This window comes from Ammodytes marinus (genome assembly GCF_949987685.1).
Source record: "Ammodytes marinus genome assembly, chromosome: 3".
In the NCBI taxonomy this organism is placed as follows: domain Eukaryota; kingdom Metazoa; phylum Chordata; class Actinopteri; order Uranoscopiformes; family Ammodytidae; genus Ammodytes; species Ammodytes marinus.
The window spans coordinates 612083-885000 of NC_137232.1; the positions used below are offsets into that span (position 1 = coordinate 612083).

Here is a 272918-nt window from a genome sequence, read left to right on the forward strand (position 1 = left end):
AGTGTGTAGGACTTGGAGGTAATTAACCAACATGCAATATTTACTTTGCGCAGCAGGTGGCGCTCTCACTTTATATGAATATTAGTGTGTGGGCTTCCTCAGGCCTTGGGTCTCATTAACCATACAAAATTTGGAGAAGATGAGACAGAGTATGGTGGAGTTAGGCCAACTTCCTGTTTTTTTGGCGAATACTTCAAAATAAAACACTTCCTGTTGATTTTTGGGCGGGGCGTCAAGAGGCTTTTTTGTTTGTACTGGGATTGTACATTGCTGTATGAAATTGTGTGGTTCCAAGTATAACAGCCTGAGTTATGATCAATTAAAGGGTTCATGACGTCCGTTTTTTATGTTTTTTGGCAAATGACGGTAATTCCGGATAAAACGAGCTTTCGGGTATATCATCTTCCATGTTGGAGGACTTACCCTATCATGTCTTTTTTTGCACAAAAAGTTGTTATGAGTCCACTTTACTCTGCAATCCTGCAGAGTAATGTGGAGTTATGACATTTGAGTCAATTTTGGTGAATATTGGCCATTATTTCGTCATAGTTATTCGGAATCGAACAAAACTTTTTTTGGTATATTCCATGTCTTATGTGTGTCCCTATCATTTTCGTTTTGCAAAATATGTTCCTGCTAGGAGTTATGAATTTTTGAACATCATGATGATTTGAGTCAGAAATTCACATATTTCAAAATAAAATACTTCCTGTTTATTTTGGGGCAGGGCTTCAGAGGCTTTTTTGTGGGGCCTGCAAAGATACATTTGGGTTTTAAATTGTGTGCAGCTAGGTATAACAGCCTGAGTTATGATGAATTAAAGTTTCATGAGGTCCGTTTTGTGGTGATCACAGCTGGCTGCTGTGTGTTCCTCCTCCTCCTGCCACTCCCCCTGTCTGTCTCCGTTCCACACCTGGGGTGAATCTCAATACAGGGGTTGCGGTCTACGAAGGCTGCATTTGAAGACTGATTGCGTCATGACGTTTAAAAAAAATAAAAAATAATTCCCTCCCAATCTGACTTATGTTGACCAATTTCTAGCTTTAGTCCCAGGTATGGCTGGGAATGGTAACATTTTGGATTCATGAGCATTTACGTAATAGGTAGCTAATATGCAAATATTGAAAGCGCTACTGTTTCGTCATCAATGGTCGTAGAAACTTTGGGGTAAAGTTTGGTGTCGAGTGTGCAAAAAATGTGTGAGCTGAAATGGGGCCTATGGCAAAATATGCAGCTGACTTCAGTGAATCTGTGGATATAAAGTTTTTGAATGTGGGATGTTCAGTGTGGGAGTTATAGTCCCAAACAAGTTTTCTTTGCTGTATGGGCGTGCGTGTCAAGATTATGCTTTTTCAACTTTTATTACCCAATACACGTTATGATTTATAGTCATGTTTAACCATACTAAAGTGTCAAATAATGACTTACATGCATTTAGACGTATTCCCTGCTGACCGTCTGGGGTGGCTGTGCAGAGTGCTGCCACCACCATGTTTCAGGGTAGCGAATAGCGATGGTGTGTTCAGGGTGATGTGCTGTGTTAGTTTTCCGCCACACATTGCATTTTGGCCAAAAACTTCAAGTTTGGTCTCATCTGAATATGCTGTGTCCCCCTAATGGTTTGTGGCAAGGGTTGGAGGAAGGTGCTCTGGTCAGATGAGACCAAAATTGAAGTTTTTGGCCTTACTGCAAAATGCAATATGTGGTTGAAAACTCACACTGCACACCACCCTGAACACACCATCCCCACTGTGAAACAAGGTGGTGGCAGCATCATGCTTTGGGGGTCCTGTTCTTCAGCAGGGACGGGGATGCTGGTTAGAGTTGATATACAGGGCCTGTTAGAGTCTGCAGGACAATGACCCTAAACATACAGCCAGATCTACAATGCAATGGTTTAGATCAAAACATACAGTAGGCATGGTTTAGAATAGTCTAGTCAAAGTCCAGACCTAAATACAATTGAGAATATCTGGAAAGACTTGAAAATTGCTGTTCACAGACACTTTCCATCCAATCTGATGCTGAATCTGAAGCTCGAGCTATTTTGCAAAGAAGAATGGGCAAAAATGTCAGTCTGTAGATGTGCAAAGCTGGTAGAGACATACTATACCCCCATAGACTTGGAGCTGTAATTGCAGCAATAGGTGGTTCTACAAAGCATTGACTCAGGAGGGCTGAATACTTATGCACGCCACATTTTTCAGATTTTTATTCATAAAAAAAAATTGGAAAACATATTTCATTTTCATTCTACTTCACAATTATGCACCACTGTGTGTTGGTCCATCACATACAGTAAAATCCCATTAAAATAAATTCATGTGTGTGGTTGTATCGTGACAAAATGTGGAAAATCTCAAGGGGTATGAATACTTTCGCAAGCCACTGTATGTATAAATGGATGCCTTGATATTATATATTTAAATACATTATTGAGTTTGTGTATGACCAGACATTTTCAATATTGCTAGATTGCCAGATTACAGTTTTTGTATGTTGGTGTGTTGCCAAAAAGTGATCCTCCCAAAAAGGTCTTTCAGTCAAATAAAAAAAGGTATTTAAGCCAATATATGTCCATGATTTCAGAACCTAAATGGGACTAAGTGGGCTCTGGTCCAATAAAGCATCAGTACAAATATGGCGACATAGCGTTAACATGCTGGGACTGTGGACTGAAATTACTTTTTGGCAGCACACCGCAACGACTCTGACAGCAAAGACCGTTCTCGACTTCGACAACTTCACAAAATTAAAATGTTGGATCTTGGTTCTGTAACTAATCACTACAGTTTGACCAATGGATTAGGTTATACAACTTGTTATGGGAGCTGCATCGAGCTAACCCAGCTGAGTGTAACATAACGTTACAATGAAGTAACCCCCGAGCTTACGTTATCCAGCTGAAAACGTGAATTTGGAGCAATAAATTATTGAGAACTAGCAGGTCAGCTAATTACTAACGATGTTGAGCATCAATTTATGCTATTTATTTGTATCAACAAGTCAATAACACATACAAACTCGGGATTTGGTGTAACTTACAAAGAAGAACATGAATGAACAGTCATCCAGAGTGATATTGTCAGTGTTGAACTTTTCATTGCACATATCTTGGTCTTAGGTGAATGGGAAATGTATATTTCTTGTTTTCGTATAGAAAAGTATGATATTTTGAATAAGACAGGCAAGGTAACAAGTGACCTTTAATATTAAGGTAGAATCACTAAAAGTGTTGTATTCAAGTTTTTATCCTGAAATATATACATAATTGTGAATTCCTAAGGCCTCTCTGAAAAGGCATGCCTGGGCTTCTCCTGGGACAGGTCAGGGGTGAGGGAGACAAGGGGGGCAGTGGGTCCTTGAGCTGGACACACACACCCTCATCTTTCCTCCCTTCCTAATACACACACCCACTCTCTCTGTCTGCAGACTATTTAAAGCCATGGTTTTGAGCAAGAAGGTCTGCTGTTTTTTGGGGGAAGTTTTGACTGTTCCACTTTTTTGTTCTTTTAGCATGGACGAAAGACTTAGAAGAAAAACTCAAAAGAAACACTCTGAATCTTTTTGAGTGCAAAATACTTAGAAAAATTGAGGGCTGTTAATTTTTTGTTCGAGAGAAGAGGGTGAAGCTCTGAACCAATTCTTCTTTTTTCTGAGAAGATTGGTAAGGAAACATTTGGGTTACTAATAGGAATTAATTGAACCAGGTTGTGGAATGGCATCGAGTTGAAGTTTTGAGCTGTTATGACCAACTTTTCCTGACTCTTTGTGTCGCAAAATCACCATTGTTATAAGAGTTTGAAGAAATTCAAATTTATATGACTTTGGTGAAAGCTCGGCCATCAACTCAGAGAATATTTAAAGTTGTGTAAACAGTGGATAAGCTTTGAAAAACCTGAAGATGAGAAAACTCCTGATCTCTTGTGGATCGACAAAGTTTTAAACTGTTGAACCAACTTTTTCCTGACTCTGTGTCGCAAAATCACCATTGTTATAAGAGTTTGAAGAAATTCAAATTTATATGACTTTGGCGAAAGCTCGGCCATCAACTCAGAGAATATTTAAAGTTGTGTAAACAGTGGACACACTTTGAAATTTGAGAACGAGAAAACTCATGAACTAAATTCAATGTGAACAAATTACATAAAACAAATAAGCTAAGTCTTACGGCCTCTGCACACATCCTGCGTCTACCTCTGGAGCGCGTCGCCTTACCTTACTGCTGCGTCTACCTCTGGAGCGCGTCGCCTTACCTTACTGCTGCGTCTCTCGGACTTTTCTCGGACACACATGGAACTCTCAGCAGCTGCTGCTGCAGCGCTGCTTCTAAAAGCCCTATCTTTCTACATAGAGTTTTCATAAATAATTCCCATTAAAAATTAAGTTTTTTCATGTCCTTTATGATGCATATGATTTATATTGAGTCTAATATTGAGTCTGGACAGTAATCCGTGCGCCCCATTGCCTTTTTTTTTGCCACATTTTCGCTATAGTTGGAAGTTTTATTTTGAAAGGGACACACCAGGAAATGGTGAAACTACAGCGAAAGCTACCGGTATGAAGTCAATATGACTCTCAGCAGAGTATTTCTCTATCAGTTAAAGCAGAGAGACCCAAGGCTCTCAGAAAGAAATAGGCGAGCCTCCTGAGGTAAAGGGGAGCGTCGCTGCAGACGTGCCTCCGACGCGCATCAGCAGTGCGCAAAGTTGGTTGGATTATGTTGTTAAGCCTTGAACCTCATATAAATGTCTGTTTAATCATGGGAAAATGTATTTTAGGTGTCTAAATGCAAGTTGCACATCTCTTTGACTCTCTGCTGAAGTGAGACAGAATGGGATCATCAAAACAGCTCCCAAAAGATCTGAAAAACAAAGATCGTTCATTGTCATGGTTTAGGGGAAGGCTACAAGAAGCTTTCCCAAAGGTTTCAATTGTCAATTTCAACTGTAGGGAACGTTGTCAGGAAATGGAAGGACACAGGCATAGTGGCAGTTAAACCCAGGCATGGAAGACCAAGAAAAAAACAGGAGCGGCATAGGTGGAGGATTGTGAGAATGGTTGCACACAACCCACAACATCGTTCAACAATTCAGCGCAATTTGCACCAAAACATCTGCTTTTTATAAAGACCAAATAACTTAATTTTTGTCTCATCAGTCCAAAGCATTTTCTACCAATATGAAGCTGGCTTGTCTAAATGAGCTTTTGCATACTCCATGCAACTGTATCTGTGGCGTGGGCGCAGAAAGGGCTTCCTTCTCATCACCCGGCCATACAGATGTTTTGGTGCAAATTGCACTGAATTGTAGAACCATGTACAGATACACAATCTGCAGCCAGATGTTCTTGCAGGTCTTTGGAGGTGATCTTTGGGTTGTGTGCAACCATTCTCACAATCCGCCGCATATGCCGCTCTTGTACTTTTCTTGGTCTGCTAGACCTGGGTTTAACTGCAACTGTGCCTGTGTCCTTCCATTCCCTGACAACGTTCCTTACAGTAGAAATTGACAATTGAAACCTTTGGGAAAGCTTCTTGTAGCCTTCCCCTAAACCATGACAATGATAATCTTTGTTTTTAAGATCTTTTGGGAGCTGTTTTGATGATCGCATTCTGTCTCACTTCTGCAGAGTCAAAGAGAAGTGGAACATGCATTTAGGCACCTGAAATACCTTTTATCATGATTAAACAGACCTTTATACGAGGTTCAAGGCTTAACAACATAATCTAACCAATTTTGTGTTTACAGTCCTCAGTTTTACATGCTGTTACATGCATTAAAATCAGCAACACCACAAGGGTTCCCATATTTTTGCACAGCCAGTTTTTCACATTTTATTTAATTTCATAAAACTAAATACTGCTTTTCAAAAAACCTTTGTTTGGAAAACATCCCAGTACTTAGCTGTTCCTGGTAAATTAGAGACATACCACTTTTATCTTTTTTGTGTGAAAGCAGAGTCAATTATAATGCCGGCTGAGAGGGGTTCCCAAACTTTTTCATATGACTGTATATTAACCACATTAATGGGAGTGTAGGTACTTATTTTCCTTCCTTTCATTTTATTTTATCTTCTCTTTCTATATAGTGAACGTATAATCTTTTTATATTGATTGAATAAAATTTCTTGAAAACTTTATAAATCCTGTGCCTGATTTTTAGTTTAGAGTTGGGAACAAGGACCTAATTAGGGTTTTTCTTTAAAGAGATTGAGGCGCTCCTGAGGTAAGCAATTCAAACCTACACTACGGCAACACCACTGATAAGAGAATACACATCCCATAACACACTCCTTGAAATAGGAGGGAATTGCATTTATCTACTGGCCTAGTTCATCCAGGTGTATGAAGTTAGTGAGGACTAGCGGGTAGTCTTTTGAAGTCAGGGGTAATGTAAGGTATTCATCCACCAGAATAATTAAAACCTATTATCCAATCTCCTCCTTATTCTAAAAATTACCTTGGAAAAAGGTCTGAAATCTGGATTTAACCTAGGATAAATTAGAAGTGGAATTGTATGTGTCATTAGGGGATAAAACAGGGGGAGATCTGGAGATAGGCAGGAGTCAAAGGGTCACATGCTTTAAACCAGAGCCTTTAAGGTAATAAAAGGTGTGAAGGTTTTTGATGAAAAGTAAAACCTTTTGGGAACTGTGTGAATCGGCTTTGGTCCTTCTAGTCTTGTAGAGGGGCAGAGCCGGCCCAAGCCTTCAGGGGGCCCTAAGCGAAATATGATTAGGGGGCCCCTCTCCAATGTAAGCGCTGTTGAAATTATAGATATTTGTGAAATATTATTCACACACCCAGTGTTTTCCGCTAGTGCCTCCACTGTGCAGCTGTGCGAAAATATTAGACAGCCGAGATTCAGACCCTCCTAGGGGGGTCCGGGGGTCTGCACCCCCGGAGATTTTTTTAACCTTTTTAAAGTGAAATGCATGAATCTGGTGCACTTTGAGAGGAACATTAAGAGGCTAAATCTGAGAAATTTAGTGTGAACAAATAATTTGGAGACACTGGGTCAGATGAATTAGAAGCTATTGAAGAAGGACACATGGATTTTATAAAATATAAAATAAAATATTATGGAGGGTCCTCTGGGTTGGGCTTGGAGTTCTTTTTCTTTTACGGGACATATTTCTCTGTAATATAGTGAATGCATTTAAATGCAGTGAGAGGAACGAAGCAGAAAAATTCTTGTCCAGCTATCTTTTTTTCCACAGACGAGGCTGAAATAGGCTATAGACCATACACAGTGCATGGGAAACTGAGGGCAGCCCCATTTCCAATTGTTTTTAAATAAACTCAATACACACTGTGCATGAATGTGAATGTGACATGATCAGATAATTTCGGATTACCTCACAGATTTTTAGGCTATTAATTATCTAGACCAAAACATTTCATTCCTTTTTTTGTATGATAACTCACATTTGCATAATATGATGTTAATATCAAACACACAAACTTAAAAAAAAAAATAAAAATTTTTTTTGAGGGGGCCCCCCTGGCGGTCGGGGGCCCTAAGCGACCGCTTAGTTCGCTTATGCCTCGGGCCGGCTCTGTAGAGGGGTGAGTGTCAATGAACACAGTCTACTTTATAGTGGAACAGGTTTATTCAAGGAACAAATAGACTTGGCGGGCTATATATACACGAAAACGTCCTGATATTAATTCAAGGGGTGTTTAATCTGGTGAAGGGAATACCGGCATATTCAATACCGATACATTTTAACAAAATAAAAATCTCAACTTATTTACCTTTGGCATGACTTTTAAGTGCTGATTCCCCCATTGTGTACAGCTGGAGGTACTTGTAGCATCCCCGGCTGAATGATGATCTGCTCTTGAACTGATGTTTATTATTCCTTTATTTTTAGGTTGTGGTTTTACAAAATAATAAAGCACCGTAAAAGCTAGTGACCTACGGCCAGGTGCTAGACTGTTGTAAAGAAAAAAGACATCGCCTATTACAATTTTCCGTTTTTCAATGTCAAGTAAACAAAAAACACTCTCATAACCGTTCATTTCCGTTTCCTGTAAATAATCCTTCAAAATAAAAGCACTCGCGTATAATGTATACAAAAATAATACTAAAAAATAAAAGGCTGTAAATCTAAAGTAAATATGACCGTGGGGTCCGTTACACTCCCACCAAATCAGGAGTAGTTTCAACCATTATGGGATGTAAACACGAATGATTTTCTAAACTCAATTAAGACCTTAACATACTTTACAAGTCTATCCATAACAAAAACCTGATTAATGTTCACACATCATTCTCTTCTTCATAACATGAACGTTATGCCCTTTGAGAAACAAAATGGTTAATCAGTCTCTAGAAGCAGGATCAGCTTCTGAACTGGGCGTTCAACCACAGACGGCTTGCCAGATCGCTGTCCCTCTTTTCCAATCTTCTGGTCTCCGAGGCGAATCTTTACTCTTCTTACAAGTCCATCTTGGTCAGTCACTGTTTTTACAACCCTTGCCAACCTCCACTCGTTCCGTGGTAGATCGTCTGCCTTCTCGATGACGATGTCGCCAACCTTAATGTTCCTTCTTTGAGCATGCCATAGCTGTTCTTCTTCAAATGTTTTCAGTTTCCAACGTTTAACACACTGACGTGTGTATGCAGCAACAGTTCTCTTGATTCTTATGATCAGCTTGGTCATGTGATGATCCTTCGGAATGATCAGTGGATGTTTCTGTGAAGAAGGTAGAGATGCATTTTGTAGTCTTCCTCCCACCCTCATGAGTCCATCTTGATCAAGAAAGGCATCCAACTGATTTAGCCTGTTCTGTTGCGGAAGTTGCGAACCCTTTCTTAGCAACTTAATCTCTTCTATGTCTGGGGGTATCTCCTGGATTCCGCTCAGCACTCCGTGGTGGGGAATACATGATTTTTCTCCTTCCTTAACCTCCTCAGGAACTTCCTTAACAGCACCCTCTCTTTTTATCTCATTCATGCACTGCACGTAATGCTCCTTGTACCTTTCAACCTTCTGCAGCTTCCTCTCAAGATGACCGAGCTGAACCGTTGTCATGTGTTTGTTGTCAGGTAGGTAAGGCCTTTCCTTAAAAGGGAGCTGCATCTTGTAATGACCTTGAGCGTTCCTTCGAATACCTTCCTTTAACATGTTCGGAAAGAGAATGTCATCCTGAGACACAGTCTTCCTGTCCTTGCTGGAATCCTTTAAGTCAGACGCTAGAACCTTAATAGCATCTGCTGGTGTTGCTGGAGGGAGCTCTCTGACAGTCACTCTATGGCATATATTGGTGATGCTTGGTGAGTTGAAGTGGGGTGACGAACAGCCAATAATGCTCCACCCTAGATCCGTGCGAACTGCATAAGGTTCATTTTCTCCTCCCAGAATAACCTCTCTTGGTGCCAGTGCCCTTGAGCAGTTGTAGCCTATTAAAAGGCCAACTTCACATTCCAGCTGCGGTGGAATTTCATCTGCGATTCTGCTGAGATGATTCCAGTTCCTTGCCGTGTTGCAGGTAGGGATGTGTGTACGATTCACTGGTATACAATCCTGGGTGTAAGCAGGAGGGAGATCAATGACGATCTTTGAGGTGAAACCTCGCACTCTGAGACCTGAGACCCTTTCGCTGTGTATTAAAGCATCCTTTCCAATCATTGTTGTTAGCTTCAGTTTTACAGGGAGCGCTTCTGTTTTCAGGGATTGACTAACCTCTCTGTCAATGAAGACTGTATCACTTTGGGTGTCGAGCAGGGCGTAAACAAGCTTTTCCACGTCTGGACTGTTGTTTGACGCAACCCATACTGGCACAATCATAGCAGTATTGACATTTGACTCATCCGTATTCACACTGAGGGACAATGTAGTAGCTGCTTCCTCAGTGATGACTTGATTTGAGACCATGGCTGGTTTAGCGTTAGTGTAGCTGTCGTCATGGAGACAGGTTGGATGCTTCCCATTACAAGTGTCACATGAGTGTCTGTTACGGCAGTCTCTTGCACTATGGCCTGGCTTTAGGCAACCATAGCAGAGCTTCCTTTCTCTCACGTATTTTCGTCTTTCATCTAGAGATTTATTTTTGAACTCAGAACACTGGTGTAAGCGATGATTGCTGTCTTGACAAAGCATACATGGTGGCTTGACATATACCTTTGGCTGCACTTCACCGTCAGTCTCCGAAACCGTTTGTGTACTGAAAACACTGGATCTGGTCTTATTTTCTTGAAGAAGACGTTTTTCTGTGGGTAGCTCTGACGAGCGAAGAGCGTTAAAGGACGTGATGGGATTACAGATAACCTCTGCTTCCATTAGCATGAAGTCAACAAAAACCTTGAAGTTGGGAAATTCCTGCTTGGCTTTTATGCTTTGAGTGACTTGGCGGTTCCATCGCGTTGCTGCCCAGTCAGGTAACTTTTGAAGCATTTTCTGATTTTCTTCACAGTCATTTAAAATATCAAGACCTTTGACGTGAGGCATGGCTCCCATACATGCTTGCAGAAAATCAGCAAAGGACCTAAATCCCTCTGCATCCTTTGACTGGACCTTTGGCCAGTTAGCCAGTTTTTGCCTGAAGGCTCTCTGTATAATGAATGGCTGGCCATACCTGTCGTTGAGACGGTTCCATGCATCCTTATAGGCTTCATCGTCATTTCGATAAAATAAGCCCTCAAGTGTGTCTCGAGCTGGCCCTCCCACATACTTTCTCAGGTAATGCAATTTGTCTGCAGCACAGATGTTCTTTCTGTCGATGAGCGAAATAAATGTAGCCTTCCACTCAATAAACTGTATTGGGTCACCTGTGAATACAGTAGGTTCTGGCACCGGAAGCCTATTCAAGGCTATACTGTCTTGGACCGCTTGAGCAAGATAAGACACATCTGTATGTGGAGGTGGTGCTGCATGAAGAACGTTAGTGGTGGGCTGCTGCATAGGAGCTAAAGACACAAATCGCTGTGGAGGAACATGCTGCTGTCTCCCTGTGTTGTGATTCTCAGAGAAGACACTAGCCTCCTGCTCTGCTTCCTGGTTATAAACCACCAACCTGGCTCGAGCGGCTTTCAGGTCCTTCTCTGCCTTTAATCTTTCCAGCTCACGTTCCTGTGTTTCAAGATCTTTTCTCTGTTGTTGAATCTTTTCCTTTTGTTTTTCCTCCTCCATTAACACTTCATACTCTGCTTCCTTTGCCGCCAGATCTGCTGCAGCGTCTACTCTTTTGGCTGCTATGACGGAGTTCAAAGAGTGGTGGCTTGAACGCGATGCTGTGGATCCATAGATGGAGCGTGCATAATCCCTGTTAAGCAGCTGACGAAGACGTAGTTTTACTGCTTCACTGTCGAAATCTCCATCTATGCCTGTTATCCTTTCATAAGCTATTTTAATAATGTCCTTTGTCACTGCCTCACATGCATCGACACGGCGTCTTATCTCACTAGATGGAGTGACGTGATCTCTAATTTTCACATAAATGCCGGTAACGTCATCCTTTCCTTTCTCTAATGTGTCTATGAGATCTGCAATTTGACCCTCAGAAATGTCCAACTTTAGCTGCTCTCTTGCCTTACGTGCCTCAATCTTCCATTGTTCATATATATATATTAACCTTTTCTCTCCTTTTTGCGCCTCTTCCTCCTGAAATGCAAGTATTTTTTCCGTGGGGTTCCTTGCTCGACCAGAGCGGCGAAGTTCACTAGCCTGCGAGGCATCCGTTGCTTGGTCTGAGTCTCTACTGTCCAAAAGTAAGTTTTCAGATGCTTCCATTTTGTGAGGAGTTGTTATTTCCTTAGACCATCACATCGAGTCCTCCGCAGTCATCGTGGACATCAATGAGCAATGTGGTAGGACTGATGAGTGGCTAGCTTTTACTGTAGCATCCCCGGCTGAATGATGATCTGCTCTTGAACTGATGTTTATTATTCCTTTATTTTTAGGTTGTGGTTTTACAAAATAATAAAGCACCGTAAAAGCTAGTGACCTACGGCCAGGTGCTAGACTGTTGTAAAGAAAAAAGACATCGCCTATTACAATTTTCCGTTTTTCAATGTCAAGTAAACAAAAAACACTCTCATAACCGTTCATTTCCGTTTCCTGTAAATAATCCTTCAAAATAAAAGCACTCGCGTATAATGTATACAAAAATAATACTAAAAAATAAAAGGCTGTAAATCTAAAGTAAATATGACCGTGGGGTCCGTTACAGTACTTTTTGCAGACCGTACAGTAGCCTATGCCTGCCAGTTATTAGGGCCTCGTCGTAAACAAATGGAAACGGATATCTAGTATCGGGAGCAATAGGTCCATGAGCAGCGACTCGTGGTTCTGGATAATTCCTGGAGCGATCGCCAGGTGTGGCACGTGCGCCAGGAAAGAAAACACGGGGAGCAACTGCACTTGTGCATACAAGACGGCGACTAAGAAAACATTGCGACAGATTTTTTTTTTTATTTACAGAATTCAAAAATTAAAAAAATTAGTTGAATTACGACACTGGTCAATAACAAGAAAATCCAGCATTTTCCAGCACAGTGTTCAGATTTCAAGCACATTTCAAACCTTGAAAAAGCTCGATTGAAAATCAAGCATTTTTGGAAAAAACAGTGTGAAAAATTCATTTTCTATGGGTTATTGATCAAATTTGAACTGTGATTAGGAAAGGCTTCAGGCAGTTGGACACTTGTTTTGTTTTCAAAATTTAAAAATAAATTGACTTTTTTGGGGCTTTGCAGATATGCAAATTTACGCATCATTAGTAAGATATTGATGATTTTTCATATTTATTCAAACCTTTTGGAAAATACTGTAATACAAAAAGTTGTTGTTTTAATGTCAGTAATCAACTTGCAAAGTTTCATAATGATATATATAACTTAAAAAAATTCCCTATATTAGCCCACCCCCATTCGCTTAAACAGTGGTTCTGATTTGCTCTATGTCGGCCCGCTGTAGCTTTCCAGCAGCTTGTTGACAAGGTTGTCCACCCAGGTTGTGATCGTGGAAGGTCCTGGATATAATTTCTGGTGAACAACCTTTTACAACGCTCCATGTCGGTTTTAAAAAAAAAAGGGGTTTTGCCCCCTAGGTATGAGCCAACCCCTCAAGACTAACGATAATATCAAACCTGTTTGATAATGTCGGAACGTCAAGACGGGAGGAAGACTGACTGAAATCGGGTCAGATGACCACCTTAAACCAAACGACTGAGATTACGGGCGCGCGCAACAACTCCCAAGACTCCTGTGATTTCAGTCCGACATTGGAAATTCTCCTGCAACTGTCTAATCGCGTGAAAAGTCATGTAGTGTAAACCCAGCATAAGAGAACACAGAGTGTAGCATAACATTTAATGCAACAGGTTTATATTAGCAATAACATTTTGTTACTTCACCTATCAGGCAAACAAGTTGATCTTTTCTTGTTCAGCACAGAACATGCATCAAATCAATTTGTTTTGAGAACATTCTGATATGTCATATTATATATGATAATATATTTATTACATAACAGACACATTCTGATATGTAATAAAGGCCTAAATAGGCAGCAACACAAAAACACAACAATATATTAGCTATTGTCTGAAATTATTGCAAACAAATACTTATTTCACAACTCACTTTGAACATGTTTTTCGACAACGGCCTTTTGATCATTTAACAAAAAAAGCAAAAACTCTGAATTGTTGCCTAAACATAAGCAGTTGTGCAAGAACTTTGCCTCTTAACTATTAAAATGTTTTTTATCAGGAACTTGAATTAAGGAGAACGTTAACAAGCATCCAAACTTCCCAAACTATCTGGACGGTATTTGACACTTTAGTTGGTGCTGTGCACACACTTCAGTCAGTACCCAAAAATATATAGAGATTTAACACTTAACAAGTCAAAAAAATGACAGCACAATTGTCACTGGTAAAATAACAAAGCTGAAAAGGCTTGTGGTGTAGTAGGGGAGAGTGGGGTGAGTTGTGCCGGTGGGGAAGTTGTGCCACCCCTTGTTTCTAGAAAACCATAGAAGAAATTGGAAATGTGACCACATATTTAAGAAGAGCCATCCATTTGACTCATCCTGTAAAGAAGGGAGAAACATGGCATAAGATAAAAGCACATTTAAGCTCAAAAAACTGTTTTTTGCCTTTCAAAGTAAAATTTCCATGATCAAGGTTTTCTGATTATGGTGTCTGAACAATTATAGACCCGTTTGAAAACATTTGACACGTTTTAGTGCTTTAGTATGCTACACTTTGTGTCTATATAGTTAGCACGATGTCAGCCCTAACAACCTATCCAACATTCTGGGGTTGGGGTGATTTGTGCCTGAGGGCCTGGGGTGAGTTATAAGTAAGTAAGTAAGTAAAATGTATTTATAAAAGCACATTTTGCACTGTCCTAAGTGCTGAACGTGCATTCAGTAGGTAAAAATTAAGGTAAAATAACAATAACAAAAATAAAAGACATAAAGCCCAGACATCCACATATAAACAAATATAGTAGTGCAGAGGGTAAGATAGTTAATGGGGAGGAAAAACCAGGGTGTACAGATGGGATTTGAGCCTTGATTTAAAGGCAGAAATGGAGGGGGAATCGCATATGCCAGGTGGCAGTTGGTTCTACAAGGGCGGCGCAGCTAGTGCAAAGTTGTGCCATTGGCATGGCTGTATACGCTGGTCACCAACATAAAGTGATTGTCTACAGTAGCTCAGAAGAGACTGACATCTCCATTCCACTTAACGACACCACTGATGAGAGTTCAGATGGCCAGAAAGATGATGATGGTGACTTTGTCATTGTAAGCATTGCAGGTAAAACCATTAGATCTGCTAGGCCTTGTTTAAGAAAATTGTCCTTCAATCTTTGTAAAATATTTACTTTATTTACTTTAAATACACCTTAAATAAGTGATTGTCTAATGGATTTGTCTTGAATTACAGTTCTTGAGATGTATATCAATGGCACAATTTACCCCATGGTATTCTCTCTTGTGGCACAATTTACACCACTGGCAAGTTGTGCCAGACAACTTTTTTTCCGAAAGCTATATTACTTAAACAGTTTATTTCAGATCCAAAGTTATTGTTGCCGGGGATGCACAACACCCTGAATTATATGTACATATTTGAGTTGGAGACGTTACTGTCAAGGCCTCACTTTAAAGTCACTTTGAGTAAAAAGTGGCACATCTCACCCCACTCTCCCCTAGTTAGTGCGACCCAACCATAGAGGCTAAATCCTCTTCACAGCAGACCTGGGTTAGAATCTGGGCCGGGACGTTCTCAGCAAATCATTCCCCTCTCTACCCAATTTCATCTCTCTCTCTATACATCCGCTAATAAAGCAATAATGCCTAAAAAAAGAAAATGAAGTTTCATTATTTTCAGGGAGCTCCAGTTGAGATTAGCTGCAGATACAGTGTCGTACCAGTATTTTTTATATGAAATAACAGATGTTTGTTTATCAATTCAACATTTTTCTTTTCCAGAAATCAATTGTTAAAATAGATAAAACAAATGATTTGACAAATGTTGTATGTGCAAAAGTTTGTGAACCCTAAGCTGCATTGCTTAAATCGAGCAAGGTAAACACAATCAGGTGGGCCAAACTGATTGATGAAATAGACCAATGTAATGAGAGATCTTGAGGGAAGAAATTGGGCGCCACTAGATAAAACAAAGATAAAACCAGGTCAGTTTAGGCACACCAAACTGAACCCATACAGGTCAGACATGCTCAAAGGGGAAACAATCTCAGAGGATCGCAGGAATAGAGTTTTGATGTTGCACATTTGTCTGGGGACAGCTATACATTCGTATAAAAAAGTTTGAGCTCCATCGGCCCACCGTGAGGCAAATCATCTACAAATGGAGAGCTTTAAGAGTGACTTAACATCTGCCTAGAAGTGGACTTCCTTCAAAAATATCCTCAAGCGCCACAAGAAAAGGGATTTTTCAGGTAAAAGCCAACCCACACATTACATCTGGAGATTTGCAGACCATTTGCCACCACCAATCTTCACTTGGGAGAAGGTTCTCTTGGTGGTAGGCAGAGTTGCGTTTTTGCCCAAACATGGCGGTTTTGGTTATGACCAAACAGATCAATTTTGGACTTATCTGTCCACAGAATAAGACGTCAGGTATCTCCAGGTGCTCTCTGGCAAAGCTGTGAAAAGCAGTTTTGTTCTTTTTTGAGAGCAGAGGCTTCTTCAGCAACCCTCCCTTGAAAGCCATGTTGACTGAGTTTTCTTCTTATTGTGGAACCATGCACATCTGTCCCAGATGTTGCAAGAGAGGTCTGCAAATCACTAGATGTAATGTGTGGGTTGGCTTTTAACTAAAAAAATACTTTTCTTGTGGCGCTTGAATATATTTTTTAAGTAAGTCCACTTCTAGGCAGATGTTTAGTCACTCGTAAAGCTCTCCATTTGTAGATGATTTGCGTCACGGTGGACCGATGGAGCTGAAACTTTTTTTGAATTAATTTATAGCTGTCCCCAGACAAATGTGCAGGATCACAACTCTATTCCTGAGATCTTCTGAGATTTCTTTCCCTTTTAGCATGTCTGACCTGTATGGGTTCAGTTTGGTGGGCCTAAACTGACCTGGTTTTATCTTTGTTTTAGCTAGTGGCGCCCAATTTCTTCCCTAAAGATCTCTCATTACATTGGTCTATTTCATCAATCAATTTGGCCCACCTGATTGTGTTTACCTTGCTCGATTTAAGCAATGCAGCTTAGGGTTCACAAACTTTTGCACATACAACATTTGTCAAATAATTTGTTTGAACTGTTTTAACAATTGATTTCTGGAAAAGAAAAATGTTGAATTGATAAACAAACATCTGTTATTTCATATAAAAAATACTGGTATTGAAAAAAATGAATTAATAATGGTTAAAATAAATAAAATTCCAAAAGGCTCAAGGGGTTCACAAACTTTCGCACGACACTGTATGTCTCCTGTGTGGACACTTTCCCCTGGTTGCTACTTGCTGTTTCCTGTGCCTGGAGGCAGGCTGTGGGTCTCCAGCATCTGGAGCGTCTGCCTCACTCCCTTCTCCACCCGGCGGAAGTGCAGCCTCTTCCAGAGGCTCTGCTGCTGCTGCCGGCCCCACTCCAGATCCCTAAGGAACACCTGCAGAGAGACGCACACCCACACAATGAACCTCATGTAGGAAGAGCTTTGTCATCTCTTACTAGAGGGCTGGACCACGGCAAAGCAGGACTTATCCCTATAAAGGCACACATTTTTCTATGTTTCCATATAGATAAACCGCCGTGTGTAGGGTAAGGGTTAGTCCTCATCAAAGTGAAGATTCTTGTGTTTAGAAGAAAATGTTGGCATGCAGCACTTTGTAATATTATGATGATCTGGTGAACACAATATTAATTTTGCATTAAGTATATTTTTCAGTGCTGGGCGGTATGACACATTTTTTCCCCAAAATTATACCAGTTCCACGGTATATTACGGTATTCATACATATTTAGTTTTGATCTTTTTACATTTTTTCCAGATTTCGTGATGAATTCCTCATGGATATTGGTTTATCATTGGCTTGTTCTCCTGTCAGGAGGACTACAAAGTAGAGCCAACTGGAACCTTAGATGCCACTATAGCATTTTATGGAACTTCTCTATATATTTCTTTATAGTACCATGTGCATCCCTGCCTTTTTTCTCACTGTATTGAGATTTAGGCCATTTGGGGATTTAACTATCATATTTAACAACCTAGCCTAAATTAAAGTAGTTACCCAGGTTACCAAAGGTAATCTGTTCTCTGATTTTGCTTGTAAATGTGGAGGCTCAGTTACTCTTCAGTTACAGACACTGCACTTACATAAATTGAATGTCTCATGCAATGGGAATAAAGTAATCTTTAAAGATCTCAAATTATGCACATTTCTGTCAATTTTATATGGTTTTAGTAGTCCCTGATACAACTTTTTTTAGATGTTTGCTGAAAAACCCGTTCAGATCATCTATTGTAGCAAGCCTCTATACCCTGATTTTCATCTCATCTCAGGATGACCTATTTGGTGTCAGCAGCCTGCAATCTGGCTGGGCCCTCCCACGGTCTATGCCCTCCCACCGTCTCTGCCGTGATTGGTTACTAGAGAGACACTGTGGAGTGGAGAACACAGTGAAGTACCGAAATGGCTAACACAGGAGCTCAGCCATACTTTGAACAGTTCGACATGACCGATCCTTGTCTACATGAAAGACTATGTTCATACAGATGCACTGACAGCCACAATCTAGTGGAAAAGACATGTTCACAATCAAAATGCAGCAAAAAAGCTGCGAGGCTACTCGGGAGCAAACGGCTACAAATAACACTCAGACGATTTAAAACCAGTGAAAACATTAGCTTCAAAGTTTGATTTCTACACTTGTAGCTTTCTATCCTTTGTCTTGTTAAAAATGAGGCATTATGAGACTGCTGTGGGTACTACAAATAGATGATTATGAGCTAAAGCTGGATGCTAGTCCCGAAGCTAATAGCTGTACAACAGTCAGGCAAATTACCAATAAAAACATTTCCTTTAGTTTCACCATTTTAATAACTGCACAAGTAGCTTCCTACCCGTTGTCTTAATTAAAAACGAGGCATTATTAGACTGCTGTGGGTAATACAAATAGGTGATTATGAGCTAAAGCTGGATGCTAGTCCCGAAGCTAATAGCTATACAACAGTTGGGCAAATTACCAATAAGACATTTATTTTAGTTTCACCGTTTGAATAACTGCACAAGTAGCTTCCTATCCGTTGTCTTATTAAAATCGAGGCATTATTAGACTGCTCTGGGTAAGATAAATAAGAAGATTTTGAGCAAAAGCTGGATGCTGCTCTGGAAGCTACATGCTACACTAAGTAAATAACAGGCAAATAACCATTGAGGACATTCCTTTTTAGTTTCACCGATGGAATAACTACACAAGTAGCTTCCTATCCTTTGTCTTGTTATAAACGTGGCATTATTAGACTGCTGTGGGTAAGATACATTGGTGGATTACGAGCAAAAGGCTTCCGTGTTGGTTTACGCAACATTCAGCATGCCTTGCTGTACTATGGGCATCTTGTCGCTCAGAGGGAAAAACAATATGGCGGTGGAAAAATGTTTGGGCAGTCGACCAATTAGAAATAGGGGGTGGGGGGGGGGTTATCATCAGAGGTGTGGACTCGAGTCACATGACTTGGACTCAAGTCAGACTCGAGTCATGAATTTGATGACTTGAGACTTGACTTGACAAAATGTTAAGAGACTTGCAACTTGACTTGGACTTTAACATCAATGACTCGTGACTTGACTTGGACTTGACAAGACTTGCTACTTTCCCCAAAACCCAAAGATTAAAAAGTAGGCTATATTTTTAAGTACCGCTCTGTATCTTTGATCATGTAGCCTAGTGTTTTTATTGTTGCTATTTTTGGTGAATTGTGAGAGCCTGTGTATGTACTGTGTGTGTTTGTTTTGAATAGTTTGTTTTGTGTATTGTATTTGTATTGTATGTTTTTTTATTTTTTTTGAGGACCCCCTCGAAAACGAGATGATACACCTCAAGGGGCTTATCCTTAAATACATTTTTTTAAATCAAATGAAATGTTATCCAAAGGCTGCAGCCAGAAAAGGAACCCAATAACTAAAGAAATTGTCAGGCTGTACCCTCACTGACGCCCCAGAGAAGGAAAGAATAGAGCAGGAGAAGGCAGCTATAGTTCTCACTCATTTTTGGTAATGATGACTTTCACCCAGGTAGGTGATAGTCATCATTACCAAAAATGGGTGAGAATTGGGAAAGCCTCTCTGTCATACCCCAATAGGCAATGGCATTATGTCAAATCCTTATCGTACTTTTCAAAAAAGGATTTTTGGTATTTTTAAGAAGATTTTTTTTTTATCTGCCGAATACATGGTCATTTGATGGGTGCAATATTTATTGAATTAACTAAGGCTTTTGATTTGGTTAACCATTATTTTTTGCTTGATAAGCTGTATGGTATTGGTCTTAGCCAACAGGCATTATTCTGGTTCAACGCATATCTTCATAATCGTCGTCAAGTGTGTTTCTTTTCATAACAATGTATCAGATTATTTGGTTGTTGAAAAGGGTGTTCCACAAGGATCCATTTTAGGACCGTTGCTGTTTGCTATTTTTATTAATGATCTTTCAAAATTTTGCTCTTCTTGTTCTCTTCAGTTATATGCAGATGATACTGTGATTTAAACTTCGGACGCTGAGAGAACTAAAATACAAGAATGCTTGCAAATTGAATTGAATTTGGTTCAGAAATGGTTATCTAATAACAATCTGGTTTTAAACAAGCAGACCTCTTGTTGCATGTTGTTTTGCTCTAACTATAACCGCTCACCCAACGAGTTGGCCCTTACCTTTATTGATGGGTCTCCTATTGTAAAAGTTGACAAATTTAAATACTTGGGACTTTGGATAGATTCAGATTTTTCTTTTAGGCCTCATATTGATTTTTATTGGAAATCAAGTAAATTGTTTCACACTTAAAGTCAGAAAATATATTGTCAACAGCTATTATTTCCCATTATTGATTACGGTGATGTTATTTATCAGAATACCGCAGATACACATCTACAGCCTTTAAATGTAGCTTTTAATAATATTTGTAGATTTGTTCTGAGGTGTCCTTATCAAACACATCGTTGTTTTATGTATGATCAACTCAAGTGGCTTCCCCCTGACTTGAGGAGACATTTTCATTGGTTGCTTTTTGTTTTTAAATGCATTACTTTTGATTATCCCGTTTCTCAAGCAGCATCTAGTTCCATTTACTTCATCATATTCACTCAGACACATTCAACAACCCTTTTTTGTTGTCCCTAGAATTTTTTAAGAAGTTGGGAGATGAGCATTTAAGTTTAAAGCACCTTCGAACTGGAATAATTTGCCTTTTTCACTTAGAGTGTGTGAGTCAATCACTTCTTTACAGCGCTTCAAGATTTCTTTGCTTATTTATCTTAAATCACCTTACTCTTGTTTTTGAATGCACATTAAAAAAAAATTTCAATGTTGCTATTTTTGGAGAATTGTGAGAGCCTGTACTGTGTGTGTTTGTTTTGAATAGTTTGTTTTGTGTATTGTATTTGTATTGTATGTTTTGTGTTGAAAGGCTTCTTCGGCCAGGCAGGCTTGGTCTCGGCTGGGGCGACGTGCGCTGGGGCCGGTGCCGGAGCCTTGGGTCGTGGAAAGCGGGCGGGCCGCTTCTTGAGACTGCCTGGGCGAACGGTTGCCTAGTAGGTGGCAGTGCCGCTGGCTGTGCCCTCCGAGGTAGACAGAGCTGCAAAGCTTCGTCATCTTTCTTCTTGGCCTCGCACCTCTTTTGCATAGAGGTCAGAGCAGAGCCAAAAATACCTTCCGGGACGACGGTGATGTCCTCCTTTTCTTTATCTGACAAATTTGTCAGGTTAAGCCATCTTGCCCGTTCTTGTAGCACCAGCATCAACATTTCCCACAGATTGTACAGGGCAGCGCTGGATGCGCAGGCAGATATCCGTGATGGTGGTTATTTCGTCCCATACTGCGGTCTTTGGCACGTCAATAATTTCCTTGAAAAGCTCCGCTTGGTAGGCGGACAACATGGAGGAGACGTTGAGCGCTCTCACGGACAAGGCAGCTGCCTTGCAAGCGCTTTTGGTCATGGCTGACTGAAAACGGTCGCACTTATCGGGGAGAGTGGGTGGCCTAGATGAGGCAGCCGAGGGTGGAGGTGGGCAGCCACCAGCGGTTCCATGGGCGGAATCCGGGCCATGGCATGCTTATCCATCCCTTCAAAATCCAAGGAAGACGCACCTTGGATTGGGGTCTTGCTGGAATACGGTTTGTCCGTCCAGGAGACTGTTACTTCATCCAGGAGTTCCAGTAACACCGGGAGAAGTTCTCTAAAAATGTTTAGAGAAACCAGATCCTTAAGTTTTAGCGCATTTTGCAGCTGGTTCCACGAAAAAGGAGCAGCATAACTAAATGCCCTTTTCCCCAGTTCAGTACGGACTCTAGGCACAGTCAGTAAAGACAAGTCCTCAGAGCGGAGCTGATACTTTCCTGTGCTTTTCTGAATGACATACTTCTGCAGGTATGTAGGAAGAACACCGAGGATGGTTTTATAAATTAGGATATGCCAATGATGGAGTCTGCGGGTGGACAGGGCAAACCATCCAACTCGAGCATACAAAGAGCAGTAGTGCGTGAGGGTTTTAAAATGAGTAACAAATCTCTGTGCTCCATGGTAGACCGTGTCCAAAGACTGTAGGCATTTTGAAGATGCATTCATATATAAAACATCACCATAATCCAACACAGACAAAAAAGGTTGCAGCAACAAGTCTTTTTTTGGCTTCAAAAGAAAAACAAGATTTGTTTCTAAAGTAAAAACCTAATTGTATCAAAGTATTTTTCACTCAAAAAGTTTCAGTTTTTCTTTCAAGTTTTTCTTCAAAGTCTTTCGTCCATGGTGAAAGAACAAAAAAGTGAAACAGTCAAAACTTCCCCCAAACAGAGAGCAGACCCATCTTGCTCAAAACCCTGGCTTTAAATATTGTGTAGACAGAGAGAGCGTGTGGGTGTATCAGGAGGGGAGAGGGTGGGGGGAAAGAGGAGGATGGGTCTGCTCAGCTCAAAGACCCACAGCCCCTCTTGTCTCCCTCACCCCTGACCTGTCCCAGGACCAGCCCAGGCATGCCTTTTCAGAGAGGCCTTATGAATTCACAATTATGTATATATTTCAGGATAAAAACTTGAACACAACACTTTTAGTGATTCTACCTTAATATTAAAGGTCACTTGTTACATTGCCTGTCTTATTCAAAATCATCATACTTTTCCCTACAAAATCAAGACATATACATTTCCCATTCACCTAAGAACAAGATATGTACAATGAAATGTTGCAATATTCTTGCCTATCTCAACACCCTTGAATACCTTCGGGAATGCCCACCAGGCGCAGGTTGGACCGTCGACTGCGGTTTTCCAGGTCGTCAACCTTGAACGCTAGCTCCTTAATAGTAGCTTTCATGGCCGTGTTGTCCGCTAGCAGTGACGTGACGTCATCTTGGTTGGTGCTAATTCTGTCCTCAGCCCCCGTTACACGGACTGTAATCACTTTCCCGTCAGCCTTTAACATTTGCTTCGCGTTTAGGAGCCCATCAAATCTTGCCACAAAGTCATCCTTCAACGCCCGAATTGCAGTCAGAATCTCACTAGAATCAGTTGTGACGTTAGTCCACAAGGCTGCTTCGCTAGCACTGCTAGCTTCTTCGTTAGCTTGTTTCGAGGGGCTCAGCGTGGCGTCAAACTTCAAAAGTATTGCGTCTGCTTGGGTGTTTTTGGTGACATTGGAGCAGTCGTGTTGTTGAGATAGGCAAGAATATTGCAACTTTTCATTGTACATATCTTGTTCTTAGGAGAATGTGAAATGTATATTTCTTGTTTTCGTAGGGAAAAGTATGATATTTTGAATAAGACAGGCAAGGTAACAAGTGACCTTTAATATTAAGGTAGAATCACTAAAAGTGTTGTATTCAAGTTTTTATCCTGAAATATATACATAATTGTGAATTCATAAGGCCTCTCTGAAAAGGCATGTCTGGGCTTGTCCTGGGACAGGTCAGGGGTGAGAGAGACAAGGGGGGCAGTGGGTCCTTGAGCTGGACACACACACCCTCATCTTTACCCCCACCCTCTCTCCTCCTAATACACACACCCACTCTCTCTGTCTTTAGACTATTTAAGGCCAGGGTTTTGAGCAAGAGAGTAGGGTTTTTGGGGAAGTTGACTGTTCCACTTTTTTGTTCTTTTAGCATGGACGAAAAACTTAGAAGAAAAACTTGAAAGAAACACTCTGAATCTTTTTGAGTGCAAAATAGGGAAGAACGGGGTAATTTGTCACATGGGTTGGATGTCACATTCGTTATATCTCGCCACCAGAGCGCGCTAGCTCTGAAATGTTGATATAAAAAAGGTCCAGAATTGGGATCAAAGGTCACATACATAGACTTCCTTGGAGTTAGACTGCTGCATTTCAGGTGAGAGGATGTTTTGTGTTTTTCATGTCAAATTCAAAATATTTTGCTTCTCAGTATTTTTCTTCTAGGCTTTTACACAATGGGTTTATAACAAAACACTTGTTACCCTCAGAAAGTGTGAAGGGTAAACTATAGTTTAGATTGTGGTTAGCAAGCTAATTAGTTGTCAGATGGTTGTTGGCCTTGATGCTAGCAAGAAATTCAAGTTGGGGTTGGTCGTCAAATTTTTTGGGGGGTTGGTTGTCACATGTTATCTCAAGGCTGCAGCCAGAAAAGGAACCCAATAACGAAAGAAATTGTCAAGCTGTATCCTCACTGACACCCCAGAGAAGGAAAGAATAGAGCAGGAAAAGGCAGCTAGCAAGCAAAAGAAAAAAGGGCAACAAAATCAAAACAACCCAGTGCATCCCAAACTAGACCAGCTGCCAAGGCTACAGAACGTTATGTAGGCCTATTTGTCAACTTGACAATGCAATTAAACATTCAAATTTGGTTCTGCCTCCTTGCCTTCTTTTTAAGATTTTTCCCATTAAGATTACATTGTGACAAACAACCCCATGGTGTGTGACAACCGACCCCTTGATGGGGTTGGTTGTCACAATGTGTCAGAGTGTCTTTGATGGTAAATTACTTCTTCCTTACAATAAGTTGGAAAAAAAGAGAGACACACATTTCTAGCCAACACCTTAAGCTTCAATTTAATGTAGGAATGGCTATTGACAGATGTTTTGGTGATGAGCAATTCTCACTAGAGTAAAAAGTGTGCCTACTTACCCCGTTCTCCCCTACTTAGAAAAATTGAGGGGAGTTATTTTTTCTTTTCAAGAAGGGGAAGAGGCTCGGAACCAATTCTTCCTTGTCTATTCTGAGAAGTTTGGTAAGGGACCATTTGGGTTATTGATAGTAACTAATTGATGAACCAGGTTGGACAAAAAGCATCGAGTTGAGGTTTTGAACTGTTGGAACAACTTAACTTGACTATTTGTGTTGCAAAATCACCATTGTTATAAAAATTTGAAGGAATTCAAGTTTATATAACTTTGGTTGAAAGCTCGGCCATCAGTCAAGGATTTAAAAGTTGGCAGACAGTGAACAAACTTTTATACTTGATAGCACTCCAAATAGGATCTCTTGTGGATCAACCAAATATACTGTTGGAACAACTTAACTTGACTATTTGTGTTGCAAAATCACCATTGTTATAGAAATTTGAAGGAATTCAAGTTTATATAACTTTGGTTGAAGGCTCGGCCATCAGTCAAGGATTTAAAAGTTGGCAGACAGTGGAGCTTTGAAAAACCTGAAGATGAGAATACTCCTGATCTCTTGTGGAACAACAAAATAAACTGTTGGAACAACTTAACTTGACTATTTGTGTTGCAAAATCAGTCAAGGATTTAAAAGTTGGCAGACAGTGAACAAGCTTTGAAATAGGAGAACTCATGAACTAAATTCAATGTGAACAAAGGACATACAACACATAAGTTAAGTCTTATACTTCTCTACATATATTAACCACTTTAATGGGAGTGTAGGTACTTATTTTCCTTCCTTTCATTTTATTTTATCTTTTCTTTCTATATTGTGAACGTATAATCTTTTTATATTGATTGAATAAAATTTCTTGAAAACGCTATAAATCTTTGGCCTGAATTTTTCGTTCTGGGGTCCAGGTCAAGCAAAGATAAGCCGCAGCACGCCTGGGCTCTGCCGTCTCCTGTGTGACACCTCACCCACGCCGCCGTCTGCCTGGACCGCGGCGACGGTCCTGGAGTCTACACAGCGCTGGAGTAGTAGTGGTCGCCTCCCATCGCCTGCACGCTCTTCTGTGTTTACACCGGCCCTGACCGCACGTACCAGCTGGAGCCCACGTGACCGCTGGACGTGCCTTTGACCAATCCCGCTGCGCTCCACGGACACTCCCTTCGTGATGTCATCAACTTTGCATATCGGCCTGTTCAATGCACGGTCCATTTCAAATAAATGTTCCTCCTTAAACGATCTCTTCACAAGAGAAAAGCTGAATTTATTGTTTCTTTCGGAGACATGGCAGAGAGAGGAAGAGTTTAGTCTGTCCAGCTGTCTGCTCTGCCGTGGGGAAGCCCCGCCCTTGTCGTCGTGGAGGGGGTCTGGCTGTTGTCTATAGGGACAGTTGTACTTGCAAAGTGACACAGACCCAGGATTTTGCTTCATTTGAGTCCCAGATGATAATGGTGGGTTCTTCAAACCCTTTTTACTGTGTGTCCATCTACCGTCCTCCTGGTCCTGCTGCTGTGTTTTTGAAGGATTTTAGTGACTTTTTATCCTCCATAATAAAGTTGGAATCTGTTTTAATCCTTGGAGATTTTAACCTTCATATTGATGACAGCTCATCTTGCTCCGCAATGGAATTTTTAACATTGACTGAAGCTTTTAATTTTGAGCAACATGTTTCTGAGCCCACGCACCAGAAAGGCCACATTTTAGATTTGGTTTTTACACTTGGCCTAGACAATTTGAATGTGTCCACATGACGTTCATTTGAGCGATCATTGTCTTGTTTTGTTTGATCTGCACTTCAGCCCTGAATCTAAGCCCGCAGAAGTTAGGTCTCAGAGGCGTATTATCACTGCCAATACTGCAGATGACTTTTCTGCTAAGTTTGACCCTCTCTTGCTCATGGATTGCCTTGATGTGGACAATTTAATTCACTGTTTTACCAATCACTGTGTTAACATTCTGGATCAGGTGGCTCCTGTTAAATCAAACCTGTCTATGCAAAATAAAAAGTGCCCCTGGACAAATGAAGACACTTTGAGTCTGAAGAGACTATGTCGAAAGACTGAGCGATTGTGGAAATCCACTAACCTTGAGGTGCACAGACTTCATCTCAGGGATCTTGTGGCCTCGTACAATGACATGGTCAAAAAAGCCAGATCTGAGTATGTTCGCAAACTGGTAACAGTAAACAAAAATAACCCTAAAGTATTGTTTGACACGATTAATTCTCTTGTATGTCCTGCTGCCCCAATGACCCCTGTTTTTTCTGAAGCGGACAGCAATGCTTTGTTGAGATTTTTCACTGACAAAATTAAGTCGATCAAGGAGAAAATCCCGCCCCTTTTATGTGGAACCCCTGCTGTCATTGAGCCTGTCTCAAACTTGTGGTCCTCATTTAAGTCGGTATCTCTTAATGACATCTCAGCACTGGTGACCAAGATGAAACCCTCCTCTTGCTCATCCGATATCCTTCCCTGTAGGCTATTTGCCAAAGTGTTTGAGGTAATTGCTCCCTGGGTTACCAAAAGGTTACCAAAATGGTTAACCTCTCTCTCACTGCTGGTGTGTTTCCCGATACATTTAAGCATGCCATAGTGGAGCCTCTACTTAAAAAGACAGGTTTAGACCCAACAGTCCTCAGTAATTTCAGGCCTATTTCCAAGCTGCCATTCCTGTCCAAGATCTTAGAGAAGGTGGTCTCTGAACAGCTGTCATTTTTCCTAGATCAAAATAACATCAACGAGAAGTTTCAGTCTGGTTTCCGCAAACACCACTCTACAGAGACAGCCTTACTGAAAGTGTCCAGTGACATCATGATGTCCGCTGATTCTGGTAAATGCACTGTTCTAGTTCTCTTGGATCTATCCTCAGCATTTGACACCATCGACCACCAGATCCTGCTGAGAAGACTGAGGGATGAAGTAGGACTGTCAGGGTCAGTTCTACATTGGTTCTCCTCTTACCTATCTGGACATAGCTTCAGTGTCACAGCAAACTAGATAAGGTCTGAGTCAGATCTGTTGTGTGGAGTCCCTCAAGGTTCAGTTTTGGGTCCTGTATTATTAGGGGGCCAAGCCCGAGCAGGAGCTGGGACCGCGTTTTGCACAGCAACGCGGTTCCCAAGCCCTGCTGGGCAGGGAACCCTATTGTCTTTGTAAGGATTATTAGTATACTTACCCCCCCAAAAGTGTGTCCACAGCCCAAACCGTAAAGGGTGCAGACATGCCAATTGCATGACTAGATCCAGGTCCGTCCGGACTACGCAGACAAAAAAATTCAGACATGCCGGCCACTAGGTGGCGCTATATCAAGGAAAACGTCATAGCTCCCACACCGAACATCCCACAGTCAAAAACTTTATATCCACAGATTCACTGGAGTCAGCTGCATCTTTTGGCATAGGCCACGCCCATTTGCGTATGGAACAATTTTTCGCAAAATCGCGAAAACTGAAAAACTTATTTTTCGCTACTCCTCCCACAATTTTTGCACAATTGACACCAACCTTTGCACAAAACATCTACCGACCCACACGGAACAAACTTGTGCGAAAGAATTTTGATACGACCTTCGATGACGAAATGGTAGCGCTTTGAATATTTGAAAATTAGCTAACTTGTACTACCTTGTTCGTAAATATTCATAAATCCAAAACTGTACATCATATCGAGTCCAAATTTTAGACGTACGTTGGTGCTATCCTTATTAGCGTTCATAAAAAAAATTGGAAAATCTCGCCATAAGGAGGCGCCAAAAACACAAAAAGTTTATATCTCCTCATCCACTATAGCCTATTTCTATGCTAGTTCTTTGCTTTTTGGTCTGTAACTCCCAAACCGAACATCCCACATTCAAAAACTTTACATCCCCTGTTTCCGTGAAGAGAGGGGCCGGCGCCGCGGACGACGCCGCCGGATCCCGAGTCGCGTGGGACGCTTGGCCCCCGGTAAAAACTGCTTGCAGTTCTAGTTTTTGTTGTATTTGCTCCCCCTGGGAAGAGTCATTCAGAGATTTTCTGATGTTTCGTACCACATGTTCGCTGATGATATCCAGCTGTACTGCACGTTCAAACCAACTGAGTTCCAGAGGTTTGATTCCTTAGTTCTTTGCTTAGCAGAAATAAAGCAATGGCTAAGTGACAACTCTCTCCAGTTAAATTCAGATAAAACTGAAACACTAGTTATTGCCCCTGATAAATTAATTCCAGGGATTAACCAGTACTTGGGTGACCTAGGCCAGTCTGTTAAACCTAGCCTAAGAAACCTTGGTGTTATTTTTGACAAAGACATGTCATTAGTGCAGCACTGCAAACAGCTAACCAGGAACTGCTTTTTTCAGCTGAGGAACATCTCTAAACTCAGGCAAATGGTGTCACAAAATGATTTAGAGCTGATCATTCATGCTTTTGTGTCTTCGCGTTTGGACTATTGCAACAGTTTGTTTTCATGTTTAAACAAGAAGGAGCTGTCTCGCCTGCAGTTAGTGCAAAATTCTGCAGCGAGAATTCTGACCTGCTCTAATATGAGGACCCACATATCCCCTATTCTAAAAGCTCTGCATTGGCTGCCAGTGTCTTTTAGGACCAACTTCAAAATTCTGGTTCTAACTTTTAGAGCTTTGCATGATCAGGCTCCATCCTATCTCAGTGATCTGATTCAGCCTTACACCCCTGCTCGGGCTCTGAGGTCTGTGGAGCAGAAACTGCTAATGGTGCCACGTACTCGTTTGCGGACCAGAGGTGACCGATCCTTCCAGGCTGTTGCTCCCAAGCTCTGGAACGATCTTCCCATCTCTCTGCGTTCAATAGAGTCTGTTGACGCATTCAAACGTCAACTAAAAACCTATTTATTTGTGCAGGCTTTTGCCTAATTTGTTCTTGGGGCTGCTATGTTTTATCACTGTAATGTAATTGGCCTTTTAAATGTATGTATATTTTAATCTGTTGTTGCTTCCCATTGTGAAGCGCTTTGTGACCCTGGTCTGCGAGGGGCGCTATATAAATAAAGTTTACTTACTTACTTACTTACTTACTTACTTACTTACTGTTAGAGCCATATTTTATGTTAGTTTAAAATCTATTATTATATTAAATTAATTCCTGTTTGATTTAAGGGATGTTTATGTTTTATTCTTATTTACTTAAATATTAGATTTATGTTGGATTGACCGGAAGTATAGCCTAATTAGAGGCAGCCGGCATAGAGTGGGTGGGGCCACCAAGCAGCCAGGTTAAGAAGGAGGAAATGAGCCACTGACAGGGTGGAACAGGGGGAATCGAGACAGCTTAAACCTCACGCTCACACTCACTGAGGTCATGCTCAATAAGATGAATTAAATGTTCTGTGTTAAGGAAGAAAATAAATCATCTGAAAAGAAGCCACAAGACTCTTGAGTATAATTGAACAGAGTGTGCGAGTCCAGCGAGCGATCCCCTGTACCGTGAAAGGTTTAAGAACTAAGGTTAAAAACTGGCCACAACACTTACAAAGGGGATTAAAGACCCAATTATAGTTTGTCTTCTTGAGTTGGCATTGTAATGTATGTCTACCTTAGTCATTAACTTACACTAAGGAGTAGGGATGGGAATTGATAAGAATTTAGCGATTCCGATTCTGCTTATCGATATGATTCCTCATCAATTCTCTTATCGATTCTCATTGGGTGAGATAATAAGTACAAATTAGTTTGTTTGTATTATCTCTCTTTAATATTTGATCAGAGGTGTGTCTAGTGTGTGCCTTGAAAGATTATCAAGAGTAGGCCTACTTTAGGTTTAGGAAATTGTCAATGTTCACATTAATTGGTCCAGACAAAAAATAACGTTTGTCTTTTAAGCCCAAATGCCATTATGTGCCCTAAAAACTAAAAACACAGACTGAAAACAGTCGAGGAAGAGCTTGTGGCTTTTGGAAAATTAACAGTGCTCATTTGCACTTGAAACAAAATTCAATTGACATAATAAATACAAACAAGTCTTTTGAAAAGATAAGACCAACTATCAACTTTGTCAAATTAACCATTTTTATGCAGAAAAATCATCATGTTTGCCCTCTCAGGAAGGATTTGAGATATTTAATGTATGTTAAGTGTTATTATATGATGATTGCACGCTTACTCTGAAAGGGCAACGTGATGATGTCACTACGTTCAAGTGAAGGAACCCTTTCTTTATAGGTCCGTGGAAGGAACGCCTCAGGTCAAACAGTCCCGTTGTACGTTGTTGTTGAACTGACTGCACAGTAGTCAGTCATGTAGGCTAATCAAGAAGAGAATAAATACGCCATAAAGGCTAAAATAGAATGTATCGCTTTGCTTATTCTTCACCACGCCAGTGACGAGGAGTCACCCCTCCATCTCAGCTTTACAATGTACGCTGTTCTTATGTGCAGCGCGGTGTTTATTATATAATGGCCCGTCATCAGACACACGTAGCGAATGGTTTTATACACATCGATCGCTCCATCAAGTAATCCAAGGCAGAGCTTTTTGTATGGGCAGAGATCATTATTTTAAGTGTGTCTTACTGTCTTTATAAAGTGTCTTGTTAAACGTTTCCTTAACACCGGACCGACGAGTCCCGCTGTGCGTTGTTTTGGGTTCGTCCCCACCGCCGTGCGTAAAGGCAGCAATAACAGCTGATGAACGATAGTAAACAGCGCTAAATACATCCTTTTTGCTTTGCTTTATGCTGCTCTCGCCTTTTTATGTATCTCCCTCTTTTATCAGCCCACACCTAGGCCTACACACATGTTCATTCTCATACATTTTATGTTCAAATCCAAGTGATGGGCAATTCTGGTGCCGACTAGTAAGGCAGCGGAGCGGACGTTTAAATGTTTAACCATCAGGATCCCAGTCTGCGTGCTTGCTTGTGCGCCTGTCGTTTGACAAAATGGAAACTTTACAATTGTTGCAAGTGGCCATATTGTCACCTTTTTGCTTGAATTACAACCAAACATTAGAGCGCTTCTGCCTCGACGCCATGTTTGCTGCGTTCTGAACCAAAACAAAGCAGCGCAAGTGTGAAGTCATTTGCAACGAGCGGAACCGTTAAGCAGAACCGTTAAGCAGGCATGTTAACGATTCCAAGGAATTGGTTCACTAGGCACCGGTTCTGAACAAGAACCGGTTCTCGATTCCCATCCCTACTAAGGAGATTGATTAAAAGCTTGAGTTGATATTCTCATTTGCGACATTGTGCCATATGTCTTCTCGTAGTCACCCCAAATACTACATGAACTCTCAATTAAACAGACAACATGCACTATGCACATCTGTCTCCCTGCCACTACTATTGTATATTCCCTGCTGTTTCTTTTAGACATTCTTTAGTCATATTTTGACACTGTTAAAGAATAGATGGCAAACCCAGCTATCGAAAATGGTTAATATTTTTTTTACTTTGGATTGTTTTGCAAGTTAGGTATTCACAAATCTTTTCACATGATCAGGAGGAGTTCAATTTATACTTTTATATTTCCTTCTTAGCAGGTGAGGAACAGCAGAAACACTATGCTACACATTAGGGTTGACCTCGAATAGGCAACTTTTCACACTTTGTCTGATTTGGCTGACAATCTCACAGTCGAATAGTTGTCAAATGTGAAACAAATTATTATTTTATTATTATTATAATTTTTTTGTGGTTTTGGGTCCATAATGTTCACATATTATGTCGAAGTGAAATAAAAACTGGCACGTAATGTAGGTGACATTTTACTGAAACAAAAGATACCAAACACAGCAAGCTTAACATTTTTGTATGTGCCCTCTGTGTCATGGTTGACAGAACTTTGAGGAATTTGGGGAAAACGCCTACAGTACAGACCAAAAGTTTGGACACACCTTCTCATTCAAAGAGTTTTCTTTATTTTCATGACTATGAAAATTGTAGATTCACACTGAAGGCATCAAAACTATGAATTAACACATGTGGAATTATATACTTAACAAAAAAGTGTGAAACAACTGAAAATATGTCTTATATTCTAGGTTCTTCAAAGTAGCCACCTTTTGCTTTGATTACTGCTTTGCACACTCTTGGCATTCTCTTGATGAGCTTCAAGAGGTAGTCACCTGAAGTGTTCTTCCAACAGTCGTGAAGGAGTTCCCAGAGATGCTTAGCACTTGTTGGCCCTTTTGCCTTCACTCTGCGGGCCAGCTCACCCCAAACCATCTCGATTGGGTTCAGGTCCGGTGACTGTGGAGGCCAGGTCATCTGGCGCAGCACCCCATCACTCTCCTTCTTGGTCAAATAGCCCTTACACAACCTGGAGGTGTGTTTGGGGTCATTGTCCTGTTGAAAAATAAATGATGGTCCAACTAAACGCAAACCGGATGGAATAGCATGCCGCTGCAAGATGCTGTGGTAGCCATGCTGGTTCAGTATGCCTTCAATTTTGAATAAATCCCCAACAGTGTCACCAGCAAAGCACCCCCACACCATCACACCTCGTCCTCCATGCTTCACGGTGGGAACCAGGCATGTAGAGTCCATCCGTTCACCTTTTCTGCATCGCATAAAGACACGGTGGTTGGAACCAAAGATCTCAAATTTGGACTCATCAGACCAAAGCACAGATTTCCACTGGTCTAATGTCCATTCCTTGTGTTCTTTAGCCCAAACAAGTCTCTTCTGCTTGTTGCCTGTCCTTAGCAGTGGTTTCCTAGCAGCTATTCTACCATGAAGGCCTGATTCACACAGTCTCCTCTTAACAGTTGTTCTAGAGATGTGTCTGCTGCTAGAACTCTGTGTGGCATTGACCTGGTCTCTAACCTGGCAACAACCCAATGACTTTTTCTCCCTCAACCAAGCATCTCCCCCTGGTTTCAGCTACATCGCCAAACCCCGCCCTTGCCGCCGTGGCGGTGGCGGTGGCCTCGCCGTCATCCACAAACATAATTATTTGATCAGAGAACTCACCCTCCCCTCAGTATCATCATTTGAATTCATTGCTTTTAAAGCCCCCTCCTCCACGACAGTTATCCTCATCTACAGGCCACCCAAACCTAATCCCTCCTTCCTTTCTGACTTCACCGAACTCATCACATTAGCATTAACCCTCTCTCCACGCTTGCTGTTACTCGGTGACATTAATATCCACATGGACTCCCCCACCTCCAAGCTCTCTTCTGAACTCACCATTGTACTGGACAATTTCGATCTCACCCAACATGTCACCTTCCCAACCCATGACAAAGGACACATCCTCGACCTTGTCTGCTCCATCAATCTCCCTATACTCAGCCTTCACCCATGCCCCTTTCCCCTCTCTGATCACAAACTTATACTGTTCACCATCCTCTCCCCCACCCCCTGCCCCCGCCCCCTCAGAGAAATCACCTTCCGTAACCTCAAATCCATTGATCCCCACCATCTCTGTGACCTGCTCTCCTCCACCCTCCCCCTGGACTCAACCCTCAGCTCACCTGATGAGCTTACAAACCACCTTAATTATATCCTGTCTTCCTCCCTCAACACCCTGGCCCCCCTAAAAACCAAAACTGTCTCCTTTAATACTTCTTCCCCCTGGTTCACACCTGCACTCCGCAAATTGAAACAGACTGGCCGCCAACTGGAACGACTCTCCAAAAAAACTTCTCTCACAGTCCACCACCAAGCCTACAAACTCCACCTCACTGCCTACAAAGACGCCCTCACCGCTGCCAAGTCTGCCTACCTCTCTGCCATCTTCTCTGACCCCTGCCAAAACCCCAGAACCCTCTTCTCCACAGTGAGCAACCTCCTCAAACCCCGGACCAGCACCCTCTCCACCTCCTCCCCAGATCTCTGCAACTCATTCCTCCAGTTTTTCGCTGACAAAATCACCACCATCAACCATTCACTTTTCCCTGTACATGAACCCCCTGCACATTCAATGGCCCCTCCCCTACCCATTTCGCTGGACATCCCAACCCCTTCTCCCCATTGCCGTCTCTCCCACTTTGACTTGGTTACCCCTCTTGCACTCTCCAAGCTTATCAGCTCCTCCAAACCTACTACCTGCTCCCTTGACCCCCTCCCCACTCCCCTGCTCAAGTCCTGCCTCCCCGTTCTCTGCCCCTACCTCACTAACCTCTTTAACTCCTCACTGTCCCATGGAATTGTCCCCTCTGCTTTCAAATCTGCTGCTGTCACCCCCACCCTCAAGAAACCTGGTCTCGACCCCGCCTCCCTCTGTAACTACCGCCCAATCTCCAACCTCCCCTTCCTCTCCAAAACCCTTGAACGCATAGTCACCAAACAACTCCAATCCCATCTCCACGCCAATAACCTTTTTGAATCCCTCCAATCTGGCTTCCGCCCTCTCCACAGCACAGAAACCGCTCTCCTTAAAGTCTTCAATGACCTCCTCACCTCTGCCGATGCTGGTTCCCTCAACTTCCTCATCCTCCTTGACCTGAGTGCAGCCTTCGATACTGTTAACCACACCATCCTGCTCACCAGACTCAGCAACCTCGGTATCGAAGGTACTGCACTCAGCTGGCTTCATTCTTATCTTTCTGACAGATCTAACTTCATCTCCCTCCATAACCACACATCTGCCACAGTCACCGTCACACAAGGTGTTCCCCAAGGTTCTGTACTCGGCCCCCTCCTCTTCATCATTTACCTCCTCCCCCTTGGTCAGTTACTTCGCCATTTCTCAATGGACTTCCACTGCTATGCTGATGACACCCAAATTTACCTCAGTACCAAATCCCCCCACAACCCCCCCATCTCCCACATTGAATCCTGCCTGTCTTCCCTTACACTCTGGATGAAAAATAACTTCCTCAAACTCAACAGCAACAAAACTGAACTCCTCCTAATTGGCTCCAAATCCACCCTCAGCAAATTTACAACCCCCCCCACACTCACTATTGATGGCACCATGGTCTCCCCCTCCCCCCAGGCCCGCAATCTTGGCGTAATTTTTGATCCCACCCTCTCCCTTGAACCCCACATCCGTCACACTGTCAAAACCTCCTTCTATCACCTCCGTAATATTGCAAAGATTAGATCCTCCCTCACACCCCATGCTGCTGAAAGACTCATCCATGCCTTCATCTCCTCCCGCCTTGACTATTGTAATTCACTCCTCGCCGGCATCAGCACCACCTCCATCAACAGACTCCAACGTGTCCAGAATGCAGCTGCCCGTCTCCTCACTCACACCAACTCGTGGAACCACATCACCCCAGTCCTCAAAAAGCTCCACTGGCTCCCCATTTCTTTCCGGATCAATTACAAACTCCTGGTCCTCACCTACAAAGCCCTCAACCATCTGGCCCCCCCATATCTCACTGACCTTCTCTCCCCCTATCAACCCCCTCGGGCCCTCAGATCCTCCTCAGCCAGTCTCCTCTCCACCCACACATCTAAACTCTGCAGCTTTGGTGACAGAGCTTTCTCCAGGGCAGCTCCCAGGCTCTGGAACAGCCTCCCCCAACATATCCGTGACTCTGAGTCCCTCACCATCTTCCAGTCCAAACTCAAGACCCATCTCTTCTCCTCTGCCTACCCCTAGTTCACCCACCAACCCAACTTTACATGACATTTTTGTTTGTTTATTGTTTTGTTTTTGTAAAGCGCTCTGAGTGAGAGAAGAGCGCTATATAAATAAAATGTATTATTATTATTAATCTGAGCTGCTGTTAACCTGCGATTTCTGAGGCTGGTGACTCGGATGAACTTATCCTCCGCAGCAGAGGTGACTCTTGGTCTTCCTTTCCTGGGGCGGTCCTCATGTGAGCCAGTTTCTTTGTAGCGCTTGATGGTTTTTGCGACTGCACTTGGGGACACTTTCAAAGTTTTCCCAGTTTTTCGGACTGACTGACCTTAATTTCTTAAAGTAATGATGGCCACTTGTTTTTCTTTACTTAGCTGCTTTTTTCTTGCCATAATACAAATTCGAACAGTCTATTCAATAGGACTATCAGCTGTGTATCCACCTGACTTCTGCACAACACAACTGATGGTCCCAACCCCATTTATAAGGCAAGAAATCCCACTTATTAAACCTGACAGAGCACACCTGTGAAGTGAAAACCATTTCAGGAGACTACCTCTTGAAGCTCATCAAGAGAATGCAGAGTGTGTGCAAAGCAGTTATCAGAGCAAAAGGTGGCTACTTTGAAGAAACTAGAATATAAGGCGTATTTTCAGTTGTTTTACACTTTTTTGTTAAAGGTCCCATATTATGCTAAATGCACTTTTTAAATGTGTTCCAACATATCCATGCGTCCACGGTGTGCCTAGAGACTGCCAAAATATCAAAAAAAATAACAATCTCTCCTTTTCTCACTCTCCCCTTTTCTGAAACCCCCACCCCTCCCCCCAAAAACACTCCAGTCAGAATTATCCCCTTTTCTGACCTCACAAACCGTAAAGCCAGAAGCTTCCACTGTGCAGCCCACACCCCTATTTCTTATTGGTCCACGGCCCTGACAGACAGAGGGCGAGGCGTATCTGGCTTCGCTTCCGGACAGGGGGCGGGGGGAGCTCAAAGATTGTATATTTACGAGGGGACCTGCAACTCTTTTTTTAAAAATAGGCCATTGTGAGATTAGCTGAACATCAGCATAGTACAATAAATTATCTGAAAGTTTTTTTCAGCAAACAATTAAAGAAAAACGTATTAGGGACCACTAAGACCATATAATATGGTGTATAATAGAACCGAAAAGTGTATAATATGGGAGCTTTAAGTACATATTTCCACATGTGTTAATTCATAGTTTTGATGCCTTCAGTGTGAATCTACAATGTCAATAGTCATGAAAATAAAGGAAACTCATTGAATGAGAAGGTGTGTCCAAACTTTTGGTCTGTACTGTATGTATTCACTTGCTATTTGTTCATAAAATTTGTATTCAGGTTGATGCCACCTCAATCAAACTTTCAATTACCATAATGACACCCCATGTATTTATTTTCAGCTTTCAAAAAAAAAATTTATGAATGTATGAATTGAGTTACCCATAGTAGAAAAAAAATATTTTTTTCTACTATATAGTTTTTACGTTTATCATGTGGTTTTGGGTCCAATATGATAATTTATTATGTCAAAATGAAAAACTTTGGCATGATAAACATTTCTTACTGTAGTTTAGTAAGGATTAATCAAAAGTATGCAAAAACAGCCAAAATAGCCTGAGGGCTCATCTACCAGTATATATAACTGTTTTGTTAATCATTAGTTCATCATTATCCTCATATGCAGGGCCGCTGCTAAGCTTTTGGGTGCCCTAAGCTGAAATTGTCAGTGATCCCCCCCCCCCCCCCCCCACAAAAAAAAAAAAACACCAAGAAGCTCGCGTCCGTAGGGCGTGAGCAACATTTTTTTGCCCTTGCAAGATCTCTGCGACTGCTTTTTGGCACATTTGCTGTAGTGATGACTTTTTGCGAACAGCATTTACTAACAGAAAGAACAGCTTAACTTGTGAAAAAAGAAAAAAGTTGCCTAGTATCCTACTAACTGCCTTTGCAAAGGAATTGAGTGATAGGATCATAGACAGATTATGAGATAATGGGCCCCTGGGCACACACTCTTAAAGGGCCCCCCACTTGTCCCTATCCAGTCAGGTACACTGAATTTTCTACACGGATACATACAATTAATGGCAAAAACATATTAAGGAAGTCAGTCAGTGCGTTTACATGCAGACTCATAATCGGGTAACTAAACGAATAAGACCTCAACAGGACTTTTAAACTGCATGTAAACACCTTTATCCGATCTACTTCGGACACAAATCGGCACAATAACGGACAAGAGAAGTCGGATAAGAACACCTAGATAACTCGTTCATTGTCGGCTTTCTCTCTGCATGTATACAGGGATCGGACATCGCATATCGGACTTCTCGTTCTGTGCTTGTGTGCCTGCGCGTCATAGACATTATAATGTCTATGCTGCGCGTGATAGGGTTTGTCACTACACGATCTGAGGAGCCTGCACGATATGAGGACCGCATGCGCAGAACGGCCGCCATCTTGGAAAGGCCGCAGTCGCCTAGGCAACGCACGTCGGCGTCCTCACCCCCGCCCCTCCTAAAGTTCCCCGTGAGCACACACACAAAGTCCGTGGGTCAGCGGCCCCGTAACTGAATTTAATTCCAACACGTAATCAGTATCATGATTAATTGTTCTATCTTCATAACAAACTACATTTCATGAAAATCGGTTCAGAATTGAGCGAGTTACAGTCTGTTTTTAGTGCAGTCTGTGGCTCTCCAAAACACTTTGGGCTAAGCGGGCTGTCAAAGATGGCGGCCATTTTGCGCACGCGCACCTCATATCGTGCAGGCTCCTCACTTCGTGTAGCGACAGGGTTATTGACGGAAGGGAACCGGACGTGGCTCTAAAACCACTTGTTGAAAGCATGGTTGAAAGGGCTACAGCGCCACCTAGCATAGTGGAGACAGCCATGCATCGGACATTTATCCGATTTCTGAAAGGCCATGTATACTCAGACAAGTGACACGGTCCGTTCGAGTGTCTTGTTCGATATATGTGATAATCCAATCTAGTTGTGCCATGGAAACGCACTGAGTGTTTCCCACAGGATTTTGGGGTATTGTTGGAGGGACCCTGTACCTTGTTGGGTGGTCCGGGGGTATGCCCCCCCAGATTTTTTTTTACCTTTTTAAAGTAAAATGCATCAATCTGGTGCACTTTGAGAGGACATTTTAGAGGCTAGAGAGATATCAAATCCTGAGATGCAGAAGGAACATTATTTTTCAGATTTTTCTTAAACAGCACTCTTTACTCTGCAACTGTAAAAACAGTAGATTGGTCTGCAGACCCATGTTCTATGATGGAGGGGCCCATTTCAACAGATAAAGGGTGGATATGAACAATTTAGAATTCACACATATAAAGCTTATTTGTGTATGTGTGAGGGGGCCTTCAACCCCCTTAGACAGAGCTACTAATGCTGTTGTTTTTAACTTGCTTTTGTATTTCTCCCCTACTAGTTGAGGGGCCCATGATGATTTCTATCTTGTTACATTTTAATGAGTACTTATATTTAGGCTATTCCTTTTTGGACCCTGTTATTGACATCAGTGTCTGAGCTCTTTGACTATGGAACATGAAAAGTTACTATCAGTATCTCTGGCTGAGGGCCCCCCTGAGCCCTTGGGCCCCTGGGCCTGTGCCCGGTGTGCCTGTGCAGTAATCCACCCCTGGATAGGTTACACAATTAAGAAAAAACAACGATGGGCCTGTTCATAACTCATTTATATATTTTTTGTAATGTAATGATTATCATGAACTTTAAAAAAAAAACTATTTTGGGGGGCCCCCTGACCATCTCTTTTTCCTTTTTAATAAAAAAAAAAAAAAATAAATATATAAAAGATTTTTTTTGGGGTGCCCCCCCCAGGAACTTGGTGCCCTACGCAGTCTGCGTACTCTGCGTATAGGGAGCGGCGGCCCTGCTCATATGTTTGTGTGGACCCCAGGAGTAGCTGATGTTTCTGCATCAGCTAATGGGGGGATCCTAATAAAATCAAAATCAAATTATCTAATGACTTATATATTACTTCTAAATCACTTATGAATCACTTATAGATGAACATTATTATAAAGTGTTACCGCATATTTTTCTGTGGAGTCTTGATTACCCAAGCTGGCTGGGCATATTAATATGCTTGACATAAAAGTAACGTTTTATTATTTTCATCAATTTCACTGTGACCCTCTTCATAATACTTCACAATACAATACATTTGAATAAAATCTTCAGAAACAAAATAATCAGTTTTCTTTTAAACTAACACTGGACAGGTGGTTCTAGCATAAGGGGCTTGATCTATCTATAACGTTTAAACAATTTCTATCCCTTTGTAAGTGAGATGACATACCTTTAGCTGCTGCTGGATGCGCTGGCGGTCCCAGGAGGATGCATTCTTTCGTATCACACTGAGGATGGGGTGCCAGTCCTCTGAGATGTCTGAGCCTTCAGTCACTGAGACCAGGACCCGCACCCGCCGCCCACTGCTGCTCCTGGGAACACCTCGCACATACAGGGAGCGCTTCCCTTCATCACTGAGAGGGTTCAGATACAAGCTGCACAAAGACAAGACACGGTAAAAATGTAGAGTGAATGGATTACATGTGCAACAGATTTTTCATTTTCATTTAACCCATTGATGACGGCTGCTGCGCGATGCCACATTGGCTCTCCTGCCTGATGCTGCATCGCGCAGCATTATTACTTTATCTAATTTTCATGGCATTCCCAGCATAGAATGCACTGTCATTGGTTCAAATACACATGAGGTGGGTTTTATTGATTTTTTTAAGACCACGTGACCACCCAAAAGTTGTGTGGTTTGCCGAAAATCATGTCAATAAAAAAAATAAAAAAATAAAACAAAATAATAAAAAAAATACGCCAGCTATGTCGGCGACAGAACAGTTAGTGGCGTTTGGTGCGCAGAATCAAGGCCTACTATAGACTACTGACGAAAATCACACAACACATTGCATCTATTTATTAACAATATTTAATAATTTTCTAATTCATCTCATTTTGACGATTTTTAGAAATATTTGTTGGTTTGTAAGCGCTAAGGGAGCATGTTTAAATGAAACCTGTGAACCTTAACTTTTAAATGTATTTTATTTCATGTTTCTATGTGCTACACAGGCTTAGATATTAAGGTTTTGGTAGACTTGACAATTCGTACTATTTTTTCAGAAAACCCTCAGGCATTAAGGACATGCATCCTAGATTGCCATAGTCATCAATGGGTTAAGGCATGATTTCAGCATGTCTCTGAAGCCTGTCCTCTAAGCTTTTCATCAGTATTCATATTCACTATCCCCATGTTACTTTGTTATGATTGACTGTTGACATGATTTTGAGAGGTTTTAAATGAATTTCCTGGCTCATGGAGATTCTGCTCCAAGCTTCATCTTATTGAATTATGTGTCATGTATGCTCATTTCCACCTGCTTATCAAATGTATCCATGCATAAGTCATTTTAAACTACATGAAAATGACTAAACCAATCAATTACCTTAAAATATGGAGTGAGAAAAAATAAATTAAATAAAAATTGGTAGTGAGAATGAGTCAAAGAGCAGGCAAGGCCCATTCAAAACATGCATTTCACAGGTTTAAAAAAACAAGACAGCTGAAGTTTATTCTAATGGCAGTGGCTAGAGAGTGGAGCACATTTTCAAAGCTGTCCGATTACTCCATTTGCAACCTATGTGTCTTATAAAGCATTAATATGATTTTGTCTATGACGGTCTCTCTATCTGTCAATAAAGCAATAAAAAAGAAATCTTAAAAAAGAAAAAGAAAAAAAAGTTGATTTCAAATACCCCTTTCCCAGCAACGGGAACCAAGTGCCAGCTCCGGGCTGGTGCTGGGGCCAGTTCACCACTGGTTTCACCCTGTGAACCGCTTCGTTTTTAAATATGGCGGGCATGAGGTTTGAGTTTGTCTGGTTGGTGAGGATAATCCCCCCCCCCCCCCCCCCGGCCCCTTACGTAGGCCGTTCACATTTTCTAGCCCAGCTTGAACCTGGGGCTGCTCTGGCACCAGTTGTTCCAGCCCGGAGCCGGCTCTCTGGCGGTGGGACACCAAAAAACTGGTTCCAACTGGCATCTAGCTCCGAACTAGCCCCGATTTTGCGTTGGTGGGAAAGGGGCATGTGGTGTTTTTGTATGTGTGTCTGTGGCTTTTTAGGAGTCAAGAATATGAACGTGTTCAGCTGCCTTACTGCAGAGTGTGAATGCTGGGGTGTTCCCTGCAGGCGTCCACCAGAGCCAGGGCAGCGTTGTCTCCGATGTTGTTATAAGCCACGTTGAGCTCCTGGAGCCCTGTGTGCTGCTGGAGCCTGTGGGCCAGCTCCAGGGCGCCCTGCTCCCCCAGCCCAGTGTGCATCAGGGACAGGTGGCTCAGGGACCGGTTCTCTGGCAAGGCCTCCAGCAGGGTGCCAGTGCCACTCTCCAGCAGAGGATTGTCACAAACTCTGAAGAACAACATTGAATTAATCAGACATTTCTGGTCCCGCACTCATGAGTCATGACACACTTTACATGCAAATGATGAAACCATAGAGAAACCTGATGTCACCATTAAAGACTGTGACTGCAGTTGACATCTAACAAAGTGTCAGAGAATGTAGGACTGATGGACATCGTATTGAGGATACAATACCACCGCACTGCTCAGTGGAAACAAGGCTATAGAGAGCAGGTTCAGCTAATGTTTACGCTGGACCCACATGTATCAGGCCCTGCTGTACAGGCTTCAGGTGCAATGAAAACATCCCTTCTTTTCTAATTTTTCTCTTGTTTATACAGAAATACATGAATAAACGTGTAGTCTTACTGTAGAGATCTGATATTACTCTTGGGGTCTAGAAGCAGATCTCTCAGGAGGATACTGGACTCAGGACCCAGTCTGTTAAACTGCAAACTATGGACAACAGAGACAGGCAGACACGAAAATCACAACACACAACACAGCATACACATGCTAGACGAGCATGGTCCTCATCCAAAGTTGATGAAGATGCACTTTAAAGCAGAGAGATAAATGTTTTAAAAAACGCCAGCTGTATTTAGAATATGGCTTTCATTATGTAATACATATATTTTTGCATTGTCAACAAACCCCACAACTTATTATACAAACAAAGCTACACTAAATAACACAAACTGCTCTCTATATAGGACAGTATAGTGGAAAACATTTAATAAAATAGAAAATAAACTTTGTGGAGCACTAATGGTATCCTCTAGAATGATCATTAAGTTAAATCAATAAAGGTATGTTTCTTTTTCTGATGTTGGCACTGATAAGATTGCATCCTATTTAGTTGTAAATGTACAATGACAATAATAAAGGCTATTCTGAATTAAACACTTCTCTCAAACAGTGTCAACAAAAACTGAACATTGGGACTATAACATATGTATTAGGGTTAAGTTTATTTATTTGTACATGTATTCCGTTCAATCAATGTTTAAAATTCAGTGCCGACAGGTAGGGCTGCACAATATATCGAATTTTCATCGCAATGACGATATTGGCTACCCACGATGACGTGTACATGAATGTGCGATATTTTAAATGTGTGCTCAGCTCAGCTGCGAAGCAAATCAATCACTCGCTGATCATGTGCCTGTCCATGCTCCAACCTGGCAACCCCAGGCTCCCCGAGAGCTGTCAATCAAAGTCCAGTGGCTCCGCCCCCAAAGTGTGAACAATGTTCTGCCCGCATAGATAGAAAGCACTCCAAGAGCCGCGCGCAGAAGCTGCTGCTTATTGCGCGAGCGAGAGCAGATATCAGCACTTGTGAAATCACATACATCCCCTTGTTAGTCTCTTTTTTGTGTGGGGCCGGATTTATAACCCATTATTACATGGCACTTTGAGAATCCTGTGTAAATCACGGCACTCTAGGGTATAATGTTTAGCGAACGGGTCACCTAAGGACCTACGTCATAGTTTTGATGGATAGACGTCCACAAACAGGGCTACTACTCGTTCAGAAAACAATGGAATACTTTTTCAACATGACTTTGCATGTATCAGGAGAGCAGGGAACACAGGAGTCATGGTTAATGTCCGACAGGACTCCAGTCAAGACGACGTTTGGCCGCATATTGACAGTTAGCTTATAACTTCAGGCTGCAGCCCACAATGTAAATGTTCGGCAGTCATTTTCTCCGTGAATTGTGTTATTGATTTTGGGGGATGGGATGATGATTTGTTAGCTAGATGGAGCTCTTTGTTAAACATATTGACCAATTACAGTTACTGTTTGTACAGTGTGCGAGTCTTGAATTGTGTTAGTAAAACAGTACCACTGTGGCTAACAGCTGAGCCGAAGCCTTCAGTCAGCTGAAGCAGACAGTCTAGCAGGGCGAGCAGACTATTCCCCCGTTGCTAGTTCGTATCCTTGATCGTTCCTATTTACTGGCGTACTGAACTACGTTTTCATTACATAAGAACCTAGTGGGTTTGCAATGACTATTCCAGTTATTAGACAAGCTCTCAGGGTTGCTAATAACTCCATACAGTCAGTGCCTTGGCGTACACACGACCTGAAGCGAAGATGAAACCTCGCGTTGCGAGTAAAGGCATGAGAGGCAGCATCAGTCAACTAACGTGTTGCTGAGTGTTACCTGCCACTTCCTGTCTCCGTCCTTTCAAATTAAAGGACTGTCTAACCCTACATTTCTCTTTCTGTGACATCACAGAAAGAGAAATGTAGGGTTAGACAGTGAGACCATAAAACACTTTTTCTGCCTTTTCTCAGGCTAGGATGATCCGATTTCAATTTTCTTTGCACATTTATACTTCATAGGATCTCCGAGTTCAATACACCTTCATATTCCAACCGGTGAAGTAGGCCTTTAAACATAAAGAAAAACACATAAATAAAACAGACTAAAAGGCATGAAAAATTTGCACAATATGTGATGTTCAGTAGGCTTATGATTAATGTATGAAACTGTGCACTCCTGTCTGCCTGACTGAGGCATCAAGAACAGCGTCAGTGTAAAAGTAATCCACCTCAATATTATCAGAATGAATTCAATAACATGCAGATAGGTTATTCTTTAATAACTAGAGAGCATATTCCAACGTTGTTGTTTTTTTAATTTGCATTCCTATATCTCCGTTTGTAGGCTATTTAAGATCCTAATTAGTTTTTTTTGTTGGTATCACTCCATGGAAAAATCCATACTTTGTTTATTAGTTGTAAGAGTGATTTTATCCGTTTTGCAAAGGAACTCCCAATATACACTCAACAAAAATATAAACGCAACACTTTTGTTTTTGCTCCCATTTTTCATGAGATGGACTTAAAGATCTAAAATTCATTCCAGATACACAATATTACCATTTCTCTCAAACATTGTTTACAAATCTGTCTAAATGTGTGATAGTGAGCACTTCTGCTTTGCTGAGATAATCCATCCCACCTCACAGGTGTGCCACATCAAGATGCTGATCTGACATCATGATTAGTGCACAGGTGTGCCTTAGACTGTCCACAATAAAAGGCCACCCTGAAATGTGCAGTTTTGTCTCACAGCAAAATGCCACAGATGCCACAAGCATTGAGGGAGCGTGCAATTCGCATGCTGACATGTCAACCAGATCTGTTGCTCGTGCATTGAATGTTCATTTCTCCACCATAAGCCGTCTCCAAAGGCGTTTCAGAGAATATGGCAGTACATCCAACCGGCCTCACAACCGCAGACCATGTGTAACCACACCAGCCCAGGACCTCCACATCCAGCAGGTTCACCTCCAAGATCGTCTGAGACCAGCCACTGAGACAGCTGCTGAAACAATTGGTTTGCATAACCAAACAATTTCTGCACAAACTGTCAGAAACCGTCTCAGGGAAGCTCAACTGCATGCTCGTCGTCCTCATCGGGGTCTTGACCTGACTCCAGCTCGTCGCCGTAACAGACTTGAGTGGGCAAATGCTCACATTCGATGGCGTCTGGCACGTTGGAGAGGTGTTCTCTTCACGGATGAATCTCGGTTTACATTGTTCAGGGCAGATGGCAGACAGCGTGTGTGGCGTCGTGTGGGTGAGTGCTTTGCTGATGTCAATGTTGTGGATCGAGTGGCCCATGGTGGTGGTGGGGTTATGGTATGGGCAGGCATCTGTTATGGACGAAGAACACAGGTGCATTTTATTAATGGCATTTTGAATGCACAGAGATACCGTGATGAGATCCTGAGGCCCATTGTTGTGCCATACATCCATGAACATCACCTCACGTTTCAGCAAGATAATGCACGGCCCCATGTTGCAAGGATCTGTACACAATTCTTGGAAGCTGAAAATGTCCCAGTTCTTGCATGGCCAGCATACTCACCGGACATGTCACCCATTGAGCATGTTTGGGATGTGCTTGACCGGCGTATACGACAGCGTGCACCACTTCCCACTAATATCCAGCAACTTCGCACAGCCATTGAAGAGGAGTGGACCAACATTCCAGAGGCCACAATTGACAATCTGATAAACTCTATGCGAAGAAGATGTGTTGCACTGCATGAGGCAAATGGTGGTCACACCAGATACTGACTGGTTCTGAGTCCCCAGACCCCCAATAAAGCAAAAAAATGCACATTTCAGAGTGGCCTTTTATTGTGGACAGTCTAAGGCACACCTGTGCACTAATCATTAGGGGTGTAACGATACACGTATTTGTACCGTACCGTGACGGTACAGGCACGTATTTGGTGTTACAGAGGTGGACCGCGGTCCGTTTGTGGCGAATGTACAGGCTTGTTTTGCGGTGTGGAACTTAAAACTTGTCGTCGGAGTTCCCCCCGGACCATTTAGCCTCTGGCTCGGCTCGCACATGCGCAGTAGCAGCCAGCGATTGAGAGTATATTAGCTCCATGGTGAGCTGAGCATGAGGGTCAGGCAGTGTTAGCAACTTAGCCGCTATATTCAACGACTTTTCAGACCCCTCTGGCGACTCTTTTTCAAAAAAAGCCACAAGCGAACAATCTAGCTACTTTTTCTGGTGTTATTGGTGACTTTTAGAGACTGTCGCTAAAGCATGTATCGCTCTTAACACTTCTAAACGAGCAGCGGGTGCTCAACGGCCACTCCCCCCCTTCCCAGAGCACTGACAGGCGGCCGAGTCCTCACGCAGCAGTCCCTCCCAGCTGCAGTCAGAGCAAGAGATACACACCTCTCCGCTCTAGTGTTCCGTTTGCATCACTATTAGCAGTTGTAGCAGCAGCGTCCCCCCCCCCCCCCTCTTTTACTGTCTATGAGTAGTGCAAATCAAAATGTTATACAGTGCTTTCGAACAGAGAGCGAACTGCATGGCGAAAGACAACAGGAAACCGGAGCGCCCCCCTGTCATTCAAATCCCGTTTGAGGGATAACTTCGGATTCCAGGTGAATTATGAAAACAGTGATAGACGTGTGGAACAATGACGGCACACAGGTTATTGTTTCACCGCGATCGCTTATGTAGGAGGCAACACGTCGAACATGCATGCGCATACTATCACCATTACTGTGAAGAAAAATGAGCTGGGCAAAACCCAGACACTATTTTCTTTTTTATACTGAACATAAACAAGCTGTCATTCAATTAATGCAGCAGTAGCACTTTTATTTGATAATTGTTATATTTATAAGAGCACTTTAGAGTTTAAGAGAGCTGCAGCAATATTTTCTTTTTTTAAAGTCAAAAAGACCCTTAAAGATGACAGCCTTTGTTTACATACCAGCTTACAGAGCCTGCTGAGCATTAACACTATATGTTTTCATTGCGATTTTAGTTTATGCTGCACCTACACTAGTATTTAATAAGTATTTTATTTATTGGAGAATTGCATTTTATTTGTATGTTACATACTGTCAGCTAGTTACTGACAGCTAAAGCTGTTCATTCTCCATTAACTATGAACCGTACCGTACTGTACCGTAACTTCAAAACCGAGGTACGTACCGAACCGTGACTTTAGTGTACCGTTACACCCCTAATAAACAAGCTGTCATTTAATTAATGCTGCAGTAGTACTTTTATTTGATAATTGTTATATTTATAAGAGCACTTTAGTACGGAGCCCCTAGGGACATGGAGGAAAAAAAAAAATTGGTAAAAAAAAAAAAAAAAAAAAAACTCGAGATCTCGAGTTCGAAGTCGAGATCTCGACTTTGCCTTCAAACCTCACTCACCGTCACCAATGGTCCATGCATCAAAGGCATATCAATTAAGGAGGAGTACTTGGAGCATTCTTTTCTGACACTAACACCAAACTACAACCTATTAGGCCTAAATCTAACGTTTATTATGCACATTGGAGATAAAAGTGACAATGCTTCACTTCATTTTGGCGCACCATGGACAGAGAGCGGAGGTCTAATTGTCAATAAATAAAGTCGAGATCTCGAGTTTGATTTATTTTTATTTTTTCGACCAACATTTTCTTTTCCTCCATGTCACTTTAGAGCTTAAGAGAGCTGCAGCAATACGTTTTACCTTTCTCCGCTTTCTCTGTGTACGGGAGGGTCAGAGTTTGCTTGGAGGACCGCACATCTTCCCGTCAAGTTTGATTTTGATAAATCACAAAGGTTGCGTACTGGGTGGCGTACGCCCTCTATTGTGCGTTCGCAGCATTGATAAATGAGGCCCAAGATATGAGCCAAGTCAAAATCTGTACCTACTCAAAACTACAGTATACCCTCAACAGCAGGAAACCAATGAGAACACCAGCAGTGTGCAGGTATGTGACCTTCTGACACTCGTGTTTTAGCTTAGCTACTTAGTAGTAGTATAACGTGCACGGTTCAGCATCATGCAAAAAAATCATCTAACCTTTCAGTGCAGTTATTCTTAGATCATAATTGCAAGCAACAGAACAGTTATTAAATGTGTCTCACTTGAGGTTATGTGTGTGTCTGAAGGCAGGCCACAACATCTGAAGCAAGTCACGAGTCAAGAGACAGGAGGATAGGTCCAGCTCTTCAAGGTGATAACTGAGGAAGACAACACAACAAAACAAAATCCTATTACAAGATGAACCATACACATTCTTTTTTTTTTTTGGCATTTTTATGCTTTATTGATAGTGTAGAGACAGAATTGAAATGGGGCAGAGAGGGGAGTGACATGCAGAGAACGACCGCGGGCTGGAATCGAACCCAGGCCCGCTGCTGGCCGAGGCCCACGGGGGGACGCCCTACCAACTGAGCTAAGGGCACCCCAACCATACACATTCTTAACATTTTGTATGCAGAGACACTTACCATTTGTTATAAACTCAGCCACATAATATAAAACTGCACTGTGCAATCTAATGTTAATGCCTCTACATGGCCACTTTCAGGTAATATGTTCATTCCTTTGGGGCGACCGTGGCTCAGGTGGTTGAGCGGGTCGGCCATTGGAGGTTCGATTCCCACCCTGCCCCTTGTGTCATGGTTGTTGTGTCCTTGGGAAAGACACTTTACCCACCTTGCCTCGTGTGAATGTGTATGACTGCTGTATGCTTGAGGTGGTGGTCGGAGGAGCCGTAGGCGCTGAATGGCAGCCACGCTTCCGTCAGTCTGCCCCAGGGCAGCTGTGGCTACTGTCGTAGCTTACCACCACCAGTATGACTGTGTGTGAATGAATGATACCTGGAACCCTGTAAAAGCGCTATATAAATCCAATCCATTATCATTAGCATTTCATTTAATACCTACCTATTCTTCTACATACAAATTTATACCGTACCGTATTTTCCGCACTATAAGCCGCACTGGACACTATAAGCTGCAGGTGTTATAATGTTTAATTACCATAAGAGTTTGTGCGCAGAGGGGATTGTCGGGAAAGAGATAGCCGCTTGAGGAAGCTCCCATATATTAACATTTCAACAAACAAGTTGCATATTTGCATAACATATTCAAGTGTTACCATTTAGTGCAGTAGGGGCGCGGAGTTTTGGCAGGGGGGGCGCGGATGTACATGTGGAAAAAATAAATAAAAAAACGTTGTTATTAACATCATGTTACACAAATGTAAGTTATCATACAAAAAAAGGAATACAATGTTTTCGTCTAGATAGTTAATCATCTGGGAGGTAATCCGAGGTTAACTGATCACGTCACGTTCACGTCCATGCACAGTGTGTATTGAGTTTATTTTTTTTTTTAAATTGGAAATGGGGCTGCCCTCAGTTGCCCAAGCACTGTGTATAGTCTACAGCCTTTTTCAGCCTCGTCTGTGGAAATAAAGATGGCTGGACAAGAGTTCTTCTGCTTCGTTCCTCTCACTGGATTTAAATGCATTCACTATATTACAGAGAAATATGTCTCATTAAAGAAAAAGAGCTCCAAGCCCAACCCAGAGGACCCTGCATATTCTATTTTAAATTAATATTTTTATGGAAAATTCATGTGTCTTTCTTCAATAGCTTCTAATTCATCCGACCCAGTGTCTCCAAATTATTTGTTCACACAAAATTTCTCATATCTAGCCTCCTAATTTTCCTCTCAAAGTGCACCAGATTCATAGCCTGGCATTCCCAGACCTGCCACTAGGCGCTGGCAAATTAAATTTGCTGCGCCTGTTGGTCTGGACACGCTCCATTGAAGCTTTTTCAAGAAGACCAGAAATCCGGGCTCACGTTTCAATTGGTTCTATCTAATATGGGCGCGCCAGAGCCCTTTATATGGTACTCTGGGGAGGACGTAACCAGATGACGACAGTGACGTGCATGCGACGTCGAAGCCGTGATAGTAAACATCTGAAATGGCTGCGGATATGTTGTGTGAGTTTGAGACTGCTTTGGCCTCGACCCTTTACGGTTTGGAAGACGGCACTCAAATCTTTCATTAGCAAGTAAGTGGAATGTTCTGTTTTGCCGACCGACCACGGCAAACGTTTAATTTAACAGTTTAACAGCTCGTGGCCAGACCCTCTATCGTTCAAGATATCAGGGTCTGGATTTCCTGGCTATGTCTACACACTATTAACAGAGCAAAACAGAGAAACTAGTTGACTATCAGTTGATTCTTAACAAATTATCAGTCGATATTCAATTAAGCATTAGTAGAGAGGTCTTAGGACTGTCAAATTAAAGTGAAAACAGTTAAGTGTCTGCAAACTATTAACAGAGCAAAACAGAGAAAATAGTTGACTATCAGTTGATTCTCAACAAACTATCAGTCGACGTTCAACTAAGCATTAGTAGACAGGTCTTAGGACTGTCAAATTAAAGTGAAAACAGTTTAGTGTCTGTAGACACTCTACAAACTAGTAACAGTAGAAAATAGAGACAAGTTTTACTCAACCGATGAGTAACACTGGATGACCGCAGAGTAAAGTTAAAAAATATATAGGCAGCATATCTGAACAGGAATGCACATTTATTTGAAGTAAATTTAACTTTTTTCAGTAGTTACACAACAAGTAGGTACACAGCAGTTACCATCAATACCTCAAAAAAACTAATGCATGTATTTATTTAGGTGTCACTTAGGCAATTTCTTAACGACAGATAGTCCAAAAATTTACATTCAAAAAGCTCAGTAAAGTTTACCATAACACTCAGCACCACTAGTTATGATACTGAGCAAACATATGTAATATATAACATCAAATCAAATCAGTTTTATTTGTATAGCCCAATATCACAAATAGACATTTGCCTCAGTTCTCATGAAGCGCTTTGTTATGGTAAGAAAAAGATATATAATTTTGTTATGGACCAGAATATCTGAAGCTCCAAGTAGCACGGGAGAAAATGGATTACGAACAGCAATGGTGAAACAAGACACACTGATTCAGCAGTTAGGGTTGACAAGTAAATGTAAAATACTTATTTTCTACTTTCTCTTCCTAGAAGTGTATATCATTGTTGATTCTCAGTGCAACATAAAAAAACAAAAAAACATAACAGTGCCATTTTTTTCATTATGGACTCAAGATAAAACAACTTAATTATCACTCTCTTGTGACCAACCACTAGTTTAACCTGGTCCTGCCACTGTTATTTGAATGAGCTCATTTGAATCATTTTTCGCTCTCTTTAGATCCAGTTGTTGGGTTACTAGCCACTCCAGACCTGCTGTACTCCTCTTCAATTGAAGCAGTTGGGCTGAAGAATCCAGGAATCTTGTCCTATCACCCAGTTGATGAACATAGCAAGAAATGATCTGAGAATTACCACAAAATAGTTAAAATGCATTTTGATTTCCTTTATCTAAATCATTATAGCATTGTGGTTCCACATTAAAACACATAATGCTTTATATTGCTTTAATTAAATATATTTGGTACCCTAATCAAATAAAATTCTCACTGAACCTTGTACAAATTGAAATTATTTTTTAAATTAAAGAAACATGTAATCTCTATGATACCCAGGGGACAAAACCCTCTTTTTTTGGAAAACAGACATGGGCTGTTGTAAAAGGTTGTTCACCAGAAATGGTATTTAGGACCTTCAAGGATCACAACCTGGGTGGACAACCTGGTCAACTACCTGCTGGAAAGCTACAGAGGGCCAAAATAGAAAATCGGAAGCATGGTTTAACCCTTCCAACTCGGAGCCCGCAATACTGCGTTCTATTGCGTTCTGTCGGTGATTTTGTTATGTTTTAATACATTATTTAACATTATTAAATCGCAGCAATGTGGTTTGAATATCTCCGGAAAGCTGGGATTCTGCCCTTTCCGGGACATATTCTCACGATAGTATACGTGACTCACAGCCAGAGATATGTTGCTGAGAGGCGCGAAAATGTATCAATCCTTTCCCTTGCGCTACTGGCTGAGCCGCTTGTCAATCAACATTTTGTGAAAACGTCATCGGCCCTTTCCCTTGCGTGATTGGTAGAGCTGCTTGCTGTCATATTTTGTGAAAAACCATCCAATCAACTCAGTGTAATCACTAAGGACCTCCCCATTACTTGTCAAACATATTTACAATCACTGAACAAAGGACTCCTATTCATGCTCCTATTTCGACTTCACCATGGCGCGGATGTTCGACAGCTGAGGCCCGCGACGAGATTCAGAGGAGCAGTGACGAGGAAGACGCCAATTCCGACATTGAGGGCTTTGACGAAGAGGAATATGAAGATGACATGGATCCATTTGAAGACGGGTAAGAGCATTTATTTGACAAAACGTCTGTTTTTGTAATGGAAGCTAAGTGTGAACATGTAAACTAGCTTGAATGTTGCGTCCGTGACATGACCGATTTTTTTTTTGGAACTGACGTGACAGAGCTGTATACTCTTGTCGCCAGCCTTCTGTTGTTTGAAAACAAGTAATAGTTTTCAAAAGGTAGAGAATAGAAATACATAGTCTTACTTTATTCTCCGCAGTGTCTGTGCATTATTGATTTAGTGGGTGCAACAATGTAGGCTAGGTTGAAAACAGTACAATCTTCCCCGTGTCTCAATTTTGTTTGCTAGCTGTCTCGCATAAATGGACACCCGCCCCGTGTGTGTGTGTGTCAATATTTTTGCGTATGAGTACGAAAATGGTGAATGAACCGGCATAGGCATTAATCGGTGGCAGTGCAGCGCTGTCTGTTGTGGGAGATGGAAAGTCGTCATTTAGTCTGGCTGAGGGGAGGAGACAGAAGTTACGAGAGAGAGAGAGAGAGAGAGAGAGAGAGAGAGAGAGAGAGAAACAAACAAACTGTAGTAGGCTATACAGCTGTTTATAAACGGGTATAATAATTTATTTTAGAAATTGCAAATGAAGCTCTGTGTGTAAATGTAAGATAGCTTGAATTTTGCATTCTTGACATTACAGGGACTGATTTCTCTATTGATAGTGTGGTACACTCAAAATCAGACCACTCTTTCAAGAGGTATTTTTTGAAAGTTTACATGTATAACCAATGATCATTTAATTTATATATTTGAGTATGTATTTATCGCTAATTATTAACGTTGAATATTTGTTGTGAGACAAAGTGTTGGTACTAGGAAACTTAAGGGCGGAACTAAAGTGTGTTGCAGTCCGGAAGCCTATGGTTGCGGGGCATTTCCGGTCCCCCGTCAGACGGATTTCGGAAAATGACAACAGGGCTCCGTTGCTTCATTCCTGTTCTAACGTATGCCTGCTTTTCAGGTTTGTACCCAGTGAAAAGCACACACATTACTATCTTGATGAATCGGAACATATTACAAACATGTTGATACACTTTGAGTGAAGTTTTATGTATGTTATGTCGAGCTATGAACTTTTTAACTTTTGAAAATTCCTTTGTTTGTTTTCGCGCCAAACGGCAATTGTGGAAAATAGCAGTTTGCCGTCCGCGGAGAATATTATTGTGACAACACACACATCGTAGAGCATGAATAAGCAGTGGTGGGCCGTCAGGGCCAGCAGGGCCTTCTCTGCTGGCCCTGTCAAAATCCAAATAATATATGTTTTTTTGTTGTTTAAAATTATATTAATTTGTGTTTAAATGTGTCTGAATTTAATAAAAAATGTCAGCACATTACAAAAATATATATATTTTTTTTGCAATATAGTTATTTTTTGTGAGGCTGAGCTGGATTTCCCAGGCATATCTCATCTAAACGCATCACAGCTATGTGGAGCAGCGGGGCCTGCACTAGAAGTATTGCTGGCCTTTCATTGAAGCTGCCGTCTCCTATTGGATAATAACGCTGACTGACGTGTCTCATCAGCCAATCAGATTTTGATGTGTAGTGACAGCCCGCCCCAAGGCCCAGCGATATCTCAGCCGCTTGCCCCCCGTGATGTCATCAGCGAAGTTTGAAACTTCGGTGCGCGCACTATTAGCATTGTGATGATGTGAGTGAACTACTATGGCCATCTTTCACACAACCTACTGCCCCCGCTGCCGATCTAGCGTGGCTATTTAAAGGTGATCGTTTAACATAGTTTAGATATAGTTTCGACAGGAATAAGCTACACATAAACTGGATGGGCTGACAACATTTTTTTGCGGCACTTCACTGACTGTAACTACGACGCTATGACTGGCTAACAGCTAGCACCGAGCGGAACAAGTTACCGGTATGTTGCTGGACCCGTCTGCTTTTTAAACCTGTGAAGGAACATGGCACATCACGGATTTTAACAGCCTTAATGGCTTATAGGATCCGAGGATGGATTTCCTCTACGTTACTTTTGGCTGTGTCTATCTGTGAAAAGATAACGTTTTTTATGGGGTTTTAAAACCATTTTGTTTGTTTGTTATGGTCCTTGTAGTAGCCTATATTGCTGGGACTTGGGCAGTAGGTGATGCTGTTTTTCATCGTTGATGCCGCTTTCTAAGCATGATATGGGAACCAACTCTCAACTACACTTCTTCTTAATATGCTGGTTGGATTGGCTGTTGTAAAATATTTGGCATAAAAGACCCTTCTTGCATGTTTCATTTTTGTTATTGAAGTGAATGCGGCGCACTGGTAATATTGTCGCTATACTAAATTGAATCCGTTGAAGTTGCGCAAGCATCCAGTGAACCCTATTACAATAACTGAATGCTTGTGTTGTGTCGTGTTATGCGTTTGCAAACAGTTGTCGAGTGACATGAAATATCTGATGGTGCAGTAGTCTTATCTGGTGTAGGATAAACAACAGTGGTGTGCGCAGTGCGCTGCTCTGTGGTTGTTGAAGATCAACTGTCAAGCTCTTCATGGAAATGCATATGCATTAGTGTATACTGTGATATTAGCCTATATTTTGTATGTGGCTGTGTTGGCTGTATCGGCACCTGACGTGTGCGTTTCTCAGTGTTTGGGGAGGAGGAGGAGGGGGGCAGGGATTGGTCGGCGTTCGCTACTGAAGGCCCTGACTGAAACCCCACGGTACGCTACTGTGAATAAGTTTACTTTGGCCCTGAACACCTGACATAAAGGTTTAAGAATATATTACATGTGATTAAGAGGTTTATGACGTTATGATAGGATATTTTAGAGTATAAGAAAAGTGTTTATATGATGTGTTAGAGCAAGGCAAGGCAAGTTTATTTATATAGCACAATTCAGACACAAGGCCACTCAAAGTGCTTTACAGGGGCAAGATTAGAATACATAAAACACATTATAAAACATTTAAAAGCAAATAAAAGAAGCAAATAAAAGCTATAGGCTTAGCCTGTCAGTTAGACAGACCTATCAACCATTGTAGTTCAGACAGTGGTTTAATGTTAATTCCCTAAGTGTTGTTTTATGTCTTAAATAGGAGAACAGTCTTTTGAATGACAAGTGTTATTGTGGTGTAAAGCCAAAGTATATTTAGGTTTGACATTTTATTTATTATATAGGAACAAAACTGTATTAAATTGCACTATGTGAGATAGCTTTAGCAACTTTAGCTTAGGTGAATTTTTACAAAAGGAGTGTGTATTTTGATATGAATTGTAATAAGAGTTGTGTATTTATGGTAATGTGAACTTAGAGTGGAGAGAAACAAGATATGTGAGCCTCACTTTTTATTGCACTTTTTGATGTTTTATTTCTAACAAGGAACCTATTAAGGGACAATTGACATTTGTACATGCACTTTGCCAGGGAAGAGTTTATATTTATATGTGATGTTTGTGATAATTGTTAATTAAAGAGACGGATTTCGGAAAATGACAACAGGGCTCCGTTGCTTCATTCCTGTTCTAACGTATGCCTGCTTGTCAGGGAATGAAGGCAAATCCGATCTCAAATCTATTTGCTACCTCTGTCCTGGCCGAGCCCCCAGTTTGTTACCGGTCCCAAGTGGCACTACTTTTGTTTGAAAATAATAGTAATAGGTGTGTATTCTGTGTAAAAGTATTTCCCTTTACAATTTACAAATAGTAGAGAATGGAAATGTTTTTGCATCGACTTTTATTACACTGTTGTTTGCAAATACAAGTTGTGAAGTTTGAATATTTTTGTTATGAGATAATGAGACTGATTTCTGTGAATCTGTGGCAGCACCAGGTCTAGGAGAAGAGGAGAACCACCCGCAAGAGGTCCCGTGTCCCAACTCCACCAGCTTCTACACACCAATTGAGCTCTTCAAATTGTGTTTCACTGCACACACTGTACACACACTCTGTAGCAACACAAACAAACAGGCTGCCAAAAAAATTGCCATGGGTAAAAAGTTTAAATGGACTGATTTGACAGTTGAGGAGTTTTATTGGACTCCTCTTTTACATGGCCTTGGTTAGACTACACCACATTGCTGATTACTGGAGGTAGAACCACAGTTTAACCTGTCAATTTGCGGCAACAGTCATGAGTAGGACAGATTTGGTGTCATCTCCTGGAACTTACACATAAGTGATCCAGATAAAGATGTAAACAATGATAGGAAGAAGGGAACGCCACAATTCGACAAACTCTTCAGGGTCAAACCTCTCCTCAATTCGATCAAAACCGCAGCAAAGACCTATTTTCATCCACACTAAAACCTGGCTGTGGATGAAAGGATGGTTGCCTCAAAGGCTAAAACCGGAATGACTCAATACATGAAGGCCAAACCTACTAAGTGGGGTTTCAAATTGTTCGTTTTGGCGGACTCAAGCATTGGCTACACCATAGATTTTAACATTTACACAGGGAAAAGTGACATCCCCTCCGGACATGGCCTCTCTTACGATGCTGTAATGTCACTTGTGCAGCCATACCTAGGGACAGGGTATCACATTTACACGGATTGTGATGCGTCCCTTTCATTACACATCCCATGGACCTTTTATATGTGGTATCAAGTCATTATTCAGTCTCATTTTGCTTAATTCCTCATATGTGGTCAAAGTAGAGTAAGAGACTATTTGTATTTTGGCAAATTTGATTTTAGTCATGTTTTTTTGCACTTCCCAACTTTTTGGGGAAAATGACAGTGCATTATAGAAGCTAATGCTTTGTAAATGGGGATAATGCTTTCGCTCAGCAGGATAGTACTCTTTTTGTTTTCATGCCTGTTCACTTTTCTTGGCTCATTTGTTGTCTGTCTGTTCTCTTCCAGTTTTCCCTGGTGGAGACAAGACGGTGTGGATCAGGTCCTTCCTCTGGCAGCATCTGAAGTCCTCCTGCATCCACACTATTCATATTTTATTTTAATATTAGCATGTTAACATTAGTCAATTATTGTATTCCTTCATGATTTTTTTGTAAGTGACATCTATTATAAAAATCGGACTTCAAATTTCAGCATTTGGCAAAATATATTTTTTTTTACATCGGTCTAGGGCAATATTGAACCTTCCTTACTGAGAGCTGAGAGTGTTCTTAACATTTTGATATGAATCACCTAGGTATTATGTTATCTACTTGCCCTCTAAAATGGTAATTTATAAAAGCATGTAAATCGAGAAAATGCCCTTAAACCTAACCCCATAAAACGTTGGGACAAAAAAAACATTTTGTCATGTTTTTTGTACTTCTCAACCTTTTTTTGGAAAAATTCCAGTGTATTTCAGAAGCTAATGTTTTGGAGAGGCAATTTCAAGAGCCAAAACAATTTGTCCTGGGGAATAAAGGTATTATTACACATAAGTTTCCACATTTTTCAAAAATCTTACTTCAAATTGCAGCATTTGTGTCAAAATATTTTTTTTCACATTGGTCTAGGACAAAATTGAAACTCCCTAATATAGAGCTGGCAGTGTTCTGAACATTTGGATATGAATCACCTGGGTATTATGTTATCTACTTGCCCTCTAAAATGGTAATTTATAAAAGCATGTAAAATCGAGAAAATGCCCTTAGATCTCAACCCAAAAAACTTTTGGACAAAAAGATCATTTTAAATCATGTTTTTTGCTCTTCCCAACCTTTTTATGGAAAAATTCCAGTACATTGTAGAAGCTAATGTTTTGGAGAAGCAATTTCAAGAGCCAAAATAACTCAATCAGATGAATAAAGGTATTATTTCACACAAATTTTGAAATTTTTCAAAAATCGGACTTCAAATTTCAACATTTATGTTAAAATATTTATTTTTTTACATTGGACTAGGGCAACATTGAACCTTCCACACTGAGAGCTGAGAGTGTTCTGAACATTTTGATATGAATCACCTGGGTATTATGTTATCTACTTGCCCTCTAAAATGGTAATTTATAAAAGCATGTAAAATCGAGAAAATGCCCTTAGGGCTCAGAGGGTTAATGTGAGGGTTTTTTTAACTTATAGATATCATCTTGAAACTTTGCCAGTTGATTACTGGCATTAAAACAATGATTTTTTGTATTGAAGTTTTTTTCAATTTCATTTGAATATCTATGCAAATTTGGCATATTTCACAAATCATGCACACATTTTCACATCTTTAAAACCAAAAATCTAGATATTGGATAAAGCCAGAGTTAAAATCTTTATTGCATTTTGACACTTTATAAGTGTGTTAAGTTTCTACATAACAAACTTCCTCTGTGAGAAATGGTGTGATAATTCTGGTTTGATAGTGGTTAGATTGACATGATTTGATAGTTTTTTTCATTACTCTGACCCAAAAATCTCAACTTCTAAATCACTTACATCAACTAAACTTTCCATAATCATTCTTAGCACTATTCTGAATGTTATTAAAGAAGGATTTTTTACACAGCCTTTTTAAATTTTATAAATCAAAAAATACTATGGACTGGTCTTAAAAATGCATTACGGCATGTTTTGAAGAAGAAAATGTCTCATAAATCAGACTATGAACAACATATGAAAAAATCCATCTTCAATAACCTACAGAATAGTGCTAAGAATGATTATGGAATGTTTAGTTGATGTAAGTGATTTAGAAGTTGAGATTTCTGGGTCAGAGTAATGAAAAAACTATCAAATCACGATATGTATACACTATCAGACCAGCATTGTCACACCATTTCTCACAGTTTGTTATGTAGAAACTTAACACACTTATATAAAGTCAAAATGCAATAAAGATTTCAACTCTTGCTTTAGCCAGGGCTGTACAGTGCGACAGTTTTGATCGCATTTGCTACTGAAATTGATCACGTGCGATGATGAATACAATTCCACTCGCACTAGTGCTAGTTGATAATGAGGAGAGGCTGTCTTTGAAACACAGAGGAGAGATGCACAACACTGCTTAGAGGGCTCTACATTAACACTCCAAATGGGGGTAAATGAGTCTTAGGCAAGTAAGTTATTGAGTCCACCCTTCACTTTGGCTGGTGAAAGATATGTGTCCTCGGGATCTGTGCTCGTGCAGCGATTCTACCGTATAAAAACTTCACCAACGGTAATAACCGGAAGGAGACGGCACATTACCGCAGTTAAGTTAGCGCGTGTGCAAACAGAACATTTCCTGTGCGCCTTCACGTTAAAAGCCTGTTACTAGCCAAACGTGAGTTGACTTTTATTTTGAAGCAGGTAAGAACAGGAAATTAGCGCTTCACAGCCCTGCAGTGGTCTAGCTAGAAAGGCAACTCATTCAGCTGCAGAGAGCAGTCAACAATAGTCTATTTAAACAAAGTTTGAAATAACTTATTTCAAACTTTGTGTAAGTTACACAATAAGCCACTGAAGAACAACTTCCAACACATTCACAACAACCTATTTAATTTATCCTAAATTGTACCAATGTGTATACTTATTTATTTAATAGGCTATGTTTAATGTTTTAAAGTTTGGTTTAACAGAAGGACATTTTCTAAAAATATGTATTATTATTAATATAATGATATGTATATACTAGGGCTGTCAAGCGATTAAAAAAATTAATCTAATTAATTACAGACTCTGTGATTAATTAATCTAAATTAATCGCATACTTTTATGACACTTTTATACCTGTTTATAAACAGCTGTATAGCCTACTACAGTTTGTTTCTCTCTCTCTCTCTCTCTCTCGCTCTCTCTCTCTCTATTTATCTCTCTCTCTCTCCGTCTCTCGTAACTTCTGTCTCCACAACAGACAGCGCTGCACTGTCACAGATGCTTATGCCAATTCATTCACCATCGTCGTACTCATAGGCAAAAATATTGAGAGAGACACACACACACACACACACACACACACACACACACGTTTACGCGGACGACGAGACGCTAGCAAACAAAATTGAGATACGTGGAGAAAGATTGAGAGATACTGTTTTGAACCTAGCCTACATTGTTGCACCCACTAAATCAATAATGCACAGACACTGGCTGCGGAGAATAAAGTAATATGTCTTCCTACCTTCATGCTTATTAAACCGTCCATAGAGCCCTCGGCCCCCTGCTTCTCTCTTTACTTTTCTCCCTTTCACCCGTGCGGGCTGTGTCTGCTTCAGGTGCAGCTCGGTGCAGCTACGCACCACTTTTGCACCGGGTCAAAGGGCATTATAGAAGTGCGATTAATCTGCGTTCATTTTTTTAATCGCGTTAATTTTTCTGTGATTGATTAATCGAAATTAACGCGTTAATTTGACAGCCCTAGTATATACACAAAATACATAGATATATATATTTTTTTTTATATTTTTATGGGGAGAAATAAGTCTGAATCAGCCAAAAATTGCAATTGGCAGGTTAGATTCTTTTGTCTAAATTGCAATCAGTGCACCCCTATTCATTCTTCTACAATTATTACCTCACACACTAGGATATAATATTAATTGAGAATCTCAAAGGAGACCAAGATGCAATTAGCGCGAAATGCAAGGGTTAAGGTTATGCAAGTTTTCGATCATACTTTGTGTGCTACCAAATTTATTTTTGTGCTACTGAATTTTTTTGCTTGCTAGCACCAGTGCTACCACCTAAAAAAATAAGCGTACAATTTAGCCAATATCTAGATTTTTGGTTTTTAAAGATGTGCACATTTGTGAGATATGCTACATTTGCATATATATTCAAAATTTTTGAGAAAAACTTCAATACAAAAAATCATTGTTTTAAAATAATCAACGTTGGCAAAGTTTCAAGATGATATCTATAAGTTAAAAAAATTCCATTTTACCCTTGCATTAAACCATGGTTCTGATTTTCTATTTCGGCCCCCTGTACCTTTCCAGCAGGTAGTTGACCAGGTTGTCCACCCAGGTTGTGATCCTTGAAGGTCCTAGATATCATTTCTGGTGAACAACCTTTTACAACAGCCCATGTCCAAAAAATCACTTTGCCCCCTAGGTATGACCATTCTTCACAACACTACATGCATAGACTCAGCTTTTGCTCACTTTAGCCTGAAATAGCAACGTGCACTTTGAATGTGGAACATGCAAACATTTATTCAAATACAGTTTAGTGTCTATAAAATCACTTTATTTAGACAGATACTTGTGAAGCTAGGCAGCGCTAGGCTCATGCTAACGTTGCTAATATAGCTAGCGCGCTAGGCGCGGCGCTAATGCTAACGTAGCTATGCTAGCGGGAGGCCGCGTCGCTAATATATATCACATTATTCTTACATACACAAAACGATATCTCACAAATACCTCAGTTAACTCACCAATTATTCCCTTTGGCTGATGGCAGCATACTTGTGACCACCACGGGTCTTTAGTGTGAAATGGGTGGGTTGGTCAAGCTGGCGTTTAGCACATAGCTTGTGCTTTTACTGTCCAGACACACATCCATCTTTTTAGCTGCCCAGGTCAGTAAAAAACGAGCCCTCTCTCTCGAAAAAGCCCTTACCTAACCACGCTGGGGCAGTTCAAGTGCTTGAAAAAAGTGGGTAATCGTAATGTCGATAAGATTCGAAAATACTTTTTTTTTTCAAATAAAGACTCCAAACATATTATCACCTTCCCAAAGTTTAAAATACACATTTATAGATGTATCTATGTTTTTTTATATAATTGTTAATATCAACAATGGCTGTATAAACCTCTTAAGATTAGAGGACCTAAATAGTCCTACATAGAGTAGTGTGCAATACAATGAGAACGTAGTGGTTACTGATAACTATAACCTGTAGGACATTATTGATAATATTGTGAGCAGAAATAATATGAAAACAATATATATTGATCTATTAAAGTTACAACGAGTAAGTCGGCACGTTGGCGACACCTTTGAACAAAAGCGGTAGTATTTTTACGACGCCAGCTGTCGTGAAGCTGTTTTCTAGCGTGTGCGCGCGTGCAAGATTCAAATAATCAGGAAGCAATATGGTGCGTGTCCGTGTGTTGAAAGTGTGGAGGGCACCGGACTCTTTTCGGCTCGGTGAGAGTGGTTAGTGACACAGCATCAACTAATGCCAGTAAGTGCTAAACACACCTGATTGCAATGAGTTGATGCATTGTCACCTCTCACGGAGCTGAACAAGTCCGTGTCCTCACACAAAGCGAATGAACGAGAGATGGCAGTTAGTTAGTATGGATCACGATGAGGTAGTGTTTATGTTGTTGTAAATAATGACTATATCAGATGAATAATGGTCATCTGATGATGCTGGTGAGGCAAAGTAAACTTTGTTTTAGTAGACTACCGCTCATTCATTTAGGAGTAAACACTGCAGTCTAGGTTCGCTCCGTGTATACGTTGCTTGGCAACGCCCTCCCGCCCGCCTATCACTCTCCCTTTTAGCTTTTCTTCATTGCATTCTCTTTTTTTTCTTTGATGGTTCAGCCCCGTTATCAGTCATTATGACGACAAACAACTGTCTCAAACAAGGCTCCCGCTCCCCTTCCCTCATCTGGAGGGATAGGCTTCTCAAATCACGTTCCTGCGCCACACTGAAATCTGCGACCAATGCAGAAATATGACCATAGAGCATGCACGCGTGAACCGAAAATCGGACTGGGTGTACGACCAGATCAAATGCAGTAATAAAAACTATATTAAAACGTCTTTCTTTGCACTGATGGTCTCGTTTGCTGTTAAAGGTAATTTATGATTATGAGAGGAAACATGAGGCTGTTTAAAAGATATTTAGATGTTACTCGTTGCCGCTTTAATGTGTATTTTAAACTTTGGGAAGGTGAAAATATGTTTGGAGAGACTTTATTTAGGAAACATATTTCATTTCTAACTGTATCGACATTACGATTTCCCACTTTTTTCAAGCACTTGAACTCCCCCAGCGTGGTTGGTAAGGGCTTTTTAAGCGAGAGGTCTCGTTGTTTACTGGCAGCTAAAGCGAAGGTTGTGTGTCTGGTCAGTAAAAGCAGCAGCTATGTGATAAAGACCGCTTGACCAACCCATCCATTTCACACTAAAGACCCGTGGTGGTCACAAGTATGCTGCCATTAGCCAAAGGAAATAATTGGTGAGTTAACTGAGGTATTTGTGAGATATCATTTTGTGTATGTATAATGGGATATATATTAGCGAAGCGGCCTCCCGCTAGCATAGCTACGTTGCTAATATAGCTAGCACGCTAGCTATATTAGCAACGTTAGCATGAGCCTAGCGCTGCCTAGCTTCACAAGTATCTGTCTAAATAAAATGTGTTTATAGACACTAAACTGTATTTGAATAAATGGTTGCATGTTCCACATTCAAAGTGCACGTTGCTATTTCAGGCTAAAGTGAGCAAAAGCTGAGTCTATGCATGTGGTGTTGTGTAGAATGGTCATAGAGATTACATGTTTCTTTAATTAAAAAATAATTTCAATTTGTACAAGGTTCAGTGAGAATTTTACTTGATTAGGGTACCAAATATATTTCACTAAAGCAATATAAAGCATTATGTGTTTTAATGTGGAACCACAATACTATAATGATTTAGATAAAGGAAATCAAAATGCATTTGAACTATTTTGTGGTAATTCTCAGATCATTTCTTTCTATGTTCATCAACTGGGTGATAGGACAAGATTCCTGGATTCTTCAGCCCAACTGCTTCAATTGAAGAGGAGTACAGCAGGCCTGGAGTGGCTAGTAACCCAACAACTGGATCTAAAGAGAGCGAAAAATGATTCAAATGTGCTCATTCAAATAACAGTGGCAGGACCAGGTTAAACTAGTGGTTGGTCACAAGAGAGTGATAATTAAGTTGTTTTATCTTGAGTCCATAATGAAAACAATGGCACTGTTATGTTTTTTTGTTTTTTTATGTTGCACTGAGAATCAACAATGATATACAGTCTTAGTCAACTAAAATATGTCTTAGTAAGAAATGTCTTAGTCAACTAAATATAAGCTGATTTTAGTTGACTTAATGTACAGCGTATTTAGTCGACTAAGTGTTTCTTTCTTCATTGAATAGTATTACGTTTTGAATATGCAATACAGACACAGATTTAATGGTTGTAATACAAAACATGTATTCTATTTCATTCGTAATAATCTCACATAAAATCAGTGATGGGGGGAGGGGGGGTTTTAAGAGCCTGTGCCCAGGGGGCCATTATCTCATGATCTGTCTATCAACCAACTGGATTCCACAATCTTTTTTCTTTTTGCGGGGAGCATGCACAAGCATTATTTATAAAAAAATTAAAATAAAGAAAATATTTTAAAAAAGTGGGGCCCCCACACTAGGTCTTGAAACGGGCCCCGAGATTGTTAAGGCCGCCCCTGGGCAGCAGCAGCAGCACGCAGTTGAGGTGCCGATAAAACTGAGCAACTGCGCTTTCCTTTAAGCAACAATGCTGCCGCTGTGTGTTCGGACTTCTTTTGCATCAAAGCCTTTTTGATAATAAAATGAGAGGTTTTAATTGAACGCTGTCCATGCGTCGGAGTTCATTGTAACTTACTCGGGTGAAAACAGAAACTAACGGAGGGAGGCGGCAGTTTCATAGTTAATTTCCTATATAGTTGCGCAGTCAGTTTGGGGACATGGCTCTGTGTATTCAAGCTTGAGACATAGCCTACTACAAACAGATTGCGGAACTTAGCTGCTCCCCTAGACAACGTTACGGGCAGGATATCCCTGACTATCATTTTTGTCCATCAAACCGCAGAGTTTTTCTGCACAGCGGCTCACTCCCCGCTCACACTGGCGCGGCCTGAGGCCTCCCATCGATTTTCACCGACACAGGGTTGCATTCGCTGCTTTGCACTGATTGGATTTCTTCCCAACTTGTCCCACAAAAAGAGTATTTCTGATTGGATCTCTTCTCCATTCGTCCCGCCCTAACAGTTTCGTCTTGTTCCTATTCGTAGACTATAGTGTCAGTTATATTCGTCTCAGTCTTCGTCATCATATCTGCCTTTTTATTTAGTTTTTATTTAGTTTACGTCCGTGAAAAAGGTTCGTTGACGAGTATTTTTCGTCATAGTCTTAGTCAACGAAATTAACACTGCTGCTGAATCAGTGTGACTTATTTCACCATTGCTGTTAGTAATCCATTTTCTCCCGAGCTACTTGGAGCTTCAGATATTCTGGTCCATAACAACATTATATATATTTTTCTGACCATAACAAAGCGTTCCATGAGAACTGATGTTATATATTACATATGTTTGCTCAGTATCATAACTAGTGGTGCTGGGTGTTATGGTAAACTTTACTGAGCTTTTTGAATGTCAATTTTTGGACGATCTGTCGTTAAGAAATTGCCTAAGTGACACCTAAATAAATACATGCATTAGTTTTATTGTCTTTTTTTGAGGTATTGATGGTACTTGCTGTGTACCTACTTGTTGTGTAACTACTGAAAAAAGTTAAATTTACTTCAAATAAATGTGCTTTCCTGTTCAGATATGCTGCCTATATATTTTTTAACTTTACTTTGCGGTCATCCAGTGTTACTCATCAGTTGAGCAAAACTTGTCTCTATTTTCTACTGTTACTAGTTCGTAGAGTGTCTACAGGCACTAAACTGTTTTCACTTTAATTTGACAGTCCTAAGACCTCTCTACTAATGCTTAGTTGAATATCGACTGATAGTTTGTTGAGTATCAACCGTTTTCTCTGTTTTGCTCTGTTAATAGTTTGCAGACACTAAACTGTTTTCACTTTAATTTGACAGTCCTGAGACCTGTCTACTTATGCTTAGTTGAATATTTACTGATAGTTTGTCGACAGTCATATGACAATCAACAGGGTGCCTATTGATAAAATATTCTCATCTTTATTTTTCAATGAACATATTTGATCAACAGAGGGTAGAATGTTCATTCATTAGATGTGTTCCTTGTGAGTGGGGGGAAAGTTGATCCATATGAAACGTAAGTTGAGTATTGGTTAATAACAGCAGTAGATAGTCAACTTACTAGAAGTTGACACTCAACTGATAGTTGAATATTTGTAAAGAAAATGTAGTAAAAAGTATAATGTCTGTTGCAGACTGTTTTTGTAAAAAGAAATTAACAAAATAAAATGATCCTATAGTTAACTAACACTTAGTTGAATGCATGTTACATATTTATTGACAGCTCTGTTGAGTATCAACTAACTCACTGTTGAATATCAACTAAACATCAACTAATAGTGCAACTTGTAGTTAACTTACAGTTAGTTGAATGCTTGTTTCTTATCTGTTGAAAGAGCGTTGTTGAATATCAACTAACTATCTACTAATAATACAACTAATAGTTAACCGAAAGTTAGTTGAATGCATGCTACGTGTACAAAACAACATCTACTAATAATGCAACTTATAGTTAAAGGGGACATATTATGCTAAATCTCGGTTTTAAAGGTGTATTTCCAAGGTCTACTAGAAAAGGTTTTCATGGTTTATTGTTCAAAAAACCCATTAGTTTTCTACCATTGCCCATTTCTTCATCGCCTTTTCCAGCCTTCTTTTGCCTCTATCTCAAAAGGTTGGTTTTGACATCTACCCCCCTTCGCAAAAATACTAGTCTGCTCTGACTGGTCAGATCTACATGGGCGTGCATGCACCGCCCTGCTCATTTACTCTATACCTACCTACATGGGCATGGCACACGCCCAGCTGTCAGTTTTGTTTACTTTTGGCCAATGCAGCATGGAGACCAATGTAAACATGTTAAGCTTCATTTCTACCACAAATATCGGCACACTAACCAGTTCTAAACTAAAATATGTACAACTGAATCTGTTCAGACAGGAGTCTGAGCTGAAAACTGTGAAAATGGCATCAAGATTTCTGATTTCCCTGACATTATCCTCAGGTAAATACTGTTTAATTATGTCACAGTCAATAACATAATTTGAGCTAAGTATTTATGCATAAACTCTGTAAACTGGTAACATACACCCTGTTTTACGTTTGTCTTTACAGGTCTGTGGAATTATCTACAGCCCAGTGGAGTGAAAAAGCTTTGGTTGTGAATCGATACTGAGTTGACATGTAAAAATGTACAGTAACCATAATGGAAAAGAATGTATCCTGAATCATGTCAAGATTCACTGGAAAGGCATTATCTTTTGTAAAATGTATGGTTGAAATAATTATGCTTTAGGTTTGTCAGAGCTGCAAATTATCTGACAACATTTCAATATCTAGTAGATAATGTATCATTTGTACTGTGATCACTCATTCATAATAAAGTTTTACCGTTAAAAAATGTATTGTGTTGCTTACTGTCAATGTTTGCTACCTGTAGTAAAGGATTACTTGAAACTCACATTTTCATCTTGCTGAAGATTTTCTCTGATAAAACAGTATCATTACATTTTAAAAAGACCAAAAACATCCTTAAAAATAAAGCAGTTTATTCATTGCCAGTGGAATGAAAATATGAAGTGTACATATCAAACAGAAGCAAAGCCATAACTTTTATGTAACTGTCCAGTTGTTGTTGGGCCCTGAAGAAGACCACCTGTCCCACCCAGTGAACACATCCTCCTCTGAAGGAACGGATAGTGTGACGGTCTTGGTGGCTCCGTCCGGCTCCATCAGGTCACTCAGATACCTGTAAAACATGGCACATTCAATGTTACATCATGTAGCCTAGCTGACATGTATAGGCCTACATCATACATCTGTTATGGCAAAGCTACAAAAAATTCAGTATAGCCCTGGCTCAATAAGCAACAAGTTCTGAGTGATACTGTGTGCTTTTTGAAATATAATGGACAGGAAACAAACACCAGCAGAGACAACTTACAGTATTCCTGTCAATGTGTACATTACACTGGAGATCATGTAATAGGCCCACTGCTGCTTGTACTACACACTGTCCGCAGACTTATTGCGGTGTGTACTTGAGCTATACAATCAGACAGCTAGCAGGTAGCAGGATGAAGCTATTAAAAAAATACTCTTCAGTTTCCAACACACCCTACAGTTTCACCGTCTGTTTTTCACACAGGGGCTGTCACGGCAGGACTAACGTGAGCTCACAAAAGAGCCAAATAACAGTCACTGCAAAAGACTCACAGCTCTAACCGTTAACATAAAGCTAACGGTAAAGCTAGCGGGCGCGAATGCTAACGACTAAACCCCGCATTCTCTCATTTCAGTCGGTGTTGGTTATTATAGGAGGGATAAAATAAAGCACATTACAGACATTGAACTAACAAACGGACAGAATTATTTTTAAAATAGGACTACTTACATTTCGGACGGATGGTGTCTCTCAGTCTTCCTGGCACAGTCTCCTCCACACTCCAGTAAAAAGGCTTTGATCACACTAACAGATTGCAAACCTTTGCTGGAGATAGCCTAACAAAAAATTAAGTAAATCCATTCAGCCCTATTGTGCTTCGAGGCTGGGGTGTGATGGTAGCTTGAGGTTGAGCTCACACTGCAGCTTGTTGTTGCATGAGCGAGTGGAGGCTCAGCCAGGTGTGTGTGGTTACCAACGGGGCATCTTGATTTGCCAATCAACTGCCGAGTTTCTGGTGAGCTTTCCCGTGGGAGTATTTATGATAATGAAAACCGACCGATTTCGTCATCAGTCGGTGTATTTTGGAACAAACCTTCAAATCCCCCCTTTTCCGAAATAAGTGTCCCAGAAGAAACTGACATATTTGTCTTTTTGAAGCTTGTGTGTGCTGGTAGGGACGCCAATAACCTAAACAGTGTGCCCAAACACCGGCAATGTTTGGTTTTTCATAATATGTCCCCTTTAACTGACAGTTAGTTGAATGCATGCTAAATATATATCAACTAACTCACTGTTGAATATCAACTAAACATCTACTAATAGTGCAACTTATAGTTAACAGACAGTTAGTTGAATCCTTGTTTCTTATCTGTTGAACAAGCTCTGTTGAATATGAACTAACAATCTACTAATAGTGCAACTTACAGTTAGTTGAATACATGTTACTTATCTGTTGAGATAGTTCTGTTGAATGTCAACTCATTCACTGTTGATATGCAACTGCATATCTACTGAAGTGATATACACTATACATTTGGATCGTTTTGAACAGTTTGTTATTAAATACAGTCATCGCTGTGTCCGTTTGATATGAAATACAGTCAGATTTATTAGTTAAATGACACAAGTGAGAGCTGAAACATCCCTACGGTAGAGCTAAGAAGGCTCTGCGGGCGCTCCGGACCAACCTTACCAACGTATGACGTACGAAAGAGATTCATAGCAAAGAACGTTTCGGGAAACAGGCAAAACGTTAAGTAGGAACTCTACGTAGGGGTTACGAATGACGTAGCGTTAAGAAGGCTCTAAGAAGGCTTTGGGAAACCGGCCCCTGAACTGCACAAACAAAAGAAACAACGCAGAGAACTGGAACGCCTTCGCAATAAAACTGGACTCTCTGTACACCACCAAGCATACAAAGAGCACACCCACCTGTACCAGACTGCACTCCATGAAGCCCGCTCCACCTTCTACTCCAAGATCATCCACTCTGGCTCCTCAAACCCCCGCACTCTGTTTTCCACCATAAACAAATTCCTAAAACCAATGGACAACATCCCACACTCCTTCACCCCTGACAAATGCAATCATTTTCTATAATTTTTCCACTCAAAAATTGGAAAAAATACACAGCAAGCTAACCACCTCCTCTCCCACCTCCCCTGACCCGAAACTCTCAGACCCCCTTCTTGCAGACCAAAGTTTTTCCTCATTTTCACCCATAACAGCATATGACCTCACCAAAATGCTATCTGGCATCAAACTCTCCTCCTGCCCCTTGGATCCCATCCCCTCTACCCTTGTCAAAGCCTGTCTCTCCAACCTTACCCCACTCATCACTGCCATTTTAAACTCCTCCCTCACCTCTGGTACGGTACCCCATTCTTTCAAACTTGCTGCCATCACACCAATCCTCAAAAAGCCCGGCCTGGACCCTGAAAACCCTGACAATTTCCGACCCATTTCAAACCTCCCATTTCTCTCCAAACTACTTGAACGTTCTGTCGCCATACAGCTCAAACAACATCTCCACTTAAACCAACTGTATGAAACAATCCGGCTTCAGAACTCACCACAGCACGGAAACAGCTTTACTCAAAGTTACCAATGACCTCCTGCTCACATCTGACTCTGGCTCACTCAACATTCTCCTCCTCCTCGACCTCAGCGCCGCCTTTGACACCATCGACCACACCATACTCCTCAGTCGCCTGCAATCATGCATTGGCATCACCGGCTCCGCACTTTCCTGGTTCAGATCATACCTTTCAGACAGATTGCACTTTATTTCCATCAACAATTGCAAATCCATAACCACCCCAGTCACACATGGTGTCCCGCAAGGTTCCGTACTTGGTCCCCTTCTGTTCATCCTCTACATTCTTCCCCTTGGCCACATCATACGCCACCACGGACTACAATTCACTGTTACGCCGATGACACCCAGCTTTACATCTCCACAGCAACCATCACTCCTGCCATTCTCTCCACCCTCACAACCTGCCTTACTGCAATAAAAACCTGGATGAACAACAATTTTCTCAAACTCAACTGCAATAAATCGGAAATCAACATCATTGGCCCCGAATCCTGCCTCCCCTCCACCCAAGATTTCTCCCTTTGCATTGATGGACACACAGTCACTCCCTCCCCCCTGGTCCGAAACCGTGGAGTCATCCTAGATCCTACTCTCTCCTTCAAATCCCACATCAAGAACATCACTAAAATATCTTTCTTTCACCTCCGTAACATTACACGCCTTCGACCCACTCTCTCCCCCTCCACTGCAGAAACACTCATTCATGCCTTTGTCACCTCCACCTACAAAGCCCTCAACAACCTTGCCCCCCCCCACCCCCCACCTTACTGACCTCCTCAAACAACACTCCCCCACTCCCCAACTCAGATCATCAAACACAAACCTTCTGACCCCCATCACAAGATCAAAACACCACACCCTAGGAGACAGACCTTTTGCCATTGCTGCCCCAACCCTCTGGAACTCCCTCCCCCCAAACATCCGAAACTCAGACTCAATAAACTCATTCAAAAGCCAACTCAAAACTCACCTCTTCAAGAAAGCATATGACACCTGACTCTATTTTGAATTTGTTTTGTATCTTGTTTTCGTGTTTTTTTCTTTTCTTTATGTATATTCTATGTGATGTAAAGCGTCTTTGAGTGACCTCCAAAAAAGCGCTATATAAAACCTATTATTATTATTATAATAATTGAAAGTAAGTCTCTAGCCCATTCCTGTGAGGAGTTATGTATTTTTAAAGAAATAACAAAAATGCTCAAACAAGGAAAAAATTATACACTTTAAAAAATAATAATAATAAAAAAACATGTATAGGGGAGAGTGGCCTAAGTTGTGCAACTTTTCACTCAAAGTGACTTTAAAGTAAGGCCTTGACAGTAAAGTCTCCAACTCAAATATGTACATATATTTCAGGGTGTTGTGCATCCCTGGCAATAAACACTTTGGATCTGGAATAAACTGTTGAAGAAATATAGCTTTCGGAAAAAAAGTTGTCTTGATGCACAACTTGCCCCCGGTGTGGTGTAAGTTGTGCGGTTGGAGAGAATACCATGGGGTGAATTGTGCCATTGATATATATCTCATAAACTGTAATGCAAGACAAATCCATTAGACAATCACTTATTTAAGGTGTATTTAAAGTAAATAGTTGACAAAGATTGAAGGACAATTTTCTTAAACAAGGCCTAGCAGATCTAATGGTTTTACCTGCAAAGCTCACAATGACAAAGTCACCATCATCATCTTTCTGGCCATCTGAACTCTCATCAGTGGTGTCGTTAAGTGGAATGGAGATGTCACTCTCTTCTGAGCTACTGTTCACAATCACTTTCTTTTGGTGACCAGCGTATACAGCCATGCCACTGGCACAACTCTCAGAAATGTACTTTGCACTAGTTGCTCCGTGCTTGTGGAACCAACTGCCACCTGACAAATGTGATTCCCCTACATTTCTGTCTTTAAATCAAGGCTCAAAGCCCATATGTACACCCTGGTGTTTCCTCCCCATTAACTATCTTACCTCTGCACTACTATCTGTGTTTATGTGGATGTATGGGCTTTACGTCTTTTATTTTGGTTATTGTTATTTTACCTTCATTGTTTACCTACTGAATGCACTATGTACAGCACTTTGGACAGTGCAAACTGTCATAAATACATTTTACTTACTTACTTATAACTCACCCAGGCCCTTTTGCACAAATCACCCCAATCCCAGAAATTTGGATAATAAGCATGATGCAGCAATTTAGGGCTGACATCGTGCTAATTGTATAGACTCAAAATGTTGCATACCAAAGCACTAAAACATGTGTCAAATGTTTTCAAACTTGTCTATAATTATTCAGACACAATAATCAAAAAACCTTGATCATGGAAATTTTACTTTGAAAGGCAAAACACAGTTTTTTGAGCTTAAATGTGCTTATATCTTATTCCTTGTGTCTCCCTTCTTTACAGGATGAGACAAATGGATGGCTCTTCTTAAATATGTGGTCACATTTCCAATTTCTTCCACAGTTTTCTAGAAACAAGGGGTGGCACAACTTCCAAAATGCACAACTTAGGCCACTCTCCCCTATATATATTTTTTAGTGCTGCACAATGAATTTACTAGCAAGCGCGATCTATGCTTGTGCATGGTCATAACTGCGCGAAAGTCCCCGATTTTTGCGGTAAATAAATGTTTACGTGTCTCCAAGCATTTCTGTATCAGCTGCTCTGTGTGTGTATGTGTGGGTGTGCCGCATTGCGTGCGCGACCGCAACACACGTAACTACGTTATGCACTCCGCGCTGCTCTATGGGGATATTTAGGATTCAGGTACAGGAAAGTTTAAGACTCCACATCACCGTGGCAACACAACCTAGTATTAAACAGAACAGGAAAGCCGGATGAATGCACGAGTGATGGCCCAGAAACATTTCAGTAAGTTTAAAGATTGTGACACACTGTTACTATCTTTGACATTTGGAGATATGCATTTAGTTATTTTCAAGGGGAAAAAACATTGTAATTATTATTTCAACTATTACGTTATTTTTAAAACAGCATGCTAGTGTAGGCCTTCAAGATTTTTTTTTACATTTTCAGTGCTGCTTTATTTTTATGTTTTAAATTGGGAAATACATATTCCAAAACAATAAATTACCTCTGTATTTAATTTATCTGAAATCCTTTTTCTTTCCCATATTGCTTGAAACCTGTGGCCTGCTTAATCATGTGGAACGTCCTTGTTAAGTAGATTTCCTTTGATTGGGCTTACTTAGCAAACTGATTATCACAGGTGTCTGCAGGGCCGCTGCTAAGCTTTTGGGTGCCCTAAACTGAAATTGTCAGTGATGCCCCCCCCCCCCCACGGATTATGAGATAATGGGCCCCTGGGTTTACACTCTTAAAGGGCCCCCCACTTGTCCCTATGCAGTCAGGTACACTGAATTTTCTACACGGATACATACAATTAATGGCAAAAACATATTAAGGAAGTCAGTGTTTCCCACAGGATTTTGGGGTATTGTTGGAGGGACCCTGTACCTTGTTGGGTTGTCCGGGGGTATGCCCCCCCAGAATTTTTTTTACCTTTTTAAAGTAAAATGCATCAATCTGGTGCACTTTGTGAGGACATAGAGACTAGAGAGATATCAAATCCTGAGATGCAGAAGGAACATTCTTTTTCAGATTTTTCTTAAACAGGCAGCACTCTTTACTCTGCAACTGTAAAAACAGTAGATTGGTCTGCAGACCCATGTTCTATGATGGAGGGGCCCATTTCAACAGATAAAGGGTGGATATGAACAATTTAAAATTCACACATATAAAGCTTATTTGTGTATGTGTGAGGGGGCCTTCAACCCCCTTAGACAGAGCTACTAATGCTGTTGTTTTTAACTTGCTTTTGTATTTCTCCCCTACTAGTTGAGGGGCCCATGATGATTTCTATCTTGTTACATTTTAATGAGTACTTATATTTAGGCTATTCCTTTTTGGACCCTGTTATTGACATCAGTGACTGAGCTCTTTGACTATGCAACATGAAAAGTTACTATCAGTATCTCTGGCTAAGGGCCCCCCTGACCCCTTGGGCCCCTGTGCCTGTGCCCGGTGTGCCTGTGCAGTAATCCACCCCTGGATAGGTTACACAATTAAGAAAAAGCAACGATGGGCCTGTTCATAACTAATTTATATATTTTTTGTAATGTAATGATTATCATGAACTTTAAAAAAATATATATATATTTTGGGGGGGCCCCGGACCATCTCTTTTTCCTTTTTAATAAAAAAAAAATATATATATACAGGTCCTTCTCATATAATTAGCATATTGTGATAAAGTTCAATATTTTCTGTAATGTACTGATAAACATTAGACTTTCATATATTTTAGATTCATTACACACAACTGAAGTAGTTCAAGCCTTTTATTGTTTTAATATTGATGATTTTGGCAAAAAAGTAAAGAAAAACCAAAAATCCCTATCTCAAAAAATTAGCATATTTCATCCGACCAATAAAAGAAAAGTGTTTTTAATACAAAAAAGTCAACCTTCAAATAATTATGTTCAGTTATGCACTCAATACTTGGTCGGGAATCCTTTCGCAGAAATGACTGCTTCAATGCGGCGTGGCATGGAGGCAATCAGCCTGTGGCACTGCTGAGGTGTTATGGAGGCCCAGGATGCTTCGATAGCGGCCTTAAACTCATCCACAGTGTTGGGTCTGGTGTCTCTCAACTTCCTCTTCACAATATCCCACAGATTCTCTATGGGGTTCAGGTCAGGAGAGTTGGCAGGCCAATTGAGCACAGTAATACCATGGTCAGTAAACCATTTACCAGTGGTTTTGGCACTGTGAGCAGGTGCCAGGTCTTGTTGAAAAATTAAATCTTCATCTCCATAAAGCTTTTCAGCAGATGGAAGCATGAAGTGCTGAAATCTCCTGATAGCTAGCTGCATTGACCCTGCCTTTGATAAAACACAGTGGACCAACACCAGCAGCTGACATGGCACCCCAGACCATCACTGACTGTGGGTACTTGACACTGGACTTCAGGCATTTTGGCATTTCCTTCTCCCCAGTCTTCCTCCAGACTCTGGCACCTTGATTTCCGAATGACATGCAAAATTTGCTTTCATCCGAAAAAGGACTTTGGACCACTGAGCAACAGTCCAGTGCTGCTTCTCTGTAGCCCAGGTCAGGCACTTCTGCCGCTGTTTCTGGTTCAAAAGTGGCTTGACCTGGGGAATGCGGCACCTGTAGCCCATTTCCTGCACACGCCTGTGCACGGTGGCTCTGGATGTTTCTACTCCAGACTCAGTCCACTGCTTCCGCAGGTCCCCCAAGGTCTGGAATCGGCCCTTCTCCACAATCATCCTCAGGGTCCGGTCACCTCTTCTGGTTGTGCAGCGTTTTCTGCCACACTTTTTCCTTCCCACAGACTTCCCACTGAGGTGCCTTGATACAGCACTCTGGGAACAGCCTATTCGCTCAGAAATTTCTTTCTGTGTCTTACCCTCTTGCTTGAGGGTGTCAATGATGGCCTTCTGGACAGCAGTCAGGTCGGCAGTCTTACCCATGATTGCGGTTTTGAGTAATGAACCAGGCTGGGAGTTTTTAAAAGCCTCAGGAATCTTTTGCAGGTGTTTAGAGTAAATTAGTTGATTCAGATGATTAGGTTAAGAGCTTGTTTAGAGTACCTTTAGCTCTTTAATCAGCTGGTCAAGAACTGCAATTTTCACTTGCGCAACATCTCCAAGCTCAGACACATGGTCTCGAGCCACGAGCTTGAGATGATTGTCCACACTTGTGTGTCCTCACGATTGGACTACTGTAACAGCCTTCTAACATGCCTTAGTAAAAAAGGCTTGGCTCGTTTACAAGTTGTCCAAAACTCGGCGGCGAGGCTCCTGACCCGCACCCACAGGAGAGCCCATATTTCTCCTATTTTGAAAGCTTTACATTGGCTCCCTGTCGCATACAGAGTAAACTTTAAAATCCTGGTGCTGACGTTCAGGGCTCTTCACGGTCAGGCTCCTGATTACATTAAGGGCCTGATCCAGCCTTATGCCTCCACCAGGAGCCTGAGGTCCTCCACGCAGAATCTCCTGATGGTTCCTCGCACTCGTTTTAAAACCAGAGGAGACAGATCTTTCAAGGCTGTTGCTCCTCGTCTGTGGAATGACCTGCCCCAGTCCCTGCGCATTCTGGACTCTGTGGATATTTTTAAGAGTCAGCTTAAGACGCACTTGTTCAAACAGGCTTTCTAGATCCATGTCTATGTACTCTGTATTATATTGTATAGTATTATATTTTGTACGTTCTTAGGAAACTCTTCTTTGTAACAGACTCTGTATATGTGTCGTTTTATTGTGTTTTTTTTAATGTGAAGCGCTTTGTGACCCTGGTCTGCGAGAGGCGCTATATAAATAAACTTTACTTACTTACTTACCTTTTCATGATATGCTAATTTTTTGAGATAGGAATTTGGGGTTTTCATGAGCTGTATGCCAAAATCATCAGTATTAAAACAACAAAAGACCTGAAATATTTCAGTTGGTGTGCAATGAATCTAAAATATATGAAAGTTCAATTATTATCATTACATTATGGAAACTAATCAACTTTATCACAATATGCTAATTATATGAGAAGGACCTGTATATATATATTTTATTTTTGGGGTGCCCCCCCAGGAACTTGGTGCCCTACGCAGTCTGCGTACTCTGCGTATAGGGAGCGGCAGCCCTGGGTGTCTGAGATTGATTTCAATGATCAAGAGCATCTTGTCAATGATTGTATTCCTCTGTGATTTTCTATTCTTTTCTATACATATGAAATCTATTGCATGATGTCCGTCCTGGGAGAGGGATCCCTTCCTCTGTCACTCTCCCTGAGATTTCGCATTTCGTTTAAATACCGTTATTAAAGCAGCTAAGCTGATGCTTCAAGCTACTGAGATGGTTCGACCCAGATCACCTGGCTGACGCGCTTGTTTTCTCTTCACTATTTGCTTTCTTGAGTTGTAAATAATATCATCCGAACTTCTTCTTGTGTAGCATACAATAAGTTTATTCCACCGTGCAATATTTACATTCAAAGTGCAGCTTCATAGCGATGCAAAACAATAGCGGTCAAAAACCGTTTGCCCTTCCAGGTCAAACACCTGTCAATCATCAGTTCCTGTCATGCCTTTGTAGGGCAAGATTAGACTGCCACCTAATGGCCACACAGTGCATAACAGACGGACACTTGTAGATAACATTTGGCTTCTACAACCGTTAAAAGTAAGCTAAGGGTCTGAGGGCAGAGGGTGTCATACTATACGGAATGTGAGGCAAATGTCTATTTGTGATATTGGGCTACGCAAATAAAACTGATTTGATTTGAGTTTCTCGCCTAACACTTTATTTTACAAGATCACATTGATCACACTATCTCTGCCAAACTCTAATTTTAACCAAAAGCACTTGAACACATCACCATGTAACGTGCCGTATAATGTCTCTTCTACTAATCCCAGAGGCTGTCAGTGACGTACGCTGCCTTTTTTTGACAGGTTCTTTATTTCACATCACTCACACAGGACACTCACACAGTGACGCTAATTTCAGTTAGCGTGTCAAAAGCGTTTTCCACGGTCTCGGATAGCTCTGCTACCGGTGAATGTAAACACGATCTCTTCCACAAAATGTTTTAAATCCGTCAGCAACTTACACCTAAACGAGCTAAAGACTATGTAAGATAAAAAAATGCCCTTAATTTTGGTTGCAAAAACAAATGCTGCTGCCTTCAAGCTGTAACCAATAAAAACAATTTTCACAAAAAAAAAATATTAAAGATAGACCAAAAGTGACATTGAAGAGCGATGCAATGACTGTGTGACACTGCCTATGTGTAGGCTACATCTGTTTCTGTGTCTTTACTTGACGGGTTAGCATGCATAAGCTAATACCTGCTTCCCATGGGCACTGCACTAGTAATAATAACTAGAACTGCAAGCAGTTATTAACAGGGGCCAAGCCTCCAACGCAACTCGGGTCCCGAGTGTCGTCGACCGCGGCGCCGGCCGCTCACTTCACAGAATCCAGGGTTTGTAAAATTTTGAATGTGGAATGTTCGGTTTGGGAGTTATAGACCAAAAAGAAAAAAGATGCAGAGAAATAGGCTCAAATGGATAAGGAGATAGGGGAGAGTGGCCTGAGTTGTGCCGGTGGGGAAGTTGTGCCACCCCTTGTTTCTAGAAAACCGTGGAAGAAATTGGAAATGTGACCACATATTTAAGAAGAGCCATCCATTTGACTCATTCTGTAAAGAAGGGAGACACAAGGAATAAGATATAAGCACATTTAAGCTAAAAAAAAAACGGTGTTTTGCCTTTCAAAGTAAAATTTCCATGATCATGGTTTTTTGATTATTGTGTCTGAACAATTATAGACATGTTTGAAAACATTTGACACATGTTTTAGTGCTTTAGTATGCTACACTTTGAGTCTATACAGTTAGCACGATGTCAGCCCTAAACTGCCGCATCATGCTAATTATCCAAAATTCTGGGGTTGGGGTGATTTGTGTTATAAGTAAGTAAGTAAGTAAAATGTATTTATAAAAGCACATTTATGACAGTTTGCACCGTCCAAAGTGCTGTACATACAGTAGTGCAGGGGTGGCCGAGCCGCATGCGGCTCTTTGCCCAGCTTCGTGCGGCTCTTCAGTTCATATCAAATTATGTGATTATAATTTTTTTTTTTTTATACTTTTTTTTTTGTGTGGGCCTATGTGTGTGCATGTTCGCAAACGTTTCATGCGGCTCTTACGTTCGTTTTACATGTTGTCTATTATTTCATTTTTTATTTTATTAATGTGTAGGCCCTATGTGTATGCCTGTTCGCAAATGTTTAATTGAGGACGCAACATAACGTTCGCAAACGTTTGGTGCGGACGCAACATAAAACTGCCTGCTCAGCTTGGAGGGAGGTTTTCCGTGAGTAAACTATTTGTGTCAAGTTCGCTCCGAAACAGAGTAGGAGAGTTCATATTTTTTGTTGAACGTTATGGCAGGCCATTCTGCCTTATATGCCAGGTGTCATTTGCGCATTTCAAGGCTTCAAATCTTCGGCGCCACTTCAGCTCTCTCCATGCTAAAAGTAAGTCCCACAAAGCAACATGCATAGTAAGAGAAAAACGCTATTTTAAATTGTTATATTTTTGTTTGTGGACTTAGTTGAACTGAGAGTTTGTGTGTGAGGCAGTGCACACAATGTTCATTGTTGAAAATGACTGCCCTGTCGTCTTTAGTACTGTAGGAGTCCAGTCCCGTCATTATCACAGGGGCGGCCTTAACGATCTGGGGGCACGTTTCAAGTCCTAGTGTGGGGCCCCCTGTTTTTTTTATTTTTTTTTATTTTTTATAAATAATGCTTGTGCATGCATGTGCAAGCTCCCCGCGAAAATAAAAACGCCCCCCCCCCCCCTGAAATCTTACTGGCCACCCCAGTGCCCCCCCCCCCCAGTTCAAATGTTATTTTTTATTTTCATTTTATTTTTTTAATTAAATTTTTTTCCTGATATGTATCCTAGTTCAGAGATGATATGTATTTTTTTTACTTTCTTAACTTTTTTTGATTGGTAGTTGCCAAGTTCATCACACAAACACTCCAATCCACTGATATGAGATCAGTTTTCAATTTTCAATTACTAAATTAATGGTAGGACTGTGGCCACTAGAACTGGTCTCTGGTCAGCAAAGGTCTTGAAAACAGCATAAGTGTGCTTGTGACATGCGTGCCACCCATGCATGTGTATAGGCACATGTCCCAGCAGATTTTTGAAATCTGAATAAAAAAATTAAAGTTTGTAGTTAGCGAGTGTAACATGTTCTTAGCAAGGACAGACTTTCATAAATAAAGGTTTATTTTTTTAGCAAGATATTTGGTCAAAAGCTAGTGGTCATCCGTCCCTCTGTGCAGTTGTTAAGCATCTGGCTGCTAGCAAGTTATGTTGTCTTGCTAATTTTACTATTCATCTGAGCTGAAATAAATATTGACTTTTTCCTTTATTATTTTTGCCAGAATGCACCAGAATGCTTAGATTACATGTTAAAAACACAAAAAAAATCTTCTGGGGGGGGATGCCCCCAGACCCCCCTTCAGGGGTTTAGTTTTCTGACAAACATTACAATGGATACTAACATGATTTGGGCATTTGGGATTATAAATCATCTTTGAATTGGTTGTACACCATATCACATGCTATTCATTCAGGGGTGCGATGGCCATCCCACTCTAACTCTGTGGCCCACCTTGGCCACCCCCAGTCAAAATTTCCTGGAATCGTCACTGTGTGTACCCGTGTGTACGATGTGGCTCTTTGCAGTAACACAGTAAAAAATGTGGCTCTTTGTCTCTGACTGGTTGGCCACCCCTGCAGTAGTGCATTCAGTAGGTAAATAAATAAAAATAACAATAACAAAAATAAAAATAAAAGACATAAAGCCCATACATTCACATATAAACAAAGATAGTAGTGCAGAGGTAAGATAAAAACCAGGGTGTACAGATGGGTTTTGAGCCTTGATTTAAAAGCAGAAATGGAGGGGGAATCACATTTGTCAGGTGGCAGTTGGTTCCACAAGCATGGAGCAACTAGTGCAAAGTAAATTTCTGAGAGTTGTCCAACTGGCCTACGCTGGTCACCAAAAAGAAAGTGATCGTCTACAGTAGCTCAGAAAAGACTGACATCTCCATTCCACTTAACGACACCACTGAGGGGAGTGACATGCAGAGAACGGCCGCGGGCTGGAATCGAACCCGGGTCCGCTGCTGGCCGAGGCCCTTGGGGGGGACGCCCTACCAACTGAGCTAAGGGCGCCCCCGTGGATATAAAGTTTTTAAAGACATTTTTTTGGGCATTTTTTTATGCTTTATTGATAGTGTACAGACAGAGTTGAAATGGGGCAGAGAGGGGAGTGACATGCAGAGAACGACCGCGGGCTGGAATAGAACCCAGGTCCGCTGCTGGCCGAGGCCCATGGGGGGGGACGCCATACCAACTGAGCTAAGGGCGCCCCCATGGATATAAAGTTTTTGACTGTGGGATGTTCGGTGTGGGAGTAATAGCCCTAACGCGGTTTCCTTGGTGTGGCGCCACCTATTGGCCGGCATGTCTGAATTTTTTTTATGCTAAAAGGGCAGGGTTCTGAACTAGACCTGCTATTCGGTTTGTCGGGCAAACTTACGGTTTGGGCTGTGAACACGGTTTTAAGGGACTCCGAATAATAATAATAAAAATCCTTACAAAAAGCAACAGGGCTCCATGCCCAGCAGGGCTTGGGAACCGCGTTGCTCTGCAAAACGTGGTCCCAGCTCCTGCTCGGGCTTGGCCCCCTAATAATACTGAACTATCCCTTTAAAGGTCTACAGTGAGACTGAAGATGCACAGTGCAGGGTTGAGCTAAACAGTAAGTTAGATTTAAATGGTTGAGAACAAATACTGTTTTGTGGCAGTAAATAGGGCCAAGGACTATTATTTCATTAAGGGAAATGTTAGAAGGTGAAGCTTCAGTGCCAAAGGATGTTCTTTTGTATCCACCTTTCAAATAAAAACATCATTCAGCAAAAACAAACCAGATACATCATGTACAGGTGCCATCAAAAGAAAAAATTCAAAGTTTACCTTGCAGGGGTGCATGAGAGCACAGAACTCAGTACGAAGCATTTCAGTGACGTCATACGAATGTTGCAAAGGCGAATGGTTCTGATTGAGGCCAAAACCTCTGCGGTTAATCTGGGATTCTGGAACTCATACAGAAGAACCAGCAGATCCATCAGCTCCTCTGGTGGCTGTGGCTTGCTGAGCTCTGCCATCAAATAAAATAAAAGATTATCATATTACATACTGTACAGATACATTGTATCTATACAATGCAGCGGCAGTGGTGAAGTGGGTAGGGAGATCACCCGCCTACCCGCCACATGTCGAAGTGTCCCTGGGCAAGACACTGAACCCCAAATTGCTTGCGACGGTTCAGAGGGCGCCTTGTAGGGCCCTATGATATCCGCGATAACGAAAACGCGGACGGAATCACAGAATCAGGCAATAAAAACGAAAATACTGTTAACACGGAATGCAGTGGAATTTGCCATTCTTTTGGTGAAATTCGGTTTCCATGGGAGAGGGAAACAACACGGGTGAAATTAAAGCAGAACTAGGGAACAAATTTGGTTTGGCGACATCTAAAGGCCAAAATACTGCCACGAAAAGTAGAGCCTGGCTGCAGTACCGGTAATGTAACACACGGCACCAGACCCCGTTCAGAAATCCGTCTTTTCAATGTTAATTTATTAATTTATCCATATTCGTAACTCTGGAATGTACACAACTTAATTTATTGTTAATAATATGGACTGTTTGTACATTCGGCATATAATTAAAGCATCTAAAAGCATGTAATCATGTTAATATTTTACTGTTTTTAAGTTATTAATGCCACTCGCTCCCGCTGATACACAGCACAGGGATGTCTTATAAAGGGAGTGTTGTTGCATTATGGAACGACCGCTGCGGTACAAAATTCCAGTCTCAACAATGTTTCCTACACGCAATTTTAACTCTAGTGTCTACAGCCCGTTGTTGTCATGTAGTGTAACTTGTGTTTATATGTGTTACATTATTCAACTGTTTGTATTTGTTTCAACTCACACTGCTATGTAACCACTAGATCAGGCCTTTCTTTCTGATACAATCATATAGTAACTGAATTGATTTGAAGCTCCTTTGGTGAACTTTTGTAGTAAGTTCACCATATTTAAATATGTCTACAAACTTCAAACACTCCAGAATCCAACAAAACTTCTCTGTGATGTTGGAGTGAGATTAAAGTCATACAGTGCTGCGTGAAAGTATCTGAACCCCTTGAGCCTTTTGGAATTGTATTGAGTTTAACCATTATTTGTTCATTTGAATCAATACCAGTATTTTTTATATGAAAAAACAGATGTTTGTTTATCAGTTCCACATTTTTCTTTTCCGGAAATCAATTGTTGGACCATATAAAACAAATGATTTGCCAACTTTTGTATGTGCAAAAGTTTGTGAACCCTGAGCTGCATTGCTTAAATCAAGCAGGTAAACACAATCAGGTGGGACAAAATGAGTGATGAAATGGACCAATGTAATGAGAGATCTTTAGGGAAGAAATTGGGCGACATTAGATAAAAAAAAGAGATCAAACCAGGTCAGTTTAGGCTCACCAAAGTGAACCCATACAGGTCAGACATGCCAAAAGGGAAAGGAAATCTCAGAGGATCTCAGGAATAGAATTGTGATGTTGTACCTTTGTCTGGGGACAGCCATAAATTAGTTTAAAAAAAGTTTGAGCTCCATCGGTCCACCGTGAGGCAAATCATCTACTTTAAGAGTGACTGAACATCTGCCTAGAAGTGGACTTCCTTCAAAAATATCCACAAGCGCCACAAGAAAAGTGATTTTTCAGGTTAAAGCCAACCCAAACATTACATCTGGAGATTTGCAGACCATTTGCCACCACCAATCTTCACTTAGGAGAAGCAGGTGCGCCGAGATCGTTTTCCGGCATGTGGCAGTGTCACGGCGACCACTGCCATACCATGGCTTGAGCCGTTCAGTAACGGTAATGCCAGTCCAAAAGTGATAAAATATAGTGAAAAAATTCTAAATGTCTAGTCAAGGGATGCAAAGAATAACCCGGGCGGGACGCGAACTCGGGTCTATTGTTTCATAAGTAAACTCCTTACACTAGACAGATGCTTCACTCCCGGCTATATATAGCAACCTGCCTCTGTAGTCAGGGCTAATTCTCTGTTATCGACCTGCTCAGGAGGCTATGCTAACTACCGTGACCGGAGCAAGTCCGACTGTTTTATAAAGCATCTGTCATTTCAAAAGCAACAACTAACAGATCGCACATATCCTTACAACGGAAAGGACCAGAGACATGAATAAATCAATTTATTTACGACGTTATGTTGTGATATAGTGTCAATAAAGACCAAATATATTTAGCTTTACCTGCCTCTGCCGTAAAGGCAATACCTGTCGTGAAATTATAGGGGGGAGGCGCGGCGTGCCGGTCGCAGAATACCACTTTTGGACTGGCATTACCGTTACTGAACTGCTCAAGCCATGGTATGGCAGTGGTCGCCGTGACACTGCCACATGCCGGAAAACGATCTCGGCGTCTCAGGAGAAGGTTATTTTGGTGGTAGGCAGAGTTGCGTTTTTCGCCATTACATGGCAGTTTTGGTTATGACCAAACAGTTAAATTTTCGAATAATAGAATAACAGAATAGACTTCCAAAATACTTCAGGTATCTCCAGGTGCTCTCTGGAAGGTGTGACAAGCAGTTTAGTTCTTTTTTGGGAGCAGAGGTTTCTTCAGCAACCCTCCGATGAAAGCCATGTTGACTGAGTTTTCTTCTTTATCTGTCCCAGATGCTGAAGGGTCTTAAAATCACTACATGTAATGTTTGGGCTGTCTTTTTTTTTTTTTTTTTTTCCATAAACGATTTTTATTGAATTTTCTTTTTTATGCAAACATACAAACATTTACAACAACCCCCACCCACCCCAAACAATCCTTGGACAGATGGAAATGACATTAAAAGCAAACAACAACAAAAAAAAGCAGTAAAAAAAAAACATGAGTATTTCACCTTAAAGCTGCAGTTGATAGTTTTTTCACTGTAATATTTGGCAAAACTGTCATAATAGCCATTCAGCTATATGTAGGTGAAGTGGTCTGAAAATATGTTTTCATCACTTTGCTCCACCCTGCCTCTGTGTGCTGCCCCCCAAAATTGCCACCGCTCATGAACATTTTGACCAATCAGAGCGAGGTCAGATTCTCCGTTCTTATTGGCTGTGGGACCTTGGCAACGACGTTGATGCGTCAGTTGCGTGAGCGTTCACGACCCTAGCAGTCTGACACTAGCCTACTGTTTGGTACTAGGCTACTACGGCGGACAGTGAGTAGCAATGTCTTCACAAACGAACCCTCAATTTACCATTCCCCGGATACCAACAACTAACACCGCTAAGACAGCAAAAAAACGATGAAAGACGAATGTTGAAAAGTTAACTGCTAAAAGGGAGACGGAGAGAGCTCGAAAAAAAGTACACCGGCCATGTCTTCTTGCCCTATCACGTCAAGACCTCTTTGTCGCTATATTTAGTGACTTTTCAGCCCCACTGGCGATTTTTTTTTCAAAACAGCGACAAGCAACAAATCTAGCTTTTTTTTCTGGTGTTATTGGTGACTTTTTTCGCCAAAGCAAGTATCGCCTCTTCTCAACGAGCAGTGGAAGCACTGACAGGCAGCCCGCTCCTCGCGCAGCAGCAGCCCTCCCCCCCTCCCAGCTGCGGTCAGAGCAGGAGATACACACCTCTCCGCTCTGTTACAATTAGTTTGCTATCTTGCCTGGCTGTTACAGCTACTTTTGTTAGGCCTACCAGCACACTTACAATGATTTTAAGCTAACATACATGGTATGTCTGTGATTAAAATGTATGCTCAATATGTAGGCCTACGTATGTAGTTATCATTACTAATATTTAATCACCTCGGAATCGGACATGGTGTTTGTCTCATGTCAATGTAACTGAATTCACATGAACGTGCATAGCTGTCGTTCGGAGGGAGGAGCTACAGCAGGTAGAGCGTTGGGAAAGAGCCGTTGGGATCCCAACGGCTGAAAACGGCTGAAACTCTCAACTGCAGCTTTAATATAGACAATATAAGAGAAAAAAGTAATAGAAATCTAATCATTGGGAAGCAACTTAAGTTTATTAAAGTGAGAAATTAAGAGGCGCCACCTACGATCAAATTTGTACAGAGAGCCTCTCAGGGAATATTTAATTTTTTCTACCTTAACAAAGAACATAACATCTTTCAACCATGAAGATGAAAGGGGAGGCTTTGGAGATTTCCACTCAAAAAGTATTCTTCTCCGAGCTAGAAGAGAGGAGAAAGCAATAACATCTGCTTGCGCACTCGAATAAGTAGAAGGCACCAAGGGGACCCCAAAAATGGCTATATAAGGACATGGTTGAAGATTTAGCTGCAGGACGTCAGATAATGTTTTGAAGACAGAACACCAAAAATTGTTCAGTCTTGGGCAGAGAAAAAACATATGACTGTGGTCAGCCGGGGCAAAGCCACACCGGTTGCAACTATCGTCTACGTCAGGTTATATTTCTGCCAATTTGGCTTTAGAAAAATGGATCCTATGAAATACCTTAAACTGTATGAGCCCAAGGCGAGCACAGGATGAAGTTGAGCTCATTCTGTCGATTGCCTTAACCCACCAGTCATCTGTGAAATCCACATTTAATTCTCTCTCCCATGCAACCTTAGCTTTGAGCACAGGTGTGTTATTGAGCGACATAGGACCGCTATATACCCGGGATATAAGAGCCTTCTGATCGGAACCTAATTTAAGTAATTCATCCCAGGGCAAAGCGGGGGGTGGAGAGGGAAACGAAGGATACTGCGTGCAAATGAAGTGTCTTATTTGTAAGTAACGAAAGAAATGCGAACGTGGCAAACCAAATTTTTTAACCAGATCTGTAAAGCTGGAAAAAACTCCACTTTCATATAAATCCAAGAGCGAATTAATGCCTTTTGCTTTCCACAGAGAGAATGATGCATCTAAAACAGGGGGGAATAGGTGGTTACCAACTATGGGAGCAAGTATAGACGGGGATGAGAATTTGAAATGACGCCGGAACTGATACCAGATCTTAAGGGAAGCCAACACAATTGGGTTTTTGGTGTGCTTGGACGGGACAGTTGGAAGAGGGGAACACAACAACGCCGAAAGAGATGATGACAAACAAGACTTTGATTCAATGGACCCCCAAGAGGTGTTAACAGCATGGAACCAAAACAACAGCTTTTGAATATTAGCTGACCAGTAGTAGTACATAAAGTTTGGCAGGGCAAGGCCCCCTCCGAATTTACTAATTTCTAGTACATTCCTACTAATTCTTGGGTGTTTTCCTGCCCAGATGAATGATGTAATAAGCTTATTCAATGATTGAAAGAAGGATTTTGGTAAAAATATTGGAATGGATTGGAATAAGAAAAGAAATCGGGGTAAAATTGTGATCTTCACAGAGTTAATTCTGCCTGTCAGCGTCAGAGGGAGACTACCCCATCTCTGAAAATCAGATTTAGTCTGGTTAAGTAGGGGAGTGAAATTTGCAGCCAAAATAGCTGAGATGGACGAAGTGATATTGATCCTTAAATATTTAAACCCTGAGCGGCTAATATTAAATGGCAAATTCAACTGCTGGAGGTCAGAGGGGGGAATGTTAAGAGGGAAAACACTCACTTTTCTGCAGATTGAGCTTATACCCGGAAAAAGAACCAAATTCATTAAGAATAGAGATAACAGACGGAATAGCCGTGGCAGGATTTGCGACTAGAGCAAGAGGTCATTCGCATATAATGACACACGATGTTCGATTCCTTCACGATAGATTCCCTGAAGTAGGGGGGAAGAGCGCAGGGCTATGGATAGTGGCTCGATAGCTAGCGCAAATAAAAGCGGACGGGGGAGCCCTGTCGGGTCCCGCGTGATAATGGAAAATAATCAGACCGAGCGTCCCCAGTGCAAACACTTGCCTGGGGGTCAGTGTATAGAAGACGAATCCATGAGCTAAAGCGGTCACCAAAACCAAATTTTTTAAGAGCAGTAAATAAATACAGCCATTCTACTCGATCAAAGGCCTTTTCGACATCCATTGATATTACAACTTCAGGACTTTTAGAGTTTGGGGTCGAATAAATTATGTTCATTAATGTTCTGATGTTGAAGAAAGAATGACGCCCTTTAATGAATCCTGTCTGCTCCTTTGAGATGATATCCGGCATAACTGCCTCGAGACGATGTCGCTAAGACCTTGACATCAACATTGAGGAGAGATAAAGGCCTGTAGGACCCACAACAAGTAGGGTCTTTATCCTTCAATAGTAGGAGAGAGATTGATGCCTGGGTCAGGGTAGGTGGTAGAGTACCCCGTTCGATTGACTCACTATATACAGCTAGAAGACGTGGGGCTAGTTTGCTACTAAATTTCTTAAAGAACTCGGTGGGATAGCCATCAGGGCCAGGGGCTTTGTTACTTTGCATTGAGTTTATTGCATCAACTATTTCCTGTAGCACCAATGGCAAATCTAGGTTGTGTCCAATTGCAGGGTCAATAGTGGGTACATTGAGATTATTAAAAAAACGGTCCATGGTGGTGTTGTCGGATTGGGAGTCGGATTGGTAAAGAGCTGAATAAAATGTTTTGAATGTTGCATTAATATCGGAAGGGGCTGACAGGAGAGCACCGAATGGGTCCTTAATTTGAGTAATGAGACGTGAGGAAGCTTGGCGCTTTAGCTGATGGGCGAGCAAACGACTACCCTTATCGCCATGTTCATAGTAATTACTGCAAGATTGCAAAAGCATACGTTCTGCCTGCCTAGTGGTAAGCAAATCAAACTCGGCCTGCAGACCCAAGCGCTCCTTGAACAGTTCAGGACTAGGGTTACTGGCATATTGGTGGTCTAAATTAAGGATCAGGTCCGTGAGTCGAGTCCGATCAGCTTTATACAATTTAGTTAAATTGGCAGAGTAAACTATAATTTGACCTCTAAGGTATGCCTTTAGAGACTCCCATAGTAGAGAGTAAGGGCTCACTCACACTAGTGCCGTTGGCCTGTTCCGTGCTGCAGGAAGATTCAGCACGATTCCCCCCCTCCCCACTCCCCCCCGCAGGCCTGTGCTCACACTGCTTGTGGCCTGGGCACGATTGCACCTTGCCAACATCACCGTGCGCGTTTAGGATTTGGAGCGTAGTCTACTTGTAGGCTATACGACTGTTTGTGAATATTTTCATCCAGCCAAATTTGCATCATATATTCCACTTCCACATTAGAGCAACGAGAATCCTTAAGCTATTGTTTTTTTTAAAAATGTAGCCTTGACGTAATAGGTCGTGGTGGACAGTCTCATATTTGTGCAGCACGCTGTTTATTATTAATATAACGGCCCGTCATCAGACCATACGTACCGGATGGTTTTATACACATCGATCGCTCCATCAAATCCAAGTCAGAACTTTTTGTATGGGCAGAGATTGTTTTTTTAAGTGTCTTTATAAAGTTTATTGTTAAACCTTAGTGTAGGCTACTGTTTCCTTATCACCGGGCCGCGGAGTCCCGTTGTGTGTTGTTTTGTGTTCGTCTCCACCGCCGTGCGTAAAGGCAGTATTATGACAGCTGACGGGAGGAAAAAGAAAAAAATCATCTGACGAACGTGAGTAAACACGAGAACCTTTTTGCTTTGCTTTCTGTGGTCACCTATTTAGCTCTCTCCCTCTTTTATTAGCACACACCTAGGCCTACACACACGTTAATTCTCACACATTTTATGTAGCTACAAGTCCAAGTGGTGGGCAATTCTGGTGCCGACTAGTAAGGCAGCGGGCGTTAAAGGACTATGCGCATCCTTAAAGGCCCTGGCAACCCAAATCCACTAAATCCTTGTAACTATGTTATTTGGGGAGTAAAATGAATGTTAATATGTATATGAAAGGTTTTAGGAATAGCTGCCAACCCCCCGCAAACATACTTCCATGTCAGTTGGTCGAGCATTTGAAAAATCCTGATTCGAATGTCGCATGACAAGCCGTTTTCACACGCATCTCCACTCCAACATACATTGGACTTCTCGTTAGAAAATTTCAAATTCGAATTTTGGCTTGGAGTTTTGTTTTCACACGTCACGCGATTCTTAAAGACTATAAAAACAATTCTATGCCATCTCTCTGGTGCCGCGCAAGTGATACAGACTGTCTCTTTGCGCCTGAGCCTACACTCAAAGCCCCGTCTGAGCGAAGCAGCGCGCACCCCGGTGAAACACTGTGATGGTGACGTTCACAGTGAGCCCTCGCCGAGCCGCGGTGCAGAAAAACTATGTGGTTTAAGACTAAATGATCACCGGGGATTCCTGCACGTTAACGGTGTAGAGGGGACATGCTTTCACGAGCCGATTGCATGTCCCGAGCCCTGATACACAGAGACATGTCTCCTAACTGACTGCGCCGATACATGCCTCTGACACGTCGACTCACAACATAATGAGTCGAGGCTTTGAATTCAGTGCTGGGGATGTGGGGCCATTTCACGTGCCTCTTTTTCCTCTCGTCACTTCGTTCTCTATCAAAGCGCACACACCTCTGTCCGGCCGCATCTGAGTGCGCAGCCAGTGCTCCACCCGAAAATAAATAAAAAACAAGTTGGACACAAGCCCTGAAGCTGAATGATCGCTCTGGTAACGGTCAGTCCATAACTGGACGCTGAATATTAGACCCCGAATATAAAACGACCCGACTTTTTACGACGTATTCCCAGGGGGAAACCCCTTCTTATAATCGGCCCAATACGGCATGTGTCACCGCTGCATGTAACAATATTGCATTGGTGATGCATTTTTTTTTAATCAATGTAGCGAGTTATTATTTAAGTGCAGGCACAGCTTCTTTTTTGTCAGCACTCCCTTCTGAGAATATGTTTCCGCGGCTATGCCTGTAGCGTACTTCAACAGCGGGTCTCCACACTGTTGAACCGTATATCGCATCAGCTCACGTGATGAGAAACATAATCAGACTCCGTTTTCTCTCTCTCTCTATTCCCACTCCTATCCACAGAAAAATCTGATTTTAAAAATGCATATGCCTTAAATAAGATAGGGGATTTTTTGCAAGTTAAATGGGAAATAAACTAATAAGAGATAGTCTAACAATAGCCTAAATATGAGACAGAGATATTTTTATATATTTTCATTGTGACACAGACACTTGTTTCAATTAAATAGGTTGCGGTTGTGGTGGGGAAAAAATAGCATACAACTAATTGCAAAGCTAGCCTATATAGGCTAATAATAATAAGTTACTTTCTAGCAGGATGCAAGTGATTCTGAGCTGCGCTCTCAGCTGTGCCAAAGCATTCACCGTTGCTAGGGAAACCAGCTACCGTGCAGCAGTGTGAACTGCCAGTCAGGCTCATTGAGCATTTGCAACATTTTCAAGTTTGCGTTTCGTTGTGTGGTGAATCTTTGGTCTGAACTGGGCTAAACCTGCTCAGCACCGTGAGTGAGAGAACGTTCCCTTACAGAACGTTATTGACCACGCCCACACTGCCCTGCAAAATGTTCTAGACAGCAAAAAAGCAGTTTTTTTAGACGAAATTTTATAATATTTATGAAAATAAATTTTTAATTGGATAACTGTAAACAGCTTGTAGAGAAACACAATATTAATGTCATATATTTAGGTCTCTGGGTTGCCACGGCCTTTAATAAATTCACGTCAGGAACTCCGCCTGTGAGCTTGCTTGTGCGCTTGCTTGTGCGTAATAACGCCACCAAAATTTAATCGATGCGTATTTAAAGCTGGGAGGCTGGTAAGTAATCGGTTTGCAAAGAGAGCCTCTCAGGGAATATTCAAAGTTGGGAGCATACACGTTAACCAGTAAAACAGGTGTCTGCTGTATGGTACCTGTTACAATCAAATACCTTCCATTGGGATCTGAGATTGAACTACTGGGAATGAATTGTGTTCTCTTATGGATCAATATAGCCACACCCCTAGCCTTAGAGTTAAAGGTAGAGGATATGAACCTGGGGATATGAAAAGAGCATTTGTCCACATTTGTATACTCACAGCAGGCAATCGTATTTACTACGGACTCACACCCAATGTAGAGATGTAGTTAGATGCCTCAGAGACGGACCGCAACCACTTTCTCTCGCCGCTCTGGAGAGTAATGCGCAGCTTCGCAGGGAAAAGGAGAGAGGGTCGGAGACCGCGCTGATAAAGCTCAGCCATGACCCGCTTGTATTCAGCCCGCTGCTTCAAAACGTCCGTGCTGTAATCATCGTAGAACCGGAGCTTGTGGCCGTGGTATTCCAGCTCGCCTTGTTTACGTGCCTCTCTCATGATCAAGTCTTTAGTCTGGTATCGGTGGAAGCGGATGATGACGGGACGTGGTCTCTCACGGGGGCCAGGTTTGGGTGCCAAACTGCGATGAGCTCTGTCCAACTCCGGGGAAGAAGGGAGAGTTTGATTACCAAAAACCTCAACGAGAAGCTCGGAGAAAAAGGCGGTGGGGCGTGCGCCCTCAAGTGACTCTGGTAAGCCCACAATACGAACGTTCTGTCTCCTACTTCTCCCTTCCAAATCCGATAGTTTAGATTTCAGCGACTTGTTATTTTCCTGCAGTGAGGAGCATGTAGCCTCAAGTTGCTCCAGGCGTCCGCAAACAGCTTCTGCATTCTCCTCGAGATCGGTTATACGTTTCCCCTGGCCTGAGACCACGGCCTGGATATTGTCTAGCTTAGTGTCCATGCTGGCGAACGATGACTTGAACTCAGCGGCTATGGCTGCTCTATGCTGCTCAAGCAAATCCGGAATGGAAGCCGTTGAGATAGCACTCAATGCTAACGCTGTTCGAGGACATATCAGACTCTGCCGAATCTCTTTTTGCATTTTTCTTTCCTTTAGTCATTTTTCCGAATCAGTGTTAGTGTTACCGGCAATACAAGCACAAAAAAAAATCGATGAAAATAGGGTTTAGTCAGTTAAGTCTGAAATAGTTAGTGGGAGCTAGAAAGCAGTCGCACTTACTCCATGCTCTGTAACCCGGAAGTTCCCCGGGGTTGGCTTTTAACTGAAAAATCACTTTGCTTTTGGCGCTCATGGATATTTTTGAAGGAGGTCCACTTCTAGGCAGATGTTCAGTCACTTTTAGAGCTCTCCATTTGTAAATGTATTGCCTCATGGTGAACCGGTCAAACTTTTTTTTAAATATTGTATAGCTGCCCCAAGACAAATGTGCAACATCATCTCTCTTCCTTAAGTCCTCTAAGATTTCCTTTCCTCTTGGCATGTCTGACCTGTATGGGTTCACTTTGGTGAGCCTAAACTGACCTGGTTTGATCTTTGTTTTATCTAGTGCCGCCCAATTTCTTCCCAAAAGATCTCATTATATTGGTCCATTTCATCACTCAATTTGGCCCACCTGATTGTGTTTAACTGCTCGATTTAAGCAATGCAGCTCAGGGTTCACTTACTTTTACACATACAAAAGTTGGAAAATAATTTGCTTTATTTGAGTCTTTTGACTAGAAAATTGATTTCCGGATTTTTTTTTAAACTGATAAACACACACCTGCTATTTAATATAACAAATGCTGGTATTGATCAAAATGTATTAATAATGGTGAAACTAAGTATTATTCCAAAAGGCTCAAGGGGTTCACATACTTTCACGCAGCACTGTATGAATAATGTTTTAAACTAAAGTTTAACTACTTCAAACTTGAAAATAATGCATACTATACAAGCAAGTCTGAAAAGAACAGGTGTTACCTCTGACAAGGTATTTCCTTAGGGCACGTGTGATCTGGGCCACAGTGTTGCTCTGAATGCTGCAGCCAAGTTGCTGGAGAAGGACACGGTTACCATAATGCAACAGTCCTCCCATGAAGATTGGGTAGAGCTCAAAAGGATGGTCTTTGCTGTGCTGCTGTGGCTGTGGACCATGTACTCCCAGGAGGCTTTGCTCCACCTGATCCAGGACATCCTCATTGTAGCTATCCTCACTGCGGAACATCTCAGCTGCCATGGTTTTGGCTATGCTGCCTTTGCTGCGACTGCTGATTTTCTCAAAGAGCTTTGGAAAAAGCTTGATGAGGTTAAACACAGCAAAGATTCGGAGGGGGATGAACTTAGAAAGGATGCTCACGAGGGCATTGACGTCCTCACTAGCTTGACCAATGGCCACAGACACCTGCTTGGTCAGTTTCTCCAGAGCAGATTTGTTCTCTCCTAGAACCACGTACAGAGCCGCCAGGTACTCCTGCATAGCAGGGACTGCAAATACATAGCGCCTCTCATCATTTTCACTGGGTTGTTCAGGAAAATATTTGTAACTTTCGACACAAGGAGCCAGGAAGAAGTCCAGCACGTCAGTCCGGAACATGGCCAGAATGCGTAGCTCCTCATCCGTCTTGGTCTTCCCTCCAATCCATTGCTCCAGCTCCTTTTCTGAGAATGACGTGCGTTTGTACGTCACACTGTCAAATGCAAGTTTACCAACTGTGCGGACGACATACAGCATCAGAGAACTCTGCTGCTCCTGAATCGGCACCTTGGTCCCTGTGCTTGTGCCCAGCACTTCACCCCCAAAGTTGAGCCTGAGGAAGCTGGTGTATATGCCGGTCAGTGTGCGGATGGGTGCATTGGCATCTGTGAAATGGAGGAAGTGTAAGGTGGCACATGTGAGCCAGCAGTATGAGGGGAGGAAGCAGGCTGCAGCCAGCTGGCTTTCTCTCTGGAGGTTGTAGTAAAGCTGCTCCAAAAGTACCTGAGCTTCTTGATTACGTGTAGTCTCTCCACTCTGCTGCAGAAGGCGGCTGGTGAAGTATGCCCGTTGGCGGTCTGGGTCATTGAAGCCACAAATCTGTGCATAGCGACTCACATACTTCTGAGGGATACGGTCCAGGGCAGACAGTCTGGTGGTAACCAAGATGCTGGCCTGAAAAACATACCGCAGGCAGCTACTGTAACAACCATGACAAATATTGAAATGAACACGCTTTAGAAATCAGAGATCAAACATTTTCTTGACATGTTTGGAAACTTGTTATGCCTCAGATACTGGAACACAGCATCTCTGAAGAACAAATTAAGTTTGGTCCCTAATTAAAAGCCAGGTAAAACTTATTGAGATGGGGGGAAATGGCTGGGTACTATAATGGCTCATATGGATGATGTTCTAAATTAAATTAGCCAATTTCTAATTCCACCAATACAAGAACAGTCATGTCATAGCCACAACTTGATAATGTTTTCACTTTTTAAAGAGCACCTATTATGCTTTTTTGTCTTTTCTGACCTATAAATGTTGGGTAAGACTTTACATTAAGTAGACACTCATCAGCATTAATTGATGCTTAACTATTCCCTAGTTCATCCTGAGTTAATGTAGGACTCATGTAAAACTCATGGAGGACTCAGCCATGAATGAATGGTTACTCCATCAGTAATTTGGTACCGACCAAATGTGTCCAAAACACTGAGCTCTAAAAAAAAAAACGTACAGAAAGCTAGCATCCAATACGAAGATTTGTTATCTTGTCTGTTTAAAAGCGTGAAGCTGAGGCTGTTTAGTCTCCAGTCAATATTAAATAATTGATGTTACTTTGGACAGGGCACAGCATTCCACTGGATATTCATATAGTTTATAGGATAGTTATACTACTCACAAAAGGGACCTGGTCCTCTAAAGCTAGAAAGGTAATAATAAGTCTGTGCTGCATTGCAACAATAATGTGGTGACTGTCCTTTCTTCATGCCATTTAAGCAACACTCCACAATTCAAACAACTGTCATAATGGTATTTTGCACTTTGGCATGACAAATATCAAATAATACACAGTCCCCGCCAATTCCTTTACTTTTGCTGTAGGCTGGAAACATTTAGCCTGATCCAACCAGACCATCGTACTTCATTTCATTTGTACAGAAGGTCTGGAACTGCCCTATTGGCAAACGTTCACTCACTTGGAGGCGGGTGTCTGTTGAAGTTTAAAACTATTGGATCTGCCCAGTGCCACTCTGGATCAGCCAACCAATCACATAACGTTTGGTTGTGACGTATGTCACGAGCCGGTTTCTGACGGTGCGTTCCAGTTGTACTGGGAACTCGGAAATTTCCAACTTCACTAAATATTGTAGTCTATGGATCTACCGGTACCTGGCAACAGTAACTTTAGACTGTAGACTTTATTGTCCCCAAGGGGAAATTCTTCTTCACTTCATTTTGCTATGAGACAAAACTGCACATTTCAGGGTGGCCTTTTATTGTGGACAGTCTAAGGCACACCTGTGCACTAATCATGATGTCAGATCAGCATCTTGATGTGGCACACCTGTGAGGTGGGATGGATTATCTCAGCAAAGCAGAAGTGCTCACTATCACACATGTAGACAGATTTGTGAACAATGTTTGAGAGAAATGGTAATATTGTGTATCTGGAATGAATTTTAGATCTTTAAGTCCATCTCATGAAAAATGGGAGCAAAAACAAAAGTGTTGCGTTTATATTTTTGTTGAGTGTATGAGCAATTGATAAGCACAACCTAACACTTTAATTAAAAATAGTGTGATAAGAATTAGGAAGAATCCTTATACAAAGGCCTATAGATAAAATTAAACAAAATAATTAATGAATTTCAAGGGTGAAGGTCGTGATTAAACCTTGGTTTGGGACACATTTTAATTGGGGGTGTGGGGGTGCCCCACAGAAATTTTTAAACATTCAACACTTCATTTCCTGCATTCTGGTGAATTTGTTTGCATCAAGTTTATGTAAAGTAATTGACAACATTTAGGTTCCCGGTGACAAAAATGGAATAAAATAAAATGCAGCAATATCATGCATTCTGTATTGCTTTCAAATATTTATTCTCCTGTATTGTGGAAATTGGTTTAGACTGTAAAAAAAAAAAAGGAGTGATTATTCATGTCTATCATTGAGAATGTAGTGGCTGGTGGTATTTTACTAGCCTGCAATCTTAAAATATTAAAACATAATAATGTGCAAAATGAGGTTTTAATCCTCATTTACTTCCTTTAAGCTACTAGTAGTGACTGAGTGTGCAGTGGACAGAGGGAGGAAGATAGCTTTTTGATTTGTGAGAGTGATCATCGCTGACTTTAGACTGACTCCCGCTGTCTGCTCCGTGAGGCTCGAGCCCATCAGCTGAGCCAACAGCTGTCCGACACGGAGATGAAAAACGAAACTGAAACTTAACTATCCTGCTTAGACTGACTTATGGTGGAGCAACCAAATATACATGAATGAATATTGTACTAAACTGTAACACAAGTAATGAGTTGTGGAATTTGAATCAGTAGCCTACAGCAGGCTAGTGCACATTCGTCACTCATGTTAAATAAAAGTTATTGTAGTTTTTCCGAAGCATTCACAAGTTCCTAACGTTATCATTAGTGGTGGGCCGTTATCGGCGTTAACGTGCTGCGTTAACGCCAGACTCTTATCGGCGATAAAAAAAATATCGCCGTTAATCTCTTATTCCACCTCCTGTTCGGCTCAGGGGAGATGGTTCCCTCCAGGGCCGATGGCTGTTCGCCAACGGGGTGAACCCCCTTCCGTGTGTTCTCTGGTCGGGTAATAATACCCGGGGGCCGTTGTTGACACTTGAGGAGCCTTTATTGCAGGAGCGAAGCTTCTCTCACACACCCGCCGCTCTCTCTCTCCATCACTTGCCCACGACACACACCACCTGGCTGCAGGATCGCTAATGTAACACTCAGCGCCAAACCCCCTTCACAAATCTGTCTATTCAATGTTTACTTATGAATGTATCCATGTACGTAACTCTGACATGTACATAACTTAATTTATTGTTAATAATATGGTCTGTTTATAAATTCGGCATATGATTAAAGCATCTAAACGCACGTAATCATGTTAAACGTTTACTGTTTTTAAGTTATTAATGCCACTCGCTCCCGCAGATACACAGCAGAGGGAGGTCTTATATTCAGCCATTGCTAAAGGGAGTGTTGTATTATGGAACGGCCGCTGTGGTACGAAATTCCAGTCTCAACAATGTTTCCTACACGCAATTATAACTCTAGCGTCTACAGCCCGTTGTTTTCATGTAGTGTAACTTGTGTAATGTATTACATTATTCAGCTGTTGCCGTGATGTCGGCTAACGCTGATGCTAATGATAACTAGCTCTCCGTCGCACAATAGACTGTAGGTTGGTGTTGCAGCCAGCTGTTAGGTGAAGCGCTGTCCCACAGGTAAAAGCCATGGCCTGTCCAATATTCACTCTAGTCCAGCTTCTTGAAAAGTTTATAAGGACTTTATTATTTATGTAAAAATAATATTTAATGTTTCACTTGAAGCACAAAATTAATGGCTTTATTTTCTGTTATAGCCTATACCCAACAAATTTGTTTTTTCGTTTTTTTAAGCACAAAAAACAGTTCAATGTTGTGATTTTTAGCCTTATATCTGATTAAATTGTTAGAATATTATTTGTTCGCAATAATTAGACACTCGTTCTGATGACGAAATGAAAGCCACCTGGCTTGAGAAACACGTTCTCAAAGACTTACTTTGAGTCATTATTTAGGGAGCACACACATATTATGAATGAATTCAAATGAGCCATTTTAATCTAGATTAATTCCAAAATTCAATGAGATTAATCTAGTTTAAAAAAATAATCTATGCCCACCTCTAGTTATTATTAACCTCTAGGCATTGTCACCACACGGCAGCATAATACCTTTATAGGAAAACCACAACTCCATTAGCCCTGCTCTTTTCTAATTATTGTCATTTCTTCATAGATAAACAGTTGATCAGTAATATCTGGAGCAGAGGTGGAAAGATTACAAAAATATTCTACTCAAGTAAAAGTATGATTAATTGGATGAAATTTTACTTAAGTAAAAGTAAAAGTACTGGTCTAAAAATCTACTGAAGTAAAAGTGAAAAAGTAGCTGATTTAAAATGTACTTAAAGTACAAGTTAATAGTTACTTTTTAACAGCGGGAGGGGGCAGGGGTCTCTTCAGTGTAGGGCATTATATATATATATAGACAAACTAGTTTAGTTAAAATAATGCAACACTTTTACAAATTAAAGTGCACAAATTAAACAAATCATGTCACCACACATGTATGGATGTATAGGGGAGAACGGGGTAAGTAGGCACACTTTTTACTCTAGTGAGAATTGCTCATCACCTAAACATCTTTCAATAGTCATTCCTACATTAAATTGAAGCTTAAGGTATTGGCTTGAAATGTGTACCCCTCACTTTTTCTATCTTATTGTAATAAAGAAGAAATTTATCGTCAAAGACACCCTTACACATTGTGACAACCAACCCCATGGGGTTGTATGTCACAATGTTATCTTAATGGGAATAATCTTAAAAAGAAGACGAGAAAGCAGAACTAAATTTGAACGTGTAATTGCATTGTCAAGTTGACAAATAGGCCTACATAACTTACTGTAGCCTTGGCAGCTGGTCTAGTTTGGGATGCACTGGGTTGTTTTGATTTTGTTTCCCTTTTTTCTTTTGCATGATAGCTGCCTTTTCCTGCTCTATTCTCTCCTTCTCTGGGGTGTCAGTGAGGACACAGCTAGACAATTTATTTCGTTATTGTGTTCCTTTTCTGGCTGCAGCCTTTGGATAACATGTGACAACCAACCCCCCAAAAAATTTGACGACCAACCCCAACTTGAATTTCTTGCTAGCATCAAGGCCAACAACCATCTGACAACTAATTAGCTTGCTAACCACAATCTAAACTATAGTTTACCCTTCACACTTTTTATGGGTAACAAGTGTTTTGTTATAAACCCATTGTATAAAAGCCTAGAAGAAAAATACTGAGGAGCTAAATATTTTCAATTTGACATGAAAAACACAAACAGTCCTCTCACCTCAAATTCAGCAGTCTAACTCTAAGGAAGACTATGTAGGTGACCTCTGACCCCAATTGTGGATATTTACATAACAAATTTTCACAGACAGCACCTTCTGGTTCCGAGATATAACGATTGTGACAACCAACCCGTGTGACAATTTACCCCGTTCTCCCCTACTGTGTCATTATACTTTAGATAAGCAAATATGGAGCAAATAGTCTGTTAATGTGGGCATTTAACCGGTCTACAGACCTAAACAGACTGCAGCTGCAGTTCTAATAATGTAATTGTGTACAATTGATCTAAACCATGGAAATTGCAAGGTTAAGCTGCTCGATTTTGACAAAAATCATAATCATGATTGACATTGTGTAATCACAATTATTATAGACAATTATTCATTGATTTAAGAACTGCAACATGCACTTATTTAACATTTGAAACCATGACTTTAAACATAGCCTATCCTAATTGAACTGAAAACAAGGAAAATGCAAATAGCCTAAGTAAAACATATTTTTAATAATTAAATAAAATAAGTGTCAAAATCAAAATAAACCTTTGCAAATGTTGTTGATAGGGCACGTCTTTTGCTAGCAGGAATGTGAGGGCATATTTTAGGCTATTTATATCTCATGGAGCTGACTGGATAAGCAAGTTGCATTGTAGCCTACAGTGTTCTTAATTGATGACTGTTGTGGTGGCAAGAGTCCAGGAGCTTTAAACTTCCTGTGTTTTTTATTCCTTTATTGCTTGGTCATAGACCACTAGGATTCAACTTAAAGTGAGTAAACTAATTGGTCGTGATGTTTTGAGGTGCAGCTGGGTCGGATATGCCTTTTTTCTCTCTCTCTCTCTCTCACGGTCGCGTATGTCATCTGACTCGCGCGTCCGCGCGTAACATATCTTGCACATTATTTTAGTAGATTTACATTTCTTCTCGACCAAAGGCTGACCTTCTGTCGTCTTCTGGAAGTTTTTCAAAGCTCCCGGCAACACGCACCGTCACCATCCTATTCTGCACTGTTAAGCTGAAAGCTAAACTATCAGGTGAGGGAGGGGCCGATCGCACGGCTGGATGAAAGGTTTGCTGCATTTAAAAGACTTCACGTCTTCACGTGCGGTACAATGATAGTTTAACTAGGATTATTTTGTTTTAATGATAGAGGGAAGCAATGTTTGTTGTTATCATTTAGTCGCAATGTGTTCTCTTCTCTTGTCGATCATTCACTGTGTTAGTTTCCGGTATTGTGCCGTAAAAATAAAAGCCCCCCGCGATATTTCTTTTCTTTTCTCTCCTTTACTTTTTTTTTTTTTACTCAGTAACGCAGGTGATATAAAATGTAGCGAAGTACAATACTTCACAATAAACATACTCAAAGTAAAAGTAAAAGTATAGGTTTTAAAAATCACTTAAAAAATTACAAGTACACGAAAAAACTACTCAATTACAGGAATGCGAGTAAATGTAATTCGCTACTTTACACCCCTGACCTGGAGAGTGTAGTCTCTCCTGTGCCGCTTGGTTCGTTCGTCTGGAGTTTGGATCCGTCTCTCTGGCGCCTTCCTTGTTTTCAAAATCAGTGTCGTTGGGAGTCTCGGGAGTGCGGCGGGGGGCGATCGGGGTGGGGCAATATTACCTTGCTGCATTCACTTGCAGTCGGACATTTGAAACTCGCGCTCGTAAATGTCCCTTAACAGCCAGAAATAAATGTTTAATTTGGCGCTGCCAAATGGGGTGGCAGCTGGGATGGCAAGGCTTTTTTTTAGGGTGGCAGTTGCCACCCCAGTAGATCCGCCCCTGTCTATAGGGTTTAAGTCTGAAACTTTTCCCTTCTTGCCCCTGATGAACTCCTTTGTTGTTTTTGCAGTGTGTTTTGGGTCATTATCTTGCTGCATGATGGAGGATCTTCCAATCAGTTTGGTTGAATCTTTCTTTAATTAGGCAGACAAAATGTTTCTGTAGACTTCCGAGTTAATTTTGCTGCTGCCATCATGTGTTACTGTGTTGTTGTCAAGATGAACCTTTACCAAAGTGATGGAAAGGCTAACGTTTGAAGAAAGAAAGGATCTGCTCATAATCCCAAACACACAAGCTCATCTGTGAAACACGGTGGAGGCAATGTCATGGCTTGGGCTTGCGTCGCTCATTAATCTTCATTGATGATGTAACACATGATGGAAACAGCGATATTAACTCAGAAGTCTACAGAAACATTTTGTCTGCCAATTTAAAGAAAGATGCAACCAAACTGATTGGAAGATCCTCCACCATGCAGCAACATAATAACCCAAAACACACTGACAAAACAACAAAGGAGTTCATCAAGGGCAATAAGTGAAAGGTTTAAGACTGGCCAAATCAATCTCCGGACTTAAACCCTATAGAGCATGCATTTTACCTGCTAAAGAGGAGACTGAAGAGAGTAATCCCCAACTATAAGGGAACGTCCCACCTTTAAGAGCCAAGTAAAGGTATGGCTAAGAACTAACCAAAGGTGCAACCACCTCTAAATGTATGCTGTACCTTATTAGTTGTGTATTAATTGTGTATTTGTTTAACCTACCAATCCTACTAATGAATTATCCTGTTTTACTTTTCTTTTCTTTCTGTTTCTCCGTATTTGTATATAGCAAATGTTTCTATTGTATATCTTTGTAATTTTCATTGTAACATCAACCTGCCTAATGGACTACAGATGGAAATTAGCCCCGGGCTCCAATCTGGCATTTTTACGTGTACTGCTGTACATGTTCATTAATGTGCATTGTCCTGAAGTGTTGGGTTTTGTCAGTGATAACGATGAGTCTGCATACAGGATGGAGGTGGAGCAGCTTACAACGTGGTGCAGGTCCCACAACCTCAAACTCAACGTGGAGAAAACAAAAGAAATGGTGACTTCAGGAGGGCTGGCAAACAACACCATACAACGCTGAGCGTGGCTGGGGTGGCTGTGGAGAGGGTCAGCAGCGTTAAGTTCACCTGGCCGACGACCTGACTTCCAACACCAACACCACAGCAGTCATCAAAAAAGCCCAGCAGCGGCTCCACTCCCTCCGGAGACTCAGGAAAGCTGGTCTCCCCCCTCCTCATCTCACCACCTTCTACAGGGGCACCATAGAGAGCATCCTGACCAACAGCTTCACTTCCTGGTTCGGAAGCAGCAAGGCCCATGAACAGCTACAGCTCAACAGGATAGTGAAGACGGCCAGCAGGATCATTGGTGTCCCTCTCCCTTTGCTGATGGTGCAAAGGGAGACCAGCAACGCTGCACTCGCAGAGCCACCGCCATCATAAAGGACATTCACCACCCCTCCCACAGCCTGTTCTCCCTCCTGAATGGACTGTGCCCCCTCCCCCCCACACACATACATACATACACTCCCCCACCACCATTAACTTGGGTACAGACTGACAGCCAGGAAACTGTCAAGGACACTCCTGAACATTCAGCACTTTATTCAGACTGATGTCTGTTTTTATTGATATATCTGTTGTTTGCTTGTTGTTTTATATGAGAGTCTGATCATTTTTTATTATTTATTTGTACTGCTTTTTTAACACTGTATGCACTAGTGAGAAACGGCATTTTGTTTCATTTTCTGTATGGAAGTACAGTCTGTTGAAATGACAATAAAATGCATCTTGAATCTTGAAACAAATAAATAAATAAATACCTTGAAATTAAAGCTGAAATGTTGATCTCTTGTTTCATATTCATCTTTTGGTGTCAAACCCAAATGTTTCCAGTCTACAGCAAAAATAAAAGGAATTGGCCTCAGTGTTCCAATACTTTTGGAGGGGACTGTATGATGCTTAATCAGATATCAATGAAAGAAAAAAAGAAATTAATAACATTGCACTGATGGTGGACTTTCCTTTACCTCAGGTAGAAGATACTTCCTCAGCAAGTTCACCACCACTACACCTGGAGGTAGACCCTCATTCGGATCACTGCAAAGCTCTGTGGCACCAATCCGAAAGTCCAGTTTCATCTTCTCCATACCATTGAAGAGGAAAAGCACATCCTTGGCCTGGTCCCCCTCCCCACTCAGCATGGGGTGTTTTCTCAGGTGGAGGTACTTCCTGCTCACAAGGTCCCTTAAGGAGGATACCCTTTGTGGGAGGGGCCGGTACACTCTGTTACTGACAGTGGTGTGATGCAGCAGTCATTGTATAACTCACCATACATACAGTGTCGTGCGAAAGTTTGTGAACCCCTTGAGCCTTATGGAATTTTATTTATTTTAACCATTATTAATACATTTTTTTCAATACCAGTATTTTTTATATGAAATAACAGATGTTTGTTTATCAATTCAACATTTTTCTTTTCCAGAAATCAATTGTTAAAATAGATAAAACAAATTATTTGACAAATGTTGTATGTGCAAAAGTTTGTGAACCCTAAGCTGCATTGCTTAAATCGAGCAAGGTATACACAATCAGGTGGGCCAAACTGATTGATGAAATAGACCAATGTAGTGAGAGATCTTTAGGGAAGAAATTGGGCGCCACTAGATAAAACAAAGATAAAACCAGGTCAGTTTAGGCTCACCAAACTGAACCCATACAGGTCAGACATGCTCAAAGGGGAAACCATCTCAGAGGATCTCAGGAATAGAGTTTTGATGTTGCACATTTGTCTGGGGACAGCTATACATTCGTATAAAAAAGTTTGAGCTCCATCGGCCCACCGTGAGGCAAATCATCTACAAATGGAGAGCTTTAAGAGTGACTTAACATCTGCCTAGAAGTGGACTTCCTTCAAAAATATCTTCAAGCACCACAAGAAAAGGGATTTTTCAGGTAAAAGCCAACCTACACATTACATCTGGAGATTTGCAGACCATTTGCCATCACCATTCTTCACTTGGGAGAAGGTTCTGTTGGTGGTAGGCAGAGTTGCGTTTTTGCCCAAACATGGCAGTTTTGGTTATGACCAAACAGATAATTTTTGGACTAATCTGTCCACAGAATAAGACTTCAGGTATCTCCAGGTGCTCTCTGGCAAAGCTGTGAGAAGCAGTTTTGTTCTTTTTTGAGAGCAGAGGCATCTTCAGCAACCCTCCCATGTTGACTGAGTTTTCTTCTTATTGTGGAACCATGCACATCTGTCCCAGATGTTGCAAGAGAGGTCTGCAAATCACTAGATGTAATGTGTGGGTTGGCTTTTAACTAAAAAAATACTTTTCTTGTGGCGCTTGAAGATATTTTTGAAGGAAGTCCACTTCTAGGCAGATGTTCAGTCACTCTTAAAGCTCTCCATTTGTAGATGATTTGCCTCACGGTGGACCGATGGAGCTCAAACTTTTTTTGAATTAATTTATAGCTGTCCCTAGACAAATGTGCAGCATCACAACTCTATTCCTGAGATCTTCTGAGATTTTTTTCCCTTTTAGCATGTCTGACCTGTATGGGTTCAGTTTGGTGGGCCTAAACTGTATAAAAATACTGGTATTGAAAAAAATGAATTAATAATGGTTAACATAAATAAAATTCCAAAAGGCTCAAGGGGTTCACAAACTTTCGCACGATACTGTATATTCAGTGAATGGAATTGGAAGTGTACAGTATTTGATCTTTACACTGAACATGTTCTGAGTACTATGCATCTCACACCTGAATCAAACAGAAAGTGTAGAGGTGAAGGACATTTCTCGATTATAAGATGCATCATTAGTTTGCGGACCTGAAAGATTCTGCATCAATCTAGAGACACGGCATATTCATTACAACACAATACAATAATTAACGTAACATTAATTATTTGGTGTCTGCTGAAAGGACAATAAAGTTACGTTAAGACCAGAAGCAGCATTTTAACTTCAGACATACATTTTTCATTTATACAGGGTTTCAGATACTCAATTAAACAATAAAAAAAAAAAAAATTGGCATCTATTTGTGTATTTAGATATTTTAAAATTCGAAGGATATATATTTTGCAACATTTTCTGATGTACAGTTTCTCTTGTAATTCGTTATTTACACAAAATGTGTGAGGCAAAAGCCAATAATTTTCCATTAAAAGTTCCAAAATAATTACTACTACTTTAGATATGAAAAATTTATCTTATGTTTTTGTTTTTACATTTAGGATTTAGAAATTCTCATAACTCAATATACTACCATTGCTGTCATAAAGATCTTCCAAGAATATTGTTTCTTTTACCACAGTTACGGTTTTATGTGGGTAAAATGCTGTACATCACATAGTTTCCATGCCATGCTGGTAAAAATTTGCCAATGCTAACATTTTAAGATAAGATAAATTTGAGCCCTCACACTTTTTTAAATATATTGTGAGGAATAAAAAACAAATAAAAGGGTTTCTATATATTTTTTACTTGTGTGACCGGGTTTGACAGCCTGACAGAACGGCATACCATGAAATGAGTGGCATAAACCACTTGGGTCAGGACCAAGCCCCAACCTCAGCGATTTTTACCAGCATCCAATAAGGAAGTGACCACAACTGTAGTAACAAGGAAGTGCCACTGAGGGGTGGTGCCAAGACCGAGCATTTTTTCTTTGACTCACTTGTTAGACGGCCTATTTAGACTTTCAGACTTTAGACTTAATTGTCCCCAAGGGGAAATTCTTCTACACGTCACAGGTACATTTATGGGCCGCACGCCGACAGACAATAGACAGAAACAAATAACATGCATACAGAATATATAAACAGAGTGGGACTGGGGTGTTTTATCTTGGCCTTTTGTTGAGGGCTGCTATGGCTGCAGGTACCAGGCTTTTGCCATAGCGAGCCCTCCTGCACAACAGGGACCTGTACCTGCGTTCTGAGGGCATAATGGTGAAGTGGCAGTTGAGTGGGTGTGAGTTGTCCTGTGCTATTGTGCATGCAATGCGTGAGATGGCCTTGAGATTCAGCTCTGACAGTGTGGGTGTGGGGAGACCAATTATTTTGGCAGCTATATTTGTGACACGTGTGAGTTTGACCCGGTTTTTGAAAGTGAACATGTTAAAGAAGCAGATGGAACAGTAGACCAGGATGGGTTGGACAATACTTTGATACAACAGAAGGAGGAGATGGGGGGGCAACATAGAGTCCTTTGAGTTTACGGATGGCATACAGTTTGGTGGCTCCTTTTTTGAATGTCTGTTGTTTGCTGGTCGAAAGTGAGTTTATTGTCCAGTGTGAGTCCAAGGTTTTTTTTCCAATTTACAGTCATATCTCCATGACAACACTGAGGCGGGTGAATTTTTTTGGACCACGCTAGTTTTTATTTTATCGGAGGTTAAAATGTATTGGCGCGATCTCTTGAGTGACAGCTCTCCGCCCGTTGTCCCTCACTTTGCCTCAGAGGTATACAGAGCCGGCCCGAGGCATAAGGCCCCCTCAAAAAAAAAATATATATATATATATATATATATATATATTTTTTTTTTGTAGTTTGTGTGTTTGATATTAACATCATATTATGCAAATGTGAGTTAACATACAAAAACAGGAATACAATGTTTTGGTCTAGATAATTAATAGCCTAAAAATCTGAGGTAATCCGAAATTATCTGATCATGTCACGTTCCCATTCATGCACAGTGTGTATTGAGTTTATTTAAAAATAATGTATAGTCTATAGCCTATTTCAGCCTCGTCTGTGGAAAAAAAGATAGCTGGACAAGAGTTCTTCTGCTTCGTTCCTCTCACTGCATTTAAATGCATTCATTATATTACAGAGAAATATGTCCCGTAAAAGAAAAAGAGCTCCAAGCCCAACCCAGAGGACCCTCCATAATATTTTATTTTATATTAACATTTTTATAGAAAATCCATGTGTCCTTCTTCAATAGCTTCTAATTCATCTGACCCAGTGTCTCCAAATTATTTGTTCACACTAAATTTCTCAGATTTAGCCTCTTAATTTTCCTCTCAAAGTAGTGTTTAGTGCTCTGCACAGACACCCCAGACGGTCAGCAGGGAATACGTCGAAATGCATGTAAGTCATTATTTGATAGTATTTTTTAGTATGGTTAAGCATGACTATGAATCATCATAACAACGTTTATAGGTCATAAAAGTCAAAAAGCATCATTGGTCCTCTTTAATCAATGTGCCTTTTTGTGTCATATCAATAAATAATTGTGAGATATTTTTTGCTTTTTTTTTACTGTCTAATTGATAATTTCCTACATTCAAACGACATCACTGCAGCACACATATTCTGATAGTCCAGGTTGTGACCCAAATAAATGATAGCTTGACAGCTATGCATTATAGGGGTGATGAATGCAATCTTAATAAGAGAATAAATCCAGGCGAACCAAAACATCTCAAAAATGGCTTTGGGCTCAGAGGTTAAAAGGCTGGTACAAGCTCTTAAGGGATGCACTGTGCACAATGTATATATACATAGTTAAATAATATATATTACATTTGCAAATGAGTCTAAAAGGCTGGGTGAAAAAGAAAGGCAGACGGGGACAATGGACAATGGATTTGAATGCATAATGCTAGGTGATATTATTTGAACATTACAAATACATGTATATAAGGTAATTTGAAGGAAACAAATAAGATTTCTAGCATTTCTTACTCGTTGTTTAAATGCTCAAGTTTATTACAGAAAATACAGGTAGACCAAGTAAGGGAAGAAAGAGAAGTGACAGAGAAGCATGGAGAACAAGAGAGAGAGGGTGCAGTGGTAGATCCTGAGAGGTGTTTTGCCCATGATTGCAGGAGATTTCATTTTTGAACAATGTGTCTTATGTAAAAAACAGTGTGTAGTGTTTTGAAAGAAGTGTGTTGGAGAATTTCAAACACAGTGCAAAGCACTTATTGTGTTTGTAGGGTTGGTGCTTTTGTTTAGGGCATGGTTACAAAAGTAAGAGGTTTTTTGTTTAAATATTAATTTCTATACAAAAATGTCAAAATATGTAAATGAAGACACAAAAGGCAAAGTTACAACACCAATAATCCTATCTACAGTAATACACAGGACTGTGTGAATAGGATTTAAGTGCATATTCTCCTCTCAAAATGCACCAGATTCATGGATTCCAATGTACAGGGTACAAAAAAAAACGGCCGGGGGGGCATGCCCCCGGATCGCCCTAGAGCAGGGGTATTCAACTAAAATTCAAATAGGTCCAGTTAGAGAAAATGTCCTCAAGCAAAGGTCCGGAACATCATAATGTCTAACTTGCGTTATGATTCAGTGTGATATATAGTGAAGTAGCCTAGTAGTTGTATCAACGTCTGCATGTAATTAACAACTGACTGTCAGATCAATATAGAAAGAACAATTCAAAAACATTTCAACAATATTTATTCTCACTTTTAAATAATTATAGATATAATGCTGAAGATATATGTATTATTTAAGTGACTCAACTGAAACTAATCTCTTCATAGAGAAGGGCTGCATTTAAAAATAAAATGGTGAAAATAAATATAATAATAATCTTAAAATAAAGATAAAATATATAATTCATTTTTGAAAAATTAAATAATTTTGAGAAATATTTTCAATGTATAATTTCTAAACTTCACTATACCTACTATGTTTGTTTAACATAGTAATCTCCCACTTTGTCTAATACTGGATTTTTATTTTGCAATTTTGAAAAGCTCTGAAAAAGTGACATGTCAGAAACTAAACCCCTGTAGGGGGGTCTGGGGGTTTCCCCCCCAGTAATTTTTTTTTGTGTTTTTAGAATGTAATCGGAGCATTCTGGTGCATTCTGGGGAAAATAATAAAAGAAAAGGTCAACATTTAATATAGTTAAGATGAATAGAAAAATTAACAAAACAACATAACTTGCTAGCAGCCAGATAACTGGACTGAGGGACGGATGACCACTAGCTTTCGCTAATGTTAGTGGGGGCTACTGCCAAATATCTTTCTAAAAAATTAACCTGTATTTATAAATTCTGCCATTACTAAGAATATGTAAAACTTAAAATGTAGATAATTGAAACTAGGCCTACATACAAAAAAAATTTAAAAATAATGTTTTTCCTGTTGCTGTTGTGGGCAGTAGATGCAGTGCTGCTGGCGATTGGTGATTATGTCAATCTTATGTCTGTGTCATTCACACATAGGTCTACATCAGGGTAATAGAGAGTCCACATGATTGCACCTTGATCGGTTTTCACCAGTCTTACAAAAGGGGAAAAAACCATAGATAGTAAATAATAGGAAAAAACTCAGCTGTTGATCGCTCGTTAACTCGCTCGCGACACACAGAGCCGGTGAGCGAGCGGGCGAGCGAGAGAGAAAGCTGTCTCTCACTCTCCTCCGGCTGTCTTTCTCACTCTAATCTGACTTATTTCGCTGAAATTCTCGTAATTCTTGCACTTCTCTCTGTCATCTCTCACATGATAGCTCACTGTCTCTTTGTCTGTGAGCCAGCCTGAGCCGGGAATGCACAGATTCGATTGGCTGCCTGAGTAGCAGGAGGCGGGATGGCTTAACTCGAAAGCATTTCCTGATTCGCTAAACCAGTACCGTAAAGTCTAGAAAAGCTGCGCCGGTCAAAATAGAAGCGCCCCGTCAAAATTTTAAATACTTAAATAATGTATTGACTACAGGTCCGGGTCCGTATAGGACGGCGTCTGGGTCCGGACCCGGACCGCGGTCCGCCTGTTAGTGACCCCCGCCCTAGAGGGTCCGGGGGCCAGAGCACCGCTGCTGAAAAAAATCCTGCGGGAAACACTTGTTGCGTTCCGAATTGCATACTTTCTACTATATAGTATGTAGAAAAAAGATTTAGGATGTCCCGATTCTGTTGAGATAGGCAAGAATATTGCAACTTTTCATTGCACATATCTTGGTCTTAGGTGAATGGAAAATGTATATTTCTTGTTTTTGCATGGAAAAGTATGATATTTTGAATAAGACAGGCAAGGTAACAAGTGACCTTTAATATTAAGGTAGAATCACTAAACGTGTTGTATTCAAGTTTTTATCCTGAAATATATACATAATTGTGAATTCATAAGGCCTCTCTGAAAAGGCATGCCTGGGCTTGTCCTGGGACAGGTCAGGGGTGAGAGAGACAAGGGGGGCAGTGGGTCCTTGAGCTGGACACACACACCCTCATCTTTACCCCCACCCTCTCCCACTCCTAATACACACACCCACTCTCTCTGTCTTTAGACTATTTAAGGCCAGGGTTTTGAGCAAGAAGGTCTGTGGGTTTTTGGGGAAGTCTTGACTGTTCCACTTTTTTGTTCTTTTAGCATGGACGAAAGACTTAGAAGAAAAACTCGAAAGAAACACTCTGAATCTTTTTGAGTGCAAAATACTTAGAAAAATTGAGGGCAGTTATTTTTCTTTTTAAGAAGGGGATGAAGCTCTGAACCAATTCTTCTTTTTTCTGTGAAGATTGGTAAGGAAACATTTGAGTTACTAATAGGAATTAATTGATGAACCAGGTTGTGGAATGGCATCAAGTTGAAGTTTTGAGCTGTTATGACCAACTTTTCCTGAGTTTATGGGTCGCAAAATCACCATTGTTATAAGAGTTTGAAGAAATTCAAATTAATATGACTTTGGTGAAAGCTCGGCCATAACCAATAAAGGATATTTAAAGTTGTGTAAACAGTGGACAAACCTTATTGAAGAGAACTCATGAACTAAATTCAATGTGAACAAAAGTCTTATACTTCTCTACATATATTAATCACATTAATGGGAGTGTAGGTACTTATTTTCCTTCATTTCATTTTATTTTATCTTTTCTTTCTATATTGGTTGAATAAAATTTCTTGAAAACGTTATAAATCTTTGGCCTGAGTTTTTAGTTTAGAGTTGGGAACAAGGACCTAATTAGGGTTTTTCTTTAAAGAGATCGCGGCGCCTCTGAGGTAAGCAATTCAAACCTACACTACGGCTACACTACTGATAACAAAGAATACACATCTCATAAACACACTCCTTGAATTAGGAGGGAATTGCATTTATCTACTGGCCTAGTTCATCCAGGTGTATGAACTTAGTGAGGACTTAACGGTAGTCTTCTGAAGTCAGGGGTAATGTAAGGTATTCATCCACCAGAATAATTAAAACCTATTATCTAATCTCCTCCTTTCTAAAAACTTATCTAGGAAAAAGGTCTGAAATCTGGACTTAACCTAGGATAAATTAGAAGAGACAATTGTACGTGTCATTAGGGGACAAAACAGGGGGAGATCTGGAGATAGGCAGGAGTGAAAGGGTCACATGCTTTAAACCAGAGCCTTTAAGGTATTAAAAGGTGTGAAGGTTTTAGGTGAAAAGTAAAACCTTTTGGGAATTGTGTGAATCGGCTTTGGTCCTTCTTTCCACGTTGAAGGGTGATGGTCAATGAACACATAAACTTTATAGTGGAACAGGTTTATTCAAGGAACAAATAGACTTGGCGGGCTATATATACACGGAAACGTCCTGATATTAATTCAGGGGTGTTTAATCTGGTGAAGGGAATACCGGCATATTCATTAATTCTTGTGGCCAGATTTAGGATGGTTAGAAGTACCCGGATGTCCTATTTCATGCGGCCAAGATTGTTAAAGATTGTTAGTGTTGAAAAGTGCATCCTATTTGGGCGATTCTGACCCACAATCCAGTGCGCACGTGAAGTGACGTAACATCGACGAAGCCTCCATATGAAAACAAACGGGGATGCGACGGATATAAAAGCAAGAGGCAAGATCAAGGCGCAATGTTATGATGAAATAAGAGAGAAAAGTACGTCCCAATAGTATGCCTACTGCATCCTAACTAGATTCTTTTTATCGTCGGATGTAGTATGTAGAATAGAAAAAAGAAAGAGTATGCGATTCGGAACGCAACCACTGATTGGTATTGCATGGTTGGGGGAGGAGCTTATTTTCATGTGGTCCGTAGGCAGATTTCCCCGTCCACACAGTACAAGCGGCGAACAAGATTGTGTCTCTGCAAAACATTTCTGGATATCAATCATAGGCTCATACTTATCTTTAAACCATATACTATTTAAAATGGAAGTTTTCAAAACGCCACCTCAAGCGTTTTATTAGCCCAACGGCTTTCAGTTTGTTTTCGCCAGGCTAGATGCTACAGAACGAGAATTATTCTACACCCGCCTCCAGTCCGCTGCGCTTGCCGCCCTCTTTCTTGATAGGTCCATAATGCAGCTACGTCCATGCTACGTCATGCTTCTGGGGTGCATGGAATTTCCGGATTATGCTTCCTTGTTGCTTCTCTGCACCAATGAGCAGCTTTCATAGAATGAATGGGCGCCGTGTTTCAATCCGGTGTCCATTTCTTTATATGTCCATGGGGCTGAACCATCAGAGAATGCAATGAAGCAAAGCTAAAAGGGAGAGTGATATAGGCTACGGGCGGGACGAGGGCGTTGCCAAGAATGAGCGGTTTGTACTAACACAAAGTTTGCTTTGCTTCACCATCATCAGATTATTATTATTATCATTATTATTCATATGAAAGTCATTATTTACATCAACAACACAAACACATTACCTCATCGTGATCCATACTAACTGCCGTCTCTCGTTCATTCGCTTTCTGTGAGGACACGTAATCTTTCAGCTCCGTGAGAGAGAGTAGTTAGGTGACACTGCTCCATCAACTCATTGCAATCAGGTGTGTGTGGCACTGACTGGCATTAGTTGATGCAGTGTCACTAACCACTCTCACGGAGCCGAAAAGAGTCCGTGCCCTCACACTTTCAACACACGGACATGCACTATATTGCGCCCTTCCCAGTTGACACTCGCACGCCTGGCACGAGCTAGAAAACAGCTTTGCGATAGCAGGCGTCGTTAAAATACTACCGCTTTTGTCCAAAGGGGCCGCCAACGGACCATGTTACTCGTTGTGGCTTTAAGGCTTCATAAAGTTTTATCTATTTCAAATCTGATTAAAGCTGCAACTGATTAATATTTGTATTACTGATTATATTTCAATTGCTCAATAAAATGATTTTGTAACAAAACATTTATCTTATATTGAGATTTGAAATTCAAGATAAGGCAAGGCAAGGCAATTTTATTTATAAAGCACATTTCAGGCACAGGACCACTCAAGGTGCTTCACAGGGTTAAAATCAAATAAAGAATACAAATACAAAAAAAGGAACATTTAAAACGTGGATAAAAATACAACATTTAAATAAAAGAATTAAAACATTTTACCAAAAAAAAAATTACAGGTTAAAAGGGAAACAAGAAAGTTTTGAGACCCGATTTAAAAGAGCTGAGAGTCTCAGCGGACCTCAGACTCTCTGGCAGTCCGTTCCAGACATTGGGCGCATAAACGCTGATAAGATAAGACCTTCCACTTGCAAACCTCCCTTGACCTGTGGAATCGATTTTTAAATAGTTTCTGCCATAAGTTCGGAAAAAGAAAGTTAATGGACTAAGTTTGTTATGTATTGAATAAGGAATTAAAATATGAAGAACATTCGGATTATTCTTACCCCAAAAAATATCCCATTTTTAATTTAGCCTAATTAAAATATTGTAGCCTATGCTGCACCTAACACATATTTTCTAAATTGATTAAACTGTTCTTGTTACTCGATTAATCAGAAAATGTAAACCAATTGATACAGTTCTATAATTGGTTGAAAAGGTGGTAATGATGGGTTTGCAGGTTGCCTTTACAGGGATCTCTTATATTTATTTGGTGGTAAATGCAGGGGGGAAATTGTCTTCATTCAGACTGCTGAACATTTTTTATTTTCTGTAATTAGCAGTTGTCATATTTGATGCAACCCTTTACGGAGTATACTGTAGTGTAGTGTAGTTTGTCGATTTCTGTTACCGGGGTATTGGTATTATTTTTTCATTTTAGAGGTCTTAAAAAGGCGTTAAATGTCTTTAAATTTGAACTTTAAAAATGTGCAGATACCATGCGTGGAAGACTCTCAATAGGCTACGAGTGGAGCAGGGGAGGTGCAAATCACTTTTGAAAGCATGTGGCTACCAGCCAGAAGACACATGCAGCTGTGGAGCAGTATAGACAATGTCCCACCTACTGGAGTGTGACGACGCCCCCCAGTACAGCCCCCAGGACCTGGCTGAACCGACCCCATCAGCTGTGACCTGCGCCAGATACTGGCAGAACGACATCTGAGATTGCAACGGACTCGAAGAAGGGAAGACTCATTAACCATAGGCAGGGCTGTACAGTGCGACAGTTTTGATCGCATTTGCTATTAAAATTGATCACGTGCGATGATGACATCTACTCATCGATTTTCCGATTAAAATCGATTCTCTCGCGAACGATTCAGAATCGATTCAGAAAAGTTAATAATCAATTTTATAAAAAATAAATAATAATAATAATAATCATAATAATAATAATAATAAAAAGTATATATGTAATCAGATTCGGCACCGAGTTACACAGGCGCATATGTGGACGACTTTTTGAAGAGGGTAGCAGATGAATGCATCTGAATGACAAGAAATTAGTTTCAGTCACAGACAATAGCTTCAAATGCGTCATTGCTGCAGCAGCTGCCCCTGCCACCCTGTAGCTGGTACTTTCTGCGCCTCTGCGCATGCGCACCAAGACATGTGCGAGTTGTTTACAAACAGTTTCGACAAAATGGATGATAGCAGCAGAACTATCCGACCTGCACCGGCTTCTTTAAAAGCTACCGTATGGCAACACTTTGGATTCTATGAGGTCGATGGGAAGCTCGACAAAACATACGCTGTGTGTAAGTTGTGTAAAAGCCAAGTGAACATTTTTGGAAATACCACCAATATGCGAAGCCACATTGCCCGCTACCACTCGGAGCTTGGAGAAAAACTAACCGTTGTTCCTGCTGCCAGTCAGAGGACAATCGAACAGGCAGTGGCACAGCTGCCACCGAACTCGGACAGGGCCAAACGCATAACTAAATCCATAGCGAAATTTATCGCTATGGATTTAAGACTGTACTCCGTGGTAGAAAATAAAGGGTTTCGGGAGATGGCGCATACTATGGAGCCAAAGTATAAGCTACCTTGTCGGCGTTACTTTACAGACACCGCAATCCCGACTGTACGCCGAAACAAAAACAAAAGTGTTGGATACTTTGCTGGAAGCTTCAAGGGTGGCCATCACATGCGACGCATGGACGTCATTGGCCACGGTGTCCTATGTAACCGTAACGGCGCATTTCATCAACGATGATTGGCAGCTTGTGTCAGTTGTGCTCCAAACAAGAGCAATGTACGAGAGTCACACGGGCGCACATGTGGCCGACTTTTTGAAGAGAGTGGCAGAAGAGTGGCAGCTGAAGGACAAGGACTTAGTTTTAGTCACAGACAATGCCTCTAATATGGTCATTGCTGCCCAACTTGGAGGATTTCTGCATGTGAGATGCAGTGTTTCCCGCAGGATTTTTTTCAGCAGCGGTGCTCTGGCCCCCGAACCCTCTAGGGGGATCCGGGGGCATGCCCCCCCGGCCGTTTTTTTTTTGTACCCTGTACATTGGAATCCATGAATCTGGTGCATTTTGAGAGGAGAATATGCACTTAAATCCTATTCACACAGCCCTGTGTATTACTGTAGATAGGATTATTGGTGTTGTAACTTTGCCTTTTGTGTCTTCATTTACATATTTTGACATTTTTGTATAGAAATTAATATTTAAACAAAAAATCTCTTACTTTTGTAACCATGCCCTAAACAAAAGCACCAACCCTACAAACACAATAAGTGCTTTGCACTGTGTTTGAAATTCGCCAACACACTTCTTTCAAAACACTACACACTGTTTTTTACATAAGGCACATTGTTCAAAAATTAAATCTCCTGCAATCATGGGCAAAACACCTCTCAGGATCTACCACTGCACCCTCTCTCTTGTTCTCCTTGCTTCTCTGTCACTTCTCTTTCCTCCCTTACTTGGTCTACCTGTATTTTCTGTAATAAACTTGAGCATTTAAACAACAAGTAAGAAATGCTAGAAATCTTTTTGTTTCCTTCAAATTACCTTATATACATGTATTTGTAATGTTCAAATAATATCACCTAGCATTATGCATTCAAATCCATTGTCCATTGTCCCCGTCTGCCTTTCTTTTTCACCCAGCTTTTTAGACTCATCTGCAAATGTAATATATATTATTTAACTATGTATATATACATTGTGCACAGTGCATCCCTTAAGAGCTTGTACCAGCCTTTTAACCCCTGAGCCCTAAGCCATGTTTGAGATGTTTTGGTTCGCCTGGATTTATTCTCTTATTAAGATTGCATTCATCACCCCTATAATACATAGCTGTCAAGCTATCATTTATTTGGGTCACAACCTGGACTATCAGAATATGTGTGCTGCAGTGATGTCGTTTGAATGTAGGAAATTATCAATTAGACAGTAAAAAAAAAGCAAAAAATATCTCACAATTATTTATTGATATGACACAAAAAGGCACATTGATTAAGCTTGTTATTGCTTAAAACACTTCTTCTTAGTCTTGGGAGTCAAATTGATGAGAAAATTCTAAAATAAATATAAGTTATACATAATAGAAACTATTCATGCTAACTATATAAAAACATCTTTCTTTGCACTGATGGTCTCGTTTGCTGTTAAAGGTAATTTATGATTATCAGAGGAAACATGAGGCTGTTTAAAAGATATTTAAATGTTACTCGGAGCTGCTTTAATGGTACATGAAAATGTGATACTGGGGTACACAGAATAACATAATATGATTCCATATTAAAGATATTGGATGTATTTGCCATAAGATAAGTGTGAGAAATGCCTCCGAGTAAGAAAGATATCTTACTTTGACAGTTGGCCAAGGTCCTCACAAGAGAAAGGAACCAGCAGCTTGAAGTTGGTCAGGGCGGTCCCAGCACACCAATCGAGCACCAGCTTACGGACTACTGTACTTTTGCCTGTTCCAACAGCGCCGTACAGCAGCACATTTAGCCCACGGCCGGCATTCCAGGCCTCAGTGTGCGCAAACAACTGTTCCACAGTCACAGGTGGGCTGGAGGGGGTCTGGGTTTGTAGAGGGGAGCTGGGCAGACCTGCACTCTCCTCAGCCCTTCTTTCTAGGATCAGTGGGTCCACATGCATAGTCTCTGGACTGAAGTAACCACCAAACTGTTTCTCCTCCTGAGGAAGGTGGCTGAACCACAGGAAGAGCTTTTTCTTGTGGATATCTATTGGTTCCACTGTAAGGAAAAAGGAAGGGGTGTAGGGGAGAACGGGGTAATATGTCACATGGGTAGGTTGTCACAATCGTTACATCTCGGAACCAGAAGGTGCTGTCTGTTAAATTTTGGTATGTAAATATCCACAACTGGGATCAGAGGTCACCTACATAGTCTTCCTTGGAGTTAGACTGCTGAATTTCAGGTGAAAGGACTGTTAGTGTTTTTCATGTCAAATTGAAAATATTTAGCTCCTCAGTATTTTTCTTCTAGGCTTTTACACAATGGGTTTATAACAAAACACGTGTTACCCTAAAAAAGATTGAAGGGTAAGCTATAGTTTAGAATAAAAACATTTCTTAACTCTACAGACCTATCCTCAATTTGAGAACATCAAAATACGTGTTTAACATTGCAGATTACGGCTAAAGAGCTGGAGAATCCTCTGACTAAATTTCAAGGGATAGTTCGGAATTTTGGACATTGGACCTAATTTCCAAGTTAGCCTGGGTGTTAATTATCATTGGAGACAGTTTTCAACACATTTCATTCAGTCTAGTTGCAGAGTTCCCTGGTGCTAGGCTAGCGCAAGTCAACAGCCAATGCTAGCCTGCTAATAAAAACAGTCTTACCCACTCAACAGTACACCCGAGGAAAATCAATTGTAACACCAGACTATCGATGTAAATGTCTGTGTTGATAGAATAATGTTAGATATAAAACCGACCTTGCATATTGCATTTTGAGGGACTTGCTGTGTCTCCGCAGCAGTGTTATATTCCTGGTAGTAGGCTACGGCAGCGGTGGACTGATATTACTTAGGTTACCGGCTCTATAATCAGCTGCCATGGGGCTTCTCCGTTTACTTTCTGCTGGTAACATCACTCACAGGGGTGTCAAACTAATTTTGGTTCGAGGGCCACATACAGCCTCTCTGATCTCAAGTGGGCCGGACCAGTAAAAGAATGGCAAAATAACGTACATATGTCAACTCCACATCTTTATCTTTGTTTAGACTGCTGAATTTCAGGTGAGAGGACTGTTAGTGTTTTTCATGTCAAATTGAAAATATTTAGCTCCTCAGTATTTTTCTTCTAGGCTTTTACACAATGGGTTTATAACAAAACACGTGTTACCCTAAAAAAGATTGAAGGGTAAGCTATAGTTTAGATAGTTTTTAGCAAGCTAATTAGTTGTCAGATGGTTGTTGGCCTTGATGCTAGCAAGAAATTCCAGTTGGGGTTGGTCGTCACATTTGTTGGGGGGTTGGTTGTCACATGTTATCCAAAGGGTGCAGCCAGGAAAGGAACCCAATAACAAAAGAAAATGTCAAGCTGTATCCTCACTGTCACCCCAGAGATGGAGAAAATAGAGCATGCAAAAGAGAGCATGCAAAAGAGAAAAAGGGCAACATAATCAAAACGACCCAGTGAATCCCAAACTAGACCAGTTGCCAAGGCTACTGCACCCCTGTGCACTCCACCCCAGCTGGGGAAGAAGAAACAGAAGAGAAAGAGACAGGAGGAGGAATCTTCATCAGATGAAGAGGATAGTTTGTGTTTGGTTTGTATGGAAACGTTCTCCAGCACCCGTTCAGGGGAGGTAAGGGAGAAGTGTTGTATGTGCAACCAGTGGGCACACAATCTCTGCTTAGTTAGTGAGCAGACCCTACATTTGCCATCACTGTAACTCAGATAGTGAATGTGTGGATCCAAGTTGAGTAGGCTATTACTGTTAGACCTATATTTTTCAACTTGACAATGAAATTACATTTTCAAATTTGGTTCTGCTTTCTTGCCTTCTTTTTAAGATTTTCCCATTAAGATAACATTGTGACAAACAACCCCAAATAGTGTGTGACAACTAATACATATATCCCCTTCAATTTCTGACTGATTGATAAGATGAAATTAATGAATATTATTGTAATGATATCCAAACAGTCAAAATATACATTCTTTACTTTCATAGAGAAAAACACTTTTACTGTTGTAGTTGTATCTAAAGAAAAATCAGTATGTTGTTATGATTGTCAAAAGGAATACATCTTGAAAATGAGTTGTGCACCTGTTTCTGAAGTGGTGGAGCAGAGGGTCCTACAGTAAAAGCCAGTGGCTGGGTAGAGAGACGCCTCCACCCTGCTTTTCCAGCTCCATACTCCGAGCCGCTGACTCAGCTGTCTGGAAAACACAGCACATCCCACGGATTGGTTCTGTTGCCGTTGTTCACAATCTTTAGAGGATGCCTTCCACAGAGCCAAGATAGAAGCAGTCACTTCAATCCCACATATATTGGCCTTATTCACTAAAATGTGCATAGAAATTTTCTTTTTCTGTAGGCCACAAAGATACAATAATAATTGTCAAGGAGAATACAGAAAAAAACAGATCTCACAATCAATATATAAATGATTATATCCTTCAACAGGGCAAGTATGTAACAACTTATACGAGATAAAATAACCTTTATTTTCAACAAAAGACAATAGAGAAAATCCTAGAAAATTCTATGGAAATTGTGAAAGTTAATGCAGCACGTAGCCGACCGCCAGCCCAGCATTCGTGGTGACTCCCGTCGGCCTGGCTCGAAATGCTTCGCCGAACTACCGCCACGCTCTTTCTGAAGATAAGTCCCAGGTTTGGGGCTGATTGGACAGTTGGTGTCATAGCAAATTAGCAGCAAAGCCCCACTCTTGTGAAGGCATTCTTGTCAAAGGTGGCAATGTTTCTTGAGCTATCTCGCTAAAACGTTATACACACGTGTATGTCGGTCCTCTAAGTCTGTGTACAAAACTAGGTGATGATAAGGTTGGAAATCCATAAAGTAGATGTCACATGACTGTATTTCACTTTATGCAAATTAGGTTAAATCTACCATGGCTGATCCCTATGGTCCAAGAGGCTTTATTGTGGAGCACCATAAGCTGTACGTGTGTAAGAAATTTTAAGTCAATCAGAGTCAGGGGACTAGGGGCGTGGCCTTTCAAATATTGCATTTTTTAGCTAAATAGTTATCACATTTGTGGCGCCCCCTATTGTTTTGGCTCAAAAAGCCTTGGGAGACCAAACATGCTACCACACGTCACCTATGATATGGTCAATGAGTTATGGCCAGTTAGCTGCTAAGCCCAGCCCCCTGCAAAGACGTTTTTGTCTATGGTGGCCATGTTTTCAGGCAATCTTGCTAATTCTCTAAAGACATGTGTATGTCAGGCCCTTGAGGCTGTGAAGAAAAATTTATGTTGATTGTGTTAAATTTGAGCTAAATGGTTTTCGCATTTATGGCGCCCCCTTTGTTTTCGGCTCAGAAAGCCTTGAGAGACATGCTACCACATGTCTTCTGCACATATCCAGCAAGTTTAATGATGATAGCCGTTTTAGTTAATGGCGGCCATGTTTTTCAAGCAATCAATCACAAAAGTTGTTGTAAAAAAACAGTTTTTAAGCTCATACTAATGAGCTCAACATTTTTGTAGGTGGACCTATATGGTCCCAGAGGCTTTTTTGCAAAACACTTGAAACTGGACCTGGGTGAGAAATTTTAAGTCAAGTGGACTTACGGTGTGAGGGGTGTGCCCTCTCAAATGTTTTCATTCAGGGCTTAATAACAGCGCCACCTTCTGGAGAATTGCTAAGAAAAATAGTAGCACATGATTCCCGGTGGGGACACACGTACTGCAAAATTTTTGCATTTCTGTGTGCAACGGTGCGGGAGGAGTAGCAGCGCAAACCTTTACGGAAGAAGTTGATTAATAATCCTGAAGCAAGGGGCGCTCCGGTGGCATAGTAGTGGATAGGGCGTGTACCATATTGGCTCCGGCCTTCGTTGCAGTGGGCGCAGGTTCAAATCCGACCCGTGGACCTTTACTGCAGGTCATCCCCACTCTCTCTCTCTGTTTGTCTCCCATTTCAACTCGGTACTATCTAATCTATCTATCTATCCATCTATCCATCTATCCATCTATCTATCTATCTATCTATCTATCTATCTATCTATCTAATTTGAAAAAATAAATAATCCTGAAGCATGTTTTGAGCAATAACAAAATGTGCATGCCCTCATTATTCAGGCATCCACATAATAAAAACATTTCTTAACTCTACAGACCTATCCTCAATTTGAGAACATCAAAATACGTGTTTAACATTGCAGATTACGGCTAAAGAGCTGGAGAATCCTCTGACTAAATTTCAAGGGATAGTTCGGAATTTTGGACATTGGACCTAATTTCCAAGTTAGCCTGGGTGTTAATTATCATTGGAGACAGTTTTCAACACATTTCATTCAGTCTAGTTGCAGAGTTCCCTGGTGCTAGGCTAGCGCAAGTCAACAGCCAATGCTAGCCTGCTAATAAAAACAGTCTTACCCACTCAACAGTACACCCGAGGAAAATCAACAGTTTTCAACACATTTCATTCAGTCTAGTTGCAGAGTTCCCTGGTGCTAGGCTAGCGCAAGTCAACAGCCAATGCTAGCCTGCTAATAAAAACAGTCTTACCCACTCAACAGTACACCCGAGGAAAATCAATTGTAACACCAGACTATCGATGTAAATGTCTGTGTTGATAGAATAATGTTAGATATAAAACCGACCTTGCATATTGCATTTTGAGGGACTTGCTGTGTCTCCGCAGCAGTGTTATATTCCTGGTAGTAGGCTACGGCAGCGGTGGACTGATATTACTTAGGTTACCGGCTCTATAATAGTTTGTTTACATGCCGCTGTCATTGCTGCAGACGCAGAGTACAGTGTACAATAGTAGCCACAGCTGCCATGGGGCTTCTCCGTTTACTTTCTGCTGGTAACATCACTCACAGGGGTGTCAAACTAATTTTGGTTCGAGGGCCACATACAGCCTCTCTGATCTCAAGTGGGCCGGACCAGTAAAAGAATGGCAAAATAACGTACATATGTCAACTCCACATCTTTATCTTTGTTTAGACTGCTGAATTTCAGGTGAGAGGACTGTTAGTGTTTTTCATGTCAAATTGAAAATATTTAGCTCCTCAGTATTTTTCTTCTAGGCTTTTACACAATGGGTTTATAACAAAACACGTGTTACCCTAAAAAAGATTGAAGGGTAAGCTATAGTTTAGATAGTTTTTAGCAAGCTAATTAGTTGTCAGATGGTTGTTGGCCTTGATGCTAGCAAGAAATTCCAGTTGGGGTTGGTCGTCACATTTGTTGGGGGGTTGGTTGTCACATGTTATCCAAAGGGTGCAGCCAGGAAAGGAACCCAATAACAAAAGAAAATGTCAAGCTGTATCCTCACTGACACCCCAGAGATGGAGAAAATAGAGCATGCAAAAGAGAGCATGCAAAAGAGAAAAAGGGCAACATAATCAAAACGACCCAGTGAATCCCAAACTAGACCAGTTGCCAAGGCTACTGCACCCCTGTGCACTCCACCCCAGCTGGGGAAGAAGAAACAGAAGAGAAAGAGACAGGAGGAGGAATCTTCATCAGATGAAGAGGATAGTTTGTGTTTGGTTTGTATGGAAACGTTCTCCAGCACCCGTTCAGGGGAGGTAAGGGAGAAGTGTTGTATGTGCAACCAGTGGGCACACAATCTCTGCTTAGTTAGTGAGCAGACCCTACATTTGCCATCACTGTAACTCAGATAGTGAATGTGTGGATCCAAGTTGAGCAGGCTATTACTGTTAGACCTATATTTTTCAACTTGACAATGAAATTAAATTTTCAAATTTGGTTCTGCTTTCTTGCCTTCTTTTTAAGATTTTCCCATTAAGATAACATTGTAACATTGTATAATAGTTTGTTTACATGCCGCTGTCATTGCTGCAGACGCAGAGTACAGTGTACAATAGTAGCCACAGCTGCCATGGGGCTTCTCCGTTTACTTTCTGCTGGTAACATCACTCACTCTACACCAGGGGTGTCAAACTAATTTTGGTTCGAGGGCCACATACAGCCTCTCTGATCTCAAGTGGGCCGGACCAGTAAAATAATGGCAAAATAACGTACATATGTCAACTCCACATCTTTATCTTTGTTTTTCAGTAATATGCTTTATCACTCAGCCTACATTTGTAACCTACATTATCACGGATCACAAGGGATCTCTGTAACCTCCAGGAAATGCCTTAGTAAAAGTTGCTGCTGGCCAACGGAATAGGAGGTGCGGCGCGAAGCGCCGCAGCAAAATACGCACCAATGAAATAAACAACCGGTTTTTGAATACAAAAATACAACAGACACTGACCTTACAGTTGTGAGATTTTGTTTGCTATGTACAGGAATACATTTTGTGCAAACATGCAGACAGTACAAAATACAATTAAATAAAAGTGCAACTTCTACTAATATATATATATATATATATATATTTTGGTTTTTACTTTGCCATAAAGCACCGGAGGAAACATTAATAGCGGTGAAGCAAGATTGCCATTTACCATTCCCCACGTTGCTAAAATGAGCTTTTTTTAAATTTTGGCTGCCCCCTAGCGGCTGGAGTGAGCATTTTGGTTATTTCTTTAAAAATTCAAAACTCCTCACAGGAATGGGCTAGAGACTTAGGTTGCGTTCCGAATCGCATACTCATTCTTTTTTCTATTCTACATACTAAATCCGACGATAAAAATAATCTAGTTCGGATGCAGTAGGCATACTATTGGGACATACTTTACTCTCTTATTTCATCAAAACATTGTGCCTTGATCTTGCCTCTTGCTTTTATATCCGTCGCATACCCGTTTGTTTTCATATGGAGGCTTCGTCGATGTGACGTCACTTCACGTGCGCACTGGATTGTGGGTCACAATCGCCCAAATAGGATGCACTTTTCAACACTAACAATCTTGGCCGCATGAAGTAGGACATCCGGGTACTTCTAACCATCCTAAATCTGGCCACAAGAATCGGGACATCCCAATTCTTTTTTCTACATACTATATAGTAGAAAGTATGCGATTCGGAACGCAACCTTACTTTTTTTGACATGCTCAGAGATGTGTGCTCTAAAAGTCGCAGGCCGGATTAAATCAGCAGTGGTACCACTGCTCTACATAAAAAAATGGTTCAATGTTAAAATTATTTTTAAGTTACAATTAGCCAAAAATTAATGGGAAGAAGTAGTAAGTAGGATTTTAAAAGATTTGAATTCACACTATAACAATTTGTCACTTACCTGTGCAGTAAACTCATCCTTTTCTGCTGCCTCTATGTCATTCTGTGAAAAGCAGAGAACATACAATCAGGGTTTTTTCTGCATAGAGAAATTTTCGGCGCCCCCCAAAGAGGATTTATCCAGCGCCAAAGGAAAATCACCAGTGCCAAAATGATAAAATTTGAGAATATATAGCCATTTAAAACCTATCCAAATTCAGCCCAATTTAAGTCATCCTTTTGAGGGGCTTGGCAATAACTTTAATTTCAATTTAGATTACTATTACAGCTTCCCTCAATCATGAAAACAAAATAATCATAATTTAACTGTCATTGTTCCGCACGCCAATCGGGGCATGCAGGCTTTTAAATGCAGCGAACCCTGTCAGCGGTGCGCTCCACTCGGCCCCTCCCTCACCTGATAGTTTAGCTTTCGGCTGGTACAGAGGAGATGTTGCGCATTGCCGGGTGCTTTGAAAAACTTCTAAAAGACGGAAGAAAGTCAGCCTTTGGTCGAGATTAAAGGTAAAACTAATTGTGTTGTCTGAAAACACTTCAGATTCACAACAGACTAAAACAATGTGCAAGATATGTCACGTGACATACGCGACCGCACGAGAGAACAAAAAGGCATATGCTACCATGTCTGCACCTCAAAACATCCTGACCAATTTGTTTATTCACTTTAAGTTGAATCATAGTGGTCTATGACCAAGCAACAAAAAAACACAGGAGTTTAAACCTCCTTGACTCCTGCCAACCACAACAGCCAACACTGTACAATGCAACTGCCTATCCAGCCAGCTCCTTGAGACATAAATAATTGATGCCCTCACATCCCTGCTAGCAAAATACATGCCCTATCGACACCATTTGCAACGGGTTATTTTTATTTCGACATATTTGTTTTATTCAATTAATAAAAATGTTTCACTTATTTAGCATATTTCTATTTTCCTTGTTTCCAGTCCTATGTTTAAAGTCCAAAGTCATGGTGTTATTAGAAACAACCATTTTAAAAGATAAATAAATGCATGATGTTCTTAAATCAATGATTAACTGTCTTTAATAATCGTGAATACAAAATGTCAATCAAAATAATCATGACCATGATTTTTTCATAATCGAGCAGCCCTACCTTCTTGCAATTGCCATGGTTTAGATCAATTAGAAATAATTACATTATTAAATAGGTAGTCATTATTAGTAGGGGAAGGTGGGGTGATTTGTGCAACTTTTTACTCAAAGTGATTTTAAAGTCAGGCCTTGACAGTTATGTCTCCAACTCAAATATGTACATATATTTCAGGATGTTGTGCATCCCTGGCAATAAAAACTTTGGATCTGGAATAAACTGTTTAAGAAATATAGCTTTCGGAAAAAAAGTTGTCTTGTCGCACAAATCACCCCACTACGTGGGGTGATTTGTGCGTCATTGTGTCACAATGACAAAGTCACCATCATCATCTTTCTGGCCATCTGAACTCTCATCAGTGGTGTCGTTAAGTGGAATTGAGATGTCACCCTCTTCTGAGCTACTGTAGACAATCACTTTCTTTTGGTGACCAGCGTATACAGCCATGCCACTGGCACAACTCTCAGAAATGTACTTTGCACTAGTTGCTCCGTGCTTGTGTAACCAACTGCCACCTGACAAATGTGATTCCCCCTACATTTCTGCCTTTAAATCAAGGCTCAAAACCCATATGTACACCCTGGTGTTTCCTCCCCATTAACCTCTGCACTACTTACTTACCTCTGCACTACTATCTGTGTTTATGTGGATGTATGGGCTTTACGTCTTTTATTTTGGTTATTGTTATTTTACCTTCATTGTTTACCTACTGAATGCACTATGTACAGCACTTTGGACAGTGCAAACTGTCATAAATGTGCTTTTATAAATACATTTTACTTACTTACTTACTTATAACTCACCCAGGCCCTTGCGCACAAATCACCCCATCCCCAGAATTTTGGATAATAGGCATGATGCAGCAATTTAGGGTTGACATTGTGCTAACTATATAGACTCAAAGTATAGCATACCAAAGCACTAAAACATGTGTCAAATGTTTTCAAACGTGTCTATAATTGTTCAGACACAATAATCAAAAAACCTTGATCATGGAAATTTTACTTTGAAAGGCAAAACACAGTTTTTTGAGCTTAAATGTGCTTATATCTTATTCCTTGTGTCTCCCTTCTTTACAGGATGAGTCAAATGGATGGCTCTTCTTAAATATGTGGTCACATTTCCAATTTCTTCCACGGTTTTCTAGAAACAAGGGGTTTTGCAACTTCCAAAATGCACAAATCACCCCACCTTCCCCTATAAGGGCTGCAACAACGAATCGATAAAAATCGATTACTAAAAGCGTTGGCAACGAATTTGGTCATCGATTCGTTGAGTCGTGCGACATATACGTCACTTGTAGGCGCGGCACTGTTTACATCCAGCCGCCGAAAGGGTCATGCACGCCCACAGCGAGCCGTTCGCTAAAGTGTGAGCGGCCACAGCTTGTATTTTGGTCATATCTAACACTGGACTGTAGGCCTATATAAAAGTGTTGTACCTTTGCTGTTTTTGGATTAAAAAAACTCCTTCAACTCAGTATCCGTCTAGTCCAAAAAACTCTGTCTGCTGCTGCAGACGGTGTGCAGACGGGCTTGGAGAGTCGCCATCGGCGCATCAACAGTCATTCAAAGCAGCGGTAGTAATCACACAACCGAACGGTGTAGATCAGGGGTCTCCAACCTTTTTTCAACTGAGAGCTACTTTGAAAAAATTAAAGTGGCCAAGAGCTACTTGTATCAAATCGCTTATATTTATTTACATAGCACACATCAAATGAATTAAGCTTCTGTTTGTACATGTGTGAAATTGCAATACCCAATGCTTATCATAAATAATTTCCCATCAAAGGTCCAAGAACACATTACTTTACACTTTTTGTGGGCCACATATCACTGAAAATTGACATCAATGTCTATACTACACTTCTTATTGTGACACAACAGTGTTTCCGTAGGAAATGTCTTAGTCAAGGTGGTCACCACACAGGTGTGGAGGAGGCGCGGCGCAACGCGGCGCGCCAAAAATTTTGGGGGTATTTTGCTCAAAGATGCCAATACGCACTACAGAAATAAACAACTGCTTATTTGAATAAAACAGACAACTGACCTTACAGTTGTACATTTTTAAAGTTCCTTTTTAGATAGGGGCTGTTGTGAGATTATTGTGGACAATTAGGCCTACTGTGATGCGATAGCCTATAATTCATTAATGGTTATTATTAGCCTACTTACTTGCGAGTTTATTGGTCGTTTTGGAACATGTATTTCCCAATTTTAAAAAATTCTGAAAATAAATCTTGTATGGCTACACTAGCATGCTGTTTTACAAATAACTCAATAGTTGAAATAATAAATACAATGTCTTTTCCCCTTAAAATGATTAAATACATTTATGCAAAGGTCAAAGACAGTGCATGCCGTAGTCATGCATGGCCGCATGCAGAGCCGCAGAGCAGCACACACACCAGCTGATAGAGAAACGATTTGAGACACATGAACATTTATTTACCGCAAATCGCAAGTTTTGACCATGGGAAGAGGTGCATTTACCTTCATCAGATTTTGAACTTGTAAAAAAAAAAAAAAAAAAAAAAAACATTTTTTTTTTTTTTTACAAGTCGGTCAACCTATCAGGCGAGCTACTGAAAGCCCGCCCGCGAGCTACCGGTAGCTCGCGATCGACCTGTTGGAGACCCCTGGTGTAGATAGTCCCGTCAGTTAAAAATAGTAATCCAGTTTTTAAATCCATTTTAAAATCGGAAGGATATAGAGCTAGTTAGCTTAAAAAAAGTAGCAAACATGTCAAATGTGATGTGTTCAGGCCGGCTCAGCAATATGATTAATGTGTTCAAATGCAACACAAAAAAAAAGAAATTTGAGATTTTGGCGAAAACTTGTTTTCCCAGCAATATAAAATAGATAGTAAAGATGGAATTATGACCTGTTTAATGTCCTATCTTGAGCTATTATCATATCAGCAATTAAAGCAATAAAACAAGTTATATTTCAACAAAATAATAGAAAAGTATCAATAGTGTTATCAATTAAGACTTGGATCGTTAAGGAGTCTCAAATGGTATCAATATCAATAAAAATTAACGATCTCCTGTCATCTGAGAGAAATTAAGGTGATTTAATTTTTTTAACCGTTAGTATTTACCGGTTAAAAATCTTAACAGTTGACTGGTTTACCATGGACATCCCTTATATACTGTATAAATGTATATATTTTTTTGTGTTATCCCAGTTAAGTTTATTTTTATTTTTTTATCATATAATATTACTGTAAGAGCCAGATTGCATAAAACATAAGAAATTGTTTAATAATATTTGTGGAAGTAATATGTGTTTTTTATAATTCATAATAATTTACAGTTCATGTTATTTGCTTTTTATAAGTGTATTTTCAGCTAAAGTAATTTTGTAATATTTAATATGTTTAGGCCAAATGCTTTATTTTTGTGACGTATTACATGCGCCATTTTAGTTTGGAAGACAGCTGCCCATAGGCACGGGAGCATAATATTTCTTTACCGTATGATGTGTGATTTTGTATATTTTTTGACCTTTTTTCAGTAAATCTTTTGAACCAGAAACAATATCTCATGTCATTCGCGTCAGAGTAAGTTACTGTGCCTACAGCTGGATTGTGGTATCGAAATTTGAAGTATACAGACGGAATGCCACTACAATTACTTTTAATAGTTTCGGGACGTTGGAGCAATAACCTGGTGTTTTGACACTTCAGTCTGCACTGTGAATTTGAAGTAATGTTCAGTTTTTTAATAAAAGATGCGGCAATTAATTTTTTGATTAATCGAAAAAATTATCGAACGATTAATCGATTATTGCAATAATCGTTAGTTGCAGCCCTAATTAGTATTTTGACTTCATCTACAGGTTGTTTATTGTGATGTTATCAGTCAGTAAGCTCCATGGTAACACTGCGATTGACAGGCTAACCTACATGCTCTGTAGCTGGACAGAAACTGCCCTCTCCCAACCCCACACCCCTCTTAAAATACAATACCGTTTTGCCTTTACTGTTGCACAGTCGCGAACCCAAAAAAAGTCGGTCCAAGTACTGACCCCCCAAAGGCCCATTCTGAGCCAGGAAAAACACTGTACAATGTGAGACAACTTGTGAAAAAGGGACCTTGAAGCCAACCATTGAGGTTTAACAGAGCTATGGAGGCGCCGCGCAAAAAGGCTCTGGCTTTAGGTCTACAATGATAATCGGGGATATCCTGTTTGTAGCGTTGTTGAGGGGAAAGGCTTCCGCGATCGATTGCATTTCTCGAGCCTGGATACAGAGTGCCATGTCAGCAAACTAACTGCGCAGGGACGGTACAGTGAGCCGCCTCCCTCCGTCAGCTTCATTCTACAGCCGAACCAAATTACAATCACCACCTAAGCATGGACATCGTTTAAATAAAGCCTATAATTTTTATGATCATAAGGGCTTTAATGCAGATTCTGAAGTCTGAACATTATGGTGGCAGCTGTGGTGCAGTTTTTTTTCAGCAACTCAACCTGCACTGCAAAAAAAAGGGGGCAATAAATCGATCTTTAAGTAGATTCATTCCTCTTCTTATATAACATGCAAATCACTGAGTGGTTCACAATCACATCCCTAGTGAAATTTTAATTTGACTTTTAGATTTGAAGGTTTTACTGTTTATTTATTTAGGCTTGCTTTTTGGTTGTAGGCTATGTTTGAGGAGAACATTATGAGTTTAATTTATGCAATGTTGGAAGAATAGGCTAAATAAATAAATAAAACTGCAAAAGCCACATTCAGTTTGCCTTTTAAGGTGAAGTAAGCGGTTTATTTATGTTACGGTAATATAAGTGTAAAATCGCTCTTTATTCATACAGTGATCACTTACATAATGTGCGCGTTTCATAAAGCCGATCTCTCAGTCAGCTGCTGTGCAAATAAACTTATTGTAGTATCCCGAAATTTTTATCTAATCAGAAGAGAGAACGCTACAAACCGGCACTCGTCTCACTCATATATAGTATACACTCCATGGTCTCACTGCCGGTGCACGCCAGAGCAACAGATGGGTGAATGTGTATGCGCCTACAATGGCGGAGCAGGTAAAAATCCTTCCCAATGTCTGTTTTGATGGTTTTTATCATGTTTTATAACACTTCGTGTATAACACTTATAACGCCTCGTTTCCACCGAGTAGAGCGGGTCGGGTCGGAGCGGCTCAGAGCGGGACAGCTCACTTTTAAGAATCTCGGTGGTGTTTCCACTGCCGACTCTACCCTTACTGGTGGGGCGGGGTTTAGGCTGGACTGCGATAGCCGCCGCCAGAATGTGGGTCAAACTATCGGGCTGTGGAGCAACTGTGGTCATCGTTTTTGCTTGGTCAAACCAGCCGCTTCTCTATTTATTCCCCCTGTGTTGTTGTGAGCACAGAGACGGCTCGGTGCAACTGATAGAGACAGTGAGCGAACAGCGCTGGCTGCGGCAGCTACGTGACATCGTAGCAGTGGGACACAGTGTAGCCAACTGATTCATTTAATGACGAGGAAAAACACCACACAATAAACAGTGCCGCGCTCACATTTTCGCCAAAATACAAGACTCTCTTCACTCTAGCCGAGGTGACTACACACGGCGGAAATTATTCTTTCGACCAACTGTGGTCAAGCCAGCGGTCTCTCGTTTTTGCTTGGTCAAACCAGCCGCTTCTTTATTTATTCCCCCCGTGTTGTTGTGAGCACAGAGACGGGTCGGTGCAACTGATAGAGACAGGGAGCGAACAGTTGTGGCTGCGGCAGCTACGTGACTGGCAGTGGGACACAGTGTAACCAACTGATTAATTTATTGACAAGGAAAAACACCTAACAATAAACAGTGCTATGCTCACATTTTCGCCAAAACACAAGACTCTCTTCACTCTTGCCGAGATGACTACAGATGGCGGAAATTATTCTTTTGACCAATCAAATGGCGGCAGTGTGTAGCTCCGCCTTTTCGGCACCCTTTCAGTCGGCTAGTACCCCAACGGAGGAGTACTGAGATTAGGAGCGGCTCAGAGCGGTTAGGTGCGCTTAAACCGTACCCTTACCAACTAACTGCAGTAACTGACAGGAAGTTAGCTAAAAGAACCATTCCGCTTACAGCACCTTTAATAATCGTGATTACAATATCAATCAAAGTAATCGTGATTATGATTTTTGACATAATCGAGCAGCCCTAGAATAAATGGCATAAAAGTATGGTATATTAAGGTATAACTATTCCACATTCCTTAGGACATTTACAGCATTATTGACGACGTGGAGCATTGGTCAGCTCTTCCGCTGTCTATGCTGGTGGTGAAGTGTGTGTTATCTATTCCAGATGTTGCTTAAAGAGGTTCCAAAATCTGCATTTGATAGACTGAATAAATTAATATCAAAATTCATCTGGCAGGGAAACACTCAATAATTCTGTTTAAAACTATATAATTGGGCCTTGGACTCCTAGATCTAAGGTATAATTTCTGTGCTGCACAGCTGAGACCCACAATTTCATAGATGGAGGATCATACTGTACAATCGATGGACTAATATTGAAAAAAGCCTTTGCACAATGCTGATTAAGATAATAACTTTTTCAGAGCTGCCCTTAAAGAAGATCCAAATGTGTGAATGGGCAACAATATCATTACATTTTTGGAAAACCAGTAATTGTCATGGTCTGTCTTTGTCCTGTCTTGTTTTGGTGGTTTCCTGTTTTATTTTGGTATGTCTGTCTTGTTCCTCCCCATGTCCTGTCAAGCTTCCCCCTTGTTTGATTACTGCTCCCTCCCCTAATGTGTTACACCTGTCTCGTTGTGTCTTGTACACTGCGTTCCAAATTATAATGCAAATGAGATTTTCCGAAATAGTCGATGCAAATCATAGTCAGTATAATTTTCAAGTCATCAACCGTTAAAGTATATTTCAAATTTTATTGAACAAACCTCCCAATAATAAAAGTATTTTTTTCAAAAATTAAAAAACTCAAAATGCACTGTTCCAAATTATTATGCACAACAGTTTCAAAAAAAATGTATAGGTTGTAAACAACTAAAAACGGTCATTTGTTGAATTTGCAGAATGTGGAGGTCATATTTATTGAAATCAAAAGCTATTTCAATCAAAAATATCTTAACAGGCCAAGTTACATGTCAACATAGGACCCCCTCTTTGATATCACCTTTACAATTCTTGCATCCATTGAATTTATGAGTTTTGAGAGTTTCTGCTTGAATATCTTTGCAGGATGCCAGACTAGCCTCCCATAGCTGCTGTTTTGATGTGAACTGCCTCCCAACCTCATAGATGTATTGCCTGAGGATGCTCCAAAGGTTCTCAATAGGGCTAAGGTCAGGGGAAGATGGGGGCCACACCATGAGGTTCTCTCCTTTTATGCCCATACCAGCCAATGACACAGAGGTATTCTTTGCAGCATGAGATGGTGCATTGTCATGCATGAAGATGATTTTACTACGGAAGGCACGGTTCTTCTTGTTGTACCACGGAAGAAAGTGGTCAGTCAGAAACTCTACATACTTTGCAGAGGTCATTTTCACACCCTGAAGGTGCCAACCAGCTCCCTCCCCATGATTCCGGCCCAAAACATTACTCCACCACCTCCTTGCTGACGTCACAGCCTTGTTGGGACATTGTGGCCATTCACCAACCATCCACTGCTCCATCCAGGGTTGCACGGCACTCATCAGTAAACAAGACTGTTTGAAAATTAGTCTTCATTTATTTCTGAGCCCAGTGCAACCGTTTCTGCTTGTGAGCATTGGGGGTGGCCGAATAATAGGTTTATGCATAACTGCAAACTTCTGGATCCTACACATTGAGGTTCACGGGACTCCAGAGGCACCAGCGGCTTCAAATACCCGTCTGCTGCTCTGTAACGGCATTTTAGCAGCTGCTCTCCTAATCCGATGAATTTGTCTGGCAGAAACCTTCCTTATTATGCCTTTATCTGCACCAAACTGTCTGTGCTCTGAATCAGCCACAAATCTCTTCACAGTATGATGATCACGCTTAAGTTTATGTGAACTATCTAATGTTGTCATACCTTATCCAAGGTATTGCACTATTTGACGCTTTTCGGCAGCAGAGACATCCTTTTTCTTTCCCATATTGCTTGAAACATGTGGCCTTCTTAATAATGTGGAACGTCCTTCTTAAGTAGTTTTTCCTTTGATTGGGCTCACATGGCAAACTAATTATCACAGGTGTATGAGATTAATTTCAATGGTCCAAGGCATCCTGAGACAATATCATACATGAGTTTAATTGAAAAACAAAACATGTAAAGTTTATGACACTTCAATCCAATTTGCAAAATAATTTGGAACACGGTGTATATATACTCCTTATGTTCCTTTGTTCCTTGTATGTGCATTATGGTTTGTTTTGTGTCAGTGAGTCCTTGTCCTTTGTGTTCCCTGCGTACTTGTGTTTTCTTGAGCTCCTTGTCCTGGACCTTTTTTGCCTTTTTTGAGCTTAAAGGCCTACTTCACCGGTTTGAATATGAAGGTGTATTGAATTCTGAGATCCTATGTAGTATAAATGTGCAATTTTTTTTTAAATTGGTTCATCCTAGCCTGAGAAAAGGCAGAAAGAGTGTTTTTTTTAACCCTATATTAATCTTACTGTGACATCATAGTAAGATAAATATAGGGTTAAAAAAAAATTACTTTGTAAATATTACTGTGATGTCACAGTAGGAGAAATCACAGTAATATTTACAAAGTAAGGTTTTTTTTTAACCCTATATTTATCTTACTGTGATGTCACAGTAAGATTAATATAGGGTTAAAAAAAACACTCTTTCTGCCTTTTCTCAGGCTAGGATGAACCAATTTCAATTTTTTTTGCACATTTATACTACATAGGATCTCAGAATTCAATACACCTTCATATTCAAACCGGTGAAGTAGGCCTTTAATAAATTATTATTTTGCCACGATGTCTTGCGTTTGGGTTCTGCTTGCCTGCCTGTCTGCCACACCGTAACAGTAATTTTTTAATCTATGGCAGATGTGGGCTACCATAGAGATTTTGCACCATCTCAGGAGATACGAGGTTCAAAAGTGGTCTTAATTAGCAGTCATAATGGCAAACTAAAATCTTTCAAACTAACTAAACATACATTCAAACTCCCACAAACTGATTTTTATAGATACAACTCACATTCTAACAACACTTCAAGAATTTGAACAAGTTAAAAAAAAATCTCAAATTGAGTTTTTTCTCCAAGAGATACAATCTAGTCATAATAGTAAGAGAGATATTTCCTAAGTATACATTATATTTTCATCTACGGACTCAAAAAACACCTCACATATAAAAGATAATTGGGGGACTGAAATTGGCGCAACCATTACTACTAAGTGTCCAGTTCTAATATTTGGAGTTAAGGTGGAAAACTATAAAAATATATTTTATAACCCCACAAGTAATAATTAAATAGAACCAAACAGGCTCAGATAAATGCTAGAGAAATGTGGACAGCACGTTGACAATCACAATCACATTTTGTGGTCATGTCCAAACTTAAGTGACTACTGGAAGGATGTACAGTATGTGATGCTCTCTCAAAGCAGTTTTTCTATGACAAAGACCCTGTGGTTGTTCTCCCAGAAAATGTTTTTGACAGAGATAAGGCACGTGTCAATAACAAGGTGTAGCGACAGGCACACACTCCCTATGGTTAGGACAGTTGTGCAGTTTACAGCTAGGAATGTCTGAGGAAAGTTCTACAGCTCAGGATTTAAAGCCATTAATTGATGAACTTGCATCTGGGAAAATATTTCAGTTTTCTAAGGGCTGTAAATAGGCCAATCTATGTGGCTAAATAGCATGCTAATATTGATCACTGATTGTGTCAAGTTCAGTCTGGACTTGACACTTGTTTTGTTGTCCTCGCTGACATTGTCCTATATTCTGACTATATGGGCCTACACAAACCCTGCTTCACACTGTACTCCCGGTGTTGTTTTAAGTTAAAAGCCCTCTCAGAAAGCATGCAGCAGAAACAGGAAACACGTCAATATTTTATCTTAATTCCGAGGCAAGGCTATTTAAGCAATACAAATGCATATCATTCAAATAATTCCACGGAAAACAAATAAATTATGCAGACTACCAGCATTCAATAAAATCTACACTTCAGTGTTATTCTCTAGTAAGTCACAATCAGGGATAGGATATTCCTCTAGTATTACTCGGATGCTTTCACCCACAGATTTTCAGGGGAAAATCATGGCGGTGCTGCACTGCCAGTAGCGGCCTTAGCTATGTTTCAACCCATTCAATTGAATGGGGCCCCGCCCTCTGGGGGGCCCCCAAGCCCCCCCTAAAAAAAAAAAAAAAAAAATGTTTTTTTTTTTTTTTTTTGATAAATAATTCTTGAGCAGGCTACCGGGCCCTAGGCCTCATAGTAACTTTTCATGTTGCATTGTCAAAGAGCTCAGTCACTCATGTCAATAACAGGGTCCAAAAAGGAATAAGCCTAAATATAAGGAAATAAATCATCATGGGCCCCTCAACTAGTAGGGGGAGAAATACAAAAGCATAATAAAACAGCATTAGTAGCTCTGTCTAAGGGGCTTCATGATGAGCCTTTAGGGCCCCCACACACATACAGGAATATGATTTATATGTGTAAATTCTATGCTGTTCATAAGAAGTAGCTATCCACCCTGTATCTGTTGAAATGAGTCTCTCCATCATAGAACATGAGTCTGCAGACCAATCTACTGTACTGTTTTTACAGTAGCAGAGTAAAGAGTGCTGCCTGATTAAGAAAAATCTGAAAAATAATGTTCCTGCTGCATCTCAGGATTTGATATAGCCTTTAAATTTCCCCTCAAAGTGCACTAGATTGATGCATTTTAATTCAAAAGGCACACATTTTCTTCCGGGGGGGATGCCCCCGGACCCCCCAACAAGGACCAGGGTCCCTCCCACAGTATCCCTAAATCCTGTGAGAAAAACTGACTTCATTAATATGTTTTTACCATTAATTGTATATGTGCTGAAAAGTCAGTGTACCTGACTGGATAGGTAGGAGTGGGGGGGCCCTTTAAGAGTCTGCACCCAGTGGCCCATCATCTCATACAACTCTACAATCTGCTTTCTTTTTGCGGGAAGCATGCACAAGCATGCACAATAAATATGTATTAAAAAAATAAAATAAATAAGATTTTTTTTTTCGAGAAAATACAAAAAAAGTGGGGGGCCCCACACTAGGTCTTGAATGGGGCCCCCAGATCGTTAAGGCCGCCTCTGCCTCCACCTGACTCCTGATTAAAGTTTCAACATGCATCAATATAGATATCAAGCTTGACGTCATCTCTCAAATTCATACTAACAGCACCACATAGGTAGTCAAATGATTTTACTAGCTGGCTGCTTCATTCGATTTCATACCTTCACAGCCCTTTCCTGATGACAACTGGTGCTCAAACAAGCTGCCATGTTTGTCTCTATTGGCATGCGCATCTTCAAATCACCTCATGGAGTTATCTGTGTGTCTAACATTGTCATTTTCAGTGCGTAAAATATGGTGGTGTCACGCGGCTCAATGTCCACTCCTGATGTAATCTTTCAGGTCCTAGCATATCGCATTATCTTAGTCATACAATTCATATTTGCTGGGATTTTCGCCCTGGCACCCGGTTAAATACTTTACTTATTGATTTTGGCTATTCTTAATTTCACTGCATCCCTCTAATCACATCGTCATATGCATTGGATTTCAGTAATGGTTCACATCCACTGAATGAGGCAAGCTTTCTTTTCATCATGCACGTTAATGGATTGTTCTTTGTTTTCCAGTAAAAGGTTCATATCATCACATCTTGGAAGGGTCATTGTATCCTGGCAGTTTCATAGCCATTCATTGCATGTTGGGCAGTAGTTAAATCATGGTCATGCTGACCTCACTCTTAGCATTTTGTAAATTATCAATCATAAATATTAGGGGTGGGAAAAAAAAATCGATTTTCCGATTAATATCGATTCTCTCTCGAACGATTCTGAATCGATTCAGAAAAGTTAATAATCGATTTTTTTTTTAATATTTTTTTTTTTAATATTTTTTTTTTTTTTTTTTTGTAAATACTGATACTTCCTGCACCATTGCGCATGCACACCACACATGTGCAAGTTGTTTCCAAAGTGGCTTCAAAAGGGCTGAGAGCAGCAAACCCATGACTTGCACAGGCTTTATCTCTGCTGAATTCCAAGCCATACTTTTTGTACAATGTGTTGAAATGACATAGAAAATAGATAATAGAATAGAAATCCTATAGAAACATGATTTACGAGATTAGAAATAAAATAAAACTGAATCGGTTTAGTTTTTACATACTTCCATATTGTGTTGAAAGCTGCATTGATTATTGCACTGTTCATAGAAAGTCATATTTGTGACAAGAAAAGCTTTTCTCTTAATACAATATTAGAGAAGGTAATTCATCTGTTGATTGTCTTTAATGATCATCACAAAAGTAGGAAGTGATTAGCAAACTCTGAGTAGCAAACTCAGATGTGCATATAAATATATTTTTGAAATTCACACATGGGTATGTACATAAACATTTTTTTGCATCGAGATGCATTGAAAATCGATTTTGAATCGAATCGTTGACCTCTGAATCGGAATCGAATCGAATCGTGAGGTGCCAAGAGATTCCCACCCCTAATAAATATAGGAAATGTACATTCCGCTGTTTAATCAGCTTTTCATCTCCATGACTCATCTTCAAATGCTTCCTTATCTTGTACGCAGGTTAATGGTCTTGGATCGTGTTCAGAACCAGCAGTCCGGTCCTTTGGTGCATATCAGTTCAGAGTGGATTTATTGTTTAGTTTTTCAGAAGGTTTGGGTTTGCATTCACAAAGGCAAAACTCAAACAGACTATAATGTAAACAAAAGTCACTCGCTGTCAGTTTGGCAAGTAAAAACGCAAATCCCTCACAAATTCTACCATCGCCTACATCAAAGCATCGGCCGGGTATTTTCATGCAACATGGAGCTAGGGCTGTCCCGAATACCATTTTACAGGCTTCGAATACTCGTTGGATTTTCTGAGCGAGTATTCGAATACTCGTTCTAAAAAAACTCACCATCAAAAACAACATTAATAATCCCAGTGTACTCCCTAAAACCGAGACAGTAAACTGCGTAGTCTGTTGATTATTAAATAACTTTCTAACGGTAATAAAGTCGGAGTTCCTTACTTTTTCCCCGTGGAAGTGAACAGCTGTTGTTCCGTTCCAAAGCAGCAGGCCTCTCTGTTACCGTAACCCTTCAATTCATCCCGGAACATGCATCTTTTCAGCGATTTATAAATCCATACAAAGATCCAATATTGAACGTCTTTTGTGTCCATATTGTATCCATTATTGACAGCGAATTCCCATGATGCAAGCCAGTCACTGTTGATTGGCAATAGGCTATAGCAGCGCTGCATAGGGAATGTAAACAAACAGCTGAGCTAAGCTAGCGTTAGCATTTCGCCGAGCATTGCTTTTCCTTCCGAGATCGTGCTAATCTTGTGGTTATAAGGGGAAAAAATATATATTCTTCCTCCATCGCTAGTTCCCTACTGCTCGTGGTGCCGCTTTTAATTTGCCTCGCTCTAGGAAACGTCATTAGCCTACAGCCGGGGCCTATCCGAAAAGTCCAATCTCCTAACCTATAAGCCTCCTTTCCTATACCTTAACCCCTAAACGTCATCGGGGTTAAGGAGAGATGAAAGGTGCTTCCTATCGAACATAGGAAAGGACAGCGCTGTTTCAAATGAATTCGACTCCACTTTTCCTAACCGACGTCATTGCGCGACGGCGAGTATTGCTGACGTGAGTCACTAGTGTGAAACTACACTATAGCCTATTCTCCGAAAATTGACCACAACAAGCGCTCGTTTGATCCATGCGTTCTTTTCATATTGATTTTAATCAGGTTGTCGCCAACAGAGTGAGAATCACTCCCATAGCCTATCCCAATTCACATGTGGAATAAAAAGAGGCTACACTTGTGTTGATGTTGAAATTAACTGCCCCCAGTAACTTCATTAAATGTGAAGTTGGTATTTTATTTTATAATGGTGTAAATTATGTGCTACGAAAATAACTATTATGATGTTGGTCTTTTATGAGTTCTTTATTATCTTTAGCCTGTGTGTGTGTGTGTGTGTGTGTGTGTGTGTGTGTGTGTGTGTGTGTGGGGTTAGCCGAGTCAAATCTTCCTCTCTTCTCCTCTCCTCTCTTCTGTTTTACCTCTTGTTCGTATTCGTGTAGAGTCGGTAAACTCCGGCGGTGGCCTGTTGCTTTAAATCTTGCCGCCGTAAAGGATTATGGGATACCACTATCTCCTTTCCTTTAGCATAGGTTGGTCAGGAGTAACCTATGCTAAAGGAGGGTTAAAGGATGAATCGAGGCTCCTTTCCTATGCCTTTCCTAAGCATTTGGAGAATTCGGATCACCTATCCGCCGAGTACTTCCGGTTCATCTCGATAGGAAAGGAAATTTCCTATGCAAAAAAATGTTTTCGGATAGGCCCCCGGTGTATCACCGGTTGCGCTTTGAAAGGTCAGCGGCCAACTAGGTCAAAGTTCAAATAATTTGATAATTTATTTTAAAAGAGCGATACATTTGTATTTAACAATTGTTGTATATACAACGTGTTTATCTAAATATTATTATTTGCTGACAACATATAGTGCAGTTTAAGATACTTCTTAAACAAATTATAAAAGTTAAAAATAAATAAATAAATAAAATATTCCGAGTACTGAATTGAGCTTCGAATAATTCGGGCCAGCCCTACATGGAGCACATATTGTAACAGCAAGTGTCTATTAAAGGCCTACTTCACCGGTGGGAATATGAAGGTGTATTGAATTCTGAGATCCTATGTAGTATAAATGTGCTTTTTTTTTAAATTGGTTCATCCTAGCCTGAGAAAAGGCAGAAAGAGTGTTTTATGGTCTCACTGTCTAACCCTACATTTCTCTTACTGTGATGTCACAGGATCTCAGAATTCAATACACCTTCATATTCCCACCGGTGAAGTAGGCCTTTAAATGTAGTGCTACTGTCCTCCGTCAGCCCACGTACAATCACAGCAAACTATAGCGGGTGGAGCTTGGGGCGTATACTGGCAATCCTAGCAGTAGTAAAACATTCATCGCATCTTGCTCTACGTTTACATGAGGTTAGAGAAAATCGGTTTATTGTGTTACTCCGACTGAAACCGGAAACTTTTCTATGCATGTTAACATGTAGTCCGACATAATCTGATTTCTCAAAACCGAACTAACACACCCAGATAATGCGGTTGGGAGCCAATGAAAACATCAACAAAGGAAGAAATAGAAGCTGTGTGCGCATACAGCACATACGCAATGTACAGAGCAGCAAAGTTATCCATATCACCGTTGAGATGGTACCAGTTGCTGCTCGCTAAACCGTATAGGCACGATAACAGTAGCGTGTCGCTAAACATCAGAAGCTGCTTATCATTAGCCGCTTGCTAGCAAGAAGGTCAACCAGAACGGGTCCAATACTAACGAGCAGAAAGAAGGCATATCGTCACTATCGTAGAGTTGGACATACAGCAGTCAAAAAATGGTATATTGGGACTTCCGAGCGGCGCAGCAACAGGATGGATGAATAGTGGCGAGCTCCTGATAGTCGGTTTTGAAAAGTACCTCCTACCAATATACAACAATTTATTTTTATTTTTAAACAAAGTATGACAGGAGGGAAAGGTCAAAGGAGTAAGAGGAATAGAGCAAGCATGAGAAATACAGCCCAAAACTCAGAAATTGCCAAACCGGCTGAACACGAGGAAGATAGCGACAACGGAGCTATGCTGGGTGCTAGCACCAGTGAAAGTGCTCTACTTGAAGCTTTGGCATCACTCTCAAGAGAGTTTAAAACTTTGTACGACTTTGTAGAGTTTAAAGGAGAAGTCTTACAAGAGATACATGACCAAAACGTTAGCATTGCGGAGGCACAAACTCGGATAGCTGATTTGGAGTCTGCCTGTCTCGAGATGAAAGAAACATTGTTGGACGTGGTGAAGGAGAACACGGAGATGCGGGATAAACTCATTGATTTGGAGGGCCGATCAAGAAGAAATAATATCAGGATCTATGGCGTTCAAGAAGGAGAAGAAGGCCAATCTGTTGCCGAGTTTGTAACCGCGCTGTTTAAAAATCATCTCACACTGCCGGATGGATTGGAGCTCCAAATACAACGGGCGCATAGAGCACTGATCCCAAAGCCAGCCGCAAGTTCATCTCCAAGATCGATAATAGTGAATTTTTTACAATTTCACGTCAAGGAGATGGTTCTCAGGAAAGTATGGCAACAGAAGATTGAGATAAATGGCAAACGGCTGTACTTTGATAATGATTACGCGACAGATATCATGGAGAAGCGCAAAGCATATGCCCCTATTAAAGCTGCGCTGAAGGAGAAGGAGATCCGGTTCCAGACACCCTTCACAAAGATGCGTGTGCTCTGGAGCTCTGGGATGCAGACCTACGCGACAGCGGAAGAGGCAGCACAGGACCTGAATCGACGCGGGATCAAGGTGACGGTGAGAAACAAGACGAGCACAGTAGCGGTCGCAGAGGAGAGGTTGAACGCAGCAATCCCATGGAAACGATCCAATGCCAACGCGACCAACGCGGTCAACACAGCACAACGTGCAAGACAGAAGCTGACGGAATTCAGACGATCCAGTGAGTGTTAGGCCTATCTGGACTGAGCTGAAAAAAAATCTGATGATGGGCAATTGAAAACGTAAGCTATGACTCTTATTTTTTTAAGTTATAGGCTGAAACCGACTAGAGGATCTTTTTTTCCCCCCTTTCTTTTGCGCCAATGTTGGACTATTCTAGTGTAAGTGGGATTTTTCTCACAACTAGGGAGGGCCCCTACGCAAAGGCAACCTACCCTCCTCCCCCCAACAGGGACTTTAAAGGATGGCTAAACACATCCTTCTTTTTCTTGGGAGTCACGTTCTGTGTTCGATTGTATTATAGTTACGTTTTGTTTTTTGTTTTTCATGCTGGGTTGTCACACCAAGACATAAACAATATACTTAATGTCAGAGTATAATGTGAAGATAATATCGTTGAATGTAAATGGTCTGAACAATCCTGTGAAACGCCAGAAAGTAATGACTAAATTGAGGAAGGATAAGACAAATAATATATTTACAAGACACTCATTTGTCTAGACAGGAAAGTGAAAAACTCAAGAGATTTGGCTATTCCAATTCATTTTATAGCTCATTTCGCCATGGATGCAAAAGAGGTGTCATCATACTTATCCCCGACTCAGTAAAATTTGAGTGTGGCAAAGAAATTTGTGATAAAGAAGGGAGATTTATTCTGGTGAAAGGAAAGTTGGAAAACGAAATGGTGACTTTAGTTAACGTTTACGCACCACCTAACAGTAGAAAACAATTCATTAAAACCTTGCTGGACATCATGATAGTGGAAATGGAGGGAATATTGATATGTGGTGGTGACTTCAATATGGTGATGAATAGTAACCTGGACACAACAAACAAGAACAAAAAGACCAGCCATGTCACTAAAATGATTAAGACAATATTTAAAGAATATGGGATAGCTGACACTTGGAGGGAATTATACCCCTCCAAAAGAGATTATACGCACTACTCAGCTCCTAATGGCAGCTATTCTAGAATTGATTATTTTTTCATGAATAACAAAGATTTATATAGGGTAAATAAATGTCAAATTCAGGAAGCAGATGTGTCTGATCACTGTGCAGTTTACCTCGAAGTCAAACTAAAAGTGCAGGAGAAAAGTACATTATGGAGGTTGAATGTTGGGATTCTAAATAATAAAACAATAGTTGAAGACCTGAAGAAAGACATCACAATGTATGTAAAAGAAAACAATAATGGAGAGGTTACCCCAGTTATCCTGTGGGATGCTCTTAAAGCAGTTATGAGAGGAAAGCTTACAGCCAAGACAACTGCAATTAAAAAAGCGAGAAGAGAACTGTATGATAAGGAAAGAGAAAAGCTATTTAAAATTGAACAACAACATAAAGCTACCCGAGACTCATCGCTGCTTACAAGATTAAAAGAATGCAGGGAAAATATAAATAATATGTTAACCGCAGAAATTGAAAAGAAAACAAGATTCTTAAAACAATCATATTATGAAGTAGGACCAAGAGCAACAAAATTGTTGGCAAAAAGATTAAAAAAACAGCAGGTTAATAGGACAATTCACAAGATAAGGGATATAAAAACAAATCAGATTGTTAATGAACCAAAAGAGATTGAAAATGAATTCAGGAATTATTATAGGGAATTGTACAGTCAGTCGCCCTCTCCTGACATATACCAAATGAAAACTTTTCTTGACGAATTAGATTTACCAGCAATTGGGAAAAAGCTAAATGATGTCCTGACCTCACCAATCACAAAAACAGAGATAGAGAAAGCAGTGAACAACCTAAAAGCTCACAAATCACCAGGCAGTGATGGCCTAACCTCTGAATGGTACAAAACATTTAGCGAAGAACTTTACTAGATACCATTACTGGAATTAACATTTAACTACACACTTGAGCATGGAGAAATTCCTCCTTCTTGGAAGGAAGCTATAATTTCGGTGATCCCCAAGAAAGATAAATGTGAAACCTGTTCAGATTACAGGCCCTGTAGCGGCTCCCCATTAGCCACTAGGCTGCATGTCGTTAGGTGTCTGTACGCGTGCGTATAGCCTACAGTTAACATCTTGAAACTTTGAATGTCCACTCGTTCCATAGGTTTTAAATGCTTCTTTATTCATAGGCTTCAGGTGGCTTGTACATACAACTATCGTTCGATGTTAATCTGAGCTCCATGAGCACGGTCGAAAACATTTGCCTTCCGGCATGCAAGCACCTGGCTAGTGTGAGTGCGCCTGATTAATAGCCTTGCATCCGGTACAGTCCCGCAACCTGGCGGTCAAGTGGTGCATTACAAACAATATAAACAAACAAGAAAGAGGGTCAATGGCTCTTACACTGGGCCCCTAATTGTTAGGGCAGGTAGACTTAACAATTATACAATGCCACAATAGAGCCATAAAGAAAAACCATAACACAAAATGTTTACAGGGTCGGCGGTAACTAGCACATTGACAGTCAATTAGACATCTGAGGCTGCTTGTAATAGGCACGGCTAGTTACAGGGGTTTCGAAAACATTACTCTTTTTTTTTTAGTTTACTGCGGCTTTGAGATTTCTCCCTTTTTGTTGCCTTGTGTTTGCTTTGCCTTTCCTTGTCACCAATGTCCTTCTCTTTGCTCTTGGATCCATGCGAGCGGCCTTTCTTAACTTCTTTCCCTTCGGGTGAGTGTTCATGCTTTGTGTTGGAGGTCCATAACTCCCTTCTTGGAGCTTTAGCAGTCTCATCCTTGCCCTCCTCTTCCTCCACAGCGGACTCTTCCTCTTCCTCTTCCCACTGCTCCTCCTCTTTTGGCTTCTGGACAGCCTGAGGACTACGATGTTTCTTATTGCTTAGTTGTGGACACTCGTCCAAAGGGTGTTCATGAGAGCAGCACACACAGGTGCTGGGATCCCTTGCCTCGCTCATGGTTGGTTTCCGTGGGGCATTTGCATCCACTCCTGGTTCGTCTACATAGTCCGCCTGTTGTACTGTGGTAGCGAAGCTATTCCCTCTCCTGTCATTCCTTTGCAGCGACTTGTTCACGCTCCTCAGGTCAGGTTTCTGAAATGCAGTGTCTTGAATATCACCAAAGACAGGATCAGACTGTATCCTGACTTCACGCTCAGTAAAGGTGACAAAGTCTGTGAACCGTGCCCTGCGTTTGTGCTTATCTACCACATTGTGTGCATCGGCCCTCCATCTTTCCCTTAGTTTGAATGGCAGTTTTGACATCAGTGTCCTCATGGTAGTTGGTGTATCCATTTTGTGCATGTATTGAAGCTCCCCCATCACGTTACAACAACCACGCAAGAACAAGGAGTATGCCTGCAGCGCCTTAACGTCCTCTGTTTTGACTGCAGGCCATTCCATTGCTTTCTGTGTGTATGCAGCACCAACCTTGTATTCGTTACCAAAGTGTTCATGTAGCAGCTGTTTTGCCAGTGCATAACCGGATTCAGGAACCAGATGCTGACAGCTGCGTACGAGTTCCCTTGGCTGACCTATGGTGAACTGCTCCAAGAAGTACAAGCAATCAGCTTTGCTGGCTTTAGCTTCCACACCTTGCTCAAAGGCTCGAATGAAGGGTTTGTAGTCAAGTGGGTTTCCATTAAACACCGGAATGTCTCTAGGTGGTAAAGACAGTGACTGTTGTTGTTGAACGAGAGCTGCCGTTATCTCATTCTGTCGTTGCATAATGTCGTAGATGCTTCCAAATGATTCCTCGTTTTGCAGTTGTTGAGGTTGTGTGAAATACTGTGGTGTTGGATCAAAGGGAACATAGTGGGCATGCGTTGTTTCTGGCACCATAGGCTCAGGTTGATAGCATGTGTTGACGTTGGCCTCTTGGTTTGGTTGGGATGGGATTTGTTTTCCTTTTCCCTTAGGACGTGCACCCAGTGGTAAGTGATTCATCCATGTTGGCATTTGCTCCCTTTCATGCCTTACTGCTGCAGTAGGTTCATATTCATTTGCCATGGGGTTGAGAGTGTTCCTTTTCAGGTAAGAATTCATGCCATCCTGGCTTTTAGCCACGCTTCTGCTCTCTGAAGCTTGGAGAACTGCTATTTTAGCATTGGAAGCACTGATTTCAGCTGCTAGCTTCAGCTGTTGCCTTTTTCTCCTTAGCTTGTCTTCTTGTTCCTCCAGCAGGTGTGTCTCTTTTAGCGCTGCCGCACGTACAACTAGTGCAGCGTTCTCCGCCTCTGCTTTAATGCATGCAGATGCTATGGAGCTAGTGCTTTTCCTGCTGCTAGTGCTGTGATTGCTATGATGCTCACTAGCAATATTTGACATACTGTCTTCTGGTAAAACGTCATCATCAACCTCATTTTCATTCATGTGATTTTTGGTTTCAACCTGTGATGACCCCTTTTTGTCATAATTTTTATTTCCACCTTTGACATTGTGTGTCAACCATATTTGAACTCTGTCAGTGAATTCACTGTTTGCAATCATTTTTGCTTTGAACCATGTTTCTTGTTTTTCAAGCTCTTCACCATGCAGCAGACCCACAAATGACTTATGCAAAGATTTAGCTTCATTAGACAGAGCAGAAAATTTGGCAAAAGTGCATTTTACCTCAGAATCACAATCATTTTCTGTCAGTAATTCCTCCACAACCTTTCTTAAATTACTTGCTTTGTTTAATTTAGACATTCTTTCGTTTTGCAGCCTTTCTATTTTTTCACGAAATACCTTAGGAGTCATCTTTATAACCCGTTTTGGTCTGTCTGTGTTCTTTTTACCATTGTCATAACCGTCATTGAACGCCCCATTGTCACTCGCGTCACCAGCGGTAGCCGCCGTAGCCTCGTCAGGCAAGTTTGCAACACTGTCAACATTGTTTACATTCTCCATTGAAGCGATCGCGCGCGAGCACGGACACGGACACGAACAAAGTTAAGTGAAGCCACAGTTATGTTTAGTCAGCAACCAAGCTTGGATTTATGCCCCAAATGTGTGCACACAGAGTCAAATGGCCGTTAATTGTTCAGCAGCGCTACTCATACCTCCATAGAGAGAAACAGCTGATCGGCTTCCTTTCACCGGTCCCGAACAAAGGCAGTCGGCGTCCTTCCCTCGATCCCGAACAAAGGAGGTCGGCGTCCTTCCTTCCCCGCAGCAGGGCAACTCCAATCCGGTAAAGTACCTCGTATCACGCGTAGCCAGTACGTGAAGATGTTAGGTCCATTGAAGCATGTTTTCGACTATTGTAGCGGCTCCCCATTAGCCACTAGGCTGCATGTCGTTAGGTGTCTGTACGCGTGCGTATAGCCTACAGTTAACATCTTGAAACTTTGAATGTCCACTCGTTCCATAGGTTTTAAATGCTTCTTTATTCATAGGCTTCAGGTGGCTTGTACATACAACTATCGTTCGATGTTAATCTGAGCTCCATGAGCACGGTCGAAAACATTTGCCTTCCGGCATGCAAGCACCTGGCTAGTGTGAGTGCGCCTGATTAATAGCCTTGCATCCGGTACAGTCCCGCAACCTGGCGGTCAAGTGGTGCATTACAAACAATATAAACAAACAAGAAAGAGGGTCAATGGCTCTTACAGGCCCATATCACTACTCAATGTAGATTATAAATTATACACCTCAATTATTTCAAAGAGATTTGACCAATTCATCATTGACATTATCGACGAAGACCAAACGGGCTTCATTAAGGGACGTCAAACCCAAGATAATATAAGGAGAACTTTACACATTACCAACCATGTTCAAAATAATAATACCATCGCTGCCTTGATAAGCCTTGACGCAGAGAAGGCCTTTGACAGCGTTAATTGGAACTTCTTATACCAGGTACTTGAAAAATTCGGATTTAATAGCAAAGCTGTGAAGTGTATCAAAACACTCTATCAAAACCCGACTGCGAGAATAAGAATAAACGGCAGTTTGACTATATGTTGACTACAGTTTGAGTATATCTCTACAACGCTCTACAAGGCAGGGTTGCTGCCTGTCACCGACGCTGTTTGCAATCTTTATAGAGCCTCTAGCGCAAGCTATTAGGCAAAATAGAGATATTAAAGGGATAAAGATTAAGGGAGAGGAACACATTGTCGGACTTTACACGGATGACGTTATATGCTTTTTGGAGGACCCAAACTCATGTATCCCCTCATTATTCAACCAACTAGAGTCATTTGGTCGATACTCTGGGTACAAGCTTAATATTGCGAAAAACACAAATCCTAACATTCAATTACTCACCAACCAAAAGTGTACAATTAAAATATAGAATGAATTGGAAAGCAACAAAAATGAAATATCTAGGGGTCACTTTAACACAAAGAACTGAAGACTACAAAGCTAATTACTCCAAAATAGACAAGGACATTAGGAATGATGTGGACAGGTGGGCTATCCTTCCGCTAGATATTGGCTCACGAATAGAGACTATACAAATCAGTGTTCTACCCCGACTCCTTTACTTATTCCAATCCTTACCCATTGAGATATCAGAAAAACAATTTAGAATGTGGGATAAAATAATGTCAAGGTTTATATGGAACGGTCATAGACCAAGAATAAAATTTAAAACATTACAGATTGGGAAAGACAGGGGTGGCCTAGCATTGCCAGATTTTAAAGAATATTATCACGCTGCACAAATTAGACCAGTAATCTGTTGGTGCGACAGCAACTATGTAGCTAAATGGAAAAATTTGGAACAATATGTAGAAGGGAGGGAAATACAAAGTCTTGTTGGAGACAGAGAAGAAACGATGCGCAGAATTAAAAAGGTGAATTCTGTCACAGAATTTACGCTAAGGATGTGGTTTAAAATCGTAAGAAAATACAAATTGGAGAGTGAACTTGGACTGATCCGGTGGATAGCTTATGATCGGGGTTTCATTCCTGGTTCTCTCGACCAGAAGTTTAAGCAATGGATTCCAAGAGGAATAACAGCAATGTGCACAATGATAGTAAATGGTAATTTCTTGAGTTTTCAAGAAATAAAACAAAAATACAATCTTGATAACCGAGATCATTTCAGATATCTGCAAATGAGGGACTTCTATGATAAAGAGTTAAAACACAAGGTAAATCTGGAGGGAAATGGGATAATCAAATCTATATGTAGAACCTACAACTCACACACATATAGAATGATTTCTACAATATATGGCCATCTAATGGAGAGTAAAGGGAATACAACCTCATATGTAAAACAAAGATGGGAGAGGGAGCTGGGTTTGAATCTCTCTGAAGACGACTGGCTGCTAATTTGGAAATCACAACAAACAACCACATCATCTAGAATCTGGAGATTATTTTGTTGGAAGAATCTAATTAGATTCTTTATCACACCGAAAATTACTAGCAAATTTTGCTCAGCACCACAGCCATGTTGGAGAAAATGTGGAGATTCAGACGTAGATCACTCGCATGTTTTCTGGCATTGTTCGAAACTCATAACCTTTTGGGAAAATACTTATAGAACTATTGTCAAGATTCTAGGTTATGGTGTCCCCAAGACATGTATGTTACTTTACCTCGGCAACATGAATGGACATGTATTAAAAGAGGATAGATATTTGCTGAAAATCCTATTAGCAGCGGGTAAAAAAGCAATCACGAGGCTGTGGTATAAGCCAGACCCACCAACACAAGATGACTGGCTGAAAATTGTGACCGAGATATATGCTATGGAACATCTGACGCATAAGATAAGGACCAAAGAGGAGCAATGTAACAAAAAATGGGAGAAATGGACCGTTTACACATCGACGACAGGACTACATTCACAATGACATTGTTATAGAACAAAGCTTGAACACATCATGGCACCCCAGCATTGTACTTTTTTTTCCCTCCCTACCCCCTTTTTCTTTAAACTCATGTTCATATGTTGTAAAAGAGAAGAACAATAAAAATAAAGTGTCAAAAAAAAAAAATTGTATATTGGGAAAAGGACAGTTGTCCAAAAAAAAAAAATTGTATATTGGGAAAAGGACAGTTGTCCAATTAAATGTCCTAGTCATATTGTAACCGTAGCTTGACTAAACTGCATGTAAGCGTTATCATTATCATTGCTGATTCAGTATTATATGGTCATTGCTGACGTCACTCCTTGCATTGCAGTCAAATCATCAATCATGGTCATTGCTGACCTCACTCCTTATATTGCGGTCAAATCATCAATCGTATACAGTTACATATACAAATGTACCCATGTTCAGCTATTCGTCACTGTGATTTATCATCTATGTATTTAATTCAACAACAATAATGCTGACAGCAAAGTCCAGTATTTTTGGGGGGTTAATTCTATTCGGGTTTAACCTTTGCAATTAACGGATCTAACGGATATCTGCTAGCCTACCTCTGAAATATTTAATCCAGCGATTCCTGGCAAGTAGCTGTATACCTGACTGTCTTGGTATGGATTCATAATATTGGTAACTGGTATCATATAATTTCAGTCCACAAACTAGCATCCTTTTTACTATATCATGGTCATCTACATTCAGGTCAGTGCTGACCTTCAGAGGGCCGGGCCAAGCAACCCTTCAAACATCATGCACTCAGATCAGTGGGACCTTAGTAGAGACTGGCATGCCACCCTATTGCAGGGCCGGGCATGCCACCCTGTCAACATCATGCACTCAGGTCAGTGGGACCTTCAGTACGGTCGGATCACCTCTCACTCCTGCCCTCTTCAATGTTTTAACACAATACCAAGCATAGCTTTGTTATTCATGGTTATTTTAACATTCTGTATGTCTAGCATCCTCCTTCTCACCATGCATTCCATGACTAATTTATGTTTGCTTGTATCTAGAATCCACTGTCCTAGATTCGGTAAAGTATACTACTTTATGTGGGGGGCGCCTTTAGCTCAGTTGGTAAGGCGTCCCCCCCATGGGCCTCGGCCAGCAGCGGACCCGGGTTCGATTCCAACCCGCGGTCGTTCTCTGCATGTCACTCCCCTCTCTGCCCCATTTCAACTATGTCTCTACACTATCAAAAAAATATCTTAAAAAAAAAAAAAGTATAGGGGAGAGTGGCCTAAGTTGTGCAACTTTTCACTCAAAGTGACTTTAAAGTAAGACCTTAACAGTAAAGTCTCCAACTCAAATATGTACATATATTTCAGGGTGTTGTGCATCCCTGGCAATAAACACTTTGGATCTGGAATAAACTGTTGAAGAAATATAGCTTTCGGAAAAAAAGTTGTCTTGATGCACAACTTGCCCCCGGTGTGGTGTAAGTTGTGCGGTTGGAGAGAATACCATGGGGTGAATTGTGCCATTGATATATATCTCATAAACTGTAATGCAAGACAAATCCATTAGACAATCACTTATTTAAGGTGTATTTAAAGTAAATAGTTGACAAAGATTGAAGGACAATTTTCTTAAACAAGGCCTAGCAGATCTAATGGTTTTACCTGCAAAGCTCACAATGACAAAGTCACCATCATCATCTTTCTGGCCATCTGAACTCTCATCAGTGGTGTCGTTAAGTGGAATTGAGATGTCACTCTCTTCTGAGCTACTGTAGACAATCACTTTCTTTTGGTGACCAGCGTAAACAGCCATGCCACTGGCACAACTCTCAGAAATGTACTTTGCACTAGTTGCTCCGTGCTTGTGGAACCAACTGCCACCTGACAAATGTGATTCCCCTACATTTCTGCCTTTAAATCAAGGCTCAAAACCCATATTTACACCCTGGTGTTTCCTCCCCATTAACTATCTTACCTCTGAACTACTATCTGTGTTTATGTGGATGTATGGGCTTTACGTCTTTTATTTTGGTTATTGTTATTTTACCTTCATTGTTTACCTACTGAATGCACTATGTACTAGGGGTGTGCGCGTGTACACGAGTAACCGTTTAGTAAATCATAACCGTTTAGGAAAAATCAATAAACGAAAACCGTTTAAAAAAAATCTTCAAATTTTAAATGTTCTTTTTTTTCAAAGTTTTTAAATATGTTCTGGAGACACGCATTTATTGATTTTACATCACTAATAAACTACTTGGGGAGGATAAAAGCTAGTCTGCCCAATCTGTCTGTCCCTCGGCGTGTGTGTGTGTGAGTGTGTGTATAATCGCAAACACACGCGCACACACACACGGGGAGGCGCCGTTCTCGGGCTCGACTCACAGCCACGGAAGAGTGATGAAAGATAACCTAAAGATTAAAGTTACCCGGTTGACGTGAACTACGGGCGTAAGTAGCCCGAACACCTGTTCAACCTGCATAAACGTGGACATGTAGAAAGCGATAGTCTATATTAATCAGGAAATTAATGAAGCGCGATAATGACGGCGCACATGACAGGCGAACGCGTATGTGTGTGTGTGCGCTCGACTACAGGACGGCGGGCGCACGAGGACAATGACGTCACGGTTAACCGTGTACACGAAAAAAATTCCATCGTGTACACGGTTAGACATTTTTGTAAACTACTATGTACAGCACTTTGGACAGTGCAAACTGTCATAAATGTGCTTTTATAAATACATTTTACTTACTTACTTATAACTCACCCAGGCCCTTTGGCACAAATCACCCCAATCCCAGAAATTTGGATAATAAGCATGATGCAGCAATTTAGGGCTGACATCGTGCTAACTGTATAGACTCAAAATGTAGCATACCAAAGCACTAAAACATGTGTCAAATGTTTTCAAACTTGTCTATAATTGTTCAGACACAATAATCAAAAAACCTTGATCATGGAAATTTTACTTTGAAAGGCAAAACACAGTTTTTTGAGCTTAAATGTGCTTATACAGTCCCCTCCAAAAGTATCGGAACAGTGAGGCCAATTCCTTTATTTTTGCTGTAGACTGGAAACATTTGGGTTTGACACCAAAAGATTAATATGAGACAATAGCTCAACATTTCAGCTTTCATTTCCAGGTATTCACATCTGGATCTGATACACAACTGAGAAGATATAATTTTTTGAAAAAGAACACAACATTTTTAGGCAAGCAAAAGTATTGGAACAGATAGACTTTAAATAAATTAAAAGTGAATAAACAGTAATATTTTGTCGCAAATACTTTGCTTGCAATAACCGCATCAAGCCTGTGACCCATTGACATCACAAAACGTTTGCATTCTTCTTTTGTGGTGCTTTTCCAGGCTTTCACCGCAGCCTCATTCATTTGCTGTTTGTTTTGGGGGGTTACTCCCTTCGGTCTCCTCTTTAGCAGGTAAAATGCATGCTCTATAGCGTTTAAGTCTGGAGATTGACTTGGCCAGTCTAAAACCTTCCATTTCTTGCCCCTGATAAACTCCTTTGTTGTTTTTGCAGTTTTTTTGGACCCTTATCTTGCTGCATGATGGAGCATCTTCCAATCAGTTTGGTTGCATCTTTCTTTAAATTGTCAGACCGAATGTTTCTGTAGACTTCTAAGTTCATTTTGCTGTTGCCATCATGTGTTACTGTGTTGTTGTCAAGATGAACCTTTACTAAATTGATGGAAAGGCTAAAGTTTGGAGAAAGAAAGGATCTACTCATGATCCCAAACATACAGGCTCATCTGTGAAACACGGTGGAGACAATGTCATGGCTTGGGCTTGCATGGCTTATTCTGGGACGGGCTCATTATTCTTCATTGATGATGTAACACATGATGGCAACAGCAAAATGAACTCAGAAGTTTACAGAAACATTTTGTCTAACAATTTAAGGAAAGATGCAACCAAACTGATTGGAAGATCCTTCATCATGCAGCAAGATAATGACCTAAAACACAACAAAGGAGTTAATCAGGGGCAAGAAGTGGAAGGTTTTAGACTGGCCAAGTCAATCTCCAGACTTAAACGCTATAGAGCATGCATTTTACCTGCTAAAGAGGAGACTTAAAGCGGCAACGAGTAACTTTTAAATATCTTTTAAACAGCCTCATGTTTCCTCTCATAATCATAAATTACCTTTAACAGCAAACGAGACCATCAGTGCAAAGAAAGACGTTTTTATATAGTTTTTATTACTGCATTTGATCTGGTCGTACACCCAGTCCGATTTTCGGTTCACGCGTGCATGCTCTATGGTCACATATCCGTATTGCTCACAGATTTCAGTGTGGCGCAGTTACGCGATTTGAGAAGCCTATCCCTCCAGGTGAGGGAAGGGGAGCGGGAGCCTTGTTTGAGACAGTTGTTTGTCGTCATAATGACTGATAACGGGGCTGAACCATAAAAGAAAAAAAAGAAAATGCAATGAAGAAAAGCGAAAAGGGAGAGTGATAGTCGGGCGGGAGGGCGTTGCCAAGCAACGTATACACAATTTCACGCAGCGAACGTAGACTGCAGTGTTTACTCCTAAATGAATGAGCGGTAGCCTACTAAAACAAAGTTTACTTTGCCTCACCAGCATCATCAGATGACCATTATTCATCTGAAATAGTCATTATTTACAACATAAACACATTACCTCATCGTGATCCATTCTAACTAACTGCCATCTCTCGTTCATTCGCTTTGTGTGGGGACACGGACTCGTTCAGCTCCGTGAGAGGTGACAATGCATCAACTCATTGCAATCAGGTGTGTTTAGCACTTACTGGCATTAGTTGATGCTGTGTCACCCATAGACTCACGGAGCCGAAAAGAGTCCGGTGCCCTCACACTTTGCTTTCAACACACGGACACGCACCATATTGCTTCCTGATTATTTGAATCTGAACGCCCTGCACGAGCTAGAAAACAGCTTCACGACAGCTGGCGTCGTAATAATACTACCGCTTTTGTTCAAAGGTGTCGCCAACGTGCCGACTTACTCGTAGTGGCTTTAAGAGAGTAACCCCCTAACACAAACAGCAACTGAATGAGGCTGTGGTGAAAGCCTGTAAAAGCATCACAAAAGAAGAATGCAAAAGTTTGGTGATGTCAATGGGTTACAGGCTTGATGCGGTTATTGCAAGCAAAGGTTTTGCGACAAAATAGTAAGTTGTATTCACTTTAATTTATTTAAAGTCTATCTGTTCCAATACTTCTGCTCGCCTAAAAATGTGGTGTTCCTTTACAAATAATTATATCTTCTCAGTTGTGTATCGGATCCAGATGTGAATACCTGGAAATGAAATCTGAAATGTTGAGCTATTGTCTCATATTAATCGTTTGGTGTCAAACCCAAATGTTTCCAGTCTACAGCAAAAATAAGGGAATTGGCCTCACTGTTCCGATACTTATGGAGGGGACTGTATCTTATTCCTTGTGTCTCCCTTCTTTACAGGATGAGTCAAATGGATGGCTCTTCTTAAATATGTGGTCACATTTCCAATTTCTTCCACGGTTTTCTAGAAACAAGGGGTGAAACAACTTCCAAAATGCACAACTTAGGCCACTCTCCCCTACTACTTTATTTCTTTTTGGGGGTATTCTGCTCAAGCCAGGAATTCGCTGCCCCCTTCAGATGATTTCGCGATGGGGTTTAATCGGCAAAGACTCTTCTAATATCTTCAGCACATGTTCATTCTTAAACCTTTTGTTCATGAAGACTGTCATTATTGAAATGAAGCTTAGCGAAAGTTCACACAGGAAGACTGACTATCTGCACCGTGTTCTTTAATTCAGATTCCTCCCTCAGTTCATTCACGGTCTCGCCTAGTTGCTGCTTCAACCACATCAGCTCATCATGGGAGGTTCCCTCTGTTACATGAAACCTATCACATTCACCTTAACATCTGTGAGCCAATCACCTTGTTCCCGTCAACGTTTAGAACCATCCTCAAACTTGCTGTCAGTGTCATTTCAGCGATCGATGCAATTTCAATGACGGATCATGCAACCCTCCTCCACCCCAGTCACCTACAGTCTAGGGCTGGCCCGAATTATTCTAATATCCGAGTATTCGTTTGTTAAATTAGTATTCGGAGCTCAATTCAGTATTCGGGATATTTTTTTTTTTTTTTTTTCATTTTCTTTTCAAAACATTTTTTTTTGCAAAGGTAGCTCAAACTGCAGTATGTTTTGTCAGCAAACAATATTTGGATACACAAGTTATAAAACAATGGTAAAATACAAATTAGACGTTCATTTAAAATATATTATCGAATTATTTGAACTTTGACCTAGTTGGCCGCTGCCCTTTGCGCAACCGGTGATGTAGTAGGCTACGTGATGTTACAAGAGTGAGGCAAACTAAAAGCGGCACCAAGCGCAGGAGGGAGAGAGAGATGGAGGAAGAATAGATTGTGTTCCTAATAACTCTATAGGCTACCACAACATTAGCGCGATTTCGGAAGGAAATTTAATGCTTGTGCTTGGCGTAATGCTAACGTTAGCTTAGCTCAGCTGTTTGTTTACATCACCCATCATCAACCGTGACTTGCTTGCATCATGGGAATAGGCGGTCAATAATGGATGTAATATGGACAAAACAGACTATCAATATTGGATCTTTGTATGGATTTATAAATCGCCGAAAAGATGCACGTTCCTGGATGAATTGATAAGCTCCTGTATGTGTTACGAAGGCGCGGAGGACAGCTGATTTGGAACGAAAAACAGCTGTTGCCTCCACGGGAAAAAGTAAGGAACTCCAACTTTACTACTGTTCGAAAGTTATTAAAGCATCAACAAACTACGCAGCTTGCTGTCTCGGCTCACACACTCGGTTTCAGTGAGTACATTGGCATTATTAATGTTGGTTTGATGGTGTGTTTTTCTGAAACGAATATCCGAATATTCGCTCGGAAAAACCAACGGATACTCGAAGCCTGAAAAATTGCATTCGGGCCAGCCCTACTCCAGTCATCATCAAATTATCATCAGCATCATCCAGACCATCAGATCTTTACCACCAACAGTGTCTAGGCTCCATCGGCGGGTATTCTGCTCAGCCCAGGATTTCGCTGCCCCCTTCAGATGATTTCGCGATGAGGTCTAATCGCCAAAGACTCTTCTAATATCTTCAGCACATTTCAATAAATTAACTGTTCATTGTTAAACCTTTTGTTCATGATTGAAATCAATCGCTCCCCAAACCACTCGCTGATCATGATCTGCATAAAGCAATCTCTACTGTCTCTCATCTTGCCAACAGTACATGAAAACTCCAACCTGGCAACTCCAGGCTCCCCAAAATGCGAATAACTTTCCGCCAGTATAAGCACTCCACCAGCGAGCAGATATCTGCACGTGTGAAATACATTTGCGAGTAAAGGCATGAGACAGCAACCGTTAACAACACTTCCTGTGTCTGTCCTTTAAAATTAAATTCTGACGGTCTTGACAAAATTGAAAAAAGAAAAACCAAATGTTATATTTTTACAGGAGACCCATCTGTGCCAAACAGAACACGAAAAATTTAAGAAATTTGGCTATAGAAATTCGTACTACAGTACATATAAACAAGGACGTAAAAGAGGAGTTATGATATTAATTCCAAATTCAACTACATTTGTTTCTGAGAAGGTAATTAAGGATGAGGGAAGATATATAATAGTGAAGGGAAAACTAGACAATGAAATGGTAACATTAATAAATGTATATGCTCCTCCGGAGAGCAATAAGCAATTCTTTAAATCACTGTTTAATGTCATAGCAACAGAATCAGAAGGAGTTTTAATTTGTGGGGGGGATTTTAACATAATCATGAACCATTGTCTGGATACAACAAGTTTGAAAGGGAGCAAAAACAGATGTCAAAATTTGTAAAGCTATCCTTAGAAGAGATGGGAATGATGGATGTATGGAGGAACCTTAACCCTCTTAAAAAGGATTTCACACATTATTCGGCTACGCACAATGTCCATTCAAGAATTGATTACTTTTTTATAAATAAAGTTGATGGTTATAGAGTGACCGAGTGTAGGATTGGAGGGGCAGATGTATCAGATCATAATGCCCTATTTCTAAATATACATCTAAATGCCAGGAAAAGACAAACAATCTGGAGACTTAATGTGGGAATGCTGAATAATAAGAGTTTAGTGGAGGAATTAAAAAAAGAAATTAGGCAATATATGGAAGACAATAGTAATGGAGAAGTTGACCCGCACATGGTTTGGGATGCCCTGAAGGCAGTTGTTCGAGGGAAAGTAATAGCTAAAACATCTAAAATAAAAAAACTTAAAGCAGAGGCGTACCAGAACCACTCTTTAAGATTAAGAGAACTAGAGCAACAATACCAAAAGACAAACAACCCAAATATAAGTAAACAAATTAGGGATACCAAAACTAAGATAAACGATATATTAATGGACGAATATGGAAAAAAGTATATATTTATGAAACAAAATTATTATGAAATTGGCCCAAGAGCAACTAAGCTCCTAGCAAAACGTATACGAAAACAGCAAGCAATTAATACTATACATACAATTAAGGATCCATGCACCAATGAGACGATACACGAGCCGGAAAATATAGAAAGAGTATTTAGGGGGTTCTATGAAAAATTATATACACAACCAACTGCTGCAAACGAGGAAGAAATGAGAACCTTCTTAAACGAATTGGATCTACCGTCGATCGGCACTTACCAAAACGAAAGATTAACAGCAGACATTACAAGGGAAGAGATTATCCATGCTATACAATCGTTGAAAAACAATAAATCTCCAGGGAGCGATGGTTATCCTGCAGAGTGGTACAAGATTTTCAAGGAAGAACTGCTACCAGCTCTCCAGACTTCCTTTAATTGGACTCTAAAAGAAAACAAAACACCACCAACCTGGGCAGAAGCAATTATATCAGTCATTCCAAAACCAGGAAAGGATAAGGATAGATGTGAAAATTATAGACCGATTTCAATACTAAATTTAGATTATAAATTATATACGTCAATTATCTTTAAAAGAATAAACACATTCATTACAGAATTAATTGACGAAGATCAAACGGGATTCATATCGGGCCGACAAACCCAAGATAGTATCCGACGAACCCTACAAATAATTGGCAAAGCACGAAGAGAGAAACAAAGTACTGTACTGGTTAGCATTAATGCCGAGAAGGCATTCAACTGTGTGAATTGGAAATTCCTTTATCAGGTGTTGGAACGATTCGGATTTAATACTAAATCAATACAATTGATTAAAACACTTTATCATAAACCCTCTGCTAGAATCAGGGCCGCTGCTAAGCTTTTGGGTGCCCTAAGCTGAAATTGTCAGTGATGCCCCCCCCCCCCAAAAAAAAAAACAAAACACCAAGAAGCTCGCGTCCGTAGGGCGTGAGCGAAATTTTTTTGCCCTTGCAAGATCTCTGCGACTGCTTTTTGGCATATTTGCTGTAGTGATGACTTTTTGCGAACAGCATTTACTAACAGAAAGAACAGCTTAACTTGTGAAAAAAGAAAAAAGTTGCCTTGTATCCTACTAACTGCCTTTGCAAAGGAATTGAGTGATAGGATCATAGACAGATTATGAGATAATGGGCCCCTGGGCACACACTCTTAAAGGGCCCCCCACTTGTCCCTATCCAGTCAGGTACACTGAATTTTCTACACGGATACATACAATTAATGGCAAAAACATATTAAGGAAGTCAGTGTTTCCCACAGGATTTTGGGGTATTGTTGGAGGGACCCTGTACCTTGTTGGGTGGTCCGGGGGTATGCCCCCCCAGATTTTTTTTTTTTACCTTTTTAAAGTAAAATGCATCAATCTGGTGCACTTTGAGAGGACATTTTAGAGGCTAGAGAGATATCAAATCCTGAGATGCGGAAGGAACATTATTTTTCAGATTTTTCTTAAACAGCACTCTTTACTCTGCAACTGTAAAAACAGTAGATTGGTCTGCAGACCCATGTTCTATGATGGAGGGGCCCATTTCAACAGATAAAGGGTGGATATGAACAATTTAGAATTCACACATATAAAGCTTATTTGTGTATGTGTGAGGGGGGCTTCAACCCCCTTAGACAGAGCTACTAATGCTGTTGTTTTTAACTTGCTTTTGTATTTCTCCCCTACTAGTTGAGGGGCCCATGATGATTTCTATCTTGTTACATTTTAATGAGTACTTATATTTAGGCTATTCCTTTTTGGACCCTGTTATTGACATCAGTGTCTGAGCTCTTTGACTATGGAACATGAAAAGTTACTATCAGTATCTCTGGCTGAGGGCCCCCCTGAGCCCTTGGGCCCCTGGGCCTGTGCCCGGTGTGCCTGTGCAGTAATCCACCCCTGGATAGGTTACACAATTAAGAAAAAACAACGATGGGCCTGTTCATAACTAATTTATATATTTTTTGTAATGTAATGATTATCATGAACTTTAAAAAAATATATATATTTTGGGGGGCCCCCGGACCATCTCTTTTTCCTTTTTAATAAAAAAAAAAAAAAAAAAATTATAATTTTTTTTTTGGGGTGCCCCCCCCAGGAACTTGGTCCCCTACGCAGTCTGCGTACTCTGCGTATAGGGAGCGGCGGCCCTGGCTAGAATTAAAATTAATGGAAGTTTGACCAAGGAAATATATTTACAGAGATCAACCAGACAAGGATGCTGTTTGTCACCGACCCTGTTTGCGATTTTTATTGAACCCTTAGCTCAGGCAATCCGACAAAATAAAGAAATTAAAGGGGTCACAATTAAAGGTATAGAAAATAAATTTGGACTTTTTGCTGATGATTTGATTTCCTCGAACAACCTAACACATCTATCCCTAATTTGATGAAGCTACTACAATCATATGGCCATCTGTCAGGATATAAAATTAACGTCTCCAAAACCCAGATTTTATCTTTTAATTATACTCCAACAAAAGCGATCCTGGAATTATATGACCTTAAATGGAATCTAAAGTCAATTCAATATTTAGGCGTTACGATCACTAAAAACTCCACAGACCTATATAAAACAAATTATAACAATTTAGATCAAGAAATAAAAAAAGAAATAACAAGATGGTCTACTCTCCCACTGGATTTAAACTCTAGAATTGAGATAGTTAAACTTAATATATTACCCAGATTTCTCTATCTATTCCAATCTTTACCAATAGAGGTACCCCAAGGTCAATTTACAAATTGGGACAGAATGATTTCCAGATTTGTCTGGGGGGGCAAAAGACCTAGAGTCAGATACAAAACTCTTCAGCTAACAAAAGAGAGAGGTGGTATGGGTCTTCCAAAATTAAGGGTGAAGTGATAATTGAACGTGATGTAACTTTTTACTTGTGCATATATTGTGACATTTGTATTTCTTTTTGTCATACGTAAAAGTAGGAAATGTTTAATGAAACAGAATAGAATGTAAATACTCCTCTGACCAGAGGATGGGGGAGGACCATAGGGTCACAGGAAGTAATAGGGGGAAGGACCTTATATGGCCATACAGTAGCAAGGAGTAGAGGGAGGGGGCTACCGGGGTTCCCCCAAACAGCTGTGCCTTTTTCACTCCTCCTTCCCCCAAGTCTCATTGGTTTTCAGTTCACTATATAAGAGCCTGTTTTGAAGCAGGATAGGGCTTTTTGGGAGATGATAGGGCTTTTTGATGCTTTTTTGAGGCTTTTTGGGGCCGCTTTTTGTGTGTTACTCTCTGTTCCAGCAGACTCTATCTGTCTCTTTAACCATGGAGGCAGAAGAAAAACTTAGAAAAACTTTGTGAGTCCAAAATACTCCAAAGTACTTAGAGGCAAAGTCTTTTAAAAACACATCTGTGAACCTCTTGACACTAAGAATGACTTGATCAAGAATTTTTTAGAACTAGAAAAACGGACTGAGATGCAGGGGGTTAGATGGACACTAATGGTTATATGGGGCCCGTAGCACTGGGACTTGTACGCGCTAGTGCGTACCGCCATGTGTATAGTGTCTGTTTAACTCACTGTAACATTTCTGCAAAGGGATAGACTGATATTGATGGTCATATGGAGCCCGTAGCACTGGGACTTGTACGCGCTAGTGCGTACCGCCATGTTGTACAATATCTGTCTAACTCCTTGTAATTCATTAAGTTTTGTAGCGCGGTGAACGATATGTACAGGCACGTAAGTGTTTGGATATTGTTTCAAGAGTTACAACAAATTTAGAAACGAGAACCAAGTCAAACTAACTCTATTAAATGAGTTATAGGCATACACCCTCTTTTCTTTTCCTTTCTGGTCCATTTTATGTATTATCTATACTCTCTTGTATTTTGTAAATAAAATCCCTTAAATGTTGAAAGCCTCAGTTGTGAATTAGTTTATAACTGGAACAGCAGGACCTTAGGTATAGTGTTTTTTCTTCAAAGAGATGGTTTGTCCCCGGGGAGGTAAGTTCAGTATGATTCTACACGACGGCACATTACTGATTTAAAACACACACAACTTCATACAACTAACTTCTCTGTAAAGAGAGAATATGTTGATACACCTAATCTTTAAACTAAAAGAATAGGTCATAAATACCTTCCCAGATTAAACTAGATGTTTATATTCTGAAAATAGTATATTTGTTCTATTTTATTAGGAGGGTGGGTTACAAAATAAGTTTCTAATAACTTATACACAATATTGAAACCTTCCGTGAACACGGGAGAAGGATTTTCTGATAACAATATTAGAAAAGGTTTATAGTTTAGCGGAGGTCGACCTTATTATAAGCAGAGGTGACTCTGATAAAATAGGGATTTTTAAACACAGTGTTATATATTGGACATTGTACTTTATTTAGACGTAAAATTCAGGTTAGTCTAGAGGGTAAATGCCGCGTTTTTAAACAAGGAGGCCGGGGTTCGCGTCTCTTACAGGGGACTATGGTGAGCGGAGAGTTTTCTTTGTAGAGGAATGATAGACAATTAAAGCATTGTGCCACAAGTTGGTTACCAGGAGTTTGAGAGGACATAACTCATAGACTTTTGATAATAGCTTTTCATTTAGATTAGACCTGTATAGTCGAAATCGTAATAAGGGAATACTATTATGCTGCTCAATTGAGACCTGTGTACTGCTGGTGTAAGTCAGAATTTAGAGCTAAATGGAAAGACATAGAAAGAGAAGTGAACCAAATTCCAATTCAACATTTGATTGGAGATAATAAACTATACAAGGAACTCAAAAATAAAATGGATCCAATAACAGTGCACACACTAGGTTTGTGGTTTAAAATATTGAAAATACACAAGATTCAGAATGACATAAATATATTAAAATGGGTAGCATATGATAGAAATTTCAAACCTGCAATGTATGATCAAGGATTCAAACATTGGTTAACAAAGGGAATAACATCTTGGTGTGTTTTGGTAAAAGATGGGAGGCTGGAGAGTTTTGAAAATATGAGAAGAAAATACGAATGGGAGCTCATGAATTTTATAGATACCTTCAGCTACGGGACTATTTCAAAAAGGAAATCGAAGCAGATTCTTCCAAGGAGGTGAACAGTGTCATCCAAATTATAATAAAAGCATATCAAGAAAGTAACATAAGAATAATTTCGGCAATGTATAAAGGTTTGAATACTAACGACAAACATTCAACTAAATATGTTAAGATGAAATGGGAAAAAGAACTCAATGTACAAATTTCAGATGAAGACTGGCATGATATGTGGAGGACACATCACTCATCCACCAATTCACGAACTTGGAGGGAATTCTCATGGAAGAATGTGATTCTTTTCTTTACAACACCAAAAATGAAAGGTAAACGGCTACACAAACGTCAGAAATGTTGGCGGGAATGTGGGTCTTATGATGTTGATCATTCACATGTTTTTTGGAATTGTCAGAAAATAACTGTATTTTGGGAAATGGTTTATGAGGTATTAAAGCAAATACTAGGATATGAGGTCCCCAAAAGTAGTTTGGTGCTCTATCTATGTAAATTTCAAAAAGAGAATATTATTATGAGTGATGTATATTTGATCAAAATACTGCTAGTAGCGAGCAAGAAAGCTATCACCAGACATTGGCTGAAAGAAACACCACCAACAAAAAATCAGTGGCTTGCTATCGTTGAAGAGATAGCCTTAAAGGCACTACGAGTAAGATGGCACGTTGGCGTCCCCTTTGGACAAAAGCGGTAGTATTTTTACGACGCCCGCTGTCGCAAATGCTCGTGCCAGGCGCGTGAGCGTGGACTGAGAAGGGCGCAATATAGTGCATGTTCGTGTGTTGAAAGTGTGAGGACTCTTTTCGGCTCCGTGAGAGTGGTTTTGACACTGCATCAACTAATGCCAGTCAGTACACACACCTGCTTGCAATGAGTTGATTCAGCAGCGTCACCTAACTACTCTCTCTCTCACGGAGCTGTGTCCTCACAGAAAGCGAATGAATGAGAGACGGCAGTTAGTAGACTATGGATCACGATGAGGTAATGTGTTTGTGTTGTTGATGTAAATAATGACTATTTCAGATAATGGTTATCTGATGATGGTGAAGCAAAGCAAACTTTGTGTTAGTACCAACCGCTCATTCATTTAGCAGTCTAGTTTCGCTCTCGTGAAATTGTATACACGTTGCTTGGCAACGTCCTCCCGCCCGCCTATCACTCACTCTCCCTTTTCGCTTTTCTTCATTGCATTCTCTTTTTTTTCTTTGATGGTTCAGCCCCGTTATCAGTCATTTATGACGACAAATAACTGTCTCAAACAAGGCTCCCGCTCCCCTTCCCTCACCTGGAGGGATAGGCTTCTCAAATCGCGTTGCAGCGCCACACTGAAATCTGCAACCAATACGGATATGTGACCATAGAGCCTGCACGAGCGAACCGAAAATCGGACTGGGTGTGCGACCAGACCAAAAGCAGTAATAAAAACTATATAAAAACGTCTTTCTTTGCACTGATGGTCTCGTTTGCTGTTAAAGGTAATTTATGATTATCAGAGGAAACATGAGGTTGTTTAAAAGATATTTAAATGTTACTCGTATCCGCTTTAATGGAGAAACTGACTCACAAACTGAGACTTCAAGAAGCACAATTCGACTGTAAATGGGAGAAATGGACACTTTACAGGACTCAAAATGAAGACATTGGACTGGAACAGTAACTTATGACTAACAACAACCTCAGGATATAAGAAGGTACTTCCCAGGCAGTTTGTTCTTTTTCCTTTTTTTTTTTTTCCTTTTTTGTTTTTATTTTATTTTTCTTGCCATCACCTAATTGCAGATGTCGATATAATGCTGTTATAACTGGCATGCTACTGTGATAAAAGTCAATAAAGATCTAAGTGTAAAAAAAAAAAAAATTAAATTCTGACATGGTAAAGCCAGGGCCTAAGTCCGACGCCTGATTATGCCGACATTTCAATGTTCCAACATATTTCCCATTAGATCGACATGCCACTATGACAGTTCTATGTTACGAAAACGGAACGCATTGGTCCGAAGTGCCGTTTGTCCAATTAGTCAAAAAAAGAGGCGCATTAGGCCGACGGTCCTATGTGCGACGGCAAATGCAACATTAGACTAGTCCTCTGAAAATCTTATATGAATTGCCGATTGAGAAATCAGTCAGGCTTAGACGTTCATTAACTGTTTAGAGGTAATGTTGAAACAACATGGTGGTTCTATTGATCAGAGCTTTTAAACAATATATTTCTAGCGCATTATTGAATTAGCTTCAGGTTTGCAACGGTTTACCCTTGAAGGCCTATATTCCCAATAACACTGGAAGGGGCTGAACCGGAACTTACCACATTTTAATTTATGAAGTGCACGATATACACGGATTAATACTTTCCTCGTAAAGAAGTCAAATGGTGAGTAAAAATCAAATCCAATTTTTATATTTAGTAGCTGTGTGTGGGCCTATATGTGTTGTTTACTGTGTTTTCAGTGTACTTTTACTAGCCTAAATAATTTTGCTGGTATTGATTTAGTCAACCCTTATACCGTCTACTTAGCCTATTGTATGTTTGTGTGTGTGTGTGTGTGTGTGTGTGTGTGTGTGTGTGTGTGTGTGTCTGTGTGCGTGTGTATGTGTGCCCGTGTTGACTATTAGACCTCCGCTCTCTGTCCATGTTGCTGAAACACTGTCAAAAGGAAGTGAAGCATTGTATTTTGGTGTATTATGTGTGAGAGAGAGAAAGAGAGAGTGGTAGACCAAATAGGGATGTGAACGACTCATTACTTAGCGAGTCGACGTTGGAGGCATCAATCGACAAATTGATCGATTTACTGTACAAGACAAAAAAAAAAGAAGAAAAAAGGCAGTGTGCCTTTTTTGCAGCAGTAGCAGCACGCAGTTGTGGTGCTGATGAGAATGAGCCACTGTGTTCTCCTTTAAGCGCCACAGCTGCAGCTGAGTGTGTTCAGACTTAAGAATTTGAATCAAAAATATGATAATGAAAATGAGAGGTTTTAATTAAAAGCTGTCCATGCTATGGTGGTGATTTTAACTTACTCGGCTGTAGACAGAAACTAACGGAGGGAGGCGGCTGTTTCACCGTACATTTCCTATTAGTCGCGTAGTCAGTTTGCCGACATGGCTTTATGTATTCGGGCTTGAGATATACAATCAGAAGCTTTTCCCTTAGACAACGTTAACGGGCAGGATATCCCTGTTTTTTTTAGCCGTCAAAACCATGGACATATAAAGAAATAGACACCGGATTGAAACACGGCGCCCATTCATACCTATGAAAGCTGCTCATTGGCGCAGGGAAGCCACAAGGAAGCATTAATCCAGAAATTCATGCGGCCCGGAAGCATGACGTAGCGGCATTATGGACCTATCAAGAAAGAGGGCGGCAAGCGTAGCGGACTGGTAACGGATGTAGAATCATTCTCGTTCTGTAGCATTGTAAGCTAAAGGTCTTAGCGAGCACAGTTGCATTGTTTAACGACCATAGGAGTATAAGTCACTAACCCCCCGATGATTTGCTATATGTGATCGCTGTATGTGATCTTTAAACACTCCGTTTTTGTAAAGTAATACAGTGGTTAACAAGTTCTAAACGAAGATTCATCCAGCCATCTACACCAAACTAGTGGGCTAGCGCTGTCTTGATAGCGTGTGTTACATCTTTATAGGTCCATGGTGCTTAAGTTAACTATTGAAATCAACCAAACAAATGTTCAAATGCTTAAGTTAGCTTTTTAAAGTTTTCCTATAAGACCAATGTTGTAGCTGTGAACGCAATTGCCTTATCAGAATGAGTAAGAATTAGTTTTATTTTCCTGCCGTGAGGCCGGGCCGAAACCGAAACCTTTGTTTCACTACGACTCTGTTCAACTGCCCACGGCTGCCCACCCCTCCTCCTCCCGCGTAAGCCGTTAAAAGCCGTTGGACTAATAAAACGCTTGAGGTGGCGTTTTGAAATGAGAAAACTTCCATTTTATTAGTATATGGTCTAAAGATAAGTATGAGCCTATGATTGATATCCAGAAAAGTTTTGTCCTGGGGGCCTGGTCAAAACCACAGAGTTCTTCTGCACAGCAGCTCACTAGCACTGGCGAGGTCTCCTGGTGATCGTCACAGCATTCTAAATCGCTTGCTTTGCTCGGGCGGAGGTTTTGAGTGAAGGTGATTTAACATCACGGTCGAAGACAAATGTTATAACTAGGGCTGTCAAAATGAACGCGTAACGCAGGGTGATTCATTTCTGGAATTAATGCGTTAGTTTTTTTAAACGCAATTGACGCATGTGCAGAATGATCGGACCCGTACATCCCACCCACTCTGCACTACAATCACTCTAACGTTGTGGCTAACCCAGGATAAGCAGCTGCGCGGCCAAACACAGCAGCACGCCAGCCTATGTTTTGAACTGCTAACAACTTTGCTGTAGGGAGCAACAGGAGTAGCAATATTGTCTGCTCTGTTCAGAGCCCGCAAGGACAAATTTCTGCAGTTTTCAGAGGTGTGTTTGATTAGGCATCAACATAACGTCGGCTTTCTGGCACAAATGAGCAGTCCCCTAGAACTTGGTTGCGCGTACAAACACACACAAGCAAGAATGTCAAGAATGCACAACCTATGGATTCACCAAATAAATTCCATTATTTAGTAGCCTGGAAATATCAGACCCATATAGGGTCTGGCCACGATCAATAGACCTTCCCAACTCAACGGGCGGCACCTACGCATGCATTTCAAATACCACTGCACACAATTGGATAGCACTACAACCAATCAGAGCAATGAACAACGTGACGCATTAAGCCACGTTTGTTTAGCAAACAGCAGGGTTAACTGGTAAATTATACTTTTGCCGTGGTCGGTCGGCAAAACAGAACATTCCTCTTACTTGCTAACGATTTGATAGCCGTCTTCCAAATCGTTAAGTGTCGAGGCCAAAGCCGTCTTAAACTCAAACAACATATCCGCAGCCATCTCTGTTGTTTACTATCACTGCTTCGACGGCGCAGGCACAGCACTGTCGTCATCCGGTTAAATCCTGCCCAAAGCACCATACAGGTCTGTCACGCCCTTATCAAATAGAACCAATTGAAACGTAGCTCTGAAATTTCTGACATATTTAATGAGCTTCAATGGAGCATGCCCAGAACAACACACTAAGCAAATATAAATTGCTGAACGGCAGGGGCCTGTTTCAGGTAGCTGGTTTTGAGGCAACCCAGAGTTTGTTCGCTCTGAGTTGGTGGAAACTCTGGGTTTTCCGTTTCAGGTAGCAGGTTCAGTGCAACCGAGAGTCAGTTACTGCGGCAACATACGCCGTGGGTCTAACCTGCTGGATAGGTGGTTAGACCTACCCTGAGTTTGTTTTCACTTTACGCTGCAGCTCCGACTGAAGAAAGAGTGTCACTGTCACACGCGTCCCTGTACAGTTTGAAGCAAAATCACTCTATAGAAATCTCCATCGGGATGTTTTTATCATTTCCTGATGATTTTACGTTTGACCAATCATTTATCTGATCAGTAGCCTTGTTCTCAGCCCTCGGTCCGTTCATATAGGCGGCCACCTTACACATCGTGACATGCTCTACATTCAGATTAATAAACCTATTTGTAGCCTATTGTATGTTTTTTAACGTCTGTGCCACTGAACAGATTTATGTCAGGTGGATTCATGTAACGCTGCGGCTGCACGCGATCGTTGTAGTTCACTTGTGCGATCCTAAAGTCACAGACAAGCCTTGTTAAATAGCCTAATATGAATATAAAAATTATATAATAATTTAAACTGTGATCACTTGAGGAAAATGGATCTGGTAATAAATCAATCAGGCTCTTCAATGGAAACTGTCACCTAATGTGTCTTGACGTTAATGTATTTCACTCCCCATTTAAAAGAAGCGACAGTCTGTTCTGTTTACTGCACAGTAGGCTTTAGGCACTGTCAGTAATGCTGTGCCGGGCCAGCTTTATTACTTTACAGCTGATATGCGTAACTTTTTAAGATAGACTATGGCTTCTCATACGGAAGCGAAATGATTATCTTGACAAAAAATGTTTGCTCTGTTTTTTTCTGAATTGCCGAGGAGATTAGATCAGAGTTATGAGACAATATCCCGTTAATTCTTCTCCATAGGCTACCATAAACTCATTCGTTAATATTTCTAACTCTAGTGGGAGGAGCGGAGATTTCTTTTTTTCTTTTTTGAGAAGTGGAGAAGTGGGAGGATCAATCATTTGTTTCTTCTGTTTCCATGGTGAATCATGTTATCAGCGATCCATTGACGATGGCTTTTATGCACACGCTCCACCCAGAGTGAACACGCTCAGAGTTGATTAACCCAACGCTGATCCACTGTTCTGAAACCGAAAACCCAGAGTTGCTTATCAACCCTGCGCTCTGAGTTTACCAACTCAGAGCGCAGGGTTAAACCCAGAGTATGTAAAACCAGCTACCTGAAACAGGCCCCAGGTCTGGATTTCCAAGCTAGTATATTCCCATAAATTCCTGTTAATTCCCATGGAAAGTTTCAAACTTATAAAATTCCCGGAATTTTGCAACCCAACTGGTGTTTCCCACAGTAATTTGCCTACTGTCCCAAATCCTTACTGTTGCGTCAGGCAAGAGTGAACTCAGAACGCAATGAATGATAACAAACTTTTATGCGGTTGCTTTGTTCCCAAAAGTAATTGGAGCGATAGGCCTACTCAAATGGACCCATTTATTTGCAGAGGATTAACTTTTTCTTATTTAGCCTATTGCGATATTCTCTTAACTCATCAGCTTTAGTTGTTTTAACAACAGCATTTTCTTTCCCCCATGTCGCGTTTCTTTGAGTAATATTCATTTTCTTTGCTGTAGTTCAACAATGCTTGTGTTTTCCTCTTTCAATAACACCTCTAATTTAATGGACTTATTTCTCTTTGCACTTGCTGTCACAACAACCCTCATTTTAAAAAGGTGCTGTAAGCGGAATGGTTCTTTTAGCTAACTTCCTGTCAGTTACTGCAGTTAGCAGTCCCCTCGCTCGTCCCTACGTCACCACTTTAATGCACTACGGTCTTCAAGCAGCGAGTTATCTAGCACCATCTCAGATCCATAAGTGTGATAAAACATGATAAAAACCATCAAAACAGACATTGGGAAGGATTTTTACCTGCTCCGCCATTTTAGGCGCATACACTTTCACCCATCTGTTGCTCTGGCATGAACCGGCAGTGAGACCATGAGTGAGACGGGTTTCGGTTTGTAGCGTTCTCTCTTGTGATTGGATTAACATTTCGGGATCCTACAATAAGTTTATTAGCCGATTACATGAAGAGCAGCTGACTGAGAGATCGGCTTTATGAAACGTGCACATTATGTAAGTGATCACTGTATAAATAAAGAGCGATTTAACACTTATACATAAATAAACCGCTTACCTTTAAGATGCTGCCTGTAACATGTTTGAACTCGTTGTCATTTGTCTTTACTTATAGTTGATCACACGCAAAAAGCCCACAAACCAAAAGTGCAATTTTTAAAGAATGCTTATGCAATTTAGCACTCTTTACTTTGAATCTTAGTACATCAACCCCCTAGCAGGCTTATGTGCACTTTTCTTATTATATTAAAGAAAGGTCGTCAGAGCTGAGGAATGATCAGTCCGACACGCTGGTAGTTAGGCCTACCCTGTAGGCAATTTAAAAGCTGGGCATAGGCAACAGGGTCTGTGTATAAATTAAAATTTTGTATTAAGGGCTGAGTCAAACGTGACAGAAAGTACAATTCCACTCGTAATTTTGTTTTACCGTATTCCAGCTGGAATGCAGAAACTAAAAATACCATCCGACTTTTCCTTTCTCGTTTGATGGTACAAAACAAAACAAATATGACAGAACAAGGAAATGGGTGAACTGAGGGTTTTGTTACTTGTTTTGTATTAAGAGCTGAGTCCCAAGTGACAGAAAGGAGAATAACAGTCCGAATTTTCCTTTTCTTGTTTATTGGTACAAAACCAAAAACGAATATGACAGAAACAAGGGAACGGGAGAATGGAGCTATTTTCTGTCCGATTTCCCTTTGTTGGATTCAGACATGAAAACAAATAAACGAGCCTCATTGGCTGTGCCACTGAGAGCTTCCTGCTTCTGTATTTCCAGCGTAAAAGTAGCCTTTATAATAGGATCATAGCATACACTGACCCATATAGCCTATGCCCTATTGAGCACAATCTGTAAAATGTATAGCCTACATGTTCGAATAAAATAATAGGCCACATATTTTATTTTTTAATTTAAGAACACGTTCTCACTCCCAACCGCTCAACATTTCTCCCCAACTCGTCCTCATTGACGAATGGTCAGTGTCCCTTTGAGTCACTTTTTGACCAGTAATGTCAATTACTGGTCAAATTTACGACGTGCAGTACTTTGGCAAGGCATGTGCCAAGTGTGCCACCGCACAGGCAAGGCACACATATTATAACGCAGCGCGCAGCCGAGAGAGAGAGAGGGGTTCTAAAATACAATTTTATATAATCTCTTTGGTGCCGCGCAAGAGAAAGAGACTGCGCCTGAGCCTACACTCAAAGCCCCATCTGAGCGAAGCAGCGCGTCGCCCGGTGAAACGCTGTGTTGGTGTCGTTCACTGAGACCTTGCGAGCCGCCGTGCAGAAAAACTATGTGGTTTAAGACTAAATGATCACTGGGTTGATTCCTGCACGTTGACGTTGTAGAGGGGACAGGCTTCGCGATCCGGTTGCATGTCCCGAGCCCTGGATATACGGAGACATGCCCCCAATCTCACTGCCGACTGACTGTAAAGTGAAACAACCGCCTCGCTCAGTTAGTTTCAGTCTACAGCCGACACAGTTAATATAATCACCACCTAAGCATGGACATCGTTTAAAAAAAGCGATCTCATTCTTATTATCATTAGGGCTTTGATGCGATCTATAAAATCTGAACATTACGGAGGCAGTGATGGTGCGTAAAAGGACGGCGGCGGCGCAGTTGGCAAGATCTCCTCACTAGGCCTGCCACAGCAGAAAAGCCACTGTAAGTCGATCGCTTTGTCGATTCATGCCTCTGACTCGTTGACTCGCAATATAATGAGTCGAGGCTTTTAATTCAATGCTGGGGATGTTGAGATCTTTGGCGATTTCCCGTGCCTTTTTATAGGCTATAGTCTCAGCCCACCGCGTTCTCTCTCCCAGCGGCCAGCGCAAAAACGCACGTCCCAGCCGCTTCAGAGCGCACAAACAGTGTTCCACCCGAAAAAAAGAAAAGAAACACAAGGTGGACACAGGCCCCAGCTGAATGACCGCTCTGGTAACGGGCATTCCCTTACTGGACGCCGAATATTAGACCCCAAATATAACGACCCAACTTTTTACGACCTACTTGTAGGGAAAACCCCCAGTCTTATATTAAAACCATCACCGTTGTATGTAACAATATTATTGGTTAACAGTTTGTATTTATCAATGTAGCGAGTTGCGAGACAAGTGCAGGCTGAGCTTTTTTTTCCAGCACCCCCTGCTGAGAATATGTTCACGCGGCTATGTGCGCGTCTGTTTTATGTTGGCGAGCCTGAGTAAGTAGCCTATATTTTAGAGAAGTTTCACGTCAGGCCAGCCTATTATGTAGCCTAGTGATGCGCCGAGTCCTTTTATTTATTTATTTTTGCCTCGCACCCGGCCGAGAGTCAAGCAGAAAAGTTGCCAGCGTGTCTGTTTCTCCCCAGCGCACAGCAAATGAAATATATATTTAGGCTACTATTGTTATTATAAAATGTCACTCAAGAGATGATAAACAAACATAATGGTCAATTATCATTTAGATGGCAAGATGATAATGCAGATTCTTTGGAACAACTAAAAAAAGGCAAAAGTTGATGATGATGTGAACAACTTGTTTGTGCTTTAAAGTCGCCAGAACGCAAGAACGCAATAAACAAGGCGATCGTCGTCTCTGTCTCTCTTTTTTCCCTGTTTTCACTTAACTTGCCGAGTCAAATGCCTCGTTTCCACCGAGTAGAGCGGGTCGGATCGGAGCGGTTCGGTCCGGGTAGGGTACGGTTTAAAATGCACTATACTACATGACACTTTGCTGCCAGTATTGACTGCCTTTTTGCACAATTATTTACTTTATTCATAGAGAAACTCCTATATTTTATGTCATTGTCTATCTTGTCTATTTTTAGTGTTGTCTCGTATATTGTTGTTTGTGCCTGTGCACTTTTTATATGTTCACCGCGGGATAGGGGAAACGTTTTCTCGACTCCCTTACATGTCTTGTACATGTGAAGTGTTGACAATAAAGCTGACTTTGACTTTGACTTTGACTTGACTTTAAGCGCACCTAACCGCTCTGAGCCGCTCCCGATCTCAGTACTCCTCCGTAGGGGTACTAGCCGCCTTAAAGCGGGCCGAAACGGCGGAGCCGTCATTTGATTGGTCGAAATAATAATTTCCGCCATGTGTAGTCATCTCGGCAAGAGTGAAGAGAGTCTTGTGTATTGGCGAAAATGTGAGCACACCAATGTTTATTGTGTGGTGTTTTTCCTCGTCATTAAATGAATCAGTTGGCTACACTGTGTCCCACTGCTACGATGTCACGTAGCTGCCGCAGCCAGCGCTGTTCTCTCACTGTCTCTATCAGTTGCAACTTGCACCGAGCCGTCCCTGTGCTCACAACAACACGGGGGAATAAATAAAGAAGCGGCTGGTTTGACCAAGCAAAAATGAGAGACCGCTGGCTTGACCACAGTTGTTCCACAGCCCGATAGTTTAACCCACATTCTGGCGGCGGCTATCGCAGTCCAGCCTAAACCCCGCCCCACCAGTAAGGGTAGGATCCGCGGTGGAAACAACACCGAGATTCTTAAAAGTGAGCTGTCCCGCTCTGAGCCGCTCTGATCCGACCCTCTCCAGGGTTCGACATAACGTATAGCCCGATGGCCCGGGGCCAGTAAAATCATATGCAGGGCAAGTTGATTGGCCAGTCACTGTCCCGCCCGGGCCAGTGACTGGCCAATCACAGTTCAGTATCTTTTTGTAGACTATATCATGGTTCATTGAAATGCGCGTTGAGAGTCGGAATGAAAGCAGTGTTTATTTAAGACTCAATATAATAAACCTAATGAAAGGCCAGTGGACAACCGATGCGTGGGCGTTTTGACAAGCGGAGCAACAAGCGGGTGCACTCTCGCTCCGTTGGCAGAGCTATACCGTCCGCCTGCGAGTCGACAAATCAATCGACTTGCTTTGCCCCCTTTCTTTCTTCCCACAGCAGAGGTTGAGGTGCAGAAAATGATAACTGCGCTTTTCCTTTATCTGCCGCCGTAATGTTACAGTATTTGTATCCAAGCCCCAATGGTAACACAAATGAGAGGCGTTATTTAAACGCTGTGAATGCGTCTCCGGTGATTGTGTCGGTTGTAGACAGAAACGAAGGGAGGGACTCCGCTCACTGTACAGTTCCTATAGTCGCGCAGTTAGGCACTGTGTTTTCAGGCTCGAGACATTCAATCAGATCGCGGAAGTCTTTCCCATTGAAATCGCTAACGGGGAGAATATCCCCGGTTATTATTTTAGCCACAAACCACAGTTCATCTGCGCGGCGGCTCACTCGCTGGCGAGATCACACGGTGAAACGCTGCTGTGATTGGACGAAGGCATTGTGTGTTTCTAAGGTGATTTAACATCATAGTCTTAGACGAGCGTTTAACTTAGGCTGCATATTTTGCACTGCATTGTTTTTTATCAATAGTTTGAAAAAATGGTCCCACACCGGACTCTTATGTGAAGCTGACACTTCATGGAGAAGTGACACTCTTGCAGCGCGCCCACGACCAGATGAATGAAATCTCCCATTAAAAAAACCGCATAACCCCCTGATTTTCGGATTTCTATTCTATTTTTAAAGTCAACTTGAGCACAAGTGGAAAACCGGTCATTCGGTCGACACATTTACATCCCTAATGCATATAGAGAAAGTAATAAAAACAGCCTACCACACCACAAAGAATGATCAGACCTTCATCTCTTATTTTTTTTTATGTTTGAACATGACTTCTGCAGGTGAACTATTCATTAAACTGCCCAAATTCAAGAATAAAAACAACCATCAAACTACTGGACTTTAAAATACTGGCCCACTCTTTCAACATACTTTCAGTTGTAGGCTTCTAATTCAATATGTTTGCCTGGTTTTATATTATGTGTATGAGCAATATCAACATTTCATGTAATTAACTAAAAGAAAAATAACCAAATCTAAAAGGGAATATCTATACTGTTACAGTATAGATATTCCCTTTAGATCTGGTTATTTTTCTAATACAGGTATTATAATTATTGACACTAAATTATGAAGAAAAAAAAAGTGTGTTTAGGGCCAGTGAAAATATACAAGGGGCCAGTAAAACTCGGATCCACTGGCCCAGCGGGCCAGTAGGAAAAAAAAGTTATGTTGAACCCTGCTCTCTACTCGGTGGAAACGAGGCAAAAGTGGGCAATCGCCCAGTTTAAGGGGGCGCGCGTGCGTGTGTGTGTGTGTCGAGGAAAGAAGAAACTTGTCTAGGCTATATTTTGTCCACGTTTAGGCTATAGGCTATCTGAATTGAGCTTTTTGTAAAATAAGGCTCTTGATCGTAGCCTATGACAGACAATGACATAGCAGCCTTTGGCAGCCAGCCAAAATATGTTTCCCCTCTCTAAAAGATTAGACATTTGGTGGTTTGTCCCGTTTTGATCTGGATCAACAGCTGTATGTCTGTCGCTGTTTAGATCATGCCTCGTTTCCTCTGAGCAGCACAGTTCGGTTCGGCAGGGTTACCCTACTAGATCTGCCATGCGTTTCCATTACCGACAAGAGGCTTTAGCCTGCTTAAAAGACGGAGATAGCCACGGTCAGAAAACAGTCTATGGGTCAGAGCCATCACGGTGCTGGCCGCGCATAGCTCGTGGCATTGTTGCAGAGGGACATAGTTTAACCCGCTGATTAATATAAATTATTATTTGGAACTTTAAAAATTAAAATGCAAATTTTGTCTCCTTTCCCATTTTCGTATGTAAAGGGCGACATGGAAAATAAAAAATAAGAAATGGCAATCAATTCATGTTTTACAGGCATATTTTGAATTTAAATCCAACAGTTTTTTTTCCGTTTTTCGTGTTTTGATTTCCAAACGGATATGGATTGAACGGAAGGTACACGGATTCAAACCCCTCTGTTCACCCATTTCCTTGTTCTGTCATATTCGTTTTTTCGTTTTGTAGCCTACCAATAAACAAGAAAGGAAAATTCGGATGGAATTTTCGTTTCTGCATTCCAGCTGGAAAACGATAAAACGAAATTACGAGCGGTATATTCCTTTCTGTCACTTTGGACTCAGCCCTTAATACAAAGTAACAATATACACGGACCCTACAGTCTAAAGGAGCACAGCACGTCCCGATTAAGGTCTACACAACACTACAGCTTTCCGCTGCCCATAAAACAGGCTGAAGAGAGGACAAGGTGAATGTAGCTAGCCTATGCAGCCACATAAAGTTTTCAAATGTCATAGCCTATGAACGACAACCACTGTTACATACCAACGTCTTATCGTCCAACGACCTTTTTTTCCAGCGGTCGGTGTGTGTCAAATCATCTGACTTCTTTCGTTCCGTGGGTTTCCTATTACCAACTCTATCTGTTGAATAACTCCCAGGCTACATTAAGTTCCGTGTTGTCTTCTTCTTCTTCTTTGATTTTACGCAGACTTGACGCATCTATGGCGTATTGCTGCCCCCCACTGTTAGTTATGTTACTCTAAATCCTTGAGTATAGTCCAGTGTTGTGAAGATAATCCAACAAGTCCTTCGTTTTATCCCATGACTCCAGATTCAGAAGGTTGTGCATATTGAAAACTAATTCCCCAGCTGATCCAAGTTTTCGGAAAAGATTCCTCCTTTGACTGTTATAGAGCTTACACTGGAGGAGCACATGCTTCACAGTCTCTCTGTCTCCACACTCACACTTGCCATCTGGGTGTTTGCCTATCAGAGCCAGCCCACTTCTCAACCCACAGTGCCCAAGCCTCAGTCTTGTGATTACTACTGCATCCTTTCTATCACACCTAAAAGTGCACCTACCTCTGTTTGCCTTTTCCTGCACTGCAAAGTACGCCCTACCTTTCTTTTCCTTCTCCCAAGCTTTTTGCCACCTTTCTTTTAGAGCCCTGTTTATTTTTTCCATGTACTCCGGTATCCCATGTTGTAAATGAATGTGTACTGTTTCCTCCTTCACCGCCTTCTTTGCCTCCTCATCTGCCTCCTCATTCCCTTTCACACCCACATGTGCTGGTACCCAGAGAAACCCCACCTCTCTCCCTGCCTTGTAACTTCTAAATAGAGACTGTTGTATGGTTGTACTTAAGTCTGGTCTGGACTTAGACTTTCCTTCTTTTATTGAGTTCAAAGCTGCAGCAGAATCACTACAAATTATAGAATGCCCCTGTTTATTTTCCTCCACCCAATGTAATGCCCATATAATTGCCACCATCTCTGCAGTGAATACTGACATATGGTCAGAGATTCTATACCCTTTCCTGTACCCAATTTCCGGAATGCTAATTCCCACTGCCACCTTACCACTTTCTTGCTCCTTTGAGCCATCAGTATAAATTAAAAGATGATCTCCCCATACCTGCTGCTGCCAGACCTCTATCTCTTTAACTACCCCCTCTGTCATCCTTGATTTACTTACTTTCAAAAACTTTAGGTCAACACTGGGATCTGGGATCAGCCATGACGGAGCAAGTGAGCGACATACTGGAGGACAGACACTAACATCCCCAATTTCAATTTCCTGTGCCAGAGATTTAAGATGTTCTGCAAAGTTAGTTTTAGCTGCTCGTATTCCCATAAACTCCCAATGCTCACTCAGTAGGTCTTTTGTAGGAATCATTTCACTTTGTCCTTTGAGCTTCATTAGGTATTTTAAGCCAAGTTTATGTCTTCTTAGTTCAAGCGGCATCTCCCCCACTTCTATTAATAAAGCTGCTATTGGAGTTGAGCAGAATGCTCCACAGCACACTCTTAAGGCTTTAGCTTGGACTATGTCTAGTTTGTTTAGCACTGAACAAGCTGCTGATCCATAAACCATACACCCATAATCCATTGCTGATCTTATCATAGCTCTATATATCATCATCATTGACTCTCTCTCAGCTCCCCAGTCAGAACCAGCCACACACCTGAGGACATTAATTACTTTCCCACATTTCAAAGCAACCATCTCAATATGCTTTTTCCCTGTCATTCTTTCATCCAACCACATTCCTAAAAACTTGAAATACTTGACTTTGTCAAGATTGTTGTTGTACAATTGTATTGTCTGAGATGGCATCTTTTTCTTATTCCCAAAGACCATATACTTTGTTTTATCAATAGATATTTTAAAACCCCAGTCATTAGCCCACTCAGTTACTTTCTCTAAAGCACCTTGGATTTTATCAAACAGGAAGGGGAGGTTCCTCCCTCGCTTCCAGATAGCCCCATCGTCTGCGAATAGTGAAAACCCAAATCCTTTCCCCACTCTACTAAACATTCCATTCACTAATATATTAAAAAGAACCGGACTAATCACACTTCCTTGAGGGGTTCCATTCTCCACCTCACACTCATCTGATAGATCGTTCCCTATCCTCACTTGAATTGACCTTTTACATAAAATGTTTTTGATCCAATTGAACATTCTGCCTTTGATTCCAGCTTCATATAATGCTATCAACAACCCTTCCTTCCAAAGCATGTCATAAGCTTTCTCAATGTCAAGAAATACGGCAACTAAAGCTTCCTTATTAGCAATAGCTTTCTTTATATCCAAGTCCAAGCTTAACACGGCATCCATTGTCGATCTTCCCTGCCTAAATCCACTCTGGTAAGTCACAAAAAACCCCTCTTTCTCCAGCTTATCTACGAGCCTATCTGTTATCATACGTTCCATAATTTTGCACAAGACAGAAGTCAATGCAATTGGCCTGTAGGAACTAGGGATGTTTGATTGCTTTCCAGGTTTCACAATTGGAATAATTACAGCATGTTTCCATTCTTTAGGCAGACACCCACTCTCCCAAACACTATTAATTAATGCCAGTATTTCCTCCCCCATAAGCTCTCAAGAGTTTTTAAATAATTGATATCCCAACCCATCCCTACCTGGAGAGGTATCTTTTCCCTGGTCCATAGCTCTATGTAACTCGCCTAGAGAGAAAAACATATTGAATTCAACAGAGTTATCACAGTTAATTTGCAGTTTATCTAGGTGTTTTCCCATTATTTCACATCTCCTACTTCTATTTACATCACTTACATTATTAGAGCTATGCACTTTACGGAATTGCTTAACTAACATATTTGCTTTTTCTTTGTTATTTATAGCTTCAATTCCATCACAATGAAGGACAGGGACTGCTGTCTGCTGATAAACACCTGCCATTCTATGCACAAGACTCCAGATCTTTTTAAAGGGAGTATCCGGTCCTAATTTCCAGAGATGGGGGTAAGTCACTAATGTGCAAGTCACAAGCAAGTCTCAAGTCATAACCTTCAAGTCTCAAGCAAGTCCAAGTCACTGTGGTGAGAATCAAGCAAGTCACAAGTCAAGTCATTGCTCAGGTCAAGCAAGTCACAAGTCAAGTCATACAAAAATCATATTATCTAACCCAGTTTCTACATTTAAAAGACCTGCATTTCACAGTTCTCTTCTTCATACCGTCATCGACAACATCATCCTTGAACTACAATTGAATTATTCTTGGTCTGACCGAGGGGTCTTCAACTAAAATTGAAATGGGTCCAGTTGACAACATTTTCTTACAGCAAAGGTCCGAATCTCATAATGTCTGCATCCAATAGCGACCCCTTATCTATCACATATGATCAACACCGCACATTTCCTTTTCTTTCAACCACATTTAGGCTACTTTCAATTTTCAAGTAGCTTACTTTTAACATGGAAAACAAGAAAGGCAAATAGTAACAGATAGCCTACTACTTAGGCTACACAAAACAGACACTTAAACCTACAGTGTGTAGAATTTTGGGTTTTATTTCCTAGCAGATTTTGTAGAAAGTAATTATAATATCCATAAGTACATTTAATTTAGTGCATAATAGCTGAAATTTTTTTTTTGAATTATTTATTTTTCTCTTAGAAAGGGTCTCATATATGTCCATATTTCTGCATATTTTGGACCAAGGCCTAGTGCCGCCATCTTGAAAGTGTCATAGTTGGAATGTCATCAGGTGCATTGTTTAAAATTTAGAATTGTTCTTGTCCTTGAAGGCCACTGTAGCTTCTGTTATTATTCGAAAGGGTTGGGGTTACCCAGGGAGCGTTGCATTCTAGAACTTTCTAGAACTTTCTTGATGATGTCATATTACACACTGCACCTTTAATCCCCATAATGCATTTAGAATAAAACAGGGCAAGGATCTGCGCTATGGCAAAAATATCATATCACCTTTTATTTTATGGCAGGATCACATTTTGATTTATCCCGATTAATTAATTTTTCATACTGGGGGGCGAACTGTCATAACGGGCAGTTTGCTGTGCTGTCGGTGCGGGTGCGGCGGCTGTGAGCTGTCGGAAGGAGCCGGTGAACGTGGAAGGTTGAACTGCATCATATTAATAACCGCTGTTTTGTCTCACAGAGATGCTTATATAAAGCCTACAGTCCATGGAGGTAGGGCGCTCGATAAGGAAGCGTGCGTTATCAAGGCAGCAGCGCTGCAGGAAACGCTCGTTATTTTCGTTTTCTTTTACAAGACTTCCCGGGGCCGTTACAACGTGAAAAGGGAAGGGAAGAAGGCGCTACATATTTACTGTGATAAGCGTGTGGGAGGCTCACGTGAATTACTCTTGGTCTAGCCCATGGACATATAAAGAAAGGTCTAGCCGCCTCCATGACTGCTGCTCCTGTGTTGACCTGCTGACGCTGTTTGTCCGTGCAGCGCGCTGCATTGCACTGTAAAATCACCCGATCATGTTTCAAAATAAAACATAATTTCTAACGTAATCTAACTTTTAAAAATTCAAGTCATTTCGAGTCATCCGTCTCAAGTCTAAGTCAAGTCTCAAGTCATGAAGACCAAGTCAAAGTCAAGTCGAGTCTTTTATCAGTGTTAGTCAAGCAAGTCTCAAGTCCTCAAATTTGCGACTCGAGTCTGACTCGAGTCAAGTCATGTGACTCGAGTCCCCCATGTCTGCTAATTTCTCACAAAAACTCCTCCAACTTTGTTTTTTTGCCTCCTTAATGACACGTCTTGCCTTAGCTCTAAGTCTTTTATATTCAATAGCATATTTCTCTAACAGACGCTTCCTCAGCCTTTTATATGCCCTATTTCTAGCCCGGACTGCAAAGTTGCATTCTTCCGTCCACCATGGAACCATTGATCTCCTTAAAGGAACTTTTTTCTTAGGGATATTTTTTACTGCAGCTGACCAGATTACCTTGGTTAAAGAATTATTCCACTCATCTACCCCTTTATCACTCTCTATTAATGATAAATCCCTATTTACATCCTCCACAAAGTTGCTCCAATTTGCCCTTTTATAATTTAGCCTCAAGGACATATTGCCTGGTTCCTCAATTAGACACCTACCAAATTTGCAAATGATTGGTACATGATCGCTTCCCACTGTATACTGGTCCATTGTCTCCCACCTACTTATTGCTGCCAACTCTGCTGATGCAATTGTGATATCTATGGAGGAAGACCCAGTCCGCCCAGTTCTAAACCATGTAGGTCGACCATCGTTTAACACAACTAACTGATTTTTATCTATAAACTCTTCTACAATTTTCCCATTCCTATTTTTCTTCTTACTTCCCCACAGCTCATTATGAGCATTAAAGTCCCCAACCCACACCACTGGTACATTAATTTTGTCCACAAGTTCCGTGTTGTGTTCCGCAGACGCGTTATTATGAAACCCACAGCACTTCTAGGCAAGATCCGCCCCCTTCACATTCGGGCGCTATGATTGGTCAGACGCTTCTACGCTATGATTGGCTAAGCGCGGCGGTTGATTCCAAAACCCGCGAAGCATCATCAGCATTAGACTAGCAGGAGGGGCCCTCAGATTTTCAGGTACCCCTACCCGAGGTAGAACAAACCCCAACAATGATTTTTTTTATCTTTAGAATGTCTTGTTCATGAAACTGATTGTTGAGCATTTTTATCTTAGGGGGAAATGTGTTTTTTTGGTTATTCTTTAGAACTACCCCACTCCCTCAAAAATAGCCAAATTAGTATGAAGGTATTATTGTAGCATAAGTCTTTAGCACATGTAACTGCAGATTTCGAATGCGTAAACTGAAGTCACAAATGTGTAACAGTAGATTTGAAGTTGTAAATATTTGTTTTGCATGTGTACTCCAAAGTCACAAATGTGTAACAGTAAATTTGAAGTCGTAAATATTTTTTCTACCATTGTGGACACAAAATAGGGGCTACGAGTTCACAAATCGTTGTTACGGGTGCACAAATCCTATCCTGTGCATCGCAACTTCAAAGAGTCATGCGCTTGACACTTTTGCTACAATCATTGCAGCACAGTTGCACCCGTGTTTCATAATGTGAGAACATGCCCAAAATGTGTGCATTCGTAAACCCAAATGTGAACTAACGCATCAGAAGTTGCACATCTGTGAAAAATGTCCTCACAAATTTAGATTTGCACCACGTCCAGCTGCTATATTTGGTGCAAAAGTATTTCGTACCTGTAGAACAGAGTTGTATCCGTAGAAGGTGGGCGGGACAACATTGTCGTATCATCCAATGAAAGCGCCGGTTGGGACCTGTGACGTCAGCATTTAAACAGACTGAGGGAAAGCCTGTTTCCGTCGTCTCCCTCATATGTCCATGGCTGGTCCATGGTCGTCTCTTTTCACCAGAAAATGTAGGAAATGTAATAATAAGGGAAATTAATAAGAGGGAACTACAGCGGAGCCTTATGTCAGTAGTGAAAGTCATAAACAAGTTTACTTTAGCAGATATAAGGGCCAGCGTCGACGTCAGCTGTGTGATTGGCACTGGTGTAACTGTTTAAACCTGCTGTTTTTCTCTTTAAAACCTTTACATTTTAATAAAAGTAGTCTTATTAAATAGAGAATGAATTTCCATTATATATTTATTTATACAGGTATATCCCATTGAGTCCGAAGACTCTTTTGCAAGGGAGACCTGTTCCCATTTACACGTTACCATTCACACACATTCATACACCGATAGCAGGCTAACTATCAACAATAGTTTATTGTCCCGCAGCCGCTGTCAAGGCTCCTGGCTGTTAAAACTATCTATGGTTAAAACACACCACACGCAGGGGGTGAGGAGGACGTTGCAGGCATTGAGGACCAAAGTAAATAAAGTAGGCCTACATATCTTGCTGCTGAGTATTCAGCATGTATCTAAATCCAGAAATATGCTTATAAATCATACACTTAGTCTTCTAAATGTAGTAAGCTTAATTAATTTAAACGTGTGAATAGTGAAGTGAATAAGTAACCTACTCTACAAGGCAATAGAAAAGTATAGAGGACAAATTAAAACTGAATTGGAATAATTGTTTCTCTATCTCACATTTTCCATGTGAAATTATCACTACTTGTATCACAAACTGATAATTAGATTATCAGGTTTAACTAGTGTGCCTATCCCCAGACAGTTCTGCTATACACCTTACCTCATGTGACGTGTCCAGAAGAACAGGGTACAAAGCTTCATATAACCTCATTTCAGTGATTACTTTAATTAATCACAATCACAAAGTGTCACACCATAAAATGTTATGCAGTTTAGAACATGTTAATTCAGATCACGTGCTGCATTAATAAGTAGGTCTGCATACTGCTAAAGCAAGACTAATAAATGTCCTATATCAATTATATTTATGATTTGCAGTTATCACATCAAAGCACAATCAGTACAAATGTATAGTAAAAGCTTACCCCACAAACAAATCACAAGATTTGGACTTTTTAAAATATTTGTGGATTTACTAAACATATACATACGGTCAAAATGAAAAATACAAATCAACCAGTTTAAAACTAGAATGCACTCACAATTGCATACCTCCAAGTAAAGTTTTGTATGGCGTTATTTTATTAAGAGAAAATGAACAAAATACCCAAAATGCTCTGGCATGTGCCGGAACAAGACTTTATAAAACAAAACATAAAACTAGTAACTTAGTCCTTGGTCTGTAGCCCAACTGTTTACCATATTTAATCAAAATCTCCCCTACCTTTTTAATATGTCAAACAAATAAACATGACTGAGTATGTCACCTCATTTACTGCAATCAATATGATTATGAATTGAGTATGATCTGACTTTGTCTAGATTTATAATAATCACAATCTAAAAATTGAAAACAAATTGTGTGTAGAGTGTAGAGTCAGACTGATGTGCTGTGACTGCCAGGTGAGTTCCACGCTGCTCCATCTTCGGAGATCTTCTCAAGGCAGCAGCAGTGAAGTCTTCAGTTATCTGGAGTGTCCTTCCCTCAGCAATGCATACACTGGGGACGGAAACAATCGTTAGATCCCATTAGTGATGTTATAGTAAACACATGACGGATAATAGTTAGGACTGACTGTAGCTGCTCACTGTACAATGGCTTCTCCCTGACAGGGTGGAAATCCCAGACACTTGTGCAGGCCTTGTGCAGGACAGCCAAGATGAGTCTGTGGAAAAGCAGATGTCCCGTTCAGATGTTAAGATAATGTTAAGATTTATAAAATAAATAAAATACATGTAGGTTCGAGTTGATGAAGAACACAAAGCTAAAAACTAATCAATATAGTTTATTATAACAGCCCTGCAATTCATTCTCTTCGTGGGGGTATCTTGTCATTAGTGACTTTTAAAATTAGTTGTAAATGTTTTTTTCGGGCTGGAAAAACAGATATAAAATATGATTCAAACACGATGGAGCTGCACAATTAAAAAAAAAATCCTTTGCATAATGGGACGCTTGTCTACCTGTTTTTATTCAGAAACAGCAACATGATGTTGAGACGGGCTGAGCAGAATAGTATACTGCTCACATGTGTTTATTTGGATCTTCATAGCCACTATTAAGACAGAAAACGCTCTATATGAGGTCGACACATGCTAACATTACATCCTGATGTAAAACTAGTAGGCTATGTATGAAGGTGCCGATGTCCCAGAAAAGCAGACATACAGACACGCTGAATATTATTTTAGCAACAAGACTCCAGTATTCAGCTGACTCATATTTCCCTGGCTAGCGCCGGGATTATTTTAACTGATTAACGGAAGGATTCATTGGTCAGCCTTCTTATTTTACGTTAACAGTTAATTATTAACATCCTTAGAAGTGACCAAATGCCTTAAAAAACGGTACATCCTTTAAAAGAATATGCTAACGAACATTAGCTGTTATACCCATTATGACTTGTTAGCTAGTGGTTAGCTATGCTGCCTGCAATACATATAACCACACGTTGCTTCTCATCATTGAACATATTATACCGACCAACTTTGAAGTTTAAAAACATAAGAAAACCAGACTTACAGTTCATAGTTTCCGTGGGATGGCTCCGTGTCCTGTAGGCTCTAGCTAAACCCTAGGTCTGTGTCCGAGACCGTCAGTCCAGACACTGCTGTGGCTCCGGACAGAGATTGTGAAGCAGCTCAACTGTTTATTAAACCACCGCAGGTCCTGGTGTTTAATGGGTATCCCTAGTGATGGGTCGTAATGTGCCGAGGCTTCGGAGCGTGTGTCGAGTAATCCCGGAAGTTTTTGGTGAAGCGCGTATCGATGCTTGTATCGTTTAGGGCGAATCACGTGACTGATGACGTTCGAAGCCTCGTTTGTTCAAGAAGTGCTTCGGGTATTGTGGATGCACTCGCACTTTGCGGGTTAGTGTTGGCGATTTATTGGTTTGGGAGTGATGTGGATGTTGTATCAACTTGCTGTGACTTTATTGTGCACCCCTGCCTCCGCTGTACCATGTGAAAGAGTGTTCTCCAAAGCAGGAGAAGTTGTTTCCAAAAGGGGAAATTGTCTGAACAAATGTTCACAATAAAAATCAAATCCTTAAGTGGCACAAGCACATTCACTGCCCCTTACCTTTTTATAACACTGCGACAGTTTGAAAATAAGTATTCCTGTCATTATGAGTAATTCAAAGTTTGACAAAAAATATTTATTGATAGATTTATTAGATGTATATGTTTTATCATGTTTCATAGTATACATCAAACAAAATATAAGTTGTATGTATATGAATGAATACATGAACAATACATGAAATGCATTTATTAAGGTGTCTTGATTTATTTACTTGTCAGTCATTCCCATGGCTGCACTGTTGCAGGACAGTATTGAGTGTATTACAAATTGATAGAATTATCTGGCTATTTAACACTGTTTGACCAGCAGGGGGGGTTGTAATTGTGTTCAAATCGGTTCAAATGAAGCCTCGAGAAATGAACCATTTTGTGAACCATTTGGCTTTAAGGCTTCAAGGCTTCAAAAAGCTTCATCTGGCCATCACTAGGTATCCCCTCCTCAACTTCACCGTGTCACATAATAAGCCTCCTGTCCTGTCTAAAATGATCGGGAAACCACCTCAAAGCTAGCTAACGCGGCTTATTTACTGTTACAGACACCTTGGACTAGGCTACTTTTCCTCAAAGGCTGGAGTACATATAATATAATTCTCCATTACTTAAAAAATGCAATGTAAAACTACAGAAAAAGAGTTCAATTCACTACTACCTACTACTTCGCATTAGTTTGATAGTTGTTGCTCATTTAGTCATTTCCTACAATTTCTGGTGAAAAGGGACGAAGGAAAAAGGCTTTTCCTCCGTTTGTTCACATGGTGACGTCACGGGTCCCAACCGGCACTTTCATTGGATGATGCGACAATGTTGTCCCGCCCACCTTCTACGGATACAACTCTGTTCTACAGGTACGAAATACTTTTGCACCAAATATAGCAGCTGGACGTGGTGCAAATCTACCTGCAAAAAACCCACTGCTGAGACTTGCAGGAGCAGATTCGAGCAGAGAAAACCCTCAGTTTAGACTTGTAGGAAAAGATTCGAGCAGTTGTATCGATGGATTTGTGCTCGCTCATTAAAATGCTGTGCTCGATATCATTTTATTTGTGAGGACATTTTTCACAGATTTGCAACTTCTGATGCGTTAGTTCACATTTGGGTTTACGAATGCACACATTTTGGGCATGTTCTCACATTATGAAACACGGGTGTGCAAATGTGTTTTGCACCTACTGTGCTGCAATGATTGTAGCAAAAGTGTCAAGCGCATTACTCTTTGAAGTTGCGATGCACAGGATAGGATTTGTGCACCCGTAACAACGATTTGTGAACTCGTAGCCCCTATTTTGTGTCCAAATTCAGTTTACGCATTCGAAATCTGCAGTTACATGTGCTAAAGACTTATGCTACAATAATACCTTCATAGGGGGAGACTAGCTGCGTAGGGTTGGACGCGTTGAACCATTTTTGACACAAAATGACCAAGCGCCAGATCGGGCGCGTTGGTCGCTTTGGCCCAAAGCGCCAACGCGCCCGGTGTGTTCTCACCTTAATATTTGTATTCTGGAAAATAATTCACTTTTTGTGTTTTTTTGTAAAAAAATATTGAAATAATTCAAATACTTAAACTGGCATTTAATGGGTTAAAATCCTGAAAATGATTGAATGTTTGGTCGTTTTGAGCCGGTAAGAAGTTGTTCAAGAGATGTATGCAAAAAAAAGTAGAAAAAAATATTGATGTATGATGATTTAATAGCACTTTTTGTGAGCGTGGACATTTTTGGCACGAAGGTGGTGAGAGGGTAGTAAATTTACTGACAGAGTATAAAAGACATCTAAGAGTAAAGGATATTGGATTTAAAAAATTTGACTCAGAAGAATAGTTTGTGCAAAAAATCATGCCAAAAGCTTTACCACAGCAAAAATGATCATCAAATCAAAAAAAAAAGTCTACAAAAATGGGCGAGGAGGGCACAAGGGTTAATGCAGTTTAAAGGTCAAAATACACAAAATGTACTTAACGGTCCCAGTGTAACTTTTTTTTAATAGGGCATAAGGGTTAATCAGCAGAGTGTCGGCATGGGCCTATATTCTTCTTGCGAGCCACACGTCCAGCAGCAAAAATACAGTAAAAATTATGTTTCACCTTTCGCCTTCATCTTCGTCGCCACCGGCCTCCTGAGTGGTTCCGCCCTTGCTGTCCTCCAGAGGGGGTTCCTCGTCTTCGCCGAGGCCGGCCTCCTGAAAGGGTTCCTCACCTGCATCTTCGCCGCTGCAGGTCTCCAGAGGGACGGAGCCCTCGCCAACCGGGCCGTCCGCCTGAAGCTCCCTGCCGTGCCCCTGCTTGCCCCCCAGGCCGTCCGCCTGAGGCTCCTGTTTATGCCCTGGGGCATGTTTCTGGCCGCCCGCCTGACACCCCTCCATTCTGCCCCACTCCAGTTCCCTGGCCAGTCGGTCACCCCCGTGCTCTGCCCCACTCCAGTTCCCTGACCAGCCGGTCACCCCGTGCTCTGTCCCGGGCCAATTTTTGTTGGTTTCCCTCCTCCTGGCTCCCCTCCACCCACCCTGGTTGGGTTTGACTCTTTTTGTTGTTCTGGTTTTTTTTGTGGTCGCCTGGTAGTCGACCTTTTAGGGGGGGGGGGGGGGGGTACTGTCATGGTCTGTCTTTGTCCTGTCTGGTTTTGGTGGTTTCCTGTTTTATTTTGGTTTGTCTGTCTTGTTTCCTCCCCATGTCCTGTCTAGCTTCCCTCTTGTTGATTGCTGTTCCCTTCCCTGATGTGTTTCACCTGTGTCTCGTTATGTCTGATATCTACTCCTTGTGTTCCTTGGTTCGGTGTCTGTGCATTATGGTTTGTGGTGTCTGGTGAGTCTTGTTCTCCTGTGTTGCCTGTAACTCTACGTCTTTGCCTTTTTGCCTTGTGGCCGTTTTGCCATTCCGGAGTTTTGTATTGATGCCTGTTTTGTGAGCAGAATTAAATTATCTTTTGCTGTACGTCTGCATTTGGGTCCTGCTTGCCTGCCTGCCTGCCACATACCGTAACAATATGAACCCAAAAACTTATAAGGTAAATGGAATTCTGTTCCAAACACTCAAATTGTGATATTTGAGCATATTCATATTGATTACATTGCAGTGTCCTCTAGTGTGTCATTTCTACTGTCTATTACTGCTCTGGGGCCGGTTTCCCGATAATGTCCTCTCTTAGCGAGCTACGAAGACTCCTACGTTATGACTTACCAAAGTTGTTTACCTCTGTAGTCGTGGTTCCCGAACGGTGTCTTAGGAGAAACACTCCTTACGTCGTTCGTACACTGCTGAAATCGGTTGCTCCGAGTTCGTTTATCCATTTCCTGCTCATTTCATGCGCAGCTGCATCTGTATGCTGTCTAATCAAATCTACCTGTGCATTTGTAGTGTAATATAAAGTCATAAATTAGTTTGTTGAATCATCATCTGTGTTTTGGAACTCTTGTTTTATAATCTAAGTATCTTTAAGAACACTAATCACGTTACTTGGTGGGTCAGTAATGAAACTGAAAGTAGACATAATGCCAATAGCCTATATAAATAAACAGACGGCCCAAACAGCGTCCAAATGAGCTAAAATCCTAAATACAATAAACAGTAACATGGCACACTTATTTTAAGGTAAGCTCTAATTGATTATTCATTAATTTTTTTGCACGTTTACATGTTTTGAGGCGGAGGATCCGACGCACTCTGCCCAGGCTCAGCTGACAGCTCTCAGCTGTCAGCTGAGCCGGTGTGGAACACAGGAGGTTCTAGTGTTAACCATGTCGAACATACTACCATAGCCTATACTAATTTAAAAAAAGATATAGAAACAGCGGAGGAGATGAAGATTGTTTACAGCAATTATTTTCATCATGAATGACTTGTGGCAGTTCCATGCGCAACAGGGATGTCACTCGTGTCCGTTTTACGCATGGTGCTTTACGGAAGGAAATGTGGGGGTTTGTATCTCTGGCGATGCCACAGCGATCGCAGGGACTTTCACTTGTGTCATTAAACTTATACATCTGACTGTATTTCATATCACAGGGACACAGCGATGACTGTATTTAATAACAAACTGATAAAAACAATCCGACTGTAGGCTATAGTGTATCACGTATAAAGTATTTTCATATTGAGGGACATCGCATCCATTCAGTTAATGCTGATTGTCAAGTCAGTTAGATGACTAAAAAGTAGGCTACTTGTTCATATAGTTTGAACACTTTGTGAATCAGAGTTAATGGTATTCTGCTAAAATATATAATAGCCTAAGCCTACTTTAAATATACGTGATATACACTATACAGTTGGATCGTTTTGAACAGTTTGTTATTAAATACAGTCATCGCTGTGTCCGTTTGATATGAAATACAGTCAGATTTATTAGTTAAATGACACAAGTGAGAGCTGAAACATCCCTACGGAAGAGCTAAGAAGGCTCTGCGGGCGCTCCAGACTAACCTTACCAACGTATGACGTACGAAAGAGATTCGTAGCAAAGAACATTTTGGGAAACAGGCGAAACGTTAAGTAGGAACTCTACGTAGGGGTTACGAATGACGTAGCGTTAAGAAGGCTCTAAGAAGGCTTTGGGAAACCGGCCCCTAGGCTATTTATTCAAGAAGTTTTACGTGAAGTTTAACTGTCCAATATCACCGTTTAACCTTACAATAAACGATGGTGAAGCAAAACATTGATTTCTTATTATTAACAAATTGTATGAAAGAAAGGCACAATTAAATACAATGTACACCTCAAACTTCTATTGGTCCTCACTTCGAAATGTTTAAACCTTTCTTTGTAGTTCAGGAGGGCTGTGCTAATGACCATCTGTATGTAAAAACTTTCCTTCTGCTCTAGCAGAAGTTTGACTTGTGTGGCTGTCAAGATACCTCGCTCATCCAACAAAAGACTATCAACTTTTTTTATGGCAATATTTATTTTATTTGCTCTCTATGGACAATTCTAACACACACAGAATAAGAGGTATTTACCTCATCAATCCAGTATCAACAGTGAAAAGATGCTTGAAATCATCAACATTAAACAAGAACATTTTGCACGGACCAGCACCAATAGATGAGTCCAAACCCCGTATCCCATGTCCCAATGGATGCCTCAAGGGCTTTTTTAAAATCCCCATAGGTGGAGAAGTGGCCAGGAATGCGGAGGCACATGTAGCAGGTGGAGGATTTGGGGAACTGACCACGCACAACCTCCACTTTCAGCTCCCCAGATATCACTTCCCACCCAGTCCAAAACCGGAGTAGGTTTGTGAGAGGCTCTGCTGGAGCTACAAAAAAGAGTTTTAATTAGTATAAATAATTATTCTCACCAAAAATAAATGACAGGAAAATGTATTTTTACTTCTGTGAAATGGTAGGCCATTCAAACAAAATTGTAGCCTTAAGCTGTGGGCAAATGTAAAGATGCTGTTTCATCGTTCTTTGATGTTTTCATAATAAGAGGTATATGGGAATGGCATACCGGTTTCAATGAACTGCCGAAGGAACATCCCAAGCTTGGCTCTTGTCTCAAAAGGATAGTCCTCGTTTTCTTCATCAACTGACTCAGTCGGCCAGATGATGTGATCAATCATGACCTAGAAGTCACAACTAGTTAATTAAATAGTTCCTCCAAAACATTCTTATCTGCTGAGTAGCCTATGTCTGTTTGCCCATACATTTGTTTGTATATTAATGTACAATGGCAATGAAGGATAATCTGATCTAATCAGAACAGTCATTTTCAGGAAGAAGAAAGCAATATAGAGTAACATAAATCAGTACAATAAAATAATGTTTTTGATAGAGTAGTTCCACATAGGTGTATGGCAACTCATAATCTCCATGGAGAGTACCGGTATATAGATAAGAGTTCCTATTGTAAACTTAACCTTTATTGATCTTTATGTACATCAGTTAAAAAAATCAAATGTTTCTCAAGTCTGGCATTCTTATCACTAGTTGTGCAATATGTGTAATTTGTGCTTAGCAAGCACAATACCGATAAAGCTATGTTTTCTGATGTGAGTATCTCATATTATGCTAGCTCAGTTAGCTTATGATCTGTAGTCTAAAATCATATGGCTAACTAGTTAGCTAACGGTAATGATTAAAACGCTACAATACATTCATGATGCCTTATTCATGCACGCTAATTCATTTTTCACTTACAATTGAATCGGGATTCCCGTTACCAGACGCCATGTTGAGGCTGAACTCTTAACAGTCAAGTCGTATAACACGTCACTTTCCCTTTTTTTCTTTTACCGAAGAGCAACTCAAAATGCGCAGAGAAAATGCTGTACTCTTGCGGTGGTAAGGTACCCCTCGTGGGCCTGCAGTCATGTGATTGGCTGGAAACAAGGGAGGCATCTGATTGGCTATAGATAGTTCCTGGTTGAAAAAAATGCATTTGTGAATCCAGCGGACGTCAGGGGAGTCTCAAAATGATTCACACAAACACAGACCAATTCACACATGAATGCAAGGAAGTTCACAAATTAAAAGCATTTTGTAAATTCAAATGTAACAGTTTGTATATAAATGTAACAACATTAAAATAAATTTTTTATGAAAATTGCAAATCTTTTTTAAATTAATATATTTATGGATTTATATTAAATTTATTTAAAACAAGACACATTTGTGTGTGGATCGGAAATGTGTTTGTGAAACTTTTTATTATAGATGGATTTATTTTACATTGAAATGTATTTGTGAGAAGAGAGTCATTTATATATAAATCACAAAATACAAGTGTGAACCCTTCTCTGTGCATTCATTAATATTGATACCCGTCTGACTCCATAGCCGGTTGCTGGAGTTGTTCAGTATGCTGGCGGCTTGTGGATGGTTGCTGGGGTTGTTCAGGTTGCTCATCATCTGAATCTTCCTCCTGGCTATGTGTGGCTCCTTGAACATATTTTAGCATTGACCCTGTGAATATTTTTGAAATACAAAAAAATGTGATTAGCAAAAGCTAAATAAAATAACCAAAACATTAGGATTTTCCGATAACAAAAATATCATGTCGCACTACTGTTTATAATAGGATAAAAAGTCACTATAAAACACCATATTATGCGTAATCTTAAATCTGCTGTTTATCTGTAAAACACTTCATTATTCCATTGCTATCTAGTCACTATGAAAGTATATTAAACTAGTATATTATATTAATTTAGTGGAACATAAACAAAACCTTGAATACCTAATGTATATATATACTCCAATTATACACATTAAACAAAACAATGGTGGCATTTTTTTAAATGACCAAAAGTGAAGATACCATATTTTAAATTGGCCAGCAGATGTCGCCCTTTCCATAGCCTCACTAGAATGTTGTTGACTTCATATAATAGGCTTCATATAATGTCAACAGTGACAACCTTCAACTATTTGCAAACATGTCACATGCATTGTGAAAAGATAGAATATGCTTCAGACTACACAGCTGATGAGTAGCGTTTGTGACAGAAAGTGATTTTTAAGATGACACGCCGTCACACAGTGTCTTAACTATTAGCTTCTGCCACTGTGTAGTCCAGGGGTGGCCACTGTTTTTCAGCTTGTGAGCTACTTTTAAAATGACCAAGTCAAAGTGAGCTACCACCTACTATTAGGGGTCAAAAGTCACGGTTCGGTACGTACCTCGGTTTTTAAGTCACGGTTCTGTTCTGTACGGTACGGTTCTCAGTTAAGAGGAAAAATGTGTGCAGAATTGCAGCCTAAAGGTATTTTCCAGTATAGAAAAGAAAAAACTGCTGCATACAACCAAAGTCTCCAATAATCAAAGTGTGAGAGAGTGAGCCCCCCCTCAGAGAACAAATTTCAGCGGAGCCCCCCCAAAAAACATTTTTCTAAATCCTTGTGTGTTTTGAAAGATCTTTTAATTATTTTACAAATTTAAACATATTTTTTAAACATTCAAAACATTTTTGTGCATTTTTAAACACATTTTGAAATACATTTGAACATCTTAATCCAGTGTTTTAGTCCTGCTTCCTTTAAGCATGGACAGTAGTGACTCAGTGTGTAGCGGAGTGAGACAGATAGGCAGACAGACTTACCCAAATTATTGCCTAGTTAAATGTCATTCACACATCCAGTGCCACGCTAGTGCCTCCAATGTCCTGCTGGAGGAAAATAGTAGCCAGCAGAGAACCAGACCCTCCTAGCGGGGTCCGGGGGTATGCCCCCCCGTGAGATTTTTTTTCACCTTTTTAAAGTGAAATGCATGAATCTGGTAGCCTGGAAATCCTGACCCTGATATCTTGAACGATAGAGGGTCTGGCGACGATCAATAGTAATTTCCAACTCTAGGGGCGGCTCCTACTCGTGCATTTCAAATGCCACTGCACGCAGTTGGATAGCACTACAACCAATCAGAGCGATGCACAAGTGACGTAAGCCCCGTTCGTTTAGCGAACAGCTGTTAAACTGTTCAATTAAACGTTTGCCGTTGTCGGTCGGCAAAACAGAACATTCCACTTACTTGCTAATGAAAGATTTGAGTGCCGTCTTCCAATTCGTTAAGGGTCGAGGCCAAAGCAGTCTCAAACTCACACAACATATCCGCAGCCATCTTTGATGTTTACTATCACAGCTTCGACGGCGCATGCACGTCACTGTCGTCATCCGGTTACGTCCTCCCCAGAGCACCATATAAAGGGCTCTGGCGCGCCCATATTAGATAGAACCAATTGAAACGTTATACCAGATTTCTGGTAGTCTTGATAAGCTTCAACGGAGCGTCTCCAGACCAACACGCGCAGCAAATTTAATTTGCCAGCGCCTAGTGGCAGGTCTGGGAATGCCAGGCTATGAATCTGGTGCACTTTGAGAGGAAAATTAAGAGGCTAAATATGAGGAATTTTGTGTGAACAAATAATTTGGAGACACTGGGTCTGATGAATTAGAAGCTATTGAAGAAGGACACATGGATTTTCCATAAAAATATTAATAAAAAATAAAAAAATGTATGCAGGGTCCTCTGGGTTGGGCTTGGTGCTCTTTTTCTTTAACGAGACATATTTCTCTGTAATATAATGAATGCATTTAAATGCAGTGAGAGGAACGAAGCAGAACAACTCTTGTCCAGCTATGCCGTGATCTTAATATAAAAAACACAAACTCACATATTCATCCGCGCCCCCCCTCTCCCCAGCCCCACAGTTTGAAAACCACTGGCTTAAGCAATTCTAATTTAAAAGAGCAAGAAATATACACAAATGCATAGGTTTATCTTAAAGGCAGACTTATAGAGTCATACAAAAAAATCCTTCTTAATGATCACTTCTGTCTCACTAGAATATGTGGTGGTGTGTTTGTCTGCACAGTCTTCCTCTCTCTGGCTGTATTTTATATAGTAGAATTTGTCACAGTGTAGAAGCCTCTCCACTTCCTTGACTTGGATTAGCTGTGGTTAGCTCACTGGCTAACAAACTGATATGTACTGTATGTCAAATTAGAAAGTGGTGTCCTCTCTCCCTCCACCGAACGTCGGCGCATGCTCGCACGGGTCGTTCGCTCTTTCATAGTAAAAATAAAATAAAAATTAAATTAAATTAAATTATTTTTATTTTTTTTTAAGAATGCCACGCGATCGACCCACACTACCCTCGCGATCGACCTAGTGGCCACCCCTGGTGTAGTCATGTGCTAGCATTACAATATCACTGAACGTTAGCAAAACAATTAGACCTATAATTCTCACACACTTACCAACAAGGGATGCACGGGTGTCATCTCTCAGCTTTTTCTTCTTCCGCTTTTCTGCGCCAGATTCCTGTTGTCTTTTACTTGCCATTATGAATCGCCGCGGCCGCCATTCAGAAGCAGCTTGATATCACCGACACTGGCAGAAGCATGCTCTGTCTCCGATGCCAAAACACGAGGGTCCATTAGGGTCAGGGAAGGGGGGGAGACTATTTTTATATATTAGGTAAAAACATGTAATTTGCCCAAATTAAGTGATATAGGTTATACAATTAAGAAAAAAACTACGGTGGGCCTCTTCACATCTTATTTATATATTTTTGTAGTTCAATTATTTAATTATTATCATGTTTTTTTTTAGCAACCTTAATTTTGGTGCCCCCGCCAGGTACTTGGTGCCCTACGCAGTCTGCGTACTCTGCGTATAGGGAGCGGCGGGCCTGCCCCCGTGTATTTGAAGATGTTTTAGGTGTGATTCCACCGTAGCATATGCCTGAATAAGCTGTGGAGGAATACCCCCAAAACATTCACAACAACCTATTCAGTTCAGCCTAAATTGTACAAACGTATAGGCAACTACATAAAAGAAAAGTTCCAAAAATGTGTGTGTAGGCCTATAGTGTGAATTATAGTTCAGGGGAAACAAATATGCAATAGGCATTATAAGTGTCATACATAATATACTGTAAGTGGCAGGTTGTTTTTTTACTCCATGGGTTGTTGTCATGACTCTAGAAGAAGGAAAAGCGGGTTTAACCCCATATAACTGACTGAGACAACTTTTACACTTGGTATGAACAGGTCTTTGTGACCTTAATAAACTACTGATTCATATGAACAGTTGTATGCTTGATTATTTTTACCACACAATTCAAAAGTGTTCAACATGAATCACAGGAGAACCAGGGCCCACAGAAACAACTTCTGTGGGGCACATAATTTGCTGCTCCCCCCTCTGCATGTTTATGTTTTATAAACTGAATTAGTAGTAAGAGGACTGATAGAACAATTTGAATGATTGATTTTATTCGACCATTTCATATACAGTCATATGAAAAAGTTTGGGAACCCCTCTCAGCCGGCATTATAATTGACTCTGCTTTCACACAAAAAAGATAAAAGTGGTATGTCTTTAATTGACCAGGAACAGCTAAGTAATGGGATGTTTTCCAAACAAAGATTTTTTGAAAAGCAGTATTTAGTTTTATGAAACTAAATAAAATGTGAAAAACTGGCTGTGCAAAAATATGGGAACCCTTGTGGTTTTGCTGATTTTAATGCATGTAACAGCATGTAAAACTGAGGACTTTAAACACAAAATTGGTTGGATTATGTTGTTAAGCCTTGAACCTCATATAAAGGTCTGTTTAATCATGAGAAAAGGTATTTTAGGTGCCTAAATGCAAGTTGCACTTCTCTTTGACTCTGCAGAAGTGAGACAGCATGGGATCATCAAAACAGCTCCCAAAAGATCTTAAAAACAAAGATTATTCATTGTCATGGTTTAGGGGAAGGCTACAAGAAGCTTTCCCAAAGGTTTCAATTGTCAATTTCTACTGTAAGGAATGTTGTCAGGGAATGGAAGGACACAGGCACAGTTGCAGTTAAACCCAGGTCTAGCAGACCAAGAAAAGTACAAGAGCGGCATATGCGGCGGATTGTGAGAATGGTTGCACACAACCCACAGATCACCTCCAAAGACCTGCAAGAACATCTGGCTGCAGATGGTGTATCTGTACATGGTTCAACAATTCAGTGCAATTTGCACCAAAACATCTGTATGGCCGGGTGCTGAGAAGGAAGCCCTTTCTGCGCCCACGCCACAGATACAATTGCTTGGAGTATGCTAAAGCTCATTTAGACAAGCCAGATTCATATTGGAAGAAAATGCTTTGGACTGATGAGACACAAAATACGTTATTTGGTCATTATAAAAAGTGCTTTACGTGGCGAAAGGATAAAACTGCATTCCAAGTAAAACACCTGCTACCTACTTTCAAATTTGATGGAGGTTCAATCATGCTGTGGCCACTTCAGGGAATGGGGCCCTCGTTAAAGTGGATAGTCGGATGAATTCAACCCAGTTTCAACTAGGGGTGTGAACGTTTACAAAAATGTCTAACCGTGTACACGACGGATTTTTTTTCGTGTACACGGTTAACCGTGACGTCATTGTCCTCGTGCGCCCGCCGTCTTGAAGGCGCGCGCATACACACACACACACACACACATACGCGTTCGTTCGCCTGTAAACACACAGTTGACATGAACTACGCTCGTTTACACACCTCTTATAATAGGTCCATGGCACACACACACACACAAGTTCGCCTGTCATGTGCGCCGTCATTATCGCCCTTCATTAATTTCCTGATTAATATAGCCTCTCGCACAAATTTCTACATGTCCACGTTTATGCAGGTTGAACAGGTGTTATAAAGTTCGGGCTACTTACAAGCGTAGTTCACGACAACCGGGTAACTTTAATCTTTAGGTTATCTTTCATCACTCGTCCGTGGCTGTGAGTCGAGCCCCAGCACGGCGACTCCCCGCGTGTGTGTGTGCGCCGATACACACACTCACACAGACTCGCCGAGGGACAGACCGATTAGGCAGACTAGCTTTTATCATCCCCAATTAGTTTATTAGTGATGTAAAATCAATAAATGCGTGTCTCCAGAACATTTATAAAAACTTTGAAAAAGGGAAAATTTAAAATTTGAAAAAACATTTTTTTTAAACGGTTTTCGTTTATTGATTTTTCCTAAACGGTTATGATTTACTAAACGGTTACACGTGTACACGTGCACACCCCTAGTTTCAACAGATTATTCAGGATTATGTTCAAGCATCAGTCACAAAGTTGAAGTTGCGCAGGGGTTGGATATTCCAACGTTCCCTACAGTCGAAATTGACAATTGAAACCTTTGGGAAAGCTTCTTGTAGCCTTCCCCAATTCCATGACAATGAATAATCTTTGTTTTTCAGATCTTTTGGGAGCTGCTTTGATGATCCCATTCTGTCTCACTTCAGCAGAGAGTCAAAGAGAAGTGTAACTTGCATTTAGGCACCTAAAATACCTTTTCTCATGATTAAACATACCTTTCTATGAGGTTCAAGGCTTAACAACATAATGCAACCAATTTTGTGTTTAAAGGCCTACTTCACCGGTTTGAATATGAAGGTGTATTGAATTCTGAGATCCTATGTAGTATAAATGTGCAAAAAAAATTAAAATCGGTTCATCCTAGCCTGAGAAAAGGCAGAAAGAGTGTTTTTTTAACCCTATATTTCTCCTTCTCGTGACATCACAGAAAGAGAAATATAGGGTTAAAAAAAACGTACTTTGTAAATATTACTGTGATGTCACAGTAAAAGACATCACAGTAATATTTACAAAGTAAGTTTTTTTTTAACCCTATATTTCTCTTTCTGTGATGTCACGAGAAGGAGAAATATAGGGTTAAAAAAACACTCTTTCTGCCTTTTCTCAGGCTAGGATGAACCGATTTAATTTTTTTTTGCACATTTATACTACATATGATCTCAGAATTCAATACACCTTCATATTCAAACCGGTGAAGTAGGCCTTTAAAGTCATCAGTTTTGCATGCTGTTACAGGCATTAACATCAGCAAAACCACAAGGGGTCCCATATTTTTGCACAGCCAGTTTTTCACATTTTATTTAATTTCATACAACTAAATACTGCTTTTCAAAAAATCTTTGTTTGGAAAAAATCCCAGTACTTAGCTGTTCCTGATAAATGAAAGACATACTACTTTTATCTTTTTTTTGTGAAAGCAGAGTCAATTATAATGCCGGCTGAGAGGGGTTCCCAAACTTTTTAATTTGACTGTATAAAACCAAGAACAGCACGCTGTTACATTAAAATACATAAAAAGCCAGGGATAAAAACACAAAAAAGCCCGACGGCTTATTTCCATTGTGGTCCCCACACACAAAACACACACAAAATGCACACATACATAAAAAACATACACACAACAATGACCACCACTAATACAAGCCTAATTACGACTAAGCCATTTTTTAGGGCCTTTTTAAAATTGCCCAAACTCCCGACCAACTTGAGTGCTCCCGGTAACCTGTTCCAAAGTGCAGCACGGGCATACAAAAGGAACCCTTTCCCATGTTAGTCCTCACCCTGGGTGGTACAAAATCAGTGGTGCTACCCCTAGTGGCATGCGTGTGAACCTCACCTACTCGATTAAAATAGCCACTAAAATATTTGGGAACATCCCCATTTACAATCCTATGTACCATACACAGCTGTATTTGAAATACACGATCATCTACTTTCAACCAACCCAACCTCTCAAAGTGGGAAGATTCAAGATGAGTTCTCATGGGGAGGTCAAAAATAAGCATAACCAACTTATTTTGCGAGGTCTGAAGCCTGTGTTTCAAATGCACCGTGACGCCACTGTACCATGAGCCACACGCATAATCATAATAAGGCTGAATTAAAGCTCCTGCTAAAATTAACATTGTTCTTTGATCCAGAAACTCTGAAATTCTGGCCAAAAAACGGATTCTATGATTTATTTTGATGATCTAAAACACAGCCAAGGTAACTGACTGATTCCTTGATGTAATTTCAGAATCTCCAGGTAAAACCTTAAAATCCGAGGCTTCTTTCAGTTTAATTTTTGATCCAAACAATATGGACTCAGTTTCCCCCATGTGGAGTGATAACTTGTTGTCAGACATCCACCTGCTAACAGTTACAAGTTCTGCAGAAAGTGTTCTTTCAATAAAATGTTTATCTTTGTGAGAAACTACCAGCGCAAAAGATTACAAGAACAAACAGACTTTAGGTCATCTATATATAAAAGAAAGAAAAGTGGCCCCAAAACACTCCCTTGAGGAACCCCACAGACCATGCTTAGTGGTTGAGACATTGTACCCCCAATGTCCATCACCTGCGTTCTATTCAGATAGGAGCCCACCCATTTCAGTGCTAAGTCACTAAAACCCATGGCTTTCAATTTATACAATAAAACGCAATGGTCAACCGTATCAAAGGCCTTCTGTAACATGACCATGCCACAGAAGTGACCATTGTCCACCTCTTTTTTAATGAAATCAGTTAGAAACAGTAAACATGAATCTGTTGAATGAGATTTACGGAAGCCAGATTGGAACTCATAAAGTATATTTTGTGAAGATACGTATTTGTCAATTTGTTAAAAAATTCTCTTTTCGATGATTTTTGACAAGACTACTCAAAATAGAGACAGGTCTATAGTTGCCAGGGTCCAGTTTACTCCCTTTCTTATAAAGCGGAATCACTCTGGCAATCTTGAGATCATTGGGAAAATGCCCTTGTTCTATAGAACTGCTTACAATATGAGTGATGCATGGGGTAATGATCTCTGCAGCATCCCTTAGGAACCTCGATGGAATAGAGTCTAATCCTGTGGCTTTAGAGCAATCAAGCCTTTGGAGCTTCTCAAGAGCATATGCATCAGACACCTTTTCAAAGATGAAGCCACCCGTCTGAATCCCTAACTGAGAGTAATAATCTCGCACATGGCTTTCACCGTATTGACCAGTCAGGCCAGGTATCTTATCCACAAGCTTGCTGGCAACAGATGAACAATGTTTATTAAAGCCATCTGCTACTTTCTCCTTTTCTGATGTAATATTATTAAAGATTATGTTACTAGAATCATTTACCCAAGTATTTGAATAATTGAAACTGAGTCAGGCTTTCTTGAAAAGCAGGTGAAATTTACTTGCAAACAGCATACAAGGGAATCAACAATGTATCTGGATTGGTACATGGTTGAATACAAAGAAATGAACAATGTACATGGGATTATATGCAAGAGAAGGTGGTGTGTGCGCAAACACACACTAAGTTTGGTGTGTCCAGCCCTTGTTTTGCTGGCGAAAGCAGAAACATTTTTAATTAGGCAGATAACAGGATATGGGAAATTTAGGGAGTCTTTTCTTCTCAACTACTGTGCACATGAATGCGTCATACCTCTGTATGTGCCAAAATCTTATTAGGCAGTTTCTTCTTCAAGGCTAAACAACAACTTTTGTCTTAGCAAAACACTTTGGGGCTGTTAGTTTACTGGGACAAAGTTCAATAGGCAGAAAGCATGTATTGAGCATTAAAACATTATACAATTATAAGGCAAATTAAATTCTGTTAACATTCCACCCTTTTGTATAATATTTAATGCAACATTTATGCATACACTTCTAAGCAAAAAGGTAAAGCATATGAGTAAATACATTTCATTTAAGCAGAATATATCAAGTACATCAACATCACAGTTGGTGAAAATGCAAGTTTGTGTACTGGTGCAACATCGTCTATGTACAGTTTCAGAGAGGACAGTCTTTTGCAGAAGCCAGGGAACAGGAACCTAGGTCGTCTTGATGGTCTACAAGTCCCTTTGTGGCATTTTGACGCAAAGTGTCCTTCATATCACAGTCACTGGGGGAATGGTTAGGCATTACCATAACCTATTCAGATTGTTCCTCAGTGTCCAATTTGTCCTTATTGTAGCATGTCAGCTTGGTCTTCTTCTTGCATCTGAAAGCAGAATGAATATAGAGCAGTATCATGTTTTCCAAAACAAATGCTCATAATTCTGCCAGGGTAAACAGCTTTTAAAATATCATCCTATCCGCATTGCTTGCTCTAGATGTCACAATGACGCATAAAAACATTTTAGGATAGGTTTGATTTCATTTTTCAGTTCACATTTTTTGTCTGTGTTGGGTAGAATTCGCACACACATTGTCTGTGTCTGGGCTCAGTTACACACACACACACAGTCAGTGAGACAGGCCCTCCCTTTTCTGCATGGGACTGAAACACACACACACACCACATTCCTGAGAAGCTCTCTACTTCTCCAAATCTGACATGGTGTTATAGTTTGTTCTTCAAATAACAAAAGTTAACATCTTGGTTAAGTATAGGTGTCTTTACAGTTAACCAGTTTTTGAATCAATTTATATCAACAATACACATTATGATCATATTTTCAGCATAAAAATCCCCTTTAACTTGTAATTCAAATCAAAGCATTGAACAAGTCTTTTCAGTGAACATTTTCATATAAAAAGAACACAAAAGGACGCTTGTTTTTAAGTTTATGTTGGGACTTCAACTGACTGACTACACCTTTAATCTTTAAGGTTCACTATGGGGCTTGGATTGGCGAGATATTTAGCTCTAAACTTTAAAGCGTTTAGCAATTTAGTCAGAACTCCGGTCATCTTTAGGAGACAAGCATTTTGTTTCTCCTTTGTCTTGATAAGACTTTGCAGTACATTCATTTTCTCTGATAGGCATTTTTACAAGTAATTTAATTTTTAAAATGTAAAATCTAATATCAAATTACCCAGTAATCAATTTAACAGGGTGGAGACCCCTATTCCCTCCAATTGATTAACAAAATTCACCAATTTAAAACTAGAACACCCTATGTGATGTATTCTAAACAAAACAAATAAGTCTACTCAGCAGATGTAGACTATTATTACGATTTCGACTATACAGGTCTAATCTAAATGAAAAGCTAGTATCAAAAGTTTATTAGTTATGTCCTATCAAACTCATATTAACCAACTTGTGGCACAATGCTTTAATTGTCTATCATTCCTCTATAAAGAAAACTCTCCGCTCGCCATAGTCCCCTGTAAGAGACGCGAACCCCGGCCTCCTTGTTTAAAAGCGCGGCATTTACCCTCTAGACTAACCTGAGTTTTACGTCTAAATAAAGTACAATGTCCAATATATAACACTGTGTTTAAAAATCCCTATTTTATCAGTCACCTCTGCTTATAATAAGGTCGACCTCCGCTAAATCATTAACAGTTTTAACTATTGCTTCTTAAAACCTTCTCTTTGTAGTAGAATAAAGATTTCAATTCACAATTTATTGTTCGTAAGTTGTATGTAACTTAGTTTGTAATCCACCCTCCTAATAAAATAGAACCAATATACTATTTTCAGAATATAAACATCTAGTTTAATCTGGGAAGGTATTTATAACCTATTCTTTTATATTTAAAGATTAGGTGTATCAACATATTCTCTCCTTACAGAGAGGTTAGTTGTATGAGGTTGTGTGTGTTTTAAATCAGTAATGTGCCGTAGTGTGGACTCAAATTGTTCTTACCTCCCCAGGGACGAAACCATCTCTTTGAAGAAAAAAACACTATACCTAAAGTCCTTCTGTTCCAGTCATAAACTAATTCACAACTGAGGCTTTACAACATTTAAGGGATTTTATTTACAAAATACAAGAGAGTATAGGTATAATACATAATGGACAAGAAAGGAAAAGAAAAGAGGTTATATGCCTATAACTCATTTAATAGAGTTAGTTTGACTTGGTTCTCGTTTCTAAATTTGTTGTAACTCTTGAAACAATACCCAAACACTTGAGTGCCTGTACATATTATTCCCCGCGTTACGAAACTTCATGAATTACAAGGAGCTAGACAGATATTGTACAACATGGCGGTACACACTAGCGTGTACAAGTCCCAGTGGCTACAGGCTCCATATGACCATTAATATCCGTCTAACCCTTTGCAGAAATTACAGTGAGTTAAACAGACACTATACACATGGCGGTACGTACTAGCACGCACAAGTCCCAGTGGCTACAGGCTCCATATAACCATTAGTGTCCATCTAACCCCCTGCATCTCAGTCCGTTTTTCTAGTTCTAAAAAATTCTTGATCAAGTCATTCTTAGTGTCAAGAGGTTCACAGATGTGTTTTTAAAAGACTTTGCCTCTAAGTACTTTGGAGTATTTTGGACTCACAAAGTTTTTCTAAGTTTTTCTTCTGCTTCCATGGTTAAAGGGACAGATAGAGTCTACTGGAACAGAGAGTAACACACAAAAAACGGCCCCAAAAAGCCTCAAAAAAGCATCAAAAAAGCCTTGTCCTGCTTCAAAACCGGCTCTTATATAGTGATCTGAGGACCAATGACACTTGGGAGAGAGGGAGGAGTGAAAAGAACACAACTGCATGGGGGAAGCCCGGTAGCCCCTCCCTCTACTCCTTACTACCGTATGGCCATATAAGGTCCTTCCCCCTACTCACTTCCTATGGCCCTATGGTCCTCCCCCATCCTCTGGTCAGAGGATCATTTACATTCTATTCTGTTTCATTAAACATTTCCTACTTTTACGTATGACAAAAAGAAATACAAATGTCACAATATATGCACAAGTAAAAAGTTACATCATGTTCCATTATCACTTCACTATCGACAAACATAACAAAACAAAACAAAGATGATGAGACTTATTTTTTGGTAAGTGTTAAGACCTCAAAACACTAGTAAAAATTGTGGCAAACAAAACAAAGAGGTGAGACTTATTTCTTTGGCTAGTGTCAAGACCTCAAAAACACTAGTAAAAATTGTGACAAGTTTTGTATACTTAGTGACCCACCGTAACACTAATCACAGCTTTTTGTCCTTCCTAAACAGTGAAACTTCATAAACACTAATATGATGTCTAACAGTAGTTTTTTCAACCGCAACCAATTGTTTTCATAAATTAAACTCTCAGTTTTATTCTAACTTCCTAGTGTCATGAAACAAAAGATAACTGCTAGACTTGGTTTTTTCAGACATCAACATCTGAATAAAAGGGAATGCTCCGAATCCCACACTCATGGCCATCTTTGAGACTTTATTTGTTGTGAGTGTATTTCCTCAAACACTACAGGTTGAAATATTTTTCTCTTTAGTGCATTTTCCCAAACACTACGATCAGTTATTCTCCCCTAGAATATCTGCTTCATAAACTAGTTTATCTATACATCAGAAGTAGGCCTATAACAAAAAACATAAAATAAAGGAACTACCATAATTCCTGGACAAAACAAAATCAGCTGTTTATATTCACCTGATTCGAAGAAAGCCTCGACTCGCTCAGTTTTGGCTCTGGATTCCGTCACCCCTCCTCCGTCCAAGTAGAGTCTGCAGACAGCCTCTTTTGTAGCTCTGTTTACTGGAGGTCTTTTGTCGAGAGATCTTGGACTCCCCCCGTTCACGGTGCAGGCTCTTCTTGTCCAGAGAAGAGGATGTTGGATCCGGCAACTCGAAGGACCATTTGTTACTAGAATCATTTACCCAAGTATTTGAATAATTGAAACTGAGTCAGGCTTTCTTGAAAAGCAGGTGAAATTTACTTGCAAACAGCATACAAGGGAATCAACAATGTATCTGGATTGGTACATGGTTGAATACAAAGAAATGAACAGTGTACATGGGATTATATGCAAGAGAAGGTGGTGTGTGCGCAAACACACACTAAGTTTGGTGTGTCCAGCCCTTGTTTTGCTGGCGAAAGCAGAAACATTTTTAATTAGGCAGATAACAGGATATGGGAAATTTAGGGAGTCTTTTCTTCTCAACTACTGTGCACATGAATGCGTCATACCTCTGTATGTGCCAAAATCTTATTAGGCAGTTTCTTCTTCAAGGCTAAACAACAACTTTTGTCTTAGCAAAACACTTTGGGGCTGTTAGTTTACTGGGACAAAGTTCAATAGGCAGAAAGCATGTATTGAGCATTAAAACATTATACAATTATAAGGCAAATTAAATTCTGTTAACAGATTAATTAAGATTTAGAGTGATGTTAGTGTTTTTGGTTTTCATATTTTTACTGTAGCCAAGCTGCTTGAGGGATTTCCATAGCTTTCCTGAGTCATTTCTATATTCAGCTATTTTCTCATTAAAAAATGCCTTTTTAGTATGAACCACTAATCTGTTAACTTAATTTCTCGCCTTTTTATAATCAGTCCAACCCTGCTCATCCTTGTTTAACCTGAATTGACCATACTTGCTATTTCTTGCTCTAATTGCCTCAAGGATGTCATAATTTACCCAGGGTTCTGTCCTCTGTTTTATTCTAATTTCTTTACATGGGGCTACTTTATCAACAGCTTCTAAAAACATATGTTTAAATGACCACCAATGCTCTATCTACATCCATGCATTGCAGTACATTATACCAGTCCATTTGCTTTAAACAGTCATTTAGTGCTTCTTTGGTATATCTTTTTAGTGACCAGGTTTTAATAGAAGAATGCACGATAAAAACTGCTTTCTTGATCTTTCTAGTACAGAAAATAATAGAATGGTCGCTCTGAAACTAGAACGAGGTCAATCGTGGTTTGGGTAGTGGAACACACACGTGTTGGTTCATTAATCAGCTGATGTAATCAAAAAGAGCGACCAAAGTTCATCAGTGCTTTATACCCGGAAACATCCCGTTTCTGAATATCATCATGATAACTTCAGATTTAACAAAATCAATACTCTTTGAGCAAAGCTCTTCTAAGAAATCTTAAAAATGGGTTTGATCAGGCGGTCTGTAACATGCACCGATAAGTATAGGCTTACTCTTAGGTAGCAAAATATCTAACCACACCGCTTCAATCTGATCGCTTTACAAGTCCGTTCTGTGATTAAAACCAATGTCCAATCTCACATAAATGCACACACCTCCGCCCTTGCGGTTGCGATCTCTCCTAATTATCAAATAGTTCTCTAATTCAACTTCCGCATCCTCAACGGAGTCGTCCAGCCATGTTTCAGTCAAACAAAAGATTCCCACCTTTCTGCTTTTGCTAAGGTGTCGATCTCGGTGATTTTCCGGTAGAAGGCTTCTTACGTTGAGATGAAGCAGGTGTAGTCCTCTCGCAGACAGGGAAGAATCCACGCTCGGCCTCTCTTTGCCGGCGCTTTCCATTGTTGAGATAGGCAAGAATATTGCAACTTTTCATTGCACATATCTTGGTCTTAGGTGAATGGGAAATGTATATTTCTTGTTTTCGTATGGAAAAGTATGATATTTTGAATAAGACAGGCAAGGTAACAAGTGACCTTTAATATTCAGGTAGAATCACTAAAAGTGTTGTATTCAAGTTTTTATCCTGAAATATATACATAATTGTGAATTCATAAGGCCTCTCTGAAAAGGCATATGGGCTTGTCCTGGGACAGGTCAGGGGTGAGAGAGACAAGGGGGGCAGTGGGTCCTTGAGCTGGACACACACACCCTCATATTTCCCCCCACCCTCTCCCCCCTAATACACACACCCACTCTCTCTGTCTGCAGACTAGTTAAAGCCAGGGTTTTGAGCAAGAAGGTCTGCTGGTTTTTGGGGAAGTCTTGACTGTTCCACTTTTTTGTTCTTTCAGCATGGACGAAAGACTTAGAAGAAAAACTCGAAAGAAACACTCTGAATCTTTTTGAGTGCAAAATACTTTGAGGGCTGTTAATTTTTTGTTCTAGAAAAGAGGGTGAAGCTCTGAACCAATTCTTCTTTTTTCTGAGAAGATTGGTAAGGAAACATTTGGGTCACTAATAGGAATTAATTGATGAACCAGGTTGTGGAATGGCATTGAGTTGAAGTTTTGAGCTGTTGTGACCAACTTTTCCTGACTCTTTGTGTCGCAAAATCACCATTGTTATAAGAGTTTGAAGAAATTCAAATTTATATGACTTTGGTGAAAGCTCGGCCATAAACTCAGAGAATATTTAAAGTTGTGTAAACAGTGGACAAACTTTGAAATTCTAGGAACGAGAAAACTCATGAACTAAATTCAATGTGAACAAATTACATAAAACAAATAAGCTAAGTCTTATACTTCTCTACATATATTAACCACATTAATGGAAGTGTGGGTACTTATTTTCCTTCCTTTCATTTTATTTTATCTTTTCTTTCTATATAGTGAACGTATAATCTTTTTATATTGGTTGAATAAAATTTCTTGAAAACTTTATAAATCCTGTGCCTGATTTTTAGTTTAGAGTTGGGAACAAGGACCTAATTAAGGTTTTTCTTTAAAGAGATCGCGGCGCTCCTGAGGTAAGCAATTCAAACCTACACTACGGCAACACCAATGATAATTAAGGATACACATCCCATAACACACTCCTTGAAATAGGAGGTAATTGCATTTATCTACTGGCCTAGTTCATCCAGGTGTATGAACTTAGTGAGGACTTAACGGTAGTCTTTTGAAGTCAGGAGTAATGTAAGGTATTCATCCACCAGAATAATTAAAACCTATTATCTAATCTCCTCCTTTCTAAAAACTTATCTAGGGAAAAGGTCTGAAATCTGGACTTAACCTAGGATAAAATAGAAGAGACATTGTATGTGTCATTAGGGGACAAAACAGGGGGAGATCTGGAGATAGGCAGGAGTCAAAGGGTCACATGCTTTAAACCAGAGCCTTTAAGGCACATGTGTCAAACTCAAGGCCCGTCACGTTTTGATCTTGCCCGCGAATCAATTCGGCCGATTTGAATCAATTCTGATAAAAAAAATAAAAATAAAAATAAAATTCTTCTTCTTCATGGAGCCTGTGCCATATCCGCACGTCGCATACACTCCCAACTGTTAGGAAACTTACGTGGCTTACAGCTAGGAATGTCTCCTGAAAGTTCTACAGCTCAGGATTTTAAGCCATGAATTGATGAACTTGCATCTAAGAAGAGCTGTCAGTTTTCTGAGGGCTGTAAATAGGCCAATATATGTGGCCAAATAGCATGCTAATATTGATGATTGATAGTGTCAAGTGTCTGACGCGCCCCACACACATCCTGCGTCTACCTCTGGAGCGCGTCGCGTTACCTTACTGCTGCCTCTCTCGGACTTTTCTCGGACACACATGCAACGTCTCAGCAGCTGCTGCTGCAGCGCTGCTTCTAAAAGCCCTATCTTTCTACATAGAGTTTTCATAGATAATTCCCATTAAAAATGAAGTTCTTTCATGTCATCTATGATGCATATGATTTATATTGAGTCTGGACAGTAATCCGTGCGCCCCATTGCCATTTTTTTTCTTTTTTTTTTTGCCATATTTTCGCTTGTTGGAAGTTTTATTTTGAAGGGGACACACCAGGAAATGGTGAAACTACAGCGAAAGCTGCCAGTATGAAGTCAATATGACTCTCAACAGAGTATTTCAAAAATCACTTTACTGATTTATACGGGAGAGAGAGAGGGGGGTGTGGTCGGGGAAGAAGTAGACACAGATAGAGCAACGGAAAACTGTTGCGCTCATCATGATCTTTTTTATTTCTTCACTATATTGGATCTCTATATGTGTCATTTATCCAAAAATGAAATGCCAGAACTAATTGAAAATTAGGTTTTAAATCCCTCGGATTTTGATTGCACAATTAAATCGTGAAATAAAGGGATTATTCGCGTATACGACTGAAGGATGTTTTATTTTGAAATAAACACACCGGGTAAACGTGTAACTAGAGTGAATGCTGCTGGTATGACTGTCAACAGAGTATTTCTCTATCAGTTAAAGCACAGAGACGCGAGAGAGACGCGCTGCAGACGTGCCTCCGACGCGCCTCAGCAGTGCGTCTGAGGTTGGATGTGTGCTCGCTCTACGTTGATTTCACAGTCTGTGACCAAAAGTCAGACGCAAACGCGAGGTAGACGCGCAGTAGAGGTAGGATGTGTGTGGGGCGCGTGAGGCAGTGGTGTCAAACATCCGGCCCGCGACTTGTAGAGCACACATTTCTGAGCATTTAAAAAAAAAAAAAAGTAAGTTAAATTAAAATTAAATTAAATTGGGAAAAACGTATTCCAAAACAACAAATAACCTCTGTATTTAAAAATAAATCAAAACAGTAGAAGTTGCACTTTTATTTAATTGTATTTTTTACTGTCTGCATGTTTGCACAAAATGTGTCCCTGTACATATAGTAAACAAAATTGGACAACTGTAAGGTCAGTGCCTGTTGTATTTGTGTATTCAAATAAACTGTTGTTTATTTCATTAGTGCGTATTGGCATCTTTGAGCAAAATACCCCCAAAATTTTTGCTGAGGCGCAGAGCGCCGCACCTCCTATTCCCATGGCCAGCAGCAACCTTTACTAAGACATTTCCTGGGGGCTACAGAGATCCCTTGTGATCCGTGATAATGTAGGTTACATATGTAGGCTGAGTTATAAAGCATGTAACTGAAAAACAAAGCTAAAGATTTGGATTTGACATATGTACGTTATTTTGCCATTATTTTACTGGTCCGGCCCACTTGAGATCAGAGAGGCTGTATGTGGCCCTCGAACCAAAATGAGTTTGACACCCCTGCTTTAAGGTAATAAAAGGTGTGAAGGTTTTTGGTGAAAAGTAAAACCTTTTGGGAATTGTGTGAATCGGCTTTGGTCCTTCTTTCCACGTTGAAGGGTGATGGTCAATGAATACATAAACTTTATAGTGGAACAGATTTATTCAAGGAACAAATAGACTTGGCGGGCTATATATACACGGAAACGTCCTGATATTAATTCAGGGGTGTTTAATCTGGTGAAGGGAATACCGGCATATTCATTACCATTTCCTACACTTGCTCATTTTTGTTCCCAGCCACTCAACGTTTCAGCTGCCATGCTCTGCTGCCCTGCCACAGACATGGTAAGTATTATTCTAGATTAGTATATTATAGTGTATATTATATTATTACATTTTTCCATCACCCTCCAATGACAACTATTATTTTTACCACACAATTCAAAGGTGTTCAACATCAATCACAGGAGACCCAGGTCCCACACAAACTACTTCTGGGGAGGACCTAATTTGCTACTCCCCCCTATGCATGTTTATGTTTTACTGTACATATGGCTCTAGCCTGCCTATATCAGAAAGAACCAGTTAAAACGTAGCTCAGGAATTCTTGACATATTTAATGAGCTTCAATGGAGAGTGTCCAGACCAACAGGCTCAGCAAATTTAATTTGCCAGCAGGTCTGGATTTCCAGGCTAGTCCTCAATTGCAATCCATTTACAAAACATGAAGAGGAGGAAAAAGATGAGGAGGAGGATGAAGGGAATGATGAGAAAGATGATGAAGGCTATTCAGTGTGCTAAGTTATTATAAAAAAGTAAATGTTTGGATTTTTGTAATAATCTACATGTATAGCCTGGAAATCCAGACCCACATCTAGAAAGATGAGGGTCTGGCCATGATCAATAAACTTTCCCAACTAAAGGGGCAGCACCTATGCATGCATTTCAAATAGGCTACCACTAAACACAATTGGATAGCACTACGACCAATTGGAGCAACACAAAAAGTGACGTATTAAAGGTCACATATTATGCTAAATGCACTTTTTAAATGTGTTCTAATATCCATATGTCCACAGTGTGCCTAGAGACTGCCAAAATATAAAAAAAAATAACAATCTCTCCTTTTCTCACTCTCCCGCTTTCTGAAACCCCCACCCCTCCCCCCCAATATACTCCAGTCAGAATTCTTGCAGTTTATGACGTCATAAACTGCACAGCCACCTCCCCCCACATTTTGAAACCAGGAACCTCCACCTGCAATAAGCATTCGGTACACCCACCGATCAAGTTTCCCCCCTCCCAACCCCATATAGCTCAGACATTTGCAGCCGTTGTTTTTTTCTTCCAAGCAACAAGATGTCCCGAGCAAGGCCTGAGGAGTGCTCAGTTGTTGGCTGCACAAACCAACACAGAAGCATTCATATTCTCCCAACAGCAGAGGATTTGAGGACACAGTGGATTTATTTAATTTTTGATGGGAATGTCCCAACAAGTCTACCAAAATTTTTATTTGTGTGTGCTAACCACTTCAGTGTGGACTGCTTCCACAACATGGGCCAGTACAACACAGGACTTGCCTCGAGGCTAAAGCTCAATGTCGGGTCTTTTCCAACAATCCGCAACAACTCCACTTCGAACGAGCAAGAGGTAGGGTATTTACCTGTTTATTTTTGCAGTGTTATATGATGAATTGTGTGATTTTTACGGAACGTAACACTTCAATGCAAGCTACATAGTGCTACACGCCTCGGTTTCTGTGTATTCCCTTCAGTTTCTTTGTCTTCACTTCTGCCGCCAAATACTTTGTAAAAAAAGAAAATGTGAAGCTCCACGTGTAAAAAAAAAAAAAAAAACTGCGAGACACAAAGGAACGGAGGCAACAGTTTTATTTTTGCTCGGGAGGGCTGTTTTTCTTTGATAATCTTTTACACACTAGCAAGGACGGATTAACATGACCACGGGCCCTGGACACAAACCTACCATGGAGCCCTACCAACACGCAAATACACGCACTAGCACACCGTGCAATCCACAATCACACACATTATAATGCAGCGTGCAGCCTAGAGAGAGAAAGAGAGAGAGAGCGAAATACAATTCTATAAAAGCTCTCTGGTGCTGCGCAAGAGAAAGAGACTCTTTGCGCCTGAGCCTACTAGACGGTTAGATTAGGGCGCGAGCATAATTTTTTGCCTTTGTAAGATCTCTGCGCCTGCTTTTTGGCCCACCCTTGCCCCCCTCGGAGCCTACACTCAATGTCTAAGCGAAGCAGCGCGTCACCCGGTGAAACGCTGTGTTGGTGTCGTTCACAGTGAGACCGTGCCAGTGTGAGCCGCCGTGCAGACACACTGTGGTTTAAGACTAATTGATCACAGGGTATTCCGGCACGTGCCGAGGGGACAGGCGGGTGACAGGCTCTGCGATCCGATTGCATGTCCCGAGCCTGGATACCCCAATCCCCAATCTCACTGCCGACTAACTGTAAAGTGACACAGCCGACACAGTTAATATAATCACCACCTAAGCATGGACATCGGTTAAAAAAAGCGATCTCATTCTTATTATCCTAAGGGCTTTGATGCAATCTATAAAATCTGAACATTACGGAAGCAGTGTTGGTGCGTAAAAGCATGGCGCACTTGGCAAACTCTCCTCACTACAACTGCCACAGCAGAAAAGCCACTGTAGGTCGATCGCTGTGCCGATTCGTGCCCCTGACACGTTGACTCGCAACATAATGAGTCGAGGCTTTGATTTCAGTGCGGGGATGTGGAGCTCTTTGGCCATTTCCCGTGCCTTTTTTTCTCTAGACACATCGTTCTCTCTCCAAGCGCACACACGCTTGTCCCGGCCGAATATAAGACCCCGAATATAAAACGACCCGACTTTTTACGACCCATTCCCAGGGGGGGAGGGAGGGGGGAAACCCCCGTCAAATTTTTTTAATTACAAAAAAAAAAAAAAAAAAATCAAGGGCCCCCCTATTGGCCAGGGCCCTGGACATGTGCCCACTTTGCCCATGCGGTAATCCGTCATTGCACACTAGCCTCAGGCTATATTGCCCCATAGAAAATCATATATTTTGCCTGTTTCAGTCTGATGATGTCCTGTTGCTATGCAGACAAAGTATGGGAAGCTCCTTGTGTGGAAATCAAATATAGACACTAAAATGTATCTTTTCAATGTCCGTCATTTGCATAGCAAGGCCGGTTAGCATATGCCGCTAGCTTAGCTTTAGCCCCATGGCTCAGCCCCAGGCTTATCTTTAGCCGATGGCTTTTGCTTCTAAAAGAAACACATTTATTTGGCCTGCTGCAGTCTAATAATGCCGCGTTTCTAACAAGACAAAGAATGGGAAGCTTCTCCTGGAATTTTGGTTTGGCGACATCTAAAGACCAAAATACTGCCGTGAAAAGTAGAGCCTGGCTGCAGTATCGCTAATGTAACACACGGCGCCAAACCCCTTTCACAAATCTGTCTATTCAATGTTTACTTACTAATTTATCCATATACGTAACTCTGGCATGTACATAACTTAACTTATTGTTAATAATATGGTCTGTTTATACATTCGGCATATGATTAAAGCATCTAAAGGCCCGTAATCATGTAAAACATTTACTGTTTTGAAGTTATTAATGCCACTCGCTCCCGCAGATACACAGCACAGGGAAGTCTTATATTCAGCCATTGCTAAAGGGAGTGTTGTATTATGGAACGGCCGCTTCGGTACGAAATTCCAGTCTCAACAATGTTTCCTACACGCAATTATAACTAGCGTCTACAGCCCGTTGTTTTCATGTAGTGTAACTTGTGTTTATGTGTTCTATTATTCAGCAGTTGCCGTGATGTCGGCTAACGCTGATGCTAATGATAACTAGCTCTCCGTAACACAATCACACTGTAGGTTGGTGTTGCAGCCCGCTGTTAGGTGAAGTGCTGTCCCACATGTGAAAGCCATGGACTTATAAAGCCTGTCCAATATTCACTCTAGTCCAGCTTCTTGAAAAGTTTATAAGGACTTTATTTATTTATTACTCGTAGTTCATAACTTGTTGTAACCTCCAGCCTTTCTCTACATACAGTGACGTCCCAACCATTTGCTCAAAGGAGAGAAGTTGCCTGTCAGACAGACCCAGCATGGACACGTTCTGTTGGGACACAATTGTCTTTTAAGACTCTTAAAGGCCTACTTCACCGGTTTGAATATGAAGGTGAATTGAATTCTGAGATCCTATGTAGTATAAATGTGCAAAAAAAATTAAAATCGGTTCATCCTAGCCTGAGAAAAGGCAGAAAGAGTGTTTTTTTTTAACCCTATATTTCTCCTTCTCGTGACATCACAGAAAGAGAAATATAGGGTTAAAAAAAACTTACTTGTAAATATTACTGTGATGTCACAGTAAAAGACATCACAGTAATATTTACAAAGTAAGTTTTTTTTTTTTAACCCTATATTTCTCTTTCTGTGATGTCACGAGAAGGCCTTCTCGTGACATCACAGATGTCACGAGAAGGCCTTTTCTCAGGCTAGGATGAACCGATTTCAATTTTTTTCGCACATTTATACTACATAGGATCTCAGAATTCAATACACCTTCATATTCAAACCGGTGAAGTAGGCCTTTAAGCCACACTTCAGGAGTGAAGGTTTGTACTAAATATGTTGTATTTTTGGTATTTTAATTATAAGAATTAGCTGCTGCATACTCAAAATAGTAATAATAATGCTATGTATTTTTCTTTTGTTATATTGTTTGGATTTCATAAATATATACAACTCTGTTACAGGTGTCCAGGCTACTGTGTCCTGCAGAGACTTTGGGGTTGGCACACCCACTGTAACATCCTTACACTTGTCCTCCACACCAATAAAGAGACCTTCAAAGAGACCTCGCCTGGACCTGGAGGAGGAAGACCCACTTGAGGGCAGCTCTTTCCTCGCGCCTTCACAGGAGCTGGACGACACATATAACCCTGCAGACTCCTCCACAGCCATGACAGAGGCCATGGACACGACGTGAGTTACTCAAATATCCCTACTTGTGTGTGTGTGTAACTGATCACTTGTATGTGATCAGTTGCCATTTTACGGCAGACAGTTATGGAGTCTCAATAAATTGTACTGCATGTTTCAAAAAATATTACCAAAGTAGTTCACAGCATTTCTATCGTTGAAGATGTGCTAAATGAGAGATGAAGCCCTAACAGCATATTACTTGTTGCTCTGTTTGTATTTTTACAGAGCTGAAGAATCATGTCCCACCCATCAGATTCAAAAATATATAGTGTATGAGACGTGCATTATGGAGCTGTTTGAAGTGTGTCCTGTGTGCGAGCGGGCATGCGACGTGAAGACACAAAGGATTGGGACCTTTCTATCGGTGGACCAGCTGTGCCCCAAATGTCAGTTCTCCAGACATTGGAAAAGTCAACCTGTCCTCGGAAGTACTCCAGCTGGGAACATACACCTTTCTGCGGCAGTGTATGTTAGTGGAGCATCTTTTTTCACACTAGAAAAGGTAAATGAGAAGTAACAATAGGCCTAGGGTATCAAGTTCAGAGGAAATTACACAAAATGCTATACAACTACTATGCTATCAACTATTTAAAAATCTGTATTTTTTTAATCTACCATCAGATCTTCAAGGCAATGAAACTGCAGCTTTTCCAGTATGACACCTTTCGACGGCATGCCAGGATGTACATCGAGCCAGCAGTAGTACACATGTGGAAAACGACACAGGACGTGATGCTGCACCAGCTCAGTCAAGAGGAAAAAGCTATAGTCGGTGGTGACATGAGGGCAGATTCTCCAGGTATTTTACAGAAATAGCATTTTTTACTTTTAGTACTCATAGAATGACAAAATACCACACACCACAGTGAAAGAAAATGTAATGACCTAAAGTGAAAAATATTTTTTTTGTTAATCACAGGGCACTGTGCAAAGTTCGGGAGCTACACCATGATGGACCTCAAGACCAACACAGTTGTTGATATCCAGTTGGTTCAGGTCAGTGTTGAAAATGAAATTGTAACAATTTTTTAAATTTCAATTCATACATTTGTCCATGTTATATTTGTTTTGTAATTTGTATGTTCATTTGAATTTTTCGCACAGAGCAATGAGGTTGGTGGAAGTTACCACATGTAAAAGGAAGGTCTGAAGAGGAGCTTGGCATTGTTGGAGGCAAGTGGTGTGGTTCTGGATTGCATTGTAACGGATCGCCATCCACAAATCCAGAAGTTTCTGAGGGAAAGCAACATCACCCAGTTCTATGATGTATGGCACATGGAGAAAGGTATATTTCCTTATCTACTTACATGTGCAAACACTAAGGGAAAGTACACAAAATAATATGAATCAATCAATGGGTGATCATTACAGAAAGAGCATCCTACCGATGGCCTATCCACACACATAGCAACTGTTACTAGTGCTAGTACTGTTTTAGTGGCAGTGTCATTTTTAATTGTATGTTTATAAAAGATTAACATACTGACTTTTAAGTTCTGCACTACTTACAACAGCTAAGTTTGTCTTTCTATGGATTAACTTTAATTGAAAATAAATTTACGTAATCTAAATTACAGGCATTTCAAAGAAACTGGACCAGATAGCCAAACTGAGGGACTGTGAAAAGCTGAAGAAGTGGATCCCGTCCATCAGAAACCACCTTTACTGGACTGCAGCGACTTCAACCACCGGACCAGAGAGTGGCTAAATGGACCTCCGTCCTGAACCATGTTCAGGACATTGATACGCATGAGGATCCCATTTTTCCAGTGTGCCTTCATCCACTCCGCCAAACCAGGGACCAGAGTAAATGGCTGGCAGCAGGTGTGTTAATCATATACACAGGAACTTTACCAAATTTGTTTTTAAAATCTGTGATCAAAATTGTTTATAAGACACACATCACACATCCTGTTTTATAGATTTGGAGCAAATACTATTATTACTAAGTACTATGTTACGATGTAAAATACAAATGTTTTTTTTTATCTTTAGGAACTCCTGCATTTTACAAGATGGAGAAAGTGACTACCAACAAGAGGATCATGAAGGATGTTGCGAAACTAAGTCCCCACCACCAGACGTCATCTTTGGAGGCTTTTCACAGCGTCATCCTTCGATATGCTCCAAAAAATGTTGTGTTCCCATTTCTTGGAATGCTGTGCAGGTAAATGGTAACTTATAACGTGAGAACATGTGTTTTTTCTCTGTGATTACTTCCCTTATTCATTTTTCACTTTACTGTATTTGAAGACTATTCCTGGCTGGCCTGTACTTCAATGAGAACGCTAACAGACAACAAGCCAGAACTGCTGCTGGAGACCCTCTCTTCAAGATGTCCTTTCCAAAGGCCAGGAAGGTTATGTACATGTTATATTTACTATTACACTTGTGTTTACACTGATATTAAATAGATACAACAATAAATAAACCTGAGAAATAAACACTGTTATAAGTAACATCATATGCGGAAAAAAATCAAATATATACATAATAATATAAAAACGTTTATGTTAATTATTGCACAGGGTTTGTGGATGACTTGATGGACCTCATCTTTGAGAAAGTCTTCGTGGATCCAACACCGTACATGGAAGACCTTCTGAAGATCCCCATCCCAGCTGACCTGTCTTCACAGTATGAACGGCCGGACAAGGAGGACGTCATCGCAGGCTATGTGTCCCGGTTCAATCAAGAGGCAGTCTGAACCCGACATATGTCCCCTCGGCGTCAGGAAACTCCTGTCGAATCCGAAGCACCACACAGGCTGGAATGACGACTCTTATCCTCCGTCCAAGGAATCCCCAGCACCAGCTCACAAAACATCGATAGGCTAGATATCTATAACGACTGGAAAAGTTGGAAAACATTTATATTCTGATAGTGAATGTAATTTTCTTTTATATTATTTACATATATTATATATTACACTGCAAAGCCACACTTTTGTTTATAATAAATGCTTTACAGTGTCTGTAAAAGGTCTCGTGTGAATTAATCTTCAATAATAACATTCTCCAATTATAGGAAGGCGTATACGTATTACATATATAATTTTGTGTGTTGTGAACATTAAATCAAATTCCCACTAAAAAAATGTGAGGCAAGACCATAAAATCAGAGATTTATTTTCATAAACAGCATTTACTATTATTACAGATTATAGTTATGATACTGATCAAAATATAAACAAGTACTTACTTCTCTATTCCCCTTAGTCGTAATGGTCCATAGTCTGCTCAGTATATGTTGAAAGCATTCTGTAAAGAGTACTCATTCAAGCAAACCGGGTCCAAGCCGGGAAGGTCTGTCATGCAGGCAACATTTACCTGTAGCTGCTGCATCCGTCTCATAACCTAGGATGAATAACATACGGTAAGTGTCATTGAATGTGACAAATGTAAGCTGCAATTAGACAAATAAGCTAACATAAATATTACCTTTGGTGTCTCCTTACAGCACACATTTTCAATTTCTGTGGGCATCAGTTCGCAATTTCCACATGTGCACCTACACAAAAAATAATATTTATTTTGAATTTATATTGAAGTTAAAAATGAATACAGGTGGATGAGCAGTAAGGTTTTTAAAATGTTAAAACGCATCATGTTTGAACTTTGCAGCAGACTTGATGCACCTTGTGGAGCTACAAAACACTGCAGACAGCCCAAATTTCAATAGGAAAATATAAATGAAAGACAATGACACTGACTTGAGAAAATTCTGAATGTGTCAATATGTATTTAAATATATGCGCAATAATATATTATTTTAAAAAGGCTAAATAAAGGAAGCCGTTTTGAATGGCTTCTTCAAAATATTGCATTACATAGGCTACCATTATAGGTGAAGCATTGACTTGTCGCTACTCCCCACATACAAATGATGTACTAACTGCTAAACTAATTGCTTGTTGAAGAACATTTCTAACAATATAAATAACACAGAGAAAGTACTGGTGGCCAGTGTGTCGGTATTATAGCTTAGCCTATATGTAGGCAGCTTATTATCTTCAGGTAAACCACAATACCAACACACACACCGGCTGAACCCCCCTCCCCCCCGCCCAACATAAACACTAATTTACCATTCAGAAACGTCCTGCAGCATTCTCAAAGTCTGAACTTGGGCAGGAGCTTCTTGTTGTTCTGGGTCCGACTCCGGGTAAAACTGTTCAAAGTGCGGCTGAGTTCCTGCGATACTAGCACTAGTAGCCATGCTTCTTCTCGTAGGGTAATGTTTCTATGGTAACACAGGCGAGGCAAAGACGGTGGGCGAGGCCAATGGCTTCGTTTCCAGAAAGGGGCGGGGGGAGCTCATAGATCGTATATTTATGAGGGGAGCTGCCACACTGTTTCAAAAATAGGTCATCCTGAGATTAGATGAGACTCAGGGTATAGAGGCATGCTACAATAACTGATCTGAAAAAAAATTTCAGCTAACAACTAAAAAAAAACGTATTAGGGACTACTTAGACCATATAAAATTGACAGAAAATAGCATAATATGTGAGCTTTAAGAATATTATTTGAGGGGTTAACTGGTAAATTAAACTTTTGCCGTGGTCGGTCGGCAAAACAGAACATTCTTCTTTATTGCTAATGAAAGATTTGAGAGCCATCTTTCAAAACGTTAAGTGTCGAGGCCAAAGCCGTCTCAAACTGAAACAACATATCCGCAGCCATCTTTGTTGTTTTCATGCCCAGCACTGTCGTCATCCGGTCACGTCTGCCCCAGAGCACCATACATAGGGCTCTGGCCCGCCCATATCAGATAGAACGATTTGATTGGCAACATAGTTAATGAGCTTCAATGGATCGTGCCGAGACCAACTGGCTGAGCAAATTTAATTTGCCAGCGGCAGGTCTGGATATTCAGGCTACATGTTTACCTTTCAAATGATATAATAAATAACTAATACATATGGTGGTGTTGTGAAATGATTCCGATAATAGGGGAATGACAATGAGGCTATAGATGTTCCTTTACATTTTCTATGTACTATGCTTTACATGACCATTAAAGAAAAACTTACTGTGGGTAGTCTGTGATGATTTTGTGTTTTACCAATTTACGCACATTTAGTTTAGAATTTACATATTCATTCAAACATTTCTGAAAAAAAAATTAATACAAAAAAGTATTGTTTTAATGTCAGTTATCGACTTGCAAAGTGTCATGATAATATCTATAAGTTAAAAAAATTACCCTATTCACGATGTGACGATTTTGTGTTTTACCAATTTACGCATATTTAAATGGTATAATGGTAAATGGACTTGACTTATATAGCGCCTTCTAGCCGATTGTCTCAGCCCCAAAGCGCTTTACATATCTTACCACATTCACCCATTCATACACACACTCATACACCGATGGCAGTAGCTGCCATGCAAGGCGCTCTCTGAACCTTCGGGAGCAATTTGGGGTTCAGTGTCTTGCTCAGGGACACTTCGACATGTGGCGGAGAGACGGGGGATCGAACCTCCGACCCTGCACTCCAGAGGCGATCTCCCTACCCACTCCGCCACTGCCGGCTTATTTAGTTAGATATTGCCGAATTTGCATATTCATTCAAACATTTCTCCAAAAATTGTAATACATAAAAGTATTGTTTTAATGTCAGTAATCAACTTGCAAAGTTTCATGATGATATCTATAAATTAAAATTATAAGCCTAATCTTATTTGCCAAGCCTATAGATGACATTTTTGTCATGATCCTGCCTGGACATCTTTGCCTCTGTTTTGTTTTTTGCCCTGTGCCCGTGTGCTTGTCTGCTTGTAGGTCCGTGGGAGTCAGGTGAAGCACTCACAGCTGCCAGCAATCACCAATCAACCACTCTTCATATACCCGGCCCGACCTCCCAGACACTGCCAGATTGTAGTCCCAGTTCACGCAGTCTGTTGCTCTGGCTCTACCTACCTGTTTGCAGCTCCGGTTGCATTTTTGCCTCGTGCTCATTCCTGTTTTTTCTGCCACAGCTCTCCCGGCCTGACTCCCTCCACCGGCTCCAACCTGCACCAGCGAGCACTTCCTCCCTGACTCCTCTGCCCGCCTGCTCTGGTCTGCTCTCGCTCAAGCCCCTGGACATTCTCCGTTGCTCTCCCCCTGGACCCCCCCACCCCCCAAGACAGTTGGATTTTCTCTGGATCCCGGCCCAAACCCCCAGCTGATTCTTGTTAAATAAACCTTCTTAAACTGGTACTGTCTCCGCGCTTGTGTCCTCCCTGTCCAGCCGTAACAATTTTAATCATAAAAGTTTATAGGAAACAATATCTCTGGGTTCAAGAAATGTCCACTAGAATAAAGCGATATCGTCATCATTGCATGCTAGTTGCAGAAGAGCGGCTAAAGAGCAGCCATGATCTTTGCTAGCTCCAGCCATCACAGCACTTTTCTGACTTAAGGCTCATTTATGCTCCAATTCCGTGCGTAAAAAGAGATGTACGTTTACAACGTTATATCCGTCACTGCCCTCATACTTCCATGCGTCCTTTATGTTGGAATGGACATTAATCAAATCAACCATTAGTGGGCAGCAGCGCCGAGTAAAAAGTTACTCAAATAGGAAGAAGAAGAGTCAAACAGTGAATTAACTGGATTAAATATTTTATAATAGATCCATGGAAGAAACAGTTTTAGCGATATAGGCCTACTACCGTAGCGATGGAAGAGGCTAAACTAGAGGCTGTATTATAGACAGCGGGGGTCTGTGAGGAGGACATTAATCACGACATGTCAACAAACTAGTCTCGCACGGACCTCCGGCACTTCTCTATTGCTGCCGTCAAACTGCCGTCTAGCTGACATTCTTCCCCGTTCGATCCACTCTCATGCTGCTCTGTTGTAGTTGTATGTCCCTGTGCCCCGGCCGTGTAACTACAACATAGATAGATAAATGTGTATGTAATGTCGTACCAACTCACAAAAACCTCTCCTCAAAAGTTAAAACATTTTCTAAAGTATTATGTCTTTCGTTCATGTTTGTAAACAAATGTACAGTAAGTGAAAGTGAACTGTTGGCGATGCGCCCCCCGTGATCTTCGGTAGTAATGATCCGTTCTGTCCGTTTGGTACGCATCCGCAAGCTTGCAGGATACGTGCAGAAATACGGACGTAATGTACGCAGAGTACAGACAGAAGGCTCCATCCGTATCCGTATGCGTATGTAACGTAGAGCATAAATTAGCCTTTAAAGCGAGGGAATTTCAGAGTTGTTTGAAAACTTTTGTGCAATAAAAAAAATTTACTTTTGAGATTTTAGCTTACTTTGTGTACAACTTTGACTGTTGAATTAGGATTATTTATGGCCTTTTTCATTCAGATATCAGAGCCTGCAAAAAGTTTGACTGCTCCCTCCACCATCTTACCGGAACCCCCCAGACTTTTGATGATGGGACATTGCATACTGTGTTTGCTCTTTCTTAGAAATATGTGCTGCCAAACAATAATCAAAGAACTTATTTTTTTAAATGATACATCGATATTACCCAGTAAACTCTTATTTACAAATATATTCCTGATATTTATCACAACTATAGCTTGTTTAACAACATGGTAGAAAAAAAGAACACCTACATTTTCAATGTGTTCATGTGACTATCTTTTGGACTGATTTTCAGTTGGATCTCCATAAGCATTTTGGCAATGATATTTTACTCAAAGAAAACTGACTGGTGGTCTACCGGCATGCATCTCATTCATGTCTTAAACTCCTAGACTCTGTTTTTCACTCTGCTTTAAGGTTCATCACAGGAGATGCTTATGACACACACCATTGTCTTTTATATGAGAAGATTGGGTGGCCCTCCCTTAAAGAGAGACGTGATGCACATTGGCATGTTTTTATTTACAAAGCCTTGACTGGGAAGCTTCCTCGTTATTTAACAGAAATGCTGCTTGTTTCAGATGGGCTTTATCAGACCCGCTCCACTGACATGCTTATGCTTTATGTCCCACAAGCCCGGTCTGAGCTGGGAAAGACAGCTTTTAGCTTCAGTGCACCTGACTCCTGGAACAACTTACAGCTAAAAATTAAACTAAATACATTCATATCCTTTGGCCAATTTAAACAGACTATCTTGGATCTGCCAAACTCTACTTGTAACTGTTTTAATTAGACTATATTGTACTTTATGCCTTTTAATTGCTGCCACTCTTCCCCACTCTGTAAATGTTTCAATAGCCCCTTTTACACAGAGATTGCGGCATATTGACGGAACAACATCACTCCAATATGCCGGCTTTGCTTGCTTCTGTGTTATTTACACAGAACCAAGCAACGCCGGCCTGCTGGCGCATCAGTAGTCCCTTTTACACAGCGCTCCGGAATGAAAGAGGTGCTTGTAAACAGCGTCAGGTGTGACGTAAACATTTAGCGCCGCGCCGGTCAGCTGCTTTACAACAACAACAATGGCCGGTGAATTGAGAGCAGAAGTGCTGGAGCTTGCAGTAAGAGGGCCGTATTTTACTGTCCCCACGATGTGCCAGTTGATCTCGCTACGCGCTGAGTCCAACATCACTGGGACAGTTAACCAAACTGACTAAATCAATCCGACCGCTTCACCTCTGTGTGTGTGTGTGTGTGTGACAGGTTGGTTGTGAGCGAGTCTCTTTGTGAGGGCAGCGATCTGCCAATCAGACATACACATACACACAGTGTGTGAAGTCACGTTACTGTAGACAGAAATAAAGTGTGGATATACGCTCAGACTTAGGATAATAATAGCGGCGGCGGAATGTGTTAGCAAAACAGTAGCTCTGTGGCTAACAGCTGAGCCGGAGCCTTAGTCAGCTGAAGCAGACAGTCTAGCGGGGCGAGCAGACTATTCCCCCGTTACTAGGTCGACCTTCAAGCTGAACAAGAGCCCTCCGCTGCGCGTCGGGCTCCTGCTTCAGCTTGTCGGTCTTTATTTCTAGCAAGTGACCCGTTCGCTATACTTTATCCCTTACTTAGCCTAGCCTAGCTTTCCATTGTACAACTTCTCCTGGGCAGAAATAGACTCATACACTCTGCAAAATGAAGCGCGGGGGTTTGGATTGAGCAACGGACCTTATGATCAACTAGATTATACACCGTTCCTTTTATTTGGTGATTTTTACGGGACATCAGGCCGCCGTGGTTAATGTTAAACACACGTTCTTCAACTGCTAACATGGTCGCATGTTTAGAACGTAGACTATGGAACGTCAAACGCCCCCCTGTTCCGCAACAACAAGCTGGAGCATTTAAACAGAGAGGCGGAACTGATCGTGTCGGGAATCTTACTACCCCCCGAGGTAGTAAAATTCCCGGAACGATCACTCGCACCTTTCTTCCCTCGTTCCGCAACTGTCGCATTTACACAGCTGGGGGGAGGGCCGAAAGGCCGGCATATTCCCGGCTTTCACTGGCTGTGTAAAAGGGGCTAATCGTTTTGTTTTCTCTTCTCTTCACATGTTGTGTATTTGATGTATTTGCATTGAATATTTTGTTTGTATTGTTGTTTTGAATTTGTTTTGACTCGACGTCATTGAAAATGAGGGTCACCCCTCAATTGGTCTCTCGAGGATAAATAAAAGTTAAATGAAATTAAATGAAAATTTTATACTTAGGCCTACAATTAGCCTAAATATTTAAAGAGATTGCCCTCATGTAGCACTTTAAAAAATCTGATCTAGATACATATTTTAAAACAGTATCAAACTTTAAAACACTTAATAAAAAAGTAACCAAAACTCAACAGTCATTGTGATTATTGTATGCTCAGGATCTCCAACCAAACTGGAACAAATTGGTCCCTGATTTAGACCAGATAAGAGCCAACCAACTATGTGTGAAAATTCCCTTAGTCAATATTTTGATAGTAAAAGTTTCTTTCTCATAATTTTGAGAAAGTTTCTGTAACTTTTACTGGATATATCATGTTGACAAATGGGCTTCCAAAATGTCTTGTCACAATGGGAATGAACTCACTCTGCAAACTTGGGTCCTGAAATGCACCAGGAAGACACTTTGGAAAATTGGAAATAATTAAAAATATAGAAAAACGTATAATTAATTTGTGTTGGTTTCTTTGTCAATACATTTTTTTGTTTTGTAATGTAAAAGGAAAACAACCATTAGTTTTCAATTCAGGAAGCAAAGGCCGAGAGACTAAACATTCATTTATCAATTTCCCTTATTGAGTAGAATAATAGAATGATAGATGAAGAGCAATGGACAAAAACTAAGAGCAATAAACCTAAACATTTCCAGGTCTTTTTTTTTGTCTTAATGAAAACAATTTGTGATTTAAAGAACACTTTCTCTCTAGAGGTAAAGCATTGGACAATCTTCTGGGAGAGGTGATTCCAGTTTTCTCATACAAGATCCTGATTTCTGTTTTTTTTCTTCTTCTTTTTCCCATGGTGGCAGCAATAGGCCTATGCTGCCGTAGGCTATTATATTACAAAACAAACCCAACAAAACATAGGCCTATTGAAAATCCTCATTAGAAGGAAACCATTTAATAAATAAATCAGCCTAGCGTGGTACCCTTATTGTGAAAAGGTGCGACCGGAAGCAGCGGTTTGACAGTGGTACTTGGAAGCAGCTTTCAGGCTCCATTCCCTCATCATCAGTGAGCAGTGTCGTATACTCAGCAATCAGCATGGCATCACAAGAGCTGGCGGAGAAGCTGCAGTCCCGGCAGGCCGCTACGCAGGAGGCTGAGCCGAGGCCCGGGCCCGAACACAGCCCGGTCCATGCAGAGTACATGGCCGAGCCAGCCTCCGAGCTGACCGCCAAACTCACCCACAGGCTGGACATCGCCCAGGGCACCGCGGCTCCGCGACCCACACGCGTATTCAACCCATACACGGAGTTCAAGGAGTTCTCCCGCAAACAGATTAAGGACATGGAGACGATGTTCAAACGGTAAGGCTGAGGCAACGTTTATTGTGTTCGCCCATTAACACGTGTAACAGCGGCACGACATATTCCCTACATGTAGTCGTGCGGAATAGGAGTGATGAACATGAAGGGCTCGAAGCTCATGATGAGATTAAGCTGCTGACGTGAAGCCTCCGAGGGAACAGTCACTCTGATACACCGCTCACTGCAGTTCTTCACTATCAGGCTTTTTGGGAATTTGTATTTGTATGTGTTGGCTATCCTACATTTTGTCCAATCCAGTGTTGTGTCGTGATCAGAGGACGGACCGGTGCTGGGTCAATATCCCTGTAGGGAGCCTTTTGGTGTCCCATGCACAAACTAGTGAATTACTGTCTTAATTTAACTTAAAAATAATATGAAAGAGGTTTGTTGTACTGGACAATGGTTTTCTATCCTTGACAAAACATTATTTGGCTCTTCAGATACATATTTTAGATTTTATTCAGTTTTGTAAAAGAGGATATGTGCTATTTTCCCTTGTAGCCTACCTCGCAGTGAACATTAATTTACAATTCAAGTAAAATGTGGTCTAATCATACAAATTATATATTTTTTTTCATACTAATATTCAACTAAGGTGTATTTGACGACGCTGAAGTTGGCAGCTGATTCGCAGCAGCCGATTCGGCAGTTAAGGAAAAGTTAAGGGATTCTTAAGGAGCGGCGAAGTGACTGATTCTCCGTTGTTTAACCTCCTAAATCGCCGCAATAAAGCCACATTAATTAGTCTAGATTATCTAAGAGAGTCTAACCATTCTTTAAAAACTGTTTAAAATTGATTTAACCTTTATTAAGTTTGTTTAAAAGAAAGAGAGGGGAGATTTCACTGCTTTTTTGCATCTGGACCACATTAAAACTGGTCCTGATTGAAAACCACTGCACCTAGACTCTTCAAATCTGGACTAGAATATCACAGAGAGGCTATACATTATGGAAAACATAGTTTCTGATTTGTGAAACTTTTTTCCTATTTGTGAAAATGCAAAAAAGTTACATTTCAATTATTTTTTGGGTCCAGACCGCATTAGAACTGGTCCTGATTGAAAACCACTGCATCTAGACTCTTCAAATCTGGACTAGAATATCACAGAGAGGCCATACATTATGGAACACATAGTTTCTGATTTGTGAAACTTTTACCCTATCTGTGAAAATGCAATAAAGGCACATGTCAACGCTTTTTTGGGGTCTAGACCACATTAGAACTGGTCCTGATTGAAAACCACTGCACGTAGACTCTTCAAATCTGGACTAGAATATCATAGTGAGGCTATACATTATAGAAAACATAGTTTCTTATTTGTGAAACTTTTTTTCTATTTGTGAAAATGAAATAAAGGCACATGTCAACGCTTTTTTTGCATCTGGACCACATTAGAACTGGTCCTGATTGAAAACCACTGCACATAGACTCTTCAAATCTGGACTAGAATACCAGAGAGAGGCTATACATTATGGAAAACATAGTTTCTGATTTGTGAAACTTTTTTCCTATTCGTGAAAATGCAATAAAGATACATTTCAAGGTTTTTTTTGGGTCCAGACCGTATTAGAACTGGTCCTGATGGAAAACAACTGCACCTAGACTCTTCAAATCTGGACTAGAATATCACAGAGAGGCTATAGATTATGGAAAACATAGTTTCTGATTTGTGAAACTTTTTTCCTATTTGTGAAAATGCAATAAAGTTACATTTCAAGTTTTTTTTTGGGTCCAGACCGCATTAGAACTGGTCCTGATTGAAAACCACTGCATCTAGACTCTTCAAATCTGGACTAGAATATCACAGTGAGGCTATAGATTATGGAACACATAGTTTCTGATTTGTGAAACTTTTTTCCTATTTGTGAAAATGCAATAAAGTTACATTTCAAGTTTTTTTGGGGGTCCAGACCGCATTAGAACTGGTCCTGATTGAAAACCACTGCATCTAGACTCTTCAAATCTGGACTAGAATATCACAGTGAGGCTATAGATTATGGAACACATAGTTTCTGATTTGTGAAACTTTTTTCCTATTTGTGAAAATGCAATAAAGTTACATTTCAAGTTTTTTTGGGGGTCCAGACCGCATTAGAACTGGTCCTGATTGAAAACCACTGCACGTAGACTCTTCAAATCTGGACTAGAATATCACAGAGAGGCTATACATTATGGAAAACATAGTTTCTGATTTGTGAAACTTTTTTCCTATTTGTGAAAATGCAATAAAGTTACATTTCAAGTTTTTTTTGGGGTCCAGACCGCATTAGAACTGGTCCTGATTGAAAACCACTGCATCTAGACTCTTCAAATCTGGACTAGAATATCACAGTGAGGCTATAAATTATAGAAAACATAGTTTCTGATTTGTGAAACTTTTATTCTATTTGTGAAAATGCAAAGAATACACATTTTAATGGTTTTTAGGGGTCTAGACCGCATTAGAACTGGTCCTGATTGAAAACCATTGCATCTAGACTCTTCAAATCTGTACTAGAATATCACAGTGAGGCTATACATTATAGAAAACATAGTTTCTGATTTGCGAAACTTTTTTTCTATTTGTGAAAATGAAATAAAGGCACATGTCAACGCTTTTTTTGCATCTGGACCACATTAGAACTGGTCCTGAATGAAAACCACTGCACCTAGACTCTTCAAATCTGGACTAGAATATCACAGAGAGGCTATACATTATAGAAAACATAGTTTCTGATTTGTGAAACTTTTTTTCTATTTGTGAAAATGAAATAAAGTTACATTTCAAGTTTTTTTTTGGGTCCAGACCGCATTAGAACTGGTCCTGATTGAAAACCACTGCATCTAGACTCTTCAAATCTGGACTAGAATATCACAGAGAGGCTATAGATTATGGAAAACATAATTTTTGATTTGTGAAACTTTTCTTCTATTTGTGAAAATGCAATAAAGGCACAGGTCAAGGCTTTTTGGGGGTCCAGACCGCATTAGAACTGGTCTTGATTGAAAACCACTGCATCTAAACTCTTCAAATCTGGACTAGAATATCACAGAGAGGCTATACATTATAGAAAACATAGTTTCTGATTTGTGAAACTTTTTTTCTATTTGTGAAAATGCAAAGTATGCACATTTGAATGGTTTTTAGTGGTCTAGTCCACATTAGAACTGGTCCTGATTGAAAACCACTGCACCTAGACTCTTTAAATCTTGACTAGAATATCACAGAGAGGCTATACATTATGGAACACATAGTTTCTGATTTGTGAAACTTTTACCCTATCTGTGAAAATGCAATAAAGGCACATGTCAACGCTTTTTTGGGGTCTAGACCGCATTAGAACTGGTCCTGATTGAAAACAACTGCACCTAGACTCTTCAAATCTGGACTAGAATATCATAGTGAGGCTATAGATTATGGAAAACATAGTTTCTGATTTGTGAACATTTTTTTCTATTTGTGAAAATGAAATAAAGGCACGTGTCAACACTTTTTTTTGCATCTGGACCACATTAGAACTGGTCCTGATTGAAAACCACTGCACCTAGACTCTTCAAATCTGGACTAGAATATCACAGAGAGGCTATACATTATGGAAAACATAGTTTCTGATTTGTGAAACTTTTTTCCTATTTGTGAAAATGCAATAAAGATACATTTCAAGGTTTTTTTTGGGTCCAGACCGCATTAGAACTGGTCCTGATTGAAAACCACTGCACGTAAACTCTTCAAATCTGGACTAGAATATCACAGAGAGGCTATACATTATGGAAAACATAGTTTCTGATTTGTGAAACTTTTTTCCTATTTGTGAAAATGCAATAAAGTTACATTTCAAGTTTTTTTTTGGGTCCAGACCGCATTAGAACTGGTCCTGATTGAAAACAACCGCATCTAGACTCTTCAAATCTGGACTAGATTATCATAGTGAGGCTAAAGATTATGGACAGCATAGTTTTCGATTTGTGAAACTTTTCTTCTATTTGTGAAAATGCAATAAAGGCACATGTCAACGCTTTTTTGGGGTCTAGACCGCATTAGAACTGGTCTTGATTGAAAACCACTGCAACTAGACTCTTCAAATCTGGACTAGAATATCACAGTGAGGCTATAGATTATAGAAAACATAGTTTCTGATTTGTGAAACTTTTATTCAATTTGTGAAAATTAATTAAAGGCACATGTCAACGCTTTTTTGGGGTCTAGACCGCATTAGAACTGGTCCTGATTGAAGACCACTGCACCTAGACTCTTCAAATCGTGACTAGAATATCACAGAGAGGCTATACATTATGGAAAACATAGTTTCTGATTTGTGAAACTTTTTTTCTATTTGTGAAAATGCAAAGAATGCACATTTTAATGGTGTTTAGTGGTCTAGGCCGCATTAGAACTGGTCCTGATTGAAAACCACTGCACCTACACTCTTCAAATCTGGACTAGAATATCACAGAGAGGCTATACATTATAGAAAACATAGTTTCTGATTTGTGAAACTTTTTTTCTATTTGTGAAAATGAAATAAATGCACATGTCAACGCTTTTTTTGGGTCCAGACCGCATTAGAACTGGTCTTGATTGAAAACCACTGCACCTAGACTCTTCAAATCTGGACTAGAATATCACAGAGAGGCTATAGATTATGGAAAACATAGTTTCTGATTTGTGAAACTTTTTTCCTATTTGTGAAAATGCAATAAAGTTACATTTCAAGTTTTTTTTTGGGTCCAGACCGCATTAGAACTGGTCCTGATTGAAAACCACTGCATCTAGACTCTTCAAATCTGGACTAGAATATCACAGTGAGGCTATAGATTATGGAACACATAGTTTCTGATTTGTGAAACTTTTTTCCTATTTGTGAAAATGCAATAAAGTTACATTTCAAGTTTTTTTGGGGGTCCAGACCGCATTAGAACTGGTCCTGATTGAAAACCACTGCATCTAGACTCTTCAAATCTGGACTAGAATATCACAGTGAGGCTATAGATTATGGAACACATAGTTTCTGATTTGTGAAACTTTTTTCCTATTTGTGAAAATGCAATAAAGTTACATTTCAAGTTTTTTTGGGGGTCCAGACCGCATTAGAACTGGTCCTGATTGAAAACCACTGCACGTAGACTCTTCAAATCTGGACTAGAATATCACAGAGAGGCTATACATTATGGAAAACATAGTTTCTGATTTGTGAAACTTTTTTCCTATTTGTGAAAATGCAATAAAGTTACATTTCAAGTTTTTTTTGGGGTCCAGACCGCATTAGAACTGGTCCTGATTGAAAACCACTGCATCTAGACTCTTCAAATCTGGACTAGAATATCACAGTGAGGCTATAAATTATAGAAAACATAGTTTCTGATTTGTGAAACTTTTATTCTATTTGTGAAAATGCAAAGAATACACATTTTAATGGTTTTTAGGGGTCTAGACCGCATTAGAACTGGTCCTGATTGAAAACCATTGCATCTAGACTCTTCAAATCTGTACTAGAATATCACAGTGAGGCTATACATTATAGAAAACATAGTTTCTGATTTGCGAAACTTTTTTTCTATTTGTGAAAATGAAATAAAGGCACATGTCAACGCTTTTTTTGCATCTGGACCACATTAGAACTGGTCCTGAATGAAAACCACTGCACCTAGACTCTTCAAATCTGGACTAGAATATCACAGAGAGGCTATACATTATAGAAAACATAGTTTCTGATTTGTGAAACTTTTTTTCTATTTGTGAAAATGAAATAAAGTTACATTTCAAGTTTTTTTTTGGGTCCAGACCGCATTAGAACTGGTCCTGATTGAAAACCACTGCATCTAGACTCTTCAAATCTGGACTAGAATATCACAGAGAGGCTATAGATTATGGAAAACATAATTTTTGATTTGTGAAACTTTTCTTCTATTTGTGAAAATGCAATAAAGGCACAGGTCAAGGCTTTTTGGGGGTCCAGACCGCATTAGAACTGGTCTTGATTGAAAACCACTGCATCTAAACTCTTCAAATCTGGACTAGAATATCACAGAGAGGCTATACATTATAGAAAACATAGTTTCTGATTTGTGAAACTTTTTTTCTATTTGTGAAAATGCAAAGTATGCACATTTGAATGGTTTTTAGTGGTCTAGTCCACATTAGAACTGGTCCTGATTGAAAACCACTGCACCTAGACTCTTTAAATCTTGACTAGAATATCACAGAGAGGCTATACATTATGGAACACATAGTTTCTGATTTGTGAAACTTTTACCCTATCTGTGAAAATGCAATAAAGGCACATGTCAACGCTTTTTTGGGGTCTAGACCGCATTAGAACTGGTCCTGATTGAAAACAACTGCACCTAGACTCTTCAAATCTGGACTAGAATATCATAGTGAGGCTATAGATTATGGAAAACATAGTTTCTGATTTGTGAACATTTTTTTCTATTTGTGAAAATGAAATAAAGGCACGTGTCAACACTTTTTTTTGCATCTGGACCACATTAGAACTGGTCCTGATTGAAAACCACTGCACCTAGACTCTTCAAATCTGGACTAGAATATCACAGAGAGGCTATACATTATGGAAAACATAGTTTCTGATTTGTGAAACTTTTTTCCTATTTGTGAAAATGCAATAAAGATACATTTCAAGGTTTTTTTTGGGTCCAGACCGCATTAGAACTGGTCCTGATTGAAAACCACTGCACGTAAACTCTTCAAATCTGGACTAGAATATCACAGAGAGGCTATACATTATGGAAAACATAGTTTCTGATTTGTGAAACTTTTTTCCTATTTGTGAAAATGCAATAAAGTTACATTTCAAGTTTTTTTTTGGGTCCAGACCGCATTAGAACTGGTCCTGATTGAAAACAACCGCATCTAGACTCTTCAAATCTGGACTAGATTATCATAGTGAGGCTAAAGATTATGGACAGCATAGTTTTCGATTTGTGAAACTTTTCTTCTATTTGTGAAAATGCAATAAAGGCACATGTCAACGCTTTTTTGGGGTCTAGACCGCATTAGAACTGGTCTTGATTGAAAACCACTGCAACTAGACTCTTCAAATCTGGACTAGAATATCACAGTGAGGCTATAGATTATAGAAAACATAGTTTCTGATTTGTGAAACTTTTATTCAATTTGTGAAAATTAATTAAAGGCACATGTCAACGCTTTTTTGGGGTCTAGACCGCATTAGAACTGGTCCTGATTGAAGACCACTGCACCTAGACTCTTCAAATCGTGACTAGAATATCACAGAGAGGCTATACATTATGGAAAACATAGTTTCTGATTTGTGAAACTTTTTTTCTATTTGTGAAAATGCAAAGAATGCACATTTTAATGGTGTTTAGTGGTCTAGGCCGCATTAGAACTGGTCCTGATTGAAAACCACTGCACCTACACTCTTCAAATCTGGACTAGAATATCACAGAGAGGCTATACATTATAGAAAACATAGTTTCTGATTTGTGAAACTTTTTTTCTATTTGTGAAAATGAAATAAATGCACATGTCAACGCTTTTTTTGGGTCCAGACCGCATTAGAACTGGTCTTGATTGAAAACCACTGCAACTAGACTCTTCAAATCTGGACTAGAATATCACAGAGAGGCTATACATTATGGAAAACATAGTTTCTGATTTGTGAAACTTTTTTCCTATTTGTGAAAATGCAATAAAGTTACATTTCAAGTTTTTTTTTTTGGGTCCAGACCGCATTAGAACTGGTCCTGATTGAAAAACACTGCATCTAGACTCTTCAAATCTGGACTGCATTATCACAGTGAGGCTATACATTTTGGAAAACATAGTTTCTGATTTGTGAAACTTTAACCCTATCTGTGAAAATTCAATGAAGGCACATGTCCATGCTTTTTTGGGGTCCAGACCGCATTAGAACTGGTCCTGATCGAAAACCACTACACCTAGACTCAACAAGAGAAAGAGCAGGCTTCAGCCTTCACAATCGACAGAGTCAAATCAGGAACTCTTCTTTTTTTTGACGTCAGCGAGACAGGCCGCCCTCAGGGCGTGCTTATCCCAGTTTCGTTTGGGGGCCAGAGTGACCTGGAGATTCAGCCTTGACTCTTTGGGTTATTGGCAGCCACGGTGCACATTGTGTCCATGGCCCTTCTGAACATGCGCCCAGTGCAGCGTTGCCTCCTGAGCCTGGGACTTTGTCCCCATAGAGATCTGCATGCCAGAGTGTTGGTTTCACGCAGACTGCACATAGCTCTCCGCTGGTGGGAGGAACCAGCCAATTTAGCACGGGGCAATGCACTGGGGCCGGTGTTGCGTCGCCAGGTGGTGTCCGCCGACGCCTCCCTGGTAGGCTGGGGAGCCGTACACAAGGGTCAAGGCATCAGTGGCCAATGGCAATGGAAAACCGCCATGTACTGGTAAGGACAGACAGAACAGCGGCAGCGGTATACATAAACAGGCAGGGGGGCCTGGGTTCCCCGCGCCTTTGCAGATTGGCTCAGATAATATGGGAGTGGGTGTATCCACGATTCAAGTCCTCAGGGCAATGCACGTGCCGGGTCAGGTGAACCTTGCGGCGGATCGGCTCTCCAGAGGGGAACCCCTCCCCGGGGAATGGAGACTGCATCCGGAGGTCGTGAGCAATATCTGGGAGTGCTTTGGTACAGCCACAGCCGATCTCTTCTCCTCAAGGGTGACAGCTCACTGTCCCCTCTTTTTCTCCATGAAAAGGGGCGATCCTCCCTTGGGCACGGATGCCATGGCACACCAGTGGCCACAGGGCCTCCTGTGTGCCTTCCCTCCCTTCACCCTCCTTCATACACTTCTACAGAGAGTTCAGGTGGAAGAGGTGAGCCTCATCCTGGTGGCCCCCAACTGGCCCCAGATGATTTGGTTCTCAGCGATTGCACCCCTGCTTCAGGGACACCCGTGAGAGCTCCCGGGTCGGCGGGACCTCCTGTCCCAGGTCCACGGGACTCTTTTTCCTCCTTTTCCCCAGGGTCTCCGGCTTTGGGCCTGGCCCCTGAGAGCGCCGGGTTTCTAGCTATGGGGTTGCCCCAGTCTGTGGTTAGCACTCTACAAGGAGCCCGGGCTCCATCAACGAGGGCGGCATACGCTTATCGTTGGGGAGTGTTTCAATCATGGTGCAATTCGAGACAGGTGGATCCCCTCGCCTGCACGGCCCATGACATTCTCCAGTTCCTCCAGGAAATGTTGGAGGTGGGCAAATCTCCCTCGACATTGAGGGGAATAGTGGCAGCCATAAAGGCAGCCCGTATTGGACCTCGGAAGCTGGCAGAAGGCTGTTGCGACCTTATTGCTCAGTTTCTTAGAGGTGCTCGTAGGGTTACTCCACATCGCAGAAGGCCAGCTGTCCCCCCATGGGATTTGGAGGTGGTGCTGTTGGTCTTGCAGAATGAGCCATTCGAGCCCCTGGATACAGCTAGGCTACAATGGCTTTCTCTCAAGACAGCGTTTTTTCTTGTAATTAATATGGGAGAGCTGCATGCTCTTTCAGTGCATGAGGACAGCTGCCGCTTCTTGCCAGGTGGTGCTGGGGTGGTGCTACGCCCGAACCCTGCATTCCACCCTCAAGTCTGTTCTGAGTCCCACGCCGGTCGATCTATTGAGCTGCACCCTTTCCACCCTCCTCGGGAAGGTGAAGCAGGGTGGAGTCACTACTGTGCCCAGTCAGGGCCCTAACAGTGTATCTGCATCGGACACGTGGCCATAGGACAACGGACCAGCTCTTTGTCTGTTACAAGCCCAACCGTCTTGGACAGCCAGTCTCCAAGACCAGGCTTGCCCACTGGGTTGTGGATGCTATCCAGCAGGCATATGAGAGGGCAGGCAAGCCGACCCCAGTAGGGGTGCGGGCGCACTCCACACGGGGCATTGCTACGTCATGGGCCCTATGGCAAGGGGCCCCTTTATCGGAGATTCGTACGGCGGCCTCTTGGTCGACCCTGTCGACTTTTATCCGGTTCTACTGCATGAATGTGGCAGCCAGCACCCCATTCTTGGAGCGAGTGCTGGGCTCAATGCAGCAGGACGGTGGGCGTTTGGGCTAGGCCATCTACCCATTCATGGCTGGCTTTAGCGTCTTGCAGGGCCAGCTTAGCCTTTGTAGCGTCTGGCGCCTTGGCGAGGAGTGTGTACATATGTATAATTGTAAATAGTTCCTTTATACTGGGCACATGGGTGAACACTGGTGGTGGTGACGTGTCATTCGAACTCAACTGCCTTTTTTTATTTAGGCTCCCGCAGGAGCAGCTGGGTCTGCTTGGTTTCCTCGCGGTGTGCCTTACAGAAGTCCCCGTACATATGGAATATGTAGGGTGGAGAGATAGTCTTGACACGATAGAGAACGGTTGGTTACGTTGTAACCCAGGTTCTCTGAGTGGAGAGACTATCTCTCCAGCCAAGATGCCGCTCAGAAACGCGTTCCAATCAAGGTTCAAACCGAAGAGGCCACACATGTGTGTAGCTTATATAGCCATGGCTGGCCAATCATGCGTGGCCGCCACAAGTGATGTGTCTTAAAGAGTACCCACGTCAACTGCCCCTGTGGGGGTCAGTCCCCGTACATATGGAATATGTAGGGTGGAGAGATAGTCTCTCCACTCAGAGAACCTGGGTTACAACGTAACCAACCGTTCTCTGCATGTCACTCCCCTCTCTGCCCAATTTCAACTCTGTCTCTACACTGTCAATAAAACATAAAAATGCCCAAAAAATATCTTTAAAAAATAGAACAAAAAAAACAAATATAAAGACATCAGCTTCAATCAGGACCAGTTCTAATGCAGTCTGGACCCCAAAAAAAACTTCAAATGTATCTTTATTGCATTTTCACGAATAGAAACAAAGTTTCACAAATCAGAAACTTTGTTTTCTATAATCTATAGCATCACTGTGATAATCTAGTCGAGATTTGAATAGTCTAGGTGCAGTGGTTTTCAATCAGGATCAGTTCTAATGCGGCCAAGACCACTAAAAACGATTAAAATGTGCATTCTTTGCCTTTTCACAAAAAGAAAAAAAGTTTCACAAATCAGAAACTATGTTTTCTATAATGTATAGCCTCTCTGTGATATTCTTGTCCAGATTTGAAGAGTCTAGATGCAGTGGTTTTCAATCAGGACCAGTTCTAATGTGGTCTGGACCCAAAAAAATAATTGAAATGTAACTTTTTTGCATTTTCACAAATAGAAAAAAAGTTTCACAAATCAGAAACTATGTTTTCCATAATGTATAGCCTCTCTGTGATATTCTAGTCCAGATTTGAAGAGTCTAGTTGCAGTGGTTTTCAATCAAGACCAGTTCTAATGCGGTCTAGACCCCAAAAAAGCGTTGACATGTGCCTTTATTGCATTTTCACAAATAGAAGAAAAGTTTCACAAATCAAAAACTATGTTTTCCATAATGTATAGCCTCACTATGATAATCTAGTCCAGATTTGAAGAGTCTAGATGCAGTGGTTTTCAATCAGGACCAGTTCTAATGTGGTCTGGACCCAAAAAAAAACTTGAAATGTAACTTTATTGCATTTTCACAAATAGGAAAAAAGTTTCACAAATCAGAAACTATGTTTTCCATAATTTATAGCCTCTCTGTGATATTCTAGTCCAGATTTGAAGAGTCTAGGTGCAGTGGTTTTCAATCAGGACCAGTTCTAATGCGGTCTGGACCCAAAAAAAACCTTGAAATGTATCTTTATTGCATTTTCACAAATAGGAAAAAAGTTTCACAAATCAGAAACTATGTTTTCCATAATCTATAGCCTCTCTGTGATATTCTAGTCCAGATTTGAAGAGTCTACGTGCAGTGGTTTTCAATCAGGACCAGTTCTAATGCGGTCTGGACCCAAAAAAAACCTTGAAATGTATCTTTATTGCATTTTCTCAAATAGGAAAAAAGTTTCACAAATCAGAAACTATGTGTTCCATAATGTATAGCCTCTCTGTGATATTCTAGTCCAGATTTGAAGAGTCTAGATGCAGTGGTTTTCAATCAGGACCAGTTCTAATGCGGTCTGGACCCAAAAAAAAACTTGAAATGTAACTTTATTGCATTTTCACAAATAGGAAAAAAGTTTCACAAATCAGAAACTATGTTTTCTATAATGTATAGCCTCACTGTGATGTTCTAGTCCAGATTCGAAGAGTCTAGGTGCAGTGGTTTTCAATCAGGACCAGTTCTAATGCGGTCTGGACCCCAAAAAAGCGTTGACATGTGCCCTTATTTCATTTTCACAAATAGAAAAAAAGTTTCACAAATCAGAAACTATGTTTTCCATAATGTATAGCCTCTCTGTGATATACTAGTCCAGATTTGAAGAGTCTAGGTGCAGTGGTTTTCAATCAGGACCAGTTCTAATGTGGTCCAGATGCAAAAAAAGCGTTGACATGTGCCTTTATTTCATTTTCACAAATAGAAAAAAAGTTTCACAAATCAGAAACTATGTTTTACATAATCTATAGCCTCACTATGATAATCTAGTCCAGATTTGAAGAGTCTAGGTGCAGTGGTTTTCAATCAGGACCAGTTCTAATGCGGTCTGGACCCAAAAAAGCGTTGACATGTGCCTTTATTTCATTTTCACAAATAGAAAAAAAGTTTCACAAATCAGAAACTATGTTTTCTATAATGTATAGCCTCTCTGTGATATTCTAGTCCAGATTTGAAGAGTGTAGGTGCAGCGGTTTTCAATCAGGACCAGTTCTAATGCGGCCTAGACCACTAAACACCATTAAAATGTGCATTCTTTGCATTTTCACAAATAGAAAAAAAGTTTCACAAATCAGAAACTATGTTTTCCATAATGTATAGCCTCTCTGTGATATTCTAGTCACGATTTGAAGAGTCTAGGTGCAGTGGTCTTCAATCAGGACCAGTTCTAATGCGGTCTAGACCCCAAAAAAGCGTTGACATGTGCCTTTATTTCATTTTCACAAATAGAATAAAAGTTTCACAAATCAGAAACTATGTTTTCTATAATCTATAGCCTCACTGTGATATTCTAGTCCAGATTTGAAGAGTCTAGTTGCAGTGGTTTTCAATCAAGACCAGTTCTAATGCGGTCTAGACCCCAAAAAAGCGTTGACATGTGCCTTTATTGCATTTTCACAAATAGAAGAAAAGTTTCACAAATCAAAAACTATGTTTTCCATAATCTATAGCCTCACTATGATATTCTAGTCCAGATTTGAAGAGTCTAGATGCAGTGGTTTTCAATCAGGACCAGTTCTAATGCGGTCTGGACCAAAAAAAAAACTTGAAATGTAACTTTATTGCATTTTCACAAATAGGAAAAAAGTTTCACAAATCAGAAACTATGTTTTCCATAATGTATAGCCTCTCTGTGATATTCTAGTCCAGATTTGAAGAGTCTATGTGCAGTGGTTTTCAATCAGGACCAGTTCTATTGCGGTCTGGACCCAAAAAAAACCTTGAAATGTATCTTTATTGCATTTTCACAAATAGGAAAAAAGTTTCACAAATCAGAAACTATGTTTTCCATAATCTATAGCCTCACTATGATATTCTAGTCCAGATTTGAAGAGTCTAGGTGCAGTGGTTTTCAATCAGGACCAGTTCTAATGTGGTCTAGACCCCAAAAAAGCGTTGACATGTGCCTTTATTGCATTTTCACAGATAGGGTAAAAGTTTCACAAATCAGAAACTATGTGTTCCATAATGTATAGCCTCTCTGTGATATTCTAGTCCAGATTTGAAGAGTCTAGATGCAGTGGTTTTCAATCAGGACCAGTTCTAATGTGGTCTGGACCCAAAAAAATAATTGAAATGTAACTTTTTTGCATTTTCACAAATAGGAAAAAAGTTTCACAAATCAGAAACTACGTTTTCTATAATGTATAGCCTCTCTGTGATATTCTAGTCCAGATTTGAAGAGTCTAGGTGCAGTGGTTTTCAATCAGGACCAGTTCTAATGTGGTCCAGATGCAAAAAAAGCAGTGAAATCTCCCCTCTCTTTCTTTTAAACAAACTTAATAAAGGTTAAATCAATTTTAAACAGTTTTTAAAGAATGGTTAGACTCTCTTAGATAATCTAGACTAATTAATGTGGCTTTACCGCGGCGATTTAGGAGGTTAAACAACGGAGAATCAGTCACTTCGCCGCTCCTTAAGAATCCCTTAACTTTTCCTTAACTGCCGAATCGGCTGCTGCGAATCAGCTGCCAACTTCAGCGTCGTGTGTATTTGTAACTTGAACACACATTTCTCATTTTAATTTATTTAAAAAAAATAAGATGTTTGTTTGTGTCCCTTTAAAAATTGTCCACCCTGTCATGTTGGAGAATCCGTCCAATTAAGAAAAGGTCATCCACTCCAGGAACACCACAACACCAGTGATTAATGCATTTCATTGATGGGGAATGTAAAAGGCTGAGTTTAGTGTTTAGATTACTTTCCTACATACACATTGTCTTTCTAAAGGTTTGCTTACAGGTTTGTCCGAAGCTTCACATGTCCACCCTGTCGGCATGAAATACACCATAACTGTTGATAATTCAATAGTTTAAAAATGTGTATGCTTAACTATAGACATTTCTCTTCAACAACCATACCAGCCAGTTATACAATCTTAGTTAGTTGTTAGCTTACATGCAAATTTAAGATCAAAATGTCCACCCCGTCATGTCTTGCATTGGGTAAAGGGTGGACATTCCCATGACAGGGTGGACATTTCAATCATTTTAAATGGGAATTGTAAATGATGATACATGCAAGACAATTGTGTGGAGACAAACACAGATACAAGCTAGGTTATTATTCTATATTATTGCTAATTCCTGGTTGGATCTCACTGTATCATTGCCTTTATCATTTGGTCACATTGAATTATTGCAATTTGCACAAATTGCTCGCAGTGATGTGATTGTCCACCCTGTCATCTTGACATTTTTAGATTAAAAATCAGTCATACTGTAAAATATAATAATATTTAATCTAGTGTATAACAGCTAAGTGAGGGATGGGATAATGTGCACAAAAAAAACCTAACAAAATATCACATTTACTTTCCAAATCAAAGAAATCCATGTGCGACTTGTGTGTGTTTCTTTGAAAACGAAGGGATCACATACATTAAAAAAAAATATATATATATAATATGAAATCAAACAAAGTCCTTGTTTAGGAAAGGGACATCATACCTTTTATAAAATGTAGTTTTCATCTTAAAATTCAAATAAAAAACATGTTTAGCAGTAATGTACCTTTCCTCAACATGGTGGACTTATCTTACACTCATTCCTCTGAAAACAGGTCATAATTAACTAGAAATAGGTGTGGGAGCTCCGCAAATATATATTTACACAACTTCAGAGTCCACTATTTATGATAAAGGATATGGAAATTTAGGACTAAAATTTTCAAGTATTGTGAGGGTGGAAAGGCACCCTACAGCGATATTGACCCTGCTATGAACTGATAGGCATACCACTGCTGAAGTGGCACTGGCCAACGCTTTATTGCCAAACACTCATCTTTCAATGACATTTTTGTTTATTAAGTCCCAGTCCAGGGATCTAAATGTATTCATATATACAGTGGAGGATCTGGAAAATTGTACATGGGGTGGCGAAGGGAGGAAGAGGTCTTGGCAGGGGGGCATGGGAGGACGGTAGCGGGAATCCCCATATACAGTATATTATATTGATAATTTCTGATAAAATAAGACATTTGTAGCATATATCTTAAGCCTACATAGCTTACCCTATACAACATATTGCTACAACAGAAAACAGGAAATCATTGAAACGTGTTATTTTGAGTGACATGACATATAATTCTAGTGGAATTTATATGGAAGGAGAATAACAATAGGCTACAGTAGTTTGGTCCCTCTGTCTGAATATAAAACCTCCTCTTCATCCCTCACATTTATTTCTTCTTTTCCCTCTTTTCCTCCACTTATTTATTCATGTCTTTAACATATTATGTAACCTGGTTTAATTTGTGCAGCTTGTTTGCTGTGATATGTGAGAGTTTTTAGTAGGCTATGTTTGGCTGTTCAAACAAATGATCGATCTCCTAGCTAGCACTGTCAGTGTCACTGTAGTAACTTAATGCCTCAGAAACGGCAACTCTCTCTCTCTCTCTCTCTCTCTCTCTCTCTCTCTCTCTCTCTCTCTCTCTCTCTCTCAATTAAATTCAATTCAATGAGCTTCATTGGCATGACTATTATTGCAAACAGTATTGCCAAAGCATTACAGATAATAACAAAAGAGAACAGTCTTTCACAAATATTACAAAAAGAACATCCTGATATAACAATACATAGATATAACTATATCATATCGAGAATAACTACTTATTTACATATTAGATCTTATTGATTATCATTAATAAAAAAAATAAAAAAATAAAAAAATAATTAAACAGTGAGACCTGGTGTATTATGTCCTAATGTTGTGGCAAGCCGAAATAAACTGTCCTGCGAGGACGGAGCTCTCTTTATGCTCTCCCATTATTATTCTAAATTGCTCTTCAGGGGAGCTTCTAAAATTTGGGTGTTTTTGGCCGAATCTGTTAAAATATATTTCGCAAACATTTTTAAATTTGGGGCAGTGCAAGAGGAAGTGCTGCTCAGTCTCTATAGCAGCTTCTCCACACTGCTGGCACAGCCGCTGCTCTTTGGGCAGCCATGTTTTCCTGTATCTGCCTGTCTCGATGGCCAGGCTGTGAGTGCTCAGTCTGTACTTTGTCAACATCACTCTGTGTCTAATATCAGTCACTGTGGTCAGGTAGGGGGCCACAGTGTACCACAGTGTTTAGGGCCAGATAACACTGCATTTTGCTCTGTGTTTGTGTTTTAGTGTTCCAATGGGTGAGGTAGGTTTGTTTCTGATGTTTTATAATTTGGTTGAGTCTAATTGTTCTCAGGCTGGTCCTGAGGCAGAGCAGATGGGGAACCTGTCTGTGGACAGAGCCTCAGGACCAGCTGAGTGAGGGGACTCCTGTTCATCTCTTGGCTTTGCAGGGCTTTATGCTGGAAGGAGTGGGGTTCACTTTGTTTTAGGTGTAGCCAATATTTAATTGATCTTTTTTGGATTTTTAGTAGTAGTGGATATTGGCCTAATTCAGCTCTGCAGGCATTGTTGGTAGTTGTCCTGTGTACCTGCAGAATGCTTTTACAAAATTCGGTGTTTGCAATTTCAATTGGATGTTTTTCCCATTCTCTCTCTCTCTCTCGCTCTCGCTCTCGCTCTCGCTCTCGCTCTCGCTCTCGCTCTCGCTCTCGCTCTCGCTCTCGCTCTCTCTCTCTCAATTGTATGCATCCGAACATGCACGTTTTTTTTAAATATTTTTATCAAGCTCTTGCCTGTTCTACAATAGGCCTACACATTAATAAAAGGGCAATATGCTCCTACAAGTCACAAGCGAGTGATTTCCCTTTTGGCAAACGATTAATGGGTGTGCTCTTATTGATGAGTTAGCTACTTTTACATTGCATTACATTAATTACAAATTTAGTTAAATTGGTGTGTTTAAAATTCACGAGGGTAAACTGACTTCACCTTCAGATGCTCGGAGCAGGTCAGTTGGTCTTCGCCGGGCTGCATGGCACAGCAGCGCGCTGACTCGCTGTGTGTGACAAACTGTGTGATCGCTGATATGCGCATATGATGCAGGGCCGTGGCTAAGTATTTGAGGGGCAGGGCATAAGATTAGATTCAAAATTATTTACTTTTGTTCAATTTATTGTTTGTTTCAATTATTTGAGAGGCTTGTTGACATAGTGGCGGTTTGTTCTTACAAGTACATTTTTCAGAATGCAAAAGTTAGGGGGGCAGCTTGCCCCCCTGTAGAACCGCCCCTGCATATATAATAAGTGAATTTACCTCGTAATTAATTTAATTAGAAAATTCCTGTAGCCTACCTGAGGCAGTGGCGGACTCAATGGGGGTGGGGGGGTCAAGGGGGCCGACCGCCCCCCCTCGTGGCTCAATGGTTGAAAAAGCGCGCTAAAGTGCCCTCAAGAGGAGAAGGGTCTAGATGCAGCCGCTTCCGCCTACCAGTGCAGCTCGGCCAAACATGCCAAACACGCCCATATCTGCCAAAAACGCCCATATCGGCCAAAAACGCCTACAGCTCGTGCGCATGCGTAACGCTACAGAACTAATTCAAGCCCGCAGCTCAGTCCCATTGTTGCTTACTTAGCGATGTTGTCGCTATATTTACCGACTTTTCAGACACCTCTGGCGACGTTTTCTTCAAAAAAGCGACCAGAGACAAATCTAGCTACTTTTTCTGGTGTTATTGGTGACTTTTTCGCTCAAGTATCGCTCTTTACTCTAATCAACGATCAGCGGGTGTCTCTCCTGCCTGTCCCCCTTCGTAGAGCACTGACAGGCGGCAGAGTCCTCGCGCAGCAGTCCCTCGCAGCTGCGGACAGAGCAGGAGATATCTCTGCTCTAGTGTTCCTTTAGCATCCCTATTAGCAGTTGTAGTACCCCTCTTTTATGAGTAGTGCTTATTGAAACTGTGAGCATGTATGATTACTGCTAGACTTAACATTATCACGTCGGTTTTCTATGCAATTGTTTGATTCAATTTTATTTCAGACATATCAAAAAAAGACAAATTAAAAGCATGAAAATACAATAAAAAATATGTTCAAATGATTTCACAAATAAAAATAAACAAAAAAAACCAAAAAATAAACAAATAACATATTGAATTGATATGCCTGAAAAGGAGTAGGAAGAAGTATAAACTTATTTGATCCAACCCCTTTTCCACAGCTCAATAACTTTATAATAATTTTTTATATTATTATTATTATTTTTATATTTATACAATCCATATATCCATATATACTCGACACCATTGCAAATGAGGGCCACCCCTCAATTGGTCTCCTGAGGATAAACAAAAATCAAACGAAAAATGAAATGAAATATCCACTATACATACATACAAAAATACATCCATCCACCATATGCATCAACACAATTCATATGTCCATATCTCCATATTTGTACAACTCACATATCCATATCCACACATACATACTTTCCGTCTTAAATCTCTCCCTTATCCCTGTTAAAAATCATTGCTTTGAATTTTTTTTTGAACTGAATCATGTTTGGACATTGCTTTAGCTCCGTGCTCATACCATTCCACAGTTTCACACCACCAATTGAGATGCAATGACATTTTAAAGTCATGCGTGCAGCCAGTGTCTTAAAGTTTAACTGTTCCCTCAAATTGTAACCCCCCTCTCTGTCAAAAAAAAGTTTTTGAATGTTACCTGGTAGCAGTTTGTTTCTAGCTTTGAACATGATTTGTGTAACTTGATATTCAACCAGGTCCTTGAACTTTATGATGCGGGAAAAAAGAGGAGGTTGGTGTGATCATAATATCCAGCTTTATTGATTATTCTTATGGCTCGTTTTTGAAGTGTGACTAGTGGTTGCAGCAGTGAGCTTTTTTAAGTGGTCCCCCAGACCTCCACACAGTAATTTAAATAAGGTAAGATCATTGGGCAGTAAAGAATATGCAATGATTTGTGATCCAATATATGCTTTCCTTTACCCAGGACCGAGATGCTTCGTGAAAGTTTAGATTTAACAGTTATGTGACTGTATAAAAAGTAAATAGCCTTCAGTCGCTAATAATATTATAAGAGACTGAAGTATTATTAAATTATAATAATGTTATATATAGGCTATATATTTATATAAGTATTATTAATATTACATCTCACATGCTTTTCCATACTGATTGTATGTGCATAATGCACTTTTTTTGTAAAGTGTCTAAGTATCTTAAAAAAAATATATTATTTTGATGAACTGTTCTGCTTTTGTTGTTGTGTAGTCAGACACTTTCCCAGGTTCTTAAATGATGGACTTCAATGACAAAAATATTCAAATAGTTTATTTACAGACAAAACAATTATGAATATATTTTCTCAACAATGATATGAAAATGAGTTTTGTTTTAAAAATATGTTGAAACATTGCACTTTGTGGGAAATCATCAAATGCAAAGTGTAGCAAAAACAGACAAGAAGTTTTTGACACTGAATATGGCAGACCCATTGGTCAGTGACATCTTTGATTTGATATGAATTGCAGGCTCTCTGGGACAAAAAAAACCTTCGTTATCAGAAAATACACAATATATTAAATAAAGGCAGCCCCCAAACCTGCGGACAACCACCTTGGCAACCCAGCAAGTACTGTTTAATTGTGATTACTGCACGTATGGAAGAGCTGGAGCTTTTTGAAAAAGCCCACTAAATATGTTCAGATGTATAGCTCTGAGACTCGCTATGTGGAACAGAAGCAGAGTCTCTCATGAGGCTCATTGCAATCAAACATATATAACTGCCCTTAATCCATTTCTTCTGACTGAAAGGTATTTTTCAAGAGGGTCATGGCCGACACACAGCAGTGCAGTAAAGCATACACATTAACACAAGGTACACAGAAACATAAAACTAAAACTAAAAAGAATGATGTGCGAAAACACAGCATGTAGGCTGTGTATCAACATCAGATTTTTGTTCAGCGCTCAGACAGTACGGACAGGTAGCATATTGTGAGGAGATATTCATTGATTTTGACAAAATGTTGTACAAAGTTCATGTGCACCTAAAAATAGAGAAAAACAGTCACTTAATTACACTGATGTATTTGAGGGGACTGAGTCGCTAGTTTAGCCTTTAAGTCTACACAAATACAATGACATCTTGTTTATGTATTATAAAGTATGTAACTACCAACAAAGCACCATTGAACTTGAAGGACGTGCAGGTGTGACAACTTAATTTCTTTAGGCAGCTGATTTGGCTATGGAGACCCAGACCATTTTGTTGATGCAAAGCTCCAAAATGTCATCAGGTGTTCGTAGCTTGCAAATCTATTCACAAAAGACACATCACATAAAAATCATGTTAGTCATTAATTAACATAGTCAAATAAATTATACATTGCCACCAAAATAATGTTAACAGTAACACCTAACCTGTTACCTCATATGCTGACCAGATGCCAGTCTAATTTAATATATACAAACAAACACATGTTAATCATTTTTATCATATACTAATTATCATTCAGATAAGACTTATAAAGAAGCTATTTGGTCTGTAACGTTAAGCTATTTTCTAACCAACAAAATCCTTTGAATAACTCAAACATAACATTAGGTAACGAAGTAGGCGAATAAAACATTTGTATTGACTTACCTGATATAGAAGAGCAGGGGGGTGTCTGTTTCAGTCCCAGCTGACTGTTGTAATCCATACTCTCGCTGGAGACGTAACTCCTGTACTATGAGCACTTAGTATTCATGTTTAATGTTGCGGATGCTGATTCTCTTGTTTTTAACTGTGCTGTAATGTCCTGTTTTAAACATTTTGCTGGTGAAATGGTCTCAACATCGACGGCAGCAAGAGCAGCTAGCTGGCTAGCGCGATATTAACCAACAGAACGGAACAGGAAGAACGTCACACAGCTTAGTGCAGAGCAACCATAGCAACAAGCTGTAGGCGTTTTTGGCCGATATGGGCGTGTTTGGCAGATATGGGCGTTTTTGGCATGTTTGGCCGAGCTGCACTGGTAGGCGGCAGCGGCTGCATCTAGACCATATAGCTCAAGAGTGGTGAAAACGAGAGGAAATGCCTTATTGGCTGCCCTTTTCACGTGCAAAACATGATTGGCAGGGCTCCAGACTAACTTTTTCGTTGGGTGCACCGGTGCGCCTAACTTTTTCATCTAGGTGCACCAGCATATATTTTGGGTGCACCCAATTACTGCTGTACGTTTTTGAGAAATTGTTTGATTGCGACTATACTGGCCAATATTGCGATTTGCGATGCAATATAATAAATAAATGGTATTATGATTCTTGGTTTTCAAAGAAAATTTGAGATTATTGATATTTCTGAAACCTGATCTCAATTTAAAACAAACGCATATTAATCATTGAAAATATAAAAAAATAAAGCTTGTACTAGGCTAGCAGCCTACACTTGGTTTACAACAATGTCTAAACGATTACAGCTTGCAATTTTTTGAGTGTAGGCCTACACATTTAACCGTAATATGGGGAGGGGAGGGGGGGGGGGGTTCAACGTCACTTTTTTTGCCATGCTGTTGTGGTGACAGTGTGACAGGCGGCCCGGTGCTGTATGACAGCAGCTCGGGAATAGAAGACGTGGGGAGAATAAACCAGGAGAATGGACTTCCTGGTTAATTCAGTGAATATGTGCGGCTGTGCTTTAGCCGATAAAACAAGTTAGCGCCGTATAGCATTAGTTAACTCACCCGGTTGTGTGCGGGCGGCTAGCGCCTCATATTATGAACCCAAACATGACGGCTATGTCCGGGGGACTTTCACAACAAGTACCTATAGCAAAGCACCGGTGTTGATCTACGCCAGCCACGGTCCCCTGTCACAGCCAGGTAGGGTAATGTTGGCTTCTTGCCTTTATGTTGTGCCGCCGTGCACCGATGCTGCTGTAACTGTGTTTGTTATGTAGCTGCCGTGAATATGCAATGCTGTTTTAATGCTAGGCTATTTGTGCTGTTCAGTTTGTCTTTTGGCACAGTTGTTGGCCGTGTTGTTGTTGTTTTTGTGCGGACATGCACGCTGTTGTGTCGGGTCTGATCGCAGCCATGGTTGATTAGGGGAAATACAGTATCGGGAGGGAGACTAGGCACGTTACGCGCGTAGAACCATTTTTGACACAAAATTATCAAGCAACATTTTAGCTGCGTTACGCGGGTAACGCGTGTAGTGTGTTCGCACCTTTAGTGCGTAGTTTCCTGGATTTGCGTTACGTCACACAAAGCGGATTTTCCAAGTATGGTCATGCTACTACACGCTCAGACATGTCCTTGTCCCCCCTCCCCACCTGTTCAAATCATAGATAGTATATAAAATAGATAGCATCCGGGCTGACCTCAGTTATTCCTAATGCAACCAATTCTCCTGGTTTATGCTCATCGTCATCTTGTGAAATTTTTATTCCGCCACACTCCTCTTGCTGAAAAAGTGCATTGATGTGACGTCGGGGGGAGGGAGATATGCCCATCTAGCTGACGTATACCTCCGAGGCGAAGTGAGGGACAATGGGCGGATAGCTGTCACTCAAGAGACCGCGCCCCTAATTATTCATACATTTCAACCTCAAATAATAAAAAATAGCCTGCTAGAAAGAAATTCACCCACCTCAGTGTTGTCATGGAGATATGATCTAAACATTCAGACTAGAATGGTCCTCATGGTGATGTTGTAAGCATGTAAAAGTACATTTTCTTGCTGTCAATTTAATCGATTGTTGTGTCAAATCAAATTGATTCAGGTAGAAACTTCTATCATACATGTTGATGAACTACCAACATATGACACCATGTGATGATGATAACTGAAGATTAGCCTGATTTGCTGAGAGGTAGTTTTTTCTGAAATTGTGGCAGTGGGGTAAAGTGAGACAAATGCTGTGGGGTAAAGTGAGACAGTGTCTGTGTCCTCTTTTAATGAATCCATTATATTCAAGGTAGCAAGGAGACTAGTTTGAATAAGACAAAAGACAATGTGGGCTGGAGGTGGGGGTTGATGGTTGAAGGGGTGTCGGCAAGGGCATGGTTTGGCACGTACAGTATCTCACAAAAGTGAGTACCCCCCCCTCACATTTCTTCAAATATTTCATTATATTTTTTTCATGGGACAACACTGACGAAATGAGACTTTGATACAATGTAAAGTAGTCAGTGTCCAGCTTGTATAACAGTGTACATTTACTGTCCCCTCAAAATAACTCAACACACAGCCATTAATGTCTAAAGTGATGGCAACAAAAGTGAGTACACCCTAAGTGGAAAATGTCCAAATTGGGCCCAAAGTGTCAATATTTTGTGTGGCCACCATTATTTCCCAGCACTGCCTTAACCCTCTTGGGCATGGAGTTCATCAGAGCTTCACAGGTTGCCACTGGAATTCTCTTCCACCCATTCATGAAGACATCACGGAGCTGGTGGATATTGGAGACCTTACGCTACTCCACCTTCCGTTTGAGGATGCCCCAAAGATGCTCAATGGGGTTTAGGTCTGGAGACATGCTTGGCCAGTCCATAACCTTTACCCTCAGCTTCTTTAGCAAGGCAGTGGTCGTCCTGGAGGTTTGTTTGGGGTCATTATCATGTTGCAATACTGCCCTGTGGCCCAGTTTACGAAAGGAGGGGACCATGCTCTGCTTCAGTATGTCACAGTACCTGTTGGCATTCAATGAACTATAGCTCCCCAGTGCTGGCAGCACTCATTTAGCCCCAGACCATGACACTCCAACCACCATGCTTGACTATAGGCAAGATACACTTGTCTTTGTACTCCTCACCTGGTTGCCGCCCCACACACTTGACACCATCTGAACCAAATAAGTTTATCTTGGTCTCATCAGACCACAGAACATGGTTGCAGTAATCCATGTCCGTAGTATGCTTGTCTTCAGCAAACTGTTTGCGGGCTTTCTTGTGCATCATCTTTAGAATAGGCTTCCTTCTGGGACAACAACCATGCAGACCAATTTGATGCAGTGTGTGGCGTATGGTCTGAGCACTGACAGGCTGACCCCCCACCCCTTCAAGCCCTGCAGCAATGCTGGCAGTATTCATAGGTCTATTTTCCAAAGCCAACCTCTGGATATGAAGCTGAGCATGTGTACTCAACCTTCGTAAACTGGGCCACAGGGCAGTATTGCAACATCATAAATACCCCAAACAAACCTCCAGGACGACCACTGCCTTGCTAAAGAAGCTGAGGGTAAAGGTTATGGATTGGCCAAGCATGTCTCCAGACCTAAACCCTATTGAGCATCTTTGGGGCATCCTCAAACGGGAGGTGGAGGAGCGCAAGGTCTCGAATATCCACAAGCTCCATGATGCTGTCATGAATGGGTGTAAGAGGATTCCAGTGGCAACCTGTGAAGCTCTGGTGAACTCCATGCCCAAGACGGATAGGGCAGTGCTGGAAAATAATGGTGGCCACACAAAATATTGACACTTTGGGCCCAATTTGGACATTTTCACTTAGGGGTGTACTCACTTTTGTTGTCTGCAGTTTAGACATTAATGGCTGTGTGTCGAGTTAGTTTGAGGGTACAGTAAATTCACACTGTTATACAAGCTGTACACTGACTACTTTACATTGTATCAAAGTGCAGTGTTTCCCCCAGGAAATGTCTTAGTCAAGGTGGTCACTGTCTAGCCGTACAGGAGGCGCGGCGCAAAGCGCCGCGGCGAAAATTTTGGGGGTATTTTGCTCAAAGATGCCAATGCGCCCTAAAGAAATAGTTCTGTTTATTTGAATGACACTGACCTTACAGTTGTGCAATTTTGTTTGCTATGTGCACATTTTGTGCAAACATGCAGACGGTACAAAATACAATTAAAGAAAAGTTCTACTGTTTTGGTGCAATACCATGCAGACACACTAAATAAAAATAATGGACCATACACTTAACATGTGTATCAAAGTGCTTTTTAAAGTTCCTTTTTGGATGGGGGGCTGTTGTGAGATTATTGTGGAATAGGCATACTGTGATGCGATTAATTCATATATGGTTATTATTAGCCTACTTGCTTGATTTCTTTTTAAATACAGAGGTTATTGGTTGTTTTGGAACATGTATTTCCAAATTTAAAACATAAAAATAAAGCAGCATTTAAAATTCAGAAAAATGAATCTTGTATGGCTACACTAGCATGCTGTTTTAAAAATAATTCAATAATTGAAATAATACAATGTGTTTTCCCCTTAAAATTACTAAATGCATTTCAAAGACAGTTACAGTGTGCACTTCTGTAAACTTACTGAAAGGTGCCTGGGCCATCACTCTCATGCATGTATCAGACTTTTCTCTGCGCTGTATGAGCCGATAAGTTGTGTTGCCACGGTGATGTGGAGTGTTAAACTAGTCTAGCTTTGCAGAGCACTTCTTTCTGTTCAGCTAAATATCCCCATAGAACCGCACTGCGTTTATTATCGCCACAGGTTAAATGTCGGTTTGCTGCTGCTCGTTTCCCGCGTACATGCCGTAGTCGCGCGCAGCGCGGGACGGTCGCGCGCGCAGAGCCCCCGACACAGAGCAGCTGATAGTCTGAGCAGAGAGAAACGCTTGGAGACATATGTGCACATTTATTTACCGCAAATCACGGCCTTTCGCGCATTTCTGACCATGAAAAATCACACATCGCGCTTGCTAGTACATTAATTGTGCAGCACTAAAAATAAAAAAAATAAAGATTTAATTTTTTTTTTTTTTTTGGTCGGTCAGTAGTCAAGGCGGGGGGCTGGTTTTGCTAAGGCGGCCGCCTTAACTATAAAGCGCTGGGGGAAACACTGAAGTGTAATTTCTTCAGTGTTGTCCCTTGGAAAGATATAGTGAAATATTTGAAGTAGGGCTGGGCGATATATATTTATAAAATAAAACATAGACTACTATTATGGAGCAAAACCTGTTCTGCATTTAAAGTGTGGCTGCTATCTTCAGGGGGTTAGTGGTGATAAACAATTAGTAAGTGGTTGTAATGAGTCATAATTAGTGTTCTCAGTTTACAGATTAACAGAAGATGGAAAAAACTTTCCAAATAAAATAATGCTGGATCCATTGTATGGGAGTGGAAGGATGTGGAATAATCAATACAATGTGCAAACTCTTTGCCATGTGCAAGTTTCAAATTGTTCCAATAGAAAGCACTAAAGAATATAAACAAGATGTTGTTTCATGTAGCCTAATGCATTGTTAGTGCAGACACATTTTGCAGGGACTATTTAAATCATATTACTGGTGTGATGTTGTGCAAAAAATAAATTAAATTGAACATTTAGGATGTGCTCTAGAGGAGATTTGAAATATATCGAGATATCGTGTATCGAGATATAGTAAAACATTTTCGAGATATTGATTTTAGCCCATATTGCCCAGCCCTAATTTGAAGAAATGTGAGGGGTGTACTCACTTTTGTGAGATACTGTATGTGGTACAATGTAATACGTCTTTATTCAATGAATGATCCCAATAAAACAAATGCAGAAAAATATTAATCAAAGACTCAAAAGATGAAAAATGACAGGTGGGTCTAGTCCTGTGTTCTGAGTCCCAGGCTGTTCTAGCTGGTTCTGATTGTCCTTTGCTCTGAACCCCAGACACTAGCTGGCTCTAAGGGTCCTGTGTTCTGACCCCCAGACTGTGTTTTAATCTAACTGGTTCTATCTGTCATTTGAATGTTATATATTGAATATGAATTGTATGTTTTATTTGTTCAGAGTTACTTTCAAGTGTTTAGAAAATGTTTTGCTTAATTGACCAAACCCCATGATTCTGTTACTAGTCCGACATTAGTTTTGGAATATTTGGTTTACAAGCTAGCTGTCAGGATTCTAACTGTTACAATTTGTCTTGTTATGGTAGTTTCAGAGTGGAAAAAGTAAGTGGATCAGTTTACCTCCTTGATTTCTCTGGTGTGTCTCAGTTTACCCTAGCCTGGTCCAACCAGACCATCGAACTTCATTTCATTTGTACAGAAGGTCTGGAAGTGCTGTAATTGGCAAACGTTCACTCACTTGGAGGCGGGTGTCTGTCGAAGTTTAAAACTATTGGAGCTTCCCACTGGATTAGCCAACCAATCGCATCACGTTTGGTCGTCACGTGTGTCATGAGCCGGCTTTTGACGGTGCGTTCCAGTTGGACAGGGAACTCGGAAATTTCCGACTTCACTACATATTGTAGTCTATGAATCTACCCGTACCTGGCAACAGTAACTTGTTAGAGCCTAACATTTAGTTATTTGGACGAGAAAGGTTTTAGGCGAGTGGACAAGTGGAGCTACTTGCTGGACGCGAGCAGCTAGGCCACGCTCACGGCCCGTCATTGCCCGTGCACCATCTGTACATAGGCCAACGCATCGGTCCCAAGACAAACCATTTTCGTTGATAAAAGTATCAAGGACATTGAAGATGGCTTCTCCTGTAGTGTGCGACTGAAGAGGGCAGCAAAACAGGACATCCTCCTGCCATGTCCAGCTTTTCTTAAAAGGTCCCTTTCTCAATAAAAAAACTTCCCCAGTAAATTGGCCATTAAATCCACTCCTTCTCCTCTGTAATCCACTTTGTGTTTCGACAAAGTCTCATCTAAAAGATCTGATCAAAAATAGAAGAGATCTAACATGCTGCCTTCTATCCATGGACAGTAGGCTAATGTCGGCTAGCTAGCGGTAGTTCAAGTAGGCTACTTTCCCTCCCGATTGCGACAAGGCTAGCTAGAAGGCCTAGTCGTGTAAAAGGATACGCCCAACTCGGAAAACTAGAAATCTGATTGGTTAAAGAACATGTCAATCACAACATTGTCCCCATTAGCGTCAACCATAGAGACAGTGCATGAAGTAGGCCACGCCCATCGTGGGGGAAAACATTGAACAGCGTTCTATTCACTTTGTATTGAAGGAGACCTGTCTTCTGCAAACAAACTTAATTAAAACTTAATCAAACATCCATTTAACAAAAAAACGTTACTTTCTTGAAAGCCACGACTCTTGTCGGTCTATACGAGCTGTTTTTGTGAAAAATAATTGAGTAATTTTCAATATTGAGGTGTTTTTTCCCGTCCGACCTGGCGAGGAAGGAGTATACGTGAGGGTTGCATACAGCAGAAGGCTAACATTAGCATACATTAGTTAAGAGTTGTCTCGATATTGAAAATTACTCAATAATTTTTCAAAAAAACAGCTCGTATGGACAGACAAGAGTCGTGGCTTTAAAGAAAGTAACGTGTATTTGTGAAAGGCATGTCGTATTACATTTTTATTAAGTTTGTTTGCCGAATACGGGTGTCATTCAATATAAAGTGAATGGAGCACTGTGTATTGTTTTCCCCCACGATGGGCGTGGCCTCCGATTATGACGCGTTCCGCACTGTCTCTATAGACCCCTTATCAGTCTACGTCACACAGCATCACTCCCCGCTCTACTGCGCATGTCAGCCGCAGAAAGAGACAAGAGCCACAATCATGTCTTGTTGTGCTGTTGGATGCACAAACCGTTTATTTTTTGTTTGAATGGTGATAAAGCTAGAAATGCCCAAATGCACCGCTGTATAATTAAATAAATGAGTTGTGAAATGTTTACAATAAGGACAGTGACCGGAGACAAGGCTACAGCAATGGAAAGCAATGGAGGCTTATTTACAATGACCCAGACGTTATACATCTCCGTCCTCTTCCCTTGTGTTTGACTAGGCAGTAGGGTTTGCACGTGTACACGTGTAGCCGGTAAGTAGGCTAAATCATACCATTTAGGAAAAATCAATAGGCTAAACGAAAACCGAGTGTGGTCGACATGTGTTAGCCTACTGTAGATAACACATTGGTTACAATATTTATTCATTTAACTATTTAACTGCTCCACCATAAGTTTCCCTTTCCTTTTCATCTCTGTCTCAAACAGCTGGTCGGCTCGTGAGCCCAACGGCCCAGACAGCAAGAGTCAGTCTAATGACAGATGATCACTAGGCTAGTTATGATCACTTTTAAAGCTCCCATATTGTGCAAATGCACTTTTCCGATGTTTTTGAACATAATTATGGGTCTACGGTGTGCCTACAGACTGCCAAAGTATCAAAAAAAAAGAAAGCTCTCTCCTTTTCTCACTCTCCCCTTTTCTGAAACCCTCCACCTCTCCACCCAATATGCTCCAGTCAGAATTCGCCCCGTTTCTGACGTCAAAAACTGGAAAGCCAGAAGCTTCCACTGTGCAGTCCACCCCCTATTTCTTATTGGTCCACGGCCCCGAGATCCTCTCGAAAAATATTCCTTCACCCCCATGTTGTTTGCTTGTTGCTAAGCGACAAGATGCCTGTAGTACGGCAAAACATGATGAATGTTGCATAATCCACAAATTTATCTTAACCACAGCAGCCTCATTTTTAATAACACAACGGATAGGAAGCTACTTGTGCTTTTTTTCAAACAGTGAAACTGAAATAAATGTTTTTATTGGTATTTTTGCCTGACTGGTGTATAGCTATTAGCTTTGGGACAAGCATTCAGCTTTTGCTCATAAAAACATATTTCTATTCCCCACACCAGTCTGGAAATGCCTCGTTTTTAACAGGACAAAGGATTGGAAGGTATACTGAAGAAGTCTGACTTTGAAGATAATTTTTTCACTGATTTTAGTGGTATTGTTAGTAGCTAGCTCCCGAGCTAGCTTCGCAGTAGCCACCATCTTTTGCAGCATTTTTATTGTGAACATGCCGTTTCCATTAGCGTGTGGCTGTCAGTGCATCTGTATGAACATAGTCTTTCATGTAGACAAGGATAGGTCATGTCAAACTGTTCAAAGTGCGTTACTAGCACTAGACTTGGTTCTTCTCATGGGTAGGCTAAACCTAACTGTGCTAACAGGCTATACGTCATCATCGTTTACAAACAGACAGAGGGCGAGGCGTATCTGGCTTCGCTTCCGGACAGGGGGCGGGGGGAGCTCAAAGATTGTATATTTACGAGGGGAGCTGCAGCTCTTTTAAAAAAAATAGGCCATTGTGAGATTAGCTGAACATCAGCATAGTACAATAAATTATCTGAAAGTTTTTTTGAAGAAAAAATTGAAGAAAAACGTATTAGGGACCACTAAGACCATATAATATGGTGTATAATAGAACCGAAAAGTGTATAATATGGGAGCTTTAAATCAAAAAGCAAAATTATGAAATAAAGGTCTCTCTTCCCCTCTCTCTGTCTATCTGTCTGCCGGTCTTTCTCACTGCACACTGTCACTCTCCAACAGCATCTGCAAAAAAAAGTCTGGCCACTGAAGTCGTCGGGGCCATTTCTTCTCATCATTTATCCACTCAACTGCCCGCAACGCGTATGGGTCATTAAGACGTATCCCATTCAGTAGTGTTAATGTTTACGCATAACCAATGTTATCACTCACTGATAAACTGTTGTAGTAAGCTGACAACATTGCTTGTTAAACCTGCAGTGTGTAGAATTTTGGGTTTTATTTCCTAGCAGATTTTGTAGAAAGTAATTATAATATCCATAATTATATTTAATTTAGTGCATAATGGCTGAAAAATATTTTTTGAATATTTTTTTTCTCCCTTAGAAAGGGTCTCATATATGTCCATATTTCTGCATATCTTGGACCAAGGCCTAGTGCCGCCATCTTGAAAGTGTCATAGTTTGAATGTCATCAGGTGCATTGTTTAAAATTTAGAATTGTTCTTGTCCTTGAAGGCCACTGTAGCTTCTGTTATTATTCTAAAGGGTTGGGGTTACCCAGGGAGCGTTGCATTCTAGAACTTTCTAGAACTTTCTTGATGATGTCATATTACACACTGCACCTTAACACCATGGACCTATAAAGAAACACCGCAACTGCAATATAACCAAACGGGTAACCACGGCAACCAGTCAAACAACTGTTCTTTCTGCATGTATGCTGCGCGCGCATCCGCCGTGTTGGTAAACAAATAAGCCCCCAATAGCGTCAACAGAGGGGATTCTCTCGGAATTCTGAAGGCCTTGGCCAGATACTTTTTATAGACATATCAATAAAAACAGACATAAGTCTGAATAAAGTGCTGAATGAATGTTCTGGAGTGTCCGTGACAGTTTCCTGGCTGTCAGTCTGTAGTACCCAAGTTAATGGTGGTGGGGGGGGGGGGGGGGGTGTATGTGTGTGTGTGAGGGGGAGGGGGAGGGGGCACAGTCCATTCAGGAGCCGTACAGCCTGTGGAAAAAAGCTGCTCAGCATCCTGCTGGATCTGCAGGGAATGCTCCTGTATCTCCTCCCTGATGGCAGGAGGGAGAACAGGCTGTGTGAGGGGTGGTGAATGTCCTTTATGATGGCGGTGGCTCTGCGAGTGCAGCGTTGCTGGTAGGCCACCATCAGCAGAGGGAGAGGGAGACCAATGATCCTGCTGGCCGTCTTCACTATCCTGTTGAGCTGTAGCTGTTCATAGGCCTTGCTGCTCCCGAACCAGGAAGTGAAGCTGTATGTGCCCCTGTAGAAGGTGGTGAGATGAGGAGGGGGGAGACCAGCTTTCCTGAGTCTCCGGAGAGAGTGGAGCCGCTGCTGGGCTTTTTTGATGACTGCTGTGGTGTTGGTGTTGGAAGTCAGGTCGTCGGCCAGGTGGACTCCAAGAAACTTGACGCTGCTGACCCTCTCCACAGCTGCCCCAGCCACGCTCAGCGGTGTGTGGTGTTGTTTGCCAATTGTACAAAATACAATTATATGCAGACACACTAAATATAAATAATGGACCACACACTTAACATGTATGAACATCAAAGCGCAAATTCAACTTTTAAACATTTTCTTTTTGGATGGGGGGCTGTTGTGCGATTATTGTGGACAATAGGCCTACTGTGATGCGATAGCCTATAATTCATTAATGGTTATTATTAGCCTACTTGCTTGATTTCTTTTTAAATACAGAGGTTATTGGTTGTTTAGGAACATGTATTTCCCAATTTAAAACATACAAATAAAGCATTATTGAAAATTCAGAAAATAAATATTGTAGGCCTACACTAGCATGCTGTTTTACAAATAACTCAATAGTTGAAATAATACAATGTGTTTTCCCCTTAAAATAACAATGCATTTCACAGTGTGGCACTTCTGTAAACTTACTGAAACTTGTCTGGGCCATCACTCTCATTCATTCTTCAGACTTTTCTCTGTGCTGTCGGAGCTGATAGATAACTTGTGTTGCCACAGTGATGTGGAGTCTTAAGCTAGCTTTGCAGAGCACTTCTTTCTGTTCAGCTAAATATCCCCATAGAACAGCGCTGCGTTTATTTTCGCCAATATCGGCTTGCTTCTGCTCGTTTATCCTCCCACAGTCACGCACGGTCGCGTGCGCAGAGCCGCCGACACATAGCAGCTGATAGTCGGAGCAGAGAGAAACGCTTGGAGACACTCTCAAATCGCGGCCTTTTGCGCAGTTATGACCATACACAAGCACACATCGCGCTTGCTAGTACATTAATCGTACAGCACAAAAAAATAATGACACTTGTTATCTTCTCACGGCGTCCAAAACAGTGTATCCACAGAGAGGGTTTCTATCGTTCATATGCAATAAAACCTATTAAAAATAATGTACTTTAATTATTAAAAAGTGCTTTTTTCCATCATAAGCAACACTAAATAATCTCTCATATCAATGAAAACTTTTTCTTCAACACACTCATGTTTTTATATGGTTTCAAAGTGGTGGGTCAAACGATTAACATTTTTAATCAGATTAATCACAGAATTCTGTGGATTAATCACGATTCATTTTACCATTCGAAATATGCCCGAAAATTTCGAATTGTCTCTGTATATTGTTGTATGAACGGAAAGATAAAGGACTGAAGGTGGATATGTACACTTAAAATTTGTATTTTTATTAATTGAAAATCCAAATGATGGTTTTAATACTGAAAATAGGCTACATTTATCAAACTAAAATATATACCTACCACACCATAATTCAATTGGTCTGTCTCTTTACTATGTCTTTGGGCAAACATTGGCTATAAAATGATATTTATTTTGTGAATCTATAGGTTGTGCATTCTTGAATACAACTTGATTACAGTCCGCGGTGTGTGTGTGTGTGTGTGTGTGTGTGTGTGTGTGTGTGTGTACGCGCGAACACGTCCTAGGGGACTGACCAGGAAGCCGACGTTGGGTGAATCTCAATACAGGGGTTGCGGTCTACAAAGGCTGCATTTGAAGACCGATTGCGTCATAGCGGCGCACAAAGGTTGTTCCATTTGCAAGACTCCTTGCAAGGCTCCTCATATGCGGCCGAGAAATGCAGCCTTCGTTTCAGGGTTTTGAAGGCTTCATCAGATGTATCCTTCGCGGCCCAACATATCCCAAGATTCATTGCGTTTTTTCAGAGATGGCATAAAATAAAATAAAAAATAACAAAACAGCAAAGTTTTGCTCCATCTTCTTAACTTTTATCTTCCTTTCTTTCTTGTACTTTTTTTTCTTTTCGTCTGGTAGGCAACTTCTTTTTCTTTTTTCCTCCGTTGACAAGGCTGTTTCCGTTGGCAGCAATCAGGGTTGCTAGGCAGCACAGGAGCGGGGAGTCGTCACGCAAGGTAACGGCTTGTTACGCAAACCGGAAATGCTCGTAAACAGAGCGAAACGGAGACCTGCGGAGACAGTCTCGTTTAACAACGCTCGTTGGCCTTGGAATCGGCCTTCACAGGCTATGGCCTTCATAGACCGCGAGACCGCGTCCTTCCAAGGATGTTTGGCTGCGCGCAGCTACTGATCCTGGGTCAGCCACAACGTTAGAGTGGCTGAAGTACAGAGCCGGTGGGATGCACGGGGCGGATCATTCTGCACATGCGTTAATCGCGATAAAAAAATTAACGCGTTAATTCCAGAAATTAATCACCTTGCGTTAACGCGATAATTTTGACAGCCCTTATTAAAATGTAAAAAATCAGCCAAGATAAGGGGCAGCTGTCACTATTAAGGACCTCTTGTCACATTCTACCTCTGCAGAGTACATTATAGTCAGACAGGCTCTGATAAGTGTTGTAGTTTTAGAATATTTTACATTCCAAATCTTGAAAGTCATGCGTCACAACAGATTTATAATTTCTGAAGAAGTTATTTGAAATGTTTCGATAATCTTATATTCCTGAAGTAGTTCATACTAGCACCAATCAACAGAAAAAACAAATGGCTAACTAGATTAATTCCATTTGTTTTGTTTAAGAAACGTTAAATATGTCAACACCGTCAGTGTCAGGTTTCCGGAAAAGACAGACAAGAACCCAATTGCAAGACACAGGAGACGGTTCAGATTCAAAAACAGATTTAATGAAGTGGATGTCGAACCAGGTAGCCAAATGGCATAGCAAACAATACCAGTGGGAGCAGGCAAAAGGGAAAGTCCAAAATCGAAAAGGTGCGTCAACTAGTGATGTTAGGTCCGACACGAAAGCCCCGAAGCCTGTGTCGCGCAAAGGGGGCGTGTCCAGATGAAGCCTGTCTCGAGGCCTGTATCGTTTGTCACAGTACCACGTGACTAAAGACAAACGAAGCCCCGTTTTCTGAAATCATGCGACTGCCTCACTTTATATACTATTTATGCTCGCTACGTGAAATAAGAGAGCCACTACCGTAACATACCAGCAGATGTCAGTATTCCTAAATGAGCTGTTAAATGGGGCTTTGTTGATCAGGCTTTTTGGTGAAGCATTTGGCCAGAAAGATTCGACACATTCACGGGGCTTCATCTCACCATCACTAGCGTCAACACACGAACAGGCAGGCTTGATCAGGATGCAGGAATAAATACAGAAAGCTGAGTGGAGACACAAAGAGAATCTGGCAACTGACTGAGGGAATATGTAGGGAGATATATACTGGGGCCAGTGTCACCAAGTCTCACGCTTTGGCCGTGAGACACACGCATATCAACCAGTTCACACGCTCACACGCCACACCTCCAATTTCTCACGCAGAGAAATGAATCCCCGTAATATATATATTTTTTTTTGGTACTTTTACTTTGAAAGTCTTATTTTGAAAAGCTAAACGGACTGAGTTCCGTGACATCCTCTTTCTGCCATGCTTTCTGCATGCGCGGTGTCTTTATAGGTCCATGGCCGTGTGCAGCCATGGACCTATAAAGAAAGTGTGCAGCCCGTAGCCGCAGCAGCCACTTGGCAAACCAGCATGGCCACGCCCCCCTGCGTTACACTACAAAACTAATAAAAACCCTCCGCCACATTTTATTTATATAGCGCTCTTCTCTCACTCAGAGCGCTTTACAAAAACAAAACAATAAACAAACAAAAATAACATGTTGGGTTGGTGGGTGAACTAGGGGTAGGCAGAGGAGAAGAGATGGGTCTTGAGTTTGGACTGGAAGATGGTGAGGGACTCCGAGTCACGGATATGTTGGGGGAGGCTGTTCCAGAGCCTGGGAGCTGCCCTGGAGAAAGCTCTGTCACCAAAGCTGCAGAGTTTAGATGTGTGGGTGGAGAGGAGACTGGCTGAGGAGGATCTGAGGGCCCGAGGGGGTTGATAGGGGGAGAGAAGGTCAGTGAGATATGGGGGGGCCAGATGGTGGAGGGCTTTGTAGGTGAGGACCAGGAGTTTGTAATTGATCCGGAATGAAATGGGGAGCCAGTGGAGCTTTTTGAGGACTGGGGTGATGTGGTTCCACGAGTTGGTGTGAGTGAGGAGACGGGCAGCTGCATTCTGGACACGTTGGAGTTTGTTGATGGAGGTGGTGCTGATGCCGGCGAGGAGTGAATTACAATAGTCAAGGCGGGAGGAGATGAAGGCATGGATGAGTCTTTCAGCAGCATGGGGTGTGAGGGAGGATCTAATCTTTGCAATATTACGGAGGTGATAGAAGGAGGTTTTGACAGTGTGACAGATGTGGGGTTCAAGGGAGAGGGTGGGATCAAAAATAACCCATACAATGTTGAATAGGCCTACATATAGAATAATTACCTTTATTACAGTTTAACCAAATGTTTTAACAATAGGCTACAGGAGATATTTGAAAGCACTACACATGCATTGTAGGCTATTCAATTAAATTTGTGTCAGCGAAACCGTGAATGTTCTCTTTTACTTTACATAAAAATGAATGCAGAAAAGGCACACATTGCTTCATAAAAATTCACCAGAATGCAGGAAATTAAGTGTTTAATGCTAAAAAAATTCTGGGGGGGACCCCCAGACCCCCACTTACAATATGTCCACACCCAATGTTTAATTAAAACCTGTCCTACGACTTTGCAATTCATGAATTCGTTTATTTTAATAAGATTTTTGATGTTTTATCACATTTTCCAATTGTCTTTTATTTCTGATTGATTATGAACAATATGTAAACTTGCAGGACACTAGCAAAAATTATTGGGTGGGAAAGAGGACACGGTTTTGGGTCCCTCGGCCAAAAAATCTCACTCCAAACTTTTGGTGAAACTTGGCAGCCCTGACTTGGGCTGATTAACTGATGAGGAGCAGGTGAGTGTGGGGCAGGCCAGGTGAATGTAATTAACGGCTATTGCAGAGCAGGAGGGAGTGGCAGGGTCTGAAATGACATGAGAGTTAGTGGAAAACCAGGAAACAGACATATGAAAAAAACTAAGGTTGCGTTCCGAATCGCATACTCTTTCTTTTTTCTATTCTACATACTACCGACGATAAAAAGAATCTAGTTAGGATGCAGTAGGCATACTATTGGGACATACTTTACTCTCTTATTTCATCAACATTGCGCCTTGATCTTGCCTTTTGCTTTTATATCCGTCGCATCCCCGTTTGTTTTCATATGGAGGCTTCGTCGATGTGACGTCACTTCACGTGCGCACTGGATTGTGGGTCAGAATCGCCCAAATAGGATGCACTTTTCAACACTAACAATCTTGGCCGCATGAAGTAGGACATCCGGGTACTTCTAACCATCCTAAATCTGGCCACAAGAATCGGGACATCCTAAATCTTTTTTCTACATACTATATAGTAGAAAGTATGCGATTCGGAACGCAACCTAAATACTGGCTGAAGTTGTGACAGTCAGATGTCAACTCAGATTTCCTGTCTGACGGTGGTGACAGGCCAATGACGGAGTTGACATTCAATGTGAAGGCATCATATTTGGGTGGTTTTCAAGTTATTATAATTATATTAAATACAGAAATAGGGTTTAATTTTTCTAATACTGTATTTATGGAAACTCACAATCTTCTTTTGTCATGGATGATTCTTAAAAAAGTACAGGATGATATACAAAATGAGGCGATTTGGTCTGAGTCCTTTAGAGCAAGTCTAATTGAAAGACTGTAATGTGAATCTTGAATTAACGCTCAACCAATAATATGCTGTTATAAAATCACTGTTATTGATTATCCTACGTATTTGATGGTTATCTGGGTTTTTGTCACTACCGTCCGATATGTCAAATTCATATCAAGATATACTTGTCAACTCCGTCAGATATGCTTGTCAACTCCGTCAGATATGTGTCAACTCCGTCAGATTTATATTATTATGATAACAATACATAATGATATTTCATAGTGGTTGAGGAATGGTTGGTCATATGTGAAAATCTAACCTGTCACTTAACATGAGAATGTGTTTTGAAATTTGAAACACATCTTGATTGCTGTTAATTTTAAAGTAAACATTCTATTACACAGTTCAACTGAAGAACATAGAGGAAAATCGATATAAAATATCTATAGTCATATACATTTTGAAAATATTTGTTGTGGCCTCTGTCAGTCTTGGTGAATACTTGTGATCACAATTCTTCTCATGGGTCTAGCATAAATTTAGGGAAAATTAATTTGTGTTTTCGGTGTCTGACGGTGTTGACACAAAATAAGGAATGGCAAGGTAAAAAGCCCATTTTGATAAAAAGGATAAAAGCTGGGAGGTTGTATCGGTAGCTTAGTATATGTTGGAAACATACATGTAATTTAATTTGCCTAAACATAGGGTTTGTATTTTTTCAACATTGCACCCTGTTTAGTCCCACTTCTCAAGAATCACTGAGCTATGTCACTATTCACTTTCCACTGACTAGAGGTTGAGCCTCTAGTATACAGTCATATGAAAAAGTTTGGGAACCCCTCTCAGCCGGCATTATAATTGACTCTGCTTTCACAAAAAAAATATAAAAGTGGTATATCTTTAATTTACCAGGAACAGCTAAGTACTGGGATGTTTTCCAAACAAAGATTTTTTGAAAAGCAGTATTTGGTTGTATGAAATAAAATAAAATGTGAAAAACTGGCTGTGCAAAAATATGGGTACCCTTGTGGTTTTGTTGATTTTAATGCCTGTAACAGCATGTAAAACTGATGACTTTAAACACAAAGTTGGTTGGATTATGTTGTTAAGCCTTGAACCTCATAGAAATGTCTGTTTAATCATGAGAAAATGTATTTTAGGTGCCTAAATGCAAGTTGCACTTCTCTTTGATTCTCTGCTGAAGTGAGACAGAATGGGATCATCAAAACAGCTCCCAAAAGATCTGAAAAACAAAGATTGTTCATTGTCATGGTTTAGGGGAAGGCTACAAGAAGCTTTCCCAAAGGTTTCAATTGTCAATTTCGACTGTAGGGAACGTTGTCAGGAAATGAAAGGACACAGGCACAGTGGCAGTTAAACCCAGGCATGGCAGACCAAGAAAAAAACAGGAGCGGCATAGGTGGAGGATTGTGAGAATGGTTGCACACAACCCACAGATCACCTCCAAAGACCTGCAAGAACATCTGGCTGCAGATTGTGTATCTGTACATCGTTCAACAATTCAGCGCAATTTGCACCAAAACATCTGCTTTTTATAAAGACCAAATAACTTAATTTTTGTCTCATCAGTCCAAAGCGTTTTCTTCCAATATGAATCTGGCTTGTCTAAATGAGCTTTTGCATACTCCATGCAACTGTATCTGTGGCGTGGGCGCAGAAAGGGCTTCCTTCCCATCACCTGGCCATACAGATGTTTTGGTGCAAATTGCACTGATTTGTTGAACCATGTACAGATACACAATCTGCAGCCAGATGTTCTTGCAGGTCTTTGGAGGTGATCTTTGGGTTGTGTGCAACCATTCTCACAATCCGCCGCATATGCCGCTCTTGTACTTTTCTTGGTCTGGTAGACCTGGGTTTAACTGCAACTGTGCCTGTGTCATTCCATTCCCTGACAACGTTCCTTACAGTAGAAATTGACAATTGAAACCTTTGGGAAAGCTTCTTGTAGCCTTTAATGCCTGTAACAGCTTACATGCTGTTACAGGCATTACAATCAACAAAACCACAAGGGTACCCATATTTTTGCCAGTTTTTCACATTTTATTTTATTTCATACAACCAAATACTGCTTTTCAAAAAATCTTTGTTTGGAAAACATCCCAGTACTTAGCTGTTCCTGGTAAATTAAAGACATACCACTTTTATTTTTTTTTTGTGAAAGCAGAGTCAATTATAATGCCGGCTGAGAGGGGTTCCCAAACTTTTTCATATGATTGTATATAATGCTGCGTCGCATGGCTGCACCACTTCCACACATGGATGCATCGTGACCGTAGAAAGAGTGAACCAGCGCCGTCGTATAGGGGGTAAAGGTTATGACGATTTTAAGGGCCCACAGCCCGCTAGGGCCCACACAGCCCCTATTAGAATCTATGACAAAATGATTATGCATACAGTGAACTAATATATAATCATACGAATGAGTCCGAATTAAAACAAAGCCACAATCATACAATATAAAAACATATTTTTTACTTTTATTTATACAGGTAAATCCCATTGAGACCGGAGACTCTTTTTCAAGGGTGACCTGTTCCCATTCCCACACACATTCATACACCGATAGCAGGCTTACTATCGACATTCACACGAGGCAAGGTGGGTGAAGTGTCTTGCCCAAGGACACAACAACCATGACACAAGTGGCAGGGCGGGAATCGAGCCTCCAACCCTTTGATCATCAGCCGACTTGCTCTACCACCTGAGCCACAGTCGCCCCACAATTGTTAATAATTTCAATAACCCCCTTGGCCCCTTCTTAAAAAACTGGTTTGGTCCACCCCGCGGTTCGTTCTTCCTCATTGGAATTAAGCGAGCGCGAGCGAACTCCAGAGGGCGAGGATTCCCCCCAAAAAGCACAAGTTCGCACACCAGAAAAGAGTTGAGAAGGAGGCCAGGAGTATGAGCAGCAGAGCAGGGGCCATCAACAACTTTTTCTGAGAGTGGTGAGAGTAAAACTACAGAGGGAGGCTGAAACAATTAGCCTAGTACTTGATCATTCATAACATTACCTTTGACGGGGCGCAGGGTGGAGCCTACTTTAGCTGTCATCTGGCCGAGCTGACTCTGATCAAGTCGCCAGTTCATATAAAAAAAAAAACTAACAAAAGTTGCCAGTTCATTGTAGAGCAACGGTTCCTACTGTAGCTATAACTGAACGTTACTACTACAGTGACTATGTGTTTCACACATATTACTGTCTGACAGTGCTCCATTAGCCTATGCAACCATTCAGAGGCTGCATTGAATTGTATTATGACTAGGGCTGTCAAGCGATTAAAAAAATTAATCTAATTAATTACAGGCTCTGTGATTAATTAATCTAAATTAATTGCACACTTATATGTAGGGCTGCAACTAACGATTATTTTGATAATCGATTAATCTGTCGATTATTTTCTCGATTAATCGATTAGTGTTTTGGTCTGTAAAGTGTCAGAAAATGGTGAAAAATGTTGATAAGTTTTCTTAAGCCCATGTTGATGTCCTCAAATGTATTGTTATGTCCAAAACACACAGATATTTCAGTTTACTGTCATAAAAGGATTAAAGAAACCAGAAAATATTCACATTTGAGAAGCTGAAATCAGAGAATTTGGAAATTGTTTATTAAAAAATTACTCAAAACGATTAATCGATTATCAAAATAGTTGGCGATTATTTTAGTAATCGATTAATAATCGATTCTTCGATTAATCGTTGCAGCTCTACTTATATGACACTTTTATGCCTGTTTATAAAGAACTGTAGGCCTATAGGCTACCGTACGTCTCTCTCTCTCTCCGTCTCTCGTAACTTCTGTCTCCTCCCCTCAGCCAAGCTTCTACATTAAATATATTTATGAACTACTAGCGCCGAAAGAAAAAAAACACAAAAAAACAAGCAGGCTAAATGACGCACACACACACAAAGGAGGAAAAAAGACAGGCATATGCTAGGAAGAGTGAGAGGGGGCTGGTGTCCGTTGAGACGATCGCAACTAGCAAACAAAAGTGAGACACGAGGAAGATTGAGAGATAGGCCTACTGTTTTGAACCTACATTGTTAATTAGGCACCCACTAAATCAATAATGCACAGACACTGCGAGAATAACATAAGACTTATTCCTACCTTCATGTTTATTTGCCCGGAGCAGCCCATAACATAGAGCCCTCGGCCCCTTTCCCCTGCTTCTTTCTTTACTCTTTAATCCCGTGCGGGCCGTGTCCGCTAGATATAGGTGCAGCTCCGCTATCATCTCACCTCTTTTGCACCGGGTCAAAGGGCATTATAGAAGTGCGATTAATCTGCGTTAATTTTTTTAATCGCGTTAATTTTTCTGTGATTAATTAATCGAAATTAACGCGTTAATTTGACAGCCCTAATTGTGACGCATTCAACTTCTACTCGGTAATTATGAGCATCTGACGATGGTCAGTTACGTTCAGGGCCGTCGGACTGTGGACAGGCTTGGGGGGCCCAAGGCAGAGGGGGGCTGCACCCAAAAAAAAATAATAACGTATTTTCTTTTATATCTTTTTTATTTTTCTTACTGGCTCAATATAGGCCTCTGATCTTTGAAGGCCCGAAAAAAATTATTTCGGAAAAAAAACAGATATCAGAGGCCTTTCATTTGTCAGTACATTTTTATTTTATTTTTTTATACTTTATTTTTTATTTTTTTTATTTTAGGGAAAAACACATACATTTGAAAAAAAAACAGAATTAAACAGTTAGGTCACCGAAGGAAGGGCATAATAAAGCTTAACATCTACAATCAAGACACGTTACGGGTTACATTCCTAGTATTCTTAAGAGGGGATGGACACAAAATCAGAGTATCACCAGTGAACACAAACTCCCTAATCGTCAACTTTTTGCTTGCCATATTCTCTCATTAACTCCTAAATCCAGCAATACCGCTTCAGCATAAATAGCTTCGTGGCACACTATCTCCGATTTCTCAGCCAACAATTCAGTAAAAAAAGCAGCTATTGTCACTCCTAAAGGCGCTAAATGACCTTATTGCATTTGCATACTTATCAGTGTTTCCCCCAGAAAATGGCTTAGTCAAGGTGGTCACTGCCCTGGGTCATCGGAGGTGCGGCGAACATTTGGGGGGTATTTTGCTCAAAGATGCCAATGCGCAGTACAGAAATAAACTGTTTATTTGAATACAACAGACACTGACCTTACAGTTGTGCAATTTTGTTTGCTATGTGCAGGTACAAATGATGTGCAAGCATGCAGTACAAAGCACAATTAAAGAAAACTTCTACTGTTTTGGTGCAATACTATACAGACACACTAAATACAAATAATGGACCATACACTCAACATGTGTATGCACATAAAAGTGAAAATTCAACTTTAAAATTCCTTTTTGGATGGGGGGCTGTTGTGCGATTATTGTGGACAATAGGCCTATTGTGATGCGATAGCCTATAATTCATTAATGGTTGTTTTTAGCCTACTTGCTTGATTTCTTTTTAAATACAGAGTTTATTGGTCGTTTTCTAACATGTATTTCCAAATTTAAAACATAAAAATAAAGCAGCATTGAAAATTCAGAAAATAAATCTTCTTGGCCTACACTAGCATGCTGTTTGAAAAATAACTCAATAGTTGAAATAATAAATACAATGTGTTTTCCCCTTAAAATTACTAAATACATTTCTCCAAAGGTCAAAGACAGTAACAGTGTGGCACTTCTGTAAACACTTACTGAAACTTGGCTGGGCCATCACTCTCATGCATTCATCAAACTTTTCTCTGCGCTGTCTGAGCTGATAGATAGGTTGTGTTGCCACGGTGATGTGGAGTCTTAAACTGTTCTAGCTTTGCAGAGCACTTCTTTCTGTTCAGCTAAATATCCCCATAGAACTGCACCGCGTTTATTATCGCCACCAGTTAAATGTCGGTTTGCTTCTGCTCGTTTAACTCTCCCGCGTGCATGCCGTAGTCGCGCGGTGCAGTACGGTCGC

General features: G+C 40.7%; 2 protein-coding genes and 1 long non-coding RNA gene across 4 annotated transcripts in view; 1 reads left to right on the forward strand and 2 right to left on the reverse strand.

Moving 5' to 3' along the window:
• Positions 1 to 16839: 16839 nt before the first annotated feature.
• Positions 16840 to 178949, reverse strand: nlrx1 (NLR family member X1). 2 transcript variants are annotated; one of them, XM_080025146.1, is made up of 12 exons: positions 178839 to 178949; positions 126242 to 126283; positions 121158 to 121270; positions 118718 to 119111; positions 104853 to 105084; positions 94853 to 96020; positions 83069 to 83252; positions 49180 to 49275; positions 43125 to 43211; positions 42511 to 42762; positions 40638 to 40842; positions 16840 to 17101 (listed from the first exon to the last, which is right to left on the reverse strand). In XM_080025146.1, the coding sequence occupies exons 2-12, from the start codon at positions 126256 to 126258 to the stop codon at positions 16952 to 16954; spliced, it is 2898 nt and encodes a 965-aa protein (XP_079881272.1). In that variant the 5' UTR covers positions 126259 to 126283; positions 178839 to 178949; the 3' UTR covers positions 16840 to 16951. The 2 variants fall into 2 exon arrangements, with proteins under 2 accessions (XP_079881272.1, XP_079881273.1); XM_080025147.1 differs by lacking the exon at positions 121158 to 121270 and having other exon boundaries at positions 178839 to 178905.
• Positions 178950 to 228877: 49928 nt separating this feature from the next.
• Positions 228878 to 272918, forward strand: part of efhd1 (EF-hand domain family, member D1) — a gene marked incomplete at its 5' end in the record, with an annotated part of 106358 nt that continues 62317 nt past the window's right edge. The window contains one exon of the mRNA XM_080025150.1: positions 228878 to 229143. Coding sequence (XP_079881276.1) covers positions 228878 to 229143 — 266 coding nt within the window. The remainder of the gene's footprint in view (positions 229144 to 272918) is intronic.
• LOC307271178 lies at positions 248993 to 250558 on the reverse strand. The gene is made up of 2 exons (XR_013845595.1): positions 250330 to 250558; positions 248993 to 250001 (listed from the first exon to the last, which is right to left on the reverse strand). It is a non-coding gene; the product is annotated as an uncharacterized lncRNA (long non-coding RNA).

Bases quoted from the DNA above. Each gene is read 5' to 3' on its own strand.
- nlrx1 (XM_080025146.1), bottom strand. The intron at 119,112-121,157 runs GTGCACAACTCA...TTTTCCTTACAG, and splicing joins CTCCACCACTTCAGAAACAG to TGGAACCAATAGATATCCAC. The intron at 43,212-49,179 runs GTGAGACACATT...TGTTGTCCATAG, and splicing joins AGACACACACATAACCTCAA to TTTGCAGTTTAACAGACTGG.